Below are 262,786 nucleotides of genomic sequence, written 5' to 3'. Positions count from 1 at the left end.
TATGAGCTACATTGATGAACTCAGCTGATGGTGGGACTAAGCTATCTAGCTAGCTCTTCCCCAGCAGATTCAGCCTAGCTAGCTACCTATCTACCTAATGGCCTTTTTATAATCGTTATAGATGAATATAAATATATTCATTTTAGTTTCGCATCTAGAGCTGGCTAATATAGCAAGCCAGTTGATATTACAGTAGCTAGGATGAATACAATGTGTGACAGTAGCTATGGGCGACATTATATAATTGAGTGAGATGTAATCCGAAGGAATGACATCACAACAGAAAAATATTTATAGCTAAACTGAAATAACTGATTTTACCATTGCAGATATCCACTGGCAAATCTTTACACAAATGAGATCATCAAAAACATGTTGGAAAAGCATTAGGCTGAATTAGCTAGCTAGCTTTCTTACCTAAAAGAAGAATCACTGTCACGATCGTGTGGCGGATTAACGGACCAAAATGCAGCTTTTGGAAAATAAGCCATCTTCTTTATTAAACAACACGAAGATGAACACGACACAAAACACTTTACAAACTAACAAAACAACCGTGAAGCTACAAACGTTGTGCACATACATACAGGCTACTAACGTTCTTACATAGACAATTACCCACAACCAATGAGAGCCTATGGCTACCCTAAATAAGGCTCCCAATCAGAGACAACCGAAATCAGCTGTCTCTAATTGGGAACTCATTCAGGCAACCATAGACTCTCCTAGATAACTAACCACCATAGACAATGCTAAACATCTACACTCAACACAAAACCATATACTACACCCATTAACCCCTTTACCAAATAAACACCCAAAACAACAAAACATAAACATTCCCCATGTCACACCCTGACCTAACTAAAATAATAAAGAAAACCAATAATACTAAGGCCAGGGCGTGACATAACCCCCCCCTTGAGGCGCGAACTCCGGGCGCACCATACACAGTCTAGGGGAGGGTCTGGGTGGGCTTCCATCCACGGTGGCGGCTCCGGCTCTGGTCGCGGTCCCCACGTCACCACAGTACCTAAACACCTCCTAGGCTTCCTCCAAACGACCCCCCTCCACCTTAACCCCATTGCATTCAGGGGCAGTTCCGGACTAAGGGGCAGTACCAGGGTAAGAGGCAGTACCAGGGTCAGGGGCAGTACTAGGGTCAGGGACAGTACCAGGGTCAGGGGCAGTACCAGGGTAAGGGGCAGCACCAGGGTAAGGGGCAGCACCAGGGTAAGGGGCAGCTCCGGACTGAGGAATGGCAGCTCCGGACTGAGGGACTGCAGCTCCGGACTGAGGGACTGCAGCTCCGGACTGAGGGACGGCCCATGGCTGGCTGACAGATCTGGCTGCTCATGGCTGGCTAACGGATCTGGCTGCTCATGGCTGGCTAACTGATCTGGCTGCTCATGGCTGGCTAACTGATCTGGCTGCTCATGGCTGGCTGACTGATCTGGCTGCTCATGGCTGGCTGACGGATCTGGCTGCTCATGGCTGGCTGACGGATCTGGCTGCTCATGGCTGGCTGACGGATCTGGCTGCTCATGGCTGGCTGACGGATCTGTCTGCTCATGGCTAGCTGACGGATCTGGCTGCTCATGGCTAGCTGACGGATCTGGCTGCTCATGGCTAGCTGACGGATCTGGCTGCTCATGGCTAGCTGACGGATCTGGCTGCTCATGGCTAGCTGACGGATCTGGCTGCTCATGGCTAGCTGACGGATCTGGCTGCTCATGGCTAGCTGACGGATCTGGCTGCTCATGGCTAGCTGACGGATCTGGCTGCTCATGGCTGGCTGACGGATCTGGCTGCTCATGGCTGGCTGACGGATCTGGCTGCTCATGGCTGGCTGACGGATCTGGCTGCTCATGGCTGGCTGACTGATCTGGCTGCTCCTGTCTGGTTGGCGGCTCTGGCAGATCCTGTCTGGTTGGCGGCTCTGGCAGATCCTGTCTGGTTGGCGGCTCTGGCAGATCCTGTCTGGTTGGCGGCTCTGGCAGATCCTGTCTGACGGACGGCTCTAGCGGCTCCTGTCTGGCTGGCGGCTCTAGCGGCTCCTGTCTGGCGGACGGCTCTAGCGGCTCATGGCAGACGGGCGGCTTTGCAGGCTCATGGCAGACGGGCGGCTTTGCAGGCTCATTGCAGACGGATGACTCAGATGGCGCTGGGGAGACGGATGGCTCAGATGGCGCTGGGGAGACGGATGGCTCAGATGGCGCTGGGGAGACGGGCAGTTCAGTCATTGCAGTGCAGACGGCAGACTCCTGCCGGCTGAGGCGCACTGTAGGCCTGGTGCGTGGTGCCGGGACTGGTGGCACCGGGCTGGGGACACGCATCTCAGGGCTAGTGCGGGGAGCAGCAACAGGACGCACAGGACTCTGGGGACACACAGGAGGCTTGGTGCGTGGTTTAGACACTGGTGGTAAAGGGCTGGAGACACGCACCATATAGCTAGTGCGCGGAGGAGGCACTGGTGGTACTGGATTGGGGCGGGGAGGTGGCGCCGGAAATAACGGACCGTGCAGGCGTACTGGCTCCCTTGAACGCCGAGCCTGCCCAACCTTACCTGGTTCTATGCTCCCCGTCGCCTGACCAGTGCGGGGAGGTGGAATAACCCGCACCGGCCTATGTAGGCGAACCGGGGACACCATGCGTAAGGCTGGTGCCATGTACGCCGGCCCGAGGAGACGCACTGGTGACCAGATGCGTTGGGCCGGCTTCATGACATATGGCTCAACGCTCAGTCTAGCCCGGCCGATACGTGGAGCTGCAATGTACCGAACCGGGCTATGCACGCGTACAGGAGACACCGTGCGCTCTACTGCGTAACACGGTGTCTGCCCGTACTCCCGCTCTCCACAGTAAGTACAGGGAGTAGGCGCAGGTTTCCAACCTGACTTCGCCACACTCCCTTTAAGGCCCCCCCCAAGAAATTTTTGGGGTGTACTCACGGGTTTCCAGCCTTGTCTCCGTGCTGCCTCCTCATATCGCCTCCTCTCGGCTTTCGCTGCCTCCAGCTCTTCACGAGGGAGGCGATATTCTCCAGGTTGATCCCAAGGTCCATCTCTTTCTAATTCGTCCTCCCAACTCCAGAGATCCTGTGTAGGTAGGTCCTGTTGCCGCCTTCCATGCCGCTTGGTCCTATGGTGGGTAATTCTGTCACGATCGTGTGGCGGATTAACGGACCAAAATGCAGCTTTTGGAAAATAAGCCATCTTCTTTATTAAACAACACGAAGATGAACACGACACAAAACACTTTACAAACTAACAAAACAACAAAACGACCGTGAAGCTACAAACGTTGTGCACATACATACAGGCTACTAACGTTCTTACATAGACAATTACCCACAACCAATGAGAGCCTATGGCTACCCTAAATAAGGCTCCCAATCAGAGACAACCGAAATCAGCTGTCTCTAATTGGGAACTCATTCAGGCAACCATAGACTCTCCTAGATAACTAACCACCATAGACAATGCTAAACATCTACACTCAACACAAAACCATATACTACACCCATTAACCCCTTTACCAAATAAACACCCAAAACAACAAAACATAAACATTCCCCATGTCACACCCTGACCTAACTAAAATAATAAAGAAAACCAATAATACTAAGGCCAGGGCGTGACAATCACCTTGCAGGGAGTCCTCCATGTTGCAATGTGGCTAGCTACCTACTCAATGTCTAGGTTCACATCCACTGTATTCACATCCTACCATACCCTTGTCTGTACATTATGCCTTGAATCTATTCTTCCAAGCCCAGAAACTTGCTCCTTTTACTCTCTGTTCTGAACGCACTGGACGACCAGTTCTTATGACCTTTAGCCGTACCCTTGTACTACTCCTCCTCTGTTCCTCTGGTTATGTAGATGTTAATCCAGGCCCTGCAGCGCCTAGCTCCACTCCCATTCCCTAGGCGCTCTCATTTGTTGACTTCTGTAACCGTAAAAGCCTTGGTTTCATGCATGTTAACATTTGAAGCCTCCTCCCTAAGTGTGTTTTATTCCCTGCTTTAGCAAACTCTGCCAACCCGGATGTCCTAGCCATGTCTGTAACCTGGCTTAGGAAGACCACCAAAAATCCTGAAATAGATATTATCCTGACCAACCTGCCCTCTAAATACAAATCTGCTGTCTTCAACCAAGATCTCAGCAATCACTGCCTCATTGCCTGCGTCTGTAATTGGTCTGCGGTCAAACGAACACCCCTCATCAATGTCAAACGCTCCCTAAAACACTTCAGCTGGCAGGCCTTTCTAATCGACCTGGCCAGGGTATTCTGGAAGGATATTGACCTCATTCCATCAGTAGAGGACGCCTGGTTATTCTTTACAAGTGCTTTCCTCATCCTCTTATGTAAGCATGCCCCATTCAAAAGCAGGAACAGATATAGCCCTTGGTTCACTCCTGACTGTCCTTGACCAGAACAAAAACATCCTGTGTTGTACTGCATTAGCACCGTATAGCCCCCGCGATATGCAACTTTCAGGGAAGTTTGGAACCAATATACACAGGCAGTTAGGAAAGTAAAGGCTAGCTTTTTCAAACAGAAATGTGCATCCTGTAGCACAAACTCCAAAAAGTTCTGGGAAACTGTAAAGTCCATGGAGAATAAGAGCACCTCCTCCCAGCTGCCCACTGCTCTGAGGCTAGGAAACACTGTCACCATCGATAAATCCACAATAATTGAGAATTTCAATGAGCATTTTTCAACAGCTGGCCATGCTTTCCACCTGGCTACCCTTACCCCGGTCAACAGCCCTGCACCCCCCACAGCAACTTGCCCAAGCCTACCCCATTTCTCCTTCACCCAAATCCAGACAGCTGATGTTCTGAAAGAGTTGCAAAATCTGGACCCCTACAAATCAGCTGGGCTAGACAATCTGGACCCTTTCTTTCTAAATTATGCGATGCAATTGTTGCAACCCCTATTACTAGCCTGTTCAACCTCTCTTTCGTATCGTCTGAGATCCCCAAAGATTGGAAAGCTGCCGCGGTAATCCCCCTCTTCGAAGGAGGAGACACTCTAGACCCAAACTGTTACAGACCTATATATATCCTACCCTGCCTTTCTCAGGTCTTCGAAAGCCACGTAAACAAACAAATCACCGACCATTTCGAATCCCACCGTACCTTCTCCGCTATGCAATCTGGTTTCTGAGCTGGTCATGGGTGCACCTCAGCCACACTCAAGGTCCTAAACGATATCATAACCGCTGTCAATAAAAGACAATACTGTGCAGCCGTATTCATCAACCTGGCCAAGACTTTCGACCTTGGTTTCTCAAATGACTGCCTCGCCTGGTTCACCAACTACTTCTCAGAGTTCAGTGTGTCAAATCGGAGGGCCTGTTGTCCGGACCTCTGGCAGTCTCTATGGGGCTGCCACAGGGTTCAATTCTTGGGCTGACTCTTTTCTTTGTATACATCAATGATGTAGCTCTTGCTGCTGGTGATTCTCTGATCCACCTCTATGCAGACGACACCATTCTGTATACTTCTAGCCCTTCTTTGGAAACTGTGTTAACTAACCTCCAAACAAGCTTCAATGCCATACAACTCTCCTTCCGTGGCCTCCAACTGCTCTTAAATGATAGTAAAACTAAATGCATGCTCTTCAACCGATTGTTGCCCACACCCGCCTGCCCGACTGACTAGCATCACTACTCTGGACAGTTCTGACTTGAATATGTGGACTACTATAAATACCTAGTTGTCTGGTTAGACTGTAAACTCTCCTTCCAGACTCACATTAAGCCTCTCCAATCCAAAATTAAATCTAGAATCGGCTTTTCTAATTTGCAACAAAGCATCCTTCACTCATGCTGCCAAACATACCCTTGTAAAACTGACCATCCTACCGATCCTTGACTTCGGCGATGTCATTTACAAAATAGCCTCCAACACTCTACTCAGAAAATTGGATTCAGTCTATCACAGTGCCACCCGTTTTGTCACCAAAGCCCCATATACTACCCACCACTGCGACCTGTTTGCTCTTGTTGGCTGGCCCTCGCTTCATATTTGTCGCCAAACCCACTGGCTCCAGGTCATCTATAAGTCTTTGCTAGGTAAAGCCCCGCCTTATCTCAGCTCACTGGTCACCATAGCAGCTCCACCTCGAGCACACGCTCCAGCAGGTATATTTCACTGGTTATCCCCAAAGCCAATTCCTCCTTTGTTCGCCTTTCCTTCCAGTTCTCTGCTGCCAATGACTGGAACAAATTGCCAAAATCCCTGAAGCTGGAGAGTCATAACTCCCTCACTAAATATAGGCATCAGCTGTCAGGGCAGCTCACAGATCATTGCACCTGTACATAGCCCATCTGTAAATATCCCACCCAACTACCTCATCCCCATATTGTTATTAGTTTTGTTGCTTCTATGCAGCCCAGTATCTCTACTTGCACATCTATCACTCCAGTGTTTAATTGCTAAATTGTAATTACTTCTCCACTACTGCCTATTTATTGCCTTACCTCCCTAATCTTACTTCATTTGCACACACTGTATATAGATGTTTTCTATTGCGTTATTGACTGTACGTTTGTTTATTCCATGTGTAACTCTGTGTTGTTGTTTGTGTCGCACTGCTTTGCTTTATCTTGGCCAGGTCGCAGTTGTAAATGAGAACTTGTTCTCAACTGGCCTACCTGGTTAAATAAAGGTAAAATAAAAATACCTGGGGATGTAAACGTCATGTATGGGTCACGCATTACATTTAGCTAGCCAATCAATGGCATTGTAACAAAAAGCAGTGGTATGATTGGTCAAGGCTGCCAGTCATATTTTATTAACATGTCCTTGTAGATTTGCGAGCACAGGCAAGTATACCGTGAGCAGGGAGTTGCGTGCTCGATACTTAATTGGATTTTAAGTGCAATACATTTTCTGGGAATGCAACATTTTTGTCTGAGCTCTTAACTCCATCTCAGCTCCTCAACATGATCCTCTGCTCCCTCTTTTTTTTGTTGATCAACTCTCTTCACCCACATTCAACATTATTTTCCACGTTCTCGACACGCCCCACGTTCTCGGCATGCCATAGGTTGATACCATTTTAACAGAACAAATAAGAGTGAATCCTCGTTAGCTTTAAGTCTGTTTTTCCCTATATCTTCACAGAAATGTTATCAATGCAAAAACTTTGGGCTTTGGCAACAGCTCAGTAGGGCATGCATACTAAAGGTTTGTTTATGAGAGCCACACAATATTAATATAAGTAGTTACTTTTAAAACAGAAACATTCACTGATTTGTTAGAATGTACATTTACTGCCCTCTCCTGACCGTTTCAGTTAATTGTCTTGGAACGAGGCCTATTCAAATTAGTTATGCACTTGGTTTTAAATTACAGCAGCTTAGAGAACCTCAAATAGGGGATACCTATTGAGTTGCACAACTGAATGCATTAAATTGACATCCATGTTATTGGTGCCCGGGGAGCATTTGTTGTTGGTGGTTAAGTGATAGGGGGCAGCATTTTCACCTTTGGATGAATAGCGTGCCCAGAGTGAACTGCCTCCTACTCTGTCCCAGATGCTAATATATGCATATTATTACTACTATTGGATATAAAACACTCTGAAGTTTCTAAAACTGTTTGAATGATGTCTGTGAGTATAACAGAACTCAAATGGCAGGCAAAAACCTGAGAAGAAATCCAAACAGGAAGTGAGAATTCTGAGGCTGGTCGATTTTCAACTCATCGCCTATTCAAATCCCATTAAGATATGGATCTGTTTGCACTTCCTACGCCTTCCACTAGATGTCAACAGTCTGTAGAACGTTGAATAAAGCCTCTACTGGGATGTGGGGCCGGTTGGGAGGTGTTTCAGTCAGTGGTCTGGCAGAGTGCCAGTTCTTGGTCACGCGCATTCCAAATGATATCGCCTTGCGTTCCATTACTTCTGTAGACACAAAGGAATTCTCCGGTTGGAACGTTATTTAATATTTATGATAACAACATCCTGAAGATTGATTCTCTACTTAGTTTGACAAGTTTATTCGACCTGTAATATTTATTTTTGAAGTTTTCGTCCGACGTTCGCCTGGATCTGCGTGAGCGTTTGGACATATGTACTAAATATGCTAGCAAAAGTAGCTACTTGGACATAAATAATGGACATTATTGTAACGGCTTTCTTCCTGGGAAGAAGGAGAGGACCAAAATGCAGCGCAGTTAGTGTTCAACGTGTTTAATAAAGAATGACAATAACGTGAACACTATACAAACTACAAAATAACAAACGTGAAAACCGAGACAGTCCTATCTGGTGCAGAACACAAACACAGAGACAGGAAACAACCGCCCACAATCCCCAACACAAAACAAGCCACCTATATATGATTCTCAATCAGGGACAACGATTGACAGCTGCCTCTGATTGAGAACCATATTAGGCTGGACACAGAAACAGACGAACTAGACACACAACATAGAATTCCCACCCAGCTCACGTCCTGACCAACACTAAACAAGCAAAACACATAAGAACTCTGGTCAGGACGTTACAATTATCGAACAAAACAACGATTTATTGTGGAACTAGGATTCCTGGGAGTGTATTCTGATGAAGATCATCATCAAAGGTAAGGGAATATTTATGATGTAATTTCGTATTTCTGTTGACTCCAACATGGCGGAGAAATGTTGTTATATCTGAGCGCCGTCTCAGATTATTGCATGGTGTGCTTTTTCCATAAATCGTTTTTGAAATTTGACACAGCGGTTGCATTAAGAACAAGTGTATCTTTAATTCTATGAAAAACATGTATCTTTCATCAAAGTATATGATGAGTATTTATGTTATTAGATGTGGCTCTTTGCAATTTCTCCGGATATTTTGGAGGCATTTCTGAACATGGCGCCAATGTAAACTACGATTTTTGGATATAAATATGCACATTATCGAACAAAACATACATGTATTGTGTAACATGATGTCCTATGAGTGTCATCTGATGAAGATCATCAAAGGTTAGTGATTGATTTTATCTATATTTCTGCTTTTTGTGACTCCTATCTTTGGCTGGGAAAATGGCTGTGTTTTTCTGTGGCTATGTACTGACCTAACATAATCGTTTGGTGTGCTTTCGCCGTAAATCCTTTTTGAAATCAGACATGTTGGCTGGATTCACAACATGTGTAGCTTTAATTTGGTGTCTTTCATGTGTGATTTCATGAAAGATTGATTTTTATAGTAATATATTTGAATTTGGCACGCTGCATTTTTTCTGGCTTTTGGCCAAGTGGGATGTTAGCATCCGACATATCCCAGAGATGTTAATTGCCTTGCTCAAGGGGCAGAACAGCAGATTTTTTGCACCTTGCCAGCTCGGGGATTCGAACCAGCGACCTTTCGGTTACTGGCTCAATGGTCTTAACTGCTAGGCTACCTGCTGCCAATAACAGAATATTTACATAATTTGGCTGTGACATCACAGAGAGCTATTCCATGGAGAATGTAGACCTGGTAAACCACCAAACAACATTAGTCATTTTCAATGAGTTTCAAGTTTCAACGTTTGTCACATACACTGTATACAGTAGATGTAAAACAGAACAGTGAAATGCTTACTTGCAAGCTCTTTCCCAACAATGCAGTATTCAGTATCAAGGTGAGAGGAAATAAAATAAAGGAAATAACTGGGCTATTTCCTGTAATATTTGTAATCCTCTGATTGCAGTTGAACTCACTGCTCAAGTGCAGTCATATCTTTGGTATAAGGAAGCATAGCCTATTATGAGTGAGTGTGTGAACCAGCGGAGGAGCCACAATACACAGTGCCCACCAGGGAGGGAAACATAGTGGTGGGAATCAGAATGTGTGGACACAGCACCTGGATCACCTAACATACGCTCAGAATCACGATATTCACTCAGGCTCTCAAAAAATGCTGGTGCTTAGGGACCCTGAACAAGCCCCCACAATTCCCAGACAGCAGGGTATCAATTCACCAACACACCAAGCACCAAGACAGCAGCAATTAAGAAGGGGGTCTTTATCTGGTTCAGTCAATTCCATTATTAACACAGTGTAAACCCCAGTTGCTCCACGTTTATAAATGAGCCTGGTAGTAAAGTAGTTATAACCTAAAAGTAGGCTAGTATCTGTGGTCTTGCCTAAGTGCATAGAAGGCCTAGAGAAGAAAATATTTTGTAGTTACTTTCAATTTAAAAAAATGTTTTAAAGGCTGGCACATTCCACAATTCACTCTGTCGAATCAAAAGACTGTACGCAAGTCCAAAGACGGCATGTGAGGCAAATCCAACTGGCCCAAGAAGTGAAAGGAAATCATGTGTTGCACAGCCACACAGAGCTTTGTTTGACATCTATAGGATTTCCATGGGATTGAGGAGAGAACCTGCTCATTAAGCCTTGTATAAGATTACATCTCCATATTCTCAGAGGCCCTGATGATTTCTATTGTTACACTTCCTGGAACTGCATCCCAAATGGCACCCTATTCCCTAAATAGTGCACCACTGTGCACCCTTTGACTCTGTTAAAAATATAGCACACTATAAAAAGGGAATAGAGTGGGTCCTCCTGGGTCTACAGTGGGTGGGAACTGAGTGTACACAGGTGACTCTGGGGGGGGGGGGGGGGGGGGGGGGGGGGGGGGGGGGGGGGGGGGGGGGGTTGCTGTGGTGATTCCCCCACAGTCCTGCCCATTCACACAGGGAGCTCATGTGTACTGAGTGTGGTGATGAACCATGGCCCGGCACGAAGCTGGGAGTTGCACAGTCTGCTTTTACACCGCCACTCACTCAACTGTGGCAACAAAAGCCTCATGGGTGACTAGTCTCTGCATTCTCCCTCTCCTTTCTCTCGTGCTCTGTGATTTCCTTCTGGGCAAGTCTGTCTCAGCCAGAGCTGAGGTCTACAGACGCCCAAGACATTGATATCAGTGCTGCAGAGTGACAGACAGGCTCCAGTCCGGCTCAAAACCAACCATGCCTGGGTTCACATGGAGGATGTTACGTACTTACCAACTTGAAATCTCAGAGAGACAGATTGGATTTTGTTGAAGGGAAAATAGCAGCTGGCAAAACAATATTCCCTGAATATTCTTGTCTTTATAACATAATGGCACTGCTAGGCTATATGTAGTAACTAAGAATTACACTCAGTAAGCTGCCAGGATGAGAAGCACTACAGGCAACTGTCAGGTTTTGTCCAGGACTGTTCAGGTTTTGGTCACAAGATGTCCCCATTGCACCTTTTTTGTACCTTTTGTTTTTCCTTGCTCTAATTATTGTTTGCACCTGTGTGTCGTTCCCTTGTTAGTATTTAAACCCTGTGTGTTCCTCAGTTCCTTGCTCAATGTTTGTATGTTAGCACCCAGCCCCAGCCCAAGCCTTGTTCTGAACATATGATTCTCTTATTGGATTTTCCAGAGGTTCTCTGGTTTAGTTCTTGTGTATTTTTGAGTAGTCTTTTGAGGTTTGTTTTTCCCTGCTGTTTTTACCACTTTGGAATTTCTTTGTATTTTGGAGGATATCCATCTTGTGCTTCTTGGCTTTATGTTTGGACATTGTGGATTTAGATTCTTTGCCTGAAGATTTTGTTCTTTAATTAAACCACCATCTCTAGTACTGCTGTGTCTGCCTCATCTTCTGGGTTCTGACGATTATTAGTGACTGTTTCTCGCACCGGGTCCTGACAGCAACAGTCAGACCTTTTAAACAAGTAACACTTAGCAACTTTACTGGCATCAGTAATTAGTCATTTGCAGATTACTAATGCTCTGAAAAGTAATTGCCAGTTGAAAGAGGTTTTGAGAACGCTAAGTAAACGAGACTCTCAGGGCTACTGAACTCTCGCACTCTTCTGGTCAGTGCCTGTATGGCCTTGTGAGGCTTCAATAATGAAGATGTGCAACGGAAATGTATTTGAAATGAGCCAAAGCAGAGACTGGAGCATCCTTGATGTGGACGGCACAGGTTACCTCCTAAATGACACTGGCTTTTCCCTATGTAGTGCATACGGTGCCGATTTGGGATGCACCCACAGTCTCTCCAGCTGCCACACCAACAGCCAAACCCAAGATGGTTCCAATTAGGCTTTGGCATTATACCGTATATATTCCATATACCAGGGTATTTGTAAAAAGATACAGGATGATTTTTCAATACTGTCAATACCGTTAACTATTTATTTTAAAAAAAGTGAATATTTATAGCAACTTTTTTAATTTTTTAAATACATTTTACCCCCTTTTCTCCCCAATTTTCGTGGTATCCAATCACTAGTAATTACTATCTTGTCTCATCGCTACAACTCCTGTACGGGCTCGGGAGAGACGAAGGTTGAAAGCCATGCGTCCTCCGAAGCACAACCCAACCAGCCGCACTGCTTCTTAACACAGCGCGCCTCCAACCCGGAAGCTAGCCGCACCAATGTGTCTGAGGAAACACTGTGCACCCGGCCCCCTTAGTTAGCCCGCACTGCGCCCGGACCGCCACAGGAGTCGCTGGAGCACGATGAGACAAGGATATCCCTACCGGACAAACCCTCCCTAACCCGGACGACGCTAGGCCAATTGTGCGTCGCCCCACGGACCTCCCGGTCGCGGCCGGCTGCGACAGAGCCTGGGTGCGAACCCAGAGACTCTGGTGGCACAGCTAGCGCTGCTATGCAGTGCCCTAGACCACTGCGCCACCCGGGAGGCCTTTATAGCTGCTTTTTAAGTAAATACCTGCAGTCAACTTGGAGATAAAGAATATTGCTTTCTTCATTTCACCTGTCACATTTTTTATTATGAAGCTTACAGGTAGTCCTCAGTCACATGATGTTTGTTTACAACCACACAACAATGAGAGATCGGAGCCTTGGGAGTATTGTGCAGCACATGCCAGGTGATATAGCTACAGTATGGAATTCAAAATGTAATGTTAGCCTGCTAGATACACTACATGACTAAAAGTATGTGAACACCCCTTGTCTGCTATAACAGCCTCCACTCTTCTGGGAAGGCTTTCCACTAGATGTTGGAAAATTGCTGCGGGACTTGCTTTCATTCAGCCACGAGCATTAGTGCGGTCGGGCACGGATGTTAGGCTATTAGGCCTGGCTTGCAGTCTGTGGTCCAATTCATCAGTTGGTTTAGCACTTGAGGCACTGTGGAGCATGAATTGAAATAATTCGCTTTTTTTGTTTTACTGGACTGCATCTGATGGTCAACGAGGTCAAATCACGACGTCAGTGATCTTCAGGTTGAAAAGTCTGAGCTCTAGTAAGATGGCCGAGTTTCCGACTTGGAATTCCGAGTTGGATGACCATTCAAAAGATTTCTCCCAACCGCCTCTCACGGTCCCTGCTCTCTCCTTCCTTTCCTCGGGTGAGACTGACCAGAGAGAGGGGACACCGTCTTCCACCTGATGGCGAAACTCGAGTCGCACTGCATCTGCCTCATGCACAAATTCATGTTGTTCCTATGACCAGAGAAAGTTAAATGTTCCTTAATTTTAAAATCGACACAACAAGCTACTAATAATTTAAAAAAACAATATTGATAATTGGCAACTCATTCATTGCAGCTGCAGCCTGAGCGGAAGTACGGAGAAGCACGTTTTGTAATAGTGTTGAATAAAAACAGTGACAGTGCTGAATATTAACTTAAACTCGCTCATAAAAACAGCAGCTCTTTGCTGTATTCGTTGATAGTCTCTCTGTGGTCATGGTTTTAAAAGTGATTAAATCTTACGCTGGCTAGTAGCCTATTAAACTTGGCTGTGGCCAGGGTCATGGTAGCTCTGTATCCACTGTGATTTGAGCTCTCTGATTGGGCAGCGGCAGTAGGTGCACTCGATTTAGTCACAGATTTGCCGGTCCGCTGGGTAAGTGGAGTTTGTCGATCATGATCTACCGGTTGGCGACCACAGGTCTAGAATGTCATTGTATGTTGTGGCATTAAGATATCCCTTCACTGGCACTAAGGGGCCTAGCCCGAACCATGAAAAACAGCCCCAGACCATTATTCCTCCTTCACCAAACTTTACAGTTGGCACTATGCATTGGAGCAGGTAGCGTTCTCATGGCATCCGCCAAACCCAGATTTATCTGTCGAAGTGCCAGACGGTGAAGCTTGAGTCATCACTCCAGAGAACGTGTTTCCACTGCTCCAGAGTCCAATTCCAGTCTTTAGCTTGTGTGCGGCTGCTCGGCCATGGAAACCCATTTCATGAAGCTCCCAAAGAACAGTTATTGTGCTGATGTTGCTTCCAGAGGCAGTTTGGAACTTGGTAGTGAGTGTTGCAACCGAGGACACATGATTTTTACACGCTATGCGCTTCAGCACTCGGCAGTTGTGTCGTGTGCGCTTGTGTGGCCTTCCACTTCGTGGCTAAGCCGTTGTTGCGCCTAGACATTTCCACTTCACAATAACACCACTTACAGTTGCCCGGGGCAGCTCTAGCAGGGCAGAAATTTGACAAACTGACTTGTTGGAAAGATGGTATCCTATGACGGTGCCACGTTGAAAGTTACCGAGTTCTTCGGTAAGGCCATTCTACTGCCAATGTTTGTCTATGGAGACTGTATAGCTGTGCACTTCATTTTATACAGGTGTGGCTGAAATAGACGAACCAACTAATTTGAAGGGGTGTCCACATACTTTTGTATAGAGGGTGCATTCGGAAAGTATTCAGACCCCTTGACTTTATCCCCATTATGTTAAGTTACAGCCTTATTCTAAAATGTATTGAATTCTTTTTTTCCTCATCAAGCTACACACAATATCCCATAATAACAAAGAGAAAACAGCTTTTTAGAAATGTTTGCAAATGTATTACAAATAAAAACAGATATGTTATTAACATTAATATTCAGACACTTTGCTATGCGACTCGAAGTTGAGCTCAGGTGCATCCTGTTTCCAATGATCATCGTTGATGTTTCTACAACTTGATTGGAGTCCACCTGTGGTAAATTCAAGTGATTGGACATAATTTGGAAAGTCACACACCTGTATATAAGGTCCACAGTTGACAGTGACACTTTCTGCAGCATTTGAAGATCCCCAAGAACACAGTAGCCTCCATCATTCTTAAAATGGAAGAAGTTGGGAACCACCTAGACTCTTCCTAAAGCTGGCCGGCCGGCCAGACTGAGCAATTGTGGAAGAAGGGCCTTGGTCAGGGAGGTGACCAAGAACCTAATGGTCACTGACAGTGATCCAGGTTCCTCTGAAGATGGGAGAACCTTGCAGAAGAACAACCATCTCTGCAGCACTCCACCAATCAGGCCTTTATAGTTGAGTGGCCAGACAGAAGCCACTCCTCAGTAAAAGGCACACGACAGCCCGCTTGGAATTTGCCAAAAGGCCTCTAAAGGACTCTGACCATGAGAAACAAGATTCTCTGGTCTAATGAAACCAAGACTGAACTCTTTGGCCTGAATGGCAAGCGTCACGTCTGGAGGAAACCTAGCACCATCCTTATGGTGAAGCGTGGTGGAGGTGCCAGCATCATGCTGTGGGGAGGGGGCCTGCTCAGCCCCCTCCTGTACTCCCTGTTCACCCATGACTGTGTGGCTACACATGCCTCCAACTCAATCATCAAGTTTGCAGACGACACCGCTATAATAGGCCTGATTACCAACAATGATGAGACAGCCTACAGGGAGGAGGTGAGGGCCCTGGCGGAGTGGTGCCAAGAAAATAACCTCTCCCTCAATGCCAACAAAACTGATTGTGGACTTCAGGAAAAAGAAGAGGGTACATGCCCCTATCCACGTTGACGGGACAGCAGTGGAGAAGGTGGAACGCTTAAAATGCCTTGGCGTACACATCACTGACAATCTGAAGTGGTCCATCCACACAGACAGTGTGGTGAAGAAGGCGCAACAGCGCCTCTTCAACCTCAGGAGGCTGAAGAAATTTGGCTTGGCCCCTAAGACCCTTACAAACTTCTACAGATGCACAATTGAGAGCATCCTGTCAGGATGTATCACTGCCCACAACAGCAGGGCTCTCCAGAGGGTTGTGCAGTCTGCTCAACGCATCACCGGGGGAACACTGCCTGCCCTCCAGGACACCTACAGCACCCGATGTCACAGGAAGGCCAGAAATATCATCGACAACAACCACTGCCTGTTCACCCCACTACCATCCAGAAGACGAGGTCAGTACAGGTGCATCAAAGCTGGGACAGAGAGTCTGAAAAACAGCTTCTGTCTCAAGGCCATCAGACTGTTAAATAGCCATCACTAGCCGGCTACTACTCGGTTACTCAATCCTGCATCTTGACACTGGTCACTTCAATAATGTTTATATTCTGCTTTACTAATTTCATATGTATATACTGTATTCTATTCTACTGTATATTAGTCAATGCCGCTCCGACATTGTTCGTCCTAATATTTTATATTTTTCTTAATTCCATTATTTTACTTTTATTTTACCGTGTATTGTGTATTGTTGTGATTTGTTGGATAATACTCCACGGTTGGAGCTAGGAACACAAGTATTTCGAAACACCCACAATAACATCTGCTAAATACGTATGTGTATGTGACCAATAAAATGTCATTTGATTTAATTTGTAGCGTCAAACTTTTTGATTTCACCTTTATTTAATCAGGTAGGCCAGTTGAGAACAAGTTCTCATTTACAAATGCGACCTGGCCAAGATAAAGCAAAGCAGTGCGACAAAAACAACAACACAGAGTTACACATGGAATAAACAAACGTAGAGTCAATAACACAATAGAAAAATCTGTAACCAGTGTGTGCAAATGAAGTAAGGCAATAAATAGGCCAATAGTGGTGAAGTAATTACAATTTAGAAATTTACACTGGAGTGATATGTGTGCATATGAGGAGGTGCAAGTAGAAATATTGGTGTGCAAAAGAGCAGAAAAACAAAAACAAATATGGGGATGAGGTAGGTAGTTGGTTGGATGGGCTATTTACAGATGGGCTGTATACAGCTGCAGCGATCGGTAAGCTGCTTTGACAGCTGACGCTTATAGTTAGTGAGGGAGATATAATTCTCCAACTTCAGTGATTTTTGCAATTCGTTCCAGTCATTGGCAGCAGAGAACTGTAAGGAAAGGTGGCCAAATAGGTGTTGGCTTTAGGAATGACCAGTGAAATATACCTGCTGGAACGCGTGCTACGGGTGGGTATTGCTATGGTGACCAGTGAGCTGAGATAAGGCGGAGCTATACCTAGCAAGGACTTATAGATGACCTGGAGCCAGTGGGTTTGGCAACGAATATGTAGCAAGGACCAGCCAACGAGAGCATACAGGTCGCAGTGGTGGGTAGTATATGGGGCTTTGGTGACAAAAAGGATTTCACTGTGATAGACGAAATCCAATTTGCTGAGTAGAGTGTTGGAGGCTAATTTGTAAATGACATCGCCGAAGTCAAGGATCGGTAGGATGGTCAGTTTTACGAGGGTAAGTTTGGCAGCATGAGTGAAGACGGCTTTGTTGCGAAATAGGAAGCCGATTCTAGATTTAATTTTGGATTGGAGAGGCTTAATGTGAGTCTGGAAGGAGAGTTTACAGTCTAACCAGACACCTTGGTATTTATAGTTGTCCACATATTCATATTCAAGTCAGAACCGTCCAGAGTAGTGATGCTAGTCGGGCGGGTGGGTGCGGGCAACAATCGGTTGAAGAGCATGCATTTCATTTTGCTAGCACTTAAGAGCAGTTGGAGGCCACGGAAGGAGAGTTGTGTCCAAAGAAGGACCAGATGTATACAGAATGGTGTCGTCTGCGTAGAGGTGGATCAGAGAATCACCCGCAGCAAGAGCAACATCATTGATATATACAGCGAAAAGAGTCGCCCGAGAATTGAACCCTGTGGCACCCCCATAGAGACTGCCAGAGGTCCGGACAACAGGCCCTCCAATTTGACACACTGAACTCTATCTGAGAAGTAGTTGGTGAACCAGGCGAAGCAGTCATTTGAGAAACCAAGGCTGTTGAGTCTGCCGATAAGAATACGGTGATAGACAAGGTCGAAAGCCTTGGCCAGTTCGATGAAGACCGCTGCACAGTACTGTCTTTTATCGATGGCGGTTATGATATTGTTTAGGACCTTGAGCGTGGCTGAGGTGCACCTGTGACCAGCTTGGAAACCAGATTGCACAGCGGAGAAGGTACGGTGGGATTCGAAATGGTCGGTGATCTGGTTGTTCACTTGGCTTTCGAAGACTTTAGAAAGGCAGGGCAGGATGGATATAGGTCTAACAGTTTGGGTCTAGACTGTTTCCCCCTTTGAAGAGGGGGATGACCGCGGCAGCTTTCCAATCTTTAGGAATCTCAGACGATACAAAAGAGAGGTTGAACAGACTAGTAATAGGGGTTGCAACAATTGCGGCAGATAATTTCAGGAAGAGAGGGTCCAGATTGTCTAGCCCAGCTGATTTGTAGGGATCCAGGTTTTGCAGCTCTTTCAGAACATCAGCTGTCTGGATTTGGGTGAAGGAGAAGTGGTGGGGCTTGGGCAAGTTGCTGCAGGGGGTGCAGAGCTGTTGGTTGCGGTAGCCAGGTAGAAAGCATGGCCAGCCTTAGAGAAATGCTTATCGAAATTCTCAATAATCGTGGATTTATCAGTGGTGACAGTGGTTCCTAGTCTCAGTGCAGTGGGAAGCTGGAAGGAGGTGCTCTTATTCTCCATGGACTTTACAGCATCCCAAAACTTTTTGGAATTAGTGCTGCAGGATGCAAATTTCTGTTTGAAAAAGCTAGCCTTTGCTTTCCTAACTGCCTGTGTATATTGGTTCCTGACTTCCCTGAAAAGTTGCATATCGCGGGGGCTATTCGATGCTAGTGCAGAAATCCACAGGGTGTTTTTGTGCTAGTCAAGGGCAGTCAAGTCTGGAGTGAACCAAGGGCTATATCGGTTCTTAGTTCAACATTTTTTGAAAAAGGCATGCTTATATAAGATGGTGAGGAAAGCACTTTTAAAGAATAACCAGGCATCCTCTACTGACGGAATGAGGTCAATATCCTTCCAGGATACCCGGGCCAGGTCGATTAGAAAGGCCTGCCCGCAGAAGTGTTTTAGGGAGCGTTTGACAGTGATGAGGGGTGGTCATTTGACCGTGGACCCATAACGGACACAGGCAATGAGGCAGTGATCGCTGAGATCCTGATTGAAAACAGCAGAGGTGTATTTAGAAGGCAAGTTGGTCAGGATGATATCTATGAGAGTGCCCATGTTTACGGATTGGGGTAAGAAGACTTGAGGCTGTAATTGCTGCCAAAGGTGCTTCAACAAAGTACTCAGTAAAGGGTCTGAATACTTATGTAAATGTGATATTTCAGTTTTTATTTTATTTTTATAAGTTACCAAAAATTGCGATAACCTGTTTTTTCTTTGCCATTATGGGGTATTATGTGCAGATTGATGATGGGGGAAAAAATATATATAATACATTTTAGAATAAGACTGTAACCTAACAAAATGTGGAAAAAGTCAAGGGGTCTGAATACTTTCCGAAGGCACTGTGGTACTCAGCTATTTTCAGGTCTCTCCAGAGGTGTTCGATCGGCTTCCAGTCTAGGCTCTGGCTGGGCCACTCAAGGATATTCAGAGACTTGTCCCTAAGCCACTCCTGCTTTGTCTTGGCTTTGTGCTTAGGGTCGTTGCTCTGTTGCAAGGTGAACCTTCGCCCCAGTCTGATGTCCTGAAGCAGGTTTTCATGAAGGATCTATTAAAAAAATGTAAAAATTTAACCCCTTTTTCGCCCAAATTTTGTGGTATCCAATTGGTAGTTACAGTCTTGCCTCATCGCTGCATCTCCCGTACAGACTCGGGGGAGGCGAAGGTCGAGAGCCGTGCGGCCCCGAAACACAACCCAACCAAGCGGCACTGCTTCTTGACACAATGCCCATTTAACCTGGAAGCCAGCCGCACCAATGTTTCGGAGGAAACACGGTACACCGGGAGACCGTATCCTTGTGAACTGAGCCTGGTCCTACACAGGAGTTGCTAGTGTGCGATGGGACAAGGACATCCCTGCCGGGCCAAACCCTCCCCTATCTCGGAGGGTGCTGGGCTAATTGTACGCCGCACCATGGGTCTCCCGGTCGCGGCCGGCTGCGAAAGAGCCTGGACTCGAACCCAGAATCTCTAGTGGCACAGCTACGATGCACTGCTAGCACTGCGCGATTCAGGAGGCAGGATCTGTTGTTAAGATGTTGCCGAAGAGGATTGCTGACGTTTTACATGCTCCTAACCAACTGTGCTATTTTGTTCATTTTTTTTGCGTTGTTTGTAACTTGTTTTTTTACTTATTTTCTATATAATGTTGCTGACATCAGAACAGTGATTACTCACCTCGAACTGGAAGAAGCTTTTTCCTTTAACGAGTTTAACGAGAAGTATATACTGTTATACTCCCTGACTGAGTCTGTAATACCTACATGTTTCAAGCAGACCACCATAGTCCCTGTGCCCAAGGAAGCGAGGGTAACCTGCCAAAATGATGACCACCCTGCAGCACTCACGTCTGTAGCCATGAAGTGCTTTGAAAGGCTGGTCATGGCTCACATCAACAGCATCCTCCAGGATACCCTAGACCCACTCCAATTCGCATACCGCCCCAACAGATTCACAGATGATACAATCTCAATCGCATTCCACACTGCCCTTTCCCACCTGGACAAAAGGAACACCTATATGAGAATGCTGTTCATTGACTACAGCTCAGCGTTCAACATCATGGTGCCCACGAAGATCATCACTAAGCTAAGGACCCTGGGACTAAACACCTCCCTCTGCAACTGGATCCTGGACTTCCTGATGGGCTGCCCCCAGGTGGTCAGTGTAGGCAACAACACGTCTGCCATGCTGATCCTCAACACTGGGGTGTGTGCTTAGTCCCCTCTTGTACTCCCTGTTCACCCACGACTGCGAGTTCAAACCCAAACCAGTCCAAACACACCAAGACAGTCGTGAAGAGGGCACGACAAAGCCTATTCCCCCTCAGGAGACTGAAAAGATTTGGCATGGGTCCACAGATCCTAAAAAAAAGTTCTACAGCTGCACCAATGAGAGCATCCTGACCGGTTGCATCACCGACTGGTATGATAACTGCTCAGCATCTGACCGTAAGTCGCAGGATGTATATAGGACGTATATAATAGGCGGTGTCAGAGGAAAGCCCATAAAATTGTCAGAGTCTCCAGTCACCCAAGTCATAGACTGTTTTCTCTGCTACCGCACGGCAAGCGGTACCGGAGTGCCAAGTCTAGAACCAAAAGGCTCCTTAACAGCTTCTACCCCCAAGCAATAAGACTGCTGAACAATTAATCAAATGGCCACCAGACTATTTATATTGACACCCCCCTATTTGTTTTGTACACTGCTGCTACTCGCTGTTTATTAGCTATGCATAGTCACTTCACCCTTACCTACATGTACAAATTACCTCAACTAACCTGTACCCCTGCACACTGACTCGGTACCGGTACCCCTGCATATAGCCTCGTTATTGTTATTTTATTGTGTTACTTTTATAACTTTTTACTTTTGTTTATTTGGTGAATATTTTCTTAACTCTTCTTGAACTGCACTGTTGGTTAAGGGCTTGTAAGTAAGCATTTCACAGTAAGGTCTACACTTGTTGTATTTGGTGCATGTGACAAATACAGTTTGATTTGATTTGGACTTTACTCTGTTCATCTTTCCCTCGGTCCTGACTAGTCTCCCAGTCCCTGCTGCTGAAAAACACCCCCACAGCATCACCGTAGGGATGGTGCCAGGTTTCCTCCAGACGTGACTCTTGGCATTCTGTCACGTTCCTGACCTGTTTTCCATTGTTTTTGTATGTGTTTAGTTGGTCAGGGCGTGAGTTGAGGTGGGCATTCTATGTTATGTGTTTCTATGTTGGGTTTAATGTGTTGCCTGATAATGTTCTCAATTAGAGGCAGGTGTTTGACGTTTCCTCTGATTGAGAACCATATTTAGGTAGGCTGTTCTCACTGTTTGTTGGTGGGTGATTGTCTTCCGTGTCTGTGTATGTCGCACCACACGGGACTGTTTCGTTTTCGTTCGTGTATGTAGTCTGTTCCTGTTCGTGCGTTCTTCATGTTTATGTAAGTTCGTTTGTTCAGGTCTGTTGACTTCGTTTATTGTTTTGTAGTTTGTTCAAGTGTATTTTCGTCTTCATTATTATTATTAAAATCATCATGTCTACATACCTCGCTGCGTGTTGGTCCGATCCATGCTCCTCCTCGTCTGAGGAGGAGAACGACTTCGACAACCGTTACAGAATCACCCACCCAACAAGGACCAAGCAGCGTGAAAAGCAACAGCAGCGATCGCAGGATTTCTGGACATGGGAGGACATACTGGACGGTAAAGGTCCATGGGCTCAACCTGGAGAATATCGGCGCCTTCGTGAAGAGCTGGAGGCAGCTAAAGCCGAGAGGCGGCGGTATGAGGAGGCAGCACGGAAGCAGGAGAAGGATCTGGGCTACACTACGTGGGAGGCGATCGACCCAAGGAGAGTACCGGAGCCCGCCTGGGATTCTCTGGCACAGTGTGAGGAGGGATACCGGCGAATGGAGGCAGCACGACGACGCGGTAGGAAGCCTGTTAGTCAAGCCCAAAAATTTCTTGTGGGGGGGCTAAAGGGTAGTGTGGCAAAGTCAGGTAGGAGACCTGCGCCAACTTCCCGATCTTACCGTGGAGAGCGAGAGTACGGGCAGACACCGTGTTATGCGGTAGAGCGCACGGTGTCTCCTGTACGTGTGCATAGCCCGGTGCGGGTTATTCCACCTCCCCGCACTGGCAGGGCTAGATTGAGTATTGAGCCGGATGTCATGGCATACATGGCACCAGCCTTAAGCATGGTGTCCCCGGTTCGCCTACATAGCCCAGTGCGGGTTATTCCACCTCCCCACACTGGTCGGGCTACGGGGAGCATACAACCAGGTAAGGTTGGGCAGGCTCAGTGCTCAAGGGAGCCAGTACGCCTGCATGGTCCGGTATATCCGGCGCCACCTCCCCGCCCCAGCCCAGTACCACCAGTGCCTACACCACGCACCAGGCTTCCTGTGCGTCTCCAGAGCCCTGTTCCTCCTCCACGCACTAGCCCTATGGTGCGTGTCTCCAGCCCATTACCACCAGTGCCTACACCACGCACCAAGCCTCCTGTGCGCCTCCAGAGTCCTGTGCGTCCTGTTGCTACCCCTTAATCCAGTGGGGTTAATTTGGAGGTTGGCCATTTGGAGGAGGCTACGGAAGTGGGCATTGACTATGGTGGGGTGGGGACCATGTCCGGAGCCGGAGCCGCCACCGTGGACAGATTCCCACCCAGACCCTCCCCTAGACTTTAGTTGTGCGCCCGGAGTTCGCACCTTGAGGGGGGGTTCTGTCACGTTCCTGACCTGTTTTCCATTGTTTTTGTATGTGTTTAGTTGGTCAGGGCGTGAGTTGGGGTGGGCATTCTATGTTATGTGTTTCTATGTTGGGTTTAATGTGTTGCCTGATATGGTTCTCAATTAGAGGCAGGTGTTTGACGTTTCCTCTGATTGAGAACCATATTTAGGTAGGCTGTTCTCACTGTTTGTTGGTGGGTGATTGTCTTCCGTGTCTGTGTATGTCGCACCACACGGGACTGTTTCGTTTTCGTTTGTGTATGTAGTTTGTTCCTGTTCGTGCGTTCTTCGTGTTTATGTAAGTTCGTTTGTTCAGGTCTGTTGACTTCGTTTATTGTTTTGTAGTTTGTTCAAGTGTATTTTTGTCTTCATTATTATTATTAAAATCATCATGTCTACATACCTCGCTGCGTGTTGGTCCGATCCATGCTCCTCCTCGTCTGAGGAGGAGAACGACTTCGACAACCGTTACACATTCAGCCCAAAGAGTTCAATCTTGGTTTCATCAGACCAGAGAATATTGCTTCTCATGGTCTGAGAGTTCTTTAGGTGCCTTTTGGCAAACTCCAAGTAGGCTGTCATGTGCCTTTTACTGAGGAGTGGCTTCCGTCTGGCCACTCTACCATAAATGCCTGATGGGTGGAGTGCTGCAGAGATTGTTGTCCTTCTGGAAGGTTCTGCCATCTCCACATTGGAACTCTGGAGCTCTGTAAGAGTGACCATCGAGTTCTTGGTCACCTCCCTGACCAAGGCTGTTCTACCCAGATTTCTCAGTTTGGCAGGGCTGGGAAGAGCCTTGGTGGTTCCAAACTTCTTCCATTTAAGAATGATGGAGGCCACTGTTCTTGGGGACCTTCAATGCTGCAGAAATGTTTTGGTACGCTTCCCCAGGTGTGTGACTCGACACAATCCTTTCTCTGAGCTCTAACAATTCCTTTGGCCTCATGGCTTGGTTTTTGCTCTGACATGCATTGGTAACTGTGGGACCTTATATAGACAGGTGTGTGCCTTTCCAAATCATGTCCAATCAATCAATGTCCAACCCACAACGAACACTGTGAAACAACCTACCTAAATATGACTCTCAATTAGAGGAAACGCCAAACACCTGCCTCTAATTGAGAGCCATACCAGGCAACCCTTAAACCAACATAGAAACAGAAAACATAGAATGCCCACCCAAACTCACGTCCTGACCAACTAACACATACAACAAACTAACAGAAATAGGTCAGTAACGTGACATAACCCCCCCCCTTAAGGTGCGAACTCCGGGCGCACCAGCACAAAGTTTAGGGGAGGGTCTGGGTGGGCATCTGACCACGGTGGTGGCTCAGGCTCAGGACGAGGTCCCCACCCCACAATAGTCAATCCCAGCTTGCTAATCCCCCTCAGAATGACCACCCCTCTCTTCCACCCACCTAATATAGGCAACACAAAATAAAGGGACAGCTCCGGAACAAGGTAGCTCAGGACATAGAGGTAGGTGAGAATAGAGAGGTAGATAGAGAGGTAGCTCAGGATAGAGAGGTAGCTCAGGATAGAGGGGCAACTCCGGACTGAAAGGCAGCTCCGGACAGAGAGACAGCTCTGGACTGAGGGGCAGTTCTGGATTAATGGCCGCTCTGGGCTGAGGGGTAGCTCATGACTGGCTGACGGCTCTGGACGCTCATGGCTGGCTGACGGCTCTGGACGCTCATGGCTGGCTGACGGCTCTGGACGCTCATGGCTGGCTGACGGCTCTGGACGCTCATGGCTGGCTGACGGCTCTGGACGCTCATGGCTGGCTGACGGCTCTGGACGCTCATGGCTGGCTGACGGCTCTGGACGCTCATGGCTGGCTGGCGGCTCTGGAAGATCCTGTCTGGTTGGCGGCTCTGGCAGATCCTGTCTGGTTGGCGGCTCTGGCAGATCCTGACTGACGAATGGCTCTAGCGGCTCCTGACTGACTAACGGCTCTGACGGCTCGGGACAGACGGGCGGCTCTAATGGCTCGGGACAGACGGATGGCTCAGACGGCGCTGGGGAGACGGATGGCTCAGACGGCGCTGGGGAGGCGGATGGCTCAGACGGCGCTGGGGAGACGGATGGCTCAGACGGCGCTGAGGAGACGGATGGCTCAGACGGCGCTGAGGAGACGGATGGCTCAGATGGCGCTGAGGAGACGGATGGCTCAGATGGCGCTGCGGAGACGGATGGCTCAGACTGATCCCGTCTAGCGGAAGGCTTTGGCTGCTCCTGTCTGGTGGAAGGCTCTAGCGGCTCCAGTCTGGCGGAAGGCTCTGAAGGCTCATGGCAGACGGGTGGCTTTGCAGGCTCATGGCAGACGGGCGGCTTTGAAGGCTCAATACAGACGAGCAGTTCATGCGGCGCTTGGCAGACGGACAGTTCAGGCGCCGTTGGGCAGACGGCAGACTCTTGCCGGCTGAGACGCACTGTAGGCCTGGTGCGTGGTGCCGGAACTGGAGGCACCGGACTGGAGACACGCACTTCAAGCCTAGTGCGGGGTGCAGGGACAGGGCACACTGGACTCTCAAAGCGTACTATTTGCCTGGTGCGTGGTACCGGCACTGGGGGCACCGGGCTGAGTGCACGCACATTAGGACGAGTACGGGGAGAAGGAACAGTGTGTACAGGGCTCTGGAGACGCACAGGTGGCTTAGTGCGTGGTGCCGGAACTGGAGGCACTGGGCTGGAGACACGCACCATAGAGAGAGTGCGTGGAGGAGGAACAGGGCTCTGGAAACGCACTGGAAGCCTGGTGCGTGGTGTAGGGACTGGTGGTACTGGGCTGGGGCGGGGAGGTAGTGCCGGAAATACCGGACCGTGCAAGCGTACTGGCTCCCTTGAGCATTGAGCCTGCCCAACCTTACCTGGTTGAATGCTCCCCATCGCGGGGAGGTGGAATAACCCGCACCGGGCTATGTAGGCGAACCGGGTACACCATGCGTAAGGCTGGTGCCATGTAAGCCGGCCCGAGGAGACGTACTGGTGGCCAGATATGAAGGGCCGGCTTCATGACATTTGGCTCAATGCCCAATCTAGCCCTACCAGTGCGGGGGAGGTGGAATAACCCGCACCGGGCTATGAACACGTACAGGAGACACCGTGCGCTCTACTGCGTAACACGGTGTCTGCCCGTACTCCCGCTCTCCACGGTTAGCCTGGGAAGTGGGCGCAGGTCTCCTACCTGCCCTTGGCCCACTACCTCTTAGCCCCCCCCAAGAAATTTTTGGGTAGTACTCACGGGCTTTTCGGGCTTCCGTGCCAGACGCGTCCCCTCATAATGCCGGTTCCTCTCTCCAGTTTCCTCCGCTCTCCGAGCTGCCTCCAGCTGTTCCCGATTCACCTCCACTTTAGCCCATGGTCCTTTTCCTTCCATGATCTCCTCCCAAGACCATAAATCCTGCTTCGTGCGCTGTCCGTTCCTCCCGTTACACCGCTGCTTGGTTCTGGTTATTTGGTGGGTGGTTCTGTAACGGTATTCCTCCTCCTCTACAACCGAAGAGGAGGAGTAGTGATTGAACCAAGGCGCAGCGGGTTGTGATGACATAATTTTAATAAAACAAGACGGGAAAAACACGAAACGAAACCACTTGAAATAATTAACAAAATAACAAAACAAATGTAGACAAACCTGAACTATACGAACTTACATAACACTAAGAACGCACGAACAGGGAAAATAGACTACACAAAAGGAACGATGTACAAACAAACCGAACAGTCCCGTATGGTGCGACAAACACTGACACAGGAGACATCCACCCACAACGAACACTGTGAAACAACCTACCTAAATATGACTCTCAATTAGAGGAAAACACCTGCCTCTAATTGAGAGCCATACCAGGCAACCCTTAAACCAACATAGAAACAGAAAACATAGAATGCCCACCCAAACTCACGTCCTGACCAACTAACACATACAACAAACTAACAGAAATAGGTCAGGAACGTGACAAGGGTTTTGTAGGTCTTGGTATTTGTATGTCTATGGTGGCCTGATATGGTTCCCAATCAGAGGGAGCTGTTTATCGTTGTCTCTGATTGGGGATCACATTTAGGTAGACATTTTCCTTTTGGTGTTTTTGGGTTCTTGTTCTATGTTTAGTTGCCTGTCTGCACTACTCATATTAGCTTCACGGTTCGTTTTGTTATTTTGTTCATTTGTTCAGTGTTCGTTCTTATAATAAAGAAGAATGTACACTTACCACGCTGCGCCTTGGTCTCCTCCTTACAACGGCCGTGACACCTTGACTTTTTCCACATTTTGTTGTGTTAAAGCCTGAATTAAAAATGAATTAAATGTAGATTTTGTGTCACTGGCCTACACACAATACACCATAATTTCAAAGTGGAAAAAACAAAGTCAATAATCTGATTAAACTATATTGAAAAAACATACTTTACGATGATATGGTCACATATATCAAATAAAATCAAAGCCGGAGATAGTAGTCGCCTATAACGACAGCTTTTCATAAGGCAATCCCCGGTTCCTTCTCGCGCCTTCCTGAAAACAGGAAATGGGTGACACGTCATTCCAAGAGGATTTATTCCACTTCAGAACAAGATAAACACTCCATTTCTTCTCTCACTGCCTCTTGACATCCAGGGGAAGGTGTATGACGTGCACGTATACTAATACGTATCATGACCATTTATAGGCAGGACCTAGAACAGAGCCTCGATTTCAGACTTTCCACTTCCTGGTCAGGAAGTTTGTGCCAAATGAGTTCTGTTTTACTCACAGATATAATTCAAACGGTTTTAGAAACTAGAGAGTGTTTTCTATCCAATAGTAATAATAATATGCATATTGTACGAGCAAGAATTGAGTACGAGGCCGTTTGAAATGGGCACCTTTTATCTGGCTACTCAATACTGCTCCTGCAGCCCAAACAGGTTAATGCAACCGTCGTGTTAGATTTAAAAAAATAACTTTACCATAACAAACAGCTTGCGTTATTGCGAGACAGCGCCCGCCAAAACGGCAGAGAATAGTTATCAACATTTTCCACAGAAATACGAAATAACATCATAAATTGTTCTTACTTTTGTTGAGCTTCCATCAGAATCTTGTACAAGGAGTCCTAGGTCGAGGATAAATCGTTGTTTGGTTTTCTCCTGTCGAATTCGTGCCACAATGCTAGCCAATGTTGATGACGTTCCCAGTTTCGCTCGACGCAAAGAACGGAAAACTCCAAAATTCCCAATAAACGTTGAATAAACTGATGAAACTCAGTTGAAAAAAACTACTTTATGATGTTTTTCTAATATGTATCAAATAAAAACAGAGCCGGAGATATCCACCGTGTATACCGAACGCTTTTCAGAAGCCAATGTCGAGCTCCGCCTCGCGCCTTGGTAGACAAAGGAAATTCCTGACCTCCCACTCCAAAGGCTCTTGTTCGACCTCAGATCAAGCTAGACACCCCATTCCACCTTCCACTGCCGATTGACATCTAGTGGAAGGCGTATGAAGTGCATGCATATCGATAAATATTAGGCAATTGAATAGGCAGGCCCTGGAACAGAGCATCGTTTTCAGATTTTTCACTTCCTGTATGGAAGTTTGCTGCAAAATGAGTTCTGTTTTACTCACAAATATAATTCAAACAGTTTTAGAAACTTGAGAGTGCTTTCTATCCAATAGTAATAATAATCTGCATATTGTACGATCTAGAATAGAGTACGAGGCAGTTTAATTTGGACACGATTTTTTCCAAAGTGAAAACCGCACCCCCCTATTGACAAGAAGTTTTAAACCCCTTTATAATGGCAACGCTAAATAAGTTAAGGAGTATTTAAAAAAATAAAGTAACATAATAAATTGCATTGACTTGGTGTACAATAACTGTGTTTAAAACTTCTTATGGCTGCAATCCCGTTAACGGGATCGATATGACAACAGCCAGTGAAAGTGCAGGACGCCAAATTCAAACAACAGAAATCTCATAATTAAAATTCCTCAAACATACATGTATCTTATACCATTTTAAAGACATGTGACTAACAGAAATGGAATAATGTGTCCCTGAACAAAGGGGGGGTGGTCAAAATCAGTATCTGGTGTGGCCACCAGCTGCATTAAGTACTGCAGTGCATCTCCTCCTCATGGACTACACCAGAGTTGGCAGTTCTTGCTGTTAGATGTAATCCCACTCTTCCACCAAGGCACCTGCAAGTTCCCGGACATTTCTGGGATCAAACAGGGCCTAGACGTGGTCAATGGGATTGAGATCCGGGCTCTTCGCTGACCATGGCAGAACACTGACGTTCCTGTCTCACAGGAAATCACACACAGAACGAGCTATTATGGCTGGTGGCATTGTCATGCTGGAGGGTCATGTCAGGATGAGCCTGCAGGAAGGGTACCACATGAGGGAGGAGGATGTCTTCCCTGTAACGCACAGCGTTGAGATTGCCTGCAATGACAACAAGCTCAGTCCAATGATGCTGTGACACACCACCCCAGACCATGACGGACCCTCCACCTCCAAATTGATCCCGCTCCAGAGTACAGGCCTCGGTGTAACGCTCATTCCTTCGACGATAAATGTGAATCCGACCATCACTCCATGTGAGACAAAACCGCTAATCGCCAGTGAAGAGAACTTTTTGCCAGTCCTGTCTGGTCCAGCGACGGTGGGTTTGTGCCCATAGGTGACGTTGTTGCCGGTGATTTCTGGTGAGGACCTGCCTTACAATAGGCCTACAAGCCCTCAGTCCAGCCTTTCTCAGCCTATTGCAGACAGTCTGAGCACAGATGGAAGGATTGTGCGTTCCTGGTGTAACTCGGGCAGTTGTTGTTGCCATCCTGTACCTGTCCCGCAGGTGTGATGTTCGGATGTACCAATCCTGTGCAGGTGTTGTTACACGTGATCTCCCACTGCGAGAACGATCAGCTGTCCGTCCTGTCTCCCTGTAGCGCTGTCTTAGGCGTCTCACAGTACGGACATTGCAATTCATTGCCCTGGCCACATCTGCAGTCCTCATGCGTCCTTGCAGCATGCCTAAGGCACGTTCACACAGATGAGCAGGGACCCTGGGCATCTTTCTTTTGGTGTTTTTCAGAGTCAGTAGAAAAACCTCTTTAGTGTCCTACGTTTTCATAACTGTGACCTTAATTGCCTACCGTCTGTAAGCTGTTAGTGTCTTAACGACCGTTCCACGGGTGCATGTTCATTAATTGTTTATGGTTCAAGTATGGGAAACAGTGTTTAAACCCTTTACAATAAAGATCTGTAAAGTTATTAGGATTTTTACGAATGATCTTTGAAAGACAGTTTTACAAATCCCGCCGAAGATGGTGCCTCTTCCTGTTCGGGCGGCGCTCGGCGGTCGTCGTCACCGGCCTACTAGCTGCCATCGATTCCTTTCTTTTTGTTTCTGTTAGTTTGGGCTGATTGGGTGCACCTGTTTTGAGTTTAGTTTTGTGGGTAGGCTATTTAAGGGCAGTAGGCCCGCCGGCTTTTGTGCGGGCTTGTTTTCTGTTATTTGGTGTTGGTATTTAAGTGGAAGCTTTTTTCCGGACAGTTTAGTCCTGTGTGTTTGGACTGGGATTTTTCATGCGCCCGTTGTGTTGGGCATGACCGTTGTTACTGTCGACAGGAATAAAAATCCACGTCCTGAACTAACCTGCTCTCTGCGCTTGACTCCTCCACCCAGTACTCCTAGAAGCTCTGACAGAAGCCCGCACCAACAATGGAGTCAGCAGAAGCAGCGACCACCCCTCTCCCAACAATGGAGGAGCGCGTCCACCATCATACAGCTGTCCTCCATCGAATCGGGTCAGCGATGGACCAGATGATGGAGAGGATGGAGCGATGGGAGAGGAGTGGTCTCCCGACGCCCTCCCCAGCTCCCCTGCAGACGACGCAACCCACTCCTCCAATGTCATCAGCTGGGACCAGCACATTGCGTCTCACCCCCCCGAGGGAGTACGATGGAGCAGCGGCTGGATGCCAGGGATTTCTGCTCCAGCTTGAGCTCTACCTGGCTACCGTGCATCCGTCTCCCTCGGGTGAGGAGAGTGTAAGCCTCCTCGTCTCCTGGTTGTCGGGTAGGGCCCTGGACTGGGCCAACGCAGTGTGGAACAGACCAGACTCGGCTCGGGACCACTACCCGGAGTTCACCCGCCGTTTTCGAGCGGTGTTTGACCACCCACCGGAGGGCCGAGCGGCGGGTGAGCGACTGTTCCACCTCAGACAGGAGACGAGGAGAGCTCAGGATTTCGCGTTAGAGTTCCGGACCTTGGCTGCTGGTGTGGGGTGGAATGACAGGGCATTGATAGACCATTACCGTTGCACCCTCCGGGAGGACGTCCGCCGGGAGCTAGCTTGTCGGGACACCACACTCTCTCTCGATGAACTGATAGACATGTCGATCCGACTAGATAACCTGCTAGCTGCCCGCGGGCGTTCAGAGGGGGTCCTGTCAATTCCACCTTCCAGCCCTCCCGCTCCAACTCCGATGGAGTTGGGAGGAGCTGCATCTAGGGGGACCGGAGGAGGTGGCTCCTCTTGCACCTACTGTGGCCGGAGAGGACACACTTCGGACCGGTGCCAGAGGAGTCCATCTGGGAGTCGAGATGGCAGGCGGAATACTTCTCGGCCACCCCAGGTGAGTAGGCACAAGACTCAACCAGAGCTCCCTGTTGGTCACATGTTTTTGGTTATTTTTTTCCCCTGCGTTTTTCCCCTCTCTCCAGCATAAGGCGCTAGTCGACTCAGGCGCAGCTGGGAGTTTTATGGATCGCGGACTCGTCCGTAAGTTGGGTATTCCGCTGGTGCAGATAGACCCACCTTTCCCCGTGCACTCCTTAGATAGCTGACCGTTAGGGTCAGGGCTGGTCAGGGAGGCCACGATTCCGCTGGACATGGTAACGCAGGGGGATCATAGGGAGCAGATCAGTTTCTACCTTATTGATTCACCTGGGTTTCCAGTGGTGTTGGGGGTTCCCTGGCTAGCCATTCACAATCCCCTCATTTCCTGGAGACAGGGAGCTCTTCAGGGGTGGTCAGATGAGTTTTCAGGTAGGTGTGTGGGAGTTTCCATCGGTGCCACGTCGGTGGAGAGTCCAGACCAGGTTTCCACTGTGCGCATTCCCCCAGAATATGCCGATTTGGCTATCGCTTTCAGTAAGAAAAAAGCGACCAAATTACCACCTCATCGACGGTGGGATTGCATGATAAACCTCCAGGAGAACGCTGCACTTCCCAGGAGTCACGTGTACCCATTGTCACAGGAGGAGACATTGGCTATGGAGACATATGTCACGGAAGCTCTGAGACAAGGGTCCATTCGGCCCTCCATGTCACCCGTCTCCTCGAGTTTCTTTATTGTGAGAAAAAAGGAGGGAGGACTGCGTCCGTGCATTGATTATCGAGGTCTCAATTCAATCACAGTGGGATTTAGTTATCCGCTACCTCTCATCGCTACGCGATGGAATCATTCCACGGAGCGCGTTTTTTCACAAAACTGGACCTCAGGAGCGCGTAAATGCTGGTGCGTATTCGGGGAGGAGACGAGTGGAAAACAGCGTTTAGTACCACATCAGGCCACTATGAGTACCTCGTCATGCCGTATGGGTTGAAGAATGCTCCAGCCGTCTTCCAATCCTTTGTAGATGAGATTCTCAGGGACTTGCAGGGGCAGGGTGTGGTAGTATATATTGATGACATCTTGATCTATTCTGCCACACGCGCCGCGCATGTCTCCCTGGTGCGCAGGGTCCTTGGGCGACTGCTGGAGCATGACCTCTACGTCAAGGCTGAGAAATGTGTGTTCTCCAAACAAGCCGTTTCCTTCCTGGGTTATCGCATTTCCACCTCGGTGGTGGTGATGGAGTGTGACCGTGTTAACGCCGTGCGTAATTGGCCGATTCCGACCACGGTAAAGGAAGTGTAGCGGTTTTTAGGCTTTGCCAATTACTACCGGAGGATTATCCGGGGTTTTGGTCAAGTGGCGGCGCCCATTACCTCACTGCTGAAGGGGGGGGGGGGCCGGTGCGTCTACGGTGGTCGGCCGAGGCAGATGGAGCCTTCAACCAGTTGAAGGAACGGTTTACTGAGGCTCCCGTGTTGGCGCATCCGGACCCTTCGTTAGCGTTCATAGTGGAGGTGGATGCGTCCGAGGCTGGTGTTGGAGCCGTGCTATCACAGCGCTCGGGCACGCCACCGAAGCTCCGAACCTGTGCTTTCTTTTCTAAGAAGCTGGGTCCGGCGGAGCGGAAATATGATGTGGGGGACCGGGAGTTACTAGCTATGGTAAAAGCCCTGAAGGAGTGGAGACACTGGCTTGAGGGGGCTAAATACCCTTTCCTCATCTGGACTGACCACAGCAATCTGGAATATATCCGAGCGGCGAAGAGACTGAATCCGCGTCAGGCTAGGTGGGCCATGTTCTTTACACGCTTTAGATTTACGATCTCTTATAGACCAGGTTCCCTCAACACTAGGGCCGACGCGCTGTCCCGTCTATATGACACGGAGGACCGGCCCATCGATCCGACTCCCATCCTTCCAGCCTCTTGTCTGGTGGCCCCGGTGGTATGGGAGGTAGACGCGGACATCGAGCGGGCATTAAGGGTAGAACCTGCGCCTTCCCAGTGTCCGACTGGCCTTAGGTATGTACCGCTTGGTGTCCGTGATCGTTTGATTCGGTGGGCTCACACACTACCTTCTTTGGGTCAACCGGGGAATGAGAGGACAGTGCGGGGTCTTAGGGGGAAATACTGGTGGCCCACCTTGGCTAAGGACGTAAGGCTCTATGTCTCCTCCTGTTCGGTATGCGCACAGAGTAAGGCTCCTAGGCACCTGCCGAGAGGGAAGTTACAACCCCTCCCGGTTCCACAACGGCCATGGTCTCATCTATCGGTAGATTTTCTGACTGATCTACCCCCATCTCAGGGGAACACTACCGTTCTGGTCGTTGTGAATCGGTTCTCTAAGTCCTGTTGTTTCGTCCAATTGCCTGGTCTCCCTACGGCCCTACAGACTGCGGAGGCTCTATTTACCCACGTCTTCCGGCACTACGGGGTACCGGAGGACATCGTCTCTGATCGAGGTCCCCAGTTCACGTCCCGGGTGTGGAGGGCGTTTATGGAGCGTCTGGGGGTCTCGGTCAGCCTTACCTCTGGGTATCACCCCGAAAGTAATGGGCAGGTGGAGAGAGTGAACCAGGAAGTGGGTAGGTTTCTGAGGTCGTATTGCCAGGACCGGCCAGGAGAATGGGCGAGGTACGTCCCCGTGGGCAGAGTTGGCCCAGAACTCACTCCGCCACTCATCAACTAACATGTCGCCATTTGAATGCGTACTGGGGTACCAGCCAGTCCTGGCTCCGTGGCATCAGAGCCAGACCGAAGCTCCTGCGGTGGAGGAGTGGGTACAGCGCTCTAGAGAGACCTGGCGGGCAGTCCAGGACTCTCTCAGACAGGCCAGTGAACGGCAGAAGAAGAGCGCTGACCGCCACCGCAGTGAGTCCCCTGTGTTCGCACCAGGGGACAGGTCCTGGCTCTCGACCCGAAACCTGCCCCTCCGCCTGCCCTGCCGGAAGCTGGGGCCGCAGTGTGTGGGGCCATTTAAAGTCCTGAGGAGGATAAACGAGGTGTGTTATAGATTGCAACTCCCTTCTTACTATCGCATTAACCCCTCGTTTCATGTGTCTCTCCTCAGGCCGGTGGTAGCTGGACCCCTACAAGAAGGTGAGGTACCGGAGGTCCCTCCGCCCCCACATCGAGGGGTCCCCGGCGTACACAGTACGAGTGATTCTGGACTCGAGACGCCGGGTGAGGGGCCTGCAGTACCTCGTGGACTGGGAGGGGTACGGTCCGGAGGAGAGGTGCTGGGTACCGGGGAGGGACATTTTAGATCCTTCCCTTTTGAGTGATTTCCACCGCCGCCACCCGGATTGCCCTGCGCCTTGCCCTCCGGGTCGTCCTCGAGGCCGGGGTCGGCGCGCTGCGGGAGCCACGCGTCAGAGGGGGGGGGGTACTGTCACGAATCCCGCCGAAGATGGTGCCTCTTCCTGTTCGGGCGGAGCTCGGCGGTCGTCGTCACCGGCCTACTAGCTGCCATCGATTCTCTTCTTTTTGTTTCTGTTAGTTTGGGCTGATTGGGTGCACCTGTTTTGAGTTTAGTTTTGTGGGTAGGCTATTTAAGGGCAGTAGGCCCGCCGGCTTTTGTGCGGGCTTGTTTTCTGTTATTCGGTGTTGGTATTTAAGTGGAAGCTATTTTCCGGACAGTTTAGTCCTGTGTGTTTGGACTGGGATTTTTCATGCGCCCGTTGTGTTGGGCATGACCGTTGTTACTGTCGACAGGAATAAAAATCCACGTCCTGAACTAACCTGCTCTCTGCGCTTGACTCCTCCACCCAGTACTCCTAGAAGCTCTGACAGACAGGGTCCTGAAAAAGGGACGTTTCTTTTTTTTGCTGAGTTTAGCTAGCTAACATTTGCTCACTAGTTAGCCTAGTGTTGGCTAGCTAATTAACTGTAGCTAGGTAACTAACGTGAGCTTTTCTGCCATTTTTGTTAGGCCTACCAGTTATCTACAGAATAGACTTTCCATGCAATCTGAGTTTTTGGGGATTAGTTAGCTAGCTATGGCCCTACTTCTGAAAAAGTTAATGGGGACAGATATGCTGAAGTGGATTCGGCCTGAGTACCATGAGTGATTCTGCCGGACTCGGGAAGAGCTCTGCCCGTATGAAGCCCCAAGTCTGAGTCAATGCCGAGTCCCCCGAGTCTCAAACGGAATAGGCCCGAAACTAACATGTTGACTGGGTAGCACGTTAGTTAGCAAGTTTTCTAACCTTGACTAGCTAGCTACCTAAAGCTGGCAAATAGCTATGCTACTCGCTAACTAACTAATGTTAGTTGGGCTCGATGGTCTTATCTTTCCTGAACCTTTTTCTGATGTTATCCGTACCCCAAGGGTATTACGTGAGACACACCCATGTTAATGTTAGCTAGCTAGCCACTTGTGTCAACATACTATGAGTAACATTAGTTCCTTTACAATGTAGCTAAACACTAGCTAACTTATTAGTGTTAGCGAGAACTATTATTGCTCGCTGGATAACACATGGTAACGTAATCTCACCCCATTCCGTACAAATGTGCGCAAGCGCAACATTCAAACGAGGCTACAAAAAAAACGAATGGGACTGTAGCGACTGTGTTGACTTCAAAATCGGGGGTGTGAACTAGGTTTCTATTCAAGTGTTGATCGACATGGTAATGGTTCTATAGTATTGGAGAAAAGTTGAAAAAACGGACCCTCCGTTACATCGTGGCGTGTCATGTCGTAACGTATAGCACGCATAAAGCAACTATTTCTGTCTTACAATCTCTCTCCACCAGGTGTAGCACTTCTCTCATCGTTTAAAAACAAGAAATGGACAGTGACGGGGGTAAGGGGGGAGATACCTAGTCATTTTTTGTGTCATCATTGCATGCGATCATCATTCTCAAAGCCGCTGTTAACTTCTAATATCACTTTAGCACCGCCCTAAAAACCCGATTCATATTCGACACAAACCTTCAAATAGGTATGTAATGACACATTATATAAACTCTTTATAGTGTTTTATTTACATTTTAGAGGCAATAAGGTGATAAGTTGGACAGATCGAGTGAAAAAAAGCAAACCTCCCACACAACATTTCTCCTTCTCACTATCACGCATTAGTTTCGCTTCCCCACCCGCCATTTTTAAAAAGACCTGACGGGGCTCATTGCCTGCTTGAATTATGCAGAAACGGGCAACGTTTATGTCATGTAACTGATTCTGTTGGAAAGGGGAGAAAGTGTACTTTACAATGGTATTGACAGTACAGTTGATCTGGAAGAATTAAGTTTTTGGGGCGCTAAAATAATGGCAATTGTACGGACCAAGGCGATGTACGAGTTTACGTGAGTTTACGTTAGCAGACCTTAACTATATAAATCATTATGATGATAACTAGTATAGGGTGATATAAATTGTCATAGCTACATTTTTCTTCTCTTCCACAGATTCTTCTTCTCTACCACAAGGTCTCAGACTCGAAGATGGGGAAAATCTTACAACAAAGAAACAGACAGAGACAGAGTTGCCCTTGTCAATTTCCATTGCTACTTGAAACGTTAAAAAGCAAAGAAAAAGACAATCCCATTCTAAATTAGGTGTCTAGACTACCACTCGTCACCATCACTAGAATAGTTATTTTTATGTTATTGACTAGGTCTATATCTTTGTTTTATTCTAATGAATCAAATTATTAATCAAACAATAGAAATCCTTGTAATTTTTTAAGAAATGTAAGGTATTTTTACATGTTGCAATAAAGTTGACTAAAGGAGAAGCTCACGTTTTGATTTAGTAATGAGTAGTAGTTAATTATGTAAGGGATTAACACCGACATTCTGTATATTACCTTGTAAATAATGGATGACACAGCGGGCCCCCTTTGCAGAGTTTATGTTTCAAACGGAGGCGTTTATCTTGCTTATACCACAGTTCCTAACACCAAATTATGAAAGCACAAATTTTTTCGTTTATATTTTCGTTTTTATAAGCAAATTCTTACTTTCTCAAATTTTGGTTGCTAGAGACGTGACCGTCCGAGTTGTTAATTACAAGGAGATCGCATTGGATATCAAACACAGTCTGTTGCTAGCAAACCTGTCAATATGACAACTGAATTCAAAAATATGTCGCTGTAAACAGCTGGTCAACCTAGAAACATGTGGGAGGATTTGACAGCTTTAGCAGCGGAGGGGATCGGAGAAATTCAAGTTCATCACTCACTTAGGTCATCAGATGCTCCAAAAAAAGATGTCTCTGCAAAAACAAATAAGCTAGCTAGGTTTTTTCCCTCATTGGACCTGCGTTTGCAATATACCCAATTTCAGTTTGTGTAGTTGTTAGTTTAGCTTTCTGTAACTTTGTAGCTAGTACGGTCTGCATGTGTAAGCTCATATTGCATCATGATTGCAAGGTGTCCTGATATCTTTTCCAACTGTCCCGTTATCTTGTTTTAATGTCCATTCTAGAATGCCCTTCTAACCAATCAGAAATGAGTATTAGACAATGATGTGGTATAAATACATATTGCTCAAAGGTAATTTTAAAGTTACAAATTCTGTGTTACAACTAGTGACACGGATTTTGTACTAATGCAGATATTACAGATATGTTCTCTGTGTTGTGTTAGTGTATTTCTTTTCTCACTTGGATGTCGCGTTCAGAATCTGACAATTAGATTGTCAGGATTGGTAACATTACATACTTTGTAGGTACACAATAATGACTATCCTACCGATCCTTGACTTCGGCGATGTAATTTACAAAATAGCCTCCAACACTCTACTCAGCAAACTGGATGTAGTCTATCACAGTACCATCCGTTTTGTCACCAAAGCCCCATATACTACCCACCACTGTGACCTGTATGCTCTCGTTGGCTGGCCCTCACTACATATTCGTCGCCAAACCCACTGGCTCCAGGTCATCTATAAGTATTTGCTAGATAAAGCCCCGCCTAATTTCAGCTCACTAGTCACCATAGCAACACCTACCCGTAGCACGCGCTCCAGCAGGTGTATTTCACTGGTCATCCACAAAGAAAACACTTCCTTTGGCCGCATTTCCTTCCAGTTCTCTGCTGCCAATGACTGGAACGAATTGCAAAAATCACTGAAGCTGGAGTCTTATATCTCCCTCTCTAACTATAAGCATCAGCTGTCAGAGCAGTTTACCGATCACTGTACCTGTACACAGCCAATCTGTAAATAGAACACCCAACTACCTCATCCCGATATTGTTATTTACCCTCTTGCTCTTTTGCACCCCAGTATCTCTACTTGCACATCATCATCACTCCAGTGTTGATGCTAAATTGTAATTTTTCACCTCTGGCCTATTTATTGCCGTACCTCCGTACTCTTCTACATTTGCACACACTGTACAGTTGAAGTCGGACGTTTACATACACTTAGGTTGGAGTCATTAAAACTCGTTTTTCAACCACTCCATACATTTCTTGTTAACAAACTATAGTTTTGGCAAGTCGGTTAGGACATGTACTTTGTGCATGAAACAGGTCATTTTTCCAACAATTGTTTACAGAGAGATTATTTCACTTATAATTCACTGTATCACAATTCCAGTGGGTCAGAAGTGTACATACACTAAGTTGACTGTGCCTTTAAACAGTTTGGAAAATTCCAGAAAATGATGTCATGGCTTTAGAAGCTTCTGATAGGCAAATTGACATAATCTGAGTCAATTGGAGTTGTACCTGTGGATGTATCTCAAGGCCTACCTTAAAACGCAGTGCCTCTTTGCTTGACATCATAGGAAAATCAAAAGAAATCAGCCAAGACCTCAGAAAAAAAATTGTAGACCTCCACAAGTCTGGTTCATCCTTGGGAGCAATTTCCAAACGCCTGAGGTACCACATTCATCTGTACAAACAATAGTACGCAAGTATAAACATCATGGGACCACGCAGCCGTCATACCGCTCAGGAAGGAGACGCGCTCTGTCTCCTAGAGATTAAAATATTTTGGTTCGAAAAGTGCAAATCAACCTTGTGAAGATGCTGGAGGAAACAGGTACAAAAGTATCTATATCCACAGTAAAACAAGTCCTATATCGACATAACCTGAAAGGCCACTCAGCAAGGAAGAAGCCACTGCTCCATAACCGCCATAAAAAAAACAGACTACGGTTTGCAACTGCACATGGGGACAAAGATCGTACTTTTTGGAGAAATGTCCTCTGGTCTGATGAAACAAAAATATAACTGTTTGGCCATTGTCACGTCCTGACCATAGTGCTTATGTGTTTTGCTTGTTTTAGTGTTGGTCAGGACGTGAGCTGGGTGGGCATTCTATGTTGTGTGTCTAGTTTGTCTGTTTCTGTGTTCAGCCTAATATGGTTCTCAATCAGAGGCAGCTGTCAATCGTTGTCCCTGATTGAGAATCATATATAGGTGGCTTGTTTTGTGTTGGGGATTTTGTGGGTGGTTGTCTCCTGTGTCAGTGTTTGTGCCACACGGGACTGTGACGGTTAGTACTTTTGTTGTTTTGTATTCTTGTCTAGTTTTCATGTCATTAAATTATGGAAACTTACCACGCTGTACATTGGTCCTCCGATCCTTCTCGCCTCTCCTCATCTGAGGAGGAGGACGACTTAGACTGCCGTTACAGCCATAATGCCCATCATTACGTTTGGAGGAATAAGGTGGCGGCTTGCAAGCCGAAGAACATCATCCCAAACGTAAAGCACGGGGGTGGCAGCATCATGTTGTGGGGGTGCTTTGCTGCAGGAGGGACTGGTGCACTTCACAAAATAGATGGCATCATGAGGTAGGAAAATGATGTGGATATACTGAAGCAACATCTCAAGACATCAGTCAGGAAGTTAAAGCTTGGTCACAAATGGGTCTTCCAAATGGACATTGACCCCAAGCATACTTCCAAAGTTGTGGCAAAATAGCTTAAGGACAACAAAGTCAAGGTATTGGAGTGGCCATCACAAAGCCCTGACCTCAATCCTCTAGAAAATTTGTGGGCAGAACTGAAAAAGCATGTGTGAGCAAAGAGGCCAACAAACCTGACTTAGTTACACGAGCTCTGTCAGGAGGAATGGGCCAAAATTCACCCAACTTATTGTGGGAAGCTTGTGGAAGGCTACCCAAAACGTTTGACCCAAATTAAACAATTTAAAGGCAATGCTACCAAATACTAATTGAGTGTATGTAAACTTCTGACCTACTGGGAATGTGATGAAAGTAATAAAAGCTGAAATAAATAATTCTCTCTACTATTATTCTGACATTTCACATTCTTAAAATAAAGTGGTGATCCTAACTGACCTAAGACAGGGACTTTTTACTAGGATTAAATGTCAGGAATTGTGAAAAACGGAGTTTAAATGTATTTGGCTAAGGTGTATGTAAACCTCCGACTTCAACTGTACATAGATTTTTCTATTGTGTTATTGACTGTACGTTTGTTTATGTGTAACTGTGTTGTTGTTTGTGTCACACTGCTTTGCTTTATCTTGGTCAGGTCGCAGTTGTAAATGAGAACTTGTTCTCAACTGGCCTATTAGGTTAAATAAAGGTGAAAAATATATATATATATATAAAACAAGTAGGTACCCCTCAAGATACATTTAATTTTAATTAGGTAAATCCTGTGTAACACCTAGTATTACATTGTACGTATGCAGATATTACATGTGTAATAGTGTGTTTATTTTCTCCCTTGGATGGTGCTTCCAGAAACTTTGTAATTAGGACCAGGTTGTCAGGATGGGTAGTGTACTGTATAACTACACATTAATTACAAGTACCCCTCAAGATACACATAATTTTAACTAGCTTAATCCTGTTTAACACCTAGTAATTACATTGTACTTACGCAGATTTCACATGTACTCTGTGGTGTACTACTGTGTATATTTTCTCACTTGGATGGTCCTTCCAGAAGCTTTAAAATTAGAGCCAGGTTGTCAGAATGGGTAATGTACTATAAAAGTACACATTAATTACAAGCAAGTACCACTCAAGATACTCAAGGTACTCTTAAGTTAACTAGCTAAATCCTGGGAAACACCTAGTAATTACATTGTTCTTATGCAGATTTTACATGTACTCTGTGTTTATCCTCACACTTGAGGATGACACCTGTTTGGTAGACCTCAGTCAGTGAGATTAACCTACACCTTATATGGTACACTTTTTGGTGGCCAGTGCTAGCAACAACATTGAGTGGAAATGTTGAAGTGTGCAGTCACGGGTAGGTTATTAAAGCCTATGTAACTTCGGGACGCCCAGCGCATCTGTCCACGAGATTACAACCTTGTGATAGTTATTACTGAATCGGATGAAGCTGAGAAGAAACAAAACACTAAATTGGTGAATTTAGTGGACACTTACCCATTTGTAACAAGCGTGGTAACAAGCATTCGTTGTTTCACCTCTGTAATTACAGACTGCAATTACCACCAGTTACATGTTGTTACAGTGTAACTATGAGTTATTACAATCAACTACACTCTTGTTACAGTGTAATTACACATGTAATTACACTGTAATAAGAACCCCTTAAAATGAACTGTTACCCATTTTCTCATTTTGTCGTTATGGGGTATTGTGTGTTGATGGTTGAGAATTTTTTGTTGATTTAATACATTTTTAATTTAGGCTGTCGCACAACAAAATGTGGAATAAGTCAAGGGGTATGAATTCTTTCTGAAGGCACATTGTTTGGTAAAGCTGCCAAATATAAATTTCTGATGGTTTCTTATTCTGTATATATAGTATAAATGAGCCACTAGGAAACCAGCACAGATAAATACTATTCCTGCATTTTCACTCTTTAAAAAATTGTTTGGTAAGGCTGCCAAATATCAATTTCTGATGCTTTCTTATACTGTATATATAGTGTATATGAGCCACTAGGAAACCAGCGCAGATAAACACTTTTCCTGTATTTTCACCCTTTAAAAAGGAACAACCGATCAGCCAATTAGTTTAAATGTCCTATCTAGGTGTTGACCACTATAAAGTAAAAATACTTAATATGCTAACTGTAGTTCAGTGTTCCTTTACAATGAAGGAAATGAAACCAAACCACAGTCTGCCAGTGCCATGTGATCACTTCAGTGTGTGGGGTGTTGACTGTTTTGAGGTTCTGGTTGTTTTCACACCTTCTGCACACTCCTTTAGAGCATAAGCTCACGTCTTATCTAGGTTAAATCTATTCTATTTTTTTCATTTGCTCTCTCTGCCCACAGAATTGAAGTAAACACATCCACTGCTCTACTGTCATTGAGTATAGGCTACACGTCTATCTCTCAAAAATATATCACCTATCAATCATCCGATGTTCAATTTGTGATGGTTTTGTTGAAGGACTTCACCTAGGCCTAATGATTACATGTCACACGTCAATCTCCAGTAAGGTTAACTCAAACAGGTTTCACAACCATTCTCAAATTGAGCAACTGAGTGTACACCGTGTGCCAGCGGGTACAGATAATGCCATGAGAAAATGACAGGACGTTTGTTCTCATCACTGCGAGCACAGAGAGCAGCAATGGAAACTGACAGATGCCTCGCACCCTGTCACCTAAAGCAGGGCCTGGCAGTGAGATTAAAGGGTAATGGGCCATGCTTCTCATTTCATGTGGTGTGATTGACAGAAAAGGAAAGTCCCAACGGTGAGGCCCTCAGCCTGACCCCCTGCAGAGAAAACAACAACTACTATAAAGTGATATGGGTTTAGTAAAGGAACCATTTGAGAAGAGAACCACATCCTTGCCAGAGAAACCTCTTGGTCAAAAGATAAGGATTCTGCTAGGCAAAATCATCTCATCTTCATTAGTGATCAAATCAAATTGTATTTGACTAAAAGTGAAATGCTTATTTACGGGGCCTTCCCAATGACGCATGCATTTTGTATGTGCTAATTTGAAATAACTGTGACTTGATACTTTGCAATAACTTACACTGAACAAAAATATAAACGCAACATGTAAAGTGTTTGTCCAATGATTCATGAGCTGAAATAAAAAAAATCTTATTTCTCTCATTCTGGGCACAAATTTGTTTATATCCCTGTTCCTTTGCCAAGATAATCCATCCACCTGACAGGTGTGGCATGTCAAGAGGCTGATTAAACAGCATGATCATTACACATTACATACACTCTAAAATGGGAAGTTTTGCCACACAACACAATGCCACAGTTGTCTCAAGTTTTGAGGCAGCACGCAATTGTCATGCTGACTGCAGCAATGTTCACTAGAGCTGTTGCCAGAGAATTGAATGTTAGTTTCTCTACCATAACCCGCCTCCAACGTCATTTTAGAGAATTTGGCAGTACGTCCAACCGGCCTCCCAACCACAGACCACATGTATGGCGTTGTGTGGGCGAGCAGTTTGCTGATGTCAACGTTGTGAACAGAGTGCCCCATGGTGGCGGTGGGGTTATGGCATGGGCAAGCATAAGCTACGAACAACAAACACAACTGCATTATATCGATGACAATTTGAATGCACAGAGATACCGCGACGAGATCCTGAGGCACAGGATCGTGCCATTCATCCGCTGCATCACTTCATGTTTCAGCATGATAATGCACTGCCCCATGTCTCAAGGATCTGTACACAAATCCTGGAAGCTGAAAATGTCCCAGTTCTTCCATGGCCTGCATACTCACCAGACATGTCACCCATTGAGTATGTTTGGGATGCTCTGGATCGACGTGTACGACAGCGTGTTCCAGTTCCCACCAATATAGAGAAACTTCGCACAGCCATTGAAGAGGAGTGGGGCAACAATCAGGCCACAATCAACAACCTGATCAACTCGATGCGAAGGAGATGTGTCACGCTGCATGAGACAAATGGTGGTCACACCAGATACTGACTGGTTTTCTGATCCGCCCCTTCCTTTTTTTTTGAAGGTATCTGTGATCAACAGAGGCGTATCTGTCACATTCTGACCATAGTTCTTTTGTGTTTTCTTTGTTTTAGTGTTGGTCAGGACGTGAGCTGGGTGGGCATTCTATGTTGTGTGTCTAGTTTGTCCGTTTCTATGTATGGCCTGATATGGTTCTCAATCAGAGGCAGGTGTTAGTCATTGTCTCTGATTGGGAACCATATTTAGGTAGCTTGTTTTGTGTTGGGGTTTGTGGGTGGTTGTCTTCTGTCTTTGTGTTCTCTGCACCAGATAGGACTGTTTCGGTTTTGCCACATTTGTTATTTTGTATTTGTGTAGTGTTCACGTTATCGTCTTTTATTAAACATGTTGAACACGAACTACGCTGCGTCTTGGTCCGACCCCTGCTACACCTCCTCTTCAGACGAAGAGGAGGAAGGCTGCCGTTACAGTATCTGTATTCCCAGTCATGTGAACTCCATAGATTAGGGTCTAACGAATTTATTTCACTGATTTCCTTATCTGAACTGTAACTCAGTAAAATTGTTGAAATTGTTCCATGTTGCGTATATATTTTTATTCAGTATAGTTTTCAGTGACTTGGTATGACTAGCAAGCATTAAACTGTGAAGTTAATTGTCCATTTCAACAACCTGCCATCATTCTGATTAAGTGGAACAGAAAGTCAGGTCTGGGATCCAATGCAGTTTTTCCACATGTCTGAAGGGAACTTCGGCTGAAGTACAGTTATGCTTTAGGTTCCCACAGACTGGCATCTAACCCAAGTTTCTCAAGATCATTTGAAACTGGATGATTCATAGTGCAAATGCAACTGAAAAAACATGTGGGCATGAATGAACATTTGAACTTTCAAGTCATATAACCAGCCAACAAAATCCCATGCGAAGAACTCTTCTTATCTCAATGAAGTTTCATTTTGTATCATTTATGAGAGTATCTGTTTTATCAATCAAAGTGGTTGTTATTTTGTTGCCACTGGTCAGCAACCAGCACTCTAACTTGCAAATACAGCAGTTTGCCACTGATTTGAGTGCAAATCCAATCATTTTGAGGAAGTAGAGAAAACATTGTTGAGCTTTTGGATCTATTTTGATTGGTAAGTTTGTTTTGATGAGTTACCTAGTCACTGAAGAAATAAACTGAGAAGTGTTTTGACTTCTCAATATGTTACTATGTAGCGTGAACATGTAATGCCTATAAAAGCTATGAATGGTAAAGTTATGTTATAAAAATAAGCATTTCGATACAATAAAGTTATAGGAACTACTTATGAGGAATTTTTATATATTACTTTTTTTTTTATTATGCTTTCTTTCAATATGCCTAAAATATAGCTTAAACCATTTGAACTTTGTTTTAATTCTTCTGTGTTGCTTTATTGTAAAAAGTACACACAAATCTAATCGAAGCATTACAGTTGATATTAACCTAATTTGGAATATTTTCAGCTGAATAGCCATTGTTAAACTGCAAAACAACTTAGTAAACTATGACATAGTTTGGGAAAAAGTAGTTATTAGCAATCATATAAACACCCAATTTATTCAAAAAAGTGTATTATTTGTATTTATAATGCTTAAAATGTCATCTTACTAATGATATGAACATGGAAAACCATTTAGAATATTGTTGTACTAGTTTTCATACAGCAGAAATGAACCACTAACAAATTAATGTTACTGTTAACAAATTGCTATTTAATATTACTATGAATTTACAAATGTTAACAATCATAATTAACAGGCTACTGGTGAATTAATCATATTCAAAATATGGTTGTTCAGTTAAAAAAAGAAAGCAAAATAAATAAGTAATATGAATGCAAACATCAATTCAAACTATTAATGATAATGAAATAACTATTATACATAAAATATATTACAGTGGATGCTTTCACTGAATTTTAGAATTACATACAGTAACACCTAAAATCATAATACAAAATTATTCACTTCAACCTTTAGGGCTTTGGACTACAGAAATGCTATAAAATGTGCAGAGCCCTGCTATCAGACTTTCTGGTCGAACGATTGGAAATTAGTTCTGGAGGCTGTTGTGCCACAGCTCTCTGAGGTGCCGTTGTAGGAGAAGTCGGTGGACGAGGCATAGCCCTGGTGCAGCCCACGCTTCCGCACGCAGCTCAGAAACAGGCTTTCCGCCTGCCGTCTGAAGTGGTGGTCCAGGAGCAGGTAGATGGCCGGGTTCACGCAGCTGTTGAGGAAGGCCAAGCAGCAGGAGAGAGTGAGGCCCTGACTCAGGACAGACTGGGTCTCATTGCTCAGATCGGCCCCAGACAGCCTGAAACCAATTAGGAGGGTCTTGAAGATGTTGAAGGGAAGCCAAGACACCACGAAGGCCACGATGATGGTGAAGACCATTTTGAGAGAGTGGCGGCGACGGGCTTCCGCATGGGGGTTGCCCGTGGCAACACAGTGTCGGCGCAGGCGGGCCAGGAGGGAGCTGTAGCAGAGGAGGATGATGAACACTGGCAGGGCGAAGGTCAGGAAAACCGTGGTCAGGCTCAGACCCTGGAAGAAGGACGACTCTTCGTCCTCCAGACAGAAGGGTTCACCGTTGGAGGTACGTACGCTACGGTACACCAGGGAGGGGGTACCCAGAGCCAGGGATAGCAGCCAGACAACGGCGCAGGTGAAACGCACACACTGGCTGCTGCGCAAGAAGCGGGAGTCCATGAGGCGCACCACGGCCAGGTAACGGTCCACGCTCATACAGGTCAGGAAGAAGATGTTGGAGAAGCGGTTGACGGAGATGATGTAGCTGCTGAGTTTGCAGAGGAGGTTCCCAAAAGGCCAGTGTCCCTCCTGACTGGAGGAGACGGCCCACAGTGGGAGGGTGAGGACAAACACCAGGTCCGCCAGCGCCAGATTAACCACAAATGTATCCACTAGACGCCCACCCCTCTTCCCCCTGCTGCCCATGATCATGATCACAAAGAGGTTTCCCAGGAAGCCTGTGAAAAACATGAAGAAATAAAGCAGTGGCAGGTAGATGTGAGAATGGGGAAGACTGGAGTTGGAGTGCTCCCCAAGGTTGGTTGGATTGTAGCTGTAATTGTACAGCAGGTCAGTGTCATTGTCATCGCTGTAGAAGTAGTTGTCGTTATCATACATTTCCATTCTGTGGTCAGAGAGAAGTGTCTCAGCTGCTTGCGCTCTGTGTGTCTGGCTGGCAAGCTCATTACTTCTAGACATACTATCCTGCGTCACATTCTTAAAAACCACAGACAAACTGTCAGGTTTTCTTCTGTGATCTCTAGCATGATCTGTATGTTTTCTATTTGGCATATTCTTGCACAAAATTCTGATACAAATTACTACTATTTCTGATGATAATCTTTTACAATATACTCTATTTGCATATCAGTTTTCAAATAGAAATATTTAAGATACTTCCTTACATGCAGGCAAAAAGTTAAGCAAGAAGAAACATAAAAACATATCAAGAGAAAAAGTACATGTACAATCTGGGCAATGGCATTGAACGAAAATAATAAAAAAAACAACCAAGGACTGAATTATAGTTGCAGATCAAACAATAAAAGCATTTGACAGGGACAGGACGTTTATGGTATTCAAGGGATTGATGTAGGTGTCACGACTTCTGCCGAAGTCGTTGCCTCTCCTTGTCCGGGCGGTGTTCGGCGGTCGACTTCACCGGTCTTCTAGTCATCATCGATCCATTTTTCATTTTCCATTGGTTTTGTCTTGTCTTCCCACACACCTGTTGTCAATCCCATTCATTACCTGTTGTGTATTTAACCCTCTGTTTCCCTTCATGTGTTTGTCAGAGATTGTTCGTTGTCATGTGTTGTGTTAATTGTGTATAGGTGTGCGACGGGTCTTCGTACCCAGATTTGTTTTATATTTTTTCCGTGAGTGTTATGGAGCAGATTACTAGGACTTTAATTAAAGTACTCCATTCTACACTCTATTTGACTCTCCTGCGCCTGACTTCCTCTGCCACTTATACACGCCATTGTGACAGTAGGCATACTTTAATTATGATTTTGTACATATTAAAAAACCTACATTTGTAATTTCAATCATTAAATTGAACTGAGACATGACATTGAAAATCAACTTTATATATATATTTATTTTAAATAAACTAGGCAAGTCAATTAAGAACAAATTCTTATTTATAATGACGGCCTACCCCGGCCAAACCCGGACGACGCTGGGCCAATTATGCGCTGCCCTATGGGACTCCCAATCAATGCCGGTTGTGATACAGCCTGGAATCAAACCAGGATCTGTAGTGATGCCTCTAGCACTGAGATGCAGTGCCTTAGACCACTGCGCCACTCGTATTACTCATAGTCTCTTGTGTGAAAGGTGTGAAAACAGCAAACACTGTTATCAAATTGCATTTGTCACATGCGCCGAATACAACCGGTGTGGACTTTACAGGGAAATGATTTCTTACGAGCCCTTCCCAACGATGCAGAGTTAAAAATAATAATAAAAATAAAAATAAAATTCACAAGAATGAAGCTATATACAGGAAGTACCAGTACCAGATCAATGTGCAGGGGTATGAGGTATTTGAGGTAGATATGTACATAAAGGCAGGGTTAAAGGACCTGGCATCAGAATAGATAATAATAAGAGTAAAATTAAGAACAGAGTAGCAGCAGCAAATAATGAGTGTGAAAGTGTGTGTGTGCGTGGGGGTGGGTTGTGTGTGAGAGTGTCAGTGTAGTGTGAGTGTGTATATAGTCTTGGGAGTGTGCATAGTCAGTGCAAGATAGTTCGTGTAACCATTTAATTAACTATTTAGCAGTCTTATGGCTATTTAGCAGTCTTGGGGGTAGAAGCTGTCTCGGAGCCTGTTGGTGAGAGAGCCGATGCTCCGGTACCGTTTTCCGGACGGTAGCAGAGTGAACAGGCCTTCCTCTGACATCACCTGATATAGAGGTCCTGGATGGCAGGGAGGTCGGCCCCAGTGATGTATTGGGCCGCCCGTACCACCCTCTGCTGTACATTATGCGAAAATGCTTGCATGTGGAAATCAAAATGGGACTTGCCAGACCCTATATGATCGTGCACATGAATAAATCAGACGTCTCATCAGATGAGTCATATTATAGATAAAACTTACTGTAATGTGAACTTGATGAGAACTTGATGTGAAAGGCTGTGAAAACCATACATGGAATGACAGCTTGATTTAACCAACCACTTCTCCTTTTGACTGATAGTAGTGTGTGAACATGAACAATGGACAATGGTCTCTGTCAGAAATGTAAATCATCATATGAACAGTTGTAGAACAGAGTGAAACTAATTATATAATACTATAGTTCTATAATACTATAGGTATATAATACTATGTTAGAGAAAAAGGAAAGGGAACCAATGACAAAAGGTTCAGCCTGAGCTAGTTGAAGGTTGGTTATGTAAGAGAAGGTTACTGTTCCAATAAAAATATGAGGGGAGAAAGGATCTTCTATTTGGCAAAAAGGTTTTCCTCCACTCTCAGCGTTGCACCAGCATTTGCTTCCCATCAATGCTTAAGAGTTTACTTTGAAACACATTAAACTAAATAAAATACTAACAGGAGTGAACAACTAGTTTTTAATCAAGAGTGACAACTTCTAGTCAAGAGTGACAACTTCTAATACATAGTGACAACTGTGCAAACACTATTTTGCTTTAACTTGCCTAAACATTGCATTTTAGTGTGATACGAGTCATCAACCATATGTTTCAATGGATTTCAGTCTCTACAAAACATAGAAAACGAATAATAACAAAAGAAAAAGCGCCTCCCAACCTAAAGTAACCTATATTCATCCCTAATGTGGTATAAGCCTTATACATGGAGTTATTTGGACAATTTCTCTGCAAAAGACTGAACAGCTGGCTCACTTCAAGGTGTTGATGTGCAATAACACAACTCCACTGCTTCACTGCCAAATATCTTGTACCCACATCCCATTCTCCCTCTTGCTTTCTCAGATGGAAAATAGTTGGCTTCTCCCTCTCTGTGCTCTGACTGCATGAATAATACCTCCCAAACAAGTTGCTTATTGAGAGACTGTAACTACTCAGAGAAACTTCTCGGTTCATTTCCAGCCAGTGAGTCATTAAAAAAAAAGGGTAAAACACTTGCCAATTCAGGTTGATCAAATAAAATAAAAGGTTATTTGTCACATGCTTCGTAAACAACATGTGTAGACTAACAATGAAATGCTTATGGGCCCTTCCCAACAATGCAGAGAGAAAATGGAAAAATAATTGAAAACTAAATACACAATGAGTATTAATGTTGTTTTAGTGAGACTCCTTAATCATCCTGCAGCTGTCTGTGCAAAGGAGGTCACACTGCTTGCTTAGCAAATACCATTTCCCCCGATTTGGCCTATACCTGGCACGAACTCGGGACCTATGCTTTGCTAGCACATGTGACCACCCTCTGGAAGCATCTTACCAGCACCACTCGAAAAGCTAGATATTAGCTGGCGCAAGTGGGGACATGTCCGGCTGAGGAGTAAGTTTCACACAATCCCATGTGATACATCCACCTGAAATAATATATCAGGTGATAATTCAGTATACTGTGGACTTGGAATATTTTTTAATTGAAAAACATTGCTGCATATCACTTCAACGCTGTCACACAGTGTGTTATGTCCACTGGTCTTCCCTCTCTGTGGTGTTGGTAGCTGTCTTTTCCTAGTTCCTAGCCACACCAGCGGCTCTTGAATACAACTATAATCCTGACTTTTCTGCACACCCTCCTAGCTTTGTCAACAAAGCAAAACACAGGCTGTGGGGTAGACAGTGGCACTGTTTCACCAAACTGCAGATTCCATCTTTAATGTCTCTGTTCTCCTTTAATGCGATGGCCAAAGGTTCTAGGCCCAGAATGAACAGCAAGGGAGAGAAACATCCCTGCCTCGTCCCCCTGTGGAGCCTGAAGCCATACCATTGGTTCTTTAGAAGCCATACCATTGGTGATGACTGTGGCAGTGGCCCCAGAGAACAGGGTGTTAATTAATCCTGTGAAATAGGGACAGCACCCATATGCCCCCAGGACTACTTGCTCTAACTGTCTTCTTCTCACCTCACCTCTCCCACCAGGACCATATCTCGGTGTGGTACGAGCAGACCAATTGCTATGCCACAGAGCTGCAGGAGTTCAAGCAGCAGATGGTTGCCCGGATTGAGACCCTGGACAAGGAGACACTGAGGACAGACCTGAACCGTGTGGGGACGCGCGTGGAGCTCGAGATGGACTACCTGGAGACACAGAACGGGGCGCAGCCCTGCGTGGACCTTGATGACAAGCTGGTGGAGCAACAGGTGACCGTGGTGAAGGAGAAGAGCAAGGCCAAGTGCGACAAGGCCACAGGTGAGATGTGGCAGACATACTGAGGGGACAAAGACACATGATTACTTACTAAGAGGATCATAGCAAGCCTGGTAATTCATTGCACCCACCTGGCTTCCCAGGTCTAAATCCCTAGAGGGGAAGAATTAATTGATAAAAATCAGCAGTGGAACTAGCTTCGAGGTACATATTTGAATTTGCCTGGCATAGGCCTACTGAAAGGACAAATATATGAAGTAAACTCAGCAGTAGCGGTAATACGAGGCCTTGTTTCCTTAACAAGTCTTCTTCTACATGATGAGTGGAGATATAGTGGGCCACAGGTATGAGATGTCTATAAACGTGTATGCAGGCCAAGTGTCTCAGCTGCTGTACTGTCATGTAACTAAATTAGAAAATCAATCTACCCTCATATCAGGATTCTACTCTCAGAGGCCCTTATTAAATAATTTAAGTAGCTTTCATTCAATGTTGTGCTTAACACTTCTTGTTCTGCTCAAAAACATTAAGGTTAGGGTTGATAACATATAGAACACCATCTGGTTTTCTTGGCAGGCATAATTATAAATCTAGAGCAGGTATTCAGGAAACTATTTACACTTGGTTGTTGATGTACAGGAAGTGGGAGGACAGTTACTGAGTTCCTGTATGAGAGCATGCTGATGAAGCACATAGATGAAGGACTGACTGAAGATGGGATGCTGATTCAAATATCATTCTCTAAATTATGCACCAATTTAATTGTAATATCTGGTTTCAGTTGCACTAGAGCAAAAATGAGTAGGCAGTGACTAATTACATTTAATAGCCTGTGATCTTAATAAACATTGCCACACACTTGTAATTAAATAGTTTTTTAATTTAGCCAGTAAGGAAATCAGATGAGTGCTGTTGCCGACTAAGTGGGCAGGTTCTTCTGACACAATCAGGTTGAACATCTGAACATACTTCAGATCATGTGAAAGGAGTGAAAATAAGCTAAAACTTTTTTTTAATGTAACTATCCCTTGAACTTTACTTAGTCCCTTAGTATCACTTTTGTTTGAGTTATTAATATGGTATGTTGTAGTTTGTCTCATGATATTGGTATAACAGATATCACAGTTGGACTGTAACAATGTCTACATTGTAATTACACTGAACCCGCTGTGTAATGTTAACTACCATGTAAAAAACATATTAGTCCAACTAAATTTAAAGTGGGACCAGGAACGGTCATGTACCTCTCTTCTCCTCTCCCAGACTGCAGGGACATGATATCCAGCATCAAATCCATGAAGATTTTTAAGTGAGTTGGAGGCCCAAAGACGTGGGCAGCAGCTCGGGCAAGGTCTACGTCTTCAACGGCACAGATGAGGCCACCCTCTATGAGTTTGGCTCCATCAGGGACTTCACTGTCTCCTTGGGCACATCTATGGCCAAGACCATGAAGCTGCCATCCCCTTGGCGAGGTAGCGGCCACACCGTTTACAACAACCACGCGTACTACCTGAAGGAGAGCAAGGAGCTGTGGCTGATCAAGTACGACCTGTGGCGGACAACGCTGTCTTCCCTGTCCAGGACCACGTCCCCGTATATGGCCTAAGCCTGGAGACGGTCATTGACCTGGAGGCAGACGAGCAGGGCCTCTGGGCCATCTAAGTGTATGCCACCAAGGAGACTGAGAGGCACATCTCTCTGGACAAAATGGATGACAACACGCTTGACATCGAACAGATGTGGGACACGCCGTGTCCGAGGGAGCCTTCATCTGAGGCACGGTGTACATGGTCTACAACAGTGCGGAGCCCAGACCCTCGCGTGTCCAGTGTGTATTTGATGTCAGTAATATGGTGACCAACGACGACGCACCGCTAGTGTACTTTCCCAAGTACAATCTACTGGAGCTGCAGATCTACGCCTGGGAGGGCTACCAGATCCTTTACAAGCTGGCCATGAAGAAGAAACTGGATGTATGAGCTCAGCAGCACCACCTAGTGTTGAGATTTCTATCACCGGTACTGAGTAAAAGCCCAGAAATGTCTGTGTAGATGAAAATAAAACATTTTCACTGTCATATTCAGGTTTGTTCAACTATAGATGCCGTGTCTGCATTTGATCATGCTGTTGCAGGAATTTGCCTGCACTACAGGAAATGCAATCTTGTAGTGTATCTGAGGTTAGAAAGGCTTCCAATTTCCACTTTAAACTTGATTTGCCCGAACACATTTATCAACCCCTACAAATTTGTCAATTTATTATAATCCACATGTCCTGTTGCTGCAGAATAATTTTTATGCTGTAGCAAACTGGCTCAAATTAAGATCCTACATCTGCAGTTAGGATTTTGAACAGTCCTAAATGTAATCAGATCATTGTCATAGTCCTTCCTGTCTTACTAACAGAAAAACAGTTCAGTGACAAAACCATCCATTTACTTTAGATATTGCTTGTTATTAAATATTTATATGATAATAAAGATCTAGGAGCGTGTGGACGGAGAATCTGAAGTAAAAACAGTACAGTTGTATAATATTTTTGTTTTCTGTTTAGCACTTTCGAAAACAACATTTTAACTTCACTGGCTATGCCTTGATGTTGAATAAAAACATACTTGGATGAAAGTGTGTAAGTTATTTTTCTTCCATATTACAGAAAAAGAGGAACATACAGTGGGGAGAACAAGTATTTGATACACTGCCGATTTTGCAGGTTTTCCTACTTACAAAGCATGAAGAGGTCTGTAATTTTTATCATAGGTGCACTTCAACTGTGAGAGACGGAATCTAAATATTTTATATTATTATTATTTATTTTTTATTTTTTTTATTCCCTTTTCTCCCCAATTTTCGTGGTATCCAATCGCTAGTAATTACTATCTTGTCTCATCGCTACAACTCCCGTACGGGCTCGGGAGAGACGAAGGTCGAAAGCCATGCGTCCTCCGAGGCACAACCCAACCAAGCCGCACTGCTTCTTTAACACAGCGCGCCTCCAACCCGGAAGCCAGCCGCACCAATGTGTCGGAGGAAACACCGTGCACCTGGCCCCCTTGGTTAGCGCGCACTGCGCCCAGCCCACCACAGGAGTCGCTGGAGCGCGATGAGACAAGGAAATCCCTACCGGCCAAACCCTCCCTAACCCGGACGACGTTAGCCCAATTGTGCGTCGCCCCACGGACCTCCCGGTCGCGGCCGGCTGCGACAGAGCCTGGGGGCAAACCCAGAGACTCTGGTGGCGCAGTTAGCACTGCGATGCAGTGCCCTAGACCACTGCGCCACCCGGGAGGCTATTTTATATATTTTGATAAAAAATAAATGTAAGTTGTGTCTCATTATGGTAAGTGGTGAAATAAGTATAGCCAGTTACAATTGTAATGGCTTAGCAGATAATAAGAAAAGACGATCATCATTTACCTGGCAAAAAGAGAAGGATTATAATATCTATTGTTTACAGGAAACCCATTCAACACTTTTAGATGAAGTTTTGTGGAAAAAGAACTGGGGGGGCGAAATATGGGCAAGGAAATTCAAACGGGGTGATGGTTTTAATTAACAATAATTTTGATCCAAATGTGCAAATTGTCCAAACAGATCCTCAAGGTAGATGGATTATTTTAAATATGTTATTGGACAATAAACAGATATGGCTTATTAACCTATACGGTCCGAATAATGATGATCCAAGCTGCTTTGAAAATATATATAAGAATTTATCAACTCTACAAGCAACACTAGACTCTATTATTATAGTGGGAGATTTTAATATGGTCTTAAATACCTCTATGGACCGGAAAGGAAATCACACTACAAACTATCACCCTCAGGCACTTAAAGGAAATCATCAATGTTATGGATATATTTGAATTAGTGGATATATGGAGACTTAAAAACCCTGACCTAGTGAGATATACAGTGGGGAGAACAAGTATTTGATACACTGCCGATTTTGCAGGTTTTCCTACTTACAAAGCATGTAGAGGTCTGTAATTTTTTATCATAGGTACACTTCAACTGTGAGAGACATAATCTAAAACAAAAATCCAGAAAATCACATTGTATAATTTTTAAGTAATTAATTTGCATTTTATTGCATAACATAAGTATTTGATACATCAGAAAAGCAGAACTTAATATTTGGTACAGAAACCTTTGTTTGCAATTACAGAGATATATGTTTCCTGTAGTTCTTGACCAGGTTTGCACACACTGCAGCAGGGATTTTGGCCCACTCCTCCATACAGACCTTCTCCAGATCCTTCAGGTTTCGGGGCTGTCGCTTGGCAATACGGACTTTCAGCTCCAAAGATTTTCTATTGGGTTCAGGTCTGGAGACTGGCTAGGCCACTCCAGGACCTTGAGATGCTTCTTACGGAGCCACTCCTTAATTGCCCTGGCTGTGTGTTTCAGGTCGTTCTCATGCTGGAAGACCCAGCCACGATCCATCTTCAATGCTCTTACTGAGGGAAGGAGGTTGTTGGCCAAGATCTCGCGACACATGGCCCCGTCCATCCTCCCCTCAATACGGTGCAGTCGTCCTGTCCCCTTTGCAGAAAAGCATCCCCAAAGAATGATGTTTCCACCTCATTGCTTCACGGTTGGGATGGTGTTCTTGGGATATTACTCATCCTTCTTCTTCCTCCAAACACGGCGAGTGGAGTTTAGACCAAAAAGTTCTATTTTTGTCTCATCAGACCACATTTTTTTTTTTTTACCGTTATTTTACCAGGTAAGTTGACTGAGAACACGTTCTCATTTGCAGCAACAACCTGGGGAATAGTTACAGGGGAGAGGTGGGGGATGAATGAGCCAATTGTAAACTGGGGATTATTAGGTGACCATGATGGTTTGAGGGCCAGATTGGGAATTTAGCCAGGACACCGGGGTTAACACCCCTACTCTTACGATAAGTGCCATGGGATCTTTAATGACCTCAGAGAGTCAGGACACCCGTTTAACGTCCCATCCGAAAGACGGCACCCTACACAGGGCAGTGTCCCCAATCACTGCCCTGGGGCATTGGGATATTTTTTAGACCAGAGGAAAGAGTGCCTCCTACTGGCCCTCCAACACCACTTCCAGCAGCATCTGGTCTCCCATCCAGGGCCTGACCAGGACCAACCCTGCTTAGCTTCAGAAGCAAGCCAGTAGTGGTATGCAGGGTGGTATGCTGCTGACATGACCTCCCATTCCTCCTCTGGATCATCCATCTGGTCATTGGCAAACTTCAGACGGGCCTGGACATGCGCTGGCTTGAGAAGGGGGACCTTGCGTGCGCTGCAGGATTTCAATCCATGACGGCGTACTGTGTTACTAATGGTTTTCTTTGAGACTGTGGTCCCAGCTCACTTCAGGTCATTGACCAGGTCCTGCCGTGTAGTTCTGGGCTGATCCCTCACCTTCCTCATGATCATTGATGCCCCACGAGGTGAGATCTTGCATGGAGCCCCAGACTGAGGGTGATTGACCGTCATCTTGAACTTCTTCCATTGTCTAATAATTGCGCCAACAGTTGTTGCCTTCTCACCAAGCTGCTTGCCTATTGTCATGTAGCCCATCCCAGCCTTGTGCAGGTCTACAATTTTATCCCTGATGTCCTTACACAGCTCTCTGGTCTTGGCCATTGTGGAGAGGTTGGAGTCTGTTTGATTGAGTGTGTGGACAGGTGTCTTTTATACAGGTAACGAGTTCAAACAGGTGCAGTTAATACAGGTAATGAGTGGAGAACAGGAGGGCTTCTTAAAGAAAAACTAACAGGTCTGTGAGAGCCGGAATTCTTACTGGTTGGTAGGTGATCAAATACTTATGTCATGCAATAAAATGCAAATTAATTACTTAAAAATCATACAATGTGATTTTCTGGATTTTTGTGTACAGTTGAAGTGTACCTGTGATAAAAACTACAGACCTTTACATGCTTTGTAAGTAGGAAAACCTGCAAAATCGGCAGTGTATTAAATACTTGTTCTCCCCACTGTATATCTGCACTCAATTTGGAATGTTAGAACCAGTATCAACAACTTTATTGTAATTTCTTTAAAATACAAGGGATGCCTGGAAACAGTTGTTACAAATACAAATGTTCAATACAAAGTGGAAAGTTACTCTAAATTGCTTGGAAAAAACAGGAGTCCTTATTTTAAACTCTTATCAGAAGGCTGATGATGCAAATGAGTCAAGGATCAAGCCAAGTCCCTCAACAAAGTACATGACATTGCCTGAACAGGAGACTATTGGCAAACATTTCACAGGTAATAGGAAAACAGAGCAGTGAAGTTGTAGTCACTGTGAAATTGAAACAGAAAAGTATGTTCAGGGGGATAATCATGTGGATAATATAAGAAATATGTGATTCTAAATACAGTGATATTATTGATGTCAGTATCAAAGGGCATTATATACATATACTGTTGTACATTAAGTCCATACCTACAGTGTAATTTTAACAGTACCGCCACAAACCAAACCACATTATTTGTAATGATGCTAGCTACGTATTTAGCACGTAATGCAGCTACACTTAAGACGTCAAAAATATATGATGGCCAGGTATGGTGTATGTTGTGTACATAAAACAAATAAAAATAAAGTAGAGGGATGAAACACTTATCATCCTGGAACATCCACTGTAGTAAACCAACAATTATTTAAGTAACAATACAAATGTGTATAAAATGGTTCACTTCATAATACCCTGTTGATTGTTTTGGACTTGCTGTAAGAGGGTCGTAGGGTACTTCAAGAACATCCTGCACTCAACAGCAGCAACTATAACATTTTACCTATTTAATATGATGTTGTACTGTATGTTCACAAGACTGCCATAACGCCCTGACCACACTACAGCAGATACACATAGATGTTAACCTCAGATGTATAAACACACCAGGCTGAGCTCAACTGCAAAAATATTGTTGCAATAATACTGATCCCACCAGACCCAGTACACACTATACATTCCATGACAAAGTGGCTGTCCAAGAGGGAACAAGAGAAATGTGTGTGTGTGTTTGTCTGTATTTCTTTGTCTGTGTGCTGGGGAGATAATGTCCAGTGTAAACCGACTGTTATTCCAGAATAACTTACTGCACTTTACTTATTTTGAGGCACAGGGTCTGGGACACTCCAATATTTCAGGCCTTGCTGCAGGGCAGGCTTCGTAGAGTAGTGTAGAATACATTCTGGCTCCTCCCTCATGGACTAGACAGAAGTCTTGGAGAGGGACAGGAGCCTTGGCTGTCAAAGCTTGCAGTGCGGGTTTTCCACTGTAGGAGACATTTCACATGGTAAGATTAGTGCACCAACATGGAAATTGCTGTCACTGTTAGGAGTTTACCTACCATCAGAAATCCTAAACATAGATGGATATATATACAGTGCATTGGGAAGGTATTCAGAATCCTTGACATTTTCCACATTTTGTTACTTTACAGCCTTATTCTAAAATGGATTAAATAGTCCCCCCCCCATCAATCTACACACAATACCCCATGATGACAAAGCAAAAACTCTTAGACATTTTTGCAATTATCTATTAAAAATAAAAAATGGAAATATTAAATTCATATAAGTATTCAGACCCTTTACTCAGTACTTCGTTGAAGCACCTTTGGCAGCAATTACAGCCTTGAGTCTTCTTGGGTATGACACTACAAGCTTGGCACACCTGTATTTGGGGAGTTTATCCCATTCTTCTCTGCAGATCCCCTCAAGCTGTCAGGTGGATAGGGAGCGTTGCTGCACAGCTATTTTCAGGTCTCTCCAGAGATGTTCAAAATGGTTCAAGTCTGGACTCTGGCTGGACCACTCAAGGAAATTCAGAGACTTGTCCCGAAGCCACTTCTGAGTTGTCTTCGCTGTGTGCTTAGGGTTATTGTCCTGTTGGAAGGTGAACCGTCGCTCTAGTCTGAGGTTCTGAGTGCTCTGGAGAAGGTTTTCATCAAGAATCTTTGTACTTTTCTCCATTCATCTTTCCCTCAATCGTGACTAGTCTCCCAGTCCCTGCCGCTGAAAAAAATCCCCACAGCATGATGTTGCCACCACCATGCTTCACTGTAGGGATGGTGCCAGGTTTCCTCCCGATGTGACGGTTGGCATTCAGGCCAAAGAGTTCAATCTTGGTTTTATCAGACCAGAGAATTTTGTTTCTCATGGTCTGAGAGTGTTTCAGGTGCCTTTTGGCAAACTCCAAGCGGGCTGTCGTGAGACTTTTACTGAGGAGTGGCTTCCGTCTGGCCACTCTACCATAAAGACCTGATTGGTGGTGTCATGACTTCCGCCGAAGTCGGTCCCTCTCCTTGTTCGGGCGGCGTTCGGCGATTGACGTCACCGGCCTTCTAGCCATCGCCGATCCACTTTTCATTTTCCATTTGTTTTGTCTTTGTTTTACACACCTGGTTTCAATTCCCCAATTACATGTTCATTATTTAACCCTCTATTTTCCCCATGGTTTTTGTGCGTGATTGTTTTATGTATGTTCGGTCCGTTATTGTGGGCTCGGTATTACGACATGTTATTGGAATATTTGAGTAAAGTTACTTGTGTTACTCATCTCTGCTGTCCTGCACCTGACTCCTCTGCACCAGCTACACCCAGACCATTACAGGTGAAGTGCTGCAGAGATGGTTGTCCTTCTGGAAGGTTCTCCCATCTCCACAGAGGAACTCTAGAGCTCTGTCAGAGTGACCATAGGGTTCTTGGTCACCTCGCTGACCAAGATCCTTCTCCCCCGATTGCGCAGTTTGGCTGGGCAGCCAGCTCTAGCAACAATCTTGGTGGTTCCAAACTTTTTCCATTTAAGAAAGATGGAGGCCACTGTGTTCTTGGGGACCTTCAATGCGGCAGAAATGTTTTGGTACCCTTCCCCAGATCTTTGCTTTGGCACAATTCTTTCGACCTCATGGTTTGGTTTTTGCTCTGACATGCACTGTAAACCTTATGTAGACAGGTGCGTTCCTTTCCAAATCATGTCCAATCAACTGAATTTACCACAGGTGGACTCCAGTCAAATTGTAGAAACATCTCAAGTATGATCAATGGAAACAGGAGGCACCTGAGCTCAATTTTGAGTCTCATAGCAAAGGGTAAGAATACTTATGTAAATAAGGTATTTCTGTTTTCTATTTTTTTTTTGTATTTTTTTCACCTTTATTTAACCAGGTAGGCAAATTGAGAACACGTTCTCATTTACAATTGCGACCTGGCCAAGATAAAGCAAAGCAGTTCGACACATACAACAACACATAGTTACACATGGAGTAAAACAAACATACAGTCAATAATACAGTGAAAAATAAGTCTATATACAATGTGAGCAAGTGAGGTGAGATAAGGGAGGTGAAGGCAAATAAAATATATATATAAATAAAAATATAAAAAAGGCCATGGTGGCGAAGTAAATACAATATAGCAAGTAAAGAAAAACACTGGAATGGTTGGTTTGCAGTGGAAGAAGGTGCAAAGTAGAGATAGAAATAATGGGGTGCAAAGGAGCAAAATAAATAAATACAGTAGGTAAAGAGGTAGTTGTTTGGGCTAAATTATAGATGGGCTATGTACAGGTGCAGTAATCTATGAGCTGCTCTGACAGCTGGTGCTTAAAGCATTTTTAATAAATTTGCAAAGATTTCTGTCATTATGGGCTATTGTGTGTAGATTGATGAGGATTTTTCATTTTATTTAATCCATTGTAGAATAATTCTGTAACATAACAAAATGTGTAAAAAGGAAAGGGGTCTGAATACTTTCAGAATGCACTGTATATAGTGAACAAGATAGAAATGCAACAAGCAACAATTTCAAAGGTTTTACTGAGTTACAGTTCATATAAGGAAATCAGAAGATTGAAATAAATGAATTAGGCCCTAATCTATAGATTTCACATGACTGGAAATACAGTCAGGTGGTCACAGATACCTTAAAAATATAAGGTTGGGGCGTGGATCAGAAAACCAGTCAGTATCTGGTGTGACCATCATTTTGCCTCATGCAGCGCAACACAACTGCTTCCCGTAGAGTTGATCAGGCTGTTGATTGTGGCCTGTGGAATGTTGTCCCACTCCTCTTCAATGGCTGTGCGAAGTTGTTGTATATTTTGGTGGGAACTGGAACACGCTGTCGTACACGTCAATCCAGAGCATCCCAAACATGCTTAATGGGTGACATGTCTGGTGAGTATACAGGCCATTTAAAAAAAAAAAAAAAAATATTTCACCTTTATTTAACCAGGTAGGCTAGTTGAGAACAAGTTCTCATTTGCAACTGCGACCTGGCCAAGATAAAGCATAGCAGTGTGAACAGACAACAACACAGAGTTACACATGGAGTAAACAATAAACAATTCAATAACATGGTAGAAAAAAGAGAATCTATATACAATGTGTGCAAAAGGCATGAGGAGGTAGGCAATAAATCGAATAATTACATTTTAGCAGATTAACACTGGAGTGATAAATCATCAGATGATCATGTGCAAGTAGAGATACTGGTGTGCAAAAGAGCAGAAAAGTAAATAAATAAAAACAGTATGGGGGTGAGGTAGGTAAATTGGGTGGGCTATATACTGATGGACTATGTACAGCTGCAGCGATCGGTTAGCTGCTCAGATAGCAGATGTTTAAAGTTGTTGAGGGAGATAAAAGTCTCCAACTTCAGAGATTTTTGCAATTCATTCCAGTCGCAGGCAGCAGAGAACTGGAAGGAAAGGCGGCCAAATTAGGTTTTGGCTTTAGGGATGATCAGTGAGATACACCTGCTGGAGCGCGTGCCAAGGGTGGGTGTTGCAATCGTGACCAGTGAACTGAGATAAGGCGGCACTTTACCTAGCATAGCCTTGTAGATGACCTGGAGCCAGTGGGTCTGACGAGGAACATGTAGCGAGGGCCAGCCGACTAGGGCATACAGGTCACAGTGGTGGGTCGTATAAGGTGCTTTAGTAACAAAACGGATGGTACTGTGATAAACTGCATCCAGTTTGCTGAGTAGAGTATTGGAAGCTATTTTGTAGATGACATCGCCGAAGTCGAGGATCGGTAGGATAGTCAGTTTTACTAGGGTAAGTTTGGCGGCGTGAGTGAAGGAGGCTTTGTTGTGAAATAGAAAGCCGACTCTAGATTTGATTTTGGATTGGAGATGTTTGATATGAGTCTGGAAGGAGAGTTTGCAGTCTAGCCAGACACCTAGGTACTTATAGATGTCCACATATTCTAGGTCGGAACCGTCCAGGGTGGTGATGCTAGTCGGGCGTGCGGGTGCAGGTAGCGAACGGTTGAAAAGCATGCATTTGGTTTTACTAGCGTTTAAGAGCAGTTGGAGGCCACGGAAGGAGTGTTGTATGGCATTGAAGCTCGTTTGGAGGTTAGATAGCACAGTGTCCAAGGAAGGGGCGGAAGTATACAGAATGGTGTCGTCTGCGTAGAGGTGGATCAGGGAATCGCCCGCAGCAAAAGCAACATCATTGATATATACAGAGAAATAGAGTCGGCCCGAGAATTGAACCCTGTGGTACCCCCATAGAGACTGCCAGAGGACCGGACAACATGCCCTCCGATTTGACACACTGAACTCTGTCTGCAAAGTAGTTGGTGAACCAGGCAAGGCAGTCATTAGAAAAACCGAGGCTACTGAGTCTGCCGATAAGAATATGGTGATTGACAGAGTCGAAAGCCTTGGCCAGGTCGATGAAGACGGCTGCACAGTACTGTCTTTTATCGATGGCGGTTATGATATCGTTTAGTACCTTGAGCGTGGCTGAGGTGCACCTGTGACCGGCTCGGAAACCGGATTGCACAGCGGAGTAGGTACGGTGGGATTCGAGATGGTCAGTGATCTGTTTGTTGACTTGGCTTTCGAAGACCTTAGATAGGCAGGGCAGGAAGTATATAGGTCTGTAACAGTTTGGGTCCAGGGTGTCTCCCCCTTTGAAGAGGGGGATGACCGCGGCAGCTTTCCAATCCTTGGGGATCTCAGATGATACGAAGGAGATGTTGAACAGTCTGGTAATAGGGGGTGCGACAATGGCGGTGGACAGTTTCAGAAATAGGGGGTCCAGATTGTCAAGCCCAGCTGATTTGTATGGGTCCAGGTTTTGCAGCTCTTTCAGAACATCTGCTATCTGGATTTGGGTAAAGGAGAAGCTGGGGAGGCTTGGGCGAGTAGCAGCGGGGGGGGGGGGGGGTGGAGCTGTTGTCCAAGGTTGGAGTCGCCAGGAGGAAGGCATGGCCAGCCGTTGAGAAATGCTTGTTGAAGTTTTCGATTATCACGGATTTATCGGTGGTGACCGTGTTACCTAGCCTCAGTGCAGTGGGCAGCTGGGAGGAGGTGCTCTTGTTCTCCATGGACTTTACAGTATCCCAGAACTTTTTGGAGTTAGAGCTACAGGATGCAAATTTCTGCTTGAAAAAGCTGCCCTTTGCTTTCCTGACTGACTGCGTGTATTGGTTCCTGACTTCCCTGAACAGTTGCATGTCGCGGGGACTCTTCGATGCTATTGCAGTTCGCCACAGGATGTTTTTGTGCTGGTCGAGGGCAGTCAGGTCTGGAGTGAACCAAGGGCTATATCTGTTCTTAGTTCTGCATTTTTGAACGGAGCATGCTTGTCTAAGATGGTGAGGAAGTAACTTTTAAAGAATGACCAGGCATCCTCAACTGACGGGATGAGGTCAATATCCTTCCAGGGTACCCGGGCCAGGTCATTTAGAAAGGCCTGCTCGCAGAAGTGTTTTAGGGAGCGTTTGACAGTGATGAGGGGTGGTCGTTTGACCGCGGACCCATAGCGGATACAGGCAATGAGGCAGTGATCGCTGAGATCTTGATTGAAGACAGCAGAGGTGTATTTGGGGGGAAAGTTGGTCAGGATAATATCTATTAGGGTGCCCATGTTTACGGATTTAGGGTTGTACCTGGTGGGTTCCTTGATGATTTGTGTGAGATTGAGGGCATCAAGCTTAAATTGTAGGACTGCCGGGGTGTTAAGCATATCCCAGTTTAGGTCACCTAACAGAACAAACTCTGAAGCTAGATGGGGGCGATCAATTCACAGATGGTGTCCAGGGCACAGCTGGGAGCTGAGGGGGGTCGGTAGCAGGCGGCAACAGTGAGAGACTTATTTCTGGAGAGATTAATTTTTAAAATTAGAAGTTCGAACTGTTTGGGCATAGACCTGGAAAGTATGACAGAACTTTGCAGGCTATCTCTGCAGTAGATTGCAACTCCTCCCCCTTTGGCAGTTCTATCTTGACGGAAAGTGTTATAGTTGGTATGGAAATCTCAGAATTTTTGGTGGCTTTCCTAAGCCAGGATTCAGACACGGCAAGGACATCAGGGTTGGCAGAGTGTGCTAAAGCGGTGAGTAAGACAAACTTAGGGAGGAGGCTTCTGATGTTGACATGCATGAGACCAAGGCTTTTTCGATCACAGAAGTCAACAAATGAGGGTGCCTGGGGACATGCAGGGCCTGGGTTTACCTCCACATCACCCGAGGAACAGAGGAGTAGTAGGATGAGGGTGCGGCTAAAGGCTATCAAAACTGGTCGCCTAGAGCGTTGGGGACAAGGAATAAAAGGAGCAGATTTATGGGCGTGGTAGAATAGATTCTGGGCATAATGTGCAGACAGGGGTATGGTGGGGAACGGGTACAGCGGAGGCAAGCCCAGGCACTGGGTGATGATAAGAGAGGTTGTATCTCTGGACATGCTGGTCACAATGGGTGAGGTCACCGCATGTGTGGGAGGTGGGACAAAGGAGGTATCAGAGGTACAGGGAGTGGAACTACGGGCTCCATTGCAAACCAAAACAATGATAACTAGCCTGAACAACAGTATACAAGGCATATTGATATTTGAGAGAGACATACAGTAAGGCATAAAGTAATTGCAGGTCTTGATTGGGAGAGTTAGCTAAAACAACAGGTGAGATAACAGCAGATATTCAGCTAACACAGCAACAGCAGGTAAAATGGCGATGACTAGGCAGAGAGGGTCGGATTAACTACACACAGAGCCTGAGTTAAAACACAGAGCCGACAGATAAAACACAAATAAACAGAATGGAGTACCGTGAATTAATGGACAGTCCAGCAGGCATCAGCTATGTAGCCAAGTGATCATAGTGTCCAGGGGGCAGCCGTAGATGGAGCAGGGAAGCCGCCACTACGCTAGCACGCAGCGTTTAAAGTTAGTAGCCCGGGGGTGGTCTGCTCAAACGGAGGAGGTCTGCTCAGACGGAGGCCGGTTGAGTGCACAGCGGATGGAGTATTCGTCGGCAGACCAGACGTGGTGGTGCGGCGGGGCGCCGTGTCGACAGAGAATCCAAGCCAGATGGCGAAAGAGGTATTGTAGAATTTTGTTTGCTAACTGGTGCTAGTTTCGTGGCAGTGGTGCTAGCTGCAAGCTAGCTGTGAGGATCAGAAGTAGTGGCTCAGGGATTACGGCAGAAATCCTGCGTTGTTGTGGAGAGACAGTCCGATGCTAGTAAATTGGTGAGTAATATCCAGGCTAATAACAGGGCTGGTGTCTGTGCAGAAGGTAAAAGCTGCTAGCAGTGGCTAAAAATGACTAAATAGCTTGTAGCTGATTAGCTGGTTAGCTACTGGAGGTTCTTGAATGTGTTCCAAAGTTAAAAAATAATAGCGATTCCGTATCACATTGGGTGAGGTAGTTTACCGGAAGGTATAATCGAATTAAAAATGGAAAAGAGATAGAAAACAAAATTAAAATATATACAAAAAATACGAAAAATACAAAAGTACACGAGAGGACGAAACAAAACACTCCTACACTGCTACGCCATCTTGGATCATCATGGATGAACTGGGACATTTTCAGCTTCCAGGAATTGTGTACATAATTTGCGATATGGGGCCGTACATTATCATGCTGAAACATGAGGTGATGGAGGTGGATGAATGGCACTCCAATGGGCCTTAGGATCTCATCACGGTATCTCTGTGCATTCAAATTGCCATTGTGTTCGTTGTGCTTATTTCTGCCCATACCATAACGCTACCGCCACCATGGGGCACTCTGTTCACAACCGCTCACTCACACTACGCCATACACGTGGTCTCCAGTTGTGAGGCCTTTTGGACGTACAGAAGAATTCTCTAAAATGACGTTGGAGGTGGCTTATGGTAGAGAAACTAACATAAAATTCTCTGGCAACAGCTCTGGTGGACATTCCTGCAGTCAGCATGCCAATTGCACGCTCCCTCAAAACTTGAGACATCTTTGGCATTGTGCTGTGACAAAACGGCACATTCTAGAGTAGCCTTTTATTGTCCCCTGCACAATGTGCACCTGTGTAATGATCATGCTGTTTAATCAACTTCTTGATATGCCACACCTGTCAGGTGGATGGATTATCTTGGCAAAAGAGAAATTCTCACTAACAGGGATGTAAACAAATTTGTGCACAACATTTGAGAGAAATAAGCTTTTTATGCGTACGGAACATTTCTGGGATCTTTTATTTGAGCTCATGAAACATGAGACCAACACTCTACATGTTTCATTGATATTTTTGCTCCGTGTACATACATTTACATTTTGATAATTTAGCAGATTCTCTTATCCAAAGCGACACACAGTCAGTGCATCCAACTAAGGTAGGTAAGACAACCACATCACAGTCATTGCAAGTAATACCTTCCTTAATTATGGCTGCAATCCCGGTAACGGGATCGATATGACAAAAAAAAAAAGTGCAGGGCGCCAAATTCAAAAAACAGAAATCTCATAATTAAAATTCCTCAGACATTCATGTGTCTTATATCATTTAAAGGAAATCTTGTTGTTAATCCCACCAAAGTGTCCGATTTCAAATAGGCTTTTCAGCGAAAGCACTACAAATGATTATGTAAGGTCACCACAAAACCACAATAAGCACAGCCATTTTTTCCAGCGAAAGATAGCTTTCACAAAAAACAGAAATAGAGATATAATTAATCACTAACCTTTGATTATTTTCATCAGATGACACTCATAGGACTTCATGTTACACAATACATGCATGTTTTGTTTGATTTAGTTCATATTTTTATCAAAAAATCTGAGTTTACATTGACGCGTTAGATTCACTAGTTGCAAAAACATCAAGTGATTTTGCATAGCCACATCGTTTCAACAGAAATACTCATCATAAATATAGATGATAATACAAGTTATACAAATGGTATTATAGATATACCTCTCCTTAATGCAACCGCTGTGTCAGATTTCAAAAAAACTTTACGGAAAAATAAACCATGCAATAAATAACCAAATTAGCCGCCATGTTGGACTCAACAGAAACCAGAAAATACATGATAAATGTTTCCTTACCTTTGATGAATTCATCAGAATGCAGTCCTAGGAATCCCAGGTCCACAATAAATGCTTGATTTGTTTGTTAATGTCCGTTATTGATGTCAAATTAGCTACTTTGGTTCGCGCCTTCGGTAAACAATTCCAAAGTCAGAAAGCCCCTCCACTATAACGTGACGAAATGTCCAAAAAATCCGTAACAGTCAGTAGAAACATGTCAAACGATGTACTGAATCAATCTTTAGAATGTTGTTAACATACATCTTGAATAACGTTCCAACTGGAAAATTAAATTGACTTCAGAAGAGCGGTGGAACGGAGGTCCTCCTCATGTGAAGGCGCATGGTGAATGCGTGATCAGCCCGTGGAAGTGATTACTCATTCCTGTCTCCTTCGGCCCCCCTTCACATTAAATTCATCAGACAAAGTTCTATTGACTGTTGACATCTAGTGGAAGCCGTAGGAAGTGAAAACTCATCAATGACTCGCTGTGATTTCAATGAGAGCTTGGTTGAAAATTGGCACCCCCAGAAAAAATACAGACAGGAAGTGGAACTTCTCAGGTTTTTGCCTGCCATGTGAGTTCTGTTATACTCACAGACATAATTCAAACAGTTTTAGAAACTTCAGAGGGTTTTCTATCCAATATGAATAATAATATGCATATATTAGCAACTGGGAATGAGGAGCAGGCCGTTTAATATGGGCACCTCTGTGCGCCTTTCATCCAAGCTACTCAATACTGCCCCTTCAGCCATAAGAAGTTAATAAAGCAGCTATCAGGGAAACGGAGTAACCGACCTACCTCTTTCTGAGACTTGGTGGCCTCCAGTAGAGGGTGCCAGTGAGCGATGGGCTTGCGGGGGTTGGCCAACATCTCGTTCCAGTGGTCTCTACCCAGCCCCTCTGCATGACTGCCGACTCTGTTCACACCTATGACCTCATTGTGTCCCACCCTGTGTAGAAAAAAGGCAAAATGCACCCATTAACACTTCAGCCACATCTGGCATGTAACTTCACATTTTCTCTTCTACTATTAGCAGAACCGACAGTATTAGTTGGAATCTCAGGGTTGTAGCATAAACAAACCAGACCTAGGTTCAAAAACTATTCCCAATATCAAAATTACTTTCACCTACATTCTGTAGTAAGTATTCAGATAACCTTTATTTGAAAGCAAAGTAGTTGAATATTGGAATGTATTTGGAAATACAATAAAAAATATTAAAATACACTGACTTAAATACACTCCCATATTTAACCCAGGCATTTAAAAAAAGTATTTGACATAAGTATTTGAAAATACTTCCAAATACAATTTGGAAGACTATTTGGTTTTTACAAATAACCATTACAATTCTCAAATAAAGGTACTTGTTTTGGGCTGCGTATTTGAAAATACTGAAATACACAGAAAAAGTATTTCAAAATCATAAATACTCAAAGACATGTATTTGAGCCCAGGTCTAAAACAAACAGATCAGTAACAAGAACTTACAAATTATTCTTGATAATAATAAGGGCAAATAATACAATTGATATGGCAATACAAACAAGTATATATATATATATTATAATAATGGCATACAAGTCATAGTCCATGACGGATATGTACAGGCTGACTTGGTCCATGTTCTCAGGGGGGATGTCGAAGATGATAGCTTCGTTATAGGTGGGGTTTAAAGTGTTCCTCTTGATGGTGGTTTTCTTCTTTTTCAAGCGCCGTCCGTCACTCTCCAGGGAGACTTTGACATATGGGTCTGCCAATAAACAAGAAATTAGGATTTGATTTCTTTAAAACTAAAAGTGCTTTGCCAGTTAAAGGATCAAGTTTACCTGACTCTAGCTACATTATGTGATATGTAAATTAGCTAAGTATGGCTCTTGTGTTACCAAACTAGATATATGATACCAAATCAGATTACATTTTTGCCTTGTAATTTAGCATAGGCCTATACTCTTTTACCAGAGAGATGGCCAAATCAATGTGTAGAACAAGAGTGAACAACCGTGTTTAAGGTAAAACAAGCACAAAACCTTTTAAAGTGAACCCACTGACTCAACTATACCTGAGTATCCTGTGATGTCCATGGCCTTGAGGTTCCTGCACTTGATGATGGTCATGGTGAGTCGGCCTGCGGTTGGCAGGTAACAGAGAGAGAACATGATCTCCCCCAGGTCTACACTCTCCTGTGTTCAGGGCCACAGACAAAACACATCAGAACAGAAGGTAACAGTTATCACACATGACAATGCCACTAATATTGTTAAAAGTATAGTTGAATGAATTTACATGTTAATATATTTGTTTCATTACTTTGAAAGCAGTCTATGGACAAAGTCTGATGTAAAAAGGGCTTTATCAAAAACTTTTGATTGGATAATTGATTGACTTACAGAGGTGGCGTACTGAATGTCCTTCCAGATGGCCGTCTCGCGAGAGAGGTCCGACGCCTCAAACAGGTTCTCTAGGATGACCTCGCCGATCATGTCGTGGCTGGAGAAGCGGTCAAAGTCAAAGATGCTCAGGTGCAGCTTCCTGCTGCCCAGCTCCTCGTAGGGCACTGTGAACTGGAAGGACTCATCAAACATGGGGTTGAGTGTCTTGCGATGGACGCGGGTCTGGAACTTGTGCTTGCGGTCAGGCAGGAGGTAGATTTTGACGTAGGGGTCGGAGCTGCCGCATAAGTCCTTGGCAGGCAGGTCAAAGGCCTTGAGGATGTTGACGAAGAGCGCCTCGTACTCATAGTCGTACTTGAGGGAGAAGTTGATCTTGCCACAGGTCTTGGAGGACTCGTCGGCCTCCAGGGGGCTCTGTTTGTAGAGCTCTGGCTGGATGCGACCCAAACTGGCCAGGCTGGTGGATTGGTCCTCTGCATAGGGGAAGTCGCTGCCTCGGTCAAGGCTGGTGACATGTTGAATTTGTCGGGGGAGGTGCTTCTTAAAGGAGCTGTGCCTGGAGACATGGAGACATTTTTGCCAGTTGAATCATTGCCATGGACAATTTACACACTCAAGCAGTGAAATAATGTTAGTACCATATGGCATGCCTGGGAAATCTGTGTACTCGCATCCCTTCAGAGGAATGTTGTCAGAATCCATTTTAGAGTAAATGGAATCACTTTTTCTTTCTGATATTAGATGATTTCGATTTTTCTTCATTTAGCGCAATAGGAGCGAGACGGCAGTAGGGGCATTCAACTGACAACCTCATTACTTTTTTATCTATCTCATCTTAAAGGTCACAAAGGGAGATATTACAGGGGTGGATACGATGCCTAATGAATCACATCTCTGTACCACTATGATACACTATAAATAGCCACTTCCTGACAACATCACATACTATTACCTCAATACTAACACATGGCCTGGGCATAAACTGGAGCTCAGAGGAGCCCTGTCTAACCTATTTAAGTAGGATGCCCATAGACACGGATATTAGGTCAGTTTTGTGTTACTCCACCCAAATGGTTAGGATTTGGGAAGGATACACTAATAAGCTGATACTAGGGATGCCTCCTAAATGGCACCCTATTACCTATACAGTATATTGTACTAGTTTTGAAAAGGGCCCAGGTCAAAAGTAGTGCACTATGTAAGGAATAGGGTGCAGTTTGGAACACAGCCTAGGTCTGTGTCTAAGGGCAACTTCCTCCCGGAGCCTGACCTATTGGAGGAGGCAGGCTCGGTGGTCTGCCTGGCCATGCGCGTGCGGCGTAGGAAGTGGTCTTTCATGGACAGCTGCACCTCGGCAGGGATGTTAGGTGACGTGTGGCTGATCTTCACCGCCGCCTCCAGGAAACTCGCCGAATCCAAAGGATTCAGCTTGTCAGACGCCATGGCGTGCACATGCGTGTGTGCGCGTACGAATGTAGGCCTGTGGGCATGTGCTAAGAAGGCTCTGTCGTAGGGTCTGTCAGAGGCAGAGGAGGGGGGGCCGGCGGCGGGGGCAAGGGCGGTGGCACTGGAGGAGAGGTCCTTGGTGCGCCAGGGCAGCCAGCACAGCTTCCAGGAGGCAAAGACGATGATGCCCAGCAGGGCCAGGCCACAGGCCACGAACAACAGGAGCAGGAAGCTGAAGGAGATATCTGGAGGAGGCAATGGAGAGATGGAAGAAGGGATGGAGGTGGAAGAGAAGAAAGAAAAGGGGGGGGATAGGTCAAATGAGCTATTTGTTTTGCCAAGTCTGTGCTCACCTTAAGGGCAGGGTCCTAAAATGGTGCTAATTCAGGTGTCATGCTCTGGCACGATTCAGCTTGAACCCTGAATAATACATGTCTGGAATGAGTTACATGTCTTTGACTACAAATAATCCATGCAGGAATTTAAAGTAATGAGAAATAAGCCTTCATCTATCTCTCTCTCTCTATGTCTCTCTCGCACACACAGACGCAGAGTGCAAGTGCTCACTGTTTGACTTGCAAATGAGCTAAATGTAATTACAGTCTTATTCCAGAAACAGTCCCACAATACATTTTACCAAGGAGCAAAGCCACACAGGTAGAAGAACCATTCTTTCTGTGATTATTACAAATGTGTTTGCATAGAACTCTGGGAGTTGGCAACACATATTGGAGTGGGGCCAGTATGGAAAAACTGTTAACGCATCAATTCAAATTCAAAAAGTGCTTCAGTCTTTATCTGCATTTCCATAGGGATAATGAGTGAAGTGTCACAAACAAACATATTGATAGAGTGTATTTAATGTCTATGAAAGGACTGGGGCATTGCTATTGGATGGATTGGGGGGGTGACATTCCAATCCCAGTGGAAAATGTAGGGACATAAATTGAGTGTAGAGATGGAAAGCATCAGACTGTAGGTTACTATCTACCTAAAACAGCTGTCCAGTCTAATTAATTATACATGATGAAAACACATGAATTTTACATTAAAGTTTCTAGTAAAGCGGTCAAATTCACAACCAGTATTTAAAGTCTCCTGCTTTAGCCTATGTAGAAAATGGACCTTGTAGAAAATAGCTACTCTAACTAATCAGACTGAGAGCTGATAAAACAGTAGGCCGAAGTGTTCTGTTCCCTATTGGAGGTGATAATATTTTATGTTTCTAATTGAACATTTCCAGGTTAAGGACCCAGATAGTGATTAAATAGGCAGAAATTAGATTTGAGTCACAGGGGAGCATTGTCTTCACTCATAACCAGACTATTTTTTATATAAACCTAGTTGAACAAATAGTATCTAAAATTATTGTTTGCCCATAATCTCAGAAGTGAGATTTTAAATTAAGATTTTTTTCCCCCTCACACGCACTTGTATCTCTTTCCTGAGGCAGAGATAAAGCAAGTAGCACAAAGGGTGGAGCTTTAACGCTGAATCTTGGTCTGGTGGAGGTTTAATAAGCTCTGTTCATCATAAGGGAGTGTGCTGAGCCTGTTGCTGTGGCACAGGATCTGGCTGTGTCCCAAATGGTACCCCATTCTCTGCATAGTGCACTACTTTGGACTAAAGCCCGATGGGCCCTGGTCAAAGTAGTGTACTACATAGGGAATAGGGTGCCATTTGGGACTCACACCTGGATTTGGGAGACACAGTTTCCCTCAACAGTCCAGTCAGCACATGTATTTATTTTTTATTTTTTTATTTCACCTTTATTTAACCAGGTAGACCAGTTGAGAACAAGTTATCATTTACAACTGCGACCTGGCCAAGATAAAGCAAAGCAACAACAACAACACAGAGTTACACATAGGATAAACAAACGTACAGTCAATAACATAAGGGAAAAAAATCTGTATACAGTGTGTGCAAATAAAGTAAGGAGGTAAGGCAATAAATAGGCCAATAGTGGCGAAGTAATTACAATTTAGCAATTTACACTGGAGTGATATATGTGCATCCTCTTGGTGGAGAGAATTTAGGACAACTGGTAATCCCTGTATACTCGAAAATAATAAGTTGGAATTTCACAGTCACTCAAAATTCTTTGGCTTACTTACACCCTGATTATCTTTTGCGATATTGAAATGATCTGAGTGGGTGGTTGGGTGACTAACCCACTATGAAGTTTAATGTACCTTCAATGAGTGATATAGCTAAGGGCTTCTAAGTATCGCCTCCCGCCGCCAGTGCTCAAAAGCCTAAACAAAAACCATCAGAACAATTTTGCCCTTTGAGTGTATTTATGTTTTGTGTTTTTTTGCTGTAATACAGAGTTGTATTGCTGTAATAACATTTTAAGTACCAGCAGTTTATTGAGATGTACATTAATTGGTATCCTAGGCACACACACACACCTCAAATGAAATATTGATGTGAGAGCAATGCAAGCTTGTACAATTATTACACATCTCACACCTTTGACATCTCAGCCATATTGTCCATGCAAAACCCAAAGCCAAGAGATGGTAATAGGTGGTATTCAGTGTTCATACAGTAATTGAATCTAGCGGGTGTCTTTTTAAATCAATAGATGTCAGAGAGTAAGCCTACTGTGTTCATGATACTGTATTTGCAGTTTTTATTCATCATAAAATCGTTGAAACTTATGAGATGTTTTCTGTGTAAAAAAAAGAACAAATGTATTTTGTGAAAAATGACTAGACATAAAGGCATGATGCAGTACAATTGGATCTTACTGTCTGCAAAATGGGGGATACGACCACATTTAATGTATCTGCTGCACTGCTCTGGTAGAAAGAACCTGCAGTGAGACCAGACCAGTAGAGTTTTTTCAGGTACTCATAAATCTAATTAAACCTTGCTTTATAGCAGAGACACAGAGAGAAACCAAAGCCCCAGGGTTTGTTCTCCTTGTCAAGTGCCCTCATATACAACCTGGTCTCAAAAGAATCCTTGCCATTCGACATTTCCACTCCCACTCTCCCCACCCCTTAATTCTGAGAGCTGCAGTCTCAAACACCACATGTCAGATATACAGTCAGGTCCAACATTATAGGCACTCTTGATAAAGATGAGCAGAAAAGACTGTAGAAAATAAATAATACAAATACTGAGTTATATTGTATGCAAAAAAAGAAGGAAAAATGTGTCTCTGGACTAATTGACAATGACAGCCTTAGAACAGTGGGTTAACTGCCTTGTTCAGGAGCAGAATGACAGATTTTTACTTTGTCAGCTCAGGGATTTGATCTAGCAACCTTTAGGTTACTGGCACAATGCTCTAACCACTAGGCTACCTGCCACCCCAACTTCCCAGTTCTTACACTAATTCTCTATGTCTTGGTGGATGATGTGCGATAAAAAGCTCAAAAAATAACAACTCATCACCCTTGACTGGGATGATTTGCGGTGTCTCATCAAGAGTCAAGTGGCAGCAAGATGGCTCCTCTTAAATAATCTTTAAGCAATTACCCCAGCAGCCTCCTCGGCTATTTATAGGCCTCAGCCGCCTCACACATTGGCCACTTTATCATTCTCCCCTCTCAATCCTTTGCACCTGGGATTTACCCACAGAGGTTATACTTATGAGGGATCGGCCAGTTAACTAATTTATTATTGGACAAAAATTAAATCGGTATGGGATCATCCCTTCATCTGCAATGAACACATGATTAGGGCTGACAATACACAGGAAATGTGTATTAGTAAGTATGTGGTATATCTGTGCTAGCTTGTCCATCTCGTTAGTCGGAAGGTGTTTGTTTTGCTCCATATTCTTTTACTCTCGATCCTAAATTGTGGGTTTTTCATTTAGTTTGTCTTTTCGTAGGCAAACCTAGTGGGCATTCATAGTGGGTGTCTTTCAGAACCCCTTTTGAACCCCTTTCTGTTTTGTTTTGGTTGCCAGAGATTTTTTGCTTTGTTAGTTTCCTTTGTTGTGAGCGATATTTTGAGTTTGTCAGGTGGGAACGTAACAGGAAGTAGATAAAGGGTCTCATTGCCAAATCCTGAAGTATTTCTTTAAGCAGATCTGCATATACACTGAGTGTACAAAACATCAAGGACACCTGCTCTTTCCATGACATAGACTGACCAGTTGAAAGCTATGTTCCCTTATTGATGTCACTTGTTAAATTCACTAAAATCAGTATAGATGAAGGGGTGTGCGAAGGGTTAAAGAAGGATTTTTGTGGGTGCCATTCAGAGGGTGAATGGGTAAGAAAAAATATGTAAGTGCCTTTGAACGGGGTATGGTAGTAGGTGCCAGGTACACCTGTTTGGGTCAAGAACTGAAACACTGCTGGGTTTTTCACGCACAACAGTTTCCAGTGTGCATCAAAAATGGTCCATCACCCAAAGGACATCCAGCCAACTTGACACAACTGTGGGTGGGAAGCATTGGCGTCAACATGGGCCAGCATCCCTGTTGAATGCTTTTGACACCTTATAGAGTCCATGCACTGACAAATTGAGGCTGTTCTGAGAACAAAAAAGGTAGGAGGTGCAACTCAATGTTAGGAAGGTGTTCTTAATGTTTTGTACACTCAAGGTATTTTATGTATGGGTGGTCCTGGGAATCAAACCCACTACCCTGGCATTACAAAAGCCATGCTCTACCAACTGAGCTACAAAGGATGAGAAACCAAAATAAATATGTTTTACTGTTATAGTATAGCCTTCATCCTATAGCTCCTCCCAACTGTGCAGCGCAGCCTCCACATAAACTGACATTTAGGTTAAGTGCATCAGAAATATTGCAGGCAACATTTTCCCTAAGCTGCAGCCCTGGTGACCCTGTGTACAGTATAGTATGGAGGAAAGAAAGGCACACTTCTTCAGTGTGAGGATATTTACAGACAAGCAATTACTGGGATTGCCATGTGGAAACTCACCACAACCCTTGCTGTATAGGCCTACCTACTTCCAACAATCCCCTATTTAAAAGGGGCTATTACTGAACTGTTGCCAAATGAAAAACATTAAAATAGCCCTATTGTAAACAAAGCAAGGTTATTATAGTATTATGATTTGATATTTGTTTTTATTTCTATTCGTTTTTAGATTTTGAAAAAAAAAATAGTTTAGTTTCAGTTAGTTTTCAGACTTATTTAGTTTCAGTTAGTTTTCAGACTTATTTAGTTTCAGTTAATTTTCAGACTTATTTAGTTTCAGTTTGATGAAAACATTTCTATTTAGTTTTTATATTATTTAGTTTCAGTTTTAGTTTTAGTGTTAGAGACAGAAAGTAGCCAATGTGTGGGAGGCTAGGAGCCATTTTTGTGTTGTAGGCCTATAGTTTGTTCACTTCTTGCCACTAGGGGGCTGGCTGTAAGGTGATAGGCCAGGACCATAGACTTGGATAGACATAACATATCTATATCTCTGTCATGTTGGTGTCTATGAGAGCAAGGGCAGCGCCATTGAGGCCATCTCCATCTTCAAATAGTCCATTTTCTTCTTCACAAGTAAAATTCATTGGCTGATCCCTCCTGATGACCCCGGCTGTCACGACTCCAACCGGGTCATCAGGTCATGCCAACTGGGTCATCAGGAGAGATCAGCAAATGAATTTGACTAAATCAAAATGGAAAAAGTCCTCAATGGTGCTGCCCATGCTAACACAGGCTTTAGGCCACTAGAGGACTCCATTCAACGGACATACTGTAGGTTTGGTAAGGTTTAAAATGATAAATAAACCCTAATGTGACTGGTGCAATAAATATGAAACTCTCTTGCATGTTTTTTACTTCAGTAGTAGATGTAAGAAGAATCAAGTACCTTTACAGTACCTTTATCTGACAGAAAGAGAGAGTAAAAAACAACAAATGAAGTCATGACACATTTGGCGTGTTATGTTTATGTAATATTAAACATGTATCACTGACTAACCCCTTCAAATAGGTTAAATAAAAACAGCTGCAATAACAGCAAAAACATAAACAACACTTCTTCATTTTCTGGTTCATCTTCTCGTTCCAGAGAGGTGGCCGTTCTGTTTCTCCATGAACACTTGGGATGCAGGGCAGAAACCAGATCCAGTACCACAGTGCACAGCTTTGGACAAACAGCCATCCTTGCCTGCCAAAACTGGAGAGGGGACTCTGTAAACATGCCCCCATTTACTTCTTCTAGGTATTTTCGCAGCACGGGGCACTTAATGCCCTGCCAGGTTGACCCTCTGGCTTGACAGTGACTTCAGACACAATCTTCAAAGCGAGGAAGCTATATTTCTGAAGCACTGTGGTCGAGATTCTTGCTAGATTTATTGTGCTGGCATCTTCCTGGGGTCCTGCTGCTCCATGGCCAGAGACACACTTGGATCCATCAGACAAGCTGCTGCAGGGGTTGGATCGAAGTTGGCTGCAAAGGATTCAGTATGCATAAGAAGCGCTCACGCAGTGACTTCAGGAGGACCTGTGCCAACTGTAGTTTGCCTCAAGGTTGAGAAGACACAGCACCACATCAGACAGCAACTGGCTGTCAGTTTGAAGTTGGTCGGTGAGGATTCTGAACTGCTGCAGCAACTTCACAAGCTGTTCTAGCTTGGCACAGTGACACTCCATGCTTCCCTGTTAGCTAGTAATAGCTAGTGATAGTGAGAAAGAGAGAGAGACAGAGAGAGAGAACAAGAGAGACAGAGAGAGAGAGAGAGAGAGAGAGAGAGAGAGAGAGAGAGAGAGAGAGAGAGAGAGAGAGAGAGAGAGAGAGAGAGAGAGAGAGAGAGAGAGAGAGAGAGAGAGAGAGAGAGAGAGAGACAGAGAGGGCACGACAACGCCTATTGCCCTTAGGGAGACTGAAAAGATTTGGCATGGGTCCTCAGATCCTCAAAAAGTGTGTGGATTCTGAACTACTGCAGCAACTTCACAAGCTGTTCTAACTTTGCCCAGTCACACTCCATGCTTCCCTGTTAGCTAGTAATAGCTAGTGATAGTGAGACAGAGATGGAGAGAGACAGAGAGAGAGAGAGAGAGAGAGAGAGAGAGATATATGTATACTTTGACAATGTAAGTAATAATGAACTTGCCATGTCAATAAAGTCAATTGAATTTAATTGAATTGAATTGAGAGAGAGAGAGAGAGAGAGAGAGAGAGAGAGAGAGAGAGAGAGAGAGAGAGAGAGAGAGAGAGAGAGGAAGAGAGAGAGAGAGAGAAAGACAAAATGTGAAAAATATAAAACAATTAGAGTGTCATTTCCCCAAATTTGAAACCCGTATTCAAGGTTTCAAAAACCTCTCTGATGAGATTAGGCTACCCGTCCTGTTGGGGAAGGACGCAGAGAGCTGTGGGTTGGCAGCGCACTACATTGCTGCCTGCCATAAGTTGAGGGACAGTGTCTGACAGACCAATCAACCTGCACATGTACTCTACTGTATGCTTATTGTTATTGTTCAATGTATGGTTATTTTGACCCTTGGTTATTGTTGTTACTGTTGTCCCGTTGACAATTTTGATTCTATTTTTTTTTCATATTGTAAATATCCAAAATAAGCTTTGGCAATAAGTACATTGTTATGTCATGCCAATAAAGCAAAATGAATTGAATTGAGAGAGAGAGAGAGAGAAAGAGAGAGACAGCGAGAGGGAGAGAGAGAGAGAAAGAGAGAAAGAGAGAGAGACAGTTCCTTGGTGTCCACATCACCAACAAACTATCATGGTCCAAAAATCGAGTGCATCCTGACTGGTTGCATCACCGCCTGGTATGGCAACTGTTCAGCCTCCGACCGCAAGGCACTACAGAGGACAGTGTTTACGGCCCAGTACATTACTAGGGCCAAGCTTCCTCCCATCTAGGACCTCTATACCAGGCGGTGTCAGAGGAAGGCCCAAAAATGTGCCAAAGACTCCAGCCACACTAGCATGGCAAGTGCTACCGGAGCGCCAAGTCTAGGTCCGAAAGGCTTCTGCACAGCTTATACCCCCAAGCCATAAGACTCCTGAACTGCTAATCAAATGGCTACACAGACTATTTGCATTGTCTCCACCCCCCATTTCTACACTGCTGCTACTCTGTGTTTATTATCTATACATAGTCACTTTAACTCTACCTACATGTACATATTACCTCAATTACCTCAACTAACCGGTGCCCCCCGCACATTGACTCTGTACCGGTATCCCCTGTATATAGCCTTGCTATTGTTATTTTATTGTTTCTCCTTATTTGTCTTTAATTTATATATACATTTTTTTTAAACAAATATTAAAACTGCATTGTTGGTTAAGTGCTTGTAACTAAGCATTTCACTGTAAGATCTGTTGTATTCGGCGCATGTGACAACTACAATTTGATTTCATTTGACTTGACAGAGAGAGAGCGACAAAGAGAGACAGACAGAGAGAGTGAGAAATAGAGAGCTCCACTTCACTCTCACTTTGATAGGACTCAACAAAATAACAAGGTAGAAAATGTACATTATTTTCCTATGTCTAGACACAATTCTGAATTGTTATGTATCAGAGAGAGAAATGTTATGTCTGCCTATTGATTTAGTCAATTCCATGAAACCTCTGGTACAAAAACAAAACGTATCATCATTATAATAGAGAGACCAAACAGAACAAAATATATTATCATATGAATAAACAAAACAGTAAACTCAAAAGGGCACTTTTGAGAGTGCCAATGTTATACAATTACAATTACATTGATAATAACAATGCTAAGAAATAATGTTGCGTTTAGTGAATTTTTTAAAAGATTTGTGTGAATAAAACATTTAATAAAAATTAAACACGCCAAAAAAGCAGTTTACACCAGGGAATATAAGTTGAACTCCAGAGTTGGTGTTCAGCAATTCATTTCTATAATTGGTCTAGCCACCCAGAGGATGATAATGTGGGACAAAATCATGCTGAGTTGTTGAGGCAAGTAATTAAACGAGGCTGAGAATCCTACAGCGTGATTCGTGAACACATTATTAACATGTTTCTCGACTTGAACGCTGCCCCAAACCAAATGAGAGCTCAGTCAGTAGGATTTGAGCAGGAAATGCACACTGGATCCTTTTACAAATACAGCTCCTTACGTGAAAACCTACAGCAACCTACAGCATTGTCACCAACCGCTGGTTTACATAAATAAGAAGTATCATTGAGGCACACATACACACACACACACACACACACACACACACACACACACACACACACACACACACACACACACACACACACACACACACACACACACACACACACACACACACACACACACACACACACACACACACACACACACACACACACACACACACACACACAACAGACAAGTGTCCTTGCAGATAAAGCAGAGGAGCAGGGGGATGACGCAAAATGCCTTGAGTATCCTGTCCCTTTCTTATGTGTGTGAAAGTGGGTTAGATTAGTATTTGTTGGGCTGGAGACTGAGGAGAGTGTGGACGGGAGATAAGAGAGAGAAAGGCCAGGCTTGCAGGTTTTGATGGACATAGCCGGTCATTCTGTAGAGAAGCTGCCGAGAGGTAGCCAATAAGAGCGCTTGGCTGAGCCAATGTCCCTAAATCTGACTGATATGATAGAAATTCATATGATTTATATGTTTAAGGTAATGTTAAGATAATGACTAAATGATTTATATGTTTACGGTAATGTTAAGATAATGACTAAAAATCTTCCAACCTGAAACCATATAATTGTATGAAATATATTAGAATCATATAACTATAATCTGATGATGTGTGTAGTTTTAGTCAGAATTAGAACTAGGACCTTTTGTTCCTTTTTAGTATGTAAGCAGGGTGCAAGTGGGAAACAAATGATAAGAGGAGCGACAAGTTCGACAGACAAGTTGTACTACTGTGTTCCTTACAGGACATTCTGTCTCCACCCGTGGAGGGGAGAAACTGTTAGACTTGCAGAAAATTATGAAACATGTTGCGGATTAAACAATGTATCTGTGTAGTGGGAAAACACCGACTGTCTGAGCAAGGCGTAGCTTAAGATTTGAACTTGTATGTGTGTGCCTAAGAAAATACAGAAACAATTAAACTGTGTTTGACTCGACCTGGCTAGAACTCTGAGAAACCTATGATAGGACAGGGAGTACTTCTCAAGGTTTCTCTAATCTCGGGGGAATGGAACTGTCGGCTGGGTAGTGATACACAGGGGTGAGAACTTTGGAGAAGGATACAACTCACCTACTGTTCGTGTGTATGTATGTGCGTAGGATATCTACTGTTTGTGTGAAAGTATGTGCGTAAGTAAGGAGTAAGGTATAAAATGGATGTCTTTGTATAATGGACTTTGGAGTGCTCTCGTGAATAAACATTTTGACTATTGTAAGCTGGGAAATCTGTCTGTTTCATTTAAACCAGAACCTTACAAACTCTGGGTTGCAGACTGAGTAGATTAATTGAAGTTTATGAACATTGATAACAAAATTCTCATAACACTGACCAAGACTGTTATAAAAAAAAATAAAAAAAGTCCTATTTTGGGAAAAGTCAAGTTATTCACAGCTGTCTGTTAGGGGGTGAGTGTTGGAGAATGAAACCATGTGAATTTAACCAAGAATGGACTCTGAAACATTGCCTTAGGCTAGCCTTGTCTCACTTACCAAGCTGGAAACCAAAGACTATTAAACTAGTAGAGGCCAAACAATGGTATGCTACCTAATGAATGCCCTGTCCAACCAACCAAATATACCCCATCTTCCGCTAAAGACACAGAGGGAAAGATTCTGAAGTAAATAAACACTGTGACTCTGCAGACTTGTCTCTGGGTGCTAAAGCGCCTTATGCAATTTCCAAACCCAACTCCAACATCCTGCACAACATATGCCAGGCATGGTCAAAAATAGAGCATTTTAAAATAAAGCTTTTACAGTAGCCTTGATAAAAAGTGACCTCTACTCTCACATTATGCTCTTGTGAAAAGTAATGGAGAGATCAGTTTTGGATGAATTGTAATGTGGTTTTAATTTATTGTCAAACTCTACTACACTTTAAAAAAATTGCATGTTACAGAACTCACCGATAACATATTGAGTGGTGAGTTACTGTATGATAGAAATGATGTACTATACATATATAATTGACCCGAGCAGAAGGATTTGCTAGCCACCATTCAATATGCTATCCTCTCTCAGGGATCTGATTGACTTACAGTTTGAGTGGATAAATGAATGGAGGGATCATCCCCTGCAGCAAAAACAACCAAACCTGATATCTAACATTAATTAGACAAGAGTGAATAGATTCACATCTCTTATAAAAATCTTGTGTTTTAGGTGGCTGAGAGCTAAAAGTGGCCAATCCTCCTCATGGAGCTCTTACTCCATGTCCTCTGTTTCTCCATAGATTAATCAGCCATCAACATCTAATTCGTCAACACCTGGACCCTTGGGGGGACTGACTTCCAAATGAATCAACCAAATCAATACAAATCAATTTGGGTGCTGCTTTTTTATAAAGTCATGCATCATGTGAGGCTAGACAAAAGACCACGGCCCAACCTTCCCTTTCAGAGGAACCAGAAAAGGGCAACAGTGGCAAAGAAAATCTCCCAAGACTGACAGATTGAGGGTGAGCACCAGATAGCGAGTTCTCTTCTGGTCGGCACAATGCAGGATTTTGCATGACCGTCACAGCTGGTCAGTTATGGCTAATCTCCTGTCAAAAAGGCTTTGGTTGCTCAAATGCTGACTTGAATAAAGGGTAAACCCATTTGAATTCAGTTAACTTTTTGACAGCACCCATTTTGAAACCGTCATACATATTTACCCATGGTAAAAGTGCTCAGAAAGTGACTGTATGGATCTGAATGCCAAAACATTCAAAAGATAGAGATGCTCAAGGTTGACCCATTTTGCATACCCCACCATACCATGAGACATCATGTCTTCATCACTGGAAAATATAAACGGTTGAGTTTGATATCATTTATGGTCCAAAAAGTCACATTCTAACCACTTCTTCCATGGGCAAACATGTATGGAAAGTTTTGTTTAAATCAAAAGGGATGCTGTCAAAAAGTGATTGAGGTCAAATGGATTTGCTTGGGTGACTGGATCCTGAATATGAAGATGTCCATGGCTCACATGATCAAGGCTCAGGCTCGAGTTTTTGATGCAGAAAAGGTCCAGTCTTACAGTGCACTCATCGGGCCATGGTCAAAATCATTGCTCTATATAGGGGATAGGGTGCCATTTGGGATGCAGACTTACTCTGTGTGGTTCTGTCCAGTACCTGGGATATGATAGAGGCACACTGTATAACAGGCCCAACCTCCGCACTGACCAATGGATGCTCACACTCACCTCCTGACACATTTCTATTCATGCCCTGATGGGTTGAATGAATGGTTGCCTGGTATTGATTGATGCTGTGAAGATGCACCTTCATTGCACCTTAAGAATTTTCACGTGCATGGGCAAATTCTGTTACACTTTGTTAATGCACTTACGTGCCCATCGTAAATACCCAAAGTGCTTCCTGCGACATCAAAAAGAAATCGCCAATGAAATCCTAATTACATTACATTGACCACAATGTTGAATGCATCAGATGTTACCGGGGCCTTATCTGGAGTGGTAGCTGTCACCAGTCATACAGGTCCAAAGGAGACTCACGAGTCACTGCAGACCATATCAACATGCTGTTATGGTAACAGTTGCAGGAGCCCTTCAAATCAGTATGCATAAAACATAATGAGGAGTCTTCCAAAATGTTACACCACAAAGCACTATATACAGTGCATTCAGAAACTATTCAGACCCCTTGACTTTTTCCACATTGTTACATTACAGCCTTATTCTAAAATTGATTAAATTACTTTTTTCCTCATCAGTCTACACACAACACCCCATAACAACAAAGCGAAAACAGGTTTTTAGAGGTGTTAGCAAAAATATTAAAGATAAAAAACAGAAATACCTTATTTACATAAGTATTCAGACCCTTTGCTATGAGATTCGAAATTGCGCTCCGGTGCATCCTGTTTCCATTAATCATCCTTGAGATGTTTCTACAACTTGATTGGAGTCCATCTGTGATAAATTAAATTGATTGGACATGATTTGGAAAGGCACTCACCTGTCTAGATAAGGTCCCACTGTTCACATTGCATGTCAGAGCATAAACCAAGCCATGAGGTCAAAGGAATTGTTCGTAGAGCTCTGAGACAGGATTGTGTCGAGGCACAGACCTGGGGAAGCGTACCAAAACATTTCTGCAGCATTGAAGGTCCCAAAGAACAGTGGCCTCCATCATTCTTAAATGGTTTGGAACCACCAAGACTCTTCCTAGAGCTGGCCGCCCAGCCAAACTGAGCAATCGGGGGAGAAGGGCCTTGGTCTGGGAGGTGATCAAGAACCCGATGGTCACTCTGACAGAGCTCCAGAGTTCCACTGTAGAGATGGGAGAACCTTCCAGAAGGACAACCATCTCTGCAGCATGCCACCAATCAGGCCTTTATGGTAGAGTGGCCAGATGGAAGCCATTCCTCAGTAAAAGGCACATGACAGCCCACTTGGAGTTTGCCAAAAGGCACCTGAAACACTCTCAGACCATGAGAAACAAGATTCTCTGGTCTGATGAAACCAAGATTGAACACTTTGCCCTGAATGCCAAGCGTCACGTCTGGAGGACGTGAAGCATGGTGGTGGCAGCATCATGCTGTGGGGATGTTTTTAGGCAGCAGGGACTGGGAAAGGGAAAGATGAATGGAGTAAAGTACAGAGAGATCCTTGAAGAAAACCTGCTCTAGAGCACTCAGGACCTCAGACTGGAGCGAAGGTTCACCTTCCAACAGGACAACGACCCTAAGCACACAGCCAAGACAACACAGGAGTGGCTTCAGGACAAGTCTCTGAATGTCCTTGAGTGGTCCAGCCAGAGCCTGGACTTGACCCTGATCGAACATCTCTGGAGAGCAATAGCTGTGCAGCAATGCACCCCATACAACCTGACAGAGCTTGAGAGGAACTGCAGAGAAGAATGGGAGAAACTACCCAAATACAGGTGTGCCAAGCTTGTAGCATCATACCCAAGAAGACCCGAGGCTGTAATTACTGCCAAAGGTGCTTCAACAAAGTACGGAGTAAAGGGTCTGAATACTTATACTTAAATGTTTTTTTTAGTATTATAATTATACATTTGCAAACATTTCTTAAAACCTGTTTTTGCCTTGTAATGATGGGGTATTGTGTGTAGATTGATGAGGGGCAAAACTATTTAATCAATTTTAAAATAAGGCTGTAATGTAACAAAATGTGGAAAAAGTCAAGGGGTCTGAATACTTTCCAAATGCACTGTAATACATTCACTCTGCTTTTTGTCTGTCTCTTTCTTTAAGCATTCCTCTCGTCCATGAGGCACTCTCTCTGTGCTGAGACAATAGTTACTATTATATCCCTTACCTTACCAATACCATCTAACATGGTATTGGTGTATCTTTCTGTGTTCTTTGGGTTGGATCCCATTCTTCCACAATGTGTCTACAGGAAACAACAGGCCGTCTAAGCTAGTTAGCGAACCAACTCTCTCTCATCTTATCTATACCCGCCTGCCCTTAGCTACCCATTTCAGAAAAACCTTTCCCTTAGAACTGGCCTCCAGTACGTCGCCAGTATACTAACCACAGGTCCTGGGATCGGGGTGCAGCTGTTTCTAGCTGCACCCTGAGTGTGGAAACACTAAACAAAACCATGGCCCAAACGGCCATGTCAGTCAGTCAGGCCACCCCCATGGGACCCCAGCCAGCAACATGTCACAGGGCCAGCCTTATTACTCAGACTGTGTAGCCTGAGTGCCAGAAAAACACTCACACACTCCTGCAAGTAGAGCTGCAGTCACTGAGAATGTGAATTTTTCTTGTGGGTTTGTTTGCAATAGTGTATTCACAGCACATAGATCCCACTGGGGCTGAGGCTTTTATCTTGAGGTTCATTCATGAGTGGGTTGGAACCAGACCCATGCAGACTGACTGCAGTGCTGTAATTGTGAATGAACTCGGCACAAACACAAACGCACACACACACACATGAAATGCAATTGTCTTGTTCTATTGCTCATCTGACTGCAATATGTTTAATGCGCTTGAAGGGTAATGGATTGAGACACAGCTCAGTACAGTGAGATCAATACTAACACAGTATGCAAGATAATATCAAATGGACTTCTTATAGTACACTACACCATTAAGGCTTTGCTTAGAGATGTTTCAAAGCAAAACACCAAAGAGCTTTGGAGGAACATTGAAAAACCAATGCCTTACCCTGTTTCTTTATCTAGGTTTTCACATTTCAAGTAAACATTTTTTTTTTTTTAAGATCTGAGATAAGATTGATAAAGCGCTCTGACTCCCACAGGTGCGACACACGACAGGCAACAGTGGAAAAGGGCAGATTAAAACTCTGCATTTCTTCTAAGTCACAAATTGTCCTGTTTCCATTTGAAATCAGATTTTTAACCAGTCGTACTACTATATGCCCCCAATATATCAACATTGTTATGATATTACATCAACAAGCAGCTAATATCATTCAAAGTGATAGCACTCACCGGTGACGAACACTCTCCTCTCTCTCCCTTTTTGAATATCTGTACAAGCGTTCTCTCTTTCTCTTTTTCCAGCTCTCTTTCTTTTATCACTCTCACTCTCTGCTTCTCTCTCTTTTTCTCTGCCCCTCTTACTCTCCCTCTCTCATTCAGAGGATGCTCTCCTTACCCTGCCTCCACACCGAATGAGCTTTCAACTGGGACCACGTTTCTATGGAGCTGTGAGCCATACAGCCAGTCAGCCAACCAACCAGCCAGTCATCCAGACAGTGTGCAGTACTAGATGCTGTATAGCCTACTGCAACGTCCAGGGGCAGGTATTTCAGCCAAGCCTGGAGAGCAGTTACCAGCCTTTTATAAATAAGAACTACAGCTGATCCATAAGGCCATTAAATATGGACCGGCTCCCTTTATTTATTTATTTATTTATTTATAATAATAATAATATTAACTTCCAGTGTGCCAGTGTGCAGCGCTAGCAGTTATTAGCCCTATTAATTAGCCTATTAAGGTTCTCCGTCTCTCCTCCTGTACATTTTTTTTGTGACGAACAGAAAAAATACATTTTCATTCCTTTTATGTCCTAAAGAGAAAGAGGCTAACAGAGTAGGAGGGTGAACATGTTGGACTGCATGCATATTAATGAAATTGTCACGTTCTGACCATAGTTCTTGTGTGTTTTGCTTGTTTTAGTGTTGGTCAGGACGTGAGCTGGGTGGGCATTCTATGTTGTGTGTCTAGTTTGTCTGTTTCTATGTTTGGCCTAATATGGTTCTCAATCAGAGGCAGATGTTTTGTGTTGTCTCTGATTGGGAATCATATATAGGTGGCTTGTTTTGTGTTGGGGTTTGTGGGTGATATTTTCCTGTCTTTGTGTTTTCTCTGCACCAGCTAGGGCTGTATCGGTTTGCCACATTTGTTATTTTGTATCCTGTTTATCATTTTATTAAACATGTTGAGCACTGGCTACGCTGCGTGTTGGTCCGATCCCTGTTACACCCTCTCTTCTCGTGAAGAGGAGGAAGGCTGCCGTTACAGAAATAAGTTTATGAATATCAGACACATCTGTGAAAGGGTGCCTTGGATATTACACCAGGACTGATACAAAAGACTGGGAGGAGAAGAAATAATAAAAAACTTGGAGAGCAGGAGAGATAACCTAATAGGGAGCAACTTGGAGGAGAGCAGGAGAGATAACCTAATAGGGAGCAACTTGGAGGAGAGCAGGAGAGATAACCTTATCAATTGTATACAAAGGCTTATATAATCAGTAATGGGCAGACGGACCAATGGGGACAATGTGTGCGCGGTCCATGTACTGTATGTAGTCTGGTCTGTGAATCGTGTATCTGATGATTGACATGATTTGTATCATATACCTACCGGTGCCCAGCCCAAATGGGCTTACAAGACGCTACAAAACAAAATAAATAATAATAATAATAATCCTTGCAAGTACAGCTACCATCTAGCCTCACAACAAAAACAGTAAATTTCTCCTTCTCCAGGCATTGTGAACAAACTGAGCAATTTCAAACACGCTCTGTCTGAAACAAAATTCAAGCCTCTGCTCACCCCCCGTAACCAGAACACATCAGGTTTATCACCAAAAACAAAGGTCTCAGATTGTCATACAGAGGGCAATAAAACACTAAATGGATTTGTTTTCGATTTCCCCACGATCACACAAAAGGCAAATTCTCTCCTCTCGACACTCTGTTAAATTTACCCATCTCTATAGCCAGAGGGTGCCGGATCTGAGTTGTGCACAAGCTGACCTTGGCTTTTTGTTAGGTTCAAGCAAACATATGGTTCAGGGCTGTAGTTCTCTTTGATGAGAGTGTGCGTTCTAAGTTTAGGTTTAAACCAAACATCAACTGCCCATTTTTCTTCGTGGATCAGAGAAAGTGTGTCGTTGATTTGGTTAACACCACATGGTCATTTGTTCCTGAATATATACTGCAAATCAGTTCCACAAAAAATAAATAACGATTCTCTAGCCCATGGATAGTTATGACCAGGGTTGGGTACAGTTGGTTACTTTCTAAATGTAATCTGTTACTAGTTACTTGTCCAAAATTGTAATCAGTAATGTAACTTTTGGATTACCCAAACTCAGTTACGTAATTAGATTACATTCTGTTACTTTTAGATTACTTTCCACTTAAGAGGCACTAGAAGAAGACAACAATGTATGTTACCAATTGAATGGCATCTATTGCAGGATAAATCAGTGTTAAAGTTTACATAGCTGGCCATATATGGATGTCAAATTTTACTTTACGGGTTGGTTATGTAGAATTCTTCTAACCCACTGCTTTCTACTGCATGTAATAATACCATTAAATTATATCTTTACATTAAAAAGCAAAGTCTATCAGAATTCCAGTCATTCCAATAAATGCTATACCCCTTGATCTTCAAGAATAGGACTTGGAAATATGGAAGTATACATTAGCCAAATTGTTTGACCTGAGCATGACCCCAAACTAAGGAGTTATTAGCCAGCCCTACTCTGTTGTTTGTGATTTTGTTTGGACTGATTAGGCTCATTCATTCGAGTTGAAAAATAAATGCTGTGCTCATGGAATGGCATGCTTTGAGCACTACTGAAAAGTGCTATTTACATGTGAAAAATGAATGCCATAATCTGCATTTGCTATGGGCCTATTGTTGAACTTTTTGTTGGTGACACTTTGATATCTTGATAATAATATGCAGCTGTTTAAAGGGAAAATTCACAAACAATAACAAAACGGTCGACCCGCCTCTGTTTTGGAAAAAAGCTGTGGGATGGGCCTGGAGAAATGTACCCACTCTCAGATTAATAGACAGAGCTATGGATGCAAGGACTGACCATCCATGATGTGAAAATATTGTTTTAACCATGTTATGAGGCTATATGGTGTTTGTTTACATTTACAATGTTTACAAACATTGGAGAAAAACAAGCTTCTATTTTTGGTTCTCATGGATTGGGACAGTTGAACTGAGCTCATGAGGCATGTAGAAGTTATATTCTTCAAGAATCAATGGATATACAGTAGCAGTCAAAAGTTTGGACACCTACTCATTCAAGGGTTTTTCTTTATTTTTACTATTTTCTACATTGTAGAATAATAGTGAAGACATCAAAACTATGAAATAACACACAAATAAATACCTCTACTGCAGAGGATAAGTTCATCTGAGTTATCAGCCTCAGAAATTTCAGTCCAAATAAATGCTTTACAGAGTTCAAGTAACAGACACATCTCAACATCAACTGTTCAGAGGAGACTGCATGAATCAAGCCTTCATAGTCAAATTCCTGCAAAGAAACCACTGCTAAAGGATACAAATAATAAAAAGATGAGATTGGTGACACTGTCAGTGATTTATTTAGAATTCAAGGCACAATTAACCAGCATGGTTACCACAGCATTCTGCAGCGATACGCCATCCCATCTGGTTTGCGCTATGGGGATTTTTCAGTAGCATATTGTGATAAAACATAATCATTAAAATCTTTAATGGAACCTGTAACCACACCTGTAGAGCATTAGAAAAGACAATGTACAAAATAAAGAGACAAACATTGTAATACAGTTGCATGCCTGGATAAGAAATGTCATAATCAATGTAATGAATGTACTTATGACTATAGCCTGGTGGGTGCTGATATAATCTATACAATGAATGTACTTGTGACTGCAGCCTGGTAGGGGCCCCTATTATTTTTGTCACAGTTGCCCCACCAATATAATCGGTTCAGTGATTTGTAGAGTGTTAAATGATTTGTAGAGGCGGGGAAATGCCTCAAAGAAAGAACTTAGGGTGGGAAACAATAGTGGCGCGAAGCCAAAAAGAGTTGATCATTTACATAGAGAGGAGTGACTATGTATGTGATGTAAAGATGAAACTGTATAAAAGGAGTGTGCTGAGGCTGGGAAAAACAGTTGATCCATGGATCAGCTCGGCTTGTTACTTTGTAATAAAGTTTATTTGAATTCACAAGTTCCGGTATCTGAGAAATATTATTGGACCAATATTTCTACGACAGCGCTTAGCGGGACTATCATTTGTTTTTCAACAGGATAATGACCCAACACACCTCCAGGCTGTGTAAGGGCTATTTTACCAAGGAGAGTGATGGAGTGCTGGATCAGATGACCTGGCCTCCACAATCACCCGACCTCAACCCAATTGAGATGGTTTGGGATGAGTTGGACAGCAGAGTGAAGGAAAAGCAACCAACAAGTGCTCAGCATATGTGGGAACTCCTTTAAACCTGTTGGAAAAGCATTGTAAATCAAATCAAATCATATTTGTCACATGCGCCAAATACAGCTGCAGACCATCGAAATGCTTACTTACAAGCCCTTAACCAACAATGCTTTAAGCTTTAAGAAGTTAATAAAACATTTTTAAATAAGTGTTAAGTAAAAAAGAAAATATAGAAAATAAAAGTTATAAATAATTAAACAGCAGCTGTAAAATAACAAGCGAAGCTATATACAGGGGTACCGGTACAGAGTCAATGTGCGGGGGCACCGGTTAGTTGAGGTAATTGAGGTAATATGTACATGTAGGTAGAGTTAAAGTGACAATGCATAGATTATAAACAGAGTAAAGCAGCAGCGTAAAAGAGGGGTCAAGGTAGCCTTTTGATTAGCTGTTCAGGAATCTTACGGCTTGGGGGAAGAAACTGTTTGGAAGCCTTTTGGACCTTGACTTGGCGCTCCGGTACTGGTGTCATGTGGTAGCAGAAAGAACAGTCTATGACTAGGGTGGTTGGAGTCTTTTACCATTTTTAGGGCCTTCCTCTGACACCGCCTGATATAGAGGTCCTGCATGGCAGGAAGCTTGGCCCCAGTGATGTATTGGGGAGTACGCACTACCCTCTGTCGGAGGCTGAGCAGTTGCCATACCAGGCAGTGATGCAACCAGTCAGCATGTTCTCAATGGTGCAGCTGTAGAACCTTTTGAAGATCTGAGGACCCATGCCAAATCTTTTCAGTCTCCTGAGGGGAATAGGCTTTGTAGTGCCCTCTTCACGACTGTCTTGGTGTGTTTGGACCATGATAGTTTGTTGGCGATGTGAACACCAAGGAACTTGAAGCTCTCAACCTGCTCCACTACAGCACTGTCGATAAGAATGGGTGTGTGCTTGGTTTGCCTTTTCCTGTAGTCCACAATCATCTCCTTTCTGTTGATCACGTTGAGGGAGAGGTTGTTATCCTGGCACCGCACATCCAGGTCTCTGACCTCCTCCCTATAGGCTGTCTCATTGTTGTCGGTGATCAGGCCTACCACTGTTGTGTCATGGGCAAACTTGATGATGGTGTTGGAGTCGTGCCTGGCCATGCAGTCATGAGTGAACAGGGAGTACAGGAGGGGACTGTGCACGCACCCCTGAGGGGTTGAGAGAATGCTGGTCGAGAGAATGCCAAGAGCGTAAAAAGCTATTATCAAGGCAAAGGGTGGCTACTTTGAAGAATCTAAAATATAACATATATTTTGATTTCTTTAACACTTTTTTGGTTACTACATGATTCCTTGTGTTATTTCATAGTTTTGATATCTTCACTGTTATTCTACAACATAGAAAATAGTAAAACTAAAGAAAAACCCTTGAATGAGGTGTGTCCAAACTTTTGACTGCTACTGTATATATAATTTATAAGTCCAAAAATGGATGTAGCAACTACAGATTGCCCCTTTAAGTCTATCAAAAGTGTGCAAGTTTGAGCATGTGTCCATTAGGCTTATGGATTTTTTTTATCAGCATGATTTCGATTGAGCAATAAAAGCCCTACTTTTATTCCATAGGCTTGAATCCACACTGTGCAGCTGTTGCAAGAACACATTTTTCACTGGCTGTCCACTGATTTCAAAAACAATGATGAATAGGCAGCTTAAATGTATTGAATTCAACCATTATCGTGTTCAAATACACATTTCGATTTGTCAACAGACATCCACAGCAACCACAATCCGAAAGGCGCAAATAGCTAAATGAGAGAGCAGCAGTGTGATACACATCAATGCGCTATGTAGATATCAATAATAAGTGATATCTGTATCGCAGTAGACTACACCACTGCTGTCATCCGTAACCTTCAAGCGTTTATTCAAGTCAGATAATCTTTGGATGCCGACAGCAGTCGCACCATTGGAAGACATAACTTGGATTGTAGCCTACAAAAGCCTATCCCTGCTCTTTTCCCACGATCCATCAAAAGCATTTGGTGTGTCATCATAGTGGTCTCTGACTTGTGGTCAGACTCACTCAGGTGGAACAAATGTAAACTTTTGCCTTTTTTCAATGCTGATTTGAATGTCATTGAGAAAACATAGAAGTGTCAAAGATTTGTTTTCGCAAACATCCTTTCTGAATTGAAAAGGAATCCTCAAAGTAATCATCTCATTTTTCAAAAGTATCTGTAATCTGATTACAATATTTTTGCTGTTTTTTTTTGTAATCTGTTACTCCCCAACCCTGGTTATGAGTAACTATCAATCTCTCCCTTGTCCAGTCTGCTGACCCCATTTGTTTCAAGAAAGCAAAGGTAATTGAACTAAATGACTATCGCTCCATAGCACTCACTTCTGTCACCATGAATTGCTTTGAGAGGGTAGTTAAGGACCCACTTCAATTTGCTTACCGCCCTAATAGATCCACAAACAATGCAATCTCCAGCACACTGCACACACTGGAACGAACTGCAAAAAAATCACTGAAGTTGGAGACTCATATCTCCCTCATTAGCTTTAAGCACCAGCTGTCAGAGCAGCTCACAGATCACTGCACCTGTACATAGCCCATCTGTAAACAGCCCATCTATCTACCGCATCCCCATATTGTATTTATTTATCTTGCCTCTTTGCACCCCAGTATATCTACTTGCACATTCATCTTCTGCACATTATTGTATATAGACTTATTTTTCACTGTATTATTGACTGTATGTTTGTTTTACTCCATGTGTAACTATGTGTTGTTGTATGTGTCGAACTGCTTTGCTTTATCTTGGCCAGGTCGCAATTGTAAATGAGAACGTGTTCTCAATTTGCCTACCTGGTTAAATAAAGGTGAAAATAAAAAATCTACCATTCCAGTGTTTAATTGCTATATTGTAATTACTTCGCCACCATGGCCTATTTATTGCCTTAACTCCCTTATCTTACCTCATTTGCACTCACTGTATATAGAGTTTTAGTTGTAATTTTTTTACTGTATTATTGACTGTATGTTTTGTTTATTCCATGTGTAACTCTGTGTTGTTGTATGTGTCGAATTCCTATGCTTTATCTTGGCCAAGTCGCAGTTGCAAATGAGAACTTGTTCTCAACTAGCCTACCTGGTTAAATAAAGGTTAAATAAAAAAAACTTTTAAAAAACTGCCCTATCCCATATGGACAAGAGGAATTCCTATGTAAGAATGTTGTTCATTGACTATAGCACAGCATTCAATACCATAGTACCCTCATCATTAAGCTCGGGCCCTGGGTCTGAACCCCCGCCCTGTGCAACTGGGTCCTGGACTTCCCAACGGGCCACCCCCAGGTGGTCAAGGTAGGAAACAACACCTCCAGTTCGCTGCTCCTCAACACAGGGTCCCCACAACGGTGCGTGCTCGGCCCCCTCCTGTCTCTCTGTTCACCCATGACTGCGTGGCCACGCACACCTCCAACTCAATCACCAAGTTTGCAGACAACACAATAGTAGCAAGCCTGAATACCAACAATGACGAGATAGCCTACAGGGAGGAGGTGCCAGGAAAATAACCTCTCACTCACCGTCTGTTACGCACGCCTCTGAGAAGAGGGAACGCAACTCCCTGCTACAACTCAACTCTCTGAAGTGCAAGAGGTATGGACTGTAGGTGCGAGTAAGGATGACACAAAAGCAGAATTTACCGTTTACTAGAATTTATTTTCTTACACGGTAATATGGGGAAAAGGGGCTGGACGGAACCAAAGCAAAGAAAGTAAATATCAAAGTTCCCCCTCTCCTATCTAACCTGCCTACCCACTTAACTTACCTAACTTAATACCGCCTGGTGCCCTAACCAAAATACAGGGGGTGGTCCGCCCAGGTCTTACCTAGTGTGCCTAGACAGTAAATATACTACGGGTATATGTATGCCCGCGGGCCTCTGGCCTAAGCACTCCCAAAGTGCCTTCGCCTTCCCCCCTGGGAACAAATGAAACAGAGTAATTATTAATGATTTCACAAACACTCACAAACACAGGACATAGAAAAACTGCTACCAACAACAACAGTACATACCACACTTTCTGATACACAACCCACACTATATCACAATCTAATTTTTCTCTCTCTCAATCTCCAAATCTCTACTCCTTATCTCATCTCTCTCCTCTCTCTCCTCTCCTGGGCAGAACACTGGCTTTTATCTTCAGGTGGCAATGGTGATTAGAGTCAGCTGCTTCTTGACGAGGGGGCGGGGTCAGCTCCAATCACAAATTAGCCTGGGGTTGACCAATCAGCTGGTTGGGGAGTACTTCCGGAAGCCATCTCCTGAAACACACACTCAAATACAAAACAGAACACAGAAACTGGGGAACGTAACACCGTCAACAAAACAAAGGAACTGATCGTGGACTTCAGGAAACAGCAGAGGGTACACGCCCCTATCCACGTTGACGGGACCTTAGTGGAGAAGGTGGAAAGCTTCAAGGCGCAACAGTCCCTCTTCAACATCAGGAGGCTGAAGAAATTTGGCTTGGCCCCTAAAACCCTCACAAACTTTTACAGATGCACAATTGAGAGCATCTTGTCGGCCTGTATCATCACCTGGTACGCAACTGCACCGCCCACAGGACACCTACAGCACCTGATGTCACAGGAAGGCCAAAAAGATAATCAAGGACATCAACCACCCGAGCCACGGCCTGTTCACCCCGCTATCATCAGGAAGGCGAGGTCAGTACAGGTGCATCAAAGCTGGTACCAAGACTGAAAACAGCTTCTATCTCAAGGCCATCAGACTGTTAAATAGCCATCACTAGCAGGCTTCCACCCAGTTACGCAACTCTGCATCTTAGTGGCTGCTGCACTATATTCATAGACTTGGAATCACTGGCCACTTTAATAATGGAACACTAGTCACTTTAATAATGTTTAAAATTATGTTTACATACTGCTTTACTCATCTCATGTGTATATACTGTATTCTATTCTACTGTATTCTAGTCAAAGCCACTCTGACATTGCTCAATCTAATATTTATATATTTATTAATTATATTCTTTTACTTTTAGATTTGGGTATATTGTTGTGAATTGTTAGATACTACTGCACTGTTGGAGCTAGGAACACAAGCATTTCGCTACTGTCACGCCCTGACCATAGTTTGCTTTGTATGTTTATATGTTTTGTTTGGTCAGGGTGTGATCTGAGTGGGCATTCTATGTTGTATTGTCTAGTATGTCTGTTTCTGTGTTTGGCCTGGTATGGTTCTCAATCAGAGACAGGTGTTAGTCGTTGTCTCTGATTGGGAACCATATTTAGGTAGCCTGTTTTGTCATTGTGGGTTGTGGGTGATTGTCTATGTGTAGTATTTTTGTGTCAGCACTATTATTCATTAGCTTCACGTTCGTTGTTTGTTATTTTTGTATAGTTTTGTTAAGTGTTCTCTGTGTTAATAAATATCAAGATGAACACTTACCACGCTGCATATTGGTCCTCCAAGCCTTCAAACTTCTCCTCCTCAGATGAGGAGGACGACGAGCGTGATAGCTACACCCGCAATAATATCTGATAAATATGTGTATGTGACCAATAACATTTTATTTAATTTTGATTTGATTGTTAAGGTCCCACTCAAATATTTTTTGGGGTGATTGTGTTCTGGCGTTTTTATCAGTCTGTTCCACAGACGTCACCTTTTTGCCTAACCACACATGGTTCCCAACCCGTATTTCCACACATGGCCAGGTTTGGAGTCAGTTCACACCAAGAAAGCAGGGGATTGCTCTGTCTTGAACATTGTTACAATTGTGTATCATTGCATTAATATGCAGCTGCCTTCATCCTCCGTCTTCTGAAGTTATTGTTACGTACAGTAGTAGATTCCACTGCCATGCGATTTTCCTGCTTTGCCTCTGCTTGCCTTTCTCTGTGTAGTGAAGATGTGGCTGTCCCCTTGTAGACAACTTCTGGCCAGATTAGCATCAGTGTGCATTAAAGATGGGGAAGTGCCCAGTGATGGGGGAAGGGAAGCCTCCAAGTCCCCTCTCTGCCTTCTCAAGAGCCACAGTGTAATTTGTGGTAAATTTATACAGTTCACCGACTTGGGGTAGCCAGCTGCCAACCCACAGCAGTTATTGGGGTGTAGAGTGAGATTGGAAGGGGGAAAGAGAGTCATGACTCATTGGGATTCATAATAGATGAACTGATGGTGTCAGACACATGGTTGGAAGACTTCATCTCCTGCTCTCTCAACGCATTTGGCCCATTTCACTTCAGAAGTGTATAACTGTAATGAAACACTGTCTGATTACGTGTGACTATACCCTGAGGAAAATGATTAAAAAGTATTCACCTTATGCTTCGCTATTTTCTTCCCAGCTGTGGCTGTTAGTCTCTCATGTCAAGCCTTAATCTCACATAGATCTGGAGGTGAGACACATGATAGCTGCTGTGATGTGACTAATATCTGCCTGGCAGAGTGAAAGTGTGATGCATTGCACCTAAAGCCAATCTCACGGTCTCACAGAGAGAGAAGCATAACTACAGTATCTAGCTATCTGCCAGATGAAGGTCATGGCTCGTGCTGAGCTGTAGTTGTACCTCCCAGAGAGGATCTTGTACAACAAGGCTTACTTTGATGTAAATCAATGTGTAATTATGCATGTACTCATTTACATATTCCAGGCTTTCCTATGCTGGGTTGATCCAGATGGCTGTTAGAAAGAATATACTGCTATGGGATTTACATTTTTAAGCAGTGTCACTTGGCCTTGGCCCTGAACATGTCCACAGAATACTGATCGATCGGATGAGAGGAGGAAGTGCCTCTGAATTGGCACCCAGAGATCCCGCATTGTTACTGTGAACTTTATTTCCGAGCAGCACTGTCTGTTATAAAGAAAATCTCTCCCGCAGAGATGGGAGGTAGTGCAGAGATACAGTATTTGGAGGGTATCGACTACACCACAGGAGAGGATTATTTTCATTTCTCCAACACTCCTCAGTTTCCACTATTCTTTATTTCTACTGTCTTTACTTTTATTCTATCATTCAGTCGGTTGGACATCTCCCTGTCTTCCGTTTGCCCTCCCCTCTATGATTTCTAGTAATGGAAATTCCATGGTAACAGAATGATGCTGAGACTCAGATTATTCACTTTAAAATGTATGCCAAACAAAAACCAATGATTGCAAAGTTAAACAAATCATCCCAGCTAGCACATTTCGTTCCTTGGAAGTTGTGGGAACGTATGTTGTTAGTTTCACATTGGTTGTGGGAACAAAGCAATACGTTTCCTGACTTTTAAATTGAACATTTTTTTAACGTTCTGAGAATAGAAGTGAAAATTTCACCTCTTCTGGGAATGTTTTTTTGGGGTTGTAGGTACATTTTACTCTAGTTCCTTGAACGTTTCTTGGGAGGTTTTATTAACACTGAGAATGAAAATGATAGGTTATTTGGAGATTTTTGAATAACTTTCTTAAAACTTTCACTGAATGTTTCAAAAATACTTTATATTTTTATAACGTTTTCACAATTATTCCTGCACAATAACGTAATATACAATTGAATAATAATTCATGCTACAGGAATTATTTTCTTGTCCACCCAACTTTAACCCCACCACTCACCCAATTTCCCATATACCCTCACCCTCCCTCCCACCAACCCATATTTTCCCATGGATGGGAAAAAAAGCAGACAAATCATAACAGCAAGTGATAAACATAAATAATAATAACACAAGAAACCAAGCAAAAACAAACAAATAATTATAATAAAAGCAAACAAAGAAGATAGAAGTTAAATTATTCAATTATTGGTATTAAATAAGTTGAAGTACATTTAGTGGTACATTTCAATTAATTAAATTATGTTATTTATCATGATCCTTTCCTAAGTAATTCCATCTGAAACACATCATCGTCTTTTTTCCTCACCTGCAGAGTTATTTATTAGTCTGTGACAGTACCTCTCAGACCGACCTCCGAGCCCCCCGTCCACTCCACATACCGATCCAACCCGACACCAGCACAACAGACCACGCAGGTCCAAGGTTTTCTGATTAAATAGTTGGATCTAGTGTGCTAGAGCCAGAACGGACCAAGCACCCAGAGTGGCCGGGCACAGAGTCACCCGTCTACATAGATTGTCAGTTAGTAAACATATAGTTATTTTTCGGGACAAATTCATACATTAAAATCTTTATGTTGAACATATCTCACGTATTCTGCCCATATACATTCAAATATGCTGGGTTTGCCTAATATAAAGTATTGTAATTCACACGATCTAGGGCAATGGTTCCCAAACTTTTTATAGCCCCGTACCCCTTCAATCATTCAACCTCCAACTGCGTAGCCCCTCTAGCACCAGGGTCAGGGCACTCTCAAATGTTGTTTTTTGTCATCATTGTAAGCCTGCCACACATACACTATACGATTCATTTATTAAACATAAGAATGAGTGGGAGTTTTTGTTACAACCCAGCTCCTGGGAAGTGACAAAGAGCTCTTATAGAACCAGGGCACAAATAATATAATAATCAATAATTTTTCTCTTTATTTAACCATCTTTCATCGAAAATTGTGAATAACTCACCACAGGTTAATGAGAAGGGTGTGCTTGAAAGGATGCACATAACTCTGCAATGTTGGGTTGTATTGGAGAGAGTCTGTCTAAATTCATTTCCAACACACAGTCTGTGCCTGTATTTAATTCTCATGCTAGTGAGGGCTGAGAATCCGCTCACACATAGGTACGTGGTTGCAAAGGGCATCAGTGTCTTAACAGTGCGATTTGCCAAGGCAGGATACTCTGAGCGCAGCCCAATCCAGAAATCTGGCAATGGCTTCTGATTAAATTAAATTTTCACAGAAACGCTTGTTGCAATTTCGACGAGGCTCTCTTGTTCAGATATCGGTAAGTGGACAAGAGGCAGGGCATGAAAGGGATAACGAATCCAGTTGTAGTTTCCAAAATGTATTTAAGCTGTCAGGCATTCCCTTGGCAGCAAGAGCCTCTCGGTGGATGCTGCAGTGTACCCAAGTGGCGTCGGGAGCAACTGCTTGCACACGCGTTACCACTCCACTTGTCACACCCTGATCAGTTTCACCTGTCCTCGTTATTGTCTCCACCCCCTCCAGGTGGCGCTTGTTTTCCCCAGTGTATTTATCCCTGTGTTTCTTGTATCTCTGTGCCAGTTCGTCATGTATGTTTCCAAGTCATCCAGCGGTTTTCCTGTTCTCCCGCTGTTTGCATTCTCCTTTTTCTAGTCCTCCTGGTTTTGACCCTTGCCTGTTTCTGGACTCTGTAGCCACCTGCCTGACCATTCTGGCTGCCTTGACCACGAGCCTGTCTGCCACTCTGTACCTCCTGGACTCTGATCTGGTTTTGACCTTTTTGCCTGTCCACGACCATTATCTTGCCTACCCCTTTGGATTAATAAACATTGTAAGACTCCAACTATCTGCCTCCTGTGTCTGCATTTGGGTCCCGCCTTGTGCCGTGATACCACTATGTCTCCCTGTCATGGCTTTTGCGCCATCAGTACAGATACCAACATGAGTAGCAGCTACGTTTGGCTACATACGGACCGCTAGTGGAATTCCCACGAGAGAGTAATGGTTAATGTGACTGGATGTTAATTATTTGACTAGGCTACCTGTATTTGGCATTGTGTTGTTATTTCGCTGAACACTAGATGGTTTAATTTTATTTTTGCCAGTGACACAAGGCTACTCAGGCGAGGAAAAAAACCTCACCCAAATGTATAGCCCCGTTGGAAAATATAAATGGACTGTTTGAAAATATTATATTATTTTCAAACAATATTATGGCGTCCCAATACTTAGATATGCTCTAGGCCTGTCCAGAGCTATGTAAAATAGTTCCCTTTTGTTTCTTACATTGTTTGCACAAGTAGGATATTTATGCATGTGTTTTATGCAATCGTGCAGGAGTATAATATACTCTATGTAGAATCTTAAATTGCATAATTTTATGTCTCCGATTGTACGAGCTTGAATGAGTAGTATCCCAGATATTTTTTTTATTTAACTAGGCAAGTCAGTTAAGCATACAAGTGTTATACATCGGTTTAAAGATGAACTTCTTGTTAATCCAACCACGGTGTCAGATTTCAAAAGGCTTTACGGTGATAATACCATGCGATAATCTGAGAACAGCGCCCAGCAGACAAATCATTACAAACAGTTACCAGCCAAGTAGAGGAGTTACACAAGTCAGAAATAGTGATAAAATGAATCACTTACCTTTGATGATCTTCATATGGTTGCACTCACAAGACTCCCATTTACTCAATAAATATTAGTTTCGTTCGATAAAGTCCCTGTTTATATCAAAAAACCTACGTTTTGTTTGTGTGTTTTGTTCAGTAATCCACAGGCTCAAACGCAGTCACAACAGGCAGACGAAAAATCCAAATAGTATCCGTAAAGTTCGTAGAAACATTTCAAACGATGTTTATAATCAATCCTCAGGTTGTTTTTAGCCTAAATAATCTATAATATTTCAACCGGACAATAACGTCGTCAATATAAAAGGTAAACAAGAAAGGCGCGCTCTCGGTCGCGCGCATGAAAAATCTCTGGGACACTGCAGTGTCCACTCATTCAGAGTGGTCTTACTCTCTCATTTTTCAGAATACAAGCCTGAAACAATTTCTAAAGACTGTTGACTTCTAGTGGAAGCCATAGGAAGTGCAATTTGAGTCCTAAGTCAATGGATACTCTAATGGCATTCAATAGAAAATTACAAACATAAAATAATTCCACTTCCTGGATGGATTTTTCTCCAGCCAAATCAGTTCTGTTATACTCACAGACATTATTTTAATAGTTTTTGAAACTTTAGAGTGTTTTCTATCCAAATCTATATGCATATCCTAGCTTCTGGGTCTGAGTAGCAGGCAGTTTACTTTGGGCACGCTTTTCATCCGGAAGTGAAAATGGCCGTGCACCAATTAGGGTGCACGGCCGACATACCTGAACACACTTAACAAGATAGAGGAGTTTTGTTGATGTTGATGTTGATGCTGAGAAAGGAATGTTTACGTTTTTCTCTGAACACTACTAAAGTTTTCTTGTGTTTTTTATGGAAAGTTTTCTTAAAGTTCTCAGAACAATTTGAGAACATGACTTTAAATAGAACCATGAGGAAACCTTTAGGAAACGTTATACCGAAGTACTGAAATATTATTTGGTTATGGAAAATATATTTCACAGCGGTTTAGATGGTACAATGATTCTATACACTATACGTGATTGTTTTGTCACGTAAACAGAAATTAGGCAAACTGCACTTCTTATGGCTTCCACTAGAGTTTTAGCAACCAGGAATGGCAGAGCAATTTCTGCATAGTGAAGCTTTAACATTCTCTGAACTATTTGAGAACATTCCCAATGTCGAATCAGCTGGATAACATTCACAGAGCATGATCAACTTTTAGGAAATGTTTTGTTCAAGTATGAAATACCAAGTTCCTTAAATGTGCTGAGAATGTTCCAAAGCCATGCAACTATCCTGCACCATTCCCTGAAAGTTGTGGGAAGGTTATGTACAAAATATAACCATAGGACAACCATGCTCTCACCAAGCTCTAAGAAACATATAGTTCTCAGAATGTTAAGTGCTAGCTGGGATCCAACTACAGTGCATTCGGAAAGAATTCAGACCCATTGACTATTCCACATTTTGTTACGTTACAGCCTTATTCTAAAATAGATTAAATACATTTTAAAAAGTCCTCATCAATCTACACACAACACCCCAAAATTAAAAAGCAAAACAGATTTTTAGAAATGTTTGCAAGTTCATTAAAACAAAAAAACAGAAATACCTTATTTACACAAGTATTCAGACCCTTTGCTATGAGACTCGAAATTGAGCTCAGATGCATCTTGTTTCCATTGATCCTCCTTGAGATGTTTCTACAACTTAATCTGTGGTAAATTAAATTGATTGGACATGATTTGGAAAGGCACACACCTGTCTCTATAAGGTCCCACAGTTGACAGTGAATGTCAGAGCAAATACCAGGGCATGAGGTCGAAGCAATTGTCCGTAGAGCTCCAAGACAACGCAGGAGTGGCTTCGGGGGACAAGTCTCTGAATGTCCTTGAGTGGCCCAGCCAGAGCCCGGATTGAACCTGATTGAACATCTCTGGAGAGACCTGAAAATAGCTGTGCGGCGACACTCCCCATCCAACCTGACAGAGCTTGAGAGGATCTGCAGAGAAGAATGGGAGAAACTCCCTAAATACAGCTGTGCCAAGCTTGTAGAATCAAACCCAAGAAGACTTGAGGCTGTAATCGCTACAAAAGGTGCTTCAACAAAGTACTGAGTAAAGGGTCTGAATACTTATGTAAATGTGATTTCAGTTTTCAATTTTTTATAAATTTGCAAAAATGTATAAAAACCTGTTTTTGCTTTGTCATTATGGGGTATTGTGTGTAGATTGGTGAGGGGGAAAAACTACTGAATCCATTTTTAGAATAAGGCTGTAACGTAACAAAACGTGGAGTCAAGGGGTCTGAATACTATCCGAATGCACTGTATATACACAGATGACTTTTAACAATTTCCACTTTTTTTTTTACAAAAACACATTTCCTTGTTAAATGTAGTTATTGTGCATAGAGTTGTATGGTTTGTTTCACTTTGCAATCATTGGTTTTTGTGCAAGTTAAAGATCTGAGTCTTAGAATCATTCTGTGAGCTTGGAATTGCCCTAATTTATACTTAAAAAAACATAAATGCAACATGTAAAGTGTTGGTCCCATGTTTCATGAGCCGAAATAAAAGATCTGTGAAATGTTACAAGCAACATACAGTACAGGAGAGGGCTCAGAACGCACCCTTGTGGGGCCCCAGTGTTGAGGATCAGCGGGGTGGAGATGTTGTTACCTACCCTCACCACCTGGGGGCGGCCCGTCAGGAAGTCCAGGACCCAGTTGCACAGGGCGGGGTCGAGACCCAGGGTCTCGAGCTTGATGACGAGTTTGGAGGGTACTATGGTGTTAAATGCTGAGCTGTAGTCGATGAACAGCATTCTCACATAGGTATTCCTCTTGTCCAGATGGGTTAGGGCAGTGTGCAGTGTGGTTGTGATTGTGTCGTCTGTGGACCTATTGGGTCGGTAAGCAAATTGGAGTGGGTCTAGGATGTCAGGTAGGGTGGATGGGATATGGTCCTTGACTAGTCTCTCAAAGCACTTCATGATGACGGAAGTGAGTGCTAAGGGGCGGTAGTCGTTTAGCTTAGTTACCTTAGCTTTCTTGGGAACAGGAACAATGGTGGCCCTCTTGAAGCATGTGGGAACAGCATACTGGGATAAGGATTGATTGAATATGTCCTTAAACACACCAGCCAGCTGGTCTGCGCATGCTCTGAGGACGCGGCTGGGAATGCAGTCTGGGCCTGCAGCCTTGCGAGGGTTAACACGTTTAAATGTTTTACTCACCTCGGCTGCAGTGAAGGAGAGCCCGCAGGTTTTGGTAGCGGGCCGTGTCAGTGGCACTGTATTGTCCTCAAAGCGAGCAAAAAAGTTATTTAGTCTGTCTGGGAGCAAGACATCCTGGTCCGCGACAGGGCTGGTTTTCTTTTTGTAATCCGTGATTGACTGTAGACCCTGCCACATACCTCTTGTGTCTGAGCTGTTGAACTGCGACTCTACTTTGTCTCTATACTGAGACTTAGCTTGTTTGATTGCCTTGGGGAGGGAATAGCTACACTGTTTGTATTCGGTCATGTTTCCGGTCACCTTGCCCTGGTTAAAAGCAGTGGTTCGCGCTTTCAGTTTCACACGAAAGCTGCCATTAATGCACGGTTTCTGGTTTGGGAATGTTTTAATCCTTGCTGTGCGTACCAACACTACACTATGAGATACAACAACTACCTATACTATTACTACACAATGAGCAGACAACTACAGTACGTATACTAACACTACACCATGAGCTACAACAACTACCTATACTAACACCACACTATGAGAGACAACAACTACCTATACTAATACTACACAATGAGCAACAACAACTACAGTACCTATACTAACACTACACCATGAGCTACAACAACTACCTATACTAACACTACACTATGAGCAACAACAACTACCTATACTAACACTACACTATGAGCTACACCAACATCAGTACCTATACTAACACTACACCATGAGCTACAACAACTACCTATACTAATACTAAACAATGAGCTACAACAACTACAGTTCCTATACAAACACTACACTATGAGCTACAGCAACTACAGTACCTATCATAACACTACACAAATAGCTACAACAACTACGTATACTAACACTACAATATGAGCTACAACAACTACCTATACTAACACTACACCATGAGATACAACAACTACCTATGCTAACACTACACTATGAGCTACAACAACTACCTATACAAACACAACACTATGAGCTACAACAACTACCTATACTAACACTACACGATGAGATACAACAACTACCTATACTAACACTACACCATGAGCTACAACAACTACAGTACATATTCTAACACTACACAATTAGCTACAACAACTACAGTACACATACTAACACTACACTATGAGCTACAACAATTACAGTACCTATACTAACACCACACATTGAGCCACAAAAACTACCTACACTAACACTACACAATGAGCTACAACAACTACAGTACCTATACTAACACTACACCATGAGCTACAACAACTACAGTACCTATTCTAACACTACACAATTAGCTACAAGAACTACAGTACCCATACTAACACTACACTATGAGCTACAACAATTACAGTACCTATACTAACACCACACATTGAGCCACAACAACTACCTATACTAACACTACACATTGAGCTACAACAACTACAGTACCTATACTAACACTACACGATGAGCTACAACAACTACCTATACTAACACTACACAATGAGCTACAACAATTACCTATACTAATACTTCACTATGAGCTACAGCAACTACAGTACCTATACTAACACTACACTATGAGCTACAACAACTACAGCACCTATACTAACACTACGAGCTACACCAACTACCTATACTAACACTACACGATGAGCTACACCAACTTCAGTACCTATGCTAACACAACACGATGAGCTACACCAACTTCAGTACCTATACTAACACTACACCATGAGCTACAACAACTACCTATACTAATACTAAACACTGAACTACAACAACTACAGTTCCTATACAAACACTACACTATGAGCTACAGACACTACAGTACCTATACTAACACTACAGAATAAGCTACAACAACTACAGAACCTATACGAACACTACACAAATAGCTACAATAAATACGTATACTAACACTACACTATGAGATACAACAACTACAGTACCTATACTAACACTACAGAATAAGCTACAACAACTACAGAACCTATACGAACACTACACAAATAGCTACAATAAATACGTATACTAACACTACACTATGAGATACAACAACTACAGTACCCATACTAACACTACACTATGAGCTACAACAATTACAGTACCTATACTAACACCACACATTGAGCCACAACAACTGCCTATACTAACACTACACATTGAGCTACAACAACTACAGTACCTATACTAACACTACACCATGAGATACAACAACTACATCTATGCTAACTCTACACGATGAGCTACAACAACTACCTATACTAACACTACACTTTGAGCTACAACAACTACCTATACTAACACTACACTATGAATTACAACAACTACCTTTACTAATGTAACGGATGTGAAATGGCTAGCTAGTTAGCGGGTACGCGCTACTAGCGTTTCAATCAGTTACGTGGGTGACTGTTGTCAATGTGTGCAGAGGGTCCCTGGTTCGCGCCCGGGTCGGGGGGAGGGGACGGTTTAAAGTTATACTGTTACATTGATGCTGTTGACCCGGATCACTGGTTGCTGCGGAAAAAGGAGGAGGTTGAAAGGGGGGTGAGTGTAACGGATGTGAAATGGCTTAGCGGGTACGCGCTACTAGCGTTTCAATCAGTTATGTCACTTGCTCTGAAACCTAGAAGTAGTGTTGCACCTTGCTCTGCAAGGGCCGCGGCTTTTGTGGGGCGATGGGTAACGATGCTTCATGGGCGACCGTTGTTGATGTGTGCAGAGGGTCCCTGGATCGCGCCGGTCTCGGGGCGAGGGGACGTACTAAGGTTATACTGTTACACTAACACTACAAAATAAGCTACAACAACTACCTATACTAACACTACACAATGAGCTACAACAATTACCTATACTAACACTACACTATGAGCTACAACAACTACCTATACTAATACTTCACTATGAGATACAACAACTACCTATACTAATACTTCACAATGAGCTACAACAACGACAGGTCCTATACAAACACTACACTATGAGCTACAGCAACTACAGTACCTATACTAACACTACACGATGAGCTACAACAACTACAGTACCTATCCTAACACTACACTATGAGATACAACAACTACCTATACTAATACTTCACAATGAGCTACAACAACGACAGGTCCTATACAAACACTACACTATGAGCTACAGCAACTACAGTACCTATACTAACACTACACAATGAGCTACAACAACTACAGTACCTATACTAACACTACACCATGAGCTACAACAACTACCTATACTAACACTACACTATGTGCTACAACAACTACCTATACTAACACTACACGATGAGCTACACCAACTTCAATACCTATACTAACACTACACGATGAGCTACAACAACTACCTATACTAATACTAAACAATGAGCTACAACAACTACAGTTCCTATACAAACACTACACTATGAGCTACAGCAACTACAGTACCTATACGAACACTACACAAATAGCTACAACAACTACGTATACTGACACTACAATATGAGCTACAACAACTACCTATACTAACACTACACAATGAGCTACAACTACAATATCTATACTAACACTACACCATGAGATACAACAACTACCTATGCTAACACTACACTATGAGCTAAAACAACTACCTATACAAACACAACACTATGAGCTACAACATCTACCTATACTAGAACTACACCATGAGATACAACAACTACCTATACTAACACTACACTATGAGCTACAGCAACTACAGTACCTATACTAACACTACACAAAGAGCTACAGCAACTACAGTACCTATACTAACACTACACAATGAGCTACAACAACTACAGCACCTATACTAACACTAAACTATGAGCTACAACAACTACCTATACTAACACTACACCATGAGCTACAACAACTACAGTACCGATACTAACACTAAACTATGAGCTACAACAACTACCTATACTAACACTACACCATGAGCTACAACAACTACAGCACCTATACTAACACTACACGATGAGCTACACCAACTTCAGTACCTATACTAACACTACACCATGAGCTACAACAACTACCTATACTAATACTAAACACTGAACTACAACAACTACAGTTCCTATACAAACACTACACTATGAGCTACAGACACTACAGTACCTATACTAACACTACAGAATAAGCTACAACAACTACAGAACCTATACGAACACTACACAAATAGCTACAATAAATACGTATACTAACACTACACTATGAGATACAACAACTACAGTACCTATACTAACACTACAGAATAAGCTACAACAACTACAGAACCTATACGAACACTACACAAATAGCTACAATAAATACGTATACTAACACTACACTATGAGATACAACAACTACAGTACCCATACTAACACTACACTATGAGCTACAACAATTACAGTACCTATACTAACACCACACATTGAGCCACAACAACTGCCTATACTAACACTACACATTGAGCTACAACAACTACAGTACCTATACTAACACTACACCATGAGATACAACAACTACATCTATGCTAACTCTACACGATGAGCTACAACAACTACCTATACTAACACTACACTTTGAGCTACAACAACTACCTATACTAACACTACACTATGAATTACAACAACTACCTTTACTAATGTAACGGATGTGAAATGGCTAGCTAGTTAGCGGGTACGCGCTACTAGCGTTTCAATCAGTTACGTGGGTGACTGTTGTCAATGTGTGCAGAGGGTCCCTGGTTCGCGCCCGGGTCGGGGGGAGGGGACGGTTTAAAGTTATACTGTTACATTGATGCTGTTGACCCGGATCACTGGTTGCTGCGGAAAAAGGAGGAGGTTGAAAGGGGGGTGAGTGTAACGGATGTGAAATGGCTTAGCGGGTACGCGCTACTAGCGTTTCAATCAGTTATGTCACTTGCTCTGAAACCTAGAAGTAGTGTTGCACCTTGCTCTGCAAGGGCCGCGGCTTTTGTGGGGCGATGGGTAACGATGCTTCATGGGCGACCGTTGTTGATGTGTGCAGAGGGTCCCTGGATCGCGCCGGTCTCGGGGCGAGGGGACGTACTAAGGTTATACTGTTACACTAACACTACAAAATAAGCTACAACAACTACCTATACTAACACTACACAATGAGCTACAACAATTACCTATACTAACACTACACTATGAGCTACAACAACTACCTATACTAATACTTCACTATGAGATACAACAACTACCTATACTAATACTTCACAATGAGCTACAACAACGACAGGTCCTATACAAACACTACACTATGAGCTACAGCAACTACAGTACCTATACTAACACTACACGATGAGCTACAACAACTACAGTACCTATCCTAACACTACACTATGAGATACAACAACTACCTATACTAATACTTCACAATGAGCTACAACAACGACAGGTCCTATACAAACACTACACTATGAGCTACAGCAACTACAGTACCTATACTAACACTACACAATGAGCTACAACAACTACAGTACCTATACTAACACTACACCATGAGCTACAACAACTACCTATACTAACACTACACTATGTGCTACAACAACTACCTATACTAACACTACACGATGAGCTACACCAACTTCAATACCTATACTAACACTACACGATGAGCTACAACAACTACCTATACTAATACTAAACAATGAGCTACAACAACTACAGTTCCTATACAAACACTACACTATGAGCTACAGCAACTACAGTACCTATACGAACACTACACAAATAGCTACAACAACTACGTATACTGACACTACAATATGAGCTACAACAACTACCTATACTAACACTACACAATGAGCTACAACTACAATATCTATACTAACACTACACCATGAGATACAACAACTACCTATGCTAACACTACACTATGAGCTAAAACAACTACCTATACAAACACAACACTATGAGCTACAACATCTACCTATACTAGAACTACACCATGAGATACAACAACTACCTATACTAACACTACACTATGAGCTACAGCAACTACAGTACCTATACTAACACTACACAAAGAGCTACAGCAACTACAGTACCTATACTAACACTACACAATGAGCTACAACAACTACAGCACCTATACTAACACTAAACTATGAGCTACAACAACTACCTATACTAACACTACACCATGAGCTACAACAACTACAGTACCGATACTAACACTAAACTATGAGCTACAACAACTACCTATACTAACACTACACCATGAGCTACAACAACTACAGCACCTATACTAACACTACACTATGAGCCACAACAACTACCTATACTAACCCTACATAATGAGCTACACCAACTACAGTACCTATACTAACACCACACAATGAGCAACAACAACAACCTATACTAACACTACACTATGAGCTACACCATCTACCTATACTAAACAATGAGCGACAACAACTACATATTCTAACACTACACCATGAGCTACAAGAACTACAGTAGCGATACTAACGCTATACTATGAGCCACAACAACTACAGTACCTATACTAATACTAAACAATGAGCTACAACAACTACAGTACATATTCTAACACTACACAAATAGCTACAACAACTACGTATACTAACACTACACAATGAGCAACAACAACTACAGTACCTATACTAACACTACACAATGAGCTACAACAACTACAGCACCGATACTAACTCTACACTATGAGCTACAACAACTACCTATACTAACACTACACCATGAGCTACAACAACTACAGTTCCCATACAAACACTACACTATGAGCTACATCAACTACAGTACCTATACTAACACTACACAATGAGCTACTACAACTACAGTACCTAAACTAACACTACACTATGAGCCACAACAACTACCTATACTAACACTACATAATGAGCTACACCAACTACAGCACCTATACCAACACCACACAATGAGCAACAACAACTACCTATACTAACACTACACTATGAGCTACAACATCAACCTATACTAATACTAAACAATGAGCGACAATAACTACACATTCTAACACTACACCATGAGCTACAAGAACTAGAGTAGCAATACTAACACTATACTATGAGCGACAACAACTATAGCACCTATATGAACACTACACAATGAGCCACAACAACTACACTAATACTACACAAATAGCTACAACAACTACGTATACTAACACTACACAATGAGCAACATCAACTACAGTACCTATACTAACACTACACAATGAGCTACAACAACTACAGTACCTATACTAACACTACACAATGAGCTACAACAACTACAGCACCTATACTAACACTACACTATGAGCTACAACAACAACAGCACCTATACTAACACTACACTATGAGCTACAACAACTACCTATACTAACATTACACTATGAGCTACAACAACTACCTATACTAACACTACACGATGAGCTACAACAACTACAGTTCCTATACAAACACTGCACTATGAGCAACAACTACTACCTATACGAACACTACACAAATAGCTACAACAACTATGTATACTAACACTACAATATGAGCTACAACAACTACCTATACTAACACTACACAATGAGCTACAACAACTATAATATCTATACTAACACTACACCATGAGATACAACAACTACCTATACTAACACTACACCATGAGCTACAACAACTACAGTTCCCATACAAACACTACACTATGAGCTACATCAACTACAGTACCAATACTAACACTACACAAAGAGCTACAACAACTACAGTACCTATACTAACACTACACAATGAGCTACTACAACTACAGTACCTAAACTAACACTACACTATGAGCTACAACAACCACAGTACCTATACTAACACTACACAATGAGCTACAACAACTACAGCACCTATACTAACACTACACTATGAGCTACAACAACTACCTATACTAACACTACACGATGAGATACAACAACTACAGTACCTATACCAACACCACACAATGAGCAACAATAACTACCTATACTAACACTACACTATGAGCTACAACATCAACCTATACTAATACTAAACAATGAGCGACAATAACTACACATTCTAACACCACCATGAGCTACAAGAACTACAGTAGCGATACTAACACTATACTATGCGACAACAACTACAGCACCTATATGAACACTACATCATGAGCCACAACAACTACAGTACCTACACTAATACTACACAAATAGCTACAACAACTACGTATACTAACACTACACAATGAGCAACAACAACTACAGTACCTATACTAACACTACACAATGAGCTACAACAACTACAGTACCTATACTAACACTACACAATGAGCTACAACAACAACAGCACCTATACTAACACTACACTATGAGCTACAACAACTACCTATACTAACACTACACGATGAGCTACACCAACTTCAGTACCTATACTAACACTACACCATGAGCTACAACAACTACCTATACTAATACTAAACAATGTGCTACAACAACTACAGTTCCTATACAAACACTGCACTATGAGCAACAACTACTACCTATACGAACACTACACAAATAGCTACAACAACTATGTATACTAACACTACAATATGAGCTACAACAACTACCTATACTAACACTACACAATGAGCTACAACAACTACAATATCTATACTAACACTACACCATGAGATACAACAACTACCTATGCTAACACTACACTATGAGCTACAACATCTACCTATACTAACACTACACCATGAGATACAACAACTACCTATACTAACACTACACTATGAGCTTCAGCACCTACAGTACCTATACTAACACTACACAATGAGCTACAACAACTACTGTACCTATACTAACACTATACAATGAGCTACAACAACTACAGTACCTATACGAACACTACACAAATAGCTACAACAACTACGTATACTAACACTACACCATGAGATACAACAACTACCTATGCTAACACTACACTATGAGCTACAACATCTACCTATACTAACACTACACCATGAGATACAACAGCTACATATACTAACACTACAAATGAGCCACAACAGCTTCCTATACTAACACTACACAATGAGCTACAACAACTACGTATACTAACACTACACTATGAGCTACAACAACTACCTATACTAACAATACACTATGAGATACAACAACTACAGTGTCTATACTCACACTACACCATGAGAAACAACAACTACATATACTAATACTACACTATGAGCTACAATATCTACCTATACTAACACTACACAATGAGGAACAACAACAACTACAGTACATATACTAACACTACACAATGAGAAACACCAACTAACTATGCTAACACTACACTATGAGCTACAACAACTACCTATACTAACACTACACTATGAGCTACAATATCTACCTATGCTAACACTACACAATGAGCTACAACAACTACCTATACTAACATTACACTATGAGCTACAACAAATACCAATACTAACACTAGACTATGTGCTACAACAACTATCTATACTAACATTACACAATGAGCTACAACAACTACCGGTACTAACACTAGACTATGAGCTACAACAACTACAGTACCTAAACTAATACCACACAATGAGCCACAACAACTACATATACTAACACTACGCAATGAGCTACAACAACTACGGTATCTATACTAACACCACACAACGAGCTACAACAAATACCTATACTAACACTACACAATGAGCTACAACATCTCCCTATACTAACACTACACAATGAGCCACAACATCTACCTATATTAACACTACACTATGGGGTACAACAACTACCTATACTAATACTAAACAATGACCTACAACAACTACAGTTCCTATACTAACACTATACTATGAGCGACAACAACTACAGTACCTACACTAACACTACACAATGACCTACAACAACTACAGTACCTATACTAACACTACACTGAGAGCAACAACTACTACCTATACTAAAGTTTCACAATGAGCTACAACAACTATAGTACACTGCTCAAAAAAATAAAGGGAACACTTAAACAACACAGTGTAACTCCAAGTCAATCACACTTCTATGAAATCAAACTGTCCACTTAGGAAGCAACACTGATTGACAATAAATTTCACATGCTGTTGTGTAAATGGAATAGACAAAAGGTGGAAATTAAAGGCAATTAGCAAGACACCCTCAATAAAGGAGTGATTCTGCAGGTGGTGACCACAGACCACTTCTCAGTTCCTATGCTTCCTGGCTGATGTTTTGGTCACTTTTGAATGCTGGCGGTGCTCTCACTCTAGTGGTAGCATGAGACGGAGTCTACAACCCACACAAGTGGCTCAGGTAGTGCAGCTCATCCAGGATGGCACATCAATGCGAGCTGTGGCAAGAAGGTTTGCTGTGTCTGTCAGCGTAGTGTCCAGAGCATGGAGACGCTACCAGGAGACAGGCCAGTACATCAGGAGACGTGGAGGAGGCCGTAGGAGGGCAACAACGCAGCAGCAGGACCGCTACCTACGCCTTTGAGCAGGAGGAGCACTGCCAGAGCCTTGCAAAATGACCTCCAGCAGGCCACAAATGTGCATGTGTCTGCTCAAACGGTCAGAAACAGACTCCATGAGGGTGGTATGAGGGGCCGACGTCCACAGGTGGGGGTTGTGCTTACAGGCCAACACCGTGCAGGACGTTTCGCATTTGCCAGAGAACACCAAGATTGGCAAATTCGCCACTGGCGCCCTGTGCTCTTCACAGATGAAAGCAGGTACACACTGAGCACATGTGACAGACGTGACAGAGTCTGGAGACACCGTGGGGAACGTTCTGCTACCTGCAACATCCTCCAGCATGACCGGTTTGGCGGTGGGTCAGTCATGGTGTGGGGTGGCATTTCTTTGTGGGGCCGCACAGCCCTCCATGTGCTCGCCAGAGGTAGCCTGACTGCCATTAGGTCCCGAGATGAGATCCTCAGAGCCCTTGTGAGACCATATGCTGACACATGCACATTTGTGGCCTGCTGGAGGTCATTTTGCAGGGCGCTGGCAGTGCACCTCCTTGCACAAAGGCGGAGGTAGCGGTCCTGCTGCTGGGTTGTTGCCCTCCTACGGCCTCCTCCACGTCTCCTGATGTACTGGCCTGTCTCCTGGTAGCGCCTCCATGCTCTGGACACTACGCTGACAGACACAGCAAACCTTTTTGCCACAGCTCGCATTGATGTGCCATCCTGGATGAACTGCACTACCTGAGCCACTTGTGTGGGTTGTAGACTCCGTCTCATGCTACCACTAGAGTGAGAGCACCGCCAGCATTCAAAAGTGACCAAAACATCCGCCAGGAAGCATAGGAACTGAGAAGTGGTCTGTGGTCACCACCTGCAGAATCACTCTTTTTTTGGGGGTGTCTTGCTAATTGCCTATAATTTCCACCTTTTGTCTATTCCATTTGCACAACAGCATGTGAAATTTATTTTCAATCAGTGTTGCTTCCTAAGTGGACAGTTTGATTTCACAGAAGTGTGATTGACTTGGAGTTACATTGTGTTGTTTAAGTGTTCCCTTTATTTTTTTGAGCAGTGTACATATTCTAACAATACACAAATAGCTACAACAACTACGTATACTAAAACTACACTATGAGCTACATCAACTACCTATACTAACACTACACAATGAGCTACAACAACTACAGTGTCTATACTCACACTACACCATGAGATACAACAACTACCTATGCTAACACTACACGATGAGCTACAACAACTACCTATACTAACACTACACTTTGAGCTTCAAAAACTACCTATACAAACACTACACTATCAGCTACAACAACTACCTATACTAACACTACATCATGAGATACAACAACTACTTATACTAACACTACATTATGAGCTACAGCAACTACAGAACCTATACTAACATTACACAATGAGCTACAACAACTACCATACCTATACTAACACTACACTATGAGCAACAACTGCTACCTATACTAACACTACACAATGAGCTACAACAACTACAGTACCTATACTAACACTACACCATGAGCTACAACAACTACAGTACCTATTCTAACACTACACAATTAGCTACAACAACTACAGTACCTATACTAACAGTACACTATGAGCTACAACGATTACAGTACCTATACTAACACTACACGCTGAGCTACAACAACTACAGTACCTATACTTACACTACACAATGAGCTATAACAACTACAGTACCTATACTAACACCACACCATGAGATACAACAACTACATATACTAATACTACACTATGAGCTAGAACAACTACCTATACTGACACTACATAATGACCTACAACAACTACAGTACCTATACTGACACCACACAATGAGCTACATATACTAACACTACAAATGAGCTACAACATCTTCCTATACTAACACTACACAATGAGCTACAAGAACTACCTATACTAACTCTACACTATGAGCTACAACAACTATATATACTAACAATACACTATGAGATACCACAACTACTGACACTAATACTAAACAATGAGCTACAACAACTACAGTACCTATACGAACACCACACCATGAGATACAACAACTACATATACTAATACTACACTATGAGCTAGAACAACTACCTATACTAACACTACACAATGAGCAACAACAACTACAGTACCTATACTAACACTACACCATGAGAAACAACAACTACCTATGCTAAAACTACACTATGAGCTACAACAACTACCTATACTAACACTACACTATGAGCTACAATATCTACCTATACTAACACTACACAATGAGCTACAACAACTACCTATACTAACACTACACGATGAGCTACAACAACTACAGAACCTATACTAACACTACGAGCTACAACAACTACAGTACCTATACTAATACCACACAATGAGCCACAACAACTACATATACTAACACTACGCAATGAGCTACAACAACAACTACGGTATCTACACTAACACCACACAATGAGCTACAACAACTACCTATACTAACATTACACAATGAGCTACAACATCTCCCACTAAACAATGAGCCACAACATCTACCTATACTAACACTACACTATGAGGTACAACAACTACCTATACTAATACTGGTCCCGTGTGGCTCAGTTGGTAGAGCATGGCGCTTGCAACGCCAGGGTTGTGGGTTCATTTCCCACGGGGGGACCAGGGTTCAATTCCCACGGGGGGACCAGGATGAATATGTATGAACTTTCCAATTTGTAAGTCGCTCTGGATAAGAGCGTCTGCTAAATGACTTAAATGTAAATGTAATACTAAACAATGAGCGACAACAACTACAGTTCCTATACTAACACTACACTGAGAGCAAACACTACTACCTATACTAAAGTTTCACAATGAGCTACGACAACTATAGTACATATTCTAACACTACACAAATTGCTACAACAACTATGTATACTAACACTACACTATGAGCTACAACAACTACCTATACTAACACTACACAATGAGCTACAACAACTACAGTACCTATACTAACACTACACCATGAGCTACAACAACTACAGTACCTATACTAACACTACACTATGAGCTACAACAACTACCTATACTAACACTACACAATGAGCTACAACAACTACAGTACATATACTAACACTACACCATGAGATACAATAACTACATCTATGCTAACACTACACGATGAGATACAACAACTACCTATACTAACATTACACTATGAAATACAAGAACTATCTATACTAACACTACACAATGAGCTACAACAACTACAGTACCTATACTAACACTACACCATGAGCTACAACAACTACAGTACCTATACTAACACTACACTATGAGCTACAGCAATTACAGTACATATTCTAACAATACACAATTAGCTACAACAACTACCTATACTAACACTACACTATGAGCTACAACAACTACCTATACTAACACTGCACGCTGAGCTACAACAACTACAGTACATATACTAACACTACACCATGAGATACAACAACTACATCTATGCTAACACTACACGATGAGATACAACAACTACCTATACTAACATTACACTATGAAATACAAGAACTATCTATACTAACACTACACTATGAGCTACAACAACTACCTATACTAACACTACACTATGACATGCAACAACTACCTATACTAACAATGCACTATGAGTTACCACAACTACCTATACTAATACTTCACAATGAGCTACAACAACTACAGTACCTTTACTAACACTACAATATGAGCAACAACTACAGTACCTTTACTAACACTACAATATGAGCAACAACAACTACAGCACCTATACTAACACTAGACTATGAGCCACAACAACTACCTATACTAACAATACACTATGAGTTACCACAACTACCTATACTAATTCTAAAAAATGAGCTACAACAACTACCGTACCTATACTAACGGTACACAATGATCTACAACATATTCCTATACTAACACTACACTATGAGCTACAACAACTACCTATACTAACAATACACAATGAGTTACCACAACTACCTATACTAATTCTAAAAAATGAGCTACAACAACTACCGTACCTATACTAACGCTACACAATGAGCTACAACAACTACAGTACCTATACTAACACTATACTATGAGCGACAACAACTACAGTACCTATACTGACACTACACAATGAGCTACAACAACTACAGTCCCTATACTAACACTACACAATGAGATACAACAACTACATTACATATTCTAGCACTACACAATTAGCTACAACAACTACCTATACTAACACTACACAATGAGTTAAAACAACTACAGTACCTATAATAACACTATACTTTGAGCTACAACAACTACCTATACTAACACTACACATTGAGCTACAACAACTACAGTACCTATACTAACACTACACAATGAGCTACAACAACTACATCTATGCTAACACTACACGATGAGCTACAACAACTACCTATACTAACACTACACTATGTGCTACAGCAACAACCTATACAAACACTACACTTTGAGCTACAGCAACTACCTATACAAACACTACACTATCAGCTACAACAACTACCTATACATACACAACACTATGAGCTAAAAAATCTACCTATACTAACACTACATCATGGGATACAACAACTACTTATACTAACACTACGAGCTACAGCAACTACAGTACCTATACTAACATTACACAATGAGCTACAACAACTACAGCACCTATACTAACACTACACTATGCGCAACAACTACTACCTATACTAACACTACACCATGAGCTACAACAACTACAGTACCTATTCTAACACTACAGTTTGAGCTACAACGATTACAGTACCTTTACTGACACCGCACATTGAGCTACAACAACTTCCTGTACTAACACTACACGCTGAGCTACAACAACTACAGTACCTATACTTACACTACACAATGAGCTACAACAACTACAGTACCTATACTAACACTACACTATGAGCTACAACAACTACCTATACTAACACTGCAAATTGAGCTACAACAACTACAGTACATATACTAACACTACACCATGAGATACAACAACTACATCTATGCTAACACTACACGATGAGATACAATAACTACCTATACTAACATTACACTATGAAATACAAGAACTACCTATACTAACACTACACTGAGCTACAACAACTACCTATACTAACACTACACGATGAGCTACAACAACTATGGCACCTATACTAACACTACACAATGAGCTACAACAACTACAGTACCTATATGAACACTACACCATGAGATACAACAACTACCTATGCTAACACTACACGATGAGCTACAACAACTACAGTACCTACACAAACACTACACCATGAGATACAACAACTACCTTTACTAATACTAAACAATGAGCTACAACAACTACAGTTCCTATACTAACACTATACTATGAGCGACAACAACTACAGTACCGACACTAACACTACACAATGAGCTACAACAATTACAGTACCTATACTAACATTACACTGAGAGCAACAACTACTACCTATACTAAAGTTTCACAATGAGCTACAACAACTATAGTACATATTCTAACACTACACAAATAGCTACAACAACTACGTATACTAACACTACACTATGAGCTACAACAACTACCTATACTAACACTACACTTTGAGCTACAGCAACTACCTATACAAACACTACACTATCAGCTACAACAACTACCTATACATACACAACACTATGAGCTAAAAAATCTACCTATACTAACACTACATCATGGGATACAACAACTACTTATACTAACACTACGAGCTACAGCAACTACAGTACATATACTAACATTACACAATGAGCTACAACAACTACAGCACCTATACTAACACTACACTATCCTCAACAACTACTACCTATACTAACACTACACCATGAGCTACAACAACTACAGTACCTTTTCTAACACTACAGTTTGAGCTACAACGATTACAGTACCTGTACTAACACCGCACATTGAGCTACAACAACTTCCTGTACTAACACTACACGCTGAGCTACAACAACTACAGTACCTATACTTACACTACACAATGAGCTACAACAATTACAGTACCTATACTAACACTACACTATGAGCTACAACAACTACCTATACTAACACTGCAAATTGAGCTACAACAACTACAGTACATATACTAACACTACACCATGAGATACAACAACTACATCTATGCTAACACTACACGATGAGATACAATAACTACCTATACTAACATTACACTATGAAATACAAGAACTACCTATACTAACACTACACAATGAGCTACAACAACTACCGATACTAACACTACACTATGAATTACAACATATACCTTTACTAACACTACAAAATAAGCTACAACAACTACCTATACTAACACTACACAATGAGCTACAAATTTCCCTATTCTAACACTACGCTATGAGCTACAACAACTCCCTATACTAACACTACACTATGAGATACAACAACTACCTATACTAATACTTCACAATGAGCTACAACAACTACAGTACCTTTACTAACACTACTCTATGAGCTACAACAACTACAGCACCTATACTAACACTAGGCTATGAGCCACAACAGCTACCTATACTAACACTACATAATGAGCTACAACAACAACAGTACCTATACTAACACCACACAATGAGCTACAACAACTACCTTTGTCACGATCGTCTTCTTGATAAAGAGAGGACCAAGGCGCAGCGCTTGAAAAATACATCTTCTTTAATGAAGGAAAAAACAAGATGAACAAAATGAACAAAACAAACGATCGTGAAGCTAAACAGAACTAAGTGCACACATGCAACTTAGAACATAGACAATTACCCACAAACACCTAAAGCCTATGGCTGCCTTAAATATGGCTCCCAATCAGAGACAACAATAAACAGCTGTCTCTGATTGAGAACCAAATCATGCAACCATAGACTTTCCTAAACACCTACACTGAACACAACCCCATACATACTAAAAACCCCTTAAACAATACACACACCCTAAACTAGACAAAACACACAAAGACTACCCACCCCAACTCACGCCCTGACCAACTAAATAAATAAAAGCAAAAGGAACAATAGGTCAGGAACGTGACATAACCCCCCCCTTAAGGTGCGAACTCCGGGCGCACCAGCATAAAGTCTAGGGGAGGGTCTGGGTGGGCGTCTGTCCACGGTGGCGGCTCTGGTCGTGGTCCCCACCCCACCATAGTCACTACCCGCTTTCGTAGCCTCCTCCAATGTCCACCCTCCAAATTAACCCCACTGGACTGAGGGGCGGCAGCTCCGGACTGAGGGACGGCAGCTCCGGACTGAGGGACTGCAGCTCATGGCTAGCTGACGGATCTGGCTGCTCATGGCTGGCTGACGGATCTGGCTGCTCATGGCTGGCTGACGGATCTGGCTGCTCATGGCTGGCTGACGGATCTGGCTGCTCATGGCTGGCTGACGGATCTGGCTGCTCATGGCTGGCTACAGTACCTATAATAACACTATACTTTGAGCTACAGCAACTACCTATACAAACACTACACTATCAGCTACAACATCTACCTATACAAACACAACACTATGAGCTACAAAATCTACCTATACTAACACTACATCATGGGATACAACAACTACTTATACTAACACTACGAGCTACAGCAACTACAGTACCTATACTAACACTACACAATGAGCTACAACAACTACAGCACCTATACTAACACTACACTATGAGCAACAACTACTACCTATACTAACACTACACGCTGAGCTACAACAACTACAGTAACCAAACTAACACTACACTATGAGCTACAGCAATTACAGTACATATTCTAACAATACACAATTAGCTACAACAAATACCGATACTAACACTACACTATGAGCTACAACAACTACCTATACTAACACTGCACATTGAGCTACAACAACTACAGTACATATACTAACACTACACCATGAGATACAACAACTACATCTATGCTAACTCTACACGATGAGATACAACAACTACCTATACTAACATTACACTATGAAATACAAGAACTACCTATACTAACACAACACAATGAGCTACAAATTTACCTATATTAACACTACACAATGAGCTACAAATTTACCTATGCTAACACTACACTATGAGCTACAACAACTACCTATACTAACACTGCACTATGAGATACAACAACTACCTATACTAATACTTCACAATGAGCTACAACAACTACAGTACCTTTACTAACATTGCACTATGAGCTACAACAACTACAGCACCTATACTAACACTAGACTATGAGCCACAACAACTACCTATACTAACACTACATAATGAGCTACAACAACAACAGTACCTATACTAACACTACACAATGAGCTACAACAACTACCTATACTAACAATACACTATGAGATACCACAACTACCAATACTAATTCTAAACAATGAGCTACAACAACTACCGTACCTATACTAACGCTACACAATGAGCTACAACAACTACAGTACCTATACTGACACTACACAATGAGCTACAACAACTACAGTACCTATACTATAGGTAGTTGCTACTGTAGCGACTACAGTACCGATACCAACACTATACTATGAGCGACAACAACTACAATACCAATACTAACACTACACAATGAGCTACAACAACTACAGTACCTATACTAACACTACACTATGAGCAACAACTACTACCTATACTAACACTACACAATGAAATACAACAACTACAGTACATATTCTAACACGACACTATCAGCTACAACAACTACCTATACTAACACTACACAATGCGTTACAACAACTACAGTACCTATACTAACACTACACTTTGAGCTACAACAACTACCTATACTAACACTACACTTTGAGCTACAACAACTACCTATACTAACACTACACAATGAGCTACAACAACTACAGTACCAATACTAACACTACACAATGAGCTACAACAACTACAGTACCTATACTAACACTACACAATGAGCTACAACAACTACCTATACTAACACTACACTATGAGATACAACAACTACCTAAACAAATACTACACAATGAGCTACAACAACTACAGTACCTATACTAACACTACACAGTGAAATACAACAACTACAGCACCTATACTAACATTACACTATGAGCAACAACTACTACCTATACTAACACTACACAATGAGCCACAACAACTACAGTACCTGTACTAACACCATATATTGAGCCACAACAACTACCTATACTAACACTACACAATGAGCCACAACAACTACAGTACCTGTACTAACACTACACAATGAGCCACAACAACTACAGTACCTGTACTAACACTACACAATGAGCTATAATGACTACATTACCTCTACCTACCTCTGTCTCTAAACAATTGTTTGAAAAATAACTTGTGTCATGTGCATCTTGGATGTCCTACTCGACTTGCCAAAACTATAGTTTGTTAACAAGAAATTTGTGGAGTGGTTGAAAAACGAGTTTTAATGACTCCAACCTAAGTGTATATAAACTTCTGACTTCATCTGTATACTAACACTACACTATGAGCTACAACAATGATCTATACTAACACTACACAATGAGCTACAACAACTACCTATACTAACACTACACTGTGAGCTACAACAACTACCTATACTAACACTACACTATGAGCTACAACAACCACCAAATAATCATTGTTATTGTTAACCTTTCTACTACCAACTACACCCCCCTCCCATATGCTATCAGTGTGTGTGTGTGTGTGTGTGTGTGTGTGTGTGTGTGTGTGTGTGTGTGTGTGTGTGTGTGTCTGAAAGGCAGAACAAACCAAATCAGCCAGTTTGGTTTCGAGAAACTCATCCACATCCAACTCTGACATTCCCCTCAGCACAAACGGTCACCCAACCTGTCACTCCAAATTTGTGACCTTTGGTTTTTGGTAGCCGTGTACAGCGCTCTGCAGGGCAGTCTTCACTTCTACGCAGTGGCAGTCTTCTATTCATGTGGTATTACTGCCTGTGGACTGGTGCACACTGGTCTCTTCCTGGCCGAGCTGCGGGCGCCCCGTCTGACAGACACAGCACAGCTCTTTAATTGGAGCACAATCAGTGTGAGCTAATGCCATTCCAATTACCTGCCAATAAACCCCACGGTTAAGACGGCAGGTAGCCTAGCGGTTAAGAGTGTCGGGCCAGTAACTGAAAGGTTTCTGGTTTGAATCCCCGAGCCGACTAGTGGGGAAAATCTGTCAATATGCCCTTGAGCAAGGCACTTAACCCTAATTGCTCCTGTAAGTCGCTCTGGATAAGAGTGTCTGCGAAATGACTAAAATGTAAAGACGGAGCAGAGCTATGGAGCCCACACCTAACAGAAAGAGAGAAGAGAGTGACAGTGGATGTCTGTGTGTGTGGAACTGGAGACCAATGTGAAGTAATACTGTGTGATACTTTGCAAAGGGAAAGGCAAGGCCACCCCTATGATGACTAATGGGGTAGTGTCAGTCAGTCAGTTTCCCCTTGGCTGGCACATCATTAAAGGCTCCCTTGAGTTGAATAGGAGGAAAAGTGTGTTGTAAGGAGAAAATGGCCCAAAGCTTAGTTCAGGGAAACATCTTCTTGTATGATACAGGATACAATTATGGCACAGAGTGGATTTCCAGATGACCTCCCTCACATATCTGAGAAACACACTCAAGTGGGATGAGAATATGGTAGAGAAAAACAGCATTTTTCCTTTGACTAACAGGGGTTGCTGTCCTCAAAACTGCATCTGCAATCGAGGAATGTTCAACAGTATGACAAGGGAGTCCTATTGAGAGCCAATAGTTAACACAATAATAGAAAAAAACATATTTCATCAGCTAAAATTCTATTTTATGTTATCTATTTCCCTGGGGAATACATGATCTATCAATCCACATATTTTCTGCCACCACCCTGAATTTTTTTTTCTCTCTTTTCATTCCAGGAACAAAGCCTATCATTCAAGGCATCTATCTTTTTAATTTCAACAACTTTGCATTTTCTTTAAATAAATCACCCTAGCAACCGACATATTTGATTTTCTTTCCTGCCATGTTACAGAAATAAGTACTTAAGTCTAAGAAAGTACACTTGCTCAATTAGCCAACCAAGCCCACCATATTTTGGGGCGGCAGGTAGCGTAGTGGTTGGAGTGTTGTTCAGTATCCGAAAGGTTGCTAGATCAAATCCCCGAGCTGACAAGGTAAAACTCTGTTGTTCTGCCCCTGAACAAGGCAGTTAACCCACTATTTCTAGGCCCTCATTGTAACTAAGAATTTGTTCTTAACTTATTTGCCAGGTAAATAAAGGTTAAATAAATAAATATCCTATCTGGCAGGAATGATAAATTACCTGTACTGGACCACTACAAAAAACATAGCAGTTAGCATGTTCAACACATCATGTGACCCCAGTCATTCACAACACACAAACATAGAAGTTACCATTTTTAACAGAACACATGTGCTCCCAGTCACTCACAACACAAACAAACAGTGCTGACCAGAGGGAGGCTGTTGGGCAGTGGAGCATACCTGACCATGCAGAGTTTGGGTTGGTGGCCAGCAGTGTGATGAAGTCCTGGCAGGTGTTGGGCTGCAACAGTGAGCTGTCGTCCAGACAGAGGTCAATGATGAGGGCCACCGCCTTCTCACAGTGCATGTCATGGTCCTTTCTCTCCTCCGCAGAACTCATCCTCCTCTGTGAGTCCCACACAGTCTCTAGCTTTCATCCAGGACTGGAGAAAGTGCAGGAGGGATGGTGGTGGTGCTGCATAAAAAAAATGTATGCAACTTGCCGCTCTCCTCTTGTTGTAACTCAGATAGAAAACTTGCCGCTCTCTCTGCCTCTCAGGCTCCTGGATGTACAGCCAGTCAGTATCAATGTTTGTGTCTGTGTGTGCATAAGAGAGAGTGTGTGGGAGGGGGCTTGATGAAGCAGTGGGACCCCCCAGGTATTCCTGGAGCAGGAGTGTTGCATCATGCCATATCCATGCTTAGAAAGAGAGAGACAGAGGGTGGAGAGAGACAGAGGGTGGAGAGAGAGAGAGGGTGGAGAGAGAGAGAGGGTGGAGAGAGAGACAGAGGGTGGAGAGAGAGACAGAGGGTGGAGAGAGAGACAGAGGGTGGAGAGAGACAGAGAGAGAGAGGTCTTCCTACAGATATTTATCTTATGCACTCACTCATGTGTACATAAATGTGTATAATGTAGAAGACTGTACATGTTACTTTGACTAGGGATGATAGGAGTCGCTGTATTTCAGAAATTCAACTCAAATGTTGTTTAAATACTGTACTCAAACACTGTACATGTCTATTTTTTACCATGCAGGTGTGACACATGAAAATTAGTTCTAAATTATTCCAAATGTTTAAAAAAATACATAAATGGAAGGTGCCCACATGAAAAAATACCTTTGTTTGCTATAGAATACTACAGTACATACTATTGTAGTAAACTGTCGTATACTGTTGAATACTATACTACACACTGTAGTATCTCTTGATAATGTGTATTATTAACTATAAAATGGTGTCGTATATTGTAGAATACTATAGTAAACACTACAGTATACTACAGTCCGCAAAAACCTTACAGTAAATATTACAGTAATGTTCACAAAAACACTACAGTCCACAAAAAGTTTTTTAACTGTAGTAATACTACAGTAATTAATTTGCATGCCTTGCCCATTGTCCTTCCCCTTATCCCAAATTGTGCCACCCATAAGTTAGAAATCTACATGCAAAGTATAGACCATATATTGTGTTCAATACAGGTTACAGAAAAGAGCAGAAGCTCTGAACTATCCGTTCAGACTGTAGTATACTACTATAGTATACTATAGTAATATCTGAAAACACTGTAGTTAATACTATAGTATACTACAGTCTGCAAAAACACTGCCAGTTTTTTAACTATAGTATTACTACAGAATTTATACTATAATAAACTATAGTATTTTTTTATGTGGGTATTAAATGGAAATGACTATTTAAGTGTGAGAGAAATATGCATATGAATTGTGGTACATGGGCTGAATCACATGTGATATATAAACAATTAATCAATTTGGTGTTGCTTTATTATGTAATCTATTTATTTCCAAGATTGATAATGATATCAAATACAGCTGCTAACCCACTCATGCTGCACCCTGCTTGTGACATAATACAGTGTGAAAGCAAAGAGAGAGAAAGAAAGAGAGAGAGAGCTAGAGAGAGAAAAAGAAGGAGAAATAGAGACAGAAAGAGAGAGGCTCCAGCCACAGAGGTTGGATTTTCAGTGTTCCGTAATCTGAGCCAGGATTATGAAATCGGAGTCCAGATTAGGAATATATAGATTTATTGACAACTATTGCAAAGATGATCGCCACCACTCAGCAAAACATGCCCTCTGACATGGTAAAGTCACTTTACACACATTTTAATTAATTATTCTATTCAATAGTATTGTTTATTAAATACTGTACATAGGAATCATCCATCTGTCTGAATTGAAAAGTCATACAGGAGAACTATCCAGGATCGATTTCCTCAGGAGGTATACAATTCAGTTATTACTGTCTAGTCTTGTGTTTTTCATGTTAGAGTCACGTTTCTGCTCAAATCTGTCTCCAAAGGTCTGTACGCTACCCATGTGCATAGATCTATACACTCTTAGAAAAAAAGGTACCCTCTAGAACCTAAAAGGGTTCTTCGGCTGTCCCCATAGCAGAACCCTTTGAAGAACCCTTTCCACAGAGGGTTCTACATGGAACCCCAAAAGGTTCTACCTGGGACCAAAAATGGGTTTACCTGGAACCAAAAAGGGCTCTCCTATGGGGACAGCTGAAGAACTCTTTTGGAACAATTTTTTCTAAGCCTGTAGACAACAATACTTTATTTAAGTGTCTATGTGCTGCTGTTCCTTTCTTGTCCTCATAGATATTGTGGTGATATTGACCTTAACTTGTTGGCAGGCTTATGCATCTGGCATCCAATCAAATGTAAAAAGAGAAATTCAAGAGAAATTGTAAACAATCTTATCTGTTTTTTAATGCTCATTGTAAGTTATCAATAAGGTGTTTCTCCTCTTTTAAACTCTCCTCCTCCATCTCTGTAGCATATAACTGTACTTTAATTAGTGAGCATGACTGTAACTTCCCAGTGGGATCTGATCTATGTCAGTTCTTCCTTATCTACTATGACTGCCTTTATCCAAGGCAGGGTCTCAGGGTTATCCAGTGAAGCGTTACTTTGAATCACATTAATTGATATGGATGCTATACTCAGCAGTGCTTCTAATTTGAACTATACCTAATGAAGTGCCACTGATAACTTTGTTTAAGTCCTTGATGACTTCTTTTGTTGTCTATTGTGCTAATGACATCTATGGTGCAATCTTCACTTTATTTTGTAACTCGACCTACATACATCTGAAGTTAGAACCTAACTACTGTAGTGGGTGTGTGTGTGTGTGTTTATGTGTGTGTGTATAAGTGAGTGCGTGCGTGCATGTGTGCGTGTGTGTGTGTAAGTTTGCATACCGGTATGTGTGTTTTCTCCATCAGAATGGTGTGGCCTACCATGGTCCTCCACATAACTGGAGAGGCATTGGGATAGCGTTGATGGTGTTCCTGATGACCATAACACTGGTCATCCTGTCTGTCATCATGGTCACTTCTGGAAAAAGGAAAACAAGCTAGACTCGGAGACAGATGCCAGACACATTTTGTGTGTTAAAAAATTATGAGACTACTGTCCCTCCCAATACCCCCACAAACACAGGCCTACTACTTAAAACAAAGCAATACATTTGGCATGCATTCTAAGTACAGAAGCAGATTAATGTAAAGTTTTTGGGGGTTTTGTTTGGCATGAATCTGTTTCCATATCAGTGTGGTTTACTGTAGTACTATGAACATTTGTACCATTTCCTCCTACATTTGTCCCTTTCCTCCTGCTACTCACCCCTCTCGGTCTCCATCTTTGTTGCAGATGAGTCTCTCCTGTTCCAGCGCTCCCGTCTCACTCTGAAGGACCTGGACAAAAAAGTGTTTAAAGTTCATGACCCCTATGTGACCAGGCTTCCATGCCAGAGATTTTATTTACCAAACACTGTCACGCCCTGACCTTAATTATATATGTTTTCTGTATTATTTTGGTCTGTTCAGGGTGTGACGTGGGTGGGTATGCGTGTTTTGTGTTGTCTAGGGTTTTTTGTAGATCTATGGGTTTTTTGTAAGTCTAGGGGGTCTATGGTCTATGGTGGCCTGAATTGGTTCCTTTTCATAGGCAGCTGTTTATCGTTGTCTTTGATTGGGGATCCTATTTAGGTTGCCATTTTCCATTTAGGTTTTGTGGGTTATTGTCTATGTGTTGTTGCATGTCAGCACTCGTTTGATTAGCTTCACGTTCATTTTGTAAGTTTGTTTAGTGTTCTTCGTTAATTAAAGAAGAATGTATTCACATCACGCTGCGCCTTGGTCTCCTCCTTACGACGAATGTGACAAACACGCATGTTCAGCCCTAAAAGTTTTATATTATTTTGACAGGCTGCCCACATTGTGTAGCGTACTGTACACCCTGTGGCTTCACTGTAACTTGACAGGTGTTGTACATGATTTATGGAACATTCTGGCTACGTCTCAAATGGCACCCTATTCCCTATATAGGGCACTACTTTTGACCAGGGCCCATAGGGTGTGTGTGTTTGTGTGTGTAGGTACTCTTGTTATTAATACATGTTGATGTTAACATGTTGATCTGCATCTTAGCTGCACTCTAGACAAACAAAGAACTACCCTCAGGGGACTTCCTATACTCCTGCCTAAGGACCCCCTAGGCGGCCACCAATGCCTGTTCAATAATAGAAAAGCTTCCATTTCAAAACAAAACCATGTGAGGCATTGACAAAAGGTTGCTCAGTGAATGAAAAAATCTAGTCACATAAATCATATACATGTATATTTGTCATAAGTTCAATGGCCTCTCATTACATTTGACAGTTTATTTGTTTAGCAGACACTCTTATGCTGACCGATTCACATTAAGATACTGTATATTTTATTTTACTTCAGGAGAATCAGGACGCTTTCCCGGACCTAGATTAAGACTGGACCTCCATAACTGGATTAAACATCATTCTCAAAAAAAAATCTTCAACAAAAGTGCTTTTTAAGTCCACATCTAGGCTTAATTTTAAACCAGCTTTTCATATTTAAACCACAACACTGTTTTCTGTCTATTTGCCAGTCTCAACACTACTTGGCTTCTACTCTACCTACCCTCTGTAGATAATGTGGTGGCCTTTCGCACCAGGGAAGGGACATCCTGAAACACAACCTGAGTTAAACATTAACCGTCTCTCTGCTGGATGGCAGCATCCTAGTGAGTACAGACGCCACAAACAAAAGGCCTGCTCTAGAGTGATTGATTGACAGACTGATGGATCTTGTAGCTTGGATGGCTTATATGCTTTATCATACATATCCATACCCCCAGTCTCCCACAGGTGTCAACTTGTATTTGAAAGAATAATCACTCCTTCTGACATTTTTTATTTTAATTTTTATCTTTTTTTGTTTTGAAAGAATCTGCAGGACACAAAGTTTCAGGTGTCACCAGACCAGAAGTATATTCTGCTGGCTTACAACGTGCATCTGGTAGCTAAAATGTAACAGTCAGTGCATTTATTGAGGAATATATTTAAAGAAAAAACTGGTAACATACTTCTGATTTGTCTCCATGGACTGATTTCATTCTGCTCTAAGAAATATATTTGATCTATTAACAGGACGTTTTAATTCAGATGGGACTAAGCTAAGCCAAACAAATCAAAACACTTATGCTCCTGAAGGGCTTATTTCACCCAATCTAAAATCTGGCACAGTTTCTCTTTGGGGTATGTGTGTTTTACTCTTAAATACTTGAAAACGCCACAATGCATCTCTTCTATTTAAAGAATATCAAATATGTGTCACCAGCCGCTAACTGACTGAGTTATCATTCTATCCATGCTAACTATAAATGGAAACTATTTGGACTGACATACTGCGTATGCACCTACCTGAACACTCCTCTGACCACCCCTGGAGAGCCCCCTGTTTCCATGAAATCTTAGGATTGTGATTAGCCAGCCAGGGAATCCCCAGCACCACTGGAAACGCAGGTGAATCAATAAGGAAGAGACTAATCCGCTCCTTATTATCCCCCTGCGTTACCATGTCCAGTGGAACCGTGGCCTCCCTGACCAGCCCTGACCCTAATGGTCGGCTATCTAAGGAGTGCAATGGAAGAGTTGATCTATCGGCACCAGCGGAATCCATAGGGATTGGAGCGGGAGGGCCAGGAGGTGGAACTAACAGGGCCCGTTCTGGACGCCCGCGGGCAGCCAGCAGGTTGTCCAGTCGGAACGACATGTCAATGAGTTAGTCGTGGGAGAGGGTGGCGTCCCGACAAGCTAGCTCCCTGCGGACGTCCTCTCGGAAGCTACACCGATAGTGGTCCATCAGGGCACTGTCGTTCCACCCCGCTCCAGCGACCAAGGTCCGAAACTCCAGCGAGAAGTCCTGCGCGCTCCTCGTCTCCTGTCTAAGGTGAAACAGCCGTTCACCCGCCGCTCGGCCCTCTGGTGGGTGGTCGAACACGGCCCGGAACCGGCGGGTGAACTCTGGGTAGTGGTCCCTAGCAGAGTCTGGGCCATTCCACACTGCATTGGCCCACTCCAGGGCTCGACCCGTCAGACAGGAGACGAGGACGCTCACCTCACCAGAGGGAGTCGGATGAACGGTAGCCAGGTACAGCTCAAGCTGTAGCAAGAATGGATCCGGGCGCCGCCGGAGGAGTAGGTTGAGCAGGCGGAGGAGGAGCTGGGGGTGAGGTAGTGAGACCACTCCTCTCCCATCGGTCCATTCTCTCCATCATCTGATCCATTGCTGACCCGATTCGGTGGAGAATGGCCGTATGATGGAGGACACGCTCCTCCATGGATGGGAGAGGGGGTGCAGCTGCTCCTGCTGACTCCATGGGAAATGGTGCGGGCTTCTGTCACACAGCTAGGAGTGGTGGGTGCGGAGTCAGGCGCAGAGAGCAGAGGATAATGGGGAAAACCGAACTTTATTACGGTATCCAAAAGTAACGCCAAAAACAACAGCCGAAAATACATATATCCAACCCGAAACTGGACACCAAACAGTCAGTGAACATAACACGCAACCAACCTAGACAAACAGAGAACAAGCCCGCACAAAAGCAGGTGGGCCTAACAGGCTTAAATAGCCCTGAAAGAAAATTCAAACAAGAAACAGGTGCAACCAATAAGACATAACAAACAGAAAAGGAAAAGGGGATCAGTGGCAGCTAGTAGACCGGCGACGACGAGCGCCGAGCGCCGCCCGAACAGGCAGGGGAGACACCTTCGGTGGAAGTTGTGACACAACGGCCCAAATGCAGCCAAAGAAATGCAATTTTTTGGCCCATGGTTCAGTGGATCCTCTACTACTGTATATTAATTAGTGTATGTTGTATTCACATTGACTAACATAGGCACTGTTATTTTGGCAGATCTACATCTTTCAGAATAATCTCTACTACCAGGCGGGTGTGTACAGCAGTCCTGTACGTCTCACCACTACAGGCAGTGGGCCTGTTATCAACGGGCTGTCAGACTGATCATATGAGGGTGAGAGATGCTGCCTCTTTAAAGTAAAATCATACTTACTTACTTATGTGGTAGTTATTGTTACATATAGAGACAGATATGACACTATTGAGCAAAGACAGGTGTACATTAGACCACAAGAGGAGAAGGCGACACTTGAGTGCATTTGCCATTCTGGAAAGAACAGGAAACCAAAGATTAGCAGACATGAGTGAAGGGCCACAGGCTGGAGGGAACAGGAAACCAAGAATTAACAGACATAATGGCCAAAGCCATAAAATGCATAAATGCTTAGGGTAAAGAGGAAGAGGCAACACTTAAGTGCATTGTCTATTGTAGAGGACAGGAAACCAAAGCAAGGCCATGAGTGCATAGGACAGCTGGACATACTGAGGTCAGAGGGACAAACAAAGGAGGGTGCCAGCCAAATGACCAACAGATGGACTATAGACATAGTACATATATCATTCTTAGGACACGAAAGGGTCCTGCCACCATTGTAATCTAATCAAGAGCGGATACAGGCGTTATTGGGCATGAACAAGCAGGAAGCCTGAACTGAAAGATAATGGTGGCAGATGACCTGAGGGAAGTAACTTCAATAACATGTGGAATGGACTCATATGCTGTGTGTGTATAAATACAGAGCCAGTGCTCTGGGAAAGGGTGTGTTCCGCGGACCATCTAGGCTTCTGATATATTTGTATTAAAGTCTATATTGAATTCACAAGTTCTTGTAAGAGTGTTATATTTCTGAGACGATTCTCCACGACAGAACTTGGCGAGCTTTGCCAGGAGAGACAGGGACCACGGAGTGACGTTCCGGGCTGGTGATAGTTTCTTTGGACAATCTTGCAAACAAATGTGGCCACACAACTATAAAAAGGTAAGCTTGTTCTTACATAGTTGAAAGTTTGTATAAATTGCTTCAGATATCCTGTCTCAGTGAGAAGGGCGTCACGTAGGTCTCTCTTTAATTTCTTAAAAACCCAGTAAATGCTAAGAACTTTTGAATTCAATGAATTGCATGCATGTGTGATTTTGGGGGTTGTGAAATGTAAATATATATGTGCATGTGTAGGGACTAAGTGAGTAGGGGCTGTGAACCTTGCGGGTGTCGGGCGTTTAGCGGAGGGGGCTTGCACTCGTTCTGATCGGACCATTCGAATGTGTGGCCGGACTGGTGCAGTTGTTTGCGCTCTCTGGCTGAGTTGCCTGGCCCGGTGTGGGGCTGCGGCTGTCTGCCCATACGGTCAAAACAGATAAAGTAGGTAGAAAATCCTGTAATACCTCTTCGATAAAATTAGTAGAAGGAAAGCTTGGACAGGTTGCTTATGAATACAGCTCTAAAGAATAGAGGACTGCATAAATAAGTAGTTAGAAAGTCCACGATACCGCCCTTTAAAAAGGAACATTAGAAAGGGGTCTGCTTGGGTGGGGTATTCATGGCAGGAGGCTCTGCTCGGGTGAATATATAGGACACGGAAGAACGCTGACCCGATTTTGCAGCGTTCAACTGCAAAATAAATCCTGCGGATAAAACAAAACGCTCCGTCTAGCTAAACGGGGGTCTGTAAATCGGTAGGTCACGCCACGATATTGCTCTAATACGGAATAGAGGCCAGTATTGGGTGGGTGAATAGGGCATGAAGACAGGCTGACCCGGTTAGGCAGTAGTCTCGTCATACCGTGAAAAATCCTATAGAATAATTATGGTTTATGTTGAGGAACTGAATTAAGTTAAGTAGGAGAAAACTATAGGTCGTTTTAAATAAACGAAGGGTGTGCGTGAAAAATCCTATAGAATAATTCCGGCTTATGTTGAGGAAGTGAATTAAGTTTAGTAGGAGAAAACTATAGGTCGTTTTAGGTAAAACGAAGGGTGTGTATGAACGAATGAAAATAAACGAATTAATGAGAATTCTCTGTGGTGAAATGAGTAGATCAGAATAAACTAGAACATACGGAAAGAACAGAGGAAGAACAGGTTGTGTGTGTCTTGCCATGGGTCCAGAGGAGGGACTGCGCAGCTCTTCTGTGACAGACAGGATAATAAGGTTAAGGGGAGGCACTCTTAACTATTGCTAGACAAAGGGAACGAAATCGATAGAAATTGGGCAAAATAAGTTATAAATAAGGATAAAAAATTGACGTGATAATGTGTTAAACGACCATTGTAAGAATACAATAGGTGTTAAAATAAATAATAATAATAATTAAAAAGGTATTAAAGAAGGCACGGATAGTATATAACGGATGCAAAGTAGGAAGAAAGAATTAAAAAAATATATAGATAAACTAAAATATACTACGTGGTTAAAATAAATCTAGGCGGTCTAGAATAAAGTGACAAAACTGCATGAGAGACACCAAAATAGAAGTCTAGAACGCATATTAAAAATATCACGAGCTCTGTAACAAAATAGGAAACAGCAGGCGACCAGGCACTCTGTAGCAACAGAGGCTGCAGTTTAACAAATAGCCTGAAGGACAGGAGAGACTTTGTTTCACTAAAACCGTGAATCAGGAATTAAACAGTAAAATAGGCTAAGAGAGAATATAGGAAGCGGATAAATAAAGAGTTAAGAAAGTGTAGACATTATAAATAGCTAAATTAGAAGGAAAAATGTATTAAATTGGATTTAATACACTGAATAAAGTTAAAGTAATAGAATAAGTAAAACTGATAAAATGAATAGTAATGATATCTGTGAAAGGGAAAAACACAGTAATAATTAAGGTAATGTACTAGAATAAGACATTAAGTCATCTGTAGTATTCAGAAATACAGTTGCAGACATTATAAAGTAGGCTTTGATAGAAGAAATTAAGTGATGTGACTAATGAATTATTATCTGGGAAAGTGGGTAGCTCTATCTTGGAAATTAGTAAATAAAAGGTGTATAATACGATGGGAGTGTTTAGGAAAAAATAAATAGTTGCATGTGTCACGTTCTGACCATAGTTCTTGTGTGTTTTGCTTGTTTTAGTGTTGGTCAGGATGTGAGCTGGGTGGGCATTCTATGTTGTGTGTCTAGTTTGTCTGTTTCTATGTTTGGCCTAATATGGTTCTCAATCAGAGGCAGATGTTTTGTGTTGTCTTTGATTGGGAATCATATTTAGGTGGCTTGTTTTGTGCTGGGGTTTGTGGGTGGTTGTCTTCTGTCTTTGTGTTCTGCACCAGATAGGACTGTCTCGATTTTCACATTTGTTATTTTGTATAGTGTTCACATTATCGTCTCATTGTTCATTAAACATGTTGAACACTAGCCGCGCTGCATTTTGGTCCTCTCCTTCACCAACGGAAGAAAACCGTTACAGCATGGAAACAAAAGGACTGTTTCTCCTTCGTATAGAGAGATAGCGGATTTAATAAAGCCATGGAGTTGCTGAAAGAAGCGCACGTTAATTCTACCGAATTCGGATTGAATATGAAAGAGCAAACTGGATAATGTAGGACAACATTACCCGGTAAACAGGATAAATAAAATAAACACCCCAGGGAGGCAATTGGGAATTGGAACAATCACATAAAACCATGATAAGAAGCTTAATTTACCAGCGTTCTGATGTCAACATTCTATCATCAGAAAATACATTACGATGGGGGACAAATATGATTCTGCTCGTCCTCGCAGACGTGCGAGTGGTTAGCAGAGCTATAGAAAATATCTAAAGTGTAAGAAGATAGTCCCATATCCAAAACAAAGGGGAATATCGGGTATGGGAAAAATGAGTGTATGGTGACACTGGAACCTGGTGCGGTAGCAGGAAATGCCATTTGCATCTTTGTCAAAAGAACAAACAACTAATCGTTTTGAGGTTAGTAAGAATGGAATTTTCACCTGGCAGTGTATAGTCTCTGATCGATCAATGAGTGGTTCATAGAGATTACAGTTTATATGTGATGAAAGAAGTATTAGATCACGTTTTACCTAACTTCTAGTAAAGTACCGATGGGATTTACAAATAGCCCCACTTGGAATCATTTTACATTGAAACAATAGTTTCAGTGGTGATAAATACGTGGATAATTTGTTATTAGCGTCAAAAGACGGAAAATAAAAGTATATGAGAAATCCCTACCTTGGTAAAATTAGTTGGAGGAAAAGCAAAATGTAACATATTGATGTTTACAATTTCTAAGGGTAAGATACAGATAACCAACCAGGAAGAAACTATGCGTTTTGTGGCATGGCTAAAACTTTTATCGCATGATAAAGAAAACAAGTAAAAGTAAGGGGATTTTAATTGTGTTAGACATTCTATACTGTCATTCTCTGAAACTGCTAAGACGCTTATAGAATAAAATCAATATATAAGTAATACTATTGGCTTGCTGATTAAAAGGTAGCATTGTGAATGTTAACGAAAGGTACACTTTCTTTTCCAGAAAAAAGGGGTTTAATTTTCTCTGGTCAAAATGTTATTGGAGACTGCGATACTGGAGGAAAGCAGTTAGAGAAAGTCAGCCGCTTTAAAAATAAAAATATCTGGATAAGGCTAAAAATGGAGTTCCGGATAAGTGAGGCCAGTTCCTGTGTGTTCTTGACCTATGGTTCACTAGTAAGTATACACCATATACCGGTAATGAATATGCGTTAGTGGATTTATTTTGGAAGGGTTTTTTTCAATTCAGTTTCAAATTGGGTATGCAGAAGGATGGAAATGTTTTTGAAAATGTATTTAAGTTGTTTCTAAAGAAAGGGGAGTGGAAACATTTTAATGATGTCTAAATGCCCTGAAATCCTAAGAATTTCCCGTGAAGACTGATCCACTTCACAAGAAATTGTTGGAACAGGTGGGATTTAATTATAAAATGATTAAGAAACACCAGTCTCTATTCAAAGTGTATAATTACTTTGAAAATCTATTATTTCCTTGGGAAATACGTTTTTCCCTGGGAAATACGGTTTTCACGTTTGTTATTTTGTATTTTGTATAGTGTTCACGTTATCGTCTCTTTGTTCATTAAACATGTTGAACACTGGCTACGCTGCGTGTTGGTTCGATCCCTGTTACACCCTCTCTTCGCGTGAAGAGTAGGAAGGCTGCCGTTACAGAACCACCCACCAAACGCGGACCAAGCAGCGTAGTAATGGGCAGCAGCGACAGCAGCAGCAGCGGTCCATTACACAGGACTCCTGGACATGGGAGGAAATCCTGGAGGGTAATGGACACTGGGCTAAGATTGGAGAATATCGCCGCTCTCGTGAAGAGCTGGAGGCAGCTAAAGCCGAGGAGAGGTGGTATGAGGAGGCAGCACGGAAGCGTGGCTGGAAGCCCGAGAAGAAACCCGAAATATTTCTTGGGGGGGGGGATAAAGGAGAGTGTGGCGAAGTCAGGTAGGAGACCTGCGCCCACTTCCTGTGCTTACCGTGGAGAGCGAGAGTACGGGCAGACACCGTGTTATGCGGAAGAGCGCACGGTGTCTCCTGTACGGGTGCATAGCCCGGTGCGGTACATCCCAGCTCCACGTATCGGCCGGGCTAGTTTGAGCATTAAGCCAGGTGCCATGAAGCCGGCTCAACGCATCTGGTCTCCAGTGCGTCTCCTCGGGCCGGTGTACATGGCACCAGCCTTACGCATGGTGTCCCCGGTTCGCCAGCACAGCTCAGTGCGTGTTATTCCACCTCCCCGCACTGGTCGGGCTACGGGGAGCATTCAACCAGGTAAGGTTGGGCAGGCTCAGTGCTCCAGGGAGCCAGTACGCCTTCACGGTCCGGTATATCCGGTGCCACCTCCTCGCTCCAGTCCAGTACCACCAGTGCCAACACCACGCACCATGCTTCCTGTGTGTCTCCAGAACTCTGTTCCTCCTCCACGCACTCTCCCTGTGGTGCGTGTCTCCAGCCCGGTACTACCAGCTCCGGCAACAAGCACCTAGCCTACTGTGCATATCCAGAGCCCTGTACGCACTGTTCCTTCTCTCCGCACTCGCCCTGAGGTGCGTGCCCTCAGCCCGGTACCACCAGTGCCGGTACCACGCACCAGGCTTATAGTGCGCCTCGAGAGTCCAGTGTGCCCTGTTCCTGCTCCCCACACTAGCCTTGAGGTGCATGTCTACAAACCGGTACCACCAGTTCCGGCACCCCGCACCAGGCCTATGTGCGCCTCAGCAGGTCAGAGTCTGCTGTCTGCCCAGCGCCGCCCGCCTGCCCAGCGCCGTCGGAGCCGCCCGTCTCTCCCGAGCCGTCGGAGCCGCCCGTCTCTCCCGAGCCGTCGGAGCCGCCCGTCTCTCCCGAGCCGTCGGAGCCGCCCGTCTCTCCCGAGCCGTCGGAGCCGCCCGTCTCTCCCGAGCCGTCGGAGCCGCCCGTCTCTCCCGAGCCGTCGGAGCCGCCCGTCTCTCCCGAGCCGTCGGAGCCGCCCGTCAGTCAGGAGCCGCCGGAGCCGTCCGTCAGTCAGGAGCGGCCGGAGCCGTCCGTCAGTCAGGAGCGGCCGGAGCCGCCCGCCAGTCATGAGCGGCCCGCCAGTCATGAGCGGCCCGCCAGTCATGAGCGGCCCGCCAGTCCCGAGCGGCCCGCCAGTCCCGAGCGGCCCGCCAGTCCCGAGCGGCCCGCCAGTCCCGAGCGGCCCGCCAGTCCCGAGCGGCCCGCCAGTCCCGAGCGGCCCGCCAGTCCCGAGCGGCCCGCCAGTCCCGAGCGGCCCGCCAGTCCCGAGCGGCCCGCCAGTCCCGAGCGGCCCGCCAGTCCCGAGCGGCCCGCCAGTCCCGAGCGGCCCGCCAGTCCCGAGCGGCCCGCCAGTCCCGAGCGGCCCTCCAGTCCCGAGCGGCCCTCCAGTCCCGAGCTGCCCTCCAGTCCCGAGCTGCCCTCCAGTCCCGAGCTGCCCTCCAGTCCCGAGCTGCCCTCCAGTCCCGAGCTGCCCTCCAGTCCCGAGCTGCCCTCCAGTCCCGAGCTGCCCTCCAGTCCCGAGCTGCCCTCCAGTCCCGAGCTGCCCTCCAGTCCCGAGCTGCCCTCCAGTCCCGAGCTGCCCTCCAGTCCCGAGCTGCCCTCCAGTCCCGAGCTGCCCCTCTGTCCCGAGCTGCCCCTCTGTCCCGAGCTGCCCCTCTGTCCCGAGCTGCCCCTCTGTCCCGCTGCCCCTCTGTCTTAAGCTACCTCTCTGTCATGAGCTGTCCCTCAGTTTCCTGAATCTAGTGGGGACCTTTGTGAAGGTTCCTAGGCCAAGGTTGGCGGCGAGGGTCGCCACTCAAAGGACGCTAAGGAGGGGGACTAAGACAATGGTGGAGTGGGATCCTCGTCCAGCGCCGGAGACGCCACCGCGGACAGATGCCCACCCAGACCCTCCCCTAGAGTTTTAGGTGGTGCGTTCGGAGTCCGCACCTCAGGAGGGGGGTACTGTCACGCTCTGACCATAGTTCTTGTGTGTTTTACTTGTTTTAGTGTTGGTCAGGACGTGAGCTGGGTGGGCATTCTATGTTGTGTGTCTAGTTTGTCTGTTTCTATGTTTGGCCTAATATGGTCCTTGACCTATGGTTCACTAGTAAGTACACACCATATACCGGGAATGAATATGCGTTAGTGGATTTATTTTGGAAGGGTTTTTTTCAATTCAGTTTCAAATTGGGTATGCAGAAGGATGGAAATGTTTTTGAAAATGTATTTAAGTTGTTTCTAAAGGAAGGGGAGTGGAAACATTTTAATGATGTCAAAATGCCCTGAAATCCTAAGAATTTCCCGTGAAGACTGATCCACTTCACTAGAAATTGTTGGAACAGGTGGGATTTAATTATAAAATGATTAAGAAACACCAGTCTCTATTCAAAGTGTATAATTACTTTGAAAATCTATTATTTCTCTGGGAAAATTATGAAGAGTTGTAATCTTAAATTGACTAGTTACTCAAATAGGTTTCTTTTTTGATTTAACATGGGTTCATAGGTAAAATTATCAGTTCCCTGGGGTTATGGTCTTTGGGTAAATACACAAATGTGCTTTGTTCATTCTACATATAAAAGGGAAATATATGTTTAAAAGGGATGACAGTTACTCCAAAGGGTTTATTGAAGTGTGGGTCTCTGCAAGGGTTATGTTGATAACTACATAATCTGTAACTCGTCTCAGAGATCGCCAGTAGAATAAGGGAGTTATCATGGAAGGTGACGTCAGAATGCTTTAATGCATGGGAGAGATTATCACCACAACAAGTGTGTGTGGAGCTCAAACCCACCCTAACCGGCTGAATAGTGAGGGACAACTGTGTCTGATGACCTGTGAACTGTATCTAAAATAGACATGCTGGAATGATATGTGCTGGGAGAAGAAAGACTAAAGGGGATTGGGGTACTGACCTTTTATTACCAGGCCACTCATGACAGAAAAACAGAGACAAAAGGGCTATTTGGAAAATAGATATTACTGGTACTAAAAGTATTTAGTACATTTACATTAAATTTAAGTCATTTTGCAGACGCTCTTATCCAGAGCGACTTACAAATTAGTGCATTCACCTTATGATATCCAGTGGAACAACCACTTTACAATAGTGCATCTAAATATTTTAAGGGGGGGGGTAGAAGGATTACTTTATCCTATCCTAGGTATTCCTTAAAGAGGTGGGGTTTCAGGTGTCTCCGGAAGGTGGTGATTGACTCCGCTGACCTGGCGTCGTGAGGGAGTTTGTTCCACCATTGGGGTGCCAGAGCAGCGAACAGTTTTGGCCGGGGTGAGCGAGAACTGTACTTCCTCAGAGGTAGGGAGTAGTTTTTTATTTTTTTTTATTTTTTAATTTTATTTTTTTCCCAAGATGACGTAGCAGTGTAGACGCGTTTCTTTAGTCCTCTCGTGCACGTTTGTATTTTTTCGTATTTCTTGTATATATTTTAACATTTTTTTTTCTATCTCTTTTCGATTTTTAATTCGATTATACCTTCCGGTAACCTACCTCACCCAATGTGATACGGAATCGTTATTATTTTTTTAAACTTTGGAACACTTTCAAGAACCCCCAGTAGCTAACCAGCTAATCAGCTACAAGCTAATTTAGCCATTTTTTTGCCGCTGCTAGCAGCTTTTACCTTCTGCACAGACACCAGCCCTGTTATTAGCCTGGATATTACTCACCAATTTACCAGCATCGGACTGTCTCTCGACAACAACGCCGGATTCCTGCCGTAATCCCTGAGCCACTACTTCTGATCCTCACAGCTAGCTTGCAGCTAGCGCAGCTAGCGCCACTGCCACGAAGCTAGCACCAGTTAGCAAACACAATTCTACAATTCACAACCTCTCTTTCGCCATCGCCATCCGGCTTGGATTCTCTGTCGACACGACCACGTCTGGTCTGCAGACGAATACCCCATCCGCTGTGCCCTCAACCGGCCTCCGTCTGAGCAGACCCCCTCCGTCTGAGCAGACCACCCCCCGGGCTACTAACTTTAAACGCCGCGCGCTAGCTTAGTGGAGGCCTCCCTGCTCCATCTACGGCTGCCCCCTGGACACTATGATCACTTGGCTACATAGCTGATGCCTGCTGGACTGTCCATTAATTCACGGTACTCCATTCTGTTTATTTGTGTTTTATCTGTCGGCTCTGTGCTTTAACTCAGGATCTGTGTGTAGTTAATCCGACCCTCTCTGCCTAGTCGTCGACATTTTTACCTGCTGTTGCTGTGTTAGCTGACTAGCTGCTGTTATCTCACCTGTTGTTTTAGCTAGCTCTCCCAATCAAGACCTGCAATCACTTTATGCCTTAAATATCAATATGCCTTGCATACTGTTGTTCAGGCTAGTTATCATTGTTTTGGTTTGCAATGGACCCCGTAGTTCCACTCTCCGTACCTCTGATACCTCCTTTGTCCCACCTCCCACACATGCGGTGACCTCACCCATTGAGACCAGCATGTCCAGAGATACAACCTCTCTTATCATCACCCAGTGCCTGGGCTTGCCTCCGCTGTACTCGTGCCCCACCATACCCCGGTCTGCACATTATGCCCAGAATCTATTCTACCACGCCCATAAATCTGCTCCTTTTATTCCTTGTCCCCAACGCTCTAGGCGACCAGTTTTGATAGCCTTTAGCCGCACCCTCATCCTACTACTCCTCTGTTCCTCGGGTGATGTGGAGGTAAACCCAGGCCCTGCATGTCCCCAGTCACCCTCATTTGTTGACTTCTGTGATCGAAAAAGCCTTGGCCTCATGCATGTCAACATCAGAAGCCTCCTCCCTAAGTTTGCCTTACTTACCGCTTTAGCACACTCTGCCAACCCTGATGTCCTTGCCGTGTCCGAATCCTGGCTTAGGAAGGCCACCAAAAATTCTGAGATTTCCATACCCAACTATAACACTTTCCGTCAAGATAGAACTGCCAAAGGGGGAGGAGTTGCAATCTACTGCAGAGATAGCCTGCAAAGTTCTGTCATACTTTCCAGGTCTATGCCCAAACAGTTCGAACTTCTAATTTTAAAAATTAATCTCTCCAGAAATAAGCCTCTCACTGTTGCCGCCTGCTACCGACCCCCCTCAGCTCCCAGCTGTGCCCTGGACACCATCTGTGAATTGATCGCTCCCCATCTAGCTTCAGAGTTTGTTCTGTTAGGCGACCTAAACTGGGATATGCTTAACACCCCGGCAGTCCTACAATCTAAGCTTGATGCCCTCAATCTCACACAAATCATCAAGGAACCCACCAGGTACAACCCTAAATCCGTAAACATGGGCACCGTAATAGACATTATCCTGACCAACTTGCCCTCCAAATACACCTCTGCTGTCTTCAATCAAGATCTCAGCGATCACTGCCTCATTGCCTGTATCCGCCACGGGTCCGCGGTCAAACGACCACCCCTCATCACTGTCAAACGCTCCCTAAAACACTTCTGCGAGCAGGCCTTTCTAATCGACCTAGCTTGGGTACCCTGGAAGGATATTGACCTCATCCCGTCAGTTGAGGATGCCTGGTCATTCTTTAACCTGTTGAGGCTGGGGGCGCTGTTGTCACTATTTATGGTAATCGTATAATTTTTGAAACGGCTTCCTACAAAATTCTTGATCGTACAATATGCATATTATTATTATTGGATAGAAAACAGTCTATAGTTTCTATAGGAGTTGAAATTTTGTCTCTAAGTGGAACAGAACCCATTCTACAGCAATTTCCCTGACATGGAGTCAGATTTCAGAAATTTTGGCCACTGTTCTGGAGTCAGTTTTAAAGCCAATGTTATTCCTATGAGTATATGGACACTGCTTACGTCTTCCCCTGGATGCCTTTACGTGATGACGATTTGAATGGGGTCGATTGCGCGTTCACAGGCACTATAAATTAAAAAACCCTGTAGCTAGTAAGTCTTTTGCAGCTGCGTCATGCGCGTGGAGAACACCGACCCGCACCTGTTCCAAGCATTAGTGTTGGGAGTAATCTTTCTCCGGTCATGTTAAGACTCGTTATAGGAGTTAAAAACATCATAAGGTAGTTAATTTAAAGCATTTTATAGCAATTTATATCCGTTTAGTGCGATTTTGGGACATTTATTTCTGAAACGCTGTGAATCGCTGGGCACGCTTCCAGTTCATGCTGAACTCAGTTGGCATTTCCACATGGCAAGAGGACAGCTTTCCACCAAAAGACGATTAGACCCAAGAAAGGATCCTTTGCCCAAGATACTGATGGAAGAACAGCTCAAAGTAGGAAATTTTTATTATGATAAATCGTGTTTCTGTCGAAAAATGTTAGTGGCTTAGGACGCCATGTTTTTTGACGTAGCTTCGCTTGGCGCAAACTGTATTGAAAAGTAAGGATAATTTAAAAAATGTAATTCCGCGATTGTATTAAGAATTAAATTGTCTATCAATCGCTGTCCACCCTATATTTTTTAGTCACGTTTATGAGTATTTATGTATACGAGTAGATCACTGTCTAATATGGCGCACGGACATTTTCTCACCAGCTGGGCTACTTTCCCCATTGTCTAACCATGATTTTGGTGGCTAAATATGCACATTTTCGAACAAACTGTATATGCATGTTGTAATGTGATGTTACAGGGGTGTCATCTGAAGAATTCTGAGAAGGTTAGTGAAAAAAATATGTTTACGTTATCGCTCACTTTGGCTAGAATTAATGCTACTTCCTTCCTAATAAAAGTTACTTCCTCACCATATTAGACAAGCATGCTCCGTTCAAAAAATGCAGAACCAAGAACAGATATAGCCCTTGGTTCACTCCAGACCTGACTGCCCTCGACCAGCACAAAAACATCCTGTGGCGAACTGCAATAGCATCGAAGAGCCCCCGCGATATGCAACTGTTCAGGGAAGTCAGGAACCAATACACGCAGTCAGTCAGGAAAGCAAAGGCCAGCTTTTTCAAGCAGAAATTTGCATCCTGTAGCTCTAACTCCAAAAAGTTCTGGGATACTGTAAAGTCCATGGAAAACAAGAGCACCTCCTCCCAGCTGCCCACTGCACTGAGGCTAGGTAACACGGTCACCACTGATAAGTCCGTGATAATCGAAAACTTCAACAAACATTTCTCAATGGCTGGCCATGCCTTCCTCAGGGCGACTCCAACCTTGGCCAACAGCCCCGCCCCCCCCGCTGCTACTCGCCCAAGCCTCCCCAGCTTCTCCTTTACCCATATCCAGATAGCAGATGTTCTGAAAGAGCTGGAAAACCTGGACCCATACAAATCAGCTGGGCTTGACAATCTGGACCCCCTATTTCTGAAACTGTCCGCCGCCATTGTCGCACCCCCTATTACCAGCCTGTTCAACCTCTCCTTCATATCATCTGAGATCCCCAAGGATTGGAAAGCTGCCGCGGTCATCCCCCTCTTCAAAGGGGGAGACACCCTGGACCCAAACTGTTACAGACCTATATCCATCCTGCCCTGCCTATCTAAGGTCTTCGAAAGCCAAGTCAACAAACAGATCACTGACCATCTCGAATCCCACCGTACCTTCTCCGCTGTGCAATCCGGTTTCCGAGCCGGTCACGGGTGCACCTCAGCCACGCTCAAGGTACTAAACGATATCATAACCGCCATCGATAAAAGACATTACTGTGCAGCCGTCTTCATCGACCTGGCCAAGGCTTTCGACTCTGTCAATCACCATATTCTTATCGGCAGACTCAATAGCCTCGGTTTTTCTAATGACTGCCTTGCCTGGTTCACCAACTACTTTGCAGACAGAGTTCAGTGTGTCAAATCGGAGGGCATGTTGTCCGGTCCTCTGGCAGTCTCTATGGGGGTACCACAGGGTTCAATTCTCGGGCCGACTCTTTTCTCTGTATACATCAATGATGTTGCTCTTGCTGCGGGCGATTCCCTGATCCACCTCTACGCAGACGACACCATTCTGTATACTTCCGCCCCTTCCTTGGACACTGTGCTATCTAACCTCCAAACGAGCTTCAATGCCATACAACACTCCTTCCGTGGCCTCCAACTGCTCTTAAACGCTAGTAAAACCAAATGCATGCTTTTCAACCGTTCGCTGCCTGCACCCGCACGCCCGACTAGCATCACCACCCTGGACGGTTCCGACCTAGAATATGTGGACATCTATAAGTACCTAGGTGTCTGGCTAGACTGCAAACTCTCCTTCCAGACTCATATCAAACATCTCCAATCCAAAATCAAATCTAGAGTCGGCTTTCTATTCCGTAACAAAGCCTCCTTCACTCACGCCGCCAAACTTACCCTAGTAAAACTGACTATCCTACCGATCCTCGACTTCGGCGATGTCATCTACAAAATAGCTTCCAATACTCTACTCAGCAAACTGGATGCAGTTTATCACAGTGCCATCCGTTTTGTTACTAAAGCACCTTATACGACCCACCACTGTGACCTGTATGCCCTAGTCGGCTGCCCCTCGCTACATGTTCCTCGTCAGACCCACTGGCTCCAGGTCATCTACAAGGTTATGCTAGGTAAAGTGCCGCCTTATCTCAGTTCACTGGTCACGATGGCTACACCCACCCGTAGCACGCGCTCCAGCAGGTGTATCTCACTGATCATCCCTAAAGCCAAAACCTAATTTGGACGCCTTTCCTTCCAGTTCTCTGCTGCCTGCGACTGGAACGAATTGCAAAAATCCCTGAAGTTGGAGACTTTTATCTCCCTCAACAACTTTAAAAATCTGCTATCCGAGCAGCTAACCGATCGCTGCAGCTGTACATAGTCCATCTGTAAACTACCAACCCAATTTACGTACCTCACCCCCCATACTTGTAACGGTGTTCCTCCCCCTCTTCATGCGAAGAGGAGGAGTAGTGATTCGACCAACATGCAGCGGGTTGTGAATACATAATGATACTTTATTAACAAGACGAAACTAAACACACGAAGAACACTTGATAATTTTACAAAACAACAAAACGAAATAGACAGACCTAAACGAGAGTACTTACATAAAACATGAAGCACGTAGGAACAGGTACAGACTATACCAAACGAACGAACAAACGCTACAGTCCCGTGTGGTGCGCAGACACAGACGACAATCACCCACAAACAAACAGTGAGAACCTCCTACCTTAATATGACTCTCAATTAGAGGAAAACGCAAAACACCTGCCTCTAATTAAGAGCCATACCAGGCAACCCAAAACCAACATAGAAACGGAAAACATAGACTGCCCACCCAAAACTCACGCCCTGACCATCACACACATACAAAACGGGTCAGGAACGTGACAATACTGCTTTTATTTATTTACTTTTCTGCACACCAGTATCTCTTCTTGCACATGATCATCTGATGATTTATCACTCCAGTGTTAATCTGCTAAATTGTAATTATTCGATTTATTGCCTACCTCATGCCTTTTGCACACATTGTATATAGATTCTCTTTTTTCTACCATGTTATTGACTTGTTTATTGTTTACTCCATGTGTAACTGTGTTGTTGTCTGTTCACACTGCTATGCTTTATCTTGGCCAGGTCGCAGTTGCAAATGAGAACGTGTTCTCAACTAGCCTACCTGGTTAAATAAAGGTGAAATAAAAAAATTAAAAAAGGGAGGCGAGCAGGCCAGAGGTGGATGAACGCAGTGCCCTTGTTTGGGTGTAGGGCCTGATCAGAGCCTGAAGGTTACGGAGGTGCCAAGCACCATGGTCTTGTTGCGGATGCGAGCTTCAACTGGAAGCCAGTGGAGAGAGCGGAGGAGCGGGGTGACGTGAGAGAACTTGGGAAGGTTGAACACCAGACGGGCTGCGGCGTTCTGGATGAGTTGTAGGGGTTTAATGGCACAGGCAGGGAGCCCAGCCAACAGCGAGTTGCTGTAATCCAGACGGGAGATGACAAGTGCCTGGATTAGGACCTGCGCCGCCTCCTGTGTGAGGCAGGGTCGTACTCTGCGAATGTTGTAGAGCATGAACCTACAGGAACGGGTCACCGCCTTGATGTTAGTTGAGAACGACAGGGTGTTGTCCAGGATCACGCCAAGGTTCTTAGCACTCTGAGAGGAGGACACAATGGAGTTGTCAACCGTGATGGCGAGATCATGGAACGGGCAGTCCTTCCCCGGGAGGAAGAGCAGCTCCGTCTTGCCGAGGTTCAGCTTGAGGTGGTGATCCGTCATCCACACTGATATGTCTGCCAGACATGCAGAGATGCGATTCGCCACCTGGTTATCAGAAGGGGGAAAGGAGAAGATTAATTGTGTGTCGTCTGCGTAGCAATGATAGGAGAGACCATGTGAGGATATGACAGAGCCAAGTGACTTGGTGTATAGCGAGAATAGGAGAGGGCCTAGAACAGAGCCCTGGGGGACACCAGTGGTGAGAGCACGTGGTGCGGAGACAGATTCTCGCCACGCCACCTGGTAGGAGCGACCTGTCAGGTAGGACGCAATCCAAGCGTGGGCCGCGCCGGAGATGCCCAACTCGGAGAGGGTGGAGAGGAGGATCTGATGGTTCACAGTATCAAAGGCAGCCGATAGGTCTAGAAGGATGAGAGCAGAGGAGAGAGAGTTAGCTTTAGCAGTGCGGAGCGCCTCCGTGACACAGAGAAGAGCAGTCTCAGTTGAATGACTAGTCTTGAAACCTGACTGATTTGGATCAAGAAGGTCATTCTGAGAGAGATAGCAGGAGAGCTGGCCAAGGACGGCACGTTCAAGAGTTGGAGAGAAAAGAAAGAAGGGATACTGGTCTGTAGTTGTTGACATCGGAGGGATCGAGTGTAGGTTTTTTCAGAAGGGGTGCGACTCTCGCTCTCTTGAAGACGGAAGGGACGTAGCCAGCGGTCAAGGATGAGTTGATGAGCGAGGTGAGGTAAGGGAGAAGTTCTCCGGAAATGGTCTGGAGGAGAGAGGAGGGGATAGGGTCAAGCGGGCAGGTTGTTGGACGGCCCGGCCGTCACAAGACGTGAGATTTCATCTGGAGAGAGAGAAAGAGGTCAAAGCACAGGGTAGGGCAGTGTGAGCAGAACCAGCGGTGTCGTTTGACTTAGCAAACGAGGATCGGATGTCGTCGACCTTCTTTTCAAAATGGTTGACGAAGTCATCCGCAGAGAGGGAGGAGGGGGGGGGGGGTTCAGGAGGGAGGAGAAGGTGGCAAAGAGCTTCCTAGGGTTAGAGGCAGATGCTTGGAATTTAGAGTGGTAGAAAGTGGTTTTAGCAGCAGAGACAGAAGAGAAAAATGTAGAGAGGAGGGAGTGAAAGGATGCCAGGTCCGCAGGGAGGCGAGTTTTCCTCCATTTCCGCTCGGCTGCCCGGAGCCCTGTTCTGTGAGCTCGCAATGAGTCGTCGAGCCACGGAGCAGGAGGGGAGGACCGAGCCGGCCTGGAGAATAGGGGAAATAGAGAGTCAAAGGATGCAGAAAGGGAGGAGGGGAGGGTTGAGGAGGCAGAATCAGGAGATAGGTTGGAGAAGGTTTGAGCAGAGGGAAGAGATGATAGGATGGAAGAGGAGAGAGTAGCGGGGGAGAGAGAGCGAAGGTTGGGACGGCGCGATACCATCCGAGTAGGGGCAGAGTGGGAAGTGTTGGATGAGAGCGAGAGGGAAAAGGATACAAGGTAGTGGTCGGAGACTTGGAGGGGAGATGCAATGAGATTAGTGGAAGAACAGCATCTAGTAAAGATGAGGTCAAGCGTATTGCCTGCCTTGTGAGTAGGGGGGGAATGTGAGAGGGTGAGGTCAAAAGAGGAGAGGAGTGGAAAGAAGGAGGCAGAGAGGAATGAGTCAAAGGTAGACGTGGGGAGGTTAAAGTCACCCAGAACTGTGAGAGGTGAGCCATCCTCAGGAAAGGAACTTATCAAGGCGTCAAGCTCATTGATGAACTCTCCAAGGGAACCTGGACGGCGATAAATGATAAGGATGTTAAGCTTGAAAGGGCTGGTAACTGTGACAGCATGGAATTCAAAGGAGGCGATAGACAGATGGGTCAGGGGAGCAAGAGAGAATGTCCACTTGGGAGAGATGAGGATCCCAGTGCCACCACCCCGCTGACCAGAAGCTCTCGGGGTGTGCGAGAACATGTGGGCAGACGAGGAGAGAGCAGTAGGAGTAGCAGTGTTATGTGGTAATCCATGTTTCCGTCAGTGCCAAGAAGTCGAGGGACTGGAGGGAAGCATAGGCTGAGATGAACTCTGCCTTGTTGGCCGCAGATCGGCAGTTCCAGAGGCTGCCGGAGACCTGGAACTCCACGTGGGTCGTGCGCGCTGGGACCACCAGGTTAGAGTGGCAGCGTGTGAAGCGTTTGTATGGTCTGTGCAGAGAGGAGAGAAAGGGGATAGACAGACACATAGTTGACAGGCTACAGAAGGGGCTACGCTAATGCAAAGGAGATTGGAATGACAAGTGGACTACACGTCTCGAATGTTCAGAAAGTTAAGCTTACGTTGCAAAAATCTTATTGACTAACATGAAAAATAGTATCAATGTTAATTATAAAAGGGATGATGTGTTTTGAATAGATAAGGTCAAATTTGAGTTAAAGTAAGCACTAAGGACTGTTATCCTGAATATTGGGTTGGACAATTTATAAACAACGTTTAGTTATGATTTGGATATAGAACTGTTTAAATTTACTAGGCCAGGGAAGCTCTGGAAACTAATCCTGAGACAGGGTGATTGACAGAACTTACAGAATATTAGATTAAAGGTTTTTGTTCTTTTGTTTTATAATGTCATTGGAATTGTAATGATAAATTGTAATGATATAAGTAATTGAATAAAAGGTATAGTCTGTTGTGCGATAACACCCAAGGATGAAGAAGAAAGAGACCAACATAACATGGGCATAGAATGAAATGGATGGACGGTTTCCCCAGGTTTAGTTACATTACAAATAGTGGTAATTTATTGCAAATATGCAGTTATTATGATTTATATTTCTCTTTTTTGGTCAATTTATTTTTGTTTTGAGGAACATAAGTCTGTATATCGTTCCTGAGGAGGGACTGTTATAAATTGACTAAAATTGATTTGAGAATGTTTAAGTATGTATCAAACTATGGAAGGAAATTAGGAGTAGTGACTCATGTGTTATGGGTTACAAAAACTGTAACTACATTGGGGATATGACGGGCCTCATAAATGAAGGTTATGGTAGTGAAGGGGTGTTATTTCTAGAAACAATGTATATTATTAGAGGAGATAACTCACAGAAAAGGAAGGACAGTTGCCCTTGTAAAATATAGGGATATAAAACATAGGGACAATTCTAAAGTAAATTAAACATTACACATACCTAGATTATGGTAAAAGTAATAAGTGGTGGCATTTTGAACACTAGAGCAAAAGTTATGATTGGATATTCTTCCAACTGGAAGACACTTGACTGATTACATGTTATTCTTACAGCAGTTGCTGTAGGGACCATAATTTGGCTATCATTATGAATATTTATGTGGCAGGAGGCCAGGTATGAGACAGAATGTATACATAGGGCTGTTATTTAAAATTAAGATTTAGTGATCTTGCTATAAGAAGAAAGTCTGTTGTCAGGAAATAACCCATGTGTTAATGTGTATGTCCTCAGGAAAAAACAGCACATAAGCCAGAAATGGAAGGGCTTGGGCTGAATTCTGGAGACTGAGTGTACATCAAGATACACCAGGCTGGGGGTATACTTCTTACAGCACCTGCAGTGGTAAAGATCGTCATGTCTCTCTTTGGTGGGTACATAATTCTCACAAGAAGTAAGGTCCAGCTGAATAATGGGTGAGCTTGAAAACACCATGACAGAGGACATGGAACCAGAGAGAGAGAGAGAGAGACTAGATTCCACTGTAGACATACTGGGTTGAGTTTGGGGGCTACTTGTTTTATTTGTTAATGCATCATGTGAAAAAGGATAGATGTTAGGGTAGTTGTACTCTAAACAACATGTTGAAGGAATTGATGTGAAAGCATATACAGTGTTGAATTACTTCAAGAAGAGATAATGTTGATTAAGGTTATGCACATGCTTATCAGTTGAAATGGAGCAGATGGGAAACTAAGTAAAAAATGACATGATTTGGGAACACCTCTCAGAACCTGGGGCCGAAAGCGGAAGACTGGGTGGAAACATGAGGAAGATTTTCAGGGCTTTTGTTTTTGTGGAAGTCCAGCAGAAAAGTATCCTGGAGGCATAGAGTCAGGTGAAGAGAGAGTGGGAATTGTCATGGTCTCCGATTTCAGTTTTCATGAATATATTTATGCATAACACATAACATTGTCAATACTGTTATGTTTTGTCTTTTGCTTTCCAAGTCTTATGTTTAGGAAACCAGAAGGAGAGGGGTTCGCCAGCTTCAGCTGGAATGTCAGTTTGTTGTGTGATGAGTGATGGAAGTAAGAGGATGTATGGTGTAATCATGGAACAGAGGCCATAAGTCTCTAAGTCTGAATGCCTCACAGAAAGAAGGCAGAAACCTGAACCAGGACAAGGTTCCACGTTTTATGATCCAAGGGGACCAGAAGGACCTCTCCCAGTGATACCAGGAGATCTAGTGTACATTTGAGTGTTCTGGAGGAAGTGGGATCAACCGAGGAGAGAAGAACCATACGAGGTGGCCAAAGCAACAAGAACGGCCATCCAAGTGAAAGGAAGCCAGACGTGGTACCATCTGAACCACTGCACCCGAGTCCCAACAGAGAGAAGGACACAACCATATAGAGATGAGGACACAGAGGATGCTGATCCACCAGGCAGGAGCCCGGAAGGAGCAGGAAGAGCGAAAGCAATCGAGACGCCAGGGAGGAGCCAAAAGAACAGCAGACCAAGTGAAAGCCAAAATACGACAGGTGCATCGCCTAAGGCACCCAGAAGAAGACGAAGGAAAGACAAACCCTGGAGAGAGAACCTGCGAACAACCAGTATTCCCTCCTGTGGGGCCAGAGAGTTCAGGGATGGGATGGAGTAACATGCCTGCTACTCTTAATGACATACCTGTTGTGGCAGACCTCCTTGAAGGAAACCCTCCACAGTGGGACCCCGAAGTACCACCTACAGAATGGGAACATCTCTTCCCTGAAATTAATACCTTTCCAGATGGAAGCCCAGTCCGGCCTGAGGAGGGAGCCTCAGGGGAAGAAAGAGGAGGAGAGGCCTCACAAGGAACAGAAGGAGAGACCCCACAAAGAGGAGGAAAAGTCCCGCAAGCTGAAGAAAATGGGGATTTCCCCACAATTGACTTTTCAGCTCTTGGATGGTCCCCTTAACAGACAATTGAAATTAGAACCACAGCAGAACAATGACATTGACATAACAGAAGTAACAGTGAACGCTAGTATAGAAACAACAGACTCACTCACAATCAAGAAGTATGGTGTAAGCAGGAAGAGAAGAGAGGAATCAGTCGAACAATCCAAAAAGACTGACAAGGTTAGAATCTCTGTTCCACCTCAACTCATAACAGAAGCAGGAGAACTGAAGTCTATTTCAATCATAAGGACCAAACCCTTACCGGAGATTGCACTCTGTGGATGGACACATCACCAAACAAAGGGAGAAGTCATTAGGGACCCGAAAGGATGTGACCTGACATTAATCCAAGAAAAAGACGAGTGGGTGCTCATCATGAACAAGATTGAACCATTGGAAGGTGAAGAACATATAGTTGAAATAACAAGAACAACAGTGACCGAAGGGAGTAGCAGCACGGTCATTAGAATTGATCCCACCCCTGCACCTGAACAGGAAGAACCTGTGACAACTAGAACAACGACAACAACAATGGTGGAAGCTGCTGTGAAGACTACCGTAGCTACCACTAAGATAACATCAACTGCCCTTACCAAGCAGTCCACTGTACCCACAAAGAAACCTGAGACATCAGAACCAGAAGGTTTTTTTACTGACATTTGGAACTTTATGATAAACACCAACAATCTGCCTCGAGAAAAGGACAATGTGACTCCAACTGATGCTTTAACCCCAGAACTATACAAGGACAACTCATTGGAGAAATTAGTGGGAAATGAATGGTATGAATGGGCTAAGTATACGGCAAACAAACACAGAATGGACAATTGTATTTATTGTAGCAAATCACCTTTGTCTGATTTTTTGATAGTACCTGAACTTGCATCATTTGAAGAATGTGTTAAATGGAAAATGTATTCAGAGAAAATACTACCTTCCTTTGTGTAACATAGAATGCAGTTTGGCATTAGGTAACACTAAAGGCAAAAGTGAATTAAATAAAAATATGTTGGGAGAACATGAATGTGCAACATATGACATAAGAACTGAATGTTCCTCATAATGATAGGTTTACTATTGTAAAAAGAAAAAATGAATGTTTCTACAGCTATGGAGATAATGGGATGGATGTGGGAAAGACTATAGTTAATTGAATAAACTATTTGGGTGTTAGAAACTGCAGGAGTTAGTAAATTTGATAAAGGAATTGTTGTGAAACACAAAGGTAAATGTGGTAATATAACTCAAGTAACATTATATCTTGAAATGTTAAAGAATCAGGATTAAGGAATAGCTGATCGTTTCTGGATGAGTGGACATACTATATGCTCATTGCTTCTTCACAATATAATGATTGATTATAAGTGTTTTATTTTTTACAGACTAGATATTTTACTCCTATCTATGTTATTGTTTGGAGATGTTTGGTCTAGTTAGATTTTGTAAGTGTTTTATGTTTCAAATTGGATCTTTTACTCCTATCTGTATTAACGTTTGGAGATGTTTGGTCCAGTTGACCTATATGCTTTATTCACAGTTAACCTGTATGCTTTATTCACAGTTGATAATCTTTTTGCTCATCTTTGGTATTGACCTTCACCATCTTGATATCCTTTTAGTATAGTGTGTGGGACTGATTAGCCCAGAGGAGGGATTTGTGGTAGTTATTGTTATATATAGAGACAGATATGACACTATTGAGCAAAGACAGGTGTACATTAGACCACAAGAGGAGAAGGCGACACTTGAGTGCATTTGCCATTCTGGAAAGAACAGGAAACCAAAGATTAGCAGACATGAGTGAAGGGCCACAGGCTGGAGGGAACAGGAAACCAAGAATTAACAGACATAATGGCCAAAGCCATAAAATGCATAAATGCTTAGGGTAAAGAGAAAGAGGCGACACTTAAGTGCATTGTCTATTGTAGAGGACAGGAAACCAAAGCAAGGATATGAGTCCATAGGACAGCTGGACATACTGAGGTCAGAGGGACAAACAAAAGAGGGTGCCAGCCAAATGACCAACAGATGGACTATAGACATAGTACATATATCCATCTTAGGACACGAAAGGGTCCTGCCACCATTGTAATCTAATCAAGAGCGGATACAGGCGTTATTGGGCATGAACAAGCAGGAAGCCTGAACTGAAAGATAATGGTGGCAGATGACCTGAGGGAAGTAACTTCAATAACATGTGGAATGGACTCATATGCTGTGTGTATAAATACAGAGCCAGTGCTCTGGGAAAGGGTGTGTTCCGCGGACCATCTAGGCTTCTGATATATTTGTATTAAAGTCTATATTAAAGTCTATATTGAATTCACAAGTTCTTGTAAGAGTGTTATAATTCTGAGACGATTCTCCACGACACTTACAGGCCGCTGTCACGAACGTCGTAATCCTCCTCGTCTGAGGAGGAGTAAGGATCGGACCAAAGCACAGCGTGGTTTGATGAATACATACTTGATTTATTTAACGAAGACAAAAGCAATAAACAAACTTACAAAAACAACAAAACGAACGTGACGCTATATAACGAAAGTGCAGACACAAGCAACCAATGTATAGACATAGACAATAACCCACAACCCACATTACAAAACAGGCTACCTAAATATGGTTTCCAATCAGAGACAACGCAAAACACCTGCCTCTGATTGAGAACCATATCAGGCCAAACACAGAAATAGACAAACCAGACATACAACATAGAATGCCCACACAGATCACACCCTGACCAACCAAAACATAAAACATACAAAGCAAACTATGGTCAGGGCGTGACAGCCACAACAATCTTCTACCAATGGAGTCTGTCTTTGGCCACAGCTTGCACCCTATCCCATGAGAGACCCATCTCTTCCAGCTCAGCCACCACTGTTAGTCGCCATGTAATTTTTAGCCTGCCTCATTTGTGCTTTCCTGTTGGTGTCCACCTGACAAAACAACATAGACATTTCTTATATACTGTATATTTTGTCATATACTATACTTCAACTCATAAATAATAATCAATCTATAATATGCAATGTATATGAATGTGATGTACTTGAAAGTGCCTGACATCACAAATGAAGTTCCCATTGTGGCAAACCGCTTCAAGGTTATGAGCGTTTGTCACAAATTAAGTGGGAAACTGTCACCAAATTACCCCAGAATGAGAGTTCTTTCGAACAGGACAGTACCTGTGTGTTTGTTTCTCCGTCATGGTCCACCCAGGTCGTAGGCAAGGTCAAGGATAGCAGGGTTCGGTACACAAATCGGGTTCTCGGTATGTCCAGGTCCAAACGCCAACAGGTAAGTCCAAAACAGTCCAGCTCATACACGGTAAATCCAGCCAATATCTATTGTCTCTTTCTCTACGGTTCATAGATCCTTCCACCCCTCAATCCCTCCTCCTGGTTTTTCTTGACCCTTTATCTGTGTGTCGGCTCCACCTTCTGAGGGTTCCCCTTGCTTCTGGGACTTGTAGTTTTGGCAGTCGGCCATTTTGTGATCTGTAGTTCTGATCGGGGTGGCCATTTTAGTGATCGGGCAGAGCCCGTTTATTAGTTCTGCTCTCACATATCTGCCATTTATCACTCGACCCCCTTCTTTGCCACACCATGTAGAGACATAATTCATTATCATTCTTACTAAGACCTGATGCGCTATAGTCTGTATACTACATAGATGGGCCCATTACACCTGGTACTGTATGTTAACTGTTATGTCATGTGTTTCCAGAGGAGATCCTCCAGGCGTACCCTGCTTACTGGTGGTCATGTGTTTCATGAGGAGATCCTCCAGGCGTAACCTGCTTACTGGTGGTCTGGACACGGGTTCCGTCTGGCGTACTTGTCCATCAGCCAACACACACCCTATGTGGAGATCCCTCATTTCACTGGAGGGGCATACTCTTCAGGAGCCTACTATCCATACCCCAAGGGGAAATGTACAATAATAATGTAAACAAAGACTACTTCTATACACTTTAACTTTAATTTCAAGGACATCTCCTGTGCCATAAACCTCTTGACAGAGGCTACAATAAGATGAATTGAGGTCAATACAGAATGTCTTTGGACAATGTGATTATTTGAGATAATATCCCAGTAGTTACTCTTTACATGGTGAACGTCTTCAGCCCTACTCTCACTCTGAGGATGACTAATCCAGTCTCACTCAAAAGCAGGTAATGTAGGTACTAGTTTACATATGTGTGCTTTATCTCTCAATAGGTAAATAGTTTTTTCAGACCTACATCTTTGTGTCTGTCTGTCTGTCTGTCTGTGTATTTGTCTGTCTGTCTGTGTATTTGTCTGTCTTTCTGTCTGTACATCTGTCTGTCTGACTGTCGGTCTGTCTGTCTGTCAGAGGTCATTACGTCTCCATAGGGAAGTGGACCAGTTGGACCAGACTGGCTGTGTGTTGGTTAAACCGGGTCCAGAACCATTCTAATGTCTCTGTGTGTGAGGCAACCACTGGAGTATGCTCACAGGTGATACGCTGATCCGTTATATAGGGATTAGATCCACATCCATTTCTAGCAGCTCTATGCGAATGCATGACTGTTTATTGGTTGTCACTGATATAAAGTGTATGAGTGAATAAATCAGCGATTCCATCAAAATGTTGAATTAAGTTTTATTCATGGAGGACTGTAAGATGCAATGTAATTCATTTTTTCTGTTGCAACCCCCACAGAAGCGCAAAATTACCATGCAAGTCTGGTTAACATAGCCACAAGTAAAGTCAGTCGACTGATTGACTTTAACCAAGATCAACCAAAAGGCTGAATTTATTGACAGGAAAAATTCCTGTGTTTCAGCACAGTATGCAACCTTCATTATATGTAGAGACTTTAGTCTGTATAAAAGCATTGAGAACAATTCTCAACTCCTGGTTTTAGTTTTGCTGGACAAGTAAGAACCCTGAGGGGGAGAAATGGCCTATTCTAATCATTAAGTGATTATATTCAATTAAATGAATGTGGCTGAATGAAAACTGAATAAATTGATTCCAATGAGACTTGGAGGGAGACAGGGGAATACTATACTGAACAAAAATATAAACACAACATTAAAAGTGTTGGTCCCATGTTTTATGAGCTGAAATAAAAGAACTGTCCATAAGCACAAAAATATTATTTCTCTCAAATGTTGTGCACAAATCTGTTTACATCGCTGTTCGTGAGCATTTATCCTTTGCCAAGATAATCCATCCACCTGACAGGTTGTAACGGTTTTCTTCGGTGGAAGAAGGAGAGGACCAAAGCGCAGCGTGGCTAGTGTTCATCTTATTTTAATAAATCCAAAACAAAACAAAACAGAACACTACAAATACAAAAACAACAAACGTGAAAACCGAAACAGTTCTATCTGGTGCAGACACACAAAGAATGAAGACAACCACCCACAAAACACAATAGAACACAGGCTACCTAAATATGGTTCCCAATCAGAGACAATGACTAACACCTGCCTCTGATTGAGAACCATATCAGGCCAAACGAGAAACCCCACATAGAAACAGAAAACATAGATCATACCCACCCAACTCACTCCCTGACCACACTAAAACAAAGAAAATACAAAAGAACTATGGTCAGAACGTGACAGCACCACCCCCCAAGGTGCGGACTCCGGCCGCAAAACCTGAACCTATAGGGGAGGGTCTGGGTGGGCATCTGTCCGCGGTGGCGGCTCTGGCGCTGGACGTAGACCCCAACCCACCATAGTTTTAGTCCGCTTCTGTGACCTCCTAGGAACGGCGACACTCGCCGCCGACCCCGGCCTGGGAACCCTAACAAATGGGCCCACAGGACTGAGGGACACCTCTGGACTGAAGGACGCCTCTGGACTGAAGGGGCAGCTCAGGACTGAGGGGTAGCTCATGACTGAGGGGTAGCTCATGACTGAGAGGTAGCTCATGACTGAGAGGTAGCTCATGACTGAGAGGTAGCTCAGGACTGAGGGGTAGCTCAGGACTGAAGGGAAGCTCCGGACTGAGGGGCAACCCCGGACTGAGGGGCAGCTCAGGACTGAGGGGTAGCTCAGGACTGAGGGGTAGCTCTGGACTGAGGGCAACCCCGGACTGAGGGTCAGCTCAGGATTGAGGGGCAGCTCAGGACTGAGGGGTAGCTCAGGACTGAGGGGTAGCTCAGGACTGAGGGGTAGCTCAGGACTGAGGGGCAGCTCCTGACTGGCGGGCGGCTCTGGCAGCTCCTGACTGGCGGGTGGCTCTGGCAGCTCCTGACTGGCGGGCGGCTCTGGCGGCTCCTGACTGACGGGCGGCTCTGGCGGCTCCTGACTGGCGGGCGGCTCTGGCGGCTCCTGACTGACGGGCGGCTCAGGCGGCGCTAGACAGGAGGGCGGCTCAGGCGGCGCTAGACAGGAGGGCGGCTCAGAGGCGGACTGTAGGCCTGGTGCGTGGTGCTGGAACTGGAGGCCTGGTACGTGGTACCGGGCTGGGGACACGCACCTCAGGGCGAGTGCGGGGAGGAGGAACAGGGCATACTGGACCCTGGAGGCGCACTGTAGGCCTGGTATGTGGTGCCGGAACTGGTGGTACCAGGCTGGGGACACACACCTCAGGGCGAGTGCAGGGAGGAGGAACAGGGCATACTGGACCCTGGAGGCGCACTGTAGGCCTGGTACGTGGTGCCGGAACTGGTGGTACCGGGCTGGGAACACCCACCTCAGGGTGAGTGCGGGGAGCTGCCACAGGAGGGCTTGTGCGTGGAGAAGGCACCGGATAGACCGGACCGTGGAGGCGCACTACAGGTCTCGAGCACCGAGCCTGCCCAACCCTACCTGGCTGAATGCTCCCCGTAGCCATGCCAGTGCGGCGAGGTGGACTGGGCCGCACTGGGCTGTGCTGGTGAACCGGGGAAACAATGCGTAAGCTGGTGCCATGCACCACCGCCCGAGGAGATGCACTGGAGACCAGTTGCGTAGAGCCGGCTTCATGGCACCTGGCTCGATGCCCACTCTAGCCCGGCCGATACGAGGTGCTGCTATGTACCGCACCGGGCTATGCACACGTACTGGAGACACCATGCGCATCTCCGCATAACACGGTGCCTGCCCGGACCTTCTCTCTCCACGGTAAGCACGGGGATTTGGCTCAGGTCTCCTACCTGACTTAGCCACACTCCCCGTGTGACCCCCCCAATACATTTTTGGGGCTGTCTCTCGGGCTTCCAGCCGCGCTTTCGTGCTGCCTCCTCATACCACCGCCTCTCAGCTTTCGCTGCCTCCAGCTCTGCCTTGGGGCGGCGATATTCTCCCGGCTGTACCCAGGATCCCTTGCCATCCAAGATCTCCTCCCAAGTCCAGGAGTCTTGAACCCACTGCTCCTGAGTACCACGCTGCTTGGTCCGGTTGTGGTGGGTGATTCTGTAACGCTCGTCCTCCTCCTCTTCTGAGGAGGAATAGTAAGAAGGATCGGAGGACCAATGCGTAGCGTGGTAAGTGTCCATATTTTAATAAAGCAAAATGAACACTGAACAAAACAACATAGAATGCCCACTCACATTACACCCTGACCAAACAAAACATACAAACATACAAAGCAAACTATGGTCAGGGCGTGACACAGGTGTGGCATATCAAGAATCTGATTAAACAGCATCATGATTACAGAGGTGCTGGGGACAATAAAAGGCCACTCTTAAATGTGCAGTTTTGTCACACAACACAATGCCACAGATGTCTCAATTTTGAGGGAGCTTGCAATTGGAATGCTGAATGCAGGAATGTCCACCAGAGCTGTTGCAAGAGAATTGTATGTTAGTTTCTCTACCATGAGACGCCTCCAACGTCGTTTTTGAGAATTTGGCAGTATGTTCAACTGGCCTGACAACCGCAGACCACGTGTAACCACGCCAGCCCAGGACCTCCACATCCGGCTTCTTCACCTGTGGGATCATCTGAGACCAGCCACCCAGACAGTTGATGAAACTGAGTAGTATTTCTGTCTGTAATAAAGCCCTTTTGTGGGGAAAAACAAATTCTGATTGGCTAGGCCTGGCTCCCCAGTAAGTGCGCCCCTGCCCAGTCATGTGAAATCCATAGATTACGCCTAATGAATGTATTTCAATTGACTGATTTCCTTATATGAACTGTAACTCAGTAAAATCGTTTAAATTGTTGCATGTTGCGTTTATATATTTGTTCAGTATAAAATAGCTAGTGTTAAGTAATGGGAATGAGTCGAGATGATTAGGGCCCACACTTTCTCTCCTGACCACGTGGCCTGACCAGGAAAAACTCTGGGCCCCTTTGGGTGTGGTCAGGTCACGTTGATAGGAAAGCCTCTAGGCCCTAGATACTGTATGACAACCAATAACTGTGAAAGTTACTATTTTCGGCCAACAGGAGCTGCCTCTCTTCTCTAGAGCTGGTTCTGTGTTCTATGTCACTCTGCAGCAGTACAAGGGGGGTGCAGAGAGTATCAACACATAGCTGTTCTCCCTGCTCAGGTCAGAGTTGTGTTTCAACCTTATCTACCCTGCTTTATCTCCCACGGTCTCTGTGTCCTTGGCTTGTCCCCCCTTCTCTCTCTCTAACTCAATTTCCCTCTTCCTGAAGCCTTTGACTTCACCCATATCGCCACGGTTCCTGACGTCAGGGCACTGGGATTGATGTCACTTTGTGGACTGGATAAAGATGCAGAGAAAATGTAGAAGGAGTAAAGAGTTTTGCTAATCACTAACATCTGCTGGTGAGACTGCAGCTGGCATTTATGTATCCACAGCACATTAATTAATTAATTAATTATACCACAATCCATAAATATATCCATATGTTTTTTCCTGAACATGAGACCTGACCAGGGAAAACTCTAGGCACAAGTCCAGAATGTATCCTGGTAAAGTCTCTTGGTCGGGAGCTGTGGCAACCCGTCATTCAGGGCTGGTATATTTTTGTTGGGGGGGCGTGCCTGTTTTGCGTGCTATTTTGGCATTAATACTTGTCACATATCAGTTTGCAAACAATGTAAAAAAATATATAGATAATTGAGTTAATAAAGCCACATACAAACCGCATACAAACCTGTTTTCTTGAGTAAGGCAGCTTCAAAATGCAGATGTTTCAGCCTAGCTCCGTGCTTTCTGTGGTGGTGGGGCAGGCCAGCAGAAAATAAGAGCATTGCGCTGGGATTGGCTCAGTATTCTGTCACTCATGGGGACCATGCGCAATCGCCAAGCTTAAATCCTTAGAAAGGGTAGACAATTCAACATTTCAGCCCTTTGGATCCTGCCATAGAGTTATATTACAAGTGCCCTTCCAATAAAGCTCAAGGTCATTGGCCACAGAAATTATGTCAAATCACGTTATACTATGTACAGTAGCTTTGATTGGACTGATCATGTCAACATCTTACTTTCACAATCTTAGCTAGCAGTCATCATCATGAAACAAGTCTACTGGCAAATCCTTTTTAATCCTTGTCATATGAAGAGAAATAATGAAGAGAAAATATAGATAAAACGTATCGGTGCTCATCGGCCATTGGACATAAACATTACACAACAATTTGGAGATCGCAAATTCAACAATGAGTGGTTCGTAAGGAATACGTGACAGTGGCTTGCTGCAAGCATTGCACCTGGGAAGTCGGGAATAAACAGCGCAAACTGGGAAAATATGTTTTGAACGGTCATTCAACTCGGAATTGTAAATCCGGTATCTTTCTCTTTGATGACAAAATTTGCCCATGAAGGACCGCCGCGCCACTTTCCTGTTAAAGCACATCAAGCACATCACAGTCCAAAAATGTCTTATGCTGCTTCATAAATTATGTAGGATGCCAGAGAGATATGTATCCCGTAACTACGAAAGTAATACTAATTGTATGTTGTGTAGTAAGCTGTTAGTAGCCCATGTGCCTCACCCTAATAATTTGGTCTATTTTCACCAACGCGGGATTGTAAACACATTGTTCCTGGCCGGTGTGTGCTTGTTTATTAACTTTATTTGTACATCTTTGACAGTGCTACTGATAGTAGTGGTGGCGCTTGGCTTGCACGTGCAAATTCAGCACACACATTCTATAATAGAATTGTGTTATTTGACGTGTCAAATTAAAATCTTAATTAATGCGTCAAATAGTGTTATATGACATGTATCTTTTTTGACGCACAAAGACCCAAACTGCGTTCAATGTGCCTCACCCTAATAATTTGGTCTATTTTCACCTCTTAATTTCACCTACTGTTCTAACTTGGTGGTGCACCTGTAGCCTATAACCTGTTTAAGAGAAATGCAATCATCGATATTGTAAGAGCTTTCATGGTCTGTTCAAATGCCCCCTTTATTTATCCTACGGTTCTGACTTGTTGTACAAGGAGTACACTAAGACCGGACCATGTTCTGAATTCTGTCGCTGTACATTTCAAAAGTGCTGAACAAATAATTATATTGAGTACGTCCGTAGTCGCTCGCTCATTAATGTCTCAATTGAAATTACGGATTGCCTCTTATCCGCTTGTCGTCCCCTTATGCCATAGTGTATACATCTCAATTGTGAGTAAAAACCACATTTGTTTAAGCATGTCAGCTATATCAGCTATGTTTTTTTTAAAGGCAGCAAATGAGGCTGAATGAGCTGTTTCGCTGCCAGACAAGGCTCCGCCAGCTGTAGCAGTGACAAGGTTTTGGGACTGCTGTTAGGATTCTGCTGTTGGGACAGCTTTATGTAAGCCCTAACAGTTTGTTGGCACCATTTGTCACCATTATAGTGCAATTCTTGTATTGTTTAGTGTTGTGTTGTGGCTTTGATGGCATGCATCCCACATTTTTTATTTTGCCCCACCAAGATTTACATGCTAAAATTGCCACTGGTGTGGAGTAACTCGGGTCCATAAATGTTTACATAGTTCAGTCTAAATGCTTTCTATTCACTGTTCCTTTCCTCTCAGTGTGATCGTCTTGGGATTCTCCCAAAGACACTGTCTTACCTGCACTCTCTCAGAGACCTACCGCTTCTACAGGCCACAGTTCAACCCCAGCCACATGCACTTTATTCTCCACTGCTTGGGTGAATCTCTTTTTCTCCATCTATCTCATTTTCTCTTTCTTTAATTTTTCTGTCAATCTTGATGTCTCTTTGTTGTTGGCCCTGGCATATCCAGAGTGACTGTCCACAGCAGCATAGAACATTTCAGTGAGCACTGCTCAAGTTGTTTTTTTATGTCTCAATATGTCCACTAGATGTCATCATTGAGCTATATATACATGCTTCCAAGATGTCTGGCCCCACATTCCATTTTTACTCAATTCATCTGAACAAATGGGATGGGAAGGGCACGTCCAGCTAGGAAGGAGTATATGTGTTTGTGGCAGATAACATTGAACACTGTTTGACTATAGTCTTCCTACTGTCCTTTACTCCATGTACAAAGTGAATTAGCTACTTGACAATATATTGTCTGACCAAAGAGGTTGAGATTGAGCACAATCGAGTATGTGTAGATGTCTTACATTGTCGGCAGCTGTAGCCCTTGAACACTTGAATGGTTGTTAGTTCAGCCAGATGTTTCATATTCAGTATTCAGTCATTGTGAGGATGCGCCCCAAACGGTACACTTTTCCCTGTATAGTGCACCGTAAAGGGAATAAGGTGCCATGTGGGATGCAAACTGAGTGTTGTTCTCTCAGGGTACACAGCCCCGGAAGACAACGAGCTTCTGTCTCTGGCCCTGGTGGGCAAACAGCTCTCCATCATATGCTACAAAACCTTCACAACTGACCACTATGGTTCTGTAAACACTGAGGAAAACACCCTTTTTCTTAGAAAACGTATTATGACTTACCATAATATGAGAGCAACTGTGGGATCCATGTTGCAGATGTGCATCTAAAGCTGGGTCTACCACAGGGGTATGAAGAAGGCCTACATCCTCTCCTCATCATCATGTAAAAACATTAAGCACTAATGCAAACTTTAAAGGGATAGTTCAAATTATGACACATTGGTTTCCTTACCCTTTATGCACTGTATGGACAAAGTATGAGAGCAATCGATGCTTTGGTTTTGTTTCCTCACCACTGTTTCCAAATGCTAACGTTTTATTATTTGAACATGATGCACGAAAAATGCTAATATCGGTCCCATGACTTGAATGGGATTTGTCCCACAAACGCTAAATGCTAAATGGGATTTGTGCCACAAATACATTTTAAAACTGTGCCAGAGAAACTAAACCAAAGCATGGATTGCTGTCCAAGATGACTTTCCAAGATGGCGTAGCAGTCAGTCATGTGTTGTGTTTGTCTTTGTCTTATCCCGTGTCTTATTCCTTGTTTTTTGTTTTTTTTCTCGTATACATTTTAATCTCACTTTCTATCTACGAACTAAATATACTTTCCTGCAACCCGCCTCACCCAAATGTGGTACGGATCTGCTATTTTTATTCCTTATAACTGGAACCTCCGTCAGGAGCTAGCCAGCTAACTAGCTACTAGTCTTTGTTAGCCACGGCTAGCGGTCTTCACCTTTTAGCTCGGACACCGCCAGCTTTAGCTCGGACAATGCATGCCAGTCTGCACAGCACGATATCAACCCAGAGCATATCGGACTGCTTCTCCCTATCACCGGATTCCTGCCGCTCTGGATCATTACACCGGATCATCGCAGCTAGTTAGCTAACGCCTCTGTCCCGAAGCAAGCACCAGTTAGCCTTGAGCTAGCCACGAGCTAGGCCCACATACCAGCTAATTCTAGGGCTACAATACCTCTTTTGTCAATTGGCCTGGACCCTTTGTTGTCGACGCGGAGCCCCGCCGATCCATCACAACTGGTCTGCCAATGTGGTTGCCCGATGGGGTCTCAACGGCCTTTTCCGTTGCGATGTCGACGAAGACCCATCTTCTTGCCCCGGCCCGCTAGCTAGACTACTGAACTGCTCCCTGACTCACCTATTGCTGTTCTTTGGACCCTATGATCACTCGGCTACACAGCTGATGCCCCCTGGACTGTTTCAATAACACGGTACCTCATTTTGTTTATCTGTGACAGCCTCGAACTCTGGTCCTGTATGTACCTAACTGACCTGCTCTGCCCATTTCCCTACACATGCGGAGACCTCACCTGGCTTAACTGGTCCCACCAGAGACGAAAACCTCTCTGATCGTCACCCAACACCGAGGTTTACCTCCACTGCACTCACATCCTACCATACCCTTGTCTGTACATTATGCCCTGAATCTATTCTACCACGACCAGAAATCTGTTCCTTTTATTCTCTGTTCCAAACGCATTAGATGACCAGTTCTTATGGTCTTTAGCCGTACCCTTATCCTACGCCTCCTCTGTTACTCTGGTGATGTAAAGGTTAACCCAGGCCCCGTAGACCCCAGTACCACACCTATTCCGCAGGCGCTATAATTTGTTGACTTCTGTAACCGTAAATGCCTTGGTTTCATGCACGTTAACATCAGAAGCCTCCTCCCTAAGTTTGTTTTATTCACTGCTTTAGCACACTCCGCCAATCCTGATGTCCTAGCCGTGTCTAAATCCTGGCTTAGGAAATGTACATCACCAACTACAATATTTTCCGCCAAGATAGAACTACCAAAGGGGGTGTGGTCGCAATCTACTGCAGAGATAGTCTGCAGAGTTCTGTCATACTATCCAGGTCTGTACCCAAACAGTTCGAGCTTCTACTTCTAAAAATCCACCTTTCCACCCCCCTCAGCCCCCAGTTGTACCCTGGACTCCATATGCGAATTCATTGCCCCCCATTTATCTTCAGAGTTCGTACTGTTAGGTGACCTAAACTGGGATATACTTAACACCCCGGCCGTCCTACAATCTAAGCTAGATGCCATCAATCTCACACAAATTATCAAGGAACCTACCAGGTACAACACCAAATCTGTAAACACTGGCACCCTCATAGATATCATCCTGACCAATCTGCCCTCTAAATACACCTCTGCTGTCTTCAACCAGGATCTCAGCGATCACTGCCTCATTGCCTGCGTCTGTAATGGGTCCGTGGTCAAACGACCAGCCCTCATCACTGTCAAACGCTCCCTAAAACACTTCAGCAAGCAGGCCTTTCTAATCGACCTGGCCCGGGTATCCTGGAAGGATATTGACCTCATCCCGTCAGTAGAGGATGCCTGGTCATTCTTTAAAAGTAACTTCCTCACCATCTTAAATAAGCATAACCCATTCAAAAAATGTAGAACTCCAGACTTGACTGCCCTTGACCAGCACTTTCTAAAATTATCTTCCGCAATTGTTGCAATCCTTATTACTAGCCTGTTCAACCTCTTTTTCGTATCGTCTGAGATCCCTAAAGATTGGAAAGCTGCCTAGACACTCTAGACCCAAACTGTTATAGACCTATATCCATCCTGCCCTGCATTTCTAAAGTCTTCGACAACCAAGTTAACACAAATCACCGACCATTTCGATTTCCACCGTGCCTTCTCCGCTATGCAATCTGGTTCCCGAGCTGGCCATGGGTGCACCTCAGGTCCTAAACGAATGACTGCCAATGACTGGACTGAATTGCAAAAATCACTGAAGCTGGAGACATATCTCCCTCACTAACTTTAAGCATCAGCTGTCAGAGCAGCTTACTGATCACTGCACCTGTACACAGCCCATCTGTAAATAGCCCACCCAACTACCTCATCCCCATATTGTTATTTATTTTTGCTCTTTTGCACCCCAGCATCTCTACTTGCACATCATCATCTGCACATCTATCACTCCAGTGTTAATGCTAAATTGCAATTATTTCGCCACTATGGCCTATTTATTTCCTTACCTCCCTAATCTCAATACATTTGCACACACTGGATATAGATTTTTCTATTGTGTTATTGACTGTACGTTTGTTTATCCCATGTGTAACTCTGTGTTGTTGTTTTTGTTGCACTGCTTTGCTTTATCTTGGCCAGGTCGCTGTTGTAAATTAGAACTTGTTCTCAACTGGCCTACCTGGTTAAATAAAAGTGAAAATAAAATAAAATAAAAATGGATTGCTGTCAGACCTTGTCCATGGACTGCTTACAGGGTAAGGAAACTCATTTGTAATTTTGTAATATGGGTGAAAAATTCCTTTAAGGGTTCTGCACTGAGATAAGAAATTGGCATGGTACCATAGACCTAAGTTTGCAAGCTAATATTTCACAACAATGAGATCGATATCACAGGTGTCGTACAAATCATAATAATCATTAACACAAAAGCTCCATAACTCCCTAAATGTCTTCCTCAGTGTACTTACTTCTCCTCCACCTAACCTGATTCCACTTCTTTTCGTACATTCTCTGTCTGTGTGTATTAGGGATGGAGCCCCTGACACTTCTTTGTTACAATTAGTTGTTAGAGTTGCCCCACATTGACAACAGAAGGATTGCTTTGTATGGAAAGGTATAGGGTCGTATTTCCTGCTATATTGCTGCATTGATTCTAGAAAAAAAGTTGATCATCCATGTTAGATAAAACAGTATTCTGTCTATTGTCACAACTGCATTTGAGTACCCCAGGCATTTGGTGGACTTCTGACACTGAAGATGTTGGCAGCAGCCTCTCTCAAATGCACTAAAATTGTCCCTTTAGTCTTCATTTGAACCAAATACATGAGTCTTAATTAAACATGTATTTTCAGGCTGCATCTTTGTTGCATGATGTGGTCAATCTGAGGGACAAGAACTTCCTATTTTTACATGGAACTGCAGATGGTGAGAACCATTATGATCTATTCAAATATTGCGAGATTTAGGGGAATTCTTTCAGAAGTGCTACAAAAATAAAGGTATACCCCATATGAGATAATGGATGGATCTATTTGCACATATTTGTAAAGTAACACTTCCATCTTGCAATACTCTGTTTTTAATTTATTTTCTCTTTCAGCACATCCAGCACATCCAGCACACTGCCGAGCTAATAGATTGTCTGGTGGCGGCCAAGGCAAACTACACTTTGCAGGTGTGCTGGAAAGAACAGTAGGTACCACCTTTACCAGCGCTTCATCGATATTCCTCACTTTGACATGAGGGGGTCACAGTCACCCCATGGGTAATTTGAGTGCGACCGTGACAGGTGGGTACACTCTTTTGAATTTCATCAAGTTGACATTCAATGATCCATGCCCAGTGGGAACCTAGGCTTCTTCTGTTTATGGTTCCGCAGCTAATCATTGGGCGTGGATGGTACTACCCACATCAGATGTAGGCCTCCTTCCCCAGACAAGCTGGAGATACCTCTCCCCACTTCGTAGGGCATGAGCCGTACGATCCATGCAATGCCCTGTCACTGCGGGGCCAATAAGTTTATTCTCCGCCTCAAGTCTAGTCAGCGTAGAGGAGACCTCCCCACCTACATTGTGTGGGGCCGGCGAGCGCCGTAACTGGGGAGATCCGCGAGAAGAGCCCGGCGCGCATCCAGAGTTGCCGCCGCGAACCACCGGACCAAACCGCCCACCGACGGACACCACCCTGACGAACCACCGCACACAGCCCCTTGCGAGACCACGTACGAGAGACTCCGAGATGGGCTGCACAACAAACTTCCAGTGGTGGCGAGAGGAGGGCGACGGAGCGACTGTTCCCACAGCCGCGGCTCGAGCCCAGCCCTGCTTCGCACCCCAGCCTTACTGACTCAGACCTTAGAGCCAATCCTTATCCCAAAAATACAGATCATTTTTGGCAACTTTCCTTACCTACATTGTTCTAACATGCCAGAGGCTGTTCACCTTGGAGACCTGCGGTGGATATGGATATGGGTATGGCCCGGCGTGAGATTTACACCTTCTCCCCTGGAGAACCCATTCCAGGGCACCCTGCCCTTCACAAAGATAAGAGAACTCTCCCCGGGGCTCCCGCCAGCTTCTCCGGGATCGGCACGTTTCCGCAATGGATGCCTCACGGCGCCCGTCTCTGGCAGCCCGTGGACATTCTGAAAGTAGTTTGAGGTCAGTAGGTCACATTAACAAGGAGCTATTGAAATGTGAAAGTTTGAAAAATTCATGTAAAATTGTGTGAGATGAAAATGGACAAACTAGAGAGTATGCAGTATAGAAGGGTAGTCAGTGGACATTCTGAACCTTGTTTGAAGTCAGCAGCTCACATGACCAAAGAGCTATTGAAATTAGAATGTTTACCAAATTAATGTAAAATCGTGTGAGATGAAAATGGACAAACTAAAGGGTATGCAATATAGAAGTGTATTCAGTGGACATTCTGAACATTGTTTGAGGTCAGTAGGTCACATGACCAAGGAGCTATTGAAATAAAAAAATGTAAATAAATGATTTAAAATATTTCGAGATGTAAATCGACAAAAAAAAGTGTGTGCAATGTGTGTATGTTAGCTAGAACCAGTTTTGAAAGTTGTAATGGCTAAAGAGCTATTGATTTTTAAAACATTTGATTTGTCACTATGTTGACGGACCTTTACTGCTGTTGGTGGACGTAAAAAAAACAACAGGAGAATATCCAACCTGAATCGGGTTTTACCTCGGTGACCAATGTATACTCGGTTCAGTTTGGAGGGTTTTGTCTAGATGGGATACAGCTTTTTTCAAAATTGACTTTTCATAGCAGGTTAGGAGAACTTAGATAGTGAACGTTATTTATAATAAGGGTTACATGGAGAAAATCGGACATCTGAAATGAAAATGGATGGCCCTCCCTTCAGCAAAATATATTTTTACCTAAACCCTCCCGGAATGCTTGAAAAAACAAAACAAGTGACCCTCCCCTATACTCAAAATAAAGAAAGTGGATAGCAGAGAACGTCTACCCTCACTCCAAGGACAGACCAGAGCCTTAGATATGCAGTTTTAACATAACATGCCAAAGTAGAAATGTTGATAGCGCACAGGGCTGCGGGCCAGAAGGTTGTGGGTTCGCAGACCACCACAGGGGTGGAAAGATCTCCTGTATAGTAAAACCATTGCATGAATCTATTATCACTGCTATGCTTTATCTTGGCCAGGTCGCAGTTGCACATTAGAACTTGTTCTCAACTAGCCTACCTGGTGAAATAAAAAAATATCGTATTTGCAGGTTCGAGAAAAATGTCCTTTTATAAACATTTCATGCAATTCTACGTCATTTTACAAATTAGCAGATTTTTTTTAGACCACACAAATGACTGAAATGACAGATTAAGAATGGACAGATAGATATGTATGTGTTCATCTTATATTTCTCCAATGCCAAATCAGTGTCTTTGCAACGAAACTGTTCCTGTTTGCAAATAATTAAATCTGAGACGCCATTAGGAATCTGAGCATGGTACCTTCAAAAGTTAGTCCTACCTTTCCACCCCAGTCAGAGTAGGCCTACCAAAGCAGAAAAATTTAACATTAACTGCTGGCTACTCTTCTTCTGTGGCTTAACCCAACGAGAGAAAGTTATAAGTGTTTACCAAAAATATATTGTACAGAAAGTGAATAGCTTAATCAATTAATATTGACATAATTAGATTACTTCCCAAGCAAAGTCTATTTTTTGTCTCCTCGGCTATAGAAGGTTATAGCTCAGCCTCTGAATGTCAAAGAAACGAAACAATGATATCCCCATATGAGTCATGTATTTTCTGGGTATTTTACAGCTTGTTTCTAGCATAAAGCATTGCGGACCAAAGCGTTATAGAGAACTTTATATAATCGGATTTTAAAATAACAACGGGTAGGCCTGTGCTTTTTGCCATTTTCTTGAATAAAAACGTAGGCCTATGGCATACCCTCTCATAACCCCTCAATTGTAGTCTTGGTTTTAACTTAACAGAGGTAGGCTATTTAAAGAGTGCACGGTGGAGGAATTGAGATACATCTATGGCTATAGAAATAGGAAGAAATAGGCCCCAAAACAAAGCCCTCCTTGTTAGTAAAGTCTAATTAAAATGAAGATGGTTTAAATGAATTATGCCTACTCGAATTTGCCTAATTTTAGCACCATGTGCTTTCCATTTCTGGCTGCTGTTTCAAGTTTCAGCCCCACAATGTAAATGACTGGAATCTGGTTTATTGTGAGGTCAATAACTCTGATAAATACATAATGGGCAAGAAACATATTGTTTTTAATAAAAATCAATTATAGTAATAGCAAGCTATCAAATTTGACCTCAGGTCCTCCTCATCAAAATGAACAGAAAATAGGCTATAGGCTAGTCTGCGCGCATTTTTTGGACAGACTAATCCAAAAAATCGGAAGAAGTCTTTGCCTCTCCTCCCGAACTGCCACCTGTATACTTACACAGCACAGCGATTGGTTATGCAGCACACGAAATAGTTTTTGATCAGCAGGAGCAGTGCAGGCCGGGCTCAGGGTTGGAATATCCATTGCAGTGTGTAATGCAGTCTTGTTTTATTTACACCATTCCATCAACTAAGAAATTTAACTTTGCTCTGTGATTCTCCTATCATGCACTTCACAGCCTATAGGCTAGGCTATGGTTCATTTGATTGAGACCACACTCAAATAGGATATAGGCGCACTTGATATTGCACGCCCAAAGAAGAATCAGATAGGGGCGGCATCAGGAACACATCGATATATAGCATAATAAGCAACTTATTCTAAAACATTGATAAATATAGAAATTTCATCAATTACAAATGATATGACCCTCCCCTGGACTATATTTCAAAGGCACACGTCGATATATAGCATAATAAGCAACTTATTCTAAAACACTGATAAGTATAGAAATTTCATCAATACAAATGATATGAAATCTCCTCTGGACTAGATTTAAAAAATACTTAACCTTCCCCTTGACTGAAATTGAAAAAGAATGACCCTCTCCCATTTTATTCCAGGTACCCATTATGTAAATGTTGATTCATTCATTGCTCAGCAGGTTATGCGAATTAACGTAACTGGTTAGGAGAAAGGTTAGGGTTAGCAAAACGTTTTTGTTTTTTTGTTGACAATTTCACAAAATTTGTATCCCGTCTGGACATGACCAGGTTGGCGTTCTAAACGCAAACTGGCGAAACGAAAGACAGCCGTGGACCATTGCACATTAGCGATTAGAATGCAATACACTTAATATTCTAAATAAAAAGTACGTTTCCCTGACTGTGATGCGTATGACTTTTTACATTAAAGACCGGTGGATATTTGCCATGAAATCGAATTATGTTTTCGGGTCTCTGATTAAATTTGGTTTGGGTCCTAAGTGTCTCTGGCATAAACTTGGACACCTCTTGTTAGCGTCCCTGCCGTTGCCTACGTCACCAGTTTTTACCTAATGCGATGGAACAGCGTGGAATTAAGATTTCCAAATCGTTGTAGCGGTGGCTGAAATTAACAAACAACAGGTAATTAATGATCATTAAATGTTGAATTTTGTATTTACTACACGTCAGAGACGGTTCAGCACAGTAGCATGCACGAATGGCCAGTGAGTGTGATTTACCATTCTTTTATTTTGATTTACATTAGCTAGCTATAGTCCCTGAACTTGAAAAAAAAAGAACTGTTCCCGAACAATTCCCCTGAATTTTATGACAACTCATTGAGAAATGACTTGCATGTCTCCATAATATTGATAAAATTATCTGTTTCTGTATATTTGATGTGTTTTTCCCCCCCCTGCTCTCTAATTTTGCTTAGATGAAGATGTGGCATCCCTTGCAATCACTTGCTCTGTGTGTGCTACTTGCTCTCCTTGTAAACCACTGCCAAGGAGCCAGGCAGGGCCAGGATCTCAAATGTGGAGGTAAGTCTTTGGATTTCTACCATTTTACTACACTAGATCCTGTTTAATCTCATAATTTGATCCCAACCCCCTTATTTTCTACATTGTGCGTCCACTTTTGGTCCGCATACCTTCGTTAAACTACCTAACATTTCGCTATTGTCCATCAGCGTGTAGGGCCATGGTGGAGGAGATGGAGTGGGCAATATCTCAGGTGGATCCTTACAAAATGATCCAGACCGGGTCCTTTAGAATCAACCCAGATGGTAGCCAGTCTATTAGAGAGGTAGGTGTACCTGAGGGCTACTGGCTCCTTCATTGGCCATATTTTACACATTCAATGTTATTTATTTGTAGGCTGGGATTCTACAGCATTGTTTTAAAAACATAGTAATGTGTTGTGTTTCCTATTATAGGGTTATCATTCTCTCTTGTTGAGCTCACCAACATTGTGTTCCCCCCAGGTTCCTCTCGCCCGCTCTGAGGGTAACCTCCTGGAGCTAATGGAGGAGGTATGTGAGAGGATGAAGGACTACGGGGAACGCTTGGACCCCACCACCAGCAGGGAGACCTATGAGAGGGTCACGTCTCGGAACGGCAGACCCATGGACCTCTCAGAGGCTAAACTGGATTCCAGAGTTACATCCAGCCTGAAATTTGCTGTGGGTAGCCATTTTGTTTTTATTTTCACATGGTAGGGACTAGGGATGATGACACGCTATAGCTCATCAGTGTGACATTCTAGAACCTCTGATGTAGTGAATGATAATGACTACAGTTGATGACAGCAGACCAATGCAGTGGAAACTTTCCACATCCATATGTTTGTATTGTAGGCTCCTGCATCTCACTGAAATGTGTCCCCCACTACATCTTATTTAACCATTATCTTCTCTGTCTTACCCGTAGTGTGAGACCATCGTTGAACAATATGAAGACGAGATCATCGAATTCTTTGCCCATGAAACAGACAACGTGAAAGACAAACTCTGCAGCAAGAGAACAGGTATACCAGCATCTTACTTGATCCAATACATTATATTGACCACCAGAGACTACGTGTACTGCTATTGGGGATACACCTCTTACAAAATTGTGTTTGGAATGACTCATTGTAATACAATGTGAAAAATCAATACCAAAATGTAACTCGTTGATGGTTTTTCTCTGCAGACCTTTGCGACCATGCTCTGGAAATCCCTCATGATGAGCTATGATTCCATCCTGCAGTTCACACAGCTCCGCTTTATACACAACTACCTTCCACCGCATTAGTGGGGCTGCAGACTATTCAGAGCAGCTCCAGCACCAGGTGCTTACTGTCTGTAATACAGGAATGGGGGGAGTTGAAGATTGTAGAACTCGACACACTAGCTCGATCTGCTCTATCAATCACAAGATGCAAGGTATAACTTATTGGGCAACTACTGTTAAGAAAACTCATGACATCAACTATATTATCACACATTTGTGCTTTTATGCCTCAATTTATATTGTCCTTATGCAGGTGGGTAGAACACTCTTGTAATGTATATATTACTGCAATGAATTCAAATCAAGTGTATTGGTCACATACACATATTTAGAAGATGTAATTGCGGGTGCTATTTATAGTATTTCTAACAGAAGGTTGTAGCAATGGGGGCAAAAATGGTATCACTCTGGATGATTTCAGGAGTTTAAATGTTCTCAAGCTTACTCTTGAAGCAGATGGTGAATCAAATTCTGTAACAATAGTTAGATAGTAAAGTTGTTCAACATGGTTGCTTTGATTAATTGTATCCTGTGAATGGTGGAAAGGTTTGATTTATACTTTCTCCAGCAACTCATATTCCTCTTCTATTTTGTGTATTAATCTTTTGTCATGGTCATCTGTTTTTCATTCTTTGATGGAAATATATTTCTACAACAATCTGGAGTTGTTGTTTTAGTGTTGGATTACATTTACATTTAAGTCATTTAGCAGACACTCTTATCCAGAGCGACTTACAAATTGGTGCATTCACCTTATGACATCCATTACACACAAGTGGGTTTGTATTAAGACATGAATAATAACTAATCAGACAAACTTTTTGGGCGACCCGACAATTCACATAAATTTGAGGTATAGAGATGTCATTGTAAGCGAAAGCAAGTCTCCAAGAAGCAGTAAATCTGGTCTGCTATTTCCATGCTTCCCGTTTTTAAGTTTAGAATTTTGTATCCTATACTTTCGATTTTGTACACCAGCTGAAAATACAATATTTTTTGTAATGGAAAATATATTTCAAAGCTGTTTAGATGGTGCAATGATTCTCTACACTATACTTGGGGCCTATAGTTTGTTTTGTGACAAACTGAAATGAGGCAATTAGAATTTTACCAGCTGGGAAATGGCGGAGCAATTTCTTAAGTGTATCTTTAAGCCATTGGGTTTTATAACATTTGAATGTTACACTTACAATCTCATGTCGTTGATCACACTTTCGGCAATTTAATTTTAAATCCTTGACGCTAGATTCAGCCAGACACCCACCCACAGGCAGATAATGGGTATGTACGTCACCCAAACCATGCCTTTTCCCAGCCAATCTCCTTTGTTGGCCTGTTCCTCTCTCAACCTTCACCTACCATCAAACCACCTACACCTACCATCACCTTCAACGAGGTACTGGGGATTTTTACCAGCACAGTCAGAATTTACCTACACAAACTCGTCACATTCACCATGTTCCTACTGTCCGCCTACAGGTTTACCCCGAAGCTCTTAAATTCAACGAAGGTGAGACCGGTAAATGATATGGGCGCTGCATTGTCCCGCCCCATGCCATAACGTTAGCTAGCTAGTATGCTAAAACTTTGGTTAGCCACTTGCCAATAAGAATAAACGTGAAGTTAGCATTTAGCTATCGTAACTAGCTAACAGACTTTAGGCCGTAGCTAAGTGATGTGTAGATAACTAATCAGTTAACTTTAGAACAAGTTCACATTCAGGTAGCCAAATCAAACTAACGTTATGTTTTACTAGTTAGCCAGCTAACGTTAAGCTATGTACCGTAGACTATAAAATATATAGACTTTATGAAGCTAGCACGGTAATGTGTTTAGTGGCTAGCTGTTGCCATCTTTGATAACATGAATTAGCTAAATGTCTATGCTTGAGTTTCGTAGCTACCTAGCGAACTAGCACACTGTAGTTGGCTAGCTCGCCCCTAGGCTCCGGTTTTAGTTTGTAATGACAATCTGGGAGAATTATTTTAAAAAACAAAGACATCTAGCTAGATGATACTGTATCGTACTTATGTGGGCCTTCACTGCCTTGATATTGTGTCAAGGACTCAGAGTTGATTAAATCAGATACCGGCTGTCCAACGTCAGTTACTTGTACACTACTGTAGGTTTTAGGCAAGTACTAGTAACCAACTATAAAGTAGGTTACCATATCTTGCAATGCAGCTTCATTCCCGCAATGTTACTCACAGCAGGAGGCAAATTACAGTCTTTCGTTGGCTCTAACTCTTCTGGAAAAGGCATCTCTTGCATGCAAAGCAAAAGAGGACCAGCCATGTTTGATTAGCTGGAACACATAGCTAGCAGCACATAACGTTAGAATAGTTGCATTTGAGTGAATTGTACAGGCTACCTAACTTTTCCGTTATTTCTTGATTGTGTGAAGGCATCTTGTTTCCAGTTGGGCAAAGCTCTATTTTTCTGTCAATCCAAGGTCAGATCTCTGTACATTCTGACTTGAGGTTAAAAAAAAAAGTGCTTGTGTCCTTATGGCCCTAAAACACTTAGAACATGGATGCTCTTTAGACACAGTGCTGTGAGCAATGCTTTGACTGAATCAGTTCTACCTTAGAATACATAAATGCATTGGCATATGTAGGCCTATTTGCCACTGCACACGTCTATCGTTCAGCAATTTTCTGTTTGTTATCCTTTGTCATGGAACTCACACTAAAGTTTCTCTCCTGCAGTGATTAGGTGGGCTAGGTCATCTTTAGGTGCACAGGCTAGGTCATTGTTAGTCATACAGGCTAGGTCATTGTTAGTCATACAGGCTAGGTCATTGTTAGTCATACAGGCTAGGTCATTGTTAGTCATACAGGCTAGGTCATTGTTAGTGATACAGGCTAGGTCATGGTTAGGGATGCAGCCTTGGTCATTGTTAGGGATACAGCCTAGGTCATTGTTGGGGATACTTTGCAGTGCATTGTGGCTTGCTGATGTTTTAAAGTGAGGACTAACGCCCCTCTGATTATTGAAACTTGAAACCTTTCTCTGCCTGTCTGTGATACATGTCGGAGATTTAACCTATTTTGACTGATTGCATCTCTCTTGACACCCCTTCTTGTGCCTCAGAGCACAGCATGTCTCTTCGCCGCTTCCAGAAATGCCACTACATCAACAGTAAGTACCCTGACTGGACCTCCTTCATTTTTCAATTTGATTTACACACATATGCTTTTTACCTAGCAGTGCTGTGATGTTTTGAACTGAGTGGCCCTCATAATTGAGTTGTCTTTCTAACTGTGACGTATTGTATTTTTCTCTGTGCCGTTGCAGAACCTGAGAGATGTGCTTTCGGATCTCGTCCCTAAAGAACAGAGTAGGGTTAAGAATTTCAAAACGCAGTATGGCAAGACCAACATCGGCTCAATCACTGTGGATATGGTACTTTCTGTTCAACTGTCATTTGTAAACGTTCTACATTATTAGACGTACCCCTTTCAGTGCCTGTTGTAGTGTGAATATGGTAGCTGTTGATGTTAAATGTGTGTGCCCTTGTCTTTACAGATCTACGGTGGGATGAGAGGTATGAAGGGCCTGGTGTATGAGACCTCAGTGCTGGATGCAGATGAGGTGAGTTGGTCTGTGCAGGGAAAGCCCCTTGACAGAGAACTGAATGCAAGCTCAGTATCAGGTAGGGGAATAGATTGGGCATTTTAACCATTTTCAGTTGCTTGTTGGTATCTTAGATTGTTTACACTTAGGTGGGTAGGCAACTAGATTCAGCTGTAGGCTGATTTTTGTTTTATTGAATGGTTGGTGGGCTGGAACACAATTATAATCATTTGTATACTGCAAATTGATGACAATTAAGCCACATAATAATTTCATACGTTGATTACATTGAGACACGGTCACATAAGTCATTTTTTTAAAATATTTTTTTTTTTTTTAGAATTTGCGGGAATTCTTAGAGATATTAGGATTTTGCCGGTTGCCAACCCCTGGCCTAGATGACACATACAATTTAGGCATGCCCTTTAGTGATTCATTTCAGGTGGCTGAGCTGAAGAGAATTGTTTTGAAAGAGAATGATTTCCACACTTGCTTAGTACTCCTCTGAGGGAGATGGCAGAATGCAAATGAATTGAATAGTACTAAATGAAATGGAACTAAATAAAAACCATCCTGTGTCTGATGCTTGAAGCTAGACAACTAGCTACTTAAACAGTGACTTGACCTTAAGTCCCACCATACTCATCAGCTTACATTAGCTGAGAATAAGGAAGGTGATATTTTGCAGCCATTTCAGCACCACTTACGGATATTGGCTTAAAAGTCATAAGATAATTCATGTCACATAGGGTCAATGGGTTATGTAATGTCAATGTGGGGTCAAAGGTATTTGAATAAAACAGACTGAGGGAGGTTTTTGGTGGTTGCATCCCTGTTCCACCCCTATATATTAATTTATTAATGCATGCAAATGCACCCAGTGTATATATGCAAATGAGGCACATAACATTTTCTTTATTTTGTCACAAATTATATGTTTTCATCTGAGATATATATATACACACACACACACACACACACACAGTTGAAGTCGGAAGTTTACATACACCTAAGCCAAATACATTTAAACTTAGTTCTGCACAATTCCTGACATTTAATCCTAGTAAAAATTCCCTGTCTTAGGTCAGTTAGGATCACCACTTTATTTTAAGAATGTGAAATGTCAGAATAATAGTAGAGAGAATGATATATTTCAGCTTTTATTTATTTCATCACATTCCCAGTGGGTCAGAAGTTTACATACACTCAATTAGTATTTGGTAGCATTGCCTTTAAATTATTTAACTTGGGTCAAATGTTTTGGGTAGCCTTCCACAAGCTTCCCACAATCAGTTGGGTGCATTTTGGGCCATTCCTCCTGACAGAGCTGGTGTAACTGAGTCAGGTTTGTAGGCCTCCTTGCTCGCACACGCTTTTTCAGTTCTGCCCACACATTTTCTATAGGATTGAGGTCAGGGCTTTGTGATGGCGACTCCAATACCTTGACTTTGTTGTCCTTAAGCCATTTTGCCACAACTTTGGAAGTATGGTCATTGTCCATTTGGAAGACCCATTTGCGACCAAGCGTTAACTTCCTGACTGTCTTGATGTTGTTTCAATATATCCACATAATTTTCCTTTCTTCATGATGCCATCTATTTTGTGAAGTGCACCAGTCCCTCCTGCAGCAAAGCACCCCCACAACATGATGCTGTCACCCCCGTGCTTCACGGTTGGGATGGTGTTCATCGGCTTGCAAGCCTCCCCCTTTTTCCTCCAAACATAACGATGGTCATTATGGCCAAACAGTTCTATTTTTGTTTCATCAGACCAGAGGACATTTCTCCAAAAAGTACAATCTTTGTCCCCATGTGCAGTTGCAAACCGTAGTCTGGCTTTTTTTGTGGTGGTTTTGGAGCAGTGGCTTCTTCCTTGCTGAGCGGCCTTTCAGGTTATGTCGATATAGGACTCGTTTACTGTGGATATAGATACTTTTGTACCTGTTTACTCCAGCATCTTCACAGAGTCCTTTGCTGTTGTTCTGGGATTGATTTGCACTTTTCGCACCAAAGTACGTTCCTGGGGGGTATGACGGCTACGTGGTCCTATGGTGTTTATACTTGCGTACTATTGTTTGTAGGGATGAACGTGGTACCTTCAGGCGTTTGGAAATTACTCCCAAGTATGAACCAACCTTGTGGAGGTCTACAATTTTTTCCGGAGGTCTTGGCTGATTTCTTTTGATTTTCCCATGATGTCAAGCAAAGAGGCACTGAGTTTGAAGGTAGGCAATGAAATACATCCACAGGTACACCTCCAATTGACTCTATGTCAATTAGCCTATCAGAAGTTTCTAAAGCCATGACATAATTTTCTTGAATTTTCCAAGCTGTTTAAAGGCACAGTCAACTTAGTGTATGTAAACTTCTGACCCACTGGAATTGTGATACAGTGAAATAATCTGTCTGTAAACAATTGTTGGAAAAATTACTTGTGTCATGCACAAAGTAGATGTCCTAACCGACTTGCCAAAACTACAATTTGTTAACAATTTGTGGAGTTATTAAAACTAGTTTTTCAACGACTCCAACCTAAGTGTATGTAAACTCCCGACTTCAACTGTAAGTGCATTATTAAAAAAGACTTACTCACTTTTATTGTAAGAATAGAATATGTTTCTGTACACTTGTACATTCATGTGGATGCTACCAGGATTATGGATAATGAGTGTGAAGGTTAGAGGCATAAAGATCATACCTCCCCTGTTACTGGTAATGGTGAGGTAAGCATGTTTTGTTGTAGCCTTTGTAACTTTCCTACTCATCATTGTCATGATTCATTCATGATTTTTCTTAATCCTGGCATTATCAGGAATAATTTAGAAGTCTTTAGAATCATCTTATCTGCTCACTTATAAAGAAGTGTGCTTCAGTTATCATTCAGTTACAAAACAAACTGCAAATGCATCCAACGAGTTTGTAGAGTCACAATCTTGATGTAGTCATTGCGTGCAAGGAATAATAGGACCAAATACTAATATTTGGACTACTTTGATACATAAGTGCTGTCATTTCTAAACGGTTAAACATATATATGAAAATACCCTCAAATAAAAGGTGACATTCTGTACTGTTGCCTCATGATGGGTATAGACACCCCTACCCCCACACACACAAAATTGCTTAACATTCTACAAATACATATGGAGGGGAGTGTAGATATCTTTTAAAAACATTTTTTGTTAGGGAATTCGTTTCCGTGGCTACAGCATTCCGGAGTGCCAGCAGCTGTTGCCCAAGGCTCCAGGAGGTGCCGAGCCATTGCCCGAAGGTCTGTTCTGGCTGCTGGTGACAGGCCAGGTGCCCACAGAGGAACAGGTGAGTGTTAGCTAGGTAACTCATTACGGAGAGAGAGTATGGCACATCAGCTTAAATGTTGTTACAACAACCCTTTGCATAATGGTACAGATCAAATTATGTATATATTCAATAAGAGGTTGACCCGTATACCATAAACCACAACATAAAGCTTAACCACAGACAAATAGCTCTTCATCTTATCTCTGGGAGGAGGTTTGCTTCCATTTTGGTTTAGTGACGGACTATATTTTGCATACAAAACTACATTACGTTTGGTGTGCATAGCTTGACCAATGAACCAATTAACCTATTTGTGTATTGTCTGTCCCCAGGTGAACTGGCTGTCCAAGGAGTGGGCCAAGCGTGCAGCTCTTCCCTCCCACGTGGTCACCATGCTGGATAACTTCCCCACCAACCTCCACCCCATGTCTCAGTTCAGCTCCGCCATCACAGCTCTGAACAGTGAGAGTAGCTTCGCCCGGGCCTACTCCGAGGGAGTCAACAAGGCCATGTACTGGGAGGTGAGCTCAGGAAACATACCCTAAAGAATGTTGAACAGTGCACGCTTTTGTGGGAAACCATTTTGTTCAATAGGACAAACCGTTGTGAAATGTAGCAACATGTCAATGCGCCACAGTTATAAGAAGTTAAGATGGTGGAATCTGAACAAATGTGTTAAAAATCTGTTGAAAGAGTGCCTTCTTTCCGATTACACTATTGACATAAATTATTCTCTTCTCTCAGTTTGTCTATGAAGACTCCATGGATCTGATCGCTAAACTGCCATGCGTTGCAGCCAAGATTTACCGCAACCTTTACCGTGAGGGCAGCAGCATCGGCGCCATCGACTCCAGTCTGGACTGGTCCCACAACTTCACCAACATGCTGGGCTACAGCGATGCCACGTTCACTGAGCTCATGCGCCTGTACCTCACCATCCACAGGTCAGTTTTATAGAGAGTGCTACTTCATTCATAATACATTTTTCTAAGTTTATCATCCATTACTCTACCGTGGTAACTTTAGGGTGTGCATATTCAGCTCCTGCTCCGTCATTGCACAATGCAGTTATGTGGCTGCATCATTTATTCTTTCATTCACTCCCCTTTGCTATAGTGACCATGAGGGTGGTAATGTGAGTGCTCACACCAGCCACTTAGTGGGCAGTGCCCTGTCTGACCCCTACCTGTCCTTCAGCGCAGCTATGAACGGATTGGCCGGACCTCTTCATGGACTGGCTAACCAGGTGTGTATGGATGCTAATGTCAAAGTTAACATGTGTGTAAATATACTGAAAACTGACTGTACAAAACATTAGGAACACCTTCCTAATATTGAATTGCACCACCTTTTGCCCTCAGAACGGCCTGAATTTGTCGGGGAATGAACTCTACAAGGTGTCGAAAGCATTCCACAGGGATGCTGACCCATGTTGACTCCAATGCTTCCCACAGTTGTCAAATTGTCTGGATTCTTCATGTACACAGAAAACTATTGAGCCTGAAAAACTCAGCAGCGTTGCAGATCTTGACACACTCAAACTGGTGTGCCTGGCACCTATTATTACCATACCCCGTTCAAAGGCACTTACGTTTTTTGTCTTGCCCATTCAACCTCGGAATTGCACACACACACAATCCATGTCTCAATTGTCTGAATGCTTAAAAATCCTTTAACTTCATATGGCTGCAATCCCGTTAATGGGATCGATATGACAACAGCCAGTGAAAGTGCAGGGCGCCAAATTCAAACAGAAATCTCATAATTAAAATTCCTCAAACATACATGTGTCTTATACCATTTTAAAGGTAATCTTTTTGTTAATCCCAACAAAGTGTCCGATTTCAAATAGGCTTTTCAGCAAAAGCACCACAAACGATTATGTTAGGTCACCAACTCAAAGAAAAATTCAGCCATTTTTCCAGCAAAAGAGAGGAGCCACAAATAACACAAATAGAGATAAAATGAATCACTAACCTTTGATGATCATCATCAGATGACACTCATAGGACTTCATGTTACACAATACATGCATGTTTTGTTTGATAAGGTTCATATTTATATAAAAATCTGAGTTTACATTGGCGTGTTACATTCACTAGTTTCAAAAACATCCAGTGATAGTGCATAGCCACATAATTTCAACAGAAATACTCATCATAAATGTAGATGATAATACAAGTTATACACATGGAATTATAGATATACCTCTCCTTAATGCAACCGCGGTGTCAGATTGCAAAAAAAAATTACGGAAAAAGCAAATCATGCAATAATCTGAAATGGAGCTCAGAACAATAGTAAAATTAGCCGCCATGTTGGAGTAAACAGAAACCAGAAAATACATGATAAATGTTTCCTTACCTTTGATGAACTTCATCAGAATGCAGTCCTAGGAATCCCAGGTCCACAATAAATGCTTGATTTGTTCGATATTGTCTTATTTATGTCCAATTAGCTACTTTGGTTAGCGCGTTTGGTAAACAATTCCAAAGTCAAAGCGCGTCCACTATAACGTGACAATGTCCAAAAGTTCCGTAACAGTCAGTAGAAACATGTCAAATGATGTATTGAATCAATCTTTAGAATGTTGTTAACATACATCTTGAATAACGTTCCAACCGGAGAATTACATTGACTTCAGTTGAGCGATGGAACAGAGCTGCCTCCCACGTGAACGCGCATGGTCAAAGCGTGGTCACCTCATGGCTTTGGTTACTCATTCCTGTCTCCTTCGGTCCCCCTTCACAGCAGAGTCATCAGACAAAGTTCTATTGACTGTTGACATCTAGTGGAAGCCGTAGGAAGTGAAAACTCATCTATCTCGCTGTAATTTCAATGAGAGCTTGGTTGAAAAACTACCAAAAATTCCAAAACAGGGAGTGGAACTTCTCAGGTTTTTGCCTGCCATGAGTTCTGTTATACTCAGACATAATTCAAACAGTTTTAGAAACTTGAGTGTTTTCTATCCAATACTAATAATAATATGCATATATTAGCAACTATGACTGAGGAGCAGGCCGTTTACTCTGGGCACCTCTGCACCTTTCATCCAAGCTACCCAATACTGCCCCTGCAGCCATAAGTTAACCTGTCTCCTCTCCTTCATCTACACTGATTGAAGTGGATTTAATAGTTAAGGGATCATAGCGTTCACCTGGTCAGTCTGTCATGGAAAGAGCAGGTGTTCCTAATGTTTTGTACACTCGGCACACACACACACACACACACACACACACACACACACACACACACACACACACACACACACACACATTACCAGTCAAAAGTTTGGAAACACCTACTCATTCCAGGGTTTTTCTTTATTTTGACTTTTTTCTACATTGTAGAATAATAGCGAAGACATCAACTATGAAATAACATATGGAATCATGTAGTAACCAAAACAGTGTTAAACAAATCAAAATCAAAATATATTTTATATTTGAAGTTCTTCAAAGTAGCCACCCTTTGCCTTGATGACAGCATTGCCAAGAGTGTACATTCTCTCAACCAGCTTCATGAGGTAGTCACCTGTAATGCATTTAAATTAACAGGTGTGCCTAAAGTTAATTTCTGGAATTTTTTCCCCTTAATGCATTTGAGCCAATCAGTTGTGTTGTGAAAAGGTAGGGGTGGTATACAGAACATGGCCCTATTTGGTCAAATACGAAGTCCATATTTTGGCAAGAACAGCTCAAATAAGCAAAGAGAAATGACAGTCCCTTACTTTAATGCAGAAATTTTGAAGTTTCTTCAAGTGCAGTCGCAAAAACCATCAAAAACCATCGATTTCAGTAATCCACTCGTTCAACATGCAGAGAAAGGAATCCAAAAAGCTACCGCGAAACTTTGTTAAAATAAGTCAAAATAAGTTTATTTAATCCTCAGGTACCCTAAAATGTAATCAAATTATACTATTTCATACGGAAAGAAGTATGTTCAATAAAAAAGCAAAATAAGCAGGTGAGCGTCCTCTTTGTCGCACACGCACAGACAGATTTCCAACTCTAACTCCCAGTACCAAACTTCTTCCTTGTTTGGGAAGAAACAAGCCTGAAACCTTGAGCAAACACTGACATCTAGTGGAAGCCATAGGAATTGCAATCTGGGAGTTGGAATTGCATATGACCCATAGCTTTCCATTGTAAGAGCATGGGCTCCATTTTTTCCCGGTTGGATTTTCTCCTACCATATCAATTGTGTTATAGTCTCATACATTATTTTAACATTTCTAAAACTTCAAAGTGTTTTATTATCCAGTGGTACCAATTATATCCATATCCTGGCTTCTGGGCCTGAGTAAAAGGCAGTTTACTTTGGGCACGTCAGTCAGACAGGAAGTGGAGAAAAATAGACCCTAGCCTGAAGATTAAGTGCCGTCCACAGGGTATGGCATGCCTTTGCAAAAGGGAGTGATAGCCTTCCTTCTTCAAGATATCATTTGCCCTGTACAAATCTCCCACTTTACCACCACCAAAGCACCCCCAGAACATCACATTGCCTCCACTATGCTTGACAGATGGCGTCAAGCACTCCTCCAGCTTCTTTTCATTTTTTCTGTGTCTCATGAATGTTCTTTGTGATCACCTCAAACTTAGATTTGTCTGTCCGTAACACTTTTTTTCCAATCTTTCTCTGTCCAGTGTCTTTTGCCCATCTTAATAATTTATTTTTATTGGCCAGTCTGAGATATGGCTTTTCTTTGCAACTCTGCCTAGAAGGCCAGCATCCTGGAGTCACCTCTTCACTGTTGACGTTGAGGCAGGTGTTTTGCGGGTACTATTTAATGAAGCTGCCAGTTGAGGACTTGTGAGGCGTCTTTCTCAAACTAGACACTCTAATGTACTTTGTCCTCTTGCTCAGTTGTGCACCAGGTCTTCCCACTCTTTCTATTCTGGTTAGAGCCAGTTTGCGCTGTTCTGTGAAGGTAGTAGTACAGTGTTGTACGATATCTTCAGTTTCTTGGCAATTTCTTGCATGGAATAGCCTTAATTTCTCAGAACAAGGATAGACTGACGAGTTTCAGAAGAAAGGTATTTGTTTCTGGCCATTTTGAGCCTGTAATCAAACCCACAAATGCTGATGCTCCAAATACTCAACTAGTCTAAAGAAGGCAGGTTTTATTGCTTCTTTAATCAGGACAACAGTTTTCAGCTATGCTAACATAATTGCAAAAGGGTTTTCTAATGATCACTTAGCCTTTTTAAAACGATGAACTTGGATTAGCCAACAACATGCCAATTGGAACACAGAAGTGATGGTTGCTGATAATTGGCCTCTGTACGCCTATGTAGATATTCCATTAAAAATCAGCCGTTTCCAGCTACAATTGTCATTTACATTACATTTAAGTCATTTAGCAGACGCTCTTATCCAGAGCGACTTACAAATTGGTGCATTCACCTAATGACATCCAGTGGAGCAGCCACTTTACAATAGTGCATCTAAATCTTTTAAGGGGGGGGGGGGGGGGGGCAGAAGGATTGCTTTATCCTATCCTAGGTATTCCTTGAAGAGGTGGGGTTTCAGGTGTCTCCGGAAGGTGGTGATTGACTCCGCTGTCCTGGCGTCGTGAGGGAGTTTGTTCCACCATTGGGGTGCCAGAGCAGCGAACAGTTTTGACTGGGCTGAGCGGGAACTGTACTTCCTCAGTGGTAGGGAGGCGAGCAGGCCAGAGGTGGATGAACGCAGTGCCCTTGTTTGGGTGTAGGGCCTGATCAGAGCCTGAAGGTACTGAGGTGCCGTTCCCCTCACAGCTCCGTAGGCAAGCACCATGGTCTTGTAGCGGATGCGAGCTTCAACTGGAAGCCAGTGGAGAGAGCGGAGGAGCGGGGTGACGTGAGAGAACTTGGGAAGGTTGAACACCAGACGGGCTGCGGCGTTCTGGATGAGTTGTAGGGGTTTGATGGCACAGGCAGGGAGCCCAGCCAACAGCGAGTTGCAGTAATCCAGACGGGAGATGACAAGTGCCTGGATTAGGACCTGCGCCGCTTCCTGTGTGAGGCAGGGTCGTACTCTGCGGATGTTGTAGAGCATGAACCTACAGGAACGGGCCACCGCCTTGATGTTAGTTGAGAACGACAGGGTGTTGTCCAGGATCACGCCAAGGTTCTTAGCGCTCTGGGAGGAGGACACAATGGAGTTGTCAACCGTGATGGCGAGATCATGGAACGGGCAGTCCTTCCCCGGGAGGAAGAGCAGCTCCGTCTTGCCGAGGTTCAGCTTGAGGTGGTGATCCGTCATCCACACTGATATGTCTGCCAGACATGCAGAGATGCGATTCGCCACCTGGTCATCAGAAGGGGGAAAGGAGAAGATTAGTTGTGTGTCGTCTGCATAGCAATGATAGGAGAGACCATGTGAGGTTATGACAGAGCCAAGTGACTTGGTGTATAGCCTTGGTGTATTGTCATTTACAATGTCTACACTGTATTTCTGATCAATTAGATATTATTTTAAAATTGCTTTTCTTTCAAAAACAACGACATTTCTAAGTGATTCCATGTTTGAATGGTTGTGTGTGTATTTATATATGTGTGCTATTTAACAGACATCTTTATCCAAAGGTATTATCTGTTTTCATTCAAAGCAAGGCTTTCAACCTCTCACCATTAACATAGTAGAGAGAGAGGATGACTATGGAACTATAATAAGCTCAGTAGTGGAAATGGAGAATGAAAGCAGTGATTTTGTTTTGGTTGGAGTGAGCCCCTGCCTTACCTATGCCCCTTGTAGGAGGTGCTGGTATGGCTGACGGCCCTGCAGAAGGAGATGGGAGGAGAGGTGTCTGACGAGGCCATGAGAGACTACATCTGGAACACCCTCAAGTCTGGAAGGGTAAGTGGTCTGGACTGGAGGGTATGCGAAGTTGGGTGAATGAGGTGGATGAGTCAAGGTCAGGAAACCCAAAGGAAACTTTACCATCTACCTAAAAGTGTAGTGAACAGGTGTACAAAAGAAAGGATGCATTTACGTTTTCATTTGAGGAATAAGCTGCAAGGGGAATGATATATGTAACCTCAAAGATATTCATCCTACCCTTTTTGACCTTCTGTTTGCGTTCTCTCAGGTGGTTCCAGGTTACGGCCATGCTGTCCTGAGGAAGACAGACCCCAGGTACACCTGCCAGCAGGAGTTTGCCTTCAAGCACCTGCCCGACGACCCCATGTTCAAACTGGTGCACCAACTCTACAAGATCGTGCCCAACGTGCTGCTGGAGCAGGGCAAGGCCAAGAACCCCTGGCCCAACGTGGACGCCCACAGTGGAGTGCTGCTGCAGGTGAGTGGTGGGGTTACAGGAGGATGGAGCCAACTATTGCAGTATACTTTCAACTGATTGGGAGGGACACTGCATGAAGGTTACAAGAAAGGCCTCCACCATCTCTTGAAGGAATGAAGGAAAATGTAAAGGTCTAATTTGAGCTTCTCTTCATAGTTTGTTCCATCTTAGTGAACTGTCAGAGACAAAAAAAAAAGTCTAGGCGCTCTTCTACTCTACTTGAGCTGTCCCTTATCTTCCTACAAAGCCCTTATATATCACATACAATTGGGAGCGCAATAATGAAATACCTTGTTCTGTGCAATTAACCCTCCATCCCCTTCTCTCCTGTCCTAACAGTACTATGGGATGACAGAGATGAACTACTACACGGTGCTGTTCGGCGTGTCCCGAGCCCTGGGGGTGCTGGCCCAGCTGATCTGGAGCCGAGCCCTGGGCTTCCCCCTGGAACGCCCAAAGTCCATGAGCACGGACGGACTCATGAACCTGGTGGGGGCCAACAAATCCGGGTAAAGATGAAGTATCAAAGGAAGAGGGAGGGAGGAGGATGAGGACAAAGAATAACAAAAGGGGGGCGGCAAAATATATAGTACACTTATGAAAACATTAAAGGGCCTTTGCTGGATTTAGCCGGTTCAAGTCAGTGACACCAAGGCTATATTTTTCCTTTCGTTGAGCCGTGGTAGTTGTCTTGAGATTGAAGATGACTTGGTTTTGTAAAGAAATCCTAAAATCATGTCAATTTTTTTGTTCTAAAATGTGGGGCACTCGCATTGTCTCACGGAATTATCCAAAATACCAAAACAAAAGACAACACTGCATGGCAAGCAAGGTCCTTCTGTAATATAACCACTCTAATCTGGCCTAGCAGGTTAGAATATGTACAGTATGCAAATGACCAGGGTCGGTAGATTAGTAATAGGGTACTGCAGCCCCTTTCATCACTGACTGACGTCACACCGCTATCAATTAAGGCAGAGTTCACTTATTACACCTCCACCTCTTTCTGGCAGTATTCACCAACTCCGTGGCACCTCTGGTAATCAGAATACTCTGCAGGTTGCTTTGTACAGTGCTTCACAAATGGCGCTATCTGTTCACTTGGGAAGGGAGGTTGTTTTGAAAAGTGATAGACAGGGTAAGACAGCACTGTTTCCTGAGCTGAAAGGACTTTGACTGATTTTTTAATATTTTCTATCAGATTCGGGTGGAGGGGAAGAGTGTGAGAATTAATCTTTTAGACTTTTTCTTCAAGACCCGAGGGCAACCTTAAAACATCAATTGAACTCAATAAATTTTCTCTTTTTATCGGCAAAATGACTAATTGAAGAGATGGCTAGCATTGACTAATGGCACACTTGACCCATTAAATCAATGTACTTAATGTTTTGTAAATGTTTGCTGGTTTTACTATGTCCTGAAATGTCTCATGTTGCTCATGAAACAAGCACATACACATCTGAAACACCATATGAAATAATCTAATGGTTGTGTTAACTGGATTGTTAAGATACATATTTGCTTGGTTTAGTTTTAAGGTTGCCCTCCGGTCTAGTGGTGGGGGGCCTTATGTGTTTGTAATAGTCTGTTTCAATGCAGACCTTATCCAATACACTCCAATTGGGCACAGAGGGCCCAACACCACCCCCTGGGTATTAATTTAATTTGTTTTCAAACAGCCCCCTACACTCTTTTCCCAGCTGATTCCTTCCCACATAGTATATATGTATTTTAGGTTTTACAAGTTTGTTCTGATCCTGTTTTAATCAAACCTCAGGTTATTCTGGTTTAAAGAGAAATACATCTGATGTGAGATCATTGTAAATTGAAGGAGGAATTTGAACTTTAATGTAGCAGAGTGGGATTGTACAGTGGATGTAGGAGAGAAAATGGAAAACAAAACAAAGTCCAATAAATGTTTTTATTAGCAATTACTCTTTCGAATACTCCGATTGTGGTGTTTATGTAACTGCAACAACTCATTCTTTCCTACAATAGAAATCCACAATGAACTGCCTATCACAACATTTATGGGGATGTGGTTGTTTCACATTCCTTAGCTGAATGCATTTCTAGAAGGTGCATTGGATAAGTGTCAGCTAAAAGACTACACAGTAATGTGTGGTCATAATGGGGTACCGCAGAGCCTCATGTTATTCAGTGCAGGCTGTGTATAGTACATACTGTATAAGTGTTGGCTGGCTGGAGTATTCTGAGGACGTCTCAGTTATTAATAGTGTTCCAGACGTTTCTCCACAGCACTCAAGTTTCTGCTTCCCTTTGGCCTAATCAAGATTCCATGCGCCTGTAGTACAGAGACTCTGGATTCTTCTGAAGTACAAATAAACAACAGATCAATGTGCTTTGGTAAGGTAATACAAAATATAAAATTGCTATGTGTAGCAACTGTGGGTACAAATGGGCTCACGAGGTGCTCTAACAATGGGGGCTGACTATATCGATGGCAAATTAGGAGAAATAACAATCACCACTGTGACATACAACCCTGTTAACTAAATGTCCTGATATTGACAAAAATACGGCAACAGTTGTACTGTAGTAGTATATTGACTTTGGTTTTAAAGAGCCTAAAATAGTTAACGCATAAAGGGAAGCACTGACTACCGGTAGTTGTAATGGCTGACAGGACCTTAGGAGCCCTGATTCCCACCAACAGTCACCACCTATATTAACCCTTAACATTAGCCACCAAAATAAACATAATGCAAATCAGGGAAATGTTATAGGACCATAATAAAGAAATCTCCCCTGCAATCTTTTAAATGAGGTAATAAGAATTTTACATGTAAACAAATATCAAATACCTCCATAATACTACACTGAACAAAAATAAAACGCAACAATTTCTAAGATTTTACTGAGCTACAGTTAATATAAGGAAATCAATTCAAATTAATAAATTGGGCCCTAATCTATGGATTTCTCATGACTGGGAATACAGATATGCATCTGTTCAGATGCCTTAAAAAAAAAAAAAAAAAAGTAAGGCCGTGGATCAGAAAACCAGTCAATATCTGGTGTGACCTCAATTTTTTTCCTCATGCAGCACGAGTCACATCTCCTTCACATAGGGTTGATTAGGCTGTTAATTGTCGCCTGTGGAATGTTGTCCCACTCTTCCAATGGCTGTGCGAAGTTGCTGGATATTGGCGGGAACTGGAACAAGCTGTCGTACACGTCAATCCAGAGCATCCCAAACATGAGGTGATGGCGGCGGATGATTGGTAAGACAATGGGCCTCAGGATCTCAAGGTCTCTGTGCTTTCAAATTGCCATTGATAAAATGCAATTGTGTTTGTTGTCCGTAGCTTATGCCTGTCTGCCCGTACCATAACCCCACCGCCATCATGGGGCACTCCGTTTACAATGTTGACCTCAGCAAACCGCTCATCGGATTCATCCGTAAAGAGCACATTTCTCCAGCATGCCAGTTGCCATCTAAGTTGAGCATTTGCCCATGAAGTCGGTTACAACGCCGAACTGCAGTCAGGTCAAGACCCTTGGTGAGGACGACGAGCAGGCAGATGAGCTTCCCTGATATGGTTTCTGACAGTTTGTGCAGAAATTCTTCGGTTGTGCAACCCCAGTTTCATCAGCTGGCTGGGTGGCTGGTCTCAAACGATTCCGCAGGTGAAGAAGCCGAATGTGGAGGTCCTGGGCTGATGTGGTTACACGTGGTCTGCAGTTATGAGGCTGGCTGGACGTCCTGCCAAATTCTCTAAAATGATGTTGGAGGCGTTTCTGGTAGGGAAATTGATATTAAAATATCTGGCAACAGCTCTGGTGGACATTCCTGAAGTCAGCATGCCAATTGCATGATCCCTCAAATCTGTAGCAATGTGTGATTTTTAGTGACTTTATATTTTCCTCAGCAAAGTGCACCTGTGTAATAATAATGTTTTATCAGCTTCTTGATATGCCACACCTGTCAGGTGAATGGATTATCTTGGCAAAGGAGAAATGCTCACTAACAGGGACATAAACAAATTGGAACATTTGATCTTTTATTTCAGCTCATGAAACATGGGACAAGCACTTTACATGTGGAATTTGCTTTGGTATTCATCCAGAACACTGCAGCCCGCCTGGTGTTCAACCTTCCCATATTCTCCCTTGGCACCCTGCTCCTCTGCACACTCCACTGGCTTCCAGTCGAATCTCATATCCACGACGAGACCATGGTACTTGCCTAGAGGACAGCAAGAGGAACTACCCCTCCCTACCTTCAGGCTCTGCTCAAACCTTACACCCCAACCTGAGTACTCTGTTCTGCCACCTCTTGGCTCTCCCACACCTACTGGAGGGCAGCTCCCGCTCAGCACAGTCCAAGGTCTTCTCTGTCCTGGCACTCCAATGGTGGAACTAACTTCCCCTTGAAGCTAGGACAGCAGAGTTCCTGCCCATCTACCAAAACCTCTGAAACACCTACCTCTTCAAAGAGTATCTTAAATTATCCCACAGCCTCCTATCCCCAAAAAAGCTAGCTACTTTGAGGAAAAATGTACTATGACTGATAAGTAGCTAGGTGGGACAACCACATAAGATGAATGCATTAACTGCAAGTCACTCTGGATAAGAGTCTGTTGCCCTAAATGACATATCAGGCTCTGCATCAACTTGGCAACTTGGACAATTCCCAAAGAATCCAGTACATACGAAGGATGGTCCCAGTCTGAAATACTGCTCTTTCCACATGCAAATAGTGACGGTGGCATTCGAGCAGTCAAGATGGAGATTCATTCACTAAACTCCAACCGTGTCCAACAAGCAGGTTGACATTTGTCATGAATTTTGCCCTGACGGCAGAGTGATTACCGCTAATGGGCCAGCTGCAAAGTCAAAATGGTCTATATCCTAAAAATTAATGAAAACATTTGTCTTAATTTAAGATTAGGGTTAGCAGTGTGGTTAAAGTTCGATAGATTTAAAATCAGATTTTATTACTGGCTGTGCTAGCTGTGTCATTCCAATGCGGTGACTTTTCTGTCCCCAGGAAATATCACTTCTTATTTAGTGTAAAATAATGTCATGTGGATTCCAAAAGGCTTTAAATATAAGGTCAGGTGTCCTTTACCTTAAAAACAAGTATGGATCTTAAAGGGAATTTTATGTATTTTGAACACTTTCAGCATTTTTGCCATGTCCCTGGATGTTATTAATCAACTTCCATGAGAAATAGCCATAAGATATTTAATCTTTCATTATTTGATAATCCTAGTTAAATTCTGCCATCAATAATGTTTATCATGATTATTGTATTATTATATATAAGATTTTCTGTGGCCATAAATAGTAGGCTGTTGGGAGTATGCAGAATTTGTTGGTTTAATAGCATGGGACATTTCAAAAATCTAGTATACTTTAAATGTCATGATATCATACTCATTTAGGCTTTGACAACAGCTGATTTAATTAGATATGGGGATGCGCTACCGAAATCAATGAATAGTTGGAAACGGCGCATGACGCATTCTCAGAATTGGACATTTTTGGGGGGTTTGTATCATTTGATTTAAACAACATGCCTACCACTTTGAAGTTGCAAAATATTTTTTCTTGCGAAACAAACAAGAAATAAGACAAAAACAACTTGAGCGTGCATAATTATTCACCCCCCCAAAAGTCAATACTTTGTAGAGCCACCTTTTGCAGAAATTACAGCTGCAAGTCTCTTGGGGTATGTCTCTATAAGCTTGGCACATCTAGCCACTGGGATTTTTGCCCATTCTTCAAGGCAAAACTGCTCCAGCTCCTTCAAGTCGGATGGGTTCTACTGGTGTACAGCAATATTTAAGTCATACCACAGATTCTCAATTGGATTGAGGTCTGGGCTTTGACTAGGCCATTCCAAGACATTTAAATGTTTCCCCTTAAACCACTCGAGTGTTTCTTTAGCAGTATGCTTAGGGTCATTGTCCTGCTGGAAGGTGAACCTCCGTCCCAGTCTCAAAACTCTGGAAGACTGAAACAGGTTTCCCTCAAGAATTTCAACCTATTTAGCACCATCCATCATTTCTTCAATTCTGACCAGTTTCCTAGTCTCTGCAGATGAAAAACATCCTCACAGCATGATGCTGCCACCACCATGCTTCTCTGTGGGGATGCTGTTCTTGGGGTGATGGGAAGTGTTGGGTTTGCGCCAGACATAGCGTTTTCCTTGATGGCCAAAAATCTACATTTTAGTCTCATCTAACCAGAGTACCTTCATCCATATGTTTGGGAGTCTCCCACATGCCTTTTGGAGAACACCAAACGTGCTTGCTTATTTTTTCTTTAAGCAATGGCTTTTTTTTCTGGCCACTCTTCCGTAAAGCCCAGCTCTGTGGAGTGTACAGCTTAAAGTGGTCCTATTGACAAATACTCCAATCTCCGCTGTGGAGCATTGCAGCTCCTTCAGGGTTCTCTTTGTTGCGCCTCTGATTAATGCCCTCCTTGCCTGGTCCATGAGTTTGTGTGCGGCCCTCTCTTGGCAGGTTTGTTGTGGTGCCATAGTCTTTCCATTTAAAAAAAAATGGATTTAATGGTGCTCCGTGGGGTTCAAAGTTTCTGATTTTTTTTATAACCCAACCCTGATTTGTACTTCTCCACAACTTTGTCCCTGACCTGTTTGGAGAGCTCCTTGGTCTTCATGGTGCCCCTTGCTTAGTGGTGTTGCAGACTCTGGGGCCTTTCAGAACTGGTGTATATACACTCAGATCATGTGACACTTAGATTGCACACAGGTGGACTTTTTAACTAAATATTTGACTTCTGAAGGTAATTGGTTGCACCAGATCTTATTTAGGGGCTTCATAGCAAAGGGGGTGAATAGATATGCACGCACCACTTTTCCGTACATTTTTGGAACAAGTAATTTTTTTAAATTTCACTTCACCAATTTGGACAATTGTGTATGGCCATTACATGAAATCCAAATAAAAATCCATTTAAATTACAAATTGTAATGCAACAAAATAGGAAAAACGCCAAGGGGTTGAATACTTTTGCAAGGCACTGTAAATGGGATACAATCTGCACAGCTGCGACTCATCTGTCAGACTAGGCTGCGGTGCGTGCAGTGTGTCGCATGAGTCGGATTTTAGCAACTTGTACGTTGCTTTGCCGTGTGGTCTCAGAAACAGAAGTAGATTAAACCAGAAGGTGCTTATGTGTAGCTTTCAGCTATATGTTTATGGAATGGCAACAAGAGAGAGAAAAAAGGCTAATATTGAGACGCTTGTCATTCAGGCAAAAGAGTTCATTCTTGGTTTCATCAGACCAGAGAATCTTGTTTATCATGGTCTGAGTCCTTTATGTGCTTTTTGGCAAACTCCAAGCGGGTTGTCATGTGCCTTTTACTGAGGTGCTTCCGTCTGGCCACTCCACAATAACGGCCTGATTGATGAAGTGCTGCAGAGATGGTTGTCCTTCTGGAAGGTTCTCCCATCCCCATGGAGGAACTCTGGCGCTCTAGAGTGACCATCGGGTTCCTGGTCACCTCCCTGACCAAGGCCCTCCTCTCCCGATTGCTCAGTTTGGCCGGGCGGCCAGCTCTAGGAAAGTCTTGGTGGTTTCAGACTTCTTCCATTTAAGAATAATGGAGGCCACTGTGTTCTTGGGGACCTTCAATGCTGCAGACATTTTTTGGTATCCTTCCCCAGATTTTTGCTCTGACATGCACTGTCAACTGTGGGACCTTATATAGACAGGTGTGTGCCTTTCCAAATCATGTCCAATCAATTGAATTTACCACAGGTCAATCAAGTTGTAGAAATATCTCAAGGATGATCAATAGAAACAGGATGCACCTGAACTCAATTTCCAATCTCATAGCAAACGGTCTGAATACTTATTTACAATACATGATCAATTATACATTTTGTAAATTGAGAGGCGGCAGGTAGCCTAGTGGGTAGAGTGTTGGGCCAGTAACCGAAAGGTTGCTGGATCGAATCCCTGAGCTGACAAGGTAAAAATCAGTAATTCTGCCCTTGAACAAGGCAGTTAACCCACTGTTCCCCGATAGGCCGTCATTGTAAAGAAGAATTTGTTCTTAACTGGCTTGCCTAGTTCAATAAAGGTTAAATAAAAAAAGAGTAAAAACCTGTTTTTGCTTTGTCATTATGGGGCATTGTGTGTAGATTGATGGGGGAAAAATGTAATTACTTTTTTTTTTAGAATAAGGCTGTAACGTAACAATGTGGAATAAGTCAAGGGGTTTACACTTTCCAAATGCACTGTATACTTATTTTATTTATTTCATTAAGTTATGCAACATCCAATTATCCTGTGTGAAAAAGTAATCCCCTCACTCTATGTAGTGTTTGCTGTGTTCTCTCTTGTCAATGTGTGTTTTGTCCTATATTTATATTGTATTTATTTTTTATTTTAAATCCCAGCCCCCGTCCCCGCAGGAGGCCTTTTGGTAGGCCGTCATTGTAAATAATAATTTGTTCTTGACTGCCTAGTTAAATAAAATTAAATACACTTAACTGGTTGTGCCACCTTTAGGTGCAATGACTGCAACCAAATGCTTCCTGTAGTTGATCAGTCTCTCACATCGCTGTGGAGTAATTTTGTCCCACTCTTGCATGCAGAACCACTTTAACTCAGCAACATTTGTGGGTTTTCAAACAAAGTCCTGCCACATCTCAATTGGGATTAGGTCTGGACTTTGGCTAGGCCATTCCAAAAGTTACGTATTGCTTTTTAGCCCTTTTCATGTACACTTGATTGTGTTTTGGATCATTGTCTTGTTGCATGACCCAGCTGCGCTACAGCTCACAGACGGATGGGCTGACATTCTCCTGTAGAATTCTCTGATACAGTTCATGGTTCCTTCTATTAAGGCAGTCATCCAGGTCCTGAGGCAGCAAAGCATCCCCAAACAATCTCCATGCTTGACCATTGGTATTTGTATTTATTAGGCATCCCCATTAGCTGCTGCAAAGGCAGCAGCTACTCAGCCTGGGGTCCAACCTATTAAAGCACTTACATTACATAAAAGCTAAATCAGTACATCATAACATTATTAAACCACTACATATCTACAATACTAAATGTTTAATATCACAATATGTGCGTATTCATGTGTTTGCACCTTTGTGTGCGTCTCTTCACAGTCCCCGTTCTATAAGGTGTATTTTTACCTTTAAAGAAAAAATTTGATTCTACTTCTTGCATCAGTTACCTGATATGGATGGCATGTCTTGCTGGGTATGCATGGGTGTCTGAGCTGTGTGCTAGTATTTTAAACAGCCAGCTCGGTACATTCAGCTTGTCAACACCTCTTACAAAAAGAAGTAGTGATGAAGTCAGTCTCGCTTCCACTTTGAGCTATTAGAGATAGACATGCATGTCATTGTTAGCTCTCTGTGTCCTTTTAAGGGCCAGCCGGCTGCCCTGTTCTGAGCCAACTGCAATTTTCCCAAGTCCCTCTTTGTGGCACCTGACCACACTACTGAACAGTAGTCTAGATGCAACAAAACTAGGGCCTGTAGGACCTGCCTTGTTGATGGTGTTGTTTAGAAGGCAGAGTAGCACTATATTATGCACAGACTTCTCCCCATTTTAGCTACTGTTGTACCAATATGTTTTGACTGACAGTTTACATTCCAGGGTTACTCCAAGCAGTTTAGTCACCTCAACATCCACATTCATTATATGTAGTTGAGGTTTAGGGTTTAGTGAATGATTTGTCCCAAATACAATGCTTTTAGTTTTGTTAATATTTAGGACTAACTTATTCCTTGCAACCCATTCCGAAACTAACTCATCCGCATACATAAACACACTGGCTTTACTCAAAGTCAGTGGCATGTCTTTAGTAAATATTGAAAAAAGTAAGGAGGCAAAACAGCTACCCTGGGGAATTCCTGATTCTACCTGGATTATGTTTGAGAGGCTTCCATTAAAGAACACCCTCTGTGTTCTGTTAGACAAGTAACTCTTTATCCACATTACAGCAGGTGGTGTAAAGCCATAACACATACACTACCATTCAAAAGTTTGGGGTCACTTAGAAATGTCCTTGTTTTTGAAAGAAAAGCAATTTTTTGGTCCATTAAAATAACATTAAATTGATTAGAAATACAGTGTAGCCATTGTTAATGTTGTCAATAACTATTGTAGCTGGAAACGGCAGATTTGTTATGGAATATCTACATAGGTGTACAGAGGTCCATTATCAGCAACCATGACTCCTGTGTTCCAATGGCACATTGTGTTAGCCTTTTTAAAATGATAAACTTTGATTAGCTAAGTGATCATTAGAAAACCCTTTTTCAATTATGTTAGCACAGCTGAAAACTGTTGTGCTTATTAAAGAAGGAATACAACTGGCCTTCTTATGACCAGTTGACTATCTGGAGCATCAGCATTTGTGGGTTTGATTACAGGCTCAAAATGGCCAGAAACAAAAACCTTTCTTCTGAAACTCGTCAGTCTATCCTTTTTCTGAGAAATTAAGGCTATTCCATAAGAGAAATTGCCAGGAAACTGAAGATCTCGTACAACGCTGTGTACTACTACCTTCACAGAACAGCACAAACTGGCCCTAACCAGAATAGAAAGAGTGGGAAGCCCCAGTGCACAACTGAGCAAGAGGACAAGTACATTAGAGTGTCTAGTTTGAGAAACAGATGCCTCACAAGTCCTCAACTGGTAGCTTCATTAAATAGTACCCGCAAAACACCAGTCTCAACGTCAACAGTGAAGAGGTGATTCCGGGATGCTGGCCTTCTAGGCAGAGTTGCAAAGAAAAGCCATATCTCAGACTGGCCAATAAAAAGAAAAGATTAAGATGGGCAAAAGACCACAGACACTGGACAGAGGAAGATTGGAAAAATTTGTTTTGGACAGACGAATCTAAGTTTGAGGTGTTCGGATCACAAAGAAGAACATTCGTGAGACGCAGAAAAAATGAAAAGAAGCTGGAGGAGTGCTTGACGCCATCTGTCAAGCATGGTGGAGGCAATGTGATGGTCTGGGGGTGCTTTGGTGGTGGTAAAGTGGGAGATTTGTACAGGGTAAAAGTTATCTTGGATAAGGAAAGCTATCACTCCATTTTGCAACACCCATGCCATACCCTGTGGATGGCGCTTAATTGGAGCCAATTTCCTCCTACAACAGGACAATGACCCAATGCACAGCTCCAAACTATGCAATAACTATTTAGGGAAGAAGCAGTCAGCTGGTATTCTGTCTATAAAGGAGTGGCCAGCACAGTCACTCCTATTGATCTGTTGTGGGAGCAGCTTGACCATATGGTACGTAAGAAGTGCACATGAAGCCAGTCCAACTTGTGGGAGGTGCTTCAGGAAGCATGGGGTTAAATCTTTTCAGATAACCTCAACAAATTGACAACTAGAATGCCAAAGGTCTGCAAGGCTGTAATTGCTGCAAATGGAGGATTCTTTGACGAAAGCAAAGTTTGAAGGACACAATTATTTCAATTTAAAAAATAATTATTTATAACCATGTCAACATATTGAATATATTTCCTATTCATTTTGCAACTCATTTCATGTATGTTTTCATTGAAAACAAGGACATTTCTAAGTGACCCCAAACTTTTGAACGGTAGTGTACGTTTTTCCAGCAGTAGACTATCATCGGTAAACGTCAAAAGCTGCACTGAAGTGTAACAAGACAGCCTCCACAATCATTTTATCATCAATTTCTCGCAGCCAATCATCAGTCATTTGTGTAAATGCTGTGCTTGTGGAGTGTCCTTCCCTATAAGCATGCTGAAAGTCTGTTGTCAATTTGTTTACTGTGAAATAGCATTGTATCTGGTTAACAAAAAAAAGACAGAAGTTTACTAAGGGTTGGTAACAGGCTTATTGTTCAGCTATTTGAGCCAGTAAAGGGGGCTTTAATATTCTTGGGTAGTGGAATGACTTTTGCTTCCCTCCAGGCCTGAGGGCACACACTTTCTAGTAGGCTTAGATTGAAGAGGTTATTACTTTGGAATGCAGTGTTTGGTTTTCAACCAGGCATAATGGGACCCATGTTGTCTAAAAAGTTGACTCAAGTTTGTCAAGAAGCATCTGGATGATCATCAAGACTTTTGGAAGAATATTCTAGAAGAAGGTTTTGGTTGAAGATCTGATGACATTCAGTATTAAAAAAAATGCAAAAGTAGAGAAAATTAGAAAGGGGCCAAATACTTCTTTCCAGCTGGTGCAGTCCCATGGCAGTACGTGGTGGTGTGATCCATCCTCCACAGTGCCACCCCAAGATTATATTTTAAGAGCCACCCACAGCTATTATAAAATGAGCAAATATATTCCATTAAAGTTGAATCTGTGTTTGTGTCAGTTAAGAATGGATCAAAATCTGGAGGAAAATGGGGGAGGGTCATGCATTTAATATTTCAGTCAAGGGGGAGGGTTTATTTAAAAAATTATGTTTTACATAGTCCAGGGGGATCATGTAATTGATTACATTTTTAAAATCCTGGCTTCAACTGTCTGGCAGACGGCAGACAGCGTGTATGGAGCGGTTTGCTGATGTCAACGTTGAGAACAGTGCCCCATGGTGGCGGTGGGGTTATGGTATGGGCCATTCCATTATAGGCTGTGACTTACTTAGAATTAAATACAAACTAAACGAAAAATGACTTCAGTGCCTTTGAATACATTTTTAGAAACAGGAGTTTGGACAGTCTGTGGCTTCATGCTCATGCGTTGGTGTCAGAAGAGCAGGCCAGCGGCGAATATGCTCTCCACACTTGCAGAGCCCCTGGGGATGCTAAACACCCTTAGGGCCACTTGCTAGGCTGAGCTTATAGGTTGGCATACATGTTTTTAGGCAAAATAACCCCATAAAAATGTAAAGCTCCTTGATAATATACCAGGCCTATTGAGCCAAAATCAAGGCGAATGGCGGATTCCACTATTGTTGCTCAGCTAATGTTGCTCACATCACACACACACGTTCTGTAAAGCATGTGTGCTACCTAACTGCCTGATTCCATCAGAATTACATTTTTTATGTAATTTTATTAACAGGATAATCCGCTTGCAAGCTAACATTGCTCGACCCCTTGCCTAAATCGAAAGAAATGCCATAACTCTTTAGCTGGTTACGTATTGTAGCGACCCGCACAGACAGCTGTGTGTTATGTGTTAGGCTATTAGTGGGTTGTGTTGTACTTACCAGTGTTCGCGGGGTCCGACATGCCAATCAACCTGCTATCTGCCAATCACGGGAATGCCTGGAATGTTCTGATGCCGGGAATCCTGGTGGTTGGCGGAGTGGCGTGGAGTGGGGTTGGGCAGGGGGATGGAGCATTGGAAGTTAAGACCAGGTTTAGCCATTGTTCTTTCTCTTATGTCTGGCCTTCACAAGAGAAGGTCACGGTTGGCTTGTGGGTATCTTTCATTTATTTGGCGTGGGCTACGGCCAAACATTAGCCTGTGTAAAGTTGGGTTAATAAACCGTCAATTCGTAAACTCAATCCTCTGTCTGGACAATTGTTCCTTTATGATCTAGTCAGGTCATTACAGTATTAAACAGTTTCATCTGCCAGCTTCTTACCTTCTTATTACTTTGCCCGGTCAGATCCACTGATAGTCACCGGCTATAAACTGCCTTCTTCACTTCTGTCGAGTTGGAGAAAATTCTACTGAAACATGTCCTAGGTCCGGACACTCCCACTTAAATTGTGTAAGAAGCTAACCATCTGATTCGTTTTTGTTGTTGTCAATGAACGCATTCACCCCCGTAGAAATAGAACGATCATTCAATGTCTATGTTCATCACTATATATATATATATATATATTTGTTTTTATTTTATTGAATATCCGAAACATACAGTGTACTTGCATTGAAGCCGCTCAACAGCTACATCATACCAGTCATCCAACAGACTCCCATTCAGAGCGACACACAGAAACATCCAGGGTCAATGCCCTGCTCAAGGGCACGTTGGCAGATCTCCCACCAGGCCAAAAAACGTGAACCCGAACCCTCCAAGATCCCCCCACAGTTCCCCAATAGCTGTCCATCGGCCATATGTTCATCACTTTGTAAATCTTGCTACAGAAGATTAATTTTCTCAACCCCCCAAAAAATAAGCTGAAATATCTACTTAACACAAAAGAATTGTCCAGCTAGTTTTCTTGAATAAGACAGATAACGTTAGATGGTGTAATATTCATTGCAGGCAGATGTTTTGTCTCTGATATAGTTACGACGTTACTAAAACTATTACATTTACACATTTTATGGATAGATTGTGGTGCACTATTCAAAGTGACCACTGTATGTCGCTGCTTGTAGTTACTGCACATACTAGCTTTTACCGATGGCCGACGTTCAAGTACGCACCACTTGTGTCTATCAGTGCAATAAACAACGGCTAGCACACACGGACGCAGATCAAACCCTTCCCGAACAATTACCACAATAAAACAAAAATATCGCAATTAGCTACATCTCCACCCGATCCTAATGAAGGATCTCCGGCCTGACTGACTAGGAGATGGGAATACTTAACATAATAGACCAGGTAGGTAACGCAAATTAAAGCTAGCTACGGTCGGTATTCCTTTAGGAAACCGTTGTTTTCTTTATCACTGCTTCCTTATGAGGGCGGGTTTGATAGATAGCTAGCAAACGTTAGCTTGCTAGGTCTCGCTAATACGGTGCTTGGCCTAAGCTCGTTTATGGCCATTTTAACGATACAGTGTAATCACATTTTACATGCTCCAATAAAATGAAGTATAACGTGGGACTGTATTGTTTGCTAAAAGTATCTCCGCTGATTTGTTCGCTTGCTAATGCCTAACTACTAAATGTGGCAATATCATGTACACACCAGCTTTCCTATCCAGGCTATCATCCCATAGCTAACGTAGTTAGCTAGCTGGTACCGGTATGGACGACGACATATTCTGAATAGTAGCCAGCTATCGATTTGGCTAAGCATTTGGGATTTTATGATTTTCAGTATGAACAACTTGTTTAGACGTCAATAACCAACAATATAGGAGTAATGACGGTCACATTCTTAACCAACTAACTGACAACTAGGAAACTAACGTAAGCTATCTAGATCGATACGTCGTCGCTGCAGTAAGCATTAGTTAGCTATGGACTGTGCTGTCACTACTGTGTTGGTAAAGTCTCGAGCTAACTGGACATAATTATGTATTCCGCTAACTTTTTATAGTTGCATGTTGTACAGAAATGCAATCAGCTGTTACGATTTAATTACTGCGTGCGTGAGGCGTTTTCCAATTCCAAGCGAAGTACGTTGTGTTGGGTGCACGCAGCTAACATTGGCAAATATGACAAGTAGTGTCTGTCTGTATAGCAAGTCCCAGTCAAGTGGATAGCTAGCTAATGTCATTCGTCCACCCCGTGTTATCAGGGAAGCATCACACATTTTATAGCGTAATGCCCAGATCCCACACCTGTCTATGACAATGACCTCTTATAATATTAACTTGCATGATGCAGCAGCACAATGCAAAGAAGTTTGCAAGAAATTGGACCAGATAACGCAGGTCCATTATATATATTTTTATTTACAGGATCAGGATGTCAGTTATGCATGCACAATCTGAAAATATGTAATGTGTCTATATTCTCTTCCAGACTTTGCTGGTCCAGGCTATATTTAGCCGAAATGCAGAGGAAGTGAAGTTTTTGTTGCACAAGAATGATGAAGTCAATGCACTGGTAAGATGGCTCGCTACACATTAACATGCCCTTGTGTGAATCAATTTACTCCACATTTCCTATGGTACCCATACTAGACACTTTCTTAATGGGCCAGCCAGTTAAACAGCAAGGAATTACCTCTCCAATCCTCTACAGGCTTTGACCTCCTGTGCATGTGACCTTAAACTTTGATTTGATTTGACCTTCCTGTCAACTGTGAATCAGATGTAGTTAACGCAACAGAGTAAATAAATAATGCTATGTGGAGCAGTAATGTTATACCCACAGTATTTCACACTTCACATTCTTGGTCACAGTTTTCAACAGTATCTGTGCATGTTGTTCTCTTCAAAAACCATCTTGAGTGTAAGCTGTATTTTGTGTGTGGTTGCATTGCACACAAGTGCATATGCCCCATGTATTTGAAGACAAGGAAAAGATTAGTTTACGGTTAAGGGATTGATGGGAGGAAAAGCTTAGCATTGAGAGATTGAAAGCATCTTCTTCCATCCAAGTGTGTGGCGGATCAGTCTAGATTCCTTGCTCGTTCAGTCCATCCCTCTGGTAATCTGACCAGCTGGTTGTCAGGTTAGAGCCCTGACACCATTCTCTAGGTCCACTTAATACACACACAGCCAGTCTTAACATTTAGTTTCACAGGTGCTGAAACAGGGCAAGGTGAGGGCACCTAATGTGAATAGTGGTGTATAGAAAGTGGAAAGGAACTTCTACAGTGGAGAGGAAGAGGTCTCAAATTGCTGAGTGCATGCTTTCAATCAGCATCGGTTCAAATATGGCTTGCTGCCAATATGTAAATTCAGTAGCTGCAATTTGTTAAATGTCACAACAACCTAAATCAGGTTCTATTGTATATTAATATATTTTGCATTTACAATGGAGTCAATATTTGGCAGAGGTCAAATATTATATCACTGTCAATACTCAGTTGAAGCCACTAGCCCTCGGGCTATTCAATCACTGCTTCAAGTCAAAGAAGACATTCTGTTCTACCACAGCAAAAGTAATATGCAGTTGAGCTCCCTTTGCTTCACTTTCACATGGTTAACATTGTTTTGATTCCTACATGCATCCAAACAGGAATTCTTGCTATGCAAGATAACATTTTTGACTTGTACGCCCAAAACCCACAGGGATTTGTTGTCCTTAAAACAGCCTCTCATCCCGGAGGCCCAAAATCCTCAAACGGCTTCCTCCTCCAGTCAGTCAGTCAGTGATTGAATGATGCGTATGGAGAATAAGACAGCAATTTCCTTACTAGGGCTGTGAGGGTGAGACCGGGCCTGAGCCCTCATTCCCCACACGCCTCCCTTCCTTCCTTTCACTGTCATGAGTCATTCACTGGTGGGTTTACACTGCACACACACATTCCAGTACGGAGGACAGGGTCCGTTAACAGGCTAAAGATGCCCGAGCAATTTTTCTCACTGAGGTGGATTTCAAGCCCTTCCGGTTTACAGAATGAAAAAAATAAAATCTGGTTTTGCCACATTTTTAGATACAGCATACCTAATCCCAACTAATAATTTTCTGTGAAAAATAGTTCATACTGAATATTCTGAGGAGACGGACTACAGGCCAACATGTATGACATACCTTTTTACTTTAGTTTTTTGCAGGATGGCTATTTCTTTCTGTATTTTCAATATCCTGTAATTTAAAGCTATTTTATGTAGTTGGTTTCAAGTTCAAACCTATTAGCAGCGGTATTACGTTTTATATTCTCGGCCTTTGAGGTGTATCGTTCAACTTGCTGTTTGTTTTTAATACAATGATGTGATCAAAACCAACTGTGGGCATTAATCTGGGTCCTTGCTGACTGTTTCTCTGTCTGCTCTCTCTCCTCAGGACCAAGAACGCCGTACCCCCTTACATGCTGCTGCGTGTTTGGGCGACGTTCACATTATGGACCTCCTCATTAATTCAGGTAACGTTCTCCAGCATGAGACAGACACTTTTCAGAGTGATTTGCATTATTCGCTCAATTATCCCTATCATATTATGGAATAAAGGTTCATCTCATTATCTGTTAGAATATCAACCAGCATTGAAACCCTTCCCTATAGTCAGAGGTTGATAAGCCCTATCCTAAATGAATATACTGCTAATGAAACCAGAGACGTGTGCAAATGTCACTGACCATCTGAGATCTGAGGGCCATTGTGATTAGCTGAATGTGCAGTAGAGCTGAAAGCTACAGAATTGTTGACTGAGTTTGCTCGCTCTCTCTCAGGTGCTAGTATTAATGCTAAGGACCAAGGCTGGCTGACACCCCTGCATCGGGCAGCTGCCTCACGGAACGAAGTAAGACCGTGATGTCAAGTACTATATGTAAAACCTTCTACAGTCATTTCACTTGAATTCCTCATCTGTCTTAATAGCATTGCTCAGCTTTTGAAATAGAATTTGCATACTTATAACCCATCACCTCCTTTCTTGAATGAGTAGCTATATGAATGTCAGTGATAGTCACACTCCTCATCCTTTTTATTTATTCTCCTTCCGTCTTTCCCAGAAGGCCGTGGGGCTGCTTCTGAAGCAGGATGCGGAGGTCAATCTGCGAGATAAGTTTTGGCAGACGCCATTGCACGTGGCGGCGGCAAACCGGGCCACACGCTGCGCTGAGGCCCTAATCCCCAAGCTGAGCAGCCTGAACGTAGCAGACCGCTCCGGCAGGACGGCCCTGCACCATGCAGCACACAGCGGCCATGTGGAGGTTAGGGGTCATAGGGTGGAGGGTTATGAGTAACACTGAAATGGCACCCAATCCCCTATATAGTGTACTACTTTTGACCAGGGCCCGCATAGGGTCCCCTATATAGGGAATAGGTGCCAATTCAGACGTAGCCTAGGTGATTAACTGTTCATCCTCTACTCAGAAAGGTGTCTTGAGTGTGCTGGTTTTAACTTATTATCTGCTGTCTGTTTCCAGATGGTGAATTTGCTCCTCAACAAAGGGGCGAACTTGAGTGCCAGTGATAAGAAGGAGAGGCAGCCAATCCACTGGGCCGCATACCTCGGTGGGTGGGACCTTAGAATGAACACATTTCCTGAAAGTAGCTTAGTTTCCATACAATTTGCGACAGATTTGAAATTGAATGTTCTGAAATCTTTATAGAAAAATATGGGCATTTTCCCTCCAGAGATGTTTCCATCAAACAGATTTTTTGCAGATTAAAGGCTGTACGGGATGACATAGTGCATATAAAAATAACTTTTGCTGTTAAATTCCCATGTACCGAATGGAAAAATACAAGTTACATGGATTTCCATCGCATTTTGTCACGAACTGTAGCAAATGTATCCACTCTGGTCTTGGCACATGCACTCTAGCCAACAGCTCGCATACTGTTATGGATAAGAACGATATTATTTGTATGTGTCAAAAGGCAGCCAAGCATCGATCATCATGTCACCAGAATAAGACCCTCAATATTTATTGGAAAGGAGCATCAAGCTCATCACCTTGCACTTTCACCTCCTGTGAAGTTCATCATAACTTATTTAATCTGTTGCCTAATAAACTGCATGCTTTCCCGAGTCGTAGTGGGAGGACCACAGAACATATTGCGTGACTCCAAGTTTACTTCATTATGATGGTTATTATATTAATATTTGCGCATAAAGGCATTTCCACCACAATTTCTAGCATAATTAATTTTACAAACACAAAAAGATTGAACAAACAAATTGTCGGCGTTTATAAAATTGTACCGGCATTTCATGTTTCCATCAGCCCGGTCTTCACTTTTTTCATGCGTCATGTATTTCAGCCGCATTAAATGGTTGAATGAGGTTACTGACACTTCTCTCATTGGTCTGAGCAAAGGCACTGTACATTGATCAGACTCACTGATCTACAAATCAACTTGCTTTCTAGACTTCCCATCAAGGCATCTTCATATACAGTGCATTTGGGAAAGTATTTGGATCCCTTGACTTTTTCCACATTTTGTTATGTTACAGCCTTATTCTAAAATTATTTAAATAAAACAAATTTCCTCATCAATCTACACACAATAATGACAAAGAGAAGACATGTTTTTAGAAATGTTTGCGAATTAAAAAATAAAATGAAATCAGTATTCAGACCTTTTACTCAGTGCTTGGTTGAAGCTCCTTTGGTAGCGATTACAGTCTCGAGTCTTGGGTATGACGCTACAAGCTTTGCACACCTGTATTTGGGGAGTTTCTCTGAGCTCTGTCAGGTTGGATGGGGAGCATCGCTGCACAGCTATTTTCAGGTCTCTCCAGAGATGTTCGATCGGATTCAAGTCCGTACTCTGGCTGGACCACTCAAGGACATTGAGACTTGTCCCGAAGCCACTCCTGCTCTGTCTTGGCTGTGTGCTTACGGTTGTTGTCCTGATGTTATTCTTGGCATTCAGGCCAAAGAGTTGAATCTTGGTTTCATCACACCAGAGAATCTTGTTTCTCATGGTCTGCGTCCTTTAGGTGCCTTTTGGCTGCCAGCTCTAGGAATAGTCTTGGTGGTTCCAAAATTCTTCCATTTTAAGAATGATGGAGGCCATTGTGTTCTTGGGGACCTTCAATGCTGCAGACATATTTTTTGTACCCTTCCCCAGATCTGTACCTCAACACAATCCTGTCTCGGAGCTCTACGGACAATTCCTTCGACCTCATGGCTTGACTCTAACGTGCACTGTCAACTGTGGGACCTTATATCAACATGTGTGTTCCTTTCCAAATCATGTCCAATCAATTGAATTTACCACAGGTGGACTCCAATCAAGTTGTAGAAACTTCTCAAGGATGATCAATGGAAACAGGATGCACCTGAGCTCAATTTCGAGTCTCATAGCAAAGGGTCTGAATACTTATGTAAATAAGGTATTTCTGTTTATTTTTAATACATTTGAAAAAATGTCCAAAAACCTGTTTTCGTTTTGTCATAATGGGGTATTGTGGGTAGATTGATGGGGAAATTATTTAATACATTTTAGAATAAGGCTGTAAGGTAACCAAATGTAGAAATAGTCAAGGGGTCTGAATACTTTCCAAGTACACTGTACAAAGATAAGAAAAACTTTGCCGAATCACATATCCTCACGCACAAGCAGAAGATTGACTTGGATTTCATTAACCTATCCGTGTGTGTCTGTATATGTTCCATGATTCTATGGTTGTCTCCTCTTCCCTCAGGGCATCTGGAGATCGTGAAGCTACTGGTGTCGCGGAGTGCGGACGCCATGTGCAGGGACAAGCGAGGTTATACCCCGCTCCACGCCGCAGCTGCCAGCGGCCAGATCGAGGTGGTCAAGTACTTGCTGCGGTTGGGGTCAGAGGTGAGGGGTCAGGGGGTGAGGCTCCATCAGGTCACCATCATATGGTCACTCCATGTGTCAGGTGGTTTCCTATTGTTGAAATGTGCTTTTTTTACATTTTTATCTCCGGACCATATAACATCCCCAAACCCCACCATCATCTCTAGTTGTTGTCTAATTTCTACCTTCTCTTTATCTCTGCGTCAGATTGACGAGCCCAACGCTTTTGGGAACACAGCGCTCCACATGGCGTGCTACACAGGCCAAGAGGCGGTTGCCAACGAGCTGGTGAACCGAGGCGCCAACGTCAACCAGCCAAACCAGCGCGGCTGCACGCCGCTGCACCTGGCCGCTGTCTCCACCAACGGGGCGCTTTGCCTCGAGCTGCTAGTTAACAACGGTGCTGACGTCAACATGCAGGTCAGTTAGAGTAGGCTGGGGAAAAAGGGATTGGTTGCACCATAAATGGCACCCTATTCCTTATATAGTGCACAAATGTGTATATACAGTGCCTTGCAAAAGTATTCATCCCCCTTGGCTTTTTTTCCCTATTTTGTTGCATTACAACCTGTCATTTAAATAGATTTTTATTTGGGTTTCATGTAATGGACATACACAAAATAGTCCAAATTGGTGAAGTGAAATGGAAAAAATAACTTGTTTCAAAAAATTCCTAAAAATTTAAAATGGAAAAGTGGTGCTTGCATATGTATTCACCCCCTTTGCTATGAAGCCCCAAAATAAGATCTGGTGCAACCAATTACCTTCAGAAGTCACATAATTAGTTAAATAAAGTCCACCTGTGTGCAATCTAAGTGTCACATGATCGGGGTACATATCCACCTGTTCTGAAAGGTCCCAGAGTCTGCAACACCACTAAGCAAGGGGCACCACCAAGCAAGTGGCACCATGAAGACCAAGGAGCTCTCCAAACAGGTCAGGGACAAAGTTGTGGAGAAGTACATATCAGGGTTGGGTTATAAAAAAAATCAGAAACTTTGAACCCCACGGAGCACCATTAAATCCATTATTTAAAAAATGGAAAGACTATGGCACCACAACAAACCTGCCAAGAGAGGGCTGCACACCAAAACTCATGGACCAGGCAAGGAGGGCATTAATCAGAGGCGCAACAAAGAGATCCCTGAAGGAGCTGTAAAGCTCCACAGCGCCGATTGGAGTATCTGTCCATAGGACCACTTTAAGCCATACACTCCACAGAGCTGGGCTTTACGGAAGAGTGGCCAGAAAAAAAGCCATTGCTTAAAGAAAACATAAGCAAACACGTTTGGTGTTTGCCAAAAGGCATGTGGGAGACTCCCCAAACATATGGAAGAAGGTACTCTGGTTAGATGAGACTAAAATGTAGCTTTTTGGCCATCAAGGAAAATGCTATGTTTGGCTCAAACCCAACACCTCTCATCACCCCGAGAACAGCATCCCCACAGTGAAGCATGGTGGTGGCAGCATCATGCTGTGAGGATGTTTTTCATCTGCAGAGACTGGGATACTGGTCAGAATTGAAGGAATGATGGATGGCGCTAAATACAGGGAAATTCTTGAGGGAAACCTGTTTCAGTCTTCCAGAGTTTTGAGACTGGGACGGAGCTTCACCTTCCAGCAGGACAATGACCCTAAGCATACTGCTAAAGCAACACTCGAGTGGTTTAAGGGGAAACATTTAAATATCTTGGAATGGCCTAGTCAAAGCCCGGACCTCAATTCAATTGAGAATCTGCGGTATGACTCTCTTTGGTCAAATAGTCCTTACTTTGCCTGTAGGTGTGTTGGGTCATTGTCCTGTTGAAAAACAAATCATAGTCCCACTAAGCGCAAACCAGATGGGATGACTTATAGCTGCAGAATGCTGTGGTAGCCATGCTGGTTAAGTGTGCCATGAATTCTAAATAAATCACTGGCAGTGTCACCAGCAACGCACCATCACATCTCCTCCATGCTTCACGGTGGGAACCACACATGCAGAGATCATCCGTTCACCTACTCTGCGTCTCACAAAGACGGCAGTTGAAACTAGAAATCTCAAATTTCAACTCATCAGGCCAAAGGACAGAGTTCCACCAGTCTAATGGCCATTGCTCGTGTTTCTTGGCCCAAGCAAGTCTCTTCTTATTGGAGTCCTCTGGTAGCGGTTTCTTTACAGCAATTTGACCACGAAGGCCTGATTCACGCAGTGTCCTCTAAACAGTTGATGTAGAAATGTGTCTTTTACTTGAACTGTGAAGCATTTATTTGAGCTGCAATCTGAAGTGAAGTTAACTCTAATCAACTTAACCCCTGCAGCAGAGGCTTCCTTTCCTGTGGCAGTACTCATGAGAGCCAGTTTCATCATAGCGCTTGATGGTTTTTGCGACTGCTCTTGAAGAAACTTTAAAAGTTCTTGAAATTTTCCGGATTGACTGACCTTCATGTCTTAAAGTAATGATGGACTGTCATTTCTCTTTGCTTATTAGAGTTGTTCTTGATATGATATGGACTTGGTATTTTACCAAATAGGGCTATCGTCTGTATACCACCCCTACCTTGTCACAACACAACTGATTGGCTCAAATGCATTAAGAAGGAAAGAAATTCCACAAATGGAACTTTAACAAGGCACACCTGTTAATTGAAATGCATTCCAGGTGACTACCTCATGAAGCTGGCTGAGAGAATGCCAAGGTGTGCAAAGCTGTCATCAAGGCAAAGGGAGGCTACTTTGAATAATCTCAAATATAACGTTTTTGGTTACCTCTTAATTTCATATGTGTTATTTCAAAGTTTTGATGTCATTACTGTTATTCTACAATGTAGAAAATAGTAAAAATAAAGAAAAACCCTTGAATGAGTAGGTGTGTCCATACTTTTGACTGGTACTGTATATACAGTGCATTCAGAAAGTATTCAGACCCATTCCCCTTTTCCACATTTTGTTACGTTACAGCCTTATTCAAAAAATATATATATATTTTTAAATCTCACCAATCTACACAATACTATAATAATGACATTGCGAAAAAAAGGTTTTATTAATTTGAGCAAATTTATTACAAATGAACTGAAATACCTTATTTACATAAGTATTCAGAACCTTTATTACGAGAGTCAAAATTGAGCTACGGTGCATCCTGTTTCCATTGATCACCCTTGATGTTTCTACAACTTGATTGGATTTGACCTGTGGTATATTAAATTGATTGAACATGATTTGGAATGGCACACACCTGTCTATGTAAGGTCCCACTGTTTACAGTGCATGTCAGAGCAAAAACCACGCCATGAGGTCGAAGGAATTGTCCGTAGAGCTCCGAGACAGGATTGTGTCGAGGCACAGATCTGGGGAAAGGTACCAAAACATTTCTGCAGCATTGAAGATCCCCATGAACACAGTGGCCTCCATCATTCTCAAATGGAACAAGTTTGAAACCACCAAGACTCTTCCAAGAGCCGGCTGCCCGGCCAATCTGAGCAATCGGTGAGAAGAGCCTTTGTCAGGGAGGTGACCAAGAACCCGATGGTCATTCTGACAGAGCTCCGGAGTTCCTCTGTGGAGATTAGAGAACCTTCCAGAAGGACAACCATCTTGGACTTTGCCAAAAGGCACCTAAAGACTCAGACCATGAGAAACAAAATTCTCTAGTTTGATGAAACCAAGATTGAACTCTTTGGCCTGAATGCCAAGCGTTACGTCTGTAGGAAACCTGGCACCATCTCTATGGTGTAGCATGATGGTGGCAGCATCATGCGGTGAGGATGTTTTTCAGTGGCAGGGACTGGGAGACTCGTCAGGAATGAGGAAAATATTAACATTGTGCAATGCAGAGATCCTTGATGAAAACCTGCTCCAGAGTGCTCAGGACCTCAGACTGTGGATAAGGTTCACCTTCCAACAGGAAAACGACCCTAAGCACACAACTAAGACAATGCAGGACTGGCTTTGGGACAAGTCTCTGAATGGCCTTGAGTGGCCCGGACTTGAACCGGATGTAACATCTCTGGAGAGACCTGAAAATAGCTGTGCAGCGACGCTCCTTATCCAACCTGACAGAGCTTGAGGGGATCTGCAGAAATAAATGGGAGAAACTCCCCAAATATAGGTGTGCCAAGCTTGTAGCGTCATACCCAAGAAGACTCGGCTGTAATCGCAGCTAAAGGTGCTTAAACAAAGTACTGAGTAAAAAGTCTGAATACTTATGTAAATGTAGTATTTCCTGTTGTATTTTTTATTACATTTGCAAAAATGTCTAAACCTGTTTCTGCTTTGTCGTTTTAATGATTTTCCGAATAAGGCTGTAACGAAACAAAATCTGAAAGTCAAAGATCTGAATACTTTCTGAATGCACTGTGTGTGTGTGTGTATGTACAGTGGGCTCCAACATTACTGGCACCCCTGACTGGCAATGCACAAATAATACTTAAAAAAATATGAACAATATAATTATAGAGAGAAACTCAAAATACCAACATGTGAGAAATACTGTACTTTATTCATGTTTCAATGCAACCAACCAAAATCATTCAATTATTTAATACAAAATAAATTTAACCAAAATCAAGGTTTCATAATTATTGGCACTCCTCATTTAGTACTAAGTGCAATCACCTCTGGCAAGGATAACAGCATGGAGTCTTTTCCTGTAATATTTGACAAGGTTAAGGAACACATTTGGAGGGATTTTGGACCATTTCTCTATGCAGATTCTTTCAAGATCCTTCACATTCTTAGGTTTGCTCTTATCAACTTTGCTCTTATCAATTTTGGTCTCATCTGACCAGAGCACCTTCTTCCTGTCATAATTTAAATGGCGTTTGGCAAACTTCAAGTGCTTGCGTCTGTGTCTTGGGGTCATTAAGGGCTTTCTTCTGGTAACCCTTCCAAAGAGCCTGTGGATGTGGAGGTAGCGTCTGATGGTGCTTTTTGAAACCTGGTGACCCCAAGACGCCACCAAGGCCTGCAATTCTTTCAGTGATTCTTGGGGATTTTGTTGCTTTTCTCACCATTCTCCTCCCCATCCTGGGGGGCAAAATGCATTTGCGTCCTCTACCCGTGAGGTTATCAACTGTTCCATATCTTTTGAATTTTCTAATAATTGCCCTGACAGTGCTCAGTGGTATATTCAATCGTTTGTGCATCTTCTTGTAGCCATTACCAGATTTATGAAGGTCTACGACCATCTGTCTCTTTTGAACTGCCAGTTCTATTGTTTTCTTCATGGTGTTGGATGACAAAGGGATATTGCATGCCTGTTACCTCATGTTGATACCCTAGTGAAACAGGAAGTGATGTAATGGCTCAATATAGTTCCTCTTGCGAATATAGGGGGTGCTGTTTCGACTTAGCATAAATTGGTCTCCAGATTAAACTGCCTAGTACTCAATTCTTGCTCGTACAATATGCATATTATTATTATTATTGGATAGAAAACACTCTCTAGTTTCTATAACCGTTGGAATTATGTCTGAGTGAAACAGAACTCATTCTACAGCACTTTCCCTGACAGGGAGTGAGATTTCAGAAATCTTGGCCCCTGTTCCCAGGTCAGTTTTAATGTCCCTGTGAATGCTATGGGGATACAAACACTGCCTACGCCTTCCTCTAGATGTCAGTAAGTGGTGACAATTTGAATGGAGTCGATTGCGCAATCAGGGCCTGTATAAAAGACCAAAGAGCGGAAGTACATGTCTTTTCTTCCCTGCGCTTGGCGCACGATGGACGTCGGACTGGCCTCTTTCCAAGCTTTGGTTTAGCCAGTAATATATCGCCGGTCATGTTTTTACTTGTTATAGGTGTTAAAAACATCATAAGGTAGTTAATTTAAACCGTTTTATAGCAATTTATATCCGTTTAGTGCGATTTTCTGGCATTTCTTTGTGACGCACTTCCAAGAACTGGGCACTTTTCTAGTACATGCCGAACGTTAGTGGCCATTTCGACGGGACAAGAGGACATCTTTCGACCAAAAGACGATTAGACCGGAGAAAGGATACATTGCCCAAGATTCTGATGGGAGTTCAGCTAATAGTAAGAACTATTTATGATGATAAATCGTTGTTCTGTAGAAAAATGTTAAACGCATATTCCGCCATTTTCTTTGGGGTAGCTTCGCTTTGGCGCACCCTGTATTGAACAGTAAGGATAATTAAAAAAATGTAATTCAGCGATTGCATTAAGAACTAATTTGTCTTTCAATTGCTGTCCACCCTGTATTTTTTAGTCAAGTTTATGAATATTTATTCATTAGACTAGATCACTGTCCAATATGGCGCCCGACATTTTCAGGCCAGTTTTGCTACTATTCTCTTGTATAACCATTTTTTTGTGGCTAAATATGCACATTTTCGAACAAACTCTATATTTTTATGTTGTAATATGATGTTACAGGAGTGTCATCGGAAGAATTCTGAGAAGGTTAGTGAAAAAATTAATACATTTTGGTGGTGATAATGCTATCGCTCTTTTTGCCATGAATCAATGCTGGGGTAATGTTTGCACATGTGGTATGCTAATATAACGATTTATTGTGTTTTCGCTGTAAGACACTTAGAAAATCTGAAATATTGTCTGGATTCACAGGATCTGTGTCTTTCAATTACTGTACGCTGTGTATTTTTAAGAAATGTTTTATGATTAGTAATTAGGTAATACACGTTGCTCTCTGTATTTATTCTAGTCGAGTTGTGATGGTGGGTGCAATTGTAAACTATGATTTCTACCTGAAATATGCACATTTTTCTAACAAAACCTATCCTATACAATAAATATGTTATCATACTGTCATCTGATGAGGTTTTTTCTTGGTTAGTGGCTATCAATATCTTTATTTGGCCGAATTGGTGATAGCTACTGGTGGAGAGAAAAAATGGTGGACAAAGAAAAATGGTGTCTTTTGCTAACGTGGTTAGCTAATAGATTTACATATTGTGTCTTCCCTGTAAAACATTTTACAAATCAGAAATGATTGCTGGATTCACAAGAAGTGGATCTTTCATCTTTCATCTGGTATCTTGGACTTGTGATTTAATGATATTTAGATGCTAGTATTTACTTGTGACGCTATGCTAGCTATGCTATTTTGCTTTTTTACTGGTGGGGGAGGTGGGGGGTGCTCCCGGATCCGGGTTTCTGAGTCTGTAGAAGTTTTAAGACTTTAATTTGTAGTATAATTTTGGTAGATGTTATTTACAATAATCTTTAAGGGTGCCATTAATTGTGAAACCTTGATTTGGAGGACATTGATTTTTAATTAAATCAATCAATTATTTTGTTTGGTTCCATTGAAACATTAATAAAGTACAGTATTTCTCACATGTTGGTATTTTGAGTTTATCTCTATAATTATATTGTTTATATTTGTTTAAGCATTGTTTGTGCAGTGCCAGTAATTTTGGAGCCCACTTTATATACACTAGCGTTCAGAAGTTTGGGGTCACTTAAATGTCCTTGTTTTCCATGAAAACATACATGAAATGAGTTGCAAAATGAATAGGAAATATAGTCAAGGCGTTGAAAAGGTTATGAATAATGTTTTTTTTTAAATTGAAATAATTGTGTCCTTCAAACTTTGCTTTTGTCAAAGAATCCTCCATTTGCAGCCATTACAGCCTTGCAGACCTTTGGCATTCTAGTTATCAATTTGTTGAGGTAATCTGAAGAGATTTAACCCCATGCTTCCTGAAGCACCTCCCACAAGTTGGATTGGCTTGATGGGCACTTTTTTTATTTATTTTTATTTAACCTTTATTTAACCAGGTAGGCAAATTGAGAACACGTTCTCATTTACAATTGCGACCTGGCCAAGATAAAGCAAAGCAGTTCGACACATACAACAACACATAGTTACACATGGAGTAAAAACAAACATATAATACAGTGAAAAAGATAAAAAAATAAGTCTATATACAATGTGAGCAAGTGAGGTGAGATAAGGGAGGTGAAGGCAAACAGATATATGTATAAATAAATAAAAATATAAAAAGGCCATGGAGGCGAAGTGAGTACAACACAGCAAGTAAAATAAAAACTAAAAAAAACACTGGAATGGTTGGTTTGCATTGGAAGAAAGTGCAAAGTAGAGACAGAAATAATGGGGTGCAAAGGAGCAAAATAAATTAATAAATAAATACAGTAGGTAAAGAGGTAGTTGTTTGGGCTAAATTGTAGATGGGTTATGTACAGGTGCAGTAATCTATGAGCTGCTCTGACAGCTGGTGCTTAAAGCTAGTGAGGGAGATAGGTGTTTCCAGTTTCAGAGATTTTTGTAGTTCGTTCCAGTCATTGGCAGCAGAGAACTGGAAGGAGAGGCGTCCAAAGGAAGAATTGGTTTTGGGGGTGACTAGAGAGATATACCTGCTGGAGCGCGTGCTACGGGTAGGTGCTGCTATGGTGACCAGCGAGCTGAGATAAGGGGGGACTTTACCTAGCAGGGTCTTGTAGATGACCTGGAACCAATGGGTTTGGCGACGAGTATGAAGCGAGGGCCAGCCAACGAGAGTGTACAGGTCGCAGTGGTGGGTAGTATATGGGGCTTTGGTGACAAAACGGATGGCACTGTGATAGACTGCATCCAATTTATTGAGTAGGGTTTTGGAGGCTATTTTGTAAATGACATCACCGAAGTCGAGGATTGGTAGGATGGTCAGTTTTACAAGGGTATGTTTGGCAGCATGAGTAAAGGATGCTTTGTTGCAGAATAGGAAGCCAATTCTAGATTTGACTTTGGATTGGAGATGTTTGATGTGGGTCTGGAAGGAGAGTTTACAGTCTAACCAGACACCTAGGTATTTGTAGTTGTCCACATATTCTAAGTCAGAGCCGTCCAAAGTAGTGATGTTGGACAGGCGGGCAGGAGCAGGCAGCGATCGGTTGAAGAGCATGCATTTGGTTTTACTTGTATTTAAGAGCAGTTGGAGGCCACGGAAGGAGAGTTGTATGGCATTGAAGCTCGCCTGGAGGGTTGTTAACACAGTGTCAAAAGAAGGGCCAGAAGTATACAGAATAGTGTCGTCTGCGTAGAGGTGGATCAGAGAATCACCAGCAGCAAGAGCGACATCATTGATGTAAACAGAGAAGAGAGTCGGTCCAAGAATTGAACCCTGTGGCACCCCCATAGAGACTGCCAGAGGCCCGGACAACAGACCCTCCGATTTGACACACTGAACTCTATCAGAGAAGTAGTTGGTGAACCAGGCGAGGCAATCATTAGAGAAACCAAGGCTGTCGAGTCTGCCAATGAGGATGTGGTGATTGACAGAGTCAAAAGCCTTGGCCAGGTCAATGAATACGGCTGCACAGTATTGTTTCCTATCGATGGCGGTTACGATATCGTTTATGACCTTGAGCGTGGCTGAGGTGCACCCATGACCAGCTCTGAAACCAGATTGCATAGCGGAGAAGGTGTGGTGTGATTCGAAATGGTCGGTAATCTGTTTGTTGACTTGGCTTTCGAAGACCTTAGAAAGGCAGGGTAGGATAGATATAGGTCTGTAGCAGTTAGGGTCAAGGGTGTCCCCCCCTTTGAAGAGGGGGATAACCGCAGCTGCTTTCCAATCTTTGGGGATCTCAGACGACACGAAAGAGAGGTTGAAGAGGCTAGTAATAGGGGTGGCAACAATTTCAGCAGATAGTTTTAGAAAGAAAGGGTCCAGATTATCTAGCCCGGCTGATTTGTAAGGGTCCAGATTTTGCAGCTCATTAAGAACATCAGCTGACTGAATTTGGGAGAAAGAGAAATGGGGAAGGCTTGGGCGAGTAGCAGAGGGGAGGGCAGTGCTGTTGTCCGGGGTAGGGGTAGCTTCTTACGTACCATACGGTCAAGCTGCTCCCACAACAGCTCAAGAGATCCGGTGAGTGTGCTGGCCATTCCATTATAGAAAGAATATCAGCTGACTGTTTTTCCCTAAATAGTTATTGCGTAGTTTGGAGCTGTGCTTTGGGACATTGTCCTGTTGTAGGAGGAAATTGGCTCCAATTAAGCGCTGTCCACAGGGTATGGAATTGGACTCCAAAATGGAGGGATAGCCTTCCTTCTTCAAGATCCCTTTTACACTGTACAAATCTCCCACTTTATGACCACCAAAGCACCCCCAGACCATCACATTGCCTCCACTAGGCTTTACAGATGGCGTCAAGCACTCCTCCAGCATCTTTTCATTTTTTCTGCGTCTCACGAATGTTCTTTGTGATCACCTCAAACTTAGATTTGTCTGTCCGTAACACTTTTTTTCCAATCTTCCTCTGTCCAGTGTCTTTTGCCCATCTTAATCTTTTCTTTGTATCGGCCAGTCTGAGATATGGCTTTTTCTTTGCAACTCTGCCTTAGAAGGCCAGCATCCCGGAGTCACCTCTTCACTGTTGACGTTGAAACTGGTGTTTTGCGGGTACTATTTAATGAAGCTGCCAGTTGAGGACTTGAGGCGTTTGTTTCTCAAACTAGACACTCTAATGTACTTGTCCTCTTGCTCAGTTGTGAACCAGGGCCTCCCGCTCCTATTCTGGTTAGAGCCAGTTCGCGCTGTTCTGTGAATGGAGTAGTACACAGTTTTGTACGAGATCTTTAGTTTCTTGGCAATTTCTAACATGGAATAGTCTTCATTTCTCAGAACGATAATAGACTGACAAGTTTCAGAAGAAAGGTCTTTGTTTCTTGGCCATTTTGAGCCTTTACTCGAACCCACAAATGCTGATGCTCCAGATACTCAACTAGTCTAAAGAAGGCCAGTTTTATTGCTTCTTTAATTAGCACAACCGTTTTCAGCTATGCTAACATAATTGCAAAAGGGCTTTCTAATAATCTATTAGCCTTTTTTTTTAATGATAAACTTGGATTAGCTAACACAACGTACCATTGGAACACGAGAGTGATGGTTGCTGATAATGGGTCTCTGTATGTCGGTAGTGTATATGCTCAAGCACAATGTGTACAAAACATTAGGAACACCTGCTCTCTTACTATGATATGGACTGACCATTTGAAAGCTAAGATCCCTTATTGATGTCACTTGTTAAATCCTCTTCAATCAATGTAGATGATGGGGAGAAGAGTTTAAAGAAGGATTTTTAAGCCATGAGACGTGTATGGGTGCCATTTAGAGGGTGAAGGGGAAAGACAAAATATTTAAGTGCCTTTGAACTTTGTAGGGTAGTAGGTGTCAGCAAGGCACAACGTTGTTTTTTTTCACGCTCAACAGTTTCCCGTGTGTGTCAAAAATGGTCCACCGTCCCAAATGACATCCAGCCTGCTTGACACAATTGTGGGAAGTATTGGAATCGACATGGGCCAGCATCCCTGTGGAACGCTTTTGACACCTTGTAGAATCCATGCCCCAACAAAATGAGGCTCTTCTGAGAGCAAAAGGGGGTGCAACTCAATATTAGTACATTATATGTGTGTATATGGAATGCCGTTTGGGACGCGGTCTTAGTCAAGAGGTTTAAGATAAATTCATTATTTACCTAACAATGAACTGTTTTTGTGTGTTCTCTCTCTCTCACAGAGTAAAGAAGGGAAGAGCCCTTTGCACATGGCTGCTATTCACGGGCGCTTTACTCGCTCCCAAATCCTTATCCAAAACGGTAACCACACACACACATCCAAAATAATAGTAATATTTGCAATATTATTAAAATGAATACAACATTATCACACACTACACAATGATAGGGTGTTTGTGAAAAGTGCTTGCAGTATTTTAGGTAACAAACTTCTATTGAAGCGCACCACCCACCCAAACATACTCAACACTCATCCCCCCACCAGCCCATAGCAACCACCACAACTCCAACAGCCACATAGCTTCTCATAGCTGTGTCAAAAACAGTATTGTTCAATTCTCCTCTCTGCCCCGACCACATCCCCTCTCCTCTGTGTGCAGGTGGGGAGATCGACTGTGTAGATAAATATGGCAATACTCCTCTTCACGTTGCTGCTAAGCACGGCCACGAGCTGCTGATTAGCACCCTGATGACTAATGGTGCTGACACGGCCAGGTGAGAGACACACGCACACACACAATCAGGTGAGTGGTGGAACAGACACAGAACTCCACTGTAGACATTCTTTATGGCAGAAGCAGAATGTCTCTTCTGAATGTCAGAGGATCAGCTCTCACATTGCTTATGCAACATAATGGACCTCAACAAAACTAGCAGCAAAACTCAAATCTTTTCTACACTGAACAAAAATATAAACGCAACATGTAAATTGTTGGCCTCACTTTTCATGAGCTGAAATAAAAGATCCCAGAAGTGTTCCATACACACAAAGTTTTTCTCAAAAATGTTGTGCACATCTTTTGTTTACATACATGTTGGTGAGCATTTCTCCTTTGCCTAGCTAATCCATCCACCTGACATGTGTGGAATATCAAGAAGCTGATTAAACAACATGATTAAAGGTCACTATAATGTGCAGTTTTGTCACACACCACAATGCCACAGATGTCTCAAGTTTGGAGGGAGCATGCAGTTGGCATGCTGACAGCAGGAATGTCCATCAGATCTGTTGCCAGACAATCGAATGTTAATTTCTCTACCGTAAGTCGCCACCAACATCATTTTAGAGACTATGGCAGCACGTCCAACCAGCCTCACAACCGCAGACCACGTGTATGGCGTCATGTGGGCGAGTGGTTTACTGATGTCCACGTTGTCAAGAGTGCCCCGTGGTGGGGTTATGGTATGGGCAGGCGTAAGCTACTGACAACAAACACAATTACATTTTATCGATGGCAATTTGAATGCACAGAAATATTGTGACGAGATCTTAAGGCCCATTGTGAGGACCATTTCTTTTAGGGTTTCTGTGTCCAACAGATGCATATCTGTATTCCCAGTCGTGAAATCCATAGATTAGGGCCTAATGAATTGATTTCTATTGACTGATTTCCTCATATGAACTTAAATGCAGTAAAACATTTGTAATTGTTGCATGTTTTGTTTATACAGTGTCTCTGGAAAGTATTCAGACCCCTTGACTTTTTCCATATTTTGTTAGGTTACAGCCTTAATCTAATATTGATTAAACTGTTTTTTCTCTCTCAAGCTACATAAAATACCCCATCATTACAAAGCAAAAACAGTTTTTTATATTTTTCTTGCTAATTTTTTTTTTTTTAACTATCACATTTACATAAGCATTCAGACCCTTTACTCAGAACCTTCTTTAAGCACCGTTTGACAGCAATTACAGCCTCGAGTCTTCTTGGGTATGACGATACTACAAGCTTGGCACACCTGTATTTGGGGAGTTTCTCCCATTTTTCTCTGAAGATTCTCTCAAGCTCTGTCAGGTTGGATGGGGAGCGTTACTGCACAGCTATTTTCAGGTCTCTCGAGTTGTTAGATCGGGTTCAAGTCAGGGCTCTGGCCACTCAAGGACATTCAGAAACTTGTCCCGAAGCCACTCCTGCGTTGTCTTGGCTGTATGCTTAGGGTTGTTGTCCTGTTGGAAGGTGAACCTTCGCCCCAGTCTGAGGTCCTGAGTGCTCTGGAGCAGGTTTTCATCAAGGATCTCTCTGTACTTGATCCTGACTAGTCTCCCAGTCTCTGCCGCTGAAAAACATCCCCACAGCATGAGGCTGCCACCACCATGCTTAACCGTAGGGATTGTGCCAGGTTTCCTCCTGACGTGACGCTTGGCATTCAGGCCAAGGAGTTAAATCTTGGTTTCATCAGACCAGAGAATCTTGTTTCTCATGGTCTGAGAGTGTTTCAGGTGCCTTTTGGCAAACTCCAAGCGGGCTCTCATGTGCCTTTTACTGAGGAGTGGCTTACGTCTGGCCACTCTTCCATAAAGGCCTGATTGGTTCAAACCTGTCTCGGAGCTCTACGGACAATTCCTTCGACCAATTCCTTCGACCAATTCCTGTTTTTTGCTCTGACATGCATTGTCAACTGTGGGACCTTATATAGACCAGTGTGTGCCTTTACAAATCATGTCCAATCAATTGAATTTACCACAAATGAACTCCAATCAAGTTGTAGAAAATTCTCAAGGATGATCCATGGAAACGGGATGCACCCGAGCTCAGTTTCGAATCTCATAGCAACGGGTCTGAATACTTATGTTAATAAGGTATTTCAGTTTTTTTGTTTATACACTGCTCAAAAAAATAAAGGGAACACTAAAATAACATCCTAGATCTGAATGAATGAAATATTCTTATTAAATACTTTTTTCTTTGCATAGTTGAATGTGCTGACAAAATCACACAAAAATGATCAATGAAAATCAAATTTATCAACCCATGGAGGTCTGGATTTGGAGTCACACTCAAAATTAAAGTGGAAAACCACACTACAGGCTGATCCAACTTTGATGTAATGTCCTTAAAACAAGTCAAAATGAGGCTCAGTAGTGTGTGTGGCCTCCACGTGCCTGTATGACCTCCCTACAACGCCTGGGCATGCTCCTGATGAGGTGGCGGATGGTCTCCTGAGGGATCTCCTCCCAGACCTGGACTAAAGCATCCGCCAACTCCTGGACAGTCTGTGGTGCAACGTGGCGTTGGTGGATGGAGCGAGACATGATGTCCCAGATGTGCTCAATTGGATTCAGGTCTGGGGAACGGGCGGGCCAGTCCATAGCATCAATGCCTTCCTCTTGCAGGAAATGCTGACACACTCCAGCCACATGAGGTCTAGCATTGTCTTGCATTAGGAGGAACCCAGGGCCAACCGCACCAGCATATGGTCTCACAAGGGGTCTGAGGATCTCATCTCGGTACCTAATGGCAGTCAGGCTACCTCTGGCGAGCACATGGAGGACTGTGCGGCCCCCCAAAGAAATGCCACCCCACACCATGACTGACCCACCGCCAAACCGGTCATGCTGGAGGATGTTGCAGGCAGCAGAACGTTCTCCACGGCGTCTCCAGACTCTTTACGTCTGTCACGTGCTCAGTGTGAACCTGCTTTCATCTGTGAAGAGCACAGGGCGCCAGTGGCGAATTTGCCAAACTTGGTGTTCTCTGGCAAATGCCAAACGTCCTGCACGGTGTTGGGCTGTAAGCACAACCCCCACCTGTGGACGTCGGGCCCTCATACCACCCTCATGGAGTCTGTTTCTGACCGTTTGAGCAGACACATGCACATTTGTGGCCTGCTGGAGGTCATTTTGCAGGGCTCTGGCAGTGCTACTCCTTGCACAAAGGCGGAGGTAGCGGTCCTGCTGCTGGGTTGTTGCCCTCCTACGGCCTCCTCCACGTCTCCTGATGTACTTGCCTGTCTCCTGGTAGCGCCTCCATGCTCTGGACACTACGCTGACAGACACAGCAAACCTTCTTGCCACAGCTCGCATTGATGTGCCATCCTGGATGAGCTGCACTACCTGAGCCACTTGTGTGGGTTGTAGACTCCGTCTCATGCTACCACTAGAGTGAAAGCACCGCCAGCATTCAAAAGTGACCAAAACATCAGCCAGGAAGCATAGGAACTGAGAAGTGGTCTGTGGTCACCACCTGCAGAACCACTCCTTTATTGGGGGTGTCTTGCTAATTGCCTATAATTTCCACCTGTTGTCTATTCCATTTGCACAACAGCATGTGAAAGTTATTGTCAATCAGTGTTGCTTCCTAAGTGGACAGTTTGATTTCACAGAAGTGTGATTGACTTGGAGTTACATTGTGTTGTTTAAGTGTTCCCTTTATTTTTTTGAGCAGTGTACATATGCTAAAATTTCTATACCTGTTTTCGCTTTGTCGTTATGGGGTATTGTGTGTAGATTGCTGAGGAAATTGTTTTATTTAATCCATTTTAGAATAAGGCTGTAACGTAACAAAATGTGGAAAAAGTCAAGGGGTCTGAATACTTTCCAAAGGAACTGTTTTTGTTCATTGTGTACATATTTGAGAAGCTGCAGCACTATATCTCCTTCCCTGTCTCATATATTCCTCTATCGCTCTCCTTGCTCTCTCTAGGCAAGGGATTAATGGGATGTTTCCGTTGCATTTGGCTGTGCTCTACGGGTTTTCAGACTGTTGTCGCAAGTTACTCTCCTCAGGTAAGCCTTTATACACAGCCATGGAAACTGTATGATTGAAACTAATCAAGTTTCATGGAGGTGTACATTAGAGGTCGACCGATTAATCGGAATGGCCGATTTTAATTAGGGACGATTTCAAGTTTTCATAACAATCTGAAATCGGTATTTTTGGACACCGATTTGGCCAATTTTTCATTTATTTATATATATTTTTTACACCTTTATTTAACTCGGCAAGTCAGTTAAGAACACATTCTTATTTTCAATGACGGCCTAGGAACCGTGGGTTAACTGCCTTGTTCGGGCAGAACGACAGATTTTTACCTTGTCAGCTCGGGGATTCAATCTTGCAACCTTACGGTTAACTAGTCCAACGCGCTAACCACCTGCCTCTCATTGCACTCCACGAGGAGCCCACCTGTTACGAGAATGCAGTAAGAAGCCAACGTAAGTTGCTAGCTAGCATTAAACTTCTTATAAAAAACAATCAATCATAATAACTAGTTAACCACACATGGTTGATGATATTACTAGTTTATCTAGCGTGTCCTGCGTTGCATATAATCGATGCGGTGCGCTTTCGCGAAAAAGGTATCTAACCATAAACATCAATGCCTTTCTTAAAATCAATACACAAGTATATATTTTTAAACCTGCATATTTAGTTAATATTGCCTGCTAACACGAATTTCTTTGTCACATCTCTTTCAACAGAGTCAGGGTTTATGCAGCAGTTTGGGCCGCCTGGCTCGTTGCGAACTGTGTGAAGACTATTTCTTCCTAACAAAGACAGCCAACTTCGCCAAACGGTGGATGATTTAACAAAAGCACTTTTGCGAAAAAAGCACAATCATTGCACGACTGTACCTAACTATAAACATCAATGTATTTCTTAAAATCAATACACAGAAGTATATATTTTTAAACCTGCATATTTAGCTAAAATAAATCCAGGTTAGCAGGCAATATTAACCAGGTGAAATTGTGTCACTTCTCTTGCGTTCATTGCACGCAGAGTCAGTGTATATGCAACAGTTTGGGCCGCCTAATTTGCCAGAATTTTACGTAATTATGACATAATATTGAAGGTTGTGCAATGTAACAGGAATATTTAGACTTATGGATGCCACCCGTTAGATAAAATACGGAACGGTTCCGTATTTCACTGAAAGAATAAACGTCTTGTTTTCGAGATGATAGTTTCTGAATTCGACTATATTAATGACCTACGGCTCGTATTTCTGTGTGTTATTATGTTATAACTAAGTCTATGATTTGATAGAGCAGTCTGACTGAGCGGTGGTAGGCAGCAGCAGGCTCGTAAGCATTCATTCAAACAGCACTTTCGTGCGTTTTGCCAGCAGCTCTGCTGTTTATGACTTCAAGCCTATCAACTCCCGAGATTAGGCTGGTGTAACCGATGTGTAATGGCTAGCTAGTTAGCGGGGTGCACGCCAATAGCGTTTCAAACGTCACTCGCTCTGAGACTTGGAGTAGTTGGTCCCCTTGCTCTGCATGGGTAACGCTGCTTTGAGGGTGCCTGTTGTCGATGTGTTCCTCGTTCGTGCCCAGGTAGGAGCGAGGAGAGGGATGGAAGCTATACTGTTACACTGGCAATACTAAAGTGCCTATAAGAACATCCAATATTTATTTTTTATTTAACCAGGAATGGATCATTGAGATTTAAAATACATTTTTCAAGAGCGTCCTGGCCAAGATAGGCAGCACCAAGTCATTACAAAAATTACAGACAGACAACATGAAAAACTACAAGTAATCTAGTAAAAAACATTGAATTCACAAGAGTATAACAAAATCAAAAACAACAAATTAAAAACATTGACAGGTCAGGGAATCGGCCTCAAAATCCTTCATCAGTGATTTAAAAACACCAATCGGGACAAGTTCTTCCAGTTTAAAATTATTTTGTAAGATGTTCCAAGACGATGGCGCAGAGTACATAAAAGACCTTTTGCCAAATTCAGTTCGGACATTTGGAACAGTTAGCAGGATAAAGTCCAGCGAACGAAGAGAGTACCCACCACATTTCTGAACAATAAAAATGCCCAAATAAAAAGGTAGTAAACCCAAAATGGCTTTGTAAATAAAAGTATACCAGTGACTGAGCCTACGAGTGACTAGAGGCTCGCCAACCCTGGTATTCAAAGTGCAGTGGTGCGTAAGGGTTTTACAGTTTAAAATAAATCTCAAAGTGCCATGGTAAAGAGTGTCAATTGATCTCAAACACTGAGCGGAAGCATTCATATATAAAATATCCCCATAGTCTAGTAAAGGCATAAATGTAGCTGATACTAGCCTCCTTCTGGCTTCAAAAGAAAAACAGGCCTTATTCCTAAAATAAAATCCCAATTTCAGCTTCAATTTTTTTTGTAAGTTGTTGAATATGCAATTTAAAAGAGAGGCCATCATCAATTAGAATTCCAAGATATTTATATGAGGTTACAACCTCAATCTCTTTGCCCTGACAGGTAGTAATAGGTGAAAGGTTCAGAGGTCTATTTCTTGCATTAGAAAACACCATTAGTTTAGTTTTGTCAGTATTGAGGATAAGCTTCAATTGACACAAAGTATGTTGAACAGTATAAAAAGCAGTTTGCAAGTTCTGGAAAGCTTTTGTAAGAGACGAGGCACAACAGTAAATAACAGTATCATCAGCATAAAAATGAAGTTGTGCATTTTGGACATTTTTGTCTAAATCATTTATATAAATAGTGAATAAGAGAGGACCAAGTACAGAGCCTTGGGGCACACCATTTAGGACAGACAATTTAACAGACATAAGCCCATCAAATTGAGTGCACTGAGTTCTATCAGACAGATAGTTAGCAAACCATGCAACTGCATGCTCCGAAAGACCTACACTCAACAATCTCTGCCTTAGTATAGCATGATCAACTGTATCAAAAGCCTTAGAGAGATCAATAAAAAGTGAGACACCGTGCTGTTTTTTGTCAAGGGCTTCAGTGATATCATTTAAAACCTTCATGGCTGCTGTAATTGTGCTATGCGTCTTCCTGAAGCCCGATTGGTACATTGATAAAATAGAGTTAGTAAATAAAAACTATTTTAGCTGTTCACTTACAAGGGTTTCAAGTATTTTCACCAGGGGTGACAGCTTTGAGATCGGCCTATAATTATTTAAAAGAGTTGGATCTCCCCCTTTTAAAAGTGGTAGGACAAATGCTGATTTACAGATCTTTGGAATTTCCTCACATTCCAGGGTTAGATTGAACAGATATGTAAGTGGTGCAGCTATGAAATCAGCTGCCAGATTTAAAAAGCAGGGATCCAAAAGATCAGGACCTGCAGGCTTTCTTTGATCTAAGGATTTCAGAGCTTTATGTACCACCTGCACTGAGAATGGCAAAAAGCTAAAAGTTTGACCAGCTCTCACTGGTTCATCCACACAGGGTTGTACAGAGACAGAGGACACTGAATCAAACAGCCTACCAGATGATACAAAGTGCTCATTGAAACAATTCAGCATTTCAGTTTTGTCATATATGGCAACAGAGTCCTTCAAAACACATGACGGTAAATCATTAACATTACTGTTACCAGACATAGACTTAATAGCATTCCAAAACTTTCTAAGGTCATTCAGGTTATCAGTGGTAACAGACAAAATATTCAGACTTGATAGTCAAAGGTTAATTAAATACAAATGGTATAGAGAGAAATAGTCATATAATTCCTATAATAACTACAACCTAAAACTTCTTACCTTGGAATATTGAAGACTCATGTTAAAAGGAACCACCAGCTTTCATATGTTCTCATGTTCTGAGCAAGGAACTTAAACGTTAACTTTCTTACATGGCACATATTGCACTTTTACTTTCTTCTCCAACACTTTGTTTTTGCATTATTTAAACCAAATTGAACATGTTTCATTATTTATTTGATGCTAAATTGATTTTATTGATGTATTATATTAAGTTAAAATAAGTGTTCATTCAGTATTGTTGTAATTGTCATTATTACAAATAAATATAAAAAATCGTCCGATTAATCAGTATCGGCTTTTTTGGGTCCTCCAATAATTGGTATCGACGTTGAAAAATCATAATCGGTCGACCTCTAGTGTACATTCAAATTGACCTAAGTAGTGCTCTACCAGATAGAATGTGAGAGGGCATTTACAAACAACACATTCTTTAACTTCTTGCTTTTCCTCATTCAGTGTCATGTTAGGAAACAGACCAATGTGGTCACCACGTATGACATCACTTCCTGTTTTGTGTTGTGCTTTCTGCAGGTCAGCTGTACAGCATTGTATCATCTCTGAGCAACGAGCACGTGCTATCAGCCGGTTTTGACATAAACACCCCAGACAGCTTGGGGAGAACCTGCCTGCACGCCGCTGCCTCTGGAGGGTGAGCGCACGTTCACACACATTTTGAATGAAGAGTGAGCTTTTTGGTAGTGGTTGTATAATCGTCTCATTTGTATTTCTGTTCTCTCTTTGATGGCAGAAACGTTGAATGTCTTAACTTGCTGTTGAGTAGTGGTGCTGACTTGAGTAACAAGGACACATTGGGAAGGTGTGGTCTCATTCTAGAATTCAACAAATGTGTTTTTCCCCGTAATATTTTTGTCATTCAGTGAATTCTATTTCATTCTCTTCTCCTGTGAGTGTGACTTCTCTCCCGTCTCCCATGGCAGAGCTCCTTTGCACTACGCTGCGGCGAATGGGAGCTACCAGTGCACGGTTGCCCTTGTGAGTGCTGGTGCCGAGGTGAACGAGCTGGACCAGAAGGGCTGCAGCCCCCTGCACTATGCCGCTGCCTCACAGACCTTCCGCCGGTGAGACGCACAGATAACACACAGGGGGGCTAAAAGATACCAGACCAAAATTTGACTGACATTTTGTTTTTGTTTCAGAGTGGACAGACATTACTCAGTTGGACACCATAGTGAGGAGAGGGCCAAGGAGGCCTTTTTGTAAGTCGCATACCATGATTTAGTCTGTTTCTATGAAACATAAGACATGCAATCTAACCAAGCCCTAACATTTTGCTTTCTCAGAAGATGGGAACCATTTAGAAATGTATTATTTTTGGCAAAGGTTTGCAGTTAAGGTTAACCTGCCCATGTATTTGACGGCTTGTTGATTGACCTTTCACAGTTGTTTAGAGTATCTGCTGGATAATGGGGCTGACCCAGCTCTGAGGAACACCAAGGGTTATAGCGCAGTCCACTATGCAGCAGCCCACGGAAACAAGCAGAACCTGGAGCTGGTGAGTTAGTAGGAGGAGGGACAACCATTGTGTGCGTGCTACAGACATACCGGGAAAGATGAGACTGAATCATGTTGTCTTTTCAATAGAGGCTTACCCTCCTCGTCTGCACTATGAAACAACAGGACAAGTGACTGCAAAGTCCTAGTAGATATCCAACCATATCTCGTTCACTTAGCTGTTGATTTCAGATCAGTGCAGATAAAGAAGAGGAAAATACATCAATTTAGAGTATTGAGATGCATCCAAAGTTGTACTTCAAAATGGTTCTGAAATATAAGGGTTTGGAACTGGTAATGGCCTTTGTAATTAAGTTGTATTTTCAGCCACACCTTTTTAGGAGTTGAGATTGGCTGTTGGGTGTCGGTAAAGCATTTACTGTTGCTTCCTCTTCAGAGGGATAACCTCAGATGAATGTGTACTATTTTCTGGCGCCCTTTGGGAAGTGCAGTGATCTTATTAAATGGTATGTACAGGTTGCAAACTCCTCCCTTTGTCCCTCTGTTCCCCAGCTCTTGGAGATGTCGTTCAACTGTTTGGGAGACGTGGAGAGCAGTGTTCCAGTTAGCCCTTTGCACTTAGCCGTGAGTACAGTACACCCGCTTAGCCTCGTTTCCTCTGGCCCGACGTTCCGTTTCATTGTACGGTCTATTGGTTTAACTTCTGATTAACCCATCACATTAGTTTTATTGCTGCCCTCTTTGTTCTACAGTGCCAGTTCAAAGTTGGAGTGAACTAACTATCCATTTAACACAGTCACCCAATTCATTGACACATTTATCCGCATGACCCCCGTTCTCGCACTGTTATGAGGTGCTGGTTTTGAAGTTGGAGTGAAATAAATATCCCATTAACACAGTGACCTTCTGCCATTCTCACAGTCTTGTATTTCCTGCCCTTTTCCCTCAACCAGGCATATAATGGTCACTGTGAGGCGTTGGGGGTGTTGTCTGAGACGCTGGTGAGTCTGGATGTTCGGGACGCGAGGGGGCACACCGCCCTCTACCTGGCAGCGCAGCGGGGACATGCTCAGTGCGTGGAGGTACTGCTGTCCCACGGAGCCTCCTGCCACCTCAAGGAGCGCCGCCGCAAGTGGACCCCGCTTCATGTCGCAGGTGTGTGTGTATGTTGCATTCTATTGGGTGGTTGTTCGATTCTGATCCTCTTGGTGTTTGTATGTGTTTGAGCACATGTTCATATTTTCACTCCTCTCTGTGTTGCGCTCTCCCTGCTCTTCATTGTGTGTGCTTGTCTCAATATTTGACTGTCTCCGTCACCACCTCCAGCTTCCAACGGCCAAACAGACTGTCTGCTCATGCTGGTCAACCGAGGAGAGAAGGCTGACGTCGTCGATATCGTCGACATACAGGGACAGTGAGTGACTGTCATTAATTTATTGAACATTATGTGCACCCACTAGAATGGAAGAACAGAGGATTTTTTAGTTTCCTACAATGTCAGCGGTTCTTTAAAAATGTTTTACAACAATGCTCTAGTAGAGGGTTCCCTGTTTAACCTTGTGTGTGTGTGCGCGTGTGCAGGACGGCTCTGATGCTGGCAGCTCTGGGCAGTCACACTGACTGTGTCCACATCTTGCTGGAGAAGGGAGCCGGGGCTGACACCGCTGACAAGAGAGGCCGCACTGCTCTACACAGAGCTGTGAGTTTCTCCACCATGTGGATATGTCTTATCTTTCCCAACCTACTGTGGTGGTCCGAAACACTTATCCCTTTCATCTGTTCTTCTCTTTCACTCTTTCCGTCTCGCGGCGCTCTCTCTTTTCTCTTTCCTTTCTCTTTTCTCCTTCTGTCCTTTCTTCCTCTTGGCAGTGATGAGTTCATCCTCTGTAACTCTTTGCCTCTTCCTCCAGGCGGCGATGGGCTGTGAGGACTGTGTGTCGGCCCTGCTCGAGCACGGAGCCTCTGCTCTGTGCAGGGAGTCTCGGGGACGCACACCCCTGCACCTGGCCTCCTCCTGTGGCCACATGGAGCTCCTGCTCAGCCTGCTGCAGGGTGTCACAAGCACCGACCCCCTGGACTCCTTGTTGGACTACCACGGATACACCCCCGCCCACTGGGCAGCCTACCACGGTGAGACACGCCTTCATGGAGGGGCTACAAATAACTGTGGTGAATAACTCACAAGTATAGGATTTGGCTAGCTGGCATGGAGAGAACTCGTTGCTCCTAAACTGTGAACCGTTGCCTGACTCATCTTTTTTCTCTTTCAGGGCACGAGGACTGTTTGGATGTTTTACTAGACCACAAACCATTTAACATACAGGAAGGAAACCCTTTCACCCCATTGCACTGTGCTCTGTGAGTACCACGACTGGTTCCCCCTGCCTTTCTAGGTAGTGCTGAGTGATTAACTGAAATGTTGCTAATTTTTCAGGTTGTTAAACTAATTGACCAACGTCTGTTCAATTATTTTAATTCCATTTAGTTTTTTTCTGTGAGCTCAATGCGCATTTTCTCACTGCAGTTTCTCTTTTAGAAATCAGATCAAACCTGGACTGTGCGCAGTAGTAGGGAGTAGACGTCGACCGATTTATGATTTTTCAACTCCGATACCAATACCAATTATTGGAGGGCCAAAACAAACCGATGCCGATTAATCGGTCGTTTTTGTTTTGTTTGTTTTTTTGTAATAATGACAATTACAACAATACTGAATGAACACTTATTTTAACTTAATATAATATATCAATAAAATCAATTGAGCCTCAAATAAATAATGAAACATGTTCAATTTGGTTTAAATAATGAAAAAACAAAGTGTTGGAGAAGAAAGTAAAAGTGCAATATGTGCCATGTAAGAAAGCTAACGTTTAAGTTCCTTGCTCAGAACATGAGAACATATGAAAGCTGGTGGTTCCTTTTAATATGAGTCTTCAATATTCCCAGGTAAGAAGTTTTAGGTTGTAGTTATTATAGGAATTATAGGACTATTTCTCTCTATACCATTTGTATTTCATTAACCTTTGACTATTGGATGTTCTTATAGGCACTTTAGTATTGCCAGTGTAACAGTATAGCTTCCATCCCTCTCCTCGCTCCTACCTGGGCTCGAACCAGGAACACAACGACAACATCCACCCTCGAAGCAGCGTTACCCATGCAGAGCAAGGGGAATAACTACTCCAAGTCTCAGAGCGAGTGACTTTTGAAACGCTATTATTGCGCACCCCGCTAACTAGCTAGCCATTTCACATCGGTTACACCAGCCTAATCTTGGGAGTTGATTGGCTTGAAGCACAGCGAAGAGCTTCTGGCAAAACGCACGAAAGTGCTGTTGGAATGAATGCTTACGAGCATGCTGCTGCTTACCACTGCTCAGTCAGACTGCTCTATTAAATCATAGACTTAGTTATAACATTATAACACACAGAAATACGAGCCTTAGGTCATTGATATGGTCGAATCCGGAAACGATCATCTCGAAAACAAGACGTTTATTCTTTCAGTGAAATACGGAACCGTTCCGTATTTTATCTAACGGGTGGCATCCATAAGTCTAAATATTCCTGTTGCATTGCACAACCTTCAATGTTATGTCATAATTACGTAAAATTATGGCAAATTAGGCGGCCCAAACTGTTGCATATACACTGACTGCGTGCAATGAACGCAAGAGAAGTGACACAATTTCACCTGGTTAATATTGCCTGCTAACCTGGATTTATTTTAGCTAAATATGGAGGTTTACAAATATATACTTCTGTGTATTGATTTTAAGAAAGGCGTTGATGTTTATGGTTAGGTACACATTGGAGCAATGATACGCACCGCATCGATTATATGCAACACAGGACATGCTAGATAAACTAGTAATATCATCAACCATGTGTAGTTAACTAGTGATTATGATTGATTGATTGTTTTTTATAAGATAAGTTTAATGCTAGCTAGCAACTTACCTTGGCTTCTACTGCATTCGCGTAACAGGCAGGCTCCTCGTGGAGTGCAATGTAATCAGGTGGTTAGAGCGTTGGACTAGTTAACGTTGCAAGATTGAATCCCCCGAGCTGACAAGGTAAAAATCTGTCGTTCTGCCCCTGAACGAGGCAGTTAACCCACCGTTCCTAGGCCGTCATTGAAAATAAGAATGTGTTCTTAACTGACTTGTCTAGTTAAATAAAGATTAAATTAAGGTGTACATTTTTTTTTTTAAACGGCCAAATCGGGGGTCCAAAAATACCGATTTCCGATTGTTATGTAAACTTGAAATCGGCCCTAATTAATCGGCCATTCTGATTAATCGATCGACCTCTAGTAGGGAGTTGTATTTTCCAACAGGCCAGTATTCAACATTAGTGGTCACCAACCGGTCAATCACGATAGACTGGTCGATCTTCAAGGCATTCCTAGTCAATCACCAACATTTGTGTAGAAAAGCCGACGATAAAGCCATCAGCTCTTTTTTTTTCTCTCTTTTCCGTGTTGCGATGTTGGCTGGAGGTGTATTTCAATCAAAGTGTTCCCATTTTTAACTATTTGATTTGTCTGAAAAGACAAACTCCGCCTACCTGGATGACCGGGAGTTATGTGGCTAGATCGAGTGCACCTACTCAATCGGACAGGCATAGTGATTTGAGCTACCTACAGCTTCCACGGCCACCACAAAGTTTGATACTAGCTACGTAAGATTTAATCAATTTTAAAACCATGACCACAGAGAGTCTGTCAAAGATTACAGCAAAGAGCTGCTGTTTTTATGAGTGAGTTCATGTTTAAGTTTGTATTCATCAGTGTCAGCACTTTGTATTCAACACTATTTCAAACACAGCGCGCTTCTCTCTACTTCCACTCGCACTGCAATGAATGAGTAGCCAAGTGTATCGATAGCCCTGTATTTTTATTATTATTAGCAGCTTGTCTATTTTAATATGGAGGAGAATTCCACTTTCCCTGGTCATAGGAACAATATGAATTTGTGCATGAGGCAGATGCGGTGCGACTTGAGTTTGACCATCAGGTGGTAGACGGTGTCCCCTGTCCCTGATCAGTCTCACCCAGAGGAAAGGAAGAAAAGAGCAGGGACCGTGAGAGGTGGACCCTCTGCTGCTCTCTCCCTCACTCCACTGAGACTAATGCCTGTTCAAAACAACTGTGAATTCTGACAATTCTGACTTAAGTGCGTTAAAGACAACTGGGAACTATGTGGGGGGGAAACGAGATCTGACTGGGAAAAATCGGTTTGAATGGTCATCCAACTCGGAAACTGGCATCTTTCTAGAACTCTGACTTTCTGACCTGAAGTTCACTGACATCTTGATTTGGCCTCCTTTTTTCAGAGTTCCCAGTTGTCTTGAAAGCACCATGGTCATGAGATGCAGGTACCATCAGTCCAGTCAAATAAAAAAGGAAATTATTTTAATTTATGCTCAGCTGTGCCTCGCAAGTGCTACTCCAACTGATCTATTTTGTTATAAAGCTCAAGATTTGGATGTGTACTTTTGGGGGTACTGGAGGACCGGAGTTGGTGTTGGTATTCAGCAGTCTCAAAAGTATGCCTTATTTACTTCGAAGAACTACTAAAATAGTGATTTTGTCAGACAGCATATACAGCAGCTCTATAGAGATGAGATGATGACATGGACTTAAATAATAATCATCTTGTAAAATAAATGTTATATACACAACTGAAATATTTTATTAAAGTCATGTGAATAAATTATGATTAATAAGTGATCAGTAGTAATGGGCAGTCACTACCATCATGGGACTTTTATTTATTGTTTTATTCTGTGTTACAGAATTCAACCCACAATGCATAGTGCATTTATAATCAAACAGCACTACTTCTGGTTTCTGTATTCTTCTATCAGATGATCAGTTCTGGCATTGAATCCATCAGAATGTTGCTCTCCTTTTTGATAAGAGAGCTGGAGGATGTTTTCTTGCTCCTTTCCAGAATAAATGGCCATGATGGTGCTGCTGAACTACTGGTAGAGACCGTCGGAACTCAGATGGTGAACATCAGAGATGCCAAAGGAAGGTGCGTGTCATGTCTATTTTTAGTTTCTTCCTATGCATTTTCGTACGGTGCTCTTTCTAGTCTAGTGTATTGCAGCTTGCCACTGTTGCTTACCTGTCTGTCTGTCTGCCTGGTTGTGGCTGACCTGGGCTGTGCCTGAAGGACCCCGTTGCACGCAGCTGCCTATTCAGAAAGTGTGGCCGGGCTGCAGCTGGCCCTGGTTCAGGGGGCAGAGGTCAATGCGGTGGACACAACCGGACACTCCGCATTGATGGTTGCCGCCAACAACGGACAGACTGCAGCCGTCGGTGAGTGACCAGAAATGAGGAAATGTGATCATTGATCCAGTAAATATGAAAACTGACCATTTAGTGGTCTTATTAGTTTGAAATGTCATTTGTTTTATTTTATATTCATTTATTACATGTATTTATGAACTGATAGTGACTATAGCAACTGGAGGAAGCTTGTTGTGGACTGTTCTGCAGCCTAACGACGATGATGATGATACTGATGATTGTGTAATTGTTAGAGATGTGTTAACCCAACAGAGGTCCTGCTGCACCAGGCCAAGGCAGACCTGACCCTGCTGGATGTCAACGAGAACACCGCCCTTCACCTGGCCTGCAGCAAGGTGGGAGCACGCATGCTTGATCGCTCACTTACTCACTCATAGGCATGAGTACTCAACGCATGTCAAAACTCAATCTTTAACCAGAGATTGCATTTTTGTTATTTTTACAATTTGGTGTAATGTGCAAGTGACATTTTTTCCCGAATGTATTTATTTTTTGGTCTTTAAGACAACATTAATTTGCTTTGACCCTGGTGTTTTCATTTTTACAAGTGCATTTCTGGGGCACAACAAAAGTGAAACCAAGCCAAGCATCACACAGTTCTTCTCCATAAATTCTCTTTCCCCTCAGTGTCTCTCTCACTTGTGCTCAGAAATAAATGCCAATTTAAAACGTATCTAACGGATGGGATACATACTCAAGCTACATTCTCTGGTTGATTGAAGTAGGGAAATATGTTTTCCAACAACAAACTGCCGTTTTGGAATAATTGAGTATGCACAGTAATTATTCAATATTCAACTGATTATGGCAGAAGGCCAAGTATGGCATTATTCATTTTTTTACCTTTAATTAACTAGGCAAGTAAATTAAGAACAAATTCTTATTTACAATGACGGCCTAGCAAAAGGCGGGGAGCTGGGATTTAAAATAAAAATAGAGAACAAAACACCCATCACGACGAGAGACACCACAACACTATGTAAAGAGAGAACTAAGACGACAACGGCATGGCAGCAACACATGACAACACAACATGGTAGCAGCACAAAACATGGTACAAACATTATTCGGCACAGACAACCGCACACGGGCAAGAAGGAAGACATCAATACATCACGCGAAGCAGCCTCAACTCTCCTTGTCCATGATTGAGTCTTTGAATGTAAGCACCTTACTCTGCTTATCTGAATCGACGTAAGGTAATAAAGGAAGTAAGCATACGCCAATAACAAAACATGATTTTCTGAGCAATCTTTCAAATGATTAGGACATGTAAACAGCTTAATCGGCATCTCAGGGTGTATTTGATCTGCGCATGTGCCAGCACTGGTACAACAAGCCTTTCTCTCTTATGTGCGAGTGAAGTGCATTTGGAAAAACCTAAAGTATGCATCTTAGAAATGGTTTTCACTAACTTTATACACTGAACAAAAATATAAAGTGTAAAGTGTTGGTCCCATATTTCATGAGCTGAAATAAAAGATCCCAGAAATGTTCCATACGCACAAAAAGCTTATGTCACAATTTTGGGCACAAATTTGATTACATCCCTGTTAACGAGCATTTCTCCTTTTCCAAGATAATCCATCCACCTGACAGGTGTGGCATATCAAGAAGCTGATTAAACGGCATGTTACTTAAAAGGCCACTACAATGTTCAGTTTTGTCACACAACACAATGCCTCATGTTATGAGGGAATGTGCAATTGGCATGCTGACTGCAGGAATGCCCACCAGAGCTGTTTCCAGAGAATTTAATGTTAATTTCCCTACCATAAGCTGCCTCCAACTTCGTTTTAGAGAATTTGGCAGTAAGTCTAACCGCATACCCACGTGTATGGCGTCGTGTGGGTGAGCGGTTTGCTGATGGCAACGTTGTGATCAGAGCCCCATGGTGGTGGGGTTATGGTATGAGCAGGCAAAAGCTATGGACAACGAACACAATTCCATTTTGTCAATGGCAATTTGAATGCACAAAGATACATGATGAGATCCTGAGGCCCATTCACCCACTGCCATCACCTCATGTTACAGCATGATAATGCACTACCCCATGTCGCAAGGATCTGTACACAATTCCTGGAAGCTGAAAATGTCCCAGTTCTTCCATGGCCTGCATACTCACCAGACATGTCACCTGTTGAGCATGTTTGGGATGCTCTGGATCGACGTGTATGACAGCGTGTTCCAGTTCCCGCCAAGATCCAGCAACTTCACAGTTATTTCATTTTTATTTTTATTTTTTTTACCTTTATTTACTAGGCAAGTCAGTTAAGAAAACATTCTTAATTACAATGACGGCCTACCAGGGAACAATGGGTTAACTGCCTTGTTCAGGGGCAGAACGACAGATTTTTACCTTGTCAGCTCGGAGATTCGATCACTGGCCCAACACTAACCAGTAGGCCATTGAAGAGGAGGGAGACAGCATTCCACAGGCCACAATCAACAGCTTGATCAACTCAATGCGAAGGAGATGTCGCGCTGCATGAGGCAAATGTTGGTCACACCAGATACTGTCTTGTTTTCTGCCCCCGCAGAAATCGAATTAACATAATACAAATATCCCCATAAAATCTGTCAGTTTAAGCTAGAGATATCAGTTTTTTGCATTGGATAGGTCTGAATCCACCACCTATGCAATACTTATACGTCTGCGGTGAAAGGTGACACAGCTAGAATGGTGTTTGTCAGACCATGAGAAAATCGGTCTTCTCACAAAATTGTCTGTAGCGTCCGAACAGTTTAGCCTACCCACTGATATGACCCATCTGTGTAAAGGTGAACATGTACTGTACATGTCGGTTGTTTTGCTCTAGGATGCCCACAAGCCTCGCAAGACTCGTCTGAAGGTCCCCCGGTACCAGTCAAACATTAATGGAAGTACTGTATATATGGAGACTGTTTATTGACAAAAATAAGGGGTTAAATACATGTACAATATATATATATATATATATAAATAAAAGATCAGGAGACATTAATATATATATATCTCAGATATAGGATAGACACTTAAAAACAAACTTCCTTTAGATTTTTTGGGGGGGCTCCATGGAGTGGATCTGTTATTCAATGCCTTTGTATGGGCTAATGGTAGTAAGGCCAAATAAAATGTTTCATCACCACATTTTTTTAATACTTAATGTGGTCGGAAAAATTCAAATTCAAAACCATATACAGTGGGGCAAAAAAGTATTTCGTCAGCCACCAATTGTGCAAGTTCTCCCACTTAAAAAGATTAGAGAGGCCTGTAATTTTCATCATAGGTACACTTCAACTATGACAGACAAAACGAGGTGGAAAAATCCAGAAAATCACATTGTAGGATTTTTAATGAATTTATTTGCAAATTATGGTGGAAAATAAGTATTTGGTCACCTACAAACAAGCAAGATTTCTGGCTCTCACAGACCTGTAACTTCTTCTTTAAGAGGCTCCTCTGTCCTCCACTCGTTACCTGTATTAATGGCACCTGTTTGAACTTATCAGTATAAAAGACACCTGCCCACAACCTCAAACAGTCACACTCCAAACTGCACTATGGCCAAGACCAAAGAGCTGTCAAAGGACACCAGAAACAAAATTGTAGACCTGCACCAGGCTGGGATGACTGAATCTGCAATAGGTAAGCAGCTTGGTTTGAAGAAATCAACTGTGGGAGCAATTATTAGGAAATGGAAGACATACAAGAGCACTGATAATCTCCCTCGATCTGGGGCTCCACGCAAGATCTCACCCCGTGGGGTCAAAATTATCACAAGAACGGTGAGCAAAAATCCCAGAACCACACGGGGGGACCTAGTGAATGACCTGCAGAGAGCTGGGACCAAAGTAACAAAGCCTACCATCAGTAACACACTACGCCGCCAGGGACTCAAATCCTGAAGTGCCAGACGTGTCCCCCTGCTTAAGCCAGTACATGTCCAGGCCCGTCTGAAGTTTGCTAGAGAGCATTTGGATGATCCAGAAGAAGTTTGGGAGAATGTCATACGGTCAGATGAAACCAAAATATAACTTTTTGGTAAAAACTCAACTTGTCGTGTTTGGAGGACAAAGAATGCTGAGTTATATCCAAAGAACACCATACTTACTGTGAAGCATGGGAGTGGAAACATCATGCTTTGCGGCTGTTTTTCTGCAAAGGGACCAGGACGACAGATCCGTGTAAAGGAAAGAATGAATGGGGCCATGTATCGTGAGATTTTGAGTGAAAACCTCCTTCCATCTGTAAGGGCATTGAAGATGAAACGTGGCTGGGTCTTTCAGCATGACAATGATCCCAAATACACCGCCCAGGCAATGAAAGAGTGGCTTCGTAAGAAGCATTTCAAGGTCCTGGAGTGGCCTAGCCAGTCTCCAGATCTCAACCCCATAGAAAATCTTTGGAGGGAGTTGAAAGTCCGTGTTGCCCAGCAACAGCCCCAAAACATCACTGCTCTAGAGGAGATCTGCATGGAGGAATGGGCCAAAATACCAGCAACAGTGTGTGAAAACCTTGTGACGACTTACAGAAAACGTTTGACCTCTGTCATTGCCAACAAAGGGTATATAACAAAAGTTTATCTCAATACTTTGTTATTGACCAAATACTTATTTTCCACCATAATTTGCAAATAATTTCATTAAAAATTGTAGTGTGATTTTCTGGAAAAAAATTTTTTTTCATTTTGTCTGTCATAGTTGAAGTGTACCTATGATGAAAATTACAGGCCTCATCTTTTTAAGTGGGAGAACTTGCACAATTGGTGGCTGACTAAATACTTTTTTGCCCCACTGTAGCTTAGTAGTACCCCCCCTCCCCCATCTTACACTTATGGGTAAAATAATGAATCTTAAATGGCACTTGTATTTTTAATTGACGAATTTACACTGAGTATGCCAAACCCCCCCACCCCTTTCCCTCAGAACAGCCTCAATTCGTCAGGGCATGGACTACAAGGTGTGGTAAGCGTTCCACAGGGATGCTGGCCCATGTTGACTCTAATGCTTCCCACAGTTGTCAAGTTGACCTGATGTCCTTTGGGTGGTGGACCCTTCTTTACAAACGGGAAACTATTGAGCGTGAAAAACCCAGTAGTGTTGTTAGCATATACAGGTAACTGTCAAATATAAAGAAACACTAACATAGTGTCTTAATAGGGCGTTAAGCCACCACAAGCCAGAACGGCCTCAATGCACCTTGGCATAGATTCTACATATGTCTGTAACTATTGGAGGGAAGAGACTTGAGCTGGGAATTGCCAAGGACGTCACGTTACGATATATATTGCGATTCGGTACTGGGATTTTATTGCGCTTCAATGTTCTAAATATTGCTCACCATGTCTGCTACAGAGGGACAAGAGAGAGCCATGATAAAACGAGTTTTGATCCGTCATGGAAATAAAAGTGCTGAAAACAATCGGCTCCCTATTTAAAAAGATGATGGAGAACAAATTTTGACGTTTTGGTGGCGGTACAGTCAACTAGTGTAAAAAATAATATTGTGATATTGTCAAAATGATACGATATATTGTCAAAAAATAATATCCAGATATGTAACTATCAATTTTTCTTATCTTCCCATCACAAGATGCAACACCATTGATCCACGAGAAATTCCATTATTGGGTGTGTTGTTGATGATGGTGGAAAATGCTGTCTAAGACTCTGTTCCAGAATATCCAATAAGTGACAGACAGTCATGGCTTATGGTTTACGTCATTTTCATGCTCATCAAACCATTCAGTCACCACTCGTTCCCTGTGGATGGGGGCATTGTCATCCTATGGGGACATAGCCATGTATAAGTGTAATGTCAGGGAAAGTTGTATGCGCAAGCTAACTAAACATTACTTTTATGACACATGTTTTTGCTGTCGTGCATTACCACAATTTCTAACTTATTTACATGATGTTTTACTTGGTGGTATGTTGACTTCGCCATATTGATGTTGGTTTTAAGTTTTGGCTAACTTTTCTTAGCGGATTTACAATCATTGCGAATTGAATTATATGGAGTTTCAGGCCCCGTAGTGAACTTCATTGTACACCTGCACACTCGATCACAAACGAGGGTTGAAGGGCTTACGTTGCCAATTTCCCTTGCTTGGCTAATTGTTTGGACCGATGGCAAAGATGGCCGCGGGGATTCTCCCAAGGGCTTAAGGCGAGGGTAAGTGGAGGAGGGAGTGTCTTTTGTGTTTGAAACGCAGCTTTTATAACGTTGTGCCTGTTGTTCACACGCGTATCTGCTCTGTCATTGGCTGGAGTGGTCCCACCTGATCTTACCTCCTCCCGATTCCCTTCCATTCTTGAAGACATTTCTTTTCATTGTTAGAGTGGCCACTTGAATATCATTTAATATAATGGATAATCTGTTATGACCCTAAGAATGATGGGATGTTAATTGCTTAATTAACTCAAGACCGCACCTGTGGAATCACCTGCTCTCAGTATACTTTGTATCCCTCATCCCTCAAGTGTTTCCATTATTTGTCAGTTACCTGTAGATAAATGCACACATTGTTTTCCGGTGCGGGTCTTGTGTTCTAAAAATAATACTCAATCGAGTACTCAAAAAAATAATGCAAGTACTCGAATAATAAAAACATTTAAAATGCCCATCCCTTCTCACTCCCTCGGTCACTCAAGTCCCGCAGCAAGGCAAGACACTCCATCATATATCTAGCTGATACACGACCCTCTGTTATTTAGAATTTTGACCCACTGTAGCCAAATACACAACCCAAGTTATCTAAAAACTGGCCTCTATCAACTCTATAGGAAACCAGCAGTCAAAGTCATGATAGATCCACATATCATTGGGAAAAGTGCTAGATTGCCCATTTGTATTTCTGTTGATACCAAAGCAAAAATTAGGTGGCAGGGATATGGCATGTGTGTTTCCATATGAGTTTAACCATCAGAGTACTAGATGTTCCAATCCTAGTGTTTCCCAGCGACAGACTGGCGTAGTGTCCAGGGGGAACTTGTACATCAAGCTGTCTCACGCTACAGGGACAGAAGAATGGCCCATAGAGCAGGAGCCTTTCTGGTTTGGACAAGGCTTACTTACTTAATGTGTTTTCTCCGGCAGGCTCATGAGATGTGTGCCCTGTTAATCCTGGGAGAGATCAGCGACCCCTCCCTCATCAATGCAACAAACGGTGCACTGCAAATGTGAGCCATCTCAGCTACTCAGCCTTTCATTAATGACACTGTTCAACACTGTAGAAAACCCCAGTTTCAGCTCTCACTCAGCTCTTTCCAACTCTCAAACGGTGTGACTCTGAACTCCAGGAGTTGGGATAAGTTGGAGTTGAAGCTGGGTCTGTTTAACACCATAAAAACCTAGCGATTTGTTTACTCAGGTGGTCTATTGACTGTCTATCCCTTATCTCTCCCCTCTTCCTCCTCAGGCCCCTTCATATCGCTGCGAGGAATGGTCTGGCTACGGTGGTGCAGGTGCTGCTCAGCCGGGGGGCAGCCGTGATGGCTGTCGATGAGGAGGGTGAGTCACCACCGTGTCGGTTAGTGAAAAAAGACCAGAGCCCTATCCTACGTACGAGGTAACTTTCGTCAACTGAGTTCTACTCGGCATAACCAGTACCACGAACGTGGCTCACCTTTTAGCCAGGTACATTTCTATGGCAATGAATCCTTCAGAACTAACCTGCTCCAGGGCAGGCTAACTCATAACTAACTCAATTTTTCCTGAATGAGTGTCTGAGCTGCGAGTTGAGGACCGTCATCATGCCCTTCATTTGAGGAAGACTACGGATTTCAATATTTTGTTAATCAAATGGTTTGTGTGCTAAAAAAATGATGTTAAAATACCGAGCACATTTAGTAATAACGGAATGCATTTGAAACGTCACACAGTAAAACTTGTGTATGACTTAATACAATTATTTGGGTAAAAAAAAGGTGCACGTGGATTGATGAGCACACCATTTATGATAAGTCATTTCAAGCTTATTTCACACCATAGCTGCTAAATTTGCAAGATTACTTTTCTTTAATTTTAATTTCGGCACAAATGAAAATGTTGCACTGACTCGCCCATGGATTGATGTTTCAGCATTGTCTCAATGAAGAGTTTGGTATTCGACTAGCCACGTGCGACATGCATAAGCACCTACAAGCCTGCTAGATTAGCGGCAGGCAGAGGAGCAATATTTACCGTCGTAGTATGGATCTTATTTATATATTTTATTATTAAGTCAGTTAAGAACAGATTCTTATTTTCAATGACGGCCTAGGACCAGTGGGTTAACTGCCTTATTCAGGGTCAGGATGACAGATTTTTACCTTTTCAGCTCGGGGATTCGATCTTGCAATCTTGCAAAGTTTGTTTTGTTCAATTAAATAATTTAGAACGTCACGGTATATCCTTGTATGGAACAATGACTGCGGGCCCACACTCTCCTTCTCTGTGGCCAACGTGAGTAAGACATTTAAACGTGTTAACGTGGCCCAGACAGCATCCCTAGCCGCATCCTCAGAGCATGCGCAGACCAGCTGGCTGGTGTATTTACGGACATATTCAATCGCTCCCTATCCCAGTCTGCTGTCCCCACATGCTTCAAGATGGCCACAATAGTTCCTGTACCCAAGAAGGCAACGATAACTGAAATTAAATGACTATCGCCCCGTAGCTTCTGTCATCATGAAGTGCTTTGAGAGACTAGTCAAGGATCATATCACCTTACCTGTCACCCTAGACCCACTTCAGTTTGCATACCTCCCCAACAGGTCCACAGACGATGCAATCGCCATCACACTGCACACTGCCCTATCCCATCTGGACAAGAGGAATACCTATGTAAGAATAGTGTTCATTGACTACAGCTCAGCATTGAACACGATAGTACCCTCCAAGCTCATTAGGCTTGAGGCCCTGGTTCTCAACCCCACCCTGTGCAATTGGGTCCTAGACTTTCTGACAGGCTGCCCCCAAGTGGTGAAGGTAGGAAACAACATCTCCTCTTCGCTGATCCTCAACACTGGGTCCCTACAAGGGTGCGTGCTCAGCCCCCTCCTGTACTACCTGTTCACCCATGACTGCAAGGCCATGCACACCTCCAACTCAATCATCAAGTTTGCAGACGACACAACAGTAGTAGGCTCAGGAGGCTAAAGAAATTTGGCTTTTCACCAAATACCCTGACAAACTTTTACAAATGCACAAAATTGAGAGCATCCTGTCGGGCTGTATCACTGCCTGGTATGGCATCTGCACCGCCCTCAACCGCAGGGCTCTCCAGAGGGTAGTGCGGTCTGCACAACGCATCACCGGGGACAAACTACCTGCCCTCCAGGACACCTACAGCGTCCGATGTCACAGGAAGGCCAAAAAGATCATCAAGGACTACAACCACCTGAGCCACTGCCTGTTCACCCTGCTACCATCCAGAAGGTGAGGTCAATACAGGTGCATCAAAGCTGGGACCGAGAGACTAAAAAACAGCTTCTATCTCAAGGCCATCGGACTGTTAAACAGCCATCACTAACACAGAGGCTGCAGCCTACATACAGACTCAAATCATTGACCACTTTAATAAATGGATCACTAGTCACTTTAAATAATGCCACTTTAATGTTTACATATCTTACATTACTCATCTCATGTGTATATGCTGTATTTTATACCATCTATTGAATCTTGTCTATGCCGCCTGGCCATCGCTCATTCATATATTTGTGTACATATTCTTATTCCATCCCTTTACATTTGTGTATCAGGTAGTTGTTGTGCAATTGTTAGATTACTTGTTAGATATTACTGCACTGTCGGAACCTGAAGCACAAGCATTTCGCTACACTCGCATTAACATCTGCTAACCATGTGTATGTGATCAATAACATTTGATTTGATGTCATTTAGAAAAGGCCTTTTCAGTGTTAAAATTGGCCTATACATTTTTTGGTCCCAAAATTCGACTACTAACGTCCATTCAGATATTCAAATAACCGTGCACATTTCTAGTTTGTAGTGTTTCTTTGTCAAATGTATCATTTTTTGTGTTTTCAATATGCAATATGATTGAACAAATTTGAACAATATGACGGGGGGGTTTTGCTGTATTTTTTTCTGGAAAATGTTGGCCCAGTCACTTACTCAGGCCCAGCCACACATCAATTTCTGCCTACGCCACTGGGGTGAGGTGGCCATTTGCCTATCTCGTTTTGGTGTGTATATATGTCTGAGTAAAAGTGCTTAGCCCTCTTGACTAACCAGGTTGTTATTGAGAATTTTATAAAAGATAATTTGTTCTTCCTAAATGTGAATTGTCTTTTAATCAATTGTGTGTGTTTGTTTCTTTCTTCTCTCGTCAGGCCACACCCCGGCCCTGGCTTGTGCCCCTAACAAGGATGTGGCGGACTGCCTGGCCCTGATCCTCTCCACCATGAAGCCTTTCCCTCCCAAAGACGCCAGCGCCGCCGCCTCCTTTGGCCTTAACCTGCTGAAGCACTGTGGCATCGCCGCCTGCGGGCCCCTGCCCAACGGCAACCTGCGCCACACCTACGCCAAGGACCGTCATGGCACCATCGGCCTGGACGGCTGCTTCACCGAGTGAGATGAACCCCCCCCCCCCCCCAAACCTGCTCCCCCTCAGACCGCCCTACCCTATGAGCCCCTGTCCCGTTGTATCTGTAACTAACCGGATCACCCCTCTTTAATCCACTATGATCCGGGTTACGACCCCCCCCCCCCCCCCCCCTTTCTAATACACAACAAGAGCAGGAATATACTTAGATTCACGTGAGTGTGTGTTTGGATGTGTGTGCGTGTGTCTGTCTGTTTGAAGAAAAACGAAATCCTTAATGGGTGTAGTCAAACCTATATGCAATTATTTGCCTCTCTCCTCTGGCATCATTTTCATTGTTTATTTGTCTGTCGTCACTAGCCTGGGCTTAGGTAAGACAACCTCTGTCCAGTGTCCAGGACAGAGCTCGTCACAGAGTCCCTCTAAATCCTACCAGCAGTGATGATTTTTTCCCCTTACGATATTATCATGGACGTTTTTGTTGAATTAACAGATTCACAAGCATGTGTGACAAGTTACAGATAGTATCATTTTAATTCTAAATTAAATTTCAATTTTTGGTGAATTTTTTATATTGCACTTCAACAACGAATAAACTAACCTCGCAAATCCCAGTGAAAGCGATGACCTAGTAGAAGGAGAACAGTGCCTCCAACTTCTTCTCTGACTTAAACTGGTGCAATATGCAGCATGTGTGGGTATTTCCCGTGCTGTGTGTCTCTGAAGAGAGAGAGAGAGTTGAAAATAAGCGGTTACAAGCTGGTGTCTACTCCCCTAGACATCCGACAACAAACACGTCCTAATGGCTAAGGCCATCTGAGTGACACCATCCAACGGGTCCAGTCACTGTCTGACTGGGGGTTTCTGCATTAGCCCCCCTCTCACGGAGTCCATACTAAAGGAAGAAGTTGTGGTTCTTGCCTGAACCCCACTACCGCTTGTCACTGTCGTAGGCGTTTCTGGATATTTAACAATGTTGTGCCTATGGAATACTGAGAATTACTGAGAGATGGCCCCACCCCCTCATCCCCAACTAGTTTATGCCCTCTGATCTCCCACCTTATCCCTGATTATTTGAGACTTAAAAAGAGAACAATTCTAGTGGGACATTTTTAAAGGATGAAATTCTGTTTGTTTTTTTAAAGAAAGATGGGTTTAGCACACATACTGATTGCGGTATAAGCTATTGTTGTATAAACACTTGTTTACACAATGTAAACCGACGTCGCATTTACTTGTGAATTGTCAGTCAAATATGTTTGCACAACAGAGCCATGAGAAAAAACGTGTTTTTAATATAGCTGCTAAAATATTGCTGCCTTTTCCATGGATTGTATTCACGGTTTCCGTCAATGCGGGTCTACATGTAGTGTTTAATTTGAATTTTTACGTTATTTGGAATTGGAAGCAATATTCAGTCACAGACAGCCTTCAAAATCTTATAGCATTTATATTTCCCTGCTGTTTGCTATAGTGGAAAGGTTCATGTAAATTTTCCCTTTTTTACCTATTTATCTATTCATGCCATACTTGTTTGCTTCTGTCTTCTTTTGCACATTAGTTGAATCAATTTAGTTTTGTGTTTCACTTGATTAAGCTATTTATGAAGATTGTTAGTTATGTTAATTAGAACATAATTCAAATTATGTTCACTCTGTTGTAATTGTTTTCATGTGGTTGTAGCGATTTGAAAAAATTCAGATTACAAAATCTATCAGTATTTGACCTTACTCACACTTCCATAAACTATTTGGAATTTAGGAACATTTCAAATCCATGGTGTACTGTAATATTACGCAGTATCCTATTTTGTTAATGTATTTTCAATATTACATAAATGTAGTTTGGCTTAGATAGTGAAATTGTGAAAGTAGTGGTAATGTACTGGGATCTTTACTCTTCACAACATATGGCTAACACTGAAAACAAAAATATCTACATTATGTTGCTATGGTTATGCATGGACAGCTACTTTTTTTAGCTTTTTTATTTTATGACAATCAGCATCACAATGGCTTTTATTTATAAGTAACTGCATCTCGGAAGTTGTTTAAGAAGTGTCTTACAGTATTTTATTTATTTGAATTTCAAAGAATACCAAAAGTGATTGATTTCTTTTACACCCATTTTCAAGTATGTGTGCTCCCGTTTCTCTTTTGCATCAACAAGAACACCATGTAGGCATGTTTGGTACCAATACGTCTATCGTGTGATACACTGACAACCTCATCCACCTTTCTCAGTTGAATTGTTTTTTTTTTCTCTAGATGCCTCAGTCCTATCATCACTTGTGTAACCTAATGATACTCCTAGAATTGTTCTCTTTGAATGGAATATCGAAACCATTTACCAAACCATCTCTTTAGATGTACATACTATTATTTATATAAGAAAAAAACATTGCATCAATTTCTGAATACTTTTGCAGACTGAGATTCATTGTCAGTTCCTGGTGTATTCAACCATATGGCTGGGAAGGAACTGTTTTAAAACAGAATGGAGAAAAAAAGGGGGGAAAACAGAGAGAAAAAACAGCTCATCTGTTCTGTGGCCAGTACTGGTATTCTACAAGGTATTTAATGTCAAAGCCTTTAAGAAAAAAAATAAGATGACGAAGTCTATCCCTTACATGTAGGAATAGCAATGCCAAAACCAGTGTCGTCGTTGTTCCTCACCTTTATACTAATATGCTGAAAAAAATGATTGTATTAAGCTACCTGAACTTTTTGTGGCATTTTACATAAGCCTTTTTATATGATGTCAGAGAAGTTTTAGTTCAATGACGTGAGATCACATCAAATAGTAAGCCATTAAATAATGTTCTTATTATGTTCAAGGGTGACTTGCTATGTTAGAATTTTCGGGGTTGGTTTAAATATAAACTTCTCACAACTAGATCCCATCCATTGTTTATCTTATATTGTGTGACATTTCATTGACCATAGATTTGGTTTAGCCTATGGTTTTGTTAGGCTGGGTAGATACGACATTGAAAACAAAAATCCCCTTTTGAAACAAGTTTCATGTGGGACTGAACCCCTAATTGTTCAATTTGATGTCAAGAAAGCATAAGTCGAGTGTGGGGAGGATTACATTCATGATATACCGGCAAGACCCTTTTTTATGTTTTTATTTCCTCCCTCTCCCTATTTAACCATTCCGTTTACATTGTGGACAAGGATTACCCTAGTATTGTGATATTTAGGGCAATAGAACAATGGAAAGCATTTTTCGATTTTCAGTAATGCAACAACAAACAACTTTATTTTCACTCGATCCTGACCCAAAGCACTTATTTCAAGAATAAGCACTTTTGTATATTTAATATCTCTATATGTATGTGTGTGTTTACATAGGTTACCTATGTAGATATTAACTTATATTTAGGGATGATAATACCTTCAATGGAGAGATGAGAGTAGATGAACTGGTGACTGATTTTCACGATCATGGGTGATGTGTGGGTGCTTGAATGAGAGACACTGTTTAATTGGAGTGTCATGGTTCTCTTTGGGATCCGCATAACGGAGTAGTGAAAAGTTGGTCACACCTTGGTGTGCACACGTACGCAGCCCAAAATACATTTCAAATGGAAAAGTATACTTGCACTGCCTTTCAAAAACAAAAAGCAGGGGGTGAAACTCAAGAACACGTTTGATTAAGAGCAGAAATGTAAGATATTACGCACATTTGCAGACGTCTCCCCTGAGCCATATTAGTCAATTGCTGAAAAAAATGTTAATGTATGGTCTAAATTAAAGCAGGGGTTTTGGTTTTTAAATAACTGAAATTTTTGCTGCACTGTTTAACTAAGAAAAAAGTAATAGGCATGATGGGGACAATAATGAAAAATTAAAAAAGCAACATCTTTAACTCTGCCTTCTGCTCATGCATAGATGTAGAAGGATTGTGTTTTATCTTGAGCCATTGAAGGGTATTATTGCATTCAGTGGATGGGTTAGTCTATTGCCTAACAATGTGGTGCATACAGTTCCTATTTATACCCTTGACTTATTCCACATTTTGGTGTTACAGCCTGAATTCAAAATGTATTAAATATTACTTTTTTCTCACCCATCTAAACACAATGCCCCATGATGACAAAGTGAATTTTAAAAAATTGACATTTTTTATTGAAAATAAAATGCAGAAATATCAAATTTGCTTAAATATTCACATACCTGACTCAATACTTTGTTTGAAGCACCTTTGGCAGCAATTACAGCTGTGAGTCTCTAAGAGCTTTTCACACCTCGATTGTGCAAAATTTGCCCATTTAATAATTTCTAAAATTCTTAAAGCTCTTTCAAATTGGTTGTTGATCATTGCTAGACAACCATTTTCAGGTCTTGCCATAGATTTTCAAGCCGAATCAAGTCAACTGTAACACTCAGGAACACTCACTGTATTCCTGGTAAACAACTCGTGTGCATTTGGCCTTGTGTTTTAAGTAATTGTTCTGCTGAAAAGTGAATTAATCTCCAAGTGTCTGGTGGAAAGCAGATGGAACCAGGTTTTCCTCTAGGATTTTGTCTGTGCTTAGCTCCAATCCATGTATTGTTTTTATCCTGAAACTCCTCAGTCCTTTTTTTAAACCTATATTTTATCAGGTAAGTTGACTGAGAACACATTCTCATCTACAACAACGACCTGGGGAATAGTTACAGGGGAGAGGAATGAGCCAATTGTAAGCTGTGGCAGATTAGGGGGCCATGATGGTATGAAGGCCAGATTGGGAATTTAGCCAGGACACCGGGGTTAACACCCATACTCTTACGATAAGTGCCATGGGATCTAGTGACAACAGAGTCACGTCCCATCCGAAATACGGCACCCTAAACAGGGCAATGTCCCCAATCACTGCCCTGGGGCATTGGGATATTTTGTTTAGATCAGAGGAAAGGGTGCCTCCTACTGGCCTTCCAAAACCACTTCCAGCAGCATCTGGTCTCTCGACCAGGACCAACCCTGCTTAGCTTCAGAAGCAAGCCAGCAGTGAGATGCAGGGTGGTATGCTGCTGGCTTACAAGCATACCCATAACATGATGCAGCCACCACTATGCTTGAAAATATGGAGAGTGGTATTCAGTAATGTGCTGTGTTAGATTTGCCCCAAACATAACACTTTGTATTCAGGGCAAAATGTGTTGTTGTTTTTTGCAGTATTACTTTAGTGCCATGTTACAAACAGGATGCATGTTTTTGGAATATTTGTATGCACAGGCTTCCTCCTTTCACCCTGTCAATTATGTTAGTATTGTGGAGTAACTCAGTTTTCTCCTATCACAGCCATTAACCTTTCACGAGCCTCAACCCCGGATCCGGGAGCACCCCCCCCCCCCCCCCCCACACTGATTAGCATCGCTAGCATAGCGTCACAATTAAATAGTAGCATCTAAATATCATTAAATCACAAGTCCAAGACACCTAATGAAAGATACAGATCTTGTGAATAAAGCCACCGTTTCAGATTTTTAAAATGTTTTACAGGGAAGACACAATATGTAAATCTATTAGCTAAACACGTTAGCAAAAGACACCATTTTTCTTTGTCCACCATTTTTTCTCTCCACCAGTAGCTATCACCAATTCGGCTAAACTAAGATATTGATAGCCACTAACCAAGAAAAAAACCTCATCAGATGACAGTCTGATAACATATTTATGGTATAGGATAGGTTTTGTTAGAAAAATTTGCATATTTCAGGTATAAATCATAGTTTGCCATTGCAGCCACCATCACAAATCTCACCAAAGCGACTAGAATTACTACAGAGAGCAACTTGTATTACCAATTTACTCATCATAAAACATTTCTTAAAAATACACAGCACATAGCAATGGAAAGACACAGATCTTGTGAATTCAGACAACATTTCAGATTTTCTAAGTGTTTTACGGCGAAAACACAATAAATCGTTATATTAGCATACCACATATGCAAACGTTACCCGAGCACTGATTCAAGCCAAAGAGAGCGATAACGTAATCATCGCCAAAATATATACATTTTTTCACTAACCTTCTCAGAATTCTTCCGATGACACTCCTGTAACATCATATTACAACATACATATAGAGTTTGTTCGAAAATGTGCATATTTAGCCACCAAAATCATGGTTAGACAATGACAAAAGTAGCCCAGCTGGTCAGAAAATGTCGTGCACCATATTAGACAGTGATCTAGTCTTATACATAAATACTCATAAACTTGACAAAAAAATATAGGGTGGACAGCGATTGATAGACAATTTAATTCTTAATACAATCGCGGAATTACATTTTTTAAATTATCCTTACTTTTCAATACAGGTTGCGCCAAGCAAAGCTACACCTAACAAAATGGCGGAACGTGCGTTTAACATTTTTCTACAGAACAACGATTTATCATCTTAAATATTTCTTACTATGAGGTGATCTTCCATCAGAATCTTGGGCAATGAATCCTTTCTTGGGTCTAATCTTCTTTTGGTCGAAAGATGTCCTCTTGTCTGTCGAAATGCCCACTAACGTTCGACCGGGACCCCGAAACGTGTCCGGCGCTTCAAAGTGCACAACAAAGCAATGCCTCAAAATCGCACTAAACGGATATAAATTGCTATAAAACGGTTCAAATTAACTACCTTATGATGCTGTTAACACCTATAACGAGTAAAAATATGACCGGAGAAATATTACTGGCTAAACTAAAGCTTGGAAGGAGGCGAGTCGGATGTCCTTCGCGCGCCACGCGCAGGCAGCCAAAGGAAGTTACTTCTGGTATTTGGTGACTTATAGAGGCACTGATTGCGCAATTGACTCCATTCAAAGCGTCATCACGTACTGACACCCAGGGGAAGACGTAAGCAGTGTCTGTTTCTCCATAGCGTTTACAGTGACCTTTAAACTGACTCCAGATCAGTGGCCAAGATGTTTGAAATCTGACTCCCTATCATGAAAAGTGCTGTAGATTGAGTTCTGTTTCACTCAGAGACAAAATTCCAACGGCTATAGAAACTAGAGAGTGTTTTCTATCCAATAATAACAATAATATGCATATTGTACGAGCAAGAATTGAGTACTAGGCAGTTTAATCTGTAGAGCAAATTATGCTAATGCAAAACAGCACCCCCTATAGTTGCAAGAAGTTAAACTCTGTAACTGTTTTAAAGTCACCATTGGTCTCATGGTGAAATCTCTGAGCTGTTTCTGGCATCTGATTGAGGAAGGATGCCTGTATGTTCGTAGTGACTGGGTGTGTTGATACACCATCCAAATTGTAATTAATAACCTCACCATGCTCAAAGGGATAGTCAATTTCAGCTCTTTCAATAGTTGCACTTTGCGAGACATTGGAAAACCTCCCTGGTCTTTGGTTGAATCTTTGTTTTGAAATTCACTGCTTGAATCTTTGTTTTGAAATTCACTGCTTGAATCTTTGTTTTGAAATTCACTGCATTAATCTTTGTTTTGAAATTCACTGCTTGACTGAGGGACCTTACAGGTATCTGTATGTGTGGGGTACAGAGATGAGGTAGTCATTTAAAATAATGTTTAACACACTTATTGCATACAGAGTGAGTCCACTTACAGTATGTGACTTGTTAAGCACATTTTTACTCCTCAACGTGTTTAGGCTTGCCATAATAAAAGGGTTGAATACTTATTGACTCAAGACGTTTCAGCTTTACATTTTTTATGTATTTATTTTTTTAAATCTACAAACATAATTCCACTTTGACATTATGGGGTATTGTGTGAGGCCAGTGACACAAAATATAAATTGAATCAATTTTAAATTCAGGCTGTAACACAACAAAATGTGGAAAAATTTGAGAGGTGTGAATACTTTTAGAAGGCACTGCCTTACATCTATCAGTACAAGCCTCACTCCAATATAATCATTGTGACTCTTGTAATCCCGGGATTATTTTATTTCCTCTAGTTTTATTTTGTCAACAGTTGGCACTCAGGCTAATAGCTGAGCTATCCCTCCTGTTAATCATGGACTCGCCATTTTTTCTATCAAGATTGCCTTACAATACCTCTCAAATGATTTATTGTTATTTTGTTACTCATTTTTTTTGTTGTGGCCCATATCTGATTTGCATTTGGGAATGTGTCCCTTTTTGTCTTATCTCAATACCATATCAAAACAGTCGTCCTTAACACCCCATGCTATTACCTAGACCCACAAGTGCCGTAGAAATCCTGGTTTGTCTGCCTATGGAAAAAGGAAGTGTCTATGGAGATTAAAAAAGTAAAGGTCAACTTTGACAAATGCCAATAATACCTTACCATGGCTCAAATTGCAAAAATTGGCAACTTTCTCAAAATGCTTCAGATTGTAGGAATAAGTCATATGGGAGCTTTGGGCAAGGGGAAGAGTGAAATGCATAGCATTAGGTAATTGTAATTTGCATGATGCAAGACTGATCAAGTTTTATTTGGGAGCGTGATCGAAAACACAATATGGAAGGGTGACTAGTAGGGTAGAAGACGGTAAAATTGCACAAAAGTAGTTGAGTCAGAATACTGTAAACTGAGTTACGTGTTAAGTTGGGGGAAGAACTATTGAATGGAAGCATATTCAACATCTTTGTTTCCTTCCATTTTTCTTTTGAGAAAAATTCAGGGTACTTATTGATTTTGGGCAACTTGTAAAATGTTGCCATCTGATATGTGAGTGGAAAGAAAGACTAAGTAGGGTGATGTTGAAATTGGAGAATAGGAAAAACGTTATTGCTGTAGACACCATTGTCCTTCAAGTGAGAAAGCATTCATATGAGATCGAACACTTATGTCATGCTGTTTTTAAATAACCTCTAAATGAGGTGTGGAAGGGATAAAGTTATAAACAAAGAGGCTGTTGGTTTCTTTTGGTTATGCCAGTGATCCCCATGGTGATGCTGTCCATAGCGTATTCCTCTGGGATATCTGCCAATAACTGTACCTCGAGGACATCGGTGTCCTTCATTACTTGAAAACTCATTGGATAAAGGCAATAGCTACGCAGTTACCATTTTGTTTTTCTTTTATTTCCATTTAAAATATAATTTCGAATCAAGAGTAACACAAAAAACATTTCCTCTTCTCCAAGCATAATTAAACTGCTGAATTAGATCTTTATTTGTCATCAGTGTACTGTTATCAAAGAATTCTTCAAAATGGCTACAGTTCACACAAAAAAGTGAATAAATTAACCTGTAAGATGCGGTACATTATATTTAAGTGGATTTTAACAAGAAGTTAAAAGTAATAAATCTCATGTTATAGTCCGTCATAAATTTACATTTGATCACCAAAACAAACACGTCTTGATATGGATGGAATTATGTCATCTTAAGTATAGATCCATGAGTGAAGCACAATATTAAAGGGATATTTCGGGATTTTGGCAATGAGGCTCAATGAGACCCATAGATTTACAGTCACTGCGCTAACGCTAGTTAGCAACTTCCTTCAAACTGTACGCAGACACATAAAAATGGTATCCACGAGTTCATCTGACTGGAGAAGTAGATAAAGGGCCTCATTGCAAAAATGCCAAAATATCCCTTTAAGTTCTTCCATGATTCTAACTGCTGCATGTCTGTCCTGTCTATGTACACAAAATATTTATTTGAGATGTTCAGATTCTTTGATTGCATAGTATGTTTATGCTTTCATTATTCATTTGTCATTGTTGTACAACTACATTAGGTGGAAAAGATTTCCATGCTTATTCAATCATAACTTCCAAATGCTTGTTAAAATGGAACAAAACTGTTGGTCCCACTTTACAAATAAGGCCTTGAAATGTAGCAGTAAGAAGTGTAATTTCGCAGAATTTGGCACGTGTCTAACATCATTATTGAGAAACAATTATCAAATGTAATTGACATTTGTTCCATTTTCATGTGGGATTGCCCATATCCCTCTATACCGCGGCACATATACTTTAGGTCATGGAGAAAATAAATAAAAACACACACAACAAACTGGTTATAGAATTTAACAATTATATATTGACTCCAGACATCTGGCCTTTTCTTTTTTCAGAGACTGTAATTTTTTTGTTGGCACGCATGTAGCTAGTGCTCTTTTCTGCAATACAGAATAGGTTGTGTGGCCTGTTATACTGTCCAAAGTTTGTTTGGTCCTGAATTAACTAGAGTGAACTGGTTGAATACGTTTGTCTCTCTTGTGCCTCTGTAGTTAGTTAAGGCTTAGCAACATATACCTATGATCAAAACAAAGCATACTGATCCTTGGATTCACTTTATTCAACCCAGTAGTTGGCTGCTTTGAAAAACTTCAGGGACAAAATGTCGACACACCAATTGCTTTTATTTAGTCTGTTTCCTCTTCCTCTTTAAGGGCAGTTACTGAGTTGACCTCTTACTCCAAAAATACTATCTAAGAGTAACGGTACTCTTTAAAGGGATTCAATGGTGTTGTCTTAGTGGAGAGTAATGTCGACACTTTCTATTGTGACTTCATGTATTACTTGATTAGCCGTAATCTGACATCGAACAGCTTACCTCAAGATGTTATATCTCGCAACGATTATCCAAGCCAGTGCATTTTGTTAATATATTGAACCTCATTGGAGAGTAAATGTTATCTGATACATATTATGCAACTTGAAAACATTTGTAACTTTTTTCTCTTTGATTTGATGATTTCTTCATGACTTGACTGCTTCTTGACAACTACCCATAGGATGGACAATGCAAATAGGTGAATAAAGATATTAAATCATGATATTTCCATTAAAGGAATGCCTTAGTAGGCAAAAAAGAGATGTCTCAGAACGGAAGTTGTTTTAGATCCATCATAAAGTACCTTATTTATGAGAGTTGTGTGCATTGTTATACTGTAACACATGGCTGCTCAAAATGATGGGGTTGGAATCTATTTTCATCTCGTAGAAAATTGAAGATGGTTAAAGAATATTATTTGAACTTGTAAACGGCAAAACTCAGATCCTCTATTACTGTCAATACAATCCTGACTGACACTTTGTCCTGACACAAACAGGTATACTAAACTGTGTCATTAGAAAACAATTGATAAAATAGTAAAGTCTGATTTTTATATTTTATGCATCAGGAAATTGGTCTTCCATTCATGCCAACTGAAAGCCTTATTGTTGATAAAAGTTGAGGTCGCACCTCTCAGGAGCACAGCTATTCACAATCACAGACGGGGTGAAGTCAGTGAGCCATTGTTCATTCATAATACAAAACATGATGCTATGCTAGAGTGCTTCCCAGTCTCATCATCCATGTGGTCCACTGTGGCTTGACTCCTGGAGAAATTGTTAATTGGCTGGATACATTTTTCAAAGCACAAATCCAAAGAAACACTCGTGGTGTTGTCAAATCCAAACACCTGGATGTACAACTTGACTGTAGTTTATTTAGCTCTTGTTTGATTCTTGCCTTAGTCTTGCTTGGCTTGCCATATTTTTCAATGAACAGCCTTTCTTAAGGGACCTGAAAAACCACACAGTGAAATAGTTTTGGATCACTGTGGTGATAATACTGAAGTTTTAGTGTGAATTCATAACAAAAGCAATATTGGCAAGTGCACTTTGTTGGGTGTTCTAAGCACATCACTAAAAATGCACTGCAGACAGTAGTGTGTAGAGATTGTTGCTTTACTTACTCAACTAAATGGTATTGAAATCAACATGGTGAATTATTATAAAGCCGAGAGAGAAAGATTTAATATTTGTGACAGTTGTAGTACCATTTTAGCAGTGTATATGTTGATTTGATCGGGATGTAGTTTTAGTTGGTGTCTGTACAACCCCTTCTAACTGTATTCAAGTATTTGAATGCAAAAAGAACACACTTAAGATAAACAAGTATTAAAAGTTGTAGCTTAAACATTTTAATAGCTAGTTTGTATGCAACCACTTTATTTGGGCATCTATGTTTGGGTTTTATATAAATTGTTCTCTGTATTGCGATATGTTCTAAGTATATTATATGTAATCTTCAAGGTAACATCAAGGCACTAGGTTCGGTTGAGATGGTGGTAGAATATTGTATTTTGTGGACAAGAAAGACAATGTATTGCTATGCCATAGAACTTAAGGATGTAGTGATTAATTTTATAGTACAGTGAGTAGGCATAGAGTTCTGTGTTTGTGTGATGATTTGGGCAGTTAGCTGTCATGTCTTCATTAGTGAGTATGATGTCAAGAATGTGAGTGTGAGATGGCAATATGAACTACTATCAGCAAAAGGGCAAAGAAAAACTTTACATACTTTCCTGATTTACAAATACTGTAAAGAATATTGTTATTTTGTTTCTAATTGGTAACGCAAAGTACATTCCCTTTGAAACACAAGTGATGTTTGTAAGATTCTGGTGCTATGGTCTTTTAATAGTTTTTGGTTTG

The 262,786-nt window shown here is 42.9% G+C and overlaps 6 protein-coding genes and 1 pseudogene across 12 annotated transcripts; 5 read left to right on the top strand and 2 right to left on the bottom strand.

Moving 5' to 3' along the window:
• Positions 1-46,511: 46,511 nt before the first annotated feature.
• Positions 46,512-52,080, bottom strand: LOC129815370 (probable G-protein coupled receptor 25). Its single transcript, XM_055869137.1, has one exon. It carries the CDS (start codon positions 48,138-48,140, stop codon positions 46,845-46,847), a length of 1,296 nt encoding a protein of 431 aa, XP_055725112.1. The 5' UTR covers positions 48,141-52,080; the 3' UTR covers positions 46,512-46,844.
• On the top strand, positions 51,841-54,149 carry LOC129815372 (olfactomedin-like protein 3A; annotated as a pseudogene).
• Positions 54,150-58,177: 4,028 nt separating this feature from the next.
• LOC129815368 (synaptotagmin-6-like) lies at positions 58,178-158,906 on the bottom strand. Of its 4 annotated transcripts, none has more exons than XM_055869133.1 (10): positions 158,495-158,906; positions 131,036-131,106; positions 130,612-130,747; positions 127,619-128,078; positions 72,138-72,558; positions 70,865-71,423; positions 70,537-70,657; positions 70,056-70,227; positions 69,273-69,423; positions 58,178-59,434 (listed from the first exon to the last, which is right to left on the bottom strand). In XM_055869133.1, the coding sequence occupies exons 4-10, from the start codon at positions 127,776-127,778 to the stop codon at positions 59,363-59,365; spliced, it is 1,656 nt and encodes a 551-aa protein (XP_055725108.1). In that variant the 5' UTR covers positions 127,779-128,078; positions 130,612-130,747; positions 131,036-131,106; positions 158,495-158,906; the 3' UTR covers positions 58,178-59,362. The 4 variants fall into 4 exon arrangements, with proteins under 4 accessions (XP_055725108.1, XP_055725110.1, XP_055725109.1 ...); XM_055869135.1 differs by having other exon boundaries at positions 70,083-70,227; XM_055869134.1 differs by having other exon boundaries at positions 130,651-130,747.
• On the top strand, positions 135,102-157,619 carry LOC129815371 (uncharacterized). Of its 3 annotated transcripts, XM_055869140.1 has the most exons (3): positions 151,236-152,347; positions 153,657-153,792; positions 154,373-157,619. In XM_055869140.1, the coding sequence occupies exon 3, from the start codon at positions 155,043-155,045 to the stop codon at positions 156,252-156,254; it is 1,212 nt and encodes a 403-aa protein (XP_055725115.1). In that variant the 5' UTR covers positions 151,236-152,347; positions 153,657-153,792; positions 154,373-155,042; the 3' UTR covers positions 156,255-157,619. The 3 variants fall into 3 exon arrangements, with proteins under 3 accessions (XP_055725114.1, XP_055725115.1, XP_055725113.1); XM_055869139.1 differs by lacking the exon at positions 151,236-152,347 and adding an exon at positions 135,102-135,612 and having other exon boundaries at positions 153,657-157,619; XM_055869138.1 differs by having other exon boundaries at positions 153,657-157,619.
• Positions 158,907-175,481: 16,575 nt separating the features above from the next.
• Positions 175,482-177,887, top strand: LOC129815367 (protein canopy homolog 2-like). Its single transcript, XM_055869132.1, has 6 exons — positions 175,482-175,593; positions 175,889-175,994; positions 176,144-176,259; positions 176,438-176,635; positions 176,883-176,979; positions 177,147-177,887. The coding sequence occupies exons 2-6, from the start codon at positions 175,889-175,891 to the stop codon at positions 177,188-177,190; spliced, it is 561 nt and encodes a 186-aa protein (XP_055725107.1). The 5' UTR covers positions 175,482-175,593; the 3' UTR covers positions 177,191-177,887.
• A 599-nt stretch (positions 177,888-178,486) lies between these two features.
• On the top strand, positions 178,487-193,318 carry LOC129815366 (citrate synthase, mitochondrial). Of its 2 annotated transcripts, XM_055869130.1 has the most exons (12): positions 178,487-178,623; positions 178,707-178,737; positions 180,321-180,368; positions 180,525-180,632; positions 180,756-180,821; positions 183,989-184,120; positions 184,435-184,623; positions 184,847-185,046; positions 185,219-185,348; positions 190,841-190,942; positions 191,175-191,384; positions 191,724-193,318. In XM_055869130.1, exons 1-12 carry the CDS (start codon positions 178,505-178,507, stop codon positions 191,895-191,897), a joined length of 1,509 nt encoding a protein of 502 aa, XP_055725105.1. In that variant the 5' UTR covers positions 178,487-178,504; the 3' UTR covers positions 191,898-193,318. The 2 variants fall into 2 exon arrangements, with proteins under 2 accessions (XP_055725105.1, XP_055725106.1); XM_055869131.1 differs by lacking the exon at positions 178,707-178,737 and having other exon boundaries at positions 178,557-178,623.
• Positions 193,319-205,653: 12,335 nt separating this feature from the next.
• LOC129815363 (serine/threonine-protein phosphatase 6 regulatory ankyrin repeat subunit C-like) lies at positions 205,654-250,580 on the top strand. The gene is made up of 28 exons (XM_055869122.1): positions 205,654-205,901; positions 206,993-207,076; positions 208,925-209,003; positions 209,310-209,380; positions 209,592-209,792; positions 210,009-210,096; positions 212,240-212,382; positions 212,569-212,781; positions 223,852-223,930; positions 224,230-224,344; positions 228,274-228,356; positions 232,618-232,735; positions 232,835-232,903; positions 233,025-233,165; positions 233,244-233,303; positions 233,488-233,599; positions 234,112-234,183; positions 234,513-234,714; positions 234,886-234,973; positions 235,141-235,258; positions 235,470-235,689; positions 235,830-235,917; positions 239,516-239,599; positions 239,741-239,886; positions 240,130-240,212; positions 246,959-247,041; positions 247,281-247,372; positions 250,201-250,580. Exons 1-28 carry the CDS (start codon positions 205,875-205,877, stop codon positions 250,440-250,442), a joined length of 3,201 nt encoding a protein of 1,066 aa, XP_055725097.1. The 5' UTR covers positions 205,654-205,874; the 3' UTR covers positions 250,443-250,580.
• The last annotated feature ends 12,206 nt before the right edge of the window (positions 250,581-262,786 follow it).

The sequence above is a fragment of the Salvelinus fontinalis genome, chromosome 18 (assembly GCF_029448725.1).
Source record: "Salvelinus fontinalis isolate EN_2023a chromosome 18, ASM2944872v1, whole genome shotgun sequence".
Lineage (NCBI taxonomy): Eukaryota > Metazoa > Chordata > Actinopteri > Salmoniformes > Salmonidae > Salvelinus > Salvelinus fontinalis.
Note: the sequence above shows the minus strand (reverse complement) of the source record. Positions and strands in the feature narration are given on the sequence as shown.

What these genes read in the sequence shown, in the direction of transcription:
- LOC129815371 (XM_055869139.1), top strand. Translation starts at nt 155,043, where the DNA reads ATGACATACCTGTTGTGGCAGACCTCCTTGAAGGAAACCCTCCACAGT.
- LOC129815367 (XM_055869132.1), top strand. Translation starts at nt 175,889, where the DNA reads ATGAAGATGTGGCATCCCTTGCAATCACTTGCTCTGTGTGTGCTACTT. An exon ending in CATCCAGCCTGAAATTTGCT is followed by an intron (nt 176,636 to 176,882) that starts GTGGGTAGCCAT and finishes TCTTACCCGTAG; the next exon opens with TGTGAGACCATCGTTGAACA. An exon ending in ACTCTGCAGCAAGAGAACAG is followed by an intron (nt 176,980 to 177,146) that starts GTATACCAGCAT and finishes TTTTCTCTGCAG; the next exon opens with ACCTTTGCGACCATGCTCTG.
- LOC129815368 (XM_055869133.1), bottom strand. Translation starts at nt 127,778, where the DNA reads ATGAGTTCTGCGGAGGAGAGAAAGGACCATGACATGCACTGTGAGAAG. An exon ending in ACATTCAGTACGCCACCTCT is followed by an intron (nt 70,658 to 70,864) that starts GTAAGTCAATCA and finishes CCCTGAACACAG; the next exon opens with GAGAGTGTAGACCTGGGGGA. An exon ending in TCCGTCATGGACTATGACTT is followed by an intron (nt 69,424 to 70,055) that starts GTATGCCATTAT and finishes TTTTCTACACAG; the next exon opens with GGTGGGACACAATGAGGTCA.
- LOC129815366 (XM_055869130.1), top strand. Translation starts at nt 178,505, where the DNA reads ATGGGTATGTACGTCACCCAAACCATGCCTTTTCCCAGCCAATCTCCT. An exon ending in AGCTCTTAAATTCAACGAAG is followed by an intron (nt 178,738 to 180,320) that starts GTGAGACCGGTA and finishes CTTGTGCCTCAG; the next exon opens with AGCACAGCATGTCTCTTCGC. An exon ending in AGGTGCCCACAGAGGAACAG is followed by an intron (nt 184,121 to 184,434) that starts GTGAGTGTTAGC and finishes GTCTGTCCCCAG; the next exon opens with GTGAACTGGCTGTCCAAGGA.
- LOC129815370 (XM_055869137.1), bottom strand. Translation starts at nt 48,140, where the DNA reads ATGCCAAATAGAAAACATACAGATCATGCTAGAGATCACAGAAGAAAA.
- LOC129815363 (XM_055869122.1), top strand. Translation starts at nt 205,875, where the DNA reads ATGGGAATACTTAACATAATAGACCAG. An exon ending in ACAAGCAGAACCTGGAGCTG is followed by an intron (nt 233,600 to 234,111) that starts GTGAGTTAGTAG and finishes TCTGTTCCCCAG; the next exon opens with CTCTTGGAGATGTCGTTCAA. An exon ending in GACCCCGCTTCATGTCGCAG is followed by an intron (nt 234,715 to 234,885) that starts GTGTGTGTGTAT and finishes CACCACCTCCAG; the next exon opens with CTTCCAACGGCCAAACAGAC.